A 262,423-nucleotide genomic window follows, 5' to 3' on the forward strand; every position below is an offset into this window, starting at 1 on the left:
TATCTAAAAACCTGTGGATTAGCTGGGCTATGCCTAGACAAGAATTCCAGCTTAATTTTTATTTTTTGGCCAGTGTCCACACACAATTAATGTGGCAGAATAACTCAAGCAAGTCATAAAGATCAAGTCCTGCACTATAAAATTGCTGTAGTCACTGTAAAATCATATTCTTGGACTCTGGACCCAGGCCCTATCATTCTGTGTTTTATGATGAGGCTTTGCCGGTAGTGAGAAGGAAGTTGCTGGCCTGGCTTATAGTTTGCCAATGTTTATGCCTCCTGTAGGCAGCAGTATCACTCAAAGGGCAAAGACTTCTTGTGTCCCTCCATGGACTCCACAAGATCATTTTACAGTGAGTAAAAAATTTAACAGTATGACATAGGATTTTATTTATGTGTGGTTTAGAATGTTGTGCATCCATCGTGTCTTGCTATATCTAGTCCCTGGCTAAAGCAAAGAGATTCAGCTATTTAAAAGAAACATGTCAGAAATATAAAGGGTGCTTTACTAGTGAAAATGCTTGTCTACTGGCTATTCTGCTGCTAGTATTACAAATAAGGAGTTCTGACTTTCCAGATCTGCCTGTGGAGTCTGACTCTATACTGAAGCCAGTTGGTCACTATAACAGCCAGGAAACAATTTTATTTTGAAGGAAGCCAGCATCATATTTCTTTTATGACATATGTTTATGCATCATAGATCACCTCTTTATTATTTAAGGGGAACAATGCTTTACATATGCAGCGCTAGGTGCTCCATCACTGTCACATGGGAAGGTAGGTGAAAGCAACATGATCCTTCCAACGTGGACCCCAAATCAAAATGGTGGAATGCCGCTTTGGTATAAAGAAATCCAATCAAAGCCGACAACTGTGACTGCAGACTAGGATGGAACTTGTCCTGGCTCCATAAAGCAATGGACAGGGAAGAAAATGTCCATTTAGCCACACAACTCTGCAGATCCATGCAAGTCTAAGCAACATGTTCACTCAAACCAGCCCCTTACATTTGTCCAGAGAAACAAAGTGAAATTCCACTACTTTTTTTTTTTTCCCCACCTGGAGTTTGCAGAGATCTGTGGCTCATATAGGTGACCTTTTCTTTTCTTTACATGCCTCCCAACATGGAAATACTGGAATTTTGCTTGGTTTCCATTGGCAAAGCACAAATGCAGTAAAATTCGGAGTTTGTCCCAAATATTGCTTCCAACAATTGCAGTAAAGCAAATAACGTTTCTGTAGTCTGAGTTAATGCAACATTTTTATGTATAACTTTTCCCAGTTACTGGTGATACTTAGGCTGCATTCACATCTGAGTGACAGCCGCGATCGCGTGTAGCGGCGTATTTTGCCGCGAGTACAAAACTTTCACTTTTTTTTTTTTTCTCTCAAAGTCTTCCCATTGCTGTCAATGGGAAAACGCCTATGTCGCCTGAAAAAAAGGGTCCGGGACTTTTTTTCAGGCGACAGGCGTTCGGCGTCTATGAGATGTGAACCATCTCCATAGACAGCAATGGGAATTCTCCCCTCGAGCGACAGAAGCGTCGGGCGTTTTGTCGCTCAGGTGTGAATGGGGTCTAAATCTTGTGTTATTTGTATAGCTATTTTCAGTTGCTGTGAGGTGGGTCCGGAACTTTCTGCTAAAAAGGGGGAGGAGTACAATACCTGTCGGATTGCGGTATCTTGCCCTATGACCTTTCTACTCCATCAGTATAATTTACACAACGTCTAGTGACTTCCATTTTTCTACATAGAAACAAAATGCAACACCCTAAAAAAAAAAAAACGTGCCAACGTGTGTTACTACACATACATTTTCAGTGTCATTTTAAATAAAATGTAAATGGTAAGAAGTCAGAGGGAATGTGAATGCAAAAATCGGGCTCATGTTTTTTTTTTTTTTTTTTTAGAAATCTTTATTTAAAATAAATGCCATATCACTGTAAGAAATATATACAAAATGTTAAAGTTTTATACAAAAGGTGCAACAAGTTAACATTTACCCACACAAATTCCATCAGAAGCCAAACAGCTGCCAGGCCTAGAACAGAAATAAATAAAACAAAATGATATTAAAAGTTTATGGAACATAAATTGGTAAGGCTAGAAAGCAGCTCCTGGCTCCAAATGCACTCGGATTCTAAACAACCAAGCTCAATTGCATACAGTGCCTTAAAAAGTATTCATACCCCTTGACATTTTGTCATGTTACAACCAAAAATGTAAATGTATTTTATGTGATAGACCAACACCAAGTGGCACATAATTGTGAAGTGGAAGGAAAATGATTTTAATTTTTTTTTTTACAAATATGTGAAAAGTGTGGGGTACACTTGTATTCAGTCCCCCCCGAGTCAGTACTTTTGTAGAACCACCTTCCTCTGCAATTACAGCTGTAAGTCTTTTTGGATATATCTCTACCAGCTTTTCACAACTAGAGTGACATTTTTGCCCATTCTTCTTGGCAAAATAGCTCAAGCTCTATCAGATTGGATGGAGAGTGTCTGTGAACAGCAATTTTTAAGTCTTGCCACAGATTTTTAATTAGATTTAGGTCTGGACTTTGGGCCATTCTAAGACATGAATATGCTTTGATCTAAACCAGGGGTCTCAAACTTGCGGCCCTCCAGCTGTTGCAAAACTTCAAGGCATTGCCAGGCTGACAGTTACAAGTATGACTTCCACAGGCATGATGAGACTTGTAGTTTTACAACAGCTGGAGGGCTGCCAGTTTGAGACCCCTAATCTAAACCATTTTAGCTCTGGCTGTATGTTTAGGGTCGTTGTCCTGCTGGAAGGTGTACCTCTGACCCAGTCTCAAGTCTTTTGCAGATTCTAACAGGTTTTCTTCTAAGATTGCCCTGTATTGGGCTACATCCATCTTCCCATCAACTCTGACCAGCTTCCCTGTCCCTGCTGAAGAAAAGCATCCCCACAGCATGATGCTGCCACCACCATGTTTCACAGTGGAGATGGTGTGTTCAGTGTTAGTTTTCTGCCACACAAAGCGTTTTGCTTTTAGACCAAAAAGTGAAATTTTGGTCTCATCTGACCAGAGCACCTTCTTCCATGTTTGCTGTGTCCCCACATGGCTTCTTGCAAATGGGACTTTTTATGGCTTTTTTTGCCACTCTTCCATGAAGGCCAGATTGGTGGAGTGTGGACAGATTCTCCCACCTGAGCTGTGGATCTCTGCAGCTCCCCCAGAGTTACCATGGGTCTCTTGGCTGCTTCTCTGATTAATACTCTCCTTCCCCGGCCTGTCAGTTTAGGTGGATGGCCATGTCTTGGTAGGTTTGCAGTTGAACCATATGCTTTCCATTTTCAGATGATGGATTGAACAAATAAAAATAAATAACCTAAACCTGCTTTACACTTCTCCACAACTTTATCCCTGACCTGTCTGGTCTGTTCCTTGGCCTTCATGATGCGGTTTGTTCACTAAGGTTCTCCAACAAACCTGAGGGCTTCACAGCAGCTGTATTTATACTGAGAAATTACACACATGTGGACAATTTACTAATTAGGTGACTTCTGAAGGTAATTGGTTCCACTAGATTTTAGTTGGGGGAATCGGAGTAAAGGGGGCTGAATACAAACACATGCCACACTTTTCGGTGTGGCAGTTTCCATGCCTCCAGCCCTCCCCTCCTGCTGCAAAATAATTTTTTAGGGTTACAAATGCTTTAGGTCCACATATCACAAACAACTAACACACTATAATTTCATAGAGTAAATAAACATGGCTCCTTACATTATTCATGTGTTACTGATCATCCTGGTCCTGTTTGAGGTACACAGAGCAGTCAGGCACCTTCTTTAGCTGATCGTCTGTTACTCTTTCTGAACACATGGGACAGATACTTTCTGATTCCATTAATCTGAATAAAAGAGATTATTTACATCATTCATAATTCCTCATAAGCAAAATGTTCTCATAGCAATGCTAGTAGTGACTACACTATAACACCAAAATGTTGTAGGGGGCGCCCCCCCCCCCCCCAAAAAATGCATGGAAACTTTCAACATCTATATGATATATACAAAATTATCACCACCAAAATGTGCTTTTCCAAATCAAATACCGTATATACGCCCAGTTTTCCAGCACATTTTTTTGTGCTGAAAATGCCCCCCTCAGCTTATACTCGAGTCACCTTTTTGCACCTGATCTCCCAAACTTTGGGGACCTGGTCCTGGCTGGCCGTAGGACCCCTAACTTGTAGCCCCACTCTTCCTCTACAAGTGTGCAAAGTTTTTTTTTTGTCCGGGGGACCTATGGCCGGGGAGCACCGATTTTTCAAAGCCAGGCACCCCTTCCATAGACTCCAATGTTAAATGGTAATTTCTCTGGTGAATTTGGGGACCGGGTACCGGCCGGTCGTAGGTCCCCTGGACCCGGAACTTGGCACACATGTAGCCCCATTTCTTCTCTATAAGTGTACAAAGTTTTTTGTCTGGGGCACCCCTTCCAATGACTCCCATGTTAAACGTCAGTCTAGTCATGGACACAGTGAGGCATGCAGATGGACACCCTAGGCTTATACTCAAGTCAATACGTTTTCCCATTTTTTTTTGTGGTAAATATACGGTAGTCTGTATTTCTAAAAGTGCTTCACTTTATTGTTTCCAACTTGCACTATTTCACAAATACTAGATTCACAAAACCACACTGAATTTAGATTCCCCCCTATTTCCCTTACCACCTTTTTATTGTGTCATCAGTGGTAAGTGCTCCTTAGCACCTCACTGGTGTATGACACTGTATTTCAAAGATGGGGACTGGAAAGACTTTTTATGGGAGGATTAAAAAAAAAAAAAAAATTGTCATCTTGCATGAGGCAAATTGTATGAACATGTGAATTCAGCGCAAGACTTTTTTTATTTTTTTAGGATCCAATAATGTTTGAATTTTTTAGCTCGGTTCATTTTCGATATCCGTTTTTAAAGCGGAACCAAACCAGAACTAAATGGAGTTAACAGTTTCCCAAAACAGTTACATTCAAGTCATGCCATGAATGATAACGGTCACAGTTGCTTGTGCTCTCATCCTAATTGTCAAGCAAAAAAAAAAATGGCTGGTGTTATAATTGATTACATGCGCAGCTCCGTGCAACTGCAGATTAGAGGCTTAGATGAATATAAAGGATAGAAGGGTTTAGTTCTGCTTTAAAGTGATTGTAAAGTCTTGGTTCTTTTTCTATAAAAATAATAAACATGTCATACTTACCTGCGCTGTGTAGGGGTTTTGCATATCCTCCTCTTCTTGGGTCCCTCCCTCCTGTTGAGTGCCCCCACAGCAAGCCGCTTGCTATGGGGGCACCTGAGCTGAATTGCAGCTCCATGTGTCCATTCAGACATGGAGCCCCATTTTGGCCCGCCTCCTTTCTCTCCAGATTGGCTGGCTGACTTTGATTGACATCAGAAGGAGCCAATGGCGCTGCTGCTGTGTCTCAGCCAATCAGGAGGGAGGCAGGCACTCATTGACATCACTGGATAGAGATGGGGCTCAGGTAAGTATTAGGGGGGCTGCTGCACACAGAAGGCTTTTTATCTTAACGCATAGAATGCAATAAGATACAAAAACCTTCTTACTTTATAACCCCTTCATAAGTGTTTCTGTAGCATCTGACATTAGCCATTGCCCCCAGGTTACTGTCCCACCGACACACACAGCTTACTTTTTAAACTCTGAATAAAGGGCTGGAAATTCACAATGGGGGCAGATACACCAGTCATCTTTCACCATGTGTCGGCCCTAAAAAACAAAAAATGACATTTATGAATTGAAATCCTGTACATGGCTTTAAGAAGCTTAAATTTTACTGTCGAACATTATGTATAACTAGAAAATGCATTTCCTGCAGAAAATGTGTGGGAATGCTGAATTGCCAAAGCGTAAATCTGTAAGAAAAAGTTGAAGCTAGAATCAGCATTCCCACTAATTTAGCATATTTTTTTTAAAGTAATAACCTTTTGCAGGCGCTGCCCAATAAAATTGCCCCATAAAATTTCTACCATCAAAACTGCCTCCATCATATTACCACCATCAAAACTGCCCCATCAAAATTTCTCCCATCGTGTTACCACCAACAAACCGCCATCATCAAAAAGTGCCCCATCCTATTGCCCCATCAAATCACCCCATTAAAACCTGCCCCCATCAAAACTGCACAATCAAAATTGCCCCCAACCTTTTGCCCCATCAAAAACTGCCCCATCCTATTGACCCATCAAAAACTGCTCTCATCAAAAACCCCATCAAATCGCCCCATTAACCACTTCCATACCAGGTACTTACGCAGCTTCCCGCCCAAGCCAATTTTCAGCTTTCAGCACTGTCGCACTTTGAATGGCAATTGCGCGGTCATGCTACACTGTACCCAAACAAAATTGGCGTCCTTTTTTCCCCACAAATAGAGCTTTCTTTTGGTGGTATTCGATCACCTCTGCGATTTTTTTTTTTTGCGCAACAACTAAAAAAAGGCTGAAAATTTGGAAAAAAAATTACGTTTTTATTTTTTTCTGTTAATTTTTTTGTAAATAAGTTTTCTCTTTCAATTACGGGCACTGATATGGCGGCACTAATGGGCACCGATGAGATGGCACTGATGGACATCGATGAGGTAGTACTGACGGGCACAGATGAGGTGGCACTGATTGGCGGCGCTGGTATGCGACACTGATGGGCACACATAGGCGGCACTGATGGGCACACATAGGCGGCACTGATGGGCACACATAGGCGGCACTGATGGGCACACATAGGCGGCACTGATGGGCACACATAGGCGGCACTGGGCACTCATAGGCGGCACAGATGGGCACTCATGGGCGGCACTGATGGATACTTATGGGTGGCACAGATGGGCACTGATAGGTGGGCACTGGGCATGGATGGGCACTGTGGGGTGGCACTGATGGACACTGGGGTGGCGCTGATGGACACTGGGGTGGCAGCACTTTTTTTGCCAGTCAGTGCCCATTTGTGGGCACTGACTGGCATCTTTTTTTTTTCTTTATGCTTTTTTTTTTTTTTCTGTCATTTTTTTTTTTTAATTTTTTTTTTTTTGCCCACCCTGGTGCTCCAGGGTGGGCATCCCTGGTGGTCCAGTGTGGCGATCCGAGGGGGGGCTGCGCTGATAAACAATCAGCGCTAACCCCCCCTGTCAGGAGAGCCGCCGATCGGCTATCCTCTCCTCGCGTCTGTCAGACGCGAGTGAGGAAGAGCCATCGGCGGCTCTTCCTGTTTACATCGTGATCAGCCGTGGTTGGACACGGCTGATCACGTGGTAAAGAGTCTCCGCCGGAGGCTCTTTACCGAGATCGGAGATGCAGGGTGTCAGACTGACACCCCGCATCACCGATCGCCGCGATGCGCGCCCCCACGGGCGCGCGCGGCATGAAATCCTGCAGGACGTTCTAGAACGTCCTGTCAGGATTTCATAACCACTTCCCGGACGTAAATCGGCCATAGGCCGGGCGGGAAGTGGTTAAAAACTGCCCCATGCTCTCATTGACTTCAATGTTAAAAAAAAGTGTAATATTTTAAAAAGTATAAATAGTAGAAAAAAAGTCCCATCATTAGCTGAAATAGAACTTTCTTTTGGTGGCATTTGATCATGTCTGCAGTTTTTATAAGACCGATTAAAAAAAAAATACAAAACCGTATTATATTTAGTGTGAATGCTTCAGCAGTCCCACTATTGAATGAGTGACGCGCCTACGCAATACGGGGGGCGGGACCTTATCTGCCGGGGGGAACTTTTTCTGAAAGGACGTCAATCATCTGGGCGACCTCCCAGAAGACATTCCTCCTCAGCATAGAAACGCCTACTCCCGCGGGGAGAAGTATCCGGAAGCCCGATTGCAAATATAGATTATACGGTATGTACAGCATAAAAAAAAAAAAATGCGGACTGTACATGTTAGAAGTCTAAAGAAGTTGGTATGATACAGATGTTATTTGGGTGAACCTCCGCTTTAACACTGGTAGTAAGACTGCTACATTCGGTCTTCTAAGACTTCTGGCCTTGGAAGGGGTAAACAAAATAATACTTTATATGAAGTTAGCTGTACTCACAGTGACTATACAGTATGGCAGGTTATTCTTGCAGCCAGGGCAGAGCAGGTCACACTCTGGGAGTTTGAAGTCACAAAAGGGACAAGCGGTGCTTTCTTCTTCCACCTCAGAGGTGTCGGGACGCCTGGCAGATAAACAAGTCATTTGTAAATATAAGTGCAGCGAATAAGAAAATCCATACATATCGTATCACTGTATTACCTGACCATCGCCTCAATCTTTTTCTTGTACTTGACATCTATCTTGTTGCGATACTCCGGTCGCATCAACATAGCAGCAAAACTGAAGGCAGAGTTCTTCAGACCAGCTCTATGGCACTCAATCACTGTAGATGTCAAGATCGGCACTATGTCTGCAATACAAAGAATGCTGTTATCTTCCCACATCAGGAAATCGGAAAAGTCTTAATTATCCTCGTTCTAAGGGTTAAATACGGGCTAAACAAATATTGTCTGAATACAAAAGGTGTGTGTATTATTATTTAAATCCTGGAGACCTTTGTGTATTTCTTTCAGATCGGTGCAGCAATCAAGCATGACAACTGCATTGTGCCTCTGTGCAGAAGTTTCCTGTAATAAAGACCAGTCACGTCTGTTCTCTCTCCTTGTGCAGTGACTGGTCTTCTATTCTTCCTCCTGTAGTAGATGGTGCTGCTGAGTCCCACCCATAGCTCTGCTTTTTGCAGCATAATGGTGATGTCACCACTACATATACATGGTAACATCAAGGGCCCGGATTCAGAGAGCAATTGCGCCTGCGTAACCATAGTTACGCAGCGCAATTGCCGACTTGCTCCGGCGTTACGAATGCTCCTGATTCAGGAACATCGTAACGCCGACTGCAGCCTAAAATCTGCGTGGCATAAGGCTCTTATGCCACGCAGATTTTAGGCTGCATTCTTGCGATGACCGCTAGGGGGCGCTCCCATTGTGCTCAGTGTATAGTATGCAAATTGCATACTAACACCGATTCACAATGTTGCGCGGGCCCTGCGTACGCAAGTTACGGAGTTTCCGTACGGCGTCTTTAGCGTAAGGCTGCCCCTTCTAATAGTAGGGGCAGCCAATGCTAAAGTATACCCACCGTTCCCGCGTCGTGAAATTTGAATTTCACGTAGTTTGCGTAAGTGATTCGTGAATGGCGCTGGACGCCGTTCACTTTGAAGCAAATGACGCCCTTGCGACATCATTTGCCGCAATGCACTTCGGGAAAGTTTCCCGACGGAGCATGCGCTCGGCGCGGGAGCGCGCCTAATTTAAATGATTCCCGCCCCCTACGGAATCATTTACATTAGGCGCCCTTACGCAGGGCTACTGCTCCGTGAATCGCGCGGAGCGCAGTAAATTTGCGGGGGCGCAGGGCAAAAACGCTGCCCTGTGCCTCCGTAAAAAAGGGGCAAATTCTAGCTGAATCTGGGCCAAGGTGTGCAAAAGCATTTGGCGTACACAATGTGGATTTAAAGTGGTTGTAAACCCTTTACAGCCACTTTTACCTACAGGTAAGCCTAGATTAAGGCTTACCTGTAGGTGCAAGAAATATCTCCTAAACCTCCGCTGATGTCTATGGCGCATGCGCTGTAGACAACGGCGCAGGTGCACTTTAGAAACCTTTATCGATCGTGCCATTTCTAAAGGCTCCCGTGCATTTGCATGGGAGTGACGTCATCGCGGCTCCGGCCAATCACAGTGCCGGAGCCGCGATACCCAGAAGGAAGATAGACGTAGACGCTACAGGGGACAGTGGTGACATTGCAGGCTTTGGTTTCAGGTAAGTGACACATAATGGGCTACTACGTGATGCATAGTAGCCCATTATGCTTTACCTTTGCAGGGAAACAAAAAGGAAGTAAAATCAATCAGGGTTTACTTCCTCTTTAATATCCTTTGTGGCTATTGAGAAATATCTTTCAAGTGAAAGGCTTTGCGCCTGTAATTTAGCTTCAAAAGCTTGTACAACATCAGAAAGCTGCATGGAGTCCAGAGCTCTTGGAAGCTGCAAGGAGTTCACACTTCATTCTACTCTGTCTGGACAAAGGAAATAAAGTTCAATGAACAGAAGAATGGAATAGCCCAATATTACAAATTTGCTCTAATGGTAGAAAGTAACTAGGTGTCCTGGGAGCCGTACATCAAGTCAGGACCTGCTGTATGATAGTAAATGGCAGTCTCAGCCTGGAACCCCCCCCCGCCAGGCCACACCCCCAAGACATTTTACTCCACCCACCAGCGCTTACTCATGGGTTAGCTCCGTTGGGCGAAGTGAAATGTGCTGGGGGAGTGGCCTGGCGGGGGTTTAGGCTGAGACTAATATTCACTATCATACAGCAGGTCTAGACTTGATGTGTGGCTCTCAGGACACCTAGTCACTCTCTACCATTGCTTGGAGCATAGACGATCTCTTTTCCCGGCCAGCACTCACAGCATGGGCACAGGACTTCATTCCCACACAGCCTGAGCAACTCACACACATATCCTTGATTTGCGCTCTTGGTACTTACGGGAAGGAAATTTACTAATGTTGTTAGCCACACGTATCAGCATTCGGGCGCCCTTCATATGGTCTTGACGTTTTACATGGATCTAAAATATATTTAAAAGGGAAATGGTTATTAAGCTTCAGAATACATTATTTATTTGTGCTATAACAGCTGGAACCAAGACAGTCTGTCACCACATAAGGTCTAAAAAGGTGTAGAAAAAAAAAACACTTGTCCCTGATATGATATATTGAAAAATATGTAGGTAGCAAGATAGGAAAATACATGAGCTCCAAAAAAAACTATGCGGTGCAGCTAAGTGGAGATGTGCCAAGGGTACAGTGGAATCCTTTGGAGCCACAGAAAAAAGCTATGCAACGGGTACATTTCTGGCTACCCAAAATAGGTATGTCAGGGACACATCTATTACGTTACTTGTAGTTAATAGGCAAGTTGTCAAGATTTCACATTTTACTATGGCGAGACATTTAAAGCTGAATTTTTTAAATTAGGCACTTACTAGTGCCTGGGGTCCAGTGCTGTCTTCCCACAACTGGTTCTTCTAACTGCTGCGGGTTGTCGTCACTGCTATCTTGGATATGGGAGCAGACTGCGGTTACCCGAGGAATCACATACGGCTCCCCACTGTACATGCGTGAGCTTACGCATGTTTCGTGAATGCAGTGCTTTGTGAATGGCAAGGATTGGGAAAGGGTACCAATAAAAATCAGTACTCACTCCCCCTCCACATAAAAAAAAGTCCCGTTTTAATAGCAACCAATTCATTTAATTTTACGCCCAAAAAATTATATAAAAAAATACCAGAGAGGACCTGTTTTAAATGACCATAGACACTAATCAGGTTCATCTAAAAGTCTGAAATTGGTTGTAGAAAATGCACATAAATGTAATAGAGTATTCCAGATGAGAGCTGGTACTTGCAATAATACATAAAACAATACCTTAACCAGGATGTAGCTATGAAGAATCATTAAATTTGTAGCCATTTCTGCTGGGATCTTAATTTTCTGTGTTTTCAGTTCCATATACATGCTAAAGAGAACGTCATGTGCAGTCCGGTAGTTACCTTTCAATGTAAAAAAATACAATGATAAATAGCAACTTCATAAAGTTAGACGTACATTTATTATGCAAATTACAGCTGTTGGTTTAAAGAGTACTAACACACTAACACTACCACTTGCACTGCGGTCTTTCATGAAGTACTACAAACACATCTGAATCTGGTACCTACCTGAGCATCCATCAGTAATATCCAACACACAGCCCTCGGGAAGCAGGGTGCCAAGTGTTTGTAACATTCTCTGCTTTCCAGCACTGAAAGCCCACAGTAAAATTCCCGGCCTCAGGGAGAGACAATGACATGGGAACGTGTGATCAGGTATGTGATCACCAATGCTGGAGGTTAAATTGATTCGAGGAGCTGTCATTGATCGGGGGAGGGGGAGTGGTGTTGGGGAGTCGTTACAGATCACCGGTGGGGTGCTTGAGAATAACTAATATGGTGGTGGTGGAGGTTAATAGTACTGACAGCAATGCTGGAGAGATATTTTTGCAGTCGCTGACACCAATGCAGGGGATTGATAGTGCAGTCTTTTACACCAATGCTCGGTCTCTGACAACAGTTCTAGGTGGTTATTATTGCAGCCACTGCCACCAATTCTGAGGGTTATTATTGCAATGTCTGGCACCAATGAAGGGGGTTATTATTGCAATGTCTGGCACCAATGAAGGGGGTTATTAATGCAGCCACTGGCACCAATGCTGAGGGTTATTATTTCCTTCTCTGACACCAATGCTGGGGGTTATTGCTGTCTCTGACACCAATGCTGGGGGTTATTGCTGTCTCTGACACCAATGCTGGGGGTTATTGCTGTCTCTGGCACCAATGCTGGGGGTTATTGCTGTCTCTGGCACCAATGCTGGGGGTTATTGCTGTCTCTGGCACCAATGCTGGGGGTTATTGCTGTCTCTGGCACCAATGCTGGGGGTTTTGGCTGTCTCTGGCACCAATGCTGGGGGTTTTGGCTGTCTCTGGCACCAATGCTGGGGGTTATTGCATTCACTGACACCAATACTGGGGCATTCTGATTGAGGCCATTGACACAAATGATGGGGCTTACTTTATTCCCAATTCCATCATTCTACATTGTGATAGGCTGCAAAAAAATGCAGTAGGGTCGACATTTTTGGGTGTCAAGATGCATTACAGGTCACTCATTTTGCAAGGGCTGCCTAACTTGACCCAATGCACCTCAATGGACTACTGTTGTGTGGCTTTCTCAAAGTGTCAGGGGCCACACTTGAGGCCCTATAATTTTTAAGTTGACCATCACAGTTTAATATCCACTTCAAGTCAATGAGACTGGTTGGTTGAAGATGTTTGCACCCCAGTAACAATGCCAGGTTAAAGCTATTATGTATTAAAGGCCACTCACTATATATAAATACTGCTGAGTTTAATTAACATGGTTACAATTATATTCCAAAAAACAGGCATTATGTAGTTACCTGCAGACTGTTCCTCCCTTGCGATAATGATTGCAGTGCGGGCCGCCTCTCTGTACTGATTTAGTGCCATGTACAAGCGGAACAAGTACTGTGCATCCTGAAATATTAATACATCATCTGCCATGTTATTCCACAAAATGGATTGCAAGTTTTATGTCATCTAATCAAAGTTTGGTCACTGCTCATTTGTAGCAGAATGGAAAAACTGTACCTTAGGCATACCATCACTCTCCCCCATCAGATAGTCTATCAGCTGATTGGTCAGAAGCTCATCTTTGGCCTCTCCAACCTGTTCAGAGAATAAAAAAAAAATTGTGATAAGGAAATCCGCTGAAGATAAAACCATACCAATGAAGCAGACAAGATAAAGAACATTTTAGCACATATAACAAACTATTTACCGTATATACTCGAGTATAAGCCGAGTTTTTCAGCCTTTTTTTGTGCTGAAAATGCCCCCCTCGGTTTATACTCGAGTTACCTTTTTGCACCTGATCTCCTGGACTTTGGGGACCTGGTACCCGGAACTTGGCACACATGTAACCCCACTCTTCCTCTACAAGTGTGCAAAGTCTGTTGCCCGGGGGACCTACGGCCGGGGAGCACCGATTTTTCAAAGCCGGGCACCCCTTCCATAGACTCCCATATTAAACTGTAATTTCTCCAGTGACTTCGGGGAGCCGGTTCTCGGCTGGTCGTAGATCCCCTGGACCCGGAACACAGGTAGCCCCATTTTTCCTCTGCAAGTGTGCAAAGTTTGTTGTCTGGGGGACCTATGGCTGGGGAGCACCGATTTTTCAAAGCCGGGCACCCCTTTCATAGACTCCCATGTTAAACGGCAGTCTAGTCATGGGCACAGTGAGGCATGGGCACAGTGAGGCATGGGCAACGTGAGGCATGGACACAGTGAGGCATGCACATGGGCACAGTGAGGCATTCAGATGGACACCCTAGGCTTATACTCGAGTCAATACGTTTTCCCAGTTTTTTTGTGGTAAAATTAGGTGCCTCGGCTTATACTCGAGTATATACGGTACTTCACTAAGAAGCGCAGCGGCTCTCAGTGTGGACAGTATGTAACTTTAGCTACATACAGTATACAGTGCTGTATTCTGGCAACAGGATGGGAATAAATTTGAGTTGGGCTAAGCGGAGAACTCACAGGCAGAGATTGTGACATCATCTTCCTGCCTCTCCGACTCACCCAATTAGAGGAAGCCTTGTATTCATTCCCATCCCCACTGCTGGATCACACCGCTGTATACTGTAAGCAGCTGAGGCCACATTCAGTCCATACAGCCCTGAGAGCCGCTGCATGTCTTAGTGAAGTAAATAGCTTGTTTGGACCAGTTAGGCCCAAACTATTTAAACTTCACTAAAAGTTGGAGATTAGCTTTAAAGTCTGGTACACACTACAGTTTTTGGGGTTGCATGAAAAAAAGATTGCGAGCTCTGGTCGGAGCCCCTGTACTAACCATGCAAGGTTAGTCCAGCGATCCCCCGCTGAGCTGTTGTGTTCTGACAGAGGCGTCCTCCCCGCCAGAACAGTCCGATTAGCGCTCTCTGCCATTGGCTGAGAGTGCTGATCGGGAGTCAATCGGCTGATGGTTTTGCACGTACGACAGTCGCTCTGCCCGTATGTATGTCGAACAGACTGACATACACACGGGCAGAATGTCGACTGGTATTTTTTGTGGCAAATGTCTCCCAATATTCTGCCCGTGTGTACAGGGCTTTAAGCTGAACTCCAGCAAGATAATAAAATACTACCAATAAATGCTGTTATGTATTTAAAAATAATTATATATATTTTGAATGCAACTTGTATAAATGACTAGATTTGACTAGACTTCAACCCTATGTAATTGCCTTTATTAGCAGAGGAAGCAGCAGGACTTGGGCCAATTGACTGCACTGCCTTCAGATGTGCTGACAAGGAACATGCTAAAAGGGATGACCTTGTCAGCTTAAAGCCTGGTACACACCAGTAGGTTTTTTTTTTCGTTCAACCCAGCAGAGCTGAATGAAAAAAAAAACTATGCAACGTTAGTACAGCGATCTCTGCTGTTCTATTGTGTTCTGACAGGGGGACGACCAACCCCCCCAGTCGGCAGACCTTATTCGGTCATGCCCCTTCTGTCAGTCCGACTCCAGTACACGCGGGCTAAATATCACCTGGTTTCTATTGAACCGGCCAATGCCACTTGACTTTCAGCCCGTGTGTACTAGGCTTAATGCTGCTCCTTCAACGTTTATTCGCAGGTTGAAGGCAGAGAGGTTACTGGGCTGTTTTGGAAAACTATAGCAAAAAGGAAAAAAAATGGCCATCAGGATGGCTGAGCTGTCTGGTAGGGTCATTAAATCTTGGAATATATGTAGAGAAATACAAATCATTTGGCAGTTAATACATAAATGCATTTCAGTTTTGTATTTAACTGTTTGGCTTTAACCACTTAACGCCCGCTGCACGCCTATTTACGTCCACAGAATGGCACGTACAGGCAGATGGGCGTATATATACGTCCTTGCCTTCTAGCGTGTCGGGGGTCCGATCGGGACCCCCTCCGCTGCGTGCGGATTCCCGCGGGGAGCGATCCCGGACGACGGCGCGGTTATTCGTTTATAGCCGCTCCGTCGCGATCGCTCCCCGGAGCTGAAGAACGGGGAGAGCCGTATGTAAACACGGCTTCACTGTGGCGGCTGCATCGATCGAGTGATCCCTTTTATAGAGAGACTCGATCGATGACGTCAGTCCTACAGCCACACCCCCCTACAGTTGTAAACACACACTAAGTGAACACTAACTCCTACAGCGCCCCCTGTGGTTAACTCCCAAACTGCAACTGTCATTTTCACAATAAACAATGCAATTTAAATGCATTTTTGCTGTGAAAATGACAATGGTCCCAAAAATGTGTCAAAATTGTCCGAAGTGTCCGCCATAATGTCACAGTCACGAAAAAAATCGCTGATCGCCGCCAATAGTAGTAAAATTTTTTTTTTATAAAAATGCAAAAAAACTATCCCCTATTTTGTAAACGCTATCAATTTTGCGCAAACCAATCGATAAACGCTTATTGCGATTTTTTTTACCAAAAATAGGTAGAAGAATACGTATCGGCCTAAACTGAGGAAATTATTTTTTTTATATATGTTTTTGGGGGATATTTATTATAGCAAAAAGTAAAAAATATTGCATTTTTTTCAAAATTGTCACTCTATTTTTGTTTATAGCGCAAAAAATAAAAACCGCAGAGGTGATCAAATACCACAAAAAGAAAGCTCTATTTGTGGGGAAAAAAGGACGCCAATTTTGTTTGGGAGCCACGTCGCACGACCGCGCAATTGTCTGTTAAAGCGACACAGTGCCGAATCGCAAAACCTGGCCTGGGCATTTAGCAACAAAATGGTCCGGGGCTTAAGTGGTTAAAGTATATGTAAACCCTCACCTTGTAAAACAACATATTCAGTTTAAAATTTTAAATGAAAGGCAAACATTTGTGTATAGATATTAAAAAACATTTTACATTTATCCCCCCCCCCCCCTTTTTTTTTTTAGAAGTGATCACATACCCTCTGTTCTCAGCTGCATAAAGAGCTCAGAGAGCTGGGGGAGGAGAAACAGCAGCACACCTATCTTCTCAGTGAGGCTGCATTCACACCTGAGCGTATCGTTTTGCCGCGATTTTTTCAGCGTTTTTTACGGCAAATTTGGACAGGTCTAGGGTCACCAATGTTAAAAGCAGAAAAACGCCCAAATCTGCCTAAAAAAAAAGTCCCAGAACTTGTTTGAGCTTCAGGCGTTTTTGAACTTCTGGCTTCAGGCGTTTTGTAGTGGAGATGTGAACCATCTCCATAGAGAAGAATATATTTTTTCCCCTCCAGCTTTTTGTAGCTTCAGGCTTCAAGCTACAAAACGCTCAGGTGTGAATGGGGTCTAAAAGGCTGTGTAGGGGGAGAGGGGCGTGTCAGGACAAGTCTGATCATTGGAGGAGAGCAGGCTCAGTTCCCAGCACAGCTAGAGAATTGACCACAGTGTGTTCTGCTGCTTAGGGTGGTCAGTTTTTAAAAGGAAAGCAGAGGGACTGACAGGATCACCAAATGATACAAATACATGGTACAGCAGGTACATATCAGGAATATGAAACGTTAGGTTTACATATTCTTTAAGCTAAATTATGCTATGAAAAGTCCATGTTCGATCTTGTAACTTTTTGATGCTCTGCATATGACTCACTTCTATTTCACCTAAAAAACAAACAAAAAAAAAAAACACCCCATAACTATACTTATATTCTGGATTTTCTTACCGTCTTGATCGCCATTTCTATCGCTGTGTTCTCATCTGCAGATGAGCATTTTAGGAAATGTTTTAGTGCCTAAAATATAAAATAAATAAACACAATTAGAAATTATTCACTTACTAAGCTGCGGCTGCCAACTCCACAGGGAGGGCATCTATTGCCTATTGCACAATCTTCTTAGTGCCAATAAGTTTCAACTGCTTCACCAAAAGAAAGATCCAGGCATTGGAAGAGCAGACATTTCAAGCCCCTCACACACCCCTCACAGAGCTGGGGGTCTTTATTGCTACAGAGATTGGTGGAAACAATTGGGCTGGGCATCCGATATCACAACCAAAGTACAGACATACCAACTTCCCAATACCTACCTTGGTTCTGCTTCCTGCAGTAAGGACGGACGCAGGCTGACAAACTTATTCAAACTTGTTTATATAAGTATTTATTTTATGTCTTTTTTTAATTACCTGTTTTTGATAAAAAACATTGACATTTCATTGACTTACCCTTGCATGCTGACCACATAGTAAGAAGAACTTCCCAGCTTGAAAGTGTTTCTTTTCCCCCTCAAAGTACAGGGCAATACTCTGATAATCTTCATTACTGGTGTTCTCAGATCCTGAAACATACAAATATTTCTCTGTGACGGACTGCTGGAGACATTAGTATTAGGCCCATACACGAATGCCTCTGTTATAACTAGAAGGAGAAGATTTCTAGCCCATGAGATCTACTACTTATCTAATATCTCTAGTCAAGAAGAAAAAAATGCCAGTGGTATTTTATGTGGGTATGACATTGAAAAGGCTGAATTAAGATCCTATTAGATTGTAAGCTCTTCTGAGCGGGGCCCGCTTAATCCTCTTGTATTTTATTGTATTATAACTGTATTGTCTCCCTTTTATATTGTAAAGCGCTGCGTAAACTGTTGGCGCTATATAAATCTATATATATGTAGGGGGCATAAGCAGCTAAAAGAAAGAAAATATTAATTTTTCCAGGTAATATGTGCAATGACATTACAGCCAATAAAGTTTACTTTTTTATTTATTTTTTGTATAAAAGCAATATATATTTGTTTGTTTATGAAACTTGGTTTTATTTATAAAGACGTTATATATCACAATGGCTAAATCTGTGTCTGTAGTGCATGTTCCACCCTTTATACCATAAATAATAAATAGATTTTTACTCCAGGAGAATATAATGAGTTTGGCAATTCTAAAGAAATGCTTAAAGCGGAGTTCCAGGCTTTTTTTTTTACTGTTTATTAAAAGTCAGCAGCTACAAAAAGGGTAGCTGCTGGCCAGGGCCGGCCCTACCATGGGACCCGATGGTACCATTGTACCAGGCAGCACTTTCAGGGGGGCAGCAAATTTCCTGCCCGCACGCCATCCCATTCCGCCAGCTCCACTCTCCACTCCACTGTGGGGCTAATTGCCGCCCGACCGCTTCTCCCGTTCCGCTCTCCGCTCCACTGTGGGGTTAATTGCATGAATAGAGCCATAACAGGTCCTTTTTATACTCCTATATACATGTATAGAGCCATGATAGGTCCACTTTAGTTATCATGATATAAAATAATGGATGTGGTGGCATTTTGGTGAATGTAACATTTCATTCTTGGTACCAGGCAGCACAATGTCTTGCGCCGGCACTGCTGCTGGCTATTAATAAACAGACACTTACCTGTTCCACGGTGCAGCGACGCGCCGGCCGGAGCTCCGCTCCTCTCCCCCCCCTCTCTGGCCGGCGTCTTCATTCTAAGTGTGGGCACCCGGCCGTGACAGCTTTCGGCTTCACGGCCGGGCACTCACTGTGCATGCACGAGCGGTGCTGAGCACTGTGATTGGTCAGGCGATCGCCTGGGACCTGTCACGTGTCCCAGGCGATCGCCTACAGGGAGGGGCCGCTGAAAGCGATATGACGTATCGCCTAGGCGGTATGACGTATCGCCAAGGTGGTCCCTGGGCGGAAGGAGGAAGTGGGACAGGAAAAAAAAACAACATGCCAAATGTGGCATGTAAGGGGGCAAGGAGTGGATTAAGCGGAAGTTCCACTTTTGGGTGGAACTCCGCTTTAAACAATGCATTAAAAATGTAACTAAGCCCATTCGATTTTGGACTAGTAAAATGTACTGGAGATTTTAGTCGAGGAGGCAAAATACTTTTTCCATCCGTCTGCGAATCGGATGAATGCGGACAGACGGTGGTCCGTTTTCATCTGATCCCCCCATAGGGGAGAGTGGAGATCTGACAGGGCGGTCCCTGCACAGTGTGCGGGGACCGCCCTGTCATCCGTCGGCTCAGCGGGGATCAGCGGAGCGATCCCTGCTGAGCAAGCGGAGGTTCACGGGGTGGATCATCACGGATCCGTCCCGTGTGAAAGAGCCCTTAGGGAGTGGTTCTCCTGTACGATTACTGAGATCAAGCAGTTTATCAGTAGTTCAAATAACAAAAGACAGCAGCTCATAGCAATTAAACATAATAATCTGTCAGCAATACTGGCTTCAGTAAACAAACCAGATTCGTTGCTGCACTATGTGTGTATTTGTTGCTTATTGATCGTCTGTATTGAAGAAGTATAGAAGTCTTTCAGTACATTGCATGTGTCAGTATTTACCTATAACATCGGCATAGATCTCCATCTGGTTGTGTTGCTGGGCAAGCTGGAACGCTTCATTGTTACATTTGGACAGAACGAGGAACTGGATTGCTGATCCATAATCTCCAAGACGGAGAAAGAACCTACAAACAAAACACGTCTCTTATATCATGACAATCAGAGAAACATTACTAATGAACATCAATCTAACAAAGGTTGTTCCTAATATTGCTGAACTTTTTCAGTTTGGAGCTTATAACCATTTAGGAAATATTATTTCCATTTTTTTCCCCCAAACTCCTTAGTTAGAAAATATCCCACAGAGACAGGAAAAAAAAATCACCTGGCTACCATCTTGGCTCCCTCCAGTGATTGCGTCTCTTTCACAATGGTAACAGCCTTTTCAGGATTGTTTAGGTGGTCCAGGTAGATGCGAATGACATTATCCCAGTCCTTGGCATTCTCATAAGCTAAAGCGGCATCTTTGTACCTGAAGGTAAGAAAAGAACAGCTCAGAACACTAGACTTTTAACAGCAGAAAAAAATATTAAAGCGGAGTTCCAACCACAATTGGCATTTTTTAAATGTATGTCCTTTCATCCTGCTTTTTTATAATATAAATCCGGTCACTTACTATTTTACAATCCGCCGCCGCTCCGCATAGATATTCAAAAAAGATTGTTTATAAAACTATATCTACACCGTTGTCATTTTGCTTGTGGGCATTGTGAAGCCTACAAGCACTTACTTCCTGGAAGTCTTGGATGGGGAGTGATAATTGGGTAGCGCACTGCATCCTGGGAAATTATGACACACATTTCCCAGGAGCATTAGAGGGAGATGTCAGAATCCTAGGTGATTCCAAAGGCAGATTTCGTGGGACCGCATAGCAACAGGCATTTCCAGATGAGTAAAAAACATTTTTTTTTAAACTTTTTTTACTTTTTTAGGTCTAATGAGCACAATAATGAAAAAAGAATTTTGGGATGGAAACTCTACTTTAAGATCCTTTACATTTCGTATCCTAAAAAAAAAAAAAAGACATCTCCACCATAAAAACTATATTTAGTCTTCATGATTGCTGGCAAAAGTTCTTTGTTCTTATATATTCCAATGGTTAAATATTCTTGGCACAATATCAATATCCATTATTCAACGCATGGGTTCTTAAAGTGATTGTAAACCCTTAAAATGTGCCTAGTGAAGTGACTGGCCTCAGGGCATATACTGAAACAAACCTTCCTACATAAGTTGTACCCGTTTATTAGCAGTCTTCTCTTCTCTACTTTCAAAGTGCTGAATTACACAGCTTGTCTGAGATTTCAGAAAAAAGGCGTCACGGAGCTGAAGTTACACTCTGCAGATTTCAGTGAGGAGAGCTATGAGAGCTGATTGGAGGGAAGAGACATACCCCTCTTCGCACAGCTCACAGGGACAGAGCTCCCCCAGGACACACAAACACACACAGGTCTTTACCCAGCCAGATCCCACCTCTAGCACACACAGACTGGCCTTTCCCTTGTATCCCTCCACCAGGACACACACATGGTCTTTTCCCAGAACCTACCTCCAGCACACAAAGCACACACTGGACTTTGCCCAAGTTCCTCCTCCAGCACACACACTTACACTGTTCTAGCAAGAACTCTTTAGCCTACAGTCACACACTCCTTTCACACAAACTGCATATTGAACACTGCCCATATCCTTCCCATAGACCAGGGGTGGGGAACCTGTGGCACGCAAAATCATTCTATCCACACACCCCCCCCCCCCGTGCCGCTTAGTGTGTGTCTGCGGCAGGGGCGGGCGGGGAGAGTGCCCTGGGTGCTACCATTTAATATAGGAGGGGGGGGCGCAGCCGCAAGTTCTGCCATGGCCGCCCGCCAGTGTGTCACTTGGCTGTGTCATTACATAGCGAGTGGGCAGCGGCACTGAACATGGCATAGACATGGCATAGACATTTCTCACTGAGCCCAGACATACACAGAGTGAGACTCAGCTAAGCACCAGTCTCTGCCCCTCCCTCCCCTTTACATTTTAATTAAAGAGCTTAAAGTTCTTGGAACAACTCACTTGCCGTCAGCTTCCTTGGCTTTTGCGTACTGTAAATGGATCTTGGGTGAAGTGACATTAGGAAGAAGCTCTCCAACTTTTGCCCTGAAACAAGCAAAAAAGTTCACAATTATGCCATTCTATAAAAGTGTCATACACCTAGATATGCTGAATGTTCAATCAGAACTACAAGCAGTGAAATTATATAAAAAGCTTTATTTCTATTACTAAATATAACCAATCACCACTGTTTTATCTGCAAAGAGTGCAGATAATAATTAAACAGAATACTCTGAATTTTCATAGAAAAAATTGTGCAGGCCCACCACATCCATTACACCATGCTAACTAACTAAAAGCAAGTATCCTAGTAGCTGAGTTGTATTTGTTTCAGACATACTCAGCTATGTCTGGCCATAGACAGCTTTGTAAAAGTAAAAGGGGCTATTTACTAAAACCAAAGTGTGCAAAATCTGGTGCAAATTCTGCATAGAAACCAATCAGCTTCCAGGTTTTACTGCCAAAGCTAAATTCAGCAAGCTGAAGTTAGAAGCCGTTTGGATACCATGCACAGCTGCACCAGATTCTGAGTGCACCAGCTTTAGGCCCCTTTCACACTGGGGCTCGATGAGCTGTGGCGGTACAGCGCCGCTATTTTTAGCGCTATACCGTCGGAATTGCGGTGATATTCGGCCGCTAGCGGTGCGGTATTAACCCCCGCTAACAACCGGAAAAGGGTTAATACCGCCGGCAATGCACCTCTGCAGAGGTGCATTGCTGGCGGTATTACCGCGGTGCCCATTGCTTTTAATGGGAAGGAGCGGTAAACACACTGCTCCTCTTACCGCTTCAAAGATGCTGCTTGTAGGACTTTTGGAGCGGTTTCGTCAGCGCATCGCCTCAGTGTAAAAGCCCTTCGGGCTTTCACATTGAGACTGCAGGGAAGGAGTTTTTCAGGCGGTATTTAGGCGCTATTTTTAGCGCTAAAGTTCAAATGTCTGGTAGTTTTAGGCCTCTTTCACACGAGGTGGACTCCACCGTTACGGAGTCCCCCAGCTCAGCGGGAGATCTCTCCGCTGAGCCGGCGGATGACAACTCCCTCTCTGCTCACTGAGCGGGGAGGGGCTTGTGCAGCGCCACTGTCTCTTATGGAGAGATCAGCATGTCTGTTTTCATCAGATCTCACCCGATCCGATATGGACGGATGGGGACATATTGCCAATACGTCTGATTTTGGCAGATCAGATCGGGTCGGATGTCAGCGGACAGGATTGCATGGAGCAGCCGTTCAGGTCCGCCGACAAAACTGACAGGCGGACCTGAACGGTCCAACCGTGTGAAAGGGGCCTTAAGGTGAGAGACGCCAATAAAAGGAAGTTGTTATTTTTCATAATTGTTCTATTATGAAATTTGGTAGTCAATTTAGATATATTATTACTTGTAGACTTCTTACCAGTTTTTACATCGGATGTACACAGATGCTGCTTTGTCATAGTATTGGCCCTTCTCATACAGCTGGGCTGCTTCTGAAAATTGCTGTATTGGAAATGAAAGGGAAAAGCATAAGCAACAAGGTAGTGTTTACTGGGCATCCTGACACTCCTGCTCGCCCCCTCCCCCCTCAAGAGGCTTTCTCCACACCAGGAAGAAACAGTGTTGCCAACCTACCAGATTGAAATTTACTGCCACAACATCCAAAATTTACTGGCACAGGCCAATTTTTACGGACATTTTACAAAATTACAGTTTTAAGTGCAAATTTCAGTATTTAGGCTACAAACAAGTACACTATGCAAATAGCAATACGATTTAAGGTACATATTAAGGTAAAAAAAAAACATATTTCTGTTATTTTCGCTATAATAGTCCATCGGTTTCTGTTCCCCATCACCTCCTGCCCCCACCAGCTCTTGCTACCATCACCTCCTGCCCCCACCACCTGCACCCACCAGCTCCTGCCATCACCTCCACATCCTGCCACAATCACCTCCTGCCACCACCAGCTGTCAGCTCCTGCTGCCACCATCACCTCCTGCCGCCACCATCACCTCCGGCCAGCTCCTGCCACCATCATCACCTCCTGCCGCCACCATCACCTCCTGCCGCCACCATCTCTGACCTGCTCCTGCCCCCACCATCACCCCCTGCCACCATAACCTCCTGCCAGCTCTTGCCACCATCACCTCCTGCACCCACCACCTCCTGCCAGCTCTTGCCACCACCACCTCCTGCCAGCTCTTGCCACCACCACCTCCTTCCCCCACCACCTGCACCCACCACCCCCACCTCCGGCCACAATCGCCTACTGCCCCCACCACCCCCTGCCACCATCACCTCCTGCCAGCTCTTGCCGCCATCACCTCCTGCCCCCACCACCTCCTGCCAGCTCTTGCCACCATCACCTCCTGCCAGCTCTTGCCACCATCACCTCCTGCTCTCACCACCACCTCCTGCACCCACCACCACCACCTCCTGCCACAATCGGCTCTTGCCACCATCACTTCCTGCCCCACCACCTCCTGCCAGCATTACCTTCTGCCACCATAACCTCACCCACCTCCTGCCACGGTGCCACCAATACCTTTTCCACCATCACCTCATGCCCCCACCACCTCCTGCCAGCAAAACCTTCTGCCGCCATCACCTCACCCACCTCCTGCCACAGTGCCAGCATAACCTTCTTCCACCATCACCTCATGCCCCCACCACCTCCTGCCACCATCACCTACTGTAAACCACCAGCATCTTTAATTACCTTAAAGCTGGGCTGTGCTGGACTTGGCTGTGCTGGGCTGTGCTGGGCTGGACAGGACTGGGCTGGGCTGGGCTGTCACGGCTTTGTCCTCTGCCTATGGAGAATGCACTGCATGATCCAACGAGTGTCACTGCCAAAGTGTCCCTCCTGACTCGATCGGCTATTCAAAAATGGCGCTTAGTGGCGCCATTACGTAACTGCGCATGCGCCGCCCGGCCGAGGGGATACAAGCTTTCCAGAGCCCGGCCCGGCGCCATTTTTGAATAGCCGATTGAGTCAGGAGGACTCAGGAGGGACACTTTGGCAGTGACACTCGTTGGCTTGTGCAGTGCACTCGCCATAGGCAGAGGACGGAGCCGCGACAGCCCAGCGGCCATCTTTTATAAGGGCACCCGATGCCCATAATGGACTTTACGGACACCCTGACGTGCTGTCCATAAATTAACGGACGGTTGGCAACACAGGGAAGAAAGCCTTGCATTACGGTGGTGAGTCACAGACAGAAAAACAGGAAGTGAGCATTTCTCAGAAGAAATACGGACATTTAAAAGCAAAATTGAAGGATGAGGTAAATGAAGTAGGACTGCACCAAGGTAAAGGAAGCTATTTAGGGAAAAAAATATCATTAACAACCCCTTTAATGTGAAAATTGAAGACGCTTGGTGGAAAATTGTTTGTAGAACAATGCATGCATCCAGCCAGGTGCAGCACTGTTCATGTACTCCTTTTAGCATGGATAAGGAAATCAATAGATTTCTTAAATTGAGATTGCAAGGTCGAATTAGAGAAATCTGACAATGTATGACCAGATTTAAGATCAACCCTGGTTTATCAGAATGAGATTGAATCAAAGGCTGGCAATACATTATACAATTTTCCAAAACCATATAATATAAGGTCAAATCTAAACACTTTCAATGTGTATGCAATCAGACAGGCCCTTGAACTACACAGTTGAAGGTCAATCTAAATAAAATTGAATGAGAAAATGGTATAGTGTATGGCCAGCTTAAGCTGGGTGGGAACAGAACCAGGAACTATGTTAAGGTGTTCCTGCCTTTTGAGTAATCAAAATGATAAGAAACCAGAGGCTAATTCAGCCCATTAGACTTCTTCTATGAATTAAATACTACTACTGAGTAGCCTAACCATGTAATAGTAAAACAGATAACATACCTTCATACTTTCCAGAATGGCTCCACAATCTTTCTTCAGCAACCTGCTGGGGTGTTTGATAGCCTGGTTGACTCCACGTCGGATGTCTCCCATTCGGATTGACATACGAGCCACTCCAGCAAGGCATGTTTCATCATGTTCTTGAAACTGTAAATTTATTTTTATTACTTTTTGATCACTTTTAGCTAGTTAAAATAAATTTCTTAAAAGGGACAGGGTAATGTATTTTGGTGAGTGCATATTTTATCATTATCATTGGGAGAGCAGGCACAGTGGTGGCAGGGGCAATGCTGTATCCTGGCCTAGGCCAACAAGGCCCAGGCCTAGGGCAGCACTTTGCAGGGGGGCAGCACGGACAGTGTCCCCGCCGGCTTGCGCTACACTGTTGGGCAAATTAGTTTAGCGCCCCCATAAATCGGCCGCACTGCTTCCAGAATGTGGGCAATTGGCATTCTGCAACTGTTGGGGGGGGGGGGGGGCGTCGCTTTTAATTTTTTACCATCCCTGTCCCATTGTAGAGATCTCCCTTCACTTCCTGTCCCATAGCCAAACAGGAAGTGAGAGGAAATATATGCAAATTAAGGGAATCCATTGCCCCCCCTGCCCCCAGGCCATCAGAACTAGTGTCCCCACTTGAAAATGTCAGGGTGGGTCTTAAAATTCAAGGGGTGTGGCCTTGACAGGAAGGGGTGGGTCATATTTAAATTAGGGGGTGCACGAGTTTAGTCAGGCATAGGGCAGCACAAAACCTAAATACACCCCTGGGCAGGGGTGGTGGTTATCCTGCTGGAGCAGTGGTGATGAAAGGAGGGCTGGATGGTTGGAGGCTCCTCCACAAGTAGCTGTCAGCTACAACTCCAGATGCAGGCCTACGGACTAGCAGCAGAGGCTGTGTGTTGGGGGGGTAATTATCAGTGTGAGCTGCAAGGCCGGAGATGACAGTGCATTTGTAAGCCCCAGCAGAAGTTGGGGAGTAGGGAGGTGGTATGAAATGACAGAGCCAGAAATAAGAATGTCATGTTCTATTGCAAGACAGAATAACCTGCTGCAAGGACCATTCTGGATTTGCCTCCCAATGGGCATGGCTGTTGGGAATGGTGGTGGCTTACATTTAAACACCAATGCTACCATGCATGCATAGTAGCAACACAATGTTATTATCTTTCTGCTGCTATAATGCATGGGCCAGGTACTGGCACCATTTTGCCTTTCCCCAAAGACTCTAGACCACCCCGGATTTAAACTGACATTTAGTGAAAGTGCTTGTTCATTTCCTAACGTAAGTCATTGTTTATATGATAAAGCACGCCAGATTTACAGGCTTAAAAGTCACCGTTGGACATACTCTAGGACACATGCCTTCTGCTGCTTATAAAAAAATACAGAGGGAGTTATTTACAAAAGGCAAATCCACTTTGCACTACAAATGCACTGCAAGTGTACTTTAAAGTGCGCTAAAAGTCGCTGTAGATCTGAGGGGGACATGCAAGGAAAATAAAAAACAACAGCATTTTAGCTTGCACATGATTGGATTATAAAATCAGCAGAGCTTCCCCTCATTTAAGATCTACAGCAACTGCACTTCCAAGGGCACTTGCAGTGCACTTGTAGTGCAAAGTGGATTTTCCTTTTCGTAAATAACCCCCTAGAGTCTCTTTACGGTAACTTTAATATCGACTGGTTGATTTACCAGTCCAATTCTGAGTTCCATTATTAATACATCAGACCTAAAGAATGGCATAGACTCTCTTCTTTATAGCCATTTCTATTGCCAAGTCTCTACATTTTTCCTGCATATTGGTGATCAAGCAGACCCAGCAGACCATCTACCAGATGGTTTAACAGCAGAAACAATTCACTGATCCTCATGTTATCTTTCACAGAGAAGCTCTAAACCAGCTTTGCACAAAAGCCACTTCTATGGCCCATATTCTCTCTAAAAATCCGCGGGCTGCACTTAAGGCACTTACACTCCGCTGTCCCAACTTACAGGAGCAAGTGTTGTATTCCCCAAACACTTGCTCCATAAGTTGGGACGGCGGAGTGTAAATGCCCCGGCGTAGCCTGGCGGATCTCCAAGGGGGCAGCTTGTATTCAAATTAAGCGCACCCCCGATTCTAATGAACTGCGCATGCGCCGGGCTTCAAAAAGCCCACTGCGCATGCTCCAGTTCTCAGCGGAAAACGTCAATGACGCCGACGTGTGCGTCATTGACGTAAAGTCGTATTCAAGAACGACTTACGGAAATGACGTACCCGACGAAAAAACACGACGCGGACCCGACACCATCCGCAACATGGCCTACGTGGGACTTGCGAAAATTTACTCCTCATAATAGCAGGACAAAATTTCCGCTTACGCAAACGACGTTAGCGGCGGTTACGCGGCGCAAACTCGTTCGGGAATCGGCGTAGAAGGATCATTTGCATACGCAAATGAGTCCTTCACATAAATGCCATCTAGCGGCGGCCGGCGTCATTACATTTAAGATCCGCCAGTGTATGTGACTTATAGATGGCGGATCTTAAGTGTATCTATGCGAAAATGATTCTAAGAATCAGTCGCATAGATACACGGGCCAAAAAAAGAGATTTTTAATACAGCTTACCTGTAAAATCTTTTTCTTGGAGTACATCACGGGACACAGAGCGGCATTCATTACTATATGGGTTATATGGAGTACCTTCAGGTGTAGACACTGGCAATCTCAAACAGGAAATGCCCCTCCCTATATAACCCCCTCCCATAGGAGGAGTACCTCAGTTTTGTAGCAAGCAGTATGCCTCCCAAAATGGTCCTCAAAAAAGAGGGGTGGGAGCTCTGTGTCCCGTGATGTACTCCAAGAAAAAGATTTTACAGGTAAGCTGTATTAAAAATCTCTTTTTCTTTATCGTACATCACGGGACACAGAGCGGCATTCATTACTATATGGGATGTCCCAAAGCAATGCTTACAATGAGGGGAGGGAGAACATCTCCAAGACAAAAGGATTTAATTTAGAGATATACTCAAATCATAATAAATCCAAGTTGAGAAAAATAAAATTTTTAAATTTAACTCGAACAAGAGGAGCCCCCGGAATCCGAGGGTCTCAAACTGCAGCCTGCAGCACTGCCTGCCCGAAGGCAGTATCAGTATTCCTTCTTACGTCCAACTTGTAGAATTTTGTAAACGTGTGGACAGAAGACCAGGTTGCCGCCTTGCAAACTTGAGCCATAGAGATCTGGTGGTGTGCTGCCCAGGAGGCGCCCATGGCTCTAGTAGAATGAGCCTTTAATGATACTGGAGGAGGCAACCCTTTCAAGCCGTAGGCCTGAGTGATTAATTGCTTAATCCACCTAGAAATGGTGGACTTTGCAGCTGCCTGCCCCTTCTTGGGCCCATCCGGTAGAATGAACAGCACATCTGTCTTCCGGATCTTCTTTGTAGCTTTAAGATAGGCCTTCATGGCCCTGACAATATCCAAGGTATGCAGCAACCCTTCCTTTCTGGAAGTAGGTTTAGGGAAGAAGGATGGTAATACCAAATCCTGGTTCAAATGAAAACTGGATATGACCTTCGGAAAGGAAGGAAGGATGAGGGCGGAGAACGACCCTGTCCTTATGAAAAACAAGATATGGTTCCTTACAGGATAAGGCTGCCAGCTCCGAAACTCTTCTTGCGGAAACTATGGCAACCAAAAATACTAACTTCCTTGTCAGTAGAACCAAAGGAATATCAGCCAACGGCTCAAACGGTTGTTTCTGTAAACTTGACAGAACAAGATTTAAATCCCACGGACAAAGCGGGGATTTAACTGGAGGTCTAATACGTAAGACCCCTTGAAGGAAGGTCTTAACCAGCGAGTGGGTGGCCAGCGGCCGCTGAAACCACACTGACAGAGCAGAAATCTGTCCTTTGATTGTGCTTAATGCCAATCCTTTATCCACTCCTAGCTGGAGAAAACTTAATACTCTATCGATGGTAAATTTGCGAGAAAGCCATCGCTTGGACTCACACCAGCCTACATAGGCCTTCCAGACCCTGTAATAAATCACCCTAGAGACCGGTTTCCTGGCTCTGATTAGGGTAGAGATTACTTTCTGAGACAGACCTCTACCCCTGAGAATCAGGGATTCAGCTTCCAGGCCGTCAAATTTAGATGCCGTAAGGCAGGGTGGAGGATCGGACCTTGCGATAGCAGGTCTGGCCGTAGAGGAAGAGTCCAAGGGTCTCCCACTACCATCCTTAAGATTAGTGAGTACCATGCCCTTCTGGGCCATGCTGGAGCTACCAGGATGACTGGTATGTGCTCCACCCGGATCCTGCGCAGCAGGCGGGGTAGTAACTGGAGCGGGGGAAACGCATAAAGAAGTTTGAACTGATGCCAAGGGCAAACCAACGCATCGGTTCCGCAGGCCATCGGATCCCTTGAGCGGGACATGAACCTGTCTAGTTTCTTGTTGAGTCTCGATGCCATGATATCCACGTCCGGCACTCCCCATCTTTGGCAGAGTGCTTGAAAGACTAGTGGATGCAGAGACCATTCCCCCGGCCATAGAGTCTGGCGGCTTAAGAAGTCCGCCTGAAAGTTGTCCACTCCTGGAATGAATATTGCCGATATGCAGGGCACATGAGCCTCTGCCCATAGAAGAATCAAGCTCACCTCTCTCTGAGCGGCTTGACTCCTGGTTCCCCCTTGGTGATTTATGTGTGCCACGGCCGTGGCATTGTCTGATTGAATTCTCACCGGGAACCCCTGCAATTTTGACGTCCAAGCCCTGAGGGCTAGTCGAGCAGCTCTGAGCTCCAAGATGTTGATGGGCAACTGCTTCTCTGGCTTTGCCCAAGTACCTTGGCGAGTGCAACCATCCAAAATTGCTCCCCAGCCCGTCAGGCTGGCGTCTGTGGTCACTATCTTCCAAGCCACTGGGCTGAAAGACCTCCCCTTCAGTAGATTCTGAGGGTCTAACCACCAACACAGACTTTGTCGGACTCTTGATGAGAGCGGCAACGGGATATCCAAGGCCTGTGGCCTTCTGCTCCATGCTGACAGGATGGCTGCCTGCAGGATGCGAGTGTGGCTCTGGGCGTATGATACCGCCTCGAATGTGGCCACCATCTTGCCTAGTAACCTCATACATAGGCGAATAGTCGGTTCTTTCTTGCTTAGAACCAGTAGGATTAATTCCTTGATGGCTTTTACCTTCCTCAGAGGTAGGAACACTCCTTGTTGTTCTGTGTCTAATCTCATGCCGAGATATTCCAACTGCTTTGTGGGCTGGAAAGCTGACTTTTCTCGATTTAGGACCCAGCCGAACCTCTCGAGGTATTGGACCGTGAGGGCCACTGCTCGCTCCAAGCCGGGAGACGAGTGATCTATGACTAGGAGGTCGTCCAGGTATGCTAGGATCGTGACCCCTTGGATCCTTAGTTTGGCTAGGATTGGAGCTAGGACCTTCGTGAACACCCGGGGGGCCGTAGCCAACCCGAAGGGAAGCGCCACGAATTGGAAGTGACGCGAAGCCACCATGAAGCGTAGATATCTTTGATGTGGCTGATAAATTGGAACATGAAGGTAGGCATCCTTTATGTCTATGGACGCCATGAAGTCGTCCTTCTGGAGTGTGGCAGCTGCTGACCGCACGGATTCCATCCGAAATGAGCGGATCTTTAGATATGCATTTACCATCTTTAGGTCCAAAATTGGCCTGACATCTCCATTGGATTTTGGGATGATGAATAGGTTGGAGTAGAAACCCAGCCCCTGTTCCAGGACTGGTACCTCTACTATTACTTCCTGGGAAAGTAGATGATCTAATGCCGATCTTAATGCGGCTCCCTTTTCCGGATCGTTTGGAATCCTCGACTTCTGGAAATGAGGAGGAGGAAACCTTAGGAAATCTAATTTGTAGCCTGTGGCCACGGAAGACCGTACCCACTCGTCGGGAATGCTGGCTTCCCAAATCTCTGAAAAGAGTCGCAGCCTTCCCCCCACCTTCGTGGGTGGGGGCGCCCCTTCATAAGGTTGGCTTGGGGGCTGGTTTTGCTGGTTTGCGAAACCACTGCCTTTTGCCTCTAACAGCCTGTCCTTGTGATCTGCTGTTGAAGCCGAAGTTTGCTTTTGCAGGAGGCCGTCGATACTGCTTGGCATTAGAGGGCCCCTGCCCAGGGGAATACTGTCGTTTAAACGCAGGTCCCTGAACCTTCTTCTTAGTTGGCAAGAGAGTACTCTTGCCGTTTGAAATGGTCTGAATGTATTTATCTAGGTCTTCTCCGAAGAGTCGTCCTCCATGGAAGGGGAACCCTACCAGGAGCTTCTTGCATGGGGGCTCAGCCTCCCAGCTTTTTAACCATAAGAGTCTTCTCATATGGATAAGGGATAACGATAAACGTGACGCTTGCTGGATAGAATCCTTGATTGCGTCTACCGTAAAACATATGGCCTTAGGGACATCCGAAAATTTTTCTGCCTGCTGGGCCGGAATAAGTTTAAGCATCTGCTTAAATTGATCCGATAATGCTTGAGCGACCCCAATCGCAGCCACAGCTGGCTGTACTACTGCCCCTGCAGTAGTGAAGGAGTTCTTAAGTAGTGCTTCCAAGCGCTTATCAACTGGATCCTTGAACACCTGTATGTTTTCTACAGGGCATGTTAACGATCTGTTAACACATGAGATGGCTGCGTCCACTGCAGGAGTAGCCCATCTTTTGGAAAAATTTTCTTCCATAGGATATAGGACAGAGAACCTTTTAGGTGGTAAGAAGATCTTATCTGGCTTGTTCCAATCTTGGAACAAAATTCCCTCTAATAGAGGATGGATCGGAAACACAGCATTGCTTTGAGGCGCCCTCAGTGAGCCCAAAGCTGAAACCGTCGATACCTGGAGATCTGGTACTGGCAAGTTGAATGTCCTATGGACCAAGTCCGACAATCCTTGAATCCACCAGCTCTCCCTCAGGGAGACTGCCCCAGACTCCTCTGTATCCGGGTCTTCGATCCCTGAACCTACTTGGTCCGTGTCCAAGAGGTCGTCCAATTCCCCTGAGGAAAGGACCTCCTCTTCTGAGGGTCCGCGCTCGGGCGACGGAGATCTATTCCGCTTACTGCCCCGCATAGCTGCGGATATCATTTTTCCCATGCTTTTCTGCATCTCTTTTAAAGAGGTGAGTAATACCTCCTCCGTGACCATCTTAGGGTTGGACTGACCCGCGTCAGCTCCAGCCCCAGATCCCGATGGCCCCAAGGCTCCCTGTAGGGAAAACAGCGGCATACCATGGTACAATACCGAGGTACACCTGCTACCTATTGGTATTTGGAACTATAAAAGTTAATTGTCCAAACACCTGTTTGGGGGATAAAAAAATGCTTCCTCTCCCCTAGATGACTTTTTTTTTTTTTTTTTTTTTTCGTTTTTGTTTCAAATCCAGGAAAGAAAAAACATTCTGTCCCCCTGAGTAGTATTGCAAAGAAAAACTATGAGATGGAAAAGAAACAGCCTATTTCTAGGCTTGACAAAACAGTCCTCTGAAGACTGCAATATCCTTTCTGGCCACTGTGTGTCCTCGGCGCCCCGTGCTGCCGCTCTGGTCTTTCTCCTCAGTTCCAAAGTATTGATGGAACAAACAAGGAAGGGCCGCCCCTTCCTTTAAGCCACTGACCCGCCCTTCCCCCCCAGCAACCTCAAACAGGAAATGCCCCTCCCGACAGGGGGAGGGGGGGGGGATTTTGGGAGGAAGGGACCTCTCTGTTCCAGCAAACTGCAGCCTGCAGCCTGGAACCATGAGGAGGTCAGCGTTTTGCCTGCTTGCAGGCTCTGAGGAGGAAGACTGAATGGAGCATCGCCTGGAGGCCTGCAGGTAAGCAAAGCTCTCTGACACACACATATATTTTTATATAACACAGGCCCCACTCAATGCTTTTCCAACACTACAAGGGAGGTCACATCTTATGGGGAATAATACATAGAGAGCCATCCTATCTTTATGATATGTGACTAGTTTGCCAGATGCAGTGCATAACTTTAGGCATGTCCCCTGTGACCCCCCAGAAAAAAACCTGCTAAGAACCAAGTTCCGCAAGTTTTCCCCTCACTTACCTGCTCCATGCCGCAGGACTTTGCCAAGCAAGAGGCCCAATCTTCCCCCATCTCCGTGGGGATGTCTAGACCTTCAGGCCCTGGGTTCCTATGAAGGATCCACTGTCCTGGGCCCATATAGCACCCTGGCAACAGAAAACTTTAGGTACCCAAAGGTTTCTAAGTTCTGGGCCCAGGGTCCAGCTCTCTAAAAAGAAAAACATTATGGGCTATACCCCAAGGGTTTGGGGTCCGGTTACTGACCACTTTAGCGCTGAGGCTTTTTTGGACAGAACCGGTAGCTCACCTAATCCCAAGGATGCGGAGGCAAGCTAAACCATGACTAACACCTAAGACACTGGCGTAAAAACTGAGGTACTCCTCCTATGGGAGGGGGTTATATAGGGAGGGGCATTTCCTGTTTGAGATTGCCAGTGTCTACACCTGAAGGTACTCCATATAACCCATATAGTAATGAATGCCGCTCTGTGTCCCGTGATGTACGATAAAGAAAAGGGAGATACGATGGAGTATCCTGAGATACTCCATCGTAACTTCTATAAGAATATGGCCCAATATCTTTAGAACAGGAATTACTGACTGACGATAGAGGAGAGGCGGAACATCCAATTCCATTTGTTTGATAAAATAAACATAAAAAGTTGTATTTTTGGAGGTTACGCACTGTTTGGAAACAACGGGCCAGATCCACGTAGGAGCGCGTATCTTTGTTCCGGCGTAGCGTATCTTATTTTCGCTACGCCTCCGCAACTTAGACGGGCAAGTGCAGTATTCACAAAGCACTTGCTCCGTAAGTTGCAGCGGCGTAGCGTAAATTGGCCGGCGTAAGCCCGCCTAATTCAAATGTGGAAGAGGTGGGCGTGTTGTATGTAAATCAATCGTGACCCCACGTAAATGACGCGCTTAAAGACTTAAAGACGCGCGTGCATGCTCAGTATCACGTAACATTTTTTCCCTATGTTACGCCGGCTCAATGCCTGTGACGTGAACGTAACCTACGCACAGCCACGTGTAAATCTACGGAAGCGCCCCTTGCGGCCAGCGTAAATATTGCACCCAAGATAAGACGGCGTAGGAGACTTACGCCGCTCGTATCTTGGCCAAATCTATGCGTACCTGATTCTAAGAATCAGGCTCATAGATATGATGGCTCGGATTCGGACTTACGACGGCGTACGTGGAGATACGCCGTAGTAAGTCCATCGTGAATCTGACCCAACATTTATAACGTTAATTTCTTTGTATGGTATTTGCTTTAAAACTACCCTTGCTTTTCTAAGAGAACTTAGGCTACAATTAAATGACCCAATAGCAGAGGCCAGTAGATTATTGGCAGCAAACTATCCACATGCCATCGCCCATGTGAATGTAGCTTGGGGCTTCTCTTTTATCTCCATCCTATCTGTCTTCCATTAGGGCTCATAATACCTAATTATATATCAGACAGGAGGCTTCATATCTTGCATTAAACTTTCTTTTTAATGCTCATAGCAGAAAAGGTAACAGCTATTCATTTAATACAGAGAAAAAATTCTTCATAGGACTACAATACCCAGCAGCCCCCGGGGGCCCCTCCCCCCTGTCATAGTGTCTATATAAGGGGCTGTCTGGATCTCCTCCCCCTCTTTATTTCTGCTCATGGCTAAGATAAGTACCATCCATGTTTCTGTTAATGTCTTTACTGTATTTTATAATACGCTGTACTTTATAATAATGTAATAGGTTTATGTTATAATGACTTCAGCTTAACAACTTTCTGACTGGATTAACGCACTGCGCCGTTTATCTGGTTCCCCAGCGCTAGAGCTCTCTTTTTCCTTCTCCTGTCAGAAGCCATTTGTCATCCCCTCAGTTTCCTCTCTCTCACCCTCACACCGCACTTCGCGCGCTTTCCCTTGTGGAGGGGCGCGGCCGAGAGACGCTGTTCCTCGGCACGCCTCCCTGCACCTGACATCCTATCAGATCCAACGGCCGTAATCTCGCGAGATTACGGCCGCGTTCGTGAGGCGCGATTCCCTGCATCTCCTTCCACCTCAGAGCAACGGTCGGAAGGAGCAGGAGCGCGCTGGGGACTGGCTGTCTACTTTTCTTTCCCTCCACTGCCGCAGAACCTCAATCAGAACCGCAATCTCGGTCAGGTACTCGGGCAGACTAGGGGGGGATCCGCTGGGCAATACTTGACCCTGCAACAGCCAAAACAAATTATAATTTTAAAAGTGTCACTACTTGCCTGTCAGTGATTTATCCCTGACAGGGATTATTGGTACTAACATTCCAAATTTAGATATTATGGCTACCGAGGGCAATGGCTCAGGCCTGGGCAATGAAGTGGTGGATTTGGATGCATCGCATCTGTTATCCACAAATCTTATACAAGAACTCATTACCAAGTCCATTCAGGCGGCCTTGGCAGTTAATACAACAGGCTCTGTCTCAGTGCCATCCACTTCGGGGTGCCCCCCGACTAAAGGCAAAGCTGCCCAAAAACTTAAGCACTTGTCAGTGCATTTCGACTCCCCGGCAGGGGAAGTTTACAATGTGCCCCAAGCAGGATCCAATCCGACCTGCCACACCCCGCACATCCCAGACCACACTCGACCCTTGGGCCCCAAGGAGACAACAAAAGGGCATAGATCCGCCAGGCGGATTAAACCAGACTCATATGACACGTCCGAGGACGAGTCTGAAATGTCTGATGGAGCCGAATCCTCGGATTCACTCACAGACGATGAAGAGGATGCGGGGTTTACGGCGATCCACCATGACGCCAATAATGACTTGCCACAAAACGCCATTGTAGACTCCCAAGGGCAATCATTATTTAATCCGGACGAGATATCTCATCCGCGTTCGGGGGATTGGGCCCCACTCCCCCATGTGGCCCAATATCTGGAATTATGGACCAGACGGTCCTTGGATAGGGTCAACCGCAACAAGCTGCGGTCAGAATGTCCCAGACCACATGTGGCAAACAAAGTGGCTATCACCCCTGAGATAGACCCGGTTCTGCTCAAATATTTGACGAGATCCGGGAAATATGCAAAGAAAGGGATTGAAAGGTCCTTCAAGGTTATCCAGGATCGCATACTGGATATCCTTGGCCCCCTCACGAAAATACTAAATTTGGCAGAACAGGCGGCCTCATCAGCCCAACCTGTTGACCTCACACAACTCAGGGGCTGGGCCCAGCGCGCTATATGCCTGCTGGGCACAGCTAATACAACTTGCTCAGTGGAGCGCCGCCGCTCCATTCTGATGAAGCTGGACCCTCAACTCAGCCATCTGGCCGAGAATGAACCGGGACCATCGGCAGGAGGCCTTCTCTTCGGAGACGACCTCATTAAAAATATAAATAAATTTGTAAGTCTCTTTTCAAGCCTGGACAAGACACAGTCATCACTGAGAAAGTCCCAACCCGGCCGGGTTTTTGGGAAGGCCGGTAGAGGCAGAGGGCGATCTACCGGCCGCTCTGTTCAATACAGGCCCTACTCGAGACCTGCCATCCAGCAGTACACTCCTGCTCCACAGCCGTACGCCATGCCGATGGCTCAACCCGCACCCTTTTTCCCCCCACGGGGACGTCCCTGGAGAGGACGCGGAGGACGTGGATTTCCAAGGTCTAGGCCACCGACCGGTGAGTTTTATTCCATCTTCAATTCCACATACACGGGTGGGGGGCAGACTGATGTATTTTTTCCATGCCTGGTCAAAAATTTCGACGGATTCTTGGATCCTATCGACGGTAACGGGTTATCGGATAGAATTCCTATCCCTACCGACCCTCAATGTAATACCCCCCCCTATCCATTTTTCGGCCCAAAACATGGAACTGATCGACAAGGAACTCAAAGAGCTCCTGGCCAAGGGAGCGGTCCAGGAAGTAGACCCCCTCTCCCCCGGTTTCATCAGCAACATCTTCCTGGTGAAGAAAAAAGACGGCGGCCATCGCCCTGTCATAAACCTGAGAGACCTCAACCAGCATGTGGCATACCGCCATTTCAAGATGGAGGGTATCCACCTGTTACGCGACCTCCTATGGCCAGGAGACTGGTTGATAAAAATAGATTTAAAAGACGCGTACCTCACGGTTCCTATGCACAACGAATCTCAGTCATTCCTAAAATTTCTGTGGCAGGACCGAATGTGGCAGTTCACCTGCCTCCCATTCGGCTTGTCATCAGCCCCTTGGTGCTTCACCAAACTCCTCAAGCCGGTAATTGCCGCCCTGAGGAGCAGGGGGGTACGCCTAATTATATACCTGGACGACATGCTGATCATGGCACGATCCAGAACATTAGTCTCTCTACACAGCCAATGGGCGGTATCCTTGTTGAGGGAACTCGGCTTCCTCATCAACTACAAGAAATCAGTCCTGGAACCCTCTCAAGAGATGGAGTTCCTAGGGTTTCTTGTGGATACCAACAAGGCTCTCCTTCTGTTACCGAAAGCGAAACTGGCTCTGATTCGCAAGGAAATCAGGGCCACATTACGCAAGGGTCAGGTCTCCCTTCGTTTGCTGGCTCGCATAGTAGGCCTATTATCGGCCTCTATCCAAGCCATCTTCCCAGCTCCTTTACACTATCGCGCCTTACAGAGACTAAAAACGCTCCACTTACGACAAGGGCTACGTTACGCGGACGAGGTCCCGTTAAGCCCGGACGCTATAGAGGAATTACAATGGTGGCTTCGCCACGCCATCCAGTGGAACGGCAGGACAATTTTCAACTCCTACCCGGAGGTGATCATAGAGTCAGACGCGAGTCGCCAGGGTTGGGGTGCCCGGTGCGGTCAAATCACCACCGGTGGGAAATGGTCCGTGGAGGAAACACACCTCCACATCAATGCCTTGGAACTTTTGGCTGCATACTTCGCGGTCAAAAGTTTCCTCCCTCATACCTCCAACAAATGTGTACTCCTACGCATGGACAATATTGCAGCAGTGCAATACGTCAATCGCTTAGGAGGCACGAAATCCAAGATCCTGGCGGATATCGCATCCGACTTTTGGCAGTTCTGCCTCTCCATCAATACCACCCCTATGGCGGAATACCTGCCAGGGATTTCCAACACCGTTGCAGACTGGAACTCACGCTACCTTACGGATTCCAGCGACTGGACGCTGGATCGTTCGGTGTTCTTGACGCTGCAAACTCTGTGGGGTCCTCTGCATACAGACCTGTTTGCCTCTCGCCTCAACCGGCAATTACCCCGCTTTTACAGTTGGAGGCCGGACCCAGAGGCATTGGCAGTGGATGCATTCCGACAATTTTGGGCGCGGGGGACACACTATGCGTTCCCCCCGTTCAACATGCTCACCAGGACGCTCCTTCAGGTGGCGACCCAGGTGGCGACGGTTGTGTTGATCACACCCTGGTGGCCGACACAACCGTGGTTCCCTCTTCTCCTGGGAATGGCGATCGACTTTCCCCGTCTACTCCCATTCTCACCTCATCTCCTATCGAACGCGACCTGGGCTGTCATCCTCTGTTGAGAGATGGCAACCTCCCCCTGTTAGCGTGGTTGATCTCAGGCTCGGAGTCTCTGAGAACGCGTTTTCACAATCGGCTAGAGACCTCCTCGCCTTGGCCTGGGCCCCAGGGACTCGGTCGGCATACAGATCGGCCTGGACCCTGTGGGTTCGCTGGTGTGATCAACGGCAAATTGATGCCGTTCATGCACCTGTACCAGACGTAGTGAACTATTTAGCTGACGCGTACGAGGCGGGCAAGTCTTATAGCTCTCTGAATGTATACAGGTCTGCCATCTCGGCCTATCATTGTCCGGTGGAAGCGGCACCGGTGGGTAAACACCCACTGATCTGCAGACTACTACGGGGGGTAAAATATAATCGCCCCCCCCGACCTAGATATCATTCCACATGGGATGTCTCCCAGGTGTTACGGCTCTTCACTTCTTGGGGGGAAAATGATATCCTCTCGTTGAAGAACCTTTCTATCAAGCTTTCTACCCTTTTATGCCTTATATCCATAAAACGGGTTTCAGATGTTAGGGCATTAGACATCTCCCGGCGTCATTTTTCACCGGAGGGTGTACGGTTCTCTGTGGTTCGCCGTACGAAAACAGGGATCCATACAGTGTTCTACCCCTTTTTTCCTGACCATCCACACATATGTGTGGTTCGGTGTTTGCAGCACTATGAAGCTCGGACGGCGACCCTAAGGTCAACAAACCAGAGTCAATTACTGGTTTCCTATGTGAAGCCGCATCTCCCAGTTTCCACGGCTTCATTGGCCAGGTGGGTGAGATCGGCCATGGAAATGGCCGGGATCGACACCTCGCTTTTCGGAGCTCATTCCACCAGGGGCGCTATGGCTACCAAAGTAGTCACCTCGGGGGGTTCCCTCGCGGACCTTCTACTGGCGGCGGACTGGTCGTCGGAAACGACTTTCAGACAGTATTACTTCCGACCCTCTAACCATGTCTCCTCCTCAATACTCTAAATATATATATTGCATGTACTGTATTAGGTGGTTAGCTTTAAACATGCAAGATATGAAGCCTCCTGTCTGATATATAATTCGGGATTTTCCTAGTAAACATGACGGAAAATCTGAGTTATATGAGGACAGGAGGCGATTATCTTCCCACCCTACCCACCCCATCATGATATGTTTTATCTTTCAGGTTACTGATGGGTGGAGTCTACCCCTACGCGGACGTTGAGAAGCAATCCGGAGTTCCCGTATGACGATTCTCTGTTTTTTGTTCCAGTTGAACACTGTTCAGATCGCATAACCAACACCCAGGTGATGTTTGTTGCTACGGCCCGTTTGGCCCTGTTCTCACCATCGACGGAAGTTTCCTCGATACCAGCGGGAAGAGATCCTCAAGGATAGACCTACGTGATGTTCCGTGATTATCCAGGATCGCATAAAGAAAGAGGAGGAGGAGATCCAGACAGCCCCTTATATAGACACTATGACAGGGGGGAGGGGCCCCCGGGGGCTGCTGGGTATTGTAGTCCTATGAAGAATTTTTTCTCTGTATTAAATGAATAGCTGTTACCTTTTCTGCTATGAGCATTAAAAAGAAAGTTTAATGCAAGATAATCGCCTCCTGTCCTCATATAACTCAGATTTTCCGTCATGTTTACTAGGAAAATCCCGAATTATTCATCATAAATAAAACGTACCTTGCTGTCTCCAGTCATTCCTTTCTCATAATGTGCAAGTGCATTGACATAGTCACCCCTGCAACATAAATATTCCGTTATCACACATTACAATATAGAAATGACCAAACATTAACACAATGATCTGCCATAATTAGAACAGGAAAGGGGCATAGAAAAGGTAAATATACAGAATCAAATATTTATTTTTTTGGAATGTCTATTATGCTAGTCAGCACAGTAATTACTGTGACTACCGATTAATTACACTTCATAGTGGATGGAAATTATTAATAATCACACATTTTGTGGAAGAAACTGAACATGCGCTCTTCGGTTATAAAATAAAAATATATATATTAGGGAACAGAAGATCAATGACAGCGCCACTGTGAAGAACGGGGAAGGTGTGTTTACACACACCTCTCCCCGTTCTTCAGCTCCAGGGACCGATCACGGGACTCTGGCAGTGATCGGGTCCGCGGTCACGAAGCTTCGGACCAGGTCGCGGGCGCACGCCCGCAACCCACGGCTGGGCATTTAACACTCACGTACAGGTACATGATTGTGCCCAGCCGTGCCATTCTGCCGACGCATATCGGCGTTAGGTGGTCCTTAAGTGGTTAAAGGTTTCTGGCCTGGGGGGGGGGGGGGGGGAATGCTCACTCACAGTACTTTATTTATGTGTTGTCTCCCAAAGGGAGCTTTCCTGATTTGGACTTAAAATCCCCCCCTTCTTTATTCATAACCATTACATAGGGAAGGAATTACTAGTTAAAAAAGTAAGTTCACCTTTTGACAAAAAAATATAAATACAGTGGACCGGTGCATTCATAACATGTTACATCATGGGTGCTCAACCTGTGGCCCCCCAGCTGCTGCCGAGCTACAAGTCCCATGAGGCATTGCAAGGATGACAGTTACAAGCATGACTCCCAAAGGCAGAGGCATGATGGGGCTTGTAGTTCCGCAACAGCTGGAGGGCCACAGGTGGAGCACCCATGTGTTACATGTTACACCCTAAATATTAGGGATGTCCCGAAACCGATACTAGTATCGGGACCGATACCGAGCATTTCCCTGAGTACTTGTACTCAGGGGAAATGCTCCGATACTTTACCCGATACCTGGGCGATCAGTGCGGCAGGGGAGTTGCAAGCCTTCTCCGTGCTGTCTTCTCCCCCTGTGCTGCCTTCTGCCCCCGTGCTCCCCTTGTCCCCCGTGCTGCCTTCGTCCCCCGTGCTCCATGCAACCGTGCTCCATGCAACCTTGTGCCGCTTTTGTGCTCTGTGCCGCCTTCTCCCCCCGTGCCGTCTTCTCCCCCCCCCCTCCGTGCTGCTCTCCCCCCTCAATCTGTCAGGATGGAGAGCGGAGGTAGGAGCCGCTAAACCTTTAGCGGCTCCTACCTTTTCCGAATGGACAATGTCAGTGACTGAGCATCGTAACCTGTGTTTACGATGCTTCAGTTTATGAATGGATTCTGAGGCTGCAGAGAAAGGGACTGGGGAATCTGTGTCCTTAGTCCCTTTCTCTGTCTTAAAGGGGAGATGTCAGAGGTCTGTTAAGACCCCTGATATCTTTTCAAGGACCCACAACAGAGCTGATTAAAAAAAAAATTGCAATAAATATTTAAAAAAATAAACTAAAATAACAGAAAATGTAAAAATAAAAAAAACACAATGACAAGCCACTCCCCCCCCCCCCCAAAAGAAAAAAAATCACTGTAAAAAATGTTAAAGAAAAATAAAATTGTAAAAATAAAAAAAATACTGCCACTGTCACAGGACATTAAAAAAAGCATCGGTACCGGCGAGTACTTGAAAAACAGTATCGGTACTTGTACTCGGTCTCAAAAAATTGGTATCGGGACAACCCTACTAAATATGGATGTAACATGTTATGAAAGGTGGACTTATTCTTTAAATAGAATAAATTCACCATTTGACAAAAAATAATAAATGCACATGTTTTTGCAAGTAAAAAAAAATGTGCATTTATTCTTTTTTGTTTTGGGAGACTATAACGCATTGCACCAATGATCTGCAGTTTAGAAAATGTACGTCCTTAAAAAAACAAAAAACAAAAACAATTGCAGCAACTGTAACTAAAGACTTGCAAGTTGCAATATTTTAAGTTTTGTTCATGAGTTTAGCTATACTTTAAAGCAGACCTTCCATCATTTTTTCCAACTTTCCATCTATTAAATCTTCTGCCCTTATTGTTTTAACTTTGGATAATATTTTTTTTTTTGCCGGTAAATACCTTATACAGCCCACTTCCTTTTTCTTGTCTGGTCATTAGCTAGGCTTATGACATGTACAGCTCTCTCTCTCTCATTCTTGTGAGAGTTTGGCTGGAAGGGAGGGCGGATGAGTCATAAGAGGGCCAATGAGAACTCCAGAGCTGCAGAGCTGGAGGTGTGCCTCTGTGTAAATCCAGGAAGTGAACAAGCAGCAGCTTCAGCTGCCCACAGTTTAAATGGTTGCAGCCAGTCTCAGTGGAGGGAGATTTCTGCAGCATATTTGGCAAGTACAGAATCACAGTATATAGAAAATAATATGCAAAGTGGTTGGAGGGAAGCTTCAGAATGGCAAGGATGTTTGTATTACAAATTATGTAAGCAGACTGCAGTTCCTCTTTAAAGCGGGGGTTCACCCTATAAAATAAAATAAACATTTTTTTTTTTCTTCTAGCCTAAAATTCAGCATTGTAGCGCGAGCTACAGTATGCCGGTCTTAATTTTTTTATCGCCGTACTCACAGTGTAATCGTACATAGTAGATTCCGACTGCCCACGGGGGAATGGGCGTTCCAATCCAGACGGAAGGTGATTGACGGCCGGCTCTGGCGCGTCACGCTTCTCCGGAAATAGCCGAAATAGGCTTGGCTCTTCACGGCGCCTGTGCATAGTCTGTGCGCAGGCGCCGTGAAGAGCCGAGACCTACTCCGGCTGTCTTCGGGGAGCGTGACGCGCCAGAGCCGGCCGTCAATCACCCTCCCTCTTGAAAGGAACGCCCATTCCCCGCGGGCAGTCAGAATCTACTATGTACGATTACACTGTGAGTATGGCGATAAAAAAATTAAGACCGGCATACTGTAGCTCGCGCTACAATGCCGAATTTTATGCTAAAATGTTGTTCTGCAGGGTGAACCACCGCTTTAAGAGCATAAACTACTAGGGCTTATTCAGACCAGTTAATTTTTGTGCACTTTCAAGTGACCTGTAAGAGTGCAATGACATACTGTAATTCTGAAACTATTTTTACCTTATATAGGTATATTATCCAGTACAGAGGGCTGAATGAAATAACTAAAAAAGTGCCATTCTGATGTATTCTACATATACAAATCAGCCCATATTACCCGAAAATACCCCATTGTTAAGCAAAAAATATATTTGATTAGAAAGTTTACTATAAAGGAAATAATCCAAGACGACAACTCACGTGAATTCCAGCTGTATGGCGTATTCCTTTGATATAAATGGTATCTGGTTGGGAGCCAAGCGTTTTGCAAGTTGTAAGGCGCTATCCCAATGCTGCAAGTCTCGTCTTACCTAAAATCAACACACATGGGTGTTATACATGAAGAGTTGTATGCAAACAGAAAAGGTCTCAATGCCAACATCCTGGTCAGCTTTACACACTTGGGCAAGGGGCCAGGCTCCGCCCCACACAACACAAAACAAAAAGCAATGGACCAATAGAGATCTGGGGGCTGGACTTAAAGTGGAGTTCCACCCATAAATATAACATTACATCAGTAGTTTTAAAAAAATGTCATTAGTCCTTTACAAAAAAAAATTTTTTTTTTAGATGCCTTCAAAGTGTTGTTGCTAGGCAGAATAGTTAATCTTCCCACTTCCTGCACCTAGGTGCTTAATGCTTCCTAACCTACACCGCACAGACTCCTGGGAATGTAGTGGGTGTAACTTTCCAGGAGTCTGTGCATTCCCCAGTCTCAAAGAATCATGTGACTTGGACAGCACAGGTGCTGAAACCTGATCTGACACTGCTTGTGCAGCACTGAGCATGTGCGAGATTTGCAAGGCTGAAATCCAGGAAGTCATACAGTCTGGCTTCATGATGCCCACACTTAAGATGGCCCCAGTCAATTTCTATTTTATAAAGTGTCTAAATGCTGTAACAACCTAACAAAACAGACCTTCGTTTACAGACTAACTTTACTAGAATACATTAAGCTTGTGTATTACAGGGGTATTTATATTTAAAAAGTGAAATTGTGGCCGGAACTCCGCTTTAACAGCAAGTTCTGACATTACCTGGCGGGTCAGAGGTTTCCATGTCAGAACAGCCTGGCATTAGCCATGACTCAAGGCTTTTTGTGCCCCTTTATGTGCCAGCAATTTATACCTAGGGCAGGTTTGGTTTTAGAGACTGAGACGCTTCAACACATATTCAGTATTGAACTTACTTCAAGCGCACATATAGGACTGCTGGAAGCTAGGTACAGGTCCTGTGCCAAGTTAAAGTCATTAGTGAACATGGCAAGATGACCAGCCACGAGATTGTGATCCTCTATCCCCTGCAATAAAAATACAACATGTTTATAAAGCAACAATGCAGTTTCCTTACACTTCAATGACTGCTGTACTTTTATCTTGTATTAGGCTCTTCATCTTATAAGCTATACTGTTTATACCGATATACACATAAAAAAAACCTGGACCTGACAGTGTACCACATAGTGAGTATTTTAAAAAGTGATTAATGTATTTGACTGCAAAAGAATAAAACAATTAAGTTGGGTTTTCAAAAACTTTAACTAATGTATGTTCTACAGAAGTTCTTAGTCTATGGCAGGATCCACAGTCAATGTACCAAAGATACAAAGTAAAGCAAATTAAAGCGAAGTTCCACCCAAAAATGAAACTTCCATTTTTCGGAACCCTCCCCCCCTCCGTGGTCACATTTGGCACCTTTCGGGGGGATGGGTGCAGATACCTCTCTAAGACAGGTATTTGCACCCACTTCCGGGCACAGACTCCCGTGGGAGTCACGCCACTCCCCTCGCTGTCTTCTGGGAAACACACTGTTCCCAGGAGAGAGCGGGGACCAGTTACAATGCGCCGCGCAAATTACGCATGCGCAGTAGGGAACCAGGCAGTGAAGCCGCAACGCTTCACTGCCCGAGTCCTTCACCAGGGATGGCGGCGGCAACATCCGAGGGATGAGCGATTGCTCGGCCTCGGCTGCCAACATTGCGGGCGTGCTGGACAGGTAAGTGTCCATTTTTTAAAAGTCAGCAGCTGCACTATTAGTAGCTGCTGGCTTTTAAAAAAAAAAAAATTGGATGCACCTCCGCTTTAAAGGAGTTGTAAAGGAAAAAAATGTTTTGCCTAAAATTAATGTCTGCAAGGTAGACAGACAGAATAGTGTAATGATTCTGTTAAAAAACAAGTAAATACCTATTAAATTCCTTCATCTATATCACCTCCGGCGTTCTAGTTTCTGTTCTCTCATTCACTTCCTGGTTTGCATCGCTCGTTCATGTAAGAACTACATTTCCCAGTATGAATTGCGGAACGCCCAGTAATTCACACCTCCTTGAAGTCTCTAACACGTAGAGAGCGTCCTGCCGCACAGATGTAGTTCCCAGGAGGGGGTGAGCACGTCACTGACCACCGCAGTAAAGCCTCCCATCACGGTGGTCAGTAAAATCAGACAAGCAGGAAGTGAACAGAACAGAGAAGAAATAGAGCAACTTCTGAGCAAAAACGAACAATGAGGAAGTGAAAAGAGGAATGTCTGCAGGTAAAGGATCCTTTTTATGAAAACATTTTTTTCCTTTACAACCCCATTAAGATTAAAGTGGATGTAAACCCTCCATACACCCAGTGAAGTGAATAGCCTCATAGGTTGTACATCCATATCTGCTGGCTTCACATTTATATACGGTTTAGAAAGTTCAGATTGTGTTAGGAAATTTTCTCTTCCTGATTTACACAGCCAAGATAGCTAAAATTGCTGATGAGAGGCAAGGCACACACCCCCTCTCCACATAGGCAGAGACTCTCAAAGGTGTTTTGCAACAGGGCCAGCTCCCTGCTAATCTATTTTAGCAACCTCCCCTGACAGAAATGTCAGGCTGCTTTTATCTGATGTGTCAGAGAATTTGTCAGGAGTTATTAGGCTGATAACAGAGGAACGGTTCAGGAGATAGCTATGGGACTTAGCTCTTTGAAGAGAGATAACAAAACACTGCAGATATACAGTGGGGTTCGAAAGTTTGGGCACCCCAGGTAAAAATTTGTATTAATGTGCATAACGGTGAACTGTGCCAGGGAAAGATGGAAAAATCTCCAAAAGGCATCAAATTACAGATTAGACATTCTTATAATATGTCAAAAAAAGTTAGATTTTATTTCCATCATTTACACTTACAAAATTACAGAAAACAAAAAAATGGCGTCTGCAAAAGTTTGGGCACCCTGCAGAGTTAATATCTTGTACTGCCCCCTTTGGCAAGTATCACAGCTTGTAAACGCTTTTTGTAGCCAGCCAAGAGTCTTTCAATTCTTGTTTGAGGTATCTTTGCCCATTCTTCCTCACAAAAGTCTTCCAGTTCTTTGAGATTTCTGGGCTGTCTGTCACGCACTGCTCTTTTAAGGTCTATCCATAGATTTTCAATTATGTTGAGGTCAGGAGATTGTGAAGGCCATGGCAAAACCTTCAGTTTACGCCTATTGATGTAATCCCCTGTGGATTTTGAGGTGTGTTTAGGATCATTATCCATTTGTAGAAGCCATCCTCTCTTTAACTTCAGCTTTTTCACAGATGGCATCAAGTTACCATCCAAAATTTGCTGAAATTTTATTGAATCCATTTTTCCTTCTACTCGTGAAATGTTCCCTGTGCCACTGGCTGCAATACAACTCCAAAGCATGATTGATCCACCCCCATGCTTAACAGTTGGACAGAGGTTCTATTCATTAAATTCTGTGCCCTTTCTTCTCCAAACGTACCTTTGCTCATTCCGGCCAAAAAGTTATATTTTAACATCGGTCCACAGAACTTGTTTCCAAAATGCATCAGGCTTGTCTATATGTTCATTTGCAAAGTTCAAACGCTGATTTTTGTGGTGAGGACGTAGTAGAGGTTTTGTTCTGATGACTTTTCCATGAAGACCATATTTGTACAAGTATCTCTTTATAGTGGAATAGTGTACCACAACTCCAGTGTCCGCCAGATCTTTCTGGAGGGATCGTGCAGTCAAACGTGGGTTTTGAATTGCTTTTCTCACAATCCTGCGAGCTGTTCTGTCTGATATTTTTCTTGGTCTTCCAGATCTTGCTTTAACTTCCACTGTTCCTGATGACTGCCATTTCTTAATTACATTCCAAACAGAGGATATTGACATCTGAAAACGCTTTGCTATCTTCTTATAGCCTTCTCCAGCTTTGTGAGCGTCAACTATTTTCAGTTTCAGTTTTCTAGACAACTGCTTAGAAGAACCCATGGTGCTGATTGTTGGGGCAAGGTCAGATGAGTCTGGGCATTTAAAACCTTTGAGATTGACATCACCTGGTCTTACCAGACGATGATTGACAACAATCCATGACACTGGCAGGTCTCAGCTTTGCAAAGGGGGCAGTGCATGCTATAAATTCTGTAGGGTGCCCAAACTTTTGCAGACGCCATTTTTTGTTTTCTGTAATTTTGAAAGTGTAAATGATGGAAATAAAATCTAACTTTTTTTGACATATAAGAATGTCTAATCTGTACTTTGATGCCCTTTGGAGATTTTTCCATCTTTCCTTGGCTTTTTTATGCACATTAATACAAATTTTTACCTGGGGTGCCCAAACTTTCGATCCCCACTGTATGTGTCCAGCTTAAATTTCATGAATCGGGTTTACATCCACTTTAAGCGCATGGAATGGATTCTGGTGGCAAGAATTTGCACATCAAGCAGTTACTGTGGTTAGGGGAGGATGAGAAGAAACCCTGGATGCAGACAGAAGCTCATCCATCCTTAACTGCAGGTGGTTGCGTGGATTCAAAGCGTGGATACACTTGAACAGTGACGGCTCCTTTTAGCCTGTCATTACTAAGCGTCCGCAGCTGTCTACATACACCCAAGAGCCTAGCCTCAAGAATCTGCTAATATTGTGCTGCTGGAATCTGTTTTATACACCCACCACCCATGTGAAGAAGACCTAAGGCCCCGTACACACGGTCGGACCAAACCGATGAGACTGGCCCGTCGGACCGTTTTCATCGGTTCACCTCTGAAGTGGCCGTACGGCCTGATATGTGTACACACCATCAGTCCAAAATCCGATCGGGTCAGAACGCGGTGACGTCAAACACACGACGTGCTGAATAAAACAAAGTTCAATGCTTCCAAGCATGCGTCGACTTGATTCTGAGCATGCGTGGGTTTTGAACCGATGCTTTTCTGTACTAACCATCGGTTTGGTCCGATTTGGCAGCAGTCAATCGGTTCGGTTTTGAAGCATGTTTAGAAATTTTGGACCGAAGGAAACCAGACCGATAGCCTATACACATGGTCGGTTTGGTCCGATGAAACCATTCTCATCGGACCAAACCGACCGTGTGTACGGGGTCTAAGAGTCCTGAGGATGCGTAGAAATGTTAATTTTAATATTACAGTATACAGCGCACAATAGGCTCAATTCACAAAGCTTACTGAGCAGGATAAAGAAAGCCATTTTCAAAAAAGTGACTTAAAGCTCCAAAACGCTCAGGTGTGAATGCAGCCTTAAGAGAAACCATCAAGGGCAGTTTTTGTATTTCTCTTCTGACAAATTTACTTTGCTGTAGTGGCATTTTAATAATATACCTTGATCTGTTCTAGTGACATCACCATGCCCACATTTCCAATCTTCCTATACACACGTATTGCAAATTCCAACTCCATGTGGTGCAGACATGCCCGGGCAAGCTCATTCCAGCTCTCCTCTGCATTCACTGAACTGCAGACATCCCAGGAATCTGAAAACCTAACCCAGCAGCAGGCAGAAAGAACAGGACAATAGAGAATACATGCATTATATTTACATATAATATACACCAATCAGCCATAACATCATGACTATAAGTGGGTGGGCTATATTAGGCAGCAAGTGAACATGTTGTACCTGAAGTTGATGTGTGTAAAGCAGAAAAAATGGGCAAGCGTAAGCATTTGAGTGACTTTGACAAGGGCCAAATTGTAATGGCAAGATGACCGAGTCAGAGCAAATCCAAAACTGCAGCTCTAGAGGGATGTTTCTGGTCTGCAGTGGTCAGGACCTACCAAAAGTAGTCCAAGAAAGGAAAACCACTGAACTGCCGACAGGGTCATGAGTGACCAAGGTTCAGTGATACACGTGGGGAGCAAAGGCTGACTGTGTAGTCCGATCCAATAGAAGAGCTACTGTAGCTCAAATTGCTGAAAAAAGTATTTGCTGGTTCCAATGGAAAGGTATGAGAACACACAGTATATCACAATATCACAGTTTGCTGCGTATGGGGCTGTGTAGCCACAGACCCATCAAGGTGTCCATACTGTGGGCACCTGAGCATCAGAACTGGTCTACAGAGCAATGGAAGAAGGTGGTTGAGCTGATGTTTTTTTCTTTTACATCATGTGGATGGGCAGGTGCCTGTGCGTTGCTTACCTAGAGAAGAGAAGGCACGAGAATGCACTATGGGAAGAAGACATACGTTTCCTGGTGTGAAACCAAGAAACGGAAACCTCAAAGATATGACATAAGTAGGATTCTCGCCTTTTGCCAGCTAGGAGTGGATATGAAATTAGCCCTTAGTACCATTAAGGGTCAAATATCGGCTCTATCAGTGTTTCAAAGACCGCTGACATCTCATTCCCTAGTTCGGGCTTTCATTCAGGGGGTACTGCGGATCAAACCGCCAGTCAAGTCTCCCTTGTGCCCATGGGATCTGAATTTAGTATGGTCAGTGTTGCAGAAGCAACCTTTTGAACCTATTCGCCAGATTCCGCTGATCCTTTCAAGCAGGAAATTGGCTTTTTTGATTGCTATCTCTTCGGCTAGAAGAGTATCTGAATTGGCAGCTCTTTCCTGCAGAGCCTTATTTACCGTAATTTGTCACAAAGACAAAAATGTACTACGACCCCATCCTGCCTTTTTACCTAAGGTGGTGTCGGCTTTTCATTTAAATCAGGACATTGTTCTGCCTTCTTTTTTTCTGGACCAGCGGACAGCGGAGGAAAAATTATTGCACTCTCTAGATCTAGTGAGAGCAGTAAAGGTGCATCTGTAGGCAACAGCTCAGATACGCAAAACAGATGTTTTGTTTATTTTGCCAGATGGTCCCAAGAGGGGACAAGCGGCATCTAAATCCACTATCTCCAGGTGGATTCCACAAACAATTATTCAAGCCTATGGTTTAAAAAACAGGACTCCTCCTTTTTCTGTTAGGGCGCACTCTACCAGGGCGATGATTGCTTCATAGGCAGTGCACCACCAGGCTTCGTTGGCTCAGATCTGTAAAGCTGCAACTTGGCCTTCAGTCCATCTCAAGTGGAAGTGAAAGGACACGAGGATGCTGCCTTTGGGCGAAGTGTGCTGTAGGCATCAGTATAGGGCTTCTTATCCGTAGCGGCCTGCTTGATCTGTGTCACCACCCTTCATATGAAGCATTGCTCTGGGACGTCCCATTATGTAATGAATGGCTCTGTGCCCCGTGGTGTACGTCAAATAAAACAGGATTTTTAAAACAGCTTACCTGTAAAATCCTTTTCTTGGAGTACACCACGGGACACAGAGGGCCCCCCCCCTTTTTATGGGAACCTTATTGCTTACTACAAAACTGAGGTACTTCCCTGATGGGAGGGGTTATATGGAGGGGAACTGTGTTCAATTGGTTGTGCCAGTGTCCAATCACCGCTGGTGACCCTTAACCCATTATGTAATGAATGGCTCTGTGTCTCGTGGTGTACTTCAAGAAAAGGATTTAAGCTGTTCTAAAAATATATTTTTTTACCACAGGCTGTGATATTCCTTAATTTTCCTCATTCTCTACCCTGTGACTGTCTTATAGTGTTGTTTTCTGCAATAATGATAACTGGACATAGAGTGACTGAGAGGGGTAAATGGTGTAAAGATGGGCTCTGAGTGAAACACACATCTTTCCATATTTTAATAAGTAATCACAAACAGGCTTCTAATTGTGAGCATCATATCTGCTTCCAACCGTTTTACCAGCTAATGGGCCCCTTCAAAGGTCGCAGGCTCTTGTTTTAAAAGGGACAATTTCCAAACCGGATGAAGATCTCTTTGCAAGCAGGCTACTACTAAGCAAAATTAAGTACATGTGAACCTTTGTAGGTGCTCATTGACTTGAGAACTGGCAGACACCTTGCTGCCCTTCATTTTGGACATCCTCGGCGGTCTCGTAAGCGTGTTGATATTTTGCCAAAACAGCCTGTATAACCAGGGTTCTTTGTATCTATTTGATCTTCTCAGAACAACAAAATTTCCAGCTGTTATATCCGACGAACATTATGATGGATAAAGGTTAAAAAGCTGTGGTCCTACCTTCTCAACATTAAAGTCTGTGTTAGCATCTTTGTCAGCTCCTTGGCATCTGCATCCTTTATACTGCTCAGGAAATTGTGTGTACTTAAATAGATATTGTTTAGCATCCCGCTCTGAGTCTGACAGGTCAGCTCTCCATTGTGTAAGAGAATGGGTTTATGAGCATAAGGCAGCTTGGTCCCTCCTGCCAGAATAACTTTGGAACCTAAAAAATATGATAGACGGTAAAGTCAAATGCTAACTTGTGTACATGCATTGATAGGCAACATAAAATAAACCTCTTTAGAAAGAAATATGTATAAATTATACATACATACACACACATATATATATATATATATATATATATATATATATATATATATATATATATATATAATTCTTCTGAATATCCTGGTTACCTGCCTGGCCTGTAAAACAGATCCAGTGGTTTCAACAGTTACTGACTTAGAACAAGAATACAGATCAGGAATTCTGTCTTCACTTTCTGCACACTTGTACTGGTGCTAGGGGATCAGCAAAGAGCCAGGTTTTAGTGCTTTCTTTCACTAGCCTGCAACATGTTGTATAAGATCAGGAGTTATGACCACCCTGTGACTTCCCTGGCTGTAGAATAATACTAGGTAAGTGGCTTTACACATTTTTCTAAAAGCGGTCAACAATGGCAGCCCCCATTCTTTTTTTAAACATATGTTATTCTGAAATTCCTAAGATATGGGTACATTTTTGATTCTAAGTGTTTATTGAAGCTTCTTTGATCACTAAATTAATAATTTTTAAAAACATTTTTACAAATCAGCTTTATAATTCTTACTGCAAATGTGTGAACAAAATTCATTTTGCAGATACGTCTTCATTAATTAAGATATTCTGGCTGATAGAAGAATAAGAGAACAAACGTGAAGAGTTTTCACCAGGAACCAGTCATGGCTCTAGTTTTATATACATAGGGCCAGATTCACAGAGGAAATACGCCGGAGTATCTACTGATACTCCGGCGTATTTTCAAATTTGCCGCGTCGTATCTTTATTTGTAATTCACAAAAAAGATACGACGGCTTTTGGCTAAGATCCGACAGGCGTACGGCTTCGTACGCCTTCGGATCCTAGGTGTAATTTTCCGGCGGCCGCTGGGTGGAGTTTGTCGATTTCCAGCGTCGGGTATGCAAATTAGCTGATTACGGCGATCCACGAAGATACGCGCGTTCGTCGCAATCTCTTACGTCGTCGCTAGTCGGTTTTTCCCGTCGCAAACTTAGGCCTGCTTTTTCATGGCTTACATTTAGAACAGCCATATTAAAGTATGGCCGTCGTTCCCGCGTCGAATTTCAATTTTTTTTTTTGCGTAAGACGTCCGGGAATATACGTTGGGGCGCCGTAATTTCGGGAATGCGCCTAATTTAAATGGTACACGCCCCATTTGAATTAGGCGGGCTTGCGCCGGACGGCTTTACGTTACACCGCCGTAAGTTTACACGCAAGTGCTTGGTGAATCAGGCACTTGCGCTGAAAACTTGCGGCGGTGTAACGTAAAGACGATACGTTACGCCGCCGCAAAGGTATGTGAATCTGGCCCATAGTTTTTCCTGACGAGATTCTTGGCAAGATTCTCTTGCCGGCCGAGTGTACACACGGGCCATTCAAAAGAACCGCGGTGACGTCATCGACTACGACGAGCATGCGCTCGTCACATTCAATGCCGTCGCCGCCAGCTTGCTTCACCCTACATATGCCTTGGAAGCTACCGCGCATGCGTCAAAGTAATTTCGAGCATGCGCGGGTTTCCATGGAGAGGCAAGTATACACACGCTTGGGTTTCTCGGCAGGAAAACACTGCAGAGAATCCCACAACGAGAAAATAGAGAGCAGGTTCTCTATTTTTCTCGTCTAGATTCTGGGCAGTTTTCTTGACGAGAAACCTCAAAGCCTCGTACACACGCTCGGTATACTCGGCAAGAAAGCTCTGTCAGCAGTTTTCTTGCTGGTTCTTGCAGAGAAAGCCATGCGTGTGTATGAGGCTTAAGAGTGTCTGCTTGATACTTTCAACATCTTCACTTTTGAGCTAATTTTCTTTCCTCCAGTTGTAATTAATCGGTACCAGTATGTTAAAACTTTATGGAAAACAGAATAGCTAAAGGATGTACCTTGTATGGTGTCCTTGTGAAAAACGTATGTAAACACCTTGTCATCATCAAAGGCACAGAAGACCCCTTTATCCATTGCCCAATTTTCCCAAAGTATGCCTTTGATAGTTGGGGAAAAGTTTGGAATCTCATACAGATTATCATTTTGCTGGAAAAAAAAATGCAAACAAAAACAAACAAACACAGAACATTACAAAGATTTGGGAATCAGATCTTTACACTAGAAATGTTAATTTTTTTAACTTTTAAATAAGAATATCAATATACCAATGTCCTAAAATCAGCTTGTCATTGTCTTGGAATCCAAGTAAAACCTGGCATATAAATGGTATGTCTGGTAACTATCCAGGTTGCCATATTGCATTGAATTTTACAGAAAATATCAGCGTTGCAGATTGAAAAGAAAATATTTTTAATAACAATAAATCACAATATGGCTTTTGTTGCAATTGTATATGCTATATTATAATTTTTTTTTTAATTGTGATTTTTTCCCCCATGAAAATGGAGTTACCCTTCAAGTACTATTCTGTACTCTCACTGAAATAAATCTTGCGACATATTAACTTACCGGGCAATACACAAATCCTTCACTCTTCTCGTCGATTAAAACTAATCTTGTTCCAGATGCATCAGGAAAGATCTTTCTTATGCTGACTGGGTGCCGGTATTCATTAACGTATTGCCAGTCTTCAATGTAAAAGTACTTCACAAGGCCAGTCTATACAAAAAGCAAAGAAACCAGGTTTGACGCCTGTGAAAACTTGGAGAACTGCACGGTCATTCACTTAACTATATTTTAAAAAAGACATTTGATTTGTGCATCTCATGCAATACAAATGTAATTATAAATCCTACCTTAGCACAATTTAATATATTTGGAGTGGGTGTAATCTCATAGGTCAGGAGTTTAGCACAAAATATGAGTTCTGCCCAAAATTACACACGATTTCTGCTATTAGGTTTACAAACCAAAGAGGCTTCTTCTGTGCAAATGAATGATCTTGGTTTCACTTGCTATTAAAAGGCTGCCAAGCCGGCCTGATATACTCCAAGATTTTTTTTTACCTTTGCTTTCCTTTACAGCTTATGTGACACAACAGAGCTTAGATGTTCATTCTCAGTGCTAAAACAGCGCATATCTCTATTAGCAGGTGCCGTGCACTTTGTTAAGGGTTAACAAAATTATGTTTTTCTGACTGAAGGGAACATGCCTTTTTGGGATGTGCACGTGGATATTTTAAAGGGAATGTGTAGTGGTTTTGTATATGTTTTCTTTCATTATCTATTATGATTATGAATACAAAAACTATTAAAAATGTATATATATTTTAATCAGGTTAATATGAAATGATGCATTGATATATTCAGTTGAGATTAGGCTCCATGCAACACTAGGCATTTACCTGTTGTATGGGGCTCTGACTCTTAGGCCGCGTACACACGGTCGGTTCATCGGTTAACCGATGAAGCAGACTGATGGTCTGATGTGCCTACACACCATCAGTTCAAAAACCGACCGAGTCCAACGCGGTGACGTAAAACACAACGACGTGCAGAGAAAAATGAAGTTCAATGCTTCCAAGCATGCGTCGACTTGATTCTCAGCATTCGCGGGTTTGGAACCGATGCTTTTGCATACTAACCATCGGTTTTGACCTATCGGTTAGGCGTCCATCGGTTCAATTTTAAAGCAAGTTCTTAATTTTTGGACCGAAGGATAACTGACCGATGGGGCCCACACACGGTCGGTTTGGACCGATGAAACTGAACTTCAGTCCCTTTTCATTGGTTTTGTCCAATCGTGTGTACAGGGCCTTAGTTGCAGGCAGAGGGCACAGGTGCTTCATCCAGCTCTGCTGCTGGTAGCCTGTCAAATTCTATGAGAGGCTGACAGCTGTTGTGGCTGAATGGCGCACTAAGCAGTACGAAAGTTTAGGACAGTATGCGCTGAGGAATTAATGCTCAGAATGCAGATTTATTGTGTTCTGGGCATTTGTTCCTGAGTGCATACTGCTCTAAAAATACATATGGTGCACCATCCAGCCACAGTAGCTGTCAATCTCTCAGCGTTTGACATGCTGCCAGCAGTGGGGCTGGACAGGGCATCTGTGGCCTCTGCCTTCAGCTAAATACCAGAGCCCCATTCACTGAGGCTAAGTAACCATTGTGCATGGGACTTTTGTCTTCTTTTCACATTTTCAAGCTTACTTCGTGCTGAATAAAAAAATAATTTGGTAGTTTAGATAGCTCAATGACTTAACCACTTCAATACTGGGGACTTTTACCCCAGTACTTAGAAGAAAACCTGTCGGAGTCTGCAAAAGACTTGAGACTGGGGTCGGAGGTTCACCTTGCAGCAGGACAACGACCCTAAACATACAGCCAGAGCTACAATGGAATGGTTTAGATTAAAGCATATTCATGTATTAGAATGGCCCAGTCAATGTCCAGACCTAAATCCAATGGAGAATCGGTGGAATGACTTGAAAATTGCTGCTCACATATGCTCTCCATCCAATCTGACAGAGCTTGAGCTATTTTGCAAAGAAGAATGGGCAAAAACTTCACAATGAAGATGCGCAAAGCTGGTAGAGACATCCCCAAAAAGACTTGCAGATGTAATTGCAGCAAAAGGTAATTCTACATATTATTGACCGGGGGGGGGGTTGAATACAAATGCACGCTTTTCACATATGTACTGCTTTGTGTTGGCCTATCACATAAAATCCCAATAAAATACATTTACGTTTTTGGTTGTGACATGACAAAATGTGGAAAATGTCATGAATACTTTTTCAAAGCACTGTATAAATCTGAAAATCTATCAATCCTGATGTAAAGACATCTAATTTCTTGAGGCCCAAATACAGACAGCACAAATATCCCCTAAAAAAACTTTTTGGAAAGTAGACAGTCCAAGGTATTTAGTAAGAGGCATGTTGAGTTTTTGATGTTGAAATCGTTTGTCACCATTTTTTGGAAAGTAAAGAAATTAAAAAAAATAAAAAAAAGTTTTTTTTTTCAAAAAAAAAAATGTGTTTGTTTACATACTATTATCAGTGCAGTACAGCATTATCACATAACTGGCGTGGCAGTGATCAGGGACACTACCTGATGACAGTATGTAAACAAAAAAAAAAAGTGTGAACAGAGCAGTACAGTGTTACCATAGTTCTACTCTGCGGAAGTGATCAGGATTATTTATTTTTTTTACGCATTATGATCGCTTATTTCATAGGTATAAGCAACCATTTTTACTGAATGCAACCGATTCATTCAGTGTCTTTTGTTGTGATTAGCTTTGAATTGCCAAAGCTAATCACATGATAAAGATGGGCTGTGATTGGCCCTGTCTGCTAGCTGTGATTGCATGGTACAAACACAATTGTATACAATGGATGACATGAAAGGAAGCCATATATTGCTTACAACTGTTATGTGATCTGCTGTGATTGGTCACAGTGATCACATGATACTGGCAGCGGGCCGGTATAATGATCAGTCATGACACAGCCAGTGACAGAGGGTGCCTTCTGAAAGGACAAATTACGTCCACTCCGAAGGAGGAAAGTCCCGCCCAGCCATCAATCTGCTATAGGCTGGACGGGAAGGTGTTAATTGAACTAAAATTTACAAAGACCTGTAACACCTTCCCCATATCTCTGTTTAAATCAGAGACAAACGGGCAGATCCACAAAGGAAGTACGCCGGCGTATGTACTGATACGCCGGCGTACTTTCAAATTTCCTGCGTCTTATCTTCGGTTTGAATCCTCAAACCAAGATACGTCGGCATCTGGGTTAGATCCGACAGGCGTACGGCTTCGTACGCCTTCGGATCTTAGATGCAATACTTCGGTGTCCGCTGGGTGGCGTTCACGTCGTTTTCCGCGTTCGGTATGCAAATTAGCTATTTCCGACGATCCACGAACGTACGCGCGGCCGTCGCATTGTCTTACGTCGTCTCTAGTCGGCTTTTTACGGCGTATAGTTAAAGCTGGTATTTCGTCGCGTATAGTTAGACTTGCCATGTTAAGTATGGCCGTCGTTCCCGCGTTTATTAATTTTTTTGCGCAAGTCGTCCGTGAATCGGGATGGATGTAATTCACGTCTATGTTAAAAAAAATGACGTCCTTGCAACGTCATTTAGCGCAATGCACGGCGGGAAATTTAGGGACGGCGCATGCGCAGTTCATTCGGCGCGGGGACGCGCTTAATTTAAATGAAACACGCCCCCTAATCGCCGATTTGAATTACGCGCCGTTACGCCGCCAGAGATAGACTACGCCGCCGTGACTTACGGCGCAAATTCTTTCAGGATTCGAACCGAGGACAAGTAAGTCACGGCGGCGTAGCGTATCTCAGATACGCTGCGCCGGAGCAGATCTTTGTAGATCTGCCCCATAGTGTCTGACAGTAGACATATACTTCTATGTTTTGTTTTTAGCTAGCCCATAATGGTCTGGAAATCCCTTTTTACGTATTAGATGCCTATTTGTAAAACAGTTCTAGTCCTTGCCAACTTCATCCTAAAACTATAAAAAGCTTTGGCTTGAGTTTCCTCTTAGGTGTCACATCAAGCCTTTTTTTCACATAGTTTGGAGGATTTACAAAAAAAAAAAAGTAACCAAAGTTTTTTTGGTGCCCATTTCAACCAGATTACAACCTGTAATTTTTCTAGTGTGGTTTATAAATTAGATATTGGCAGCTGTTTGGTCCAAACCACAGATGTATTAATCTCCTCCAGTGTGTGAGGATCTCACTACCTTTCTATTGTATATGTATACTTGTTAGGACTTAGCTTACTACTCCAATCATTTGTTTCCACACAACTAAAACTTACTTTTAGTAACCATTAACTTCTTTGTTGGAATCATTTCAGCAAAAACAAATATGAATTGCATTAAATAAAGTTAAAGAAAATTACATTAGTTCCGTAAATAAGGAAATCTCCAGTCAATGAATGGCACAGTATTCGATACTTCTCATCAGCAGATGGGAACAGACGAGTCTCCCGCTCCTCCTGAGCTTCGAGTGATTCACCTTCAATCTGGGGAGATTTACAAATGACCATTTTTGAATTATATATTTTGCATATTAGTTTGCAAACTTCACTTTAAATCCCAGTGTACATGCCTCAGTTAATATAATAGATTCTGCTTTGTCAGGTATACTCAGCAATGCACATAGCAGTAAATCAAACAGCTCACCAGTGTTCAAACTGGCCAAACATTCAGGTGTGCACAATCCAGAGTTCAATGTCCACAATCCTTCCCACTTAAAAAAAGAAGTATGGGTTTCTTTTTTCTTTATACTTACTTAGGTGGCTGTAGCATTGGTCTGATGCTGCATCTGTCCCCCAGCACCTCTGCACTGAAAAACTAGCGATTGAACACCACAGATCGCTCGGTTTTCACAGCTCTGTGAGCAGAGAGCTGTAGACTGTCAGTCACAGCTCTTTGCTCATCTCCCTCCTCGCTCATTGGAGCACCGGGCTGTGGAGGGGGCGAAGCGGGCGTCTCAGGCTCTTAGTGGCTCGCTGAAAAGGCTGAGACAGGTGTCGGTCCAGGTATCTGGGGGATCCAGACTCCCATTGTCGGGATGACGGTGCCAGGACCGACATCTGTGATGTCAGCAGGGAGCAGACTTCAGTCCACAATTGTACTCCTGTGATCCATAGGAGAAGCCAAACAAGCTCAGTCTGGACTTCTCCTTTAACCACTTAAGACCCTGACCAATATGCAGGTAAAGGACCAGGCCCCTTTTTGCGATTCGGCACTGCGTCGCTTTAACTGACAATTGCGCGGTTGTGCGACGTGGCTCCCAAACAAAATTGGCGTCTTTTTTTCCCACAAATAGAGCTTTCTTTTGATGGTATTTGATCACCTCTGCAGTTTTTATTTTTTGCGCTATAAACAAAAATAGAGCGACAATTTTGAAAAAAAATCAATATTTTTTACTTTTTGCTATAATAAATATCCCCCAAAAATATATAAAAAAAATTTTGTTTTTTTCAGTTTAGGCCGATACGTATTCTTCTACCTATTTTTGGTAAAAAAAAATAAAAAAAATTGCAATAAGCGTTTATCGATTGGTTTGCGCAAAATTTATAGCGTTTACAAAATAGGGGATAGTTTTATTGCATTTTTATTAATAATTATTTTTTTTTACTACCAATGGCGGCGATCAGCGAATTTTTTCGTTAATGCGACATTATGGCGGACACATCGGACAATTTTGACACATTTTTGGGACCATTGTCATTTTGACAGCAAAAAGTGCTATAAAAATGCATTGTTTACTGTGAAAATTACAATTGCAGTTTGGGAGTCAGCCACTAGGGGGCGCTGAATGGGTTAAGTGTGACCTCATATGTTTTTCTAACTGTAGGGGGCGGGGCTGGACGTGTGACATCATTGATCGCCTTTCCCTATATCAGGGAACAGACAATCAATGACAGCGCCACTATGAAGAACGAGGAAGGTGTGTTTACACACACCTCTCCCCGTTCTTCAGCTCCTGTGACCGATTGCGGGACTCGGATCCGCAGGTCCCGCGGCCGCGGTGACGGAGCTTCGGACCGGGTCGCGGGTGCGTGCCCGCGACCCCTGGCTGGGCATTTAACAATCACGTACAGGTACGTGATTGTGCCCAGCCGTGCCATTCTGTCGACATATATCGGCGTTAGGCGGTCCTTAAGTGGTTAAAGAGCTCAATAAGAAAAGCTCCTGCTGCTGTCAATCAAACTCAGCGACACGGGAGCCGGGGGGGCAGGGCCGATTCCCGCTGTCTGTGTCAATGGAGGCAGAAGCAGGACTCGCGAACGAGCCCGCACGAGTGCCCCCATGGCATGATGCTCTCCGTGGGGCACTTAATGAGGAGGAGCCAGGAGCGCTACCAGGGGACCCCAGAAAAGGAGGATCGGGCCCGCTCTGTGCAAAACCCTTGCACAGAGAAGGTAAGTATAACATGTTTGTTACTTAAAAAAATACAAATAACAAAAACAAAAAAAAACAATCACTTTAAAGTTTTGGGTTGAGTTAAAATTGGGTATCTATCTACTGGTTTTGGGTTATACTCTGACTGAAAGTACTAAAAATTTATTTTATAAGCTGCATTTTAATTTCCTTCTATCTAACAGATAATTGGATGGTATTCTCACCATATGAAGTTGCACTTTGCCCTCAAACAAAGCAGCAGCATAATCAGAATTTAGGCTCATGCTTGCAACAGTCCCCAGGTATTCCATGTCCTTCAGCTTCTCTACACCTACACAGAAAAAATAGAGTAACTACATTAGGATGCAGTGTATTAAAAATACATTTTGAGAATTGAATACATCATAAAGGCATATTGCTAATAAAGGAATTCCCCAGTATTACGGACAGGGTAATAAATACGCCATGTTGCAACATGGGTGACCAAGGAGTGTGAATCATGTTTCTGAAGAGATTGGCACACAAGGCGTTGTTGTTAAGCGCTCCTACATGTAGACATGTAAATATTATATACAGGGATTATTTTACCTGTGAAACGTTTGCTTATTCTTTACAGACAATTTTGTGATTCAGCCACCCCAGTCCAGCAGCATAGAAGGGTTCTCTACCTTACTGAAACAGCAGCAAACTTTAGTCAAGATCCCCACACTGCCACTAAAACAAATCTACTGATTAGACAAAGCGGGAGCAGCAGTACACTGATGTGGTCATTCTTCTGCTTTCTCCTACTCCAGCATGTTCACTAAAGGCTTACCACAGCAGAGGCTGACTGGCTCGTAGTGCTGCCCTTCATTCTCTAAGTCTAATTTCTTCTGTGTAGGGGATAAAAAGATTGGCCCGGATTTAGAAATACTTACAACGGGCGTATCTGTAGATACGCCGTCGTAAGTCCGAATCCGTGCCGTCGCAACTTTAAGCGTATGCTCAAACTGAGATACGCTTAAAAGTTGCTAAGATACGACCGGCGTAAGTCTCCTACGCTGTCGTATCTTAACTGCAAATTTACGCTGGCCACTAGGGGCGTGTACGCTGATTTACGCCTAGAATATGTAAATTAGCTAGATACGCCTATTCACGAACGTACGCCCGTCGCAGTACAGATACGCCGTTTACGTAAGGCTTTTTCCGGCGTAAAGTTACCCCTGCTATATGAGGCGCAGCCAATGTTAGGTATGGACATCGAGCCAGCGTCGAATTTTCCGTCGATTACGTCGTTTGCGCAAGTCGTTCGCGAATAGGGCTGTGCGTAATTTACGCTCACGTCGAAAGCATTGGCTTTTTGCGGGTTAATTTGGAGCATGCGCACTGGGATACTTTCACGGACGGCGCATGCGCTGTTCGGAAAAAGCGTCATTTACATGGAGTCGCAATAAATGTACATAAAACACGCACACATCTTCCACATTTGAATTAGGCGGGCTTACGCCGGCCTATTTACGCTATCGCCACCGAAATTTTGCTTTGTGAATACTGCACTTGCCTGTCAAAGTTGCGGAGGCGTAGCGTAAATAGGATACGTTACGCCCGGACACAAATACGCGCTCCCTACCTGAATCTACCCCATTCTGTGTAGGCAAATGCAGGTACTTACACCAGTTCCATTTAAAAAAGTATTTATTTTTAAATTAATACATAACTGTATTACTATATCCGCCTTGGGTACAATGTATTGTATGTGTAAACTAGGGTTGCACCGTATCTGTGCCGATACCGAACATTTGCAGGAGTACTCCTGCAAGTGCTCCCGATGCCCAGTCTGATACCTGGACACTCAGGGACGATCGGTGCGGCGGTGGGGGAAGTTATAATCACTGATCTCCCTGTGTGGCTTTCAGTTGCTTTATTGAAAGCCACACAGGGAGATCAGTGATAAATTCCCCCACCGCCGCTCCGATCGTCCCTGAGTGTCCCCTGTATCCTCCTCTGGCTCCCCTCTGTGTCCTTCTCTGTGCTCCTCCAGTGACACTGACTATCCAACCCCCCCCCCTCAAAAAAGAGAGCATTGTATATATATATATATATATATATATATATATAAAAAATAAAAAACTATTCAAAAAATAAATTGTAAAAAAAAAAAAAAAATACTAACACAGTCCAGGCCTGATCAGTGCCACCTATCAGCGCTGCATATTAGTGCCACGGTCACATGACATAAAAAAAAAAAGTATCGGTAATCGGCGAGTACTTGAAAAAAAAGTATTGGTACTTGTACTCGGTCTTAAAAAAGTGGTATCGGTGCAACCCTAGTGTACACCATACTTCAAATGTTCTCGTATGAAGGAAAGATTATTATTATGTGATGCCTCTGTGATGCGTATGGCTTTATGTAACAAAAAACAGTTATTGGAAATAACCCAGGCATGTACAGTTTATCACCCCATTAAACACTGAGAAATAATGGATGAGCAGTGGACAGTGTGACAGTCACATTATAAGACAATGTAATAGAGACAGACTCATACCATTCTCGGTCAGAGCATAGAACCAGGCCCGGTTGTTCATTCCTACAGCAACATGGTAGGAACCCACAGCAACAAAGTTAGGCTCCACCTCAACAGAAACTGTGATCGGCAGCTCCTAATCAACAATTAATTGAAATGTAAGTAAGTCAAACAGCATATGAGACTAGACACATTTATGATTTTACAAGTTTAGAAGTGTAGAGCCACATTAGCCCTATGCGTTCGGTATTGTACCAGCCAACAACAGCAAGCACTTGAATGCCAGTGTTAAGGGGTCTTCTATTTGTTGCGACTGATACGCTGTTAGAAAATAGATCATTCATTTCATGACCTGCATACTGCATTGGAATTTCACCTCAGTCAGAGAGAAAAGGTGCAAGTGTCGGAAATAAACCAAAAATATATATTTTTTTTTATCAGACTTTTTCTGGCCGAGAGATCTGGTATAGGCAACCTAAAGCTGGCTATATAGCGGCAGACTAGGTAGCCTAACACTTCTCCTTTCTGTCATCCATGATGCTTGCAGACTCTTCATATGGGTTTATGTCCAGGTACTTAACTGGCCTGCCTGCAGTCCAGACAATAAAAGCACTTTAGAGCCATACATATGCACCAATATGATCCCTGTAAATTTGTGTGGCTCAGTCTCCACCTTGGTCAGTTATTAATAATAAAAAAGCAAACAACTTTTGGAGGCTCATTATTGGTCCAGGCATTGACATCCAAAGACCTTTATAAATTTATACTAATCCAAAATGTCTGTTGTATTAAAGTGGTTGTAAACCTCAGACATATAGGGCCAGATTCAGGTACGTTGCCGCAACTTTGCGGCGGCGTAGCTTAAGGCTCCATTCACACCTAGGCGTTTTCATGCCCGACGCCCGCCGCTATTGCAGCCTGCAATACGCTGGAGGGGTGATTTAACATTGTCGGCTATGGAGATGGTTCACATCTCCACGCCGAACGCCGGTGTTCGGCCATATTACACAATGTGTAATCACCCCTCCCGCGAAAATCGCAGTAAAAAACGCCGCGTTTTGTCGCGGCAAATCGCAGTAAAAACGCCGCAATTTGTCACGGCAAAAAACGCTGCAAATCGCCTATGCCTAGGTACGCCGCCGTAAGTTAGCGAGGCAAGTACATGATTCACATTGTACTTGCCTGCTATGTTACGGCGGCGTAGCCTAAATCGGGCGGGCGTAAGGGCGCCGAATTCAAATGTGTGTAAGGGGGGCGTGTTTTATGTTAATAAGGCTTGAATTTACATTTTTGACGTTTTTTTTTTTACTGCGCATGCGCCGGGCGGATACATTTCCCAGTGTGCATTGCGGCTAAGTACGCCGCACGGGCCTATTGATTTTGACGTGGACGTAAACGACGTAAATCGCTATTCGCGGAAGACTTACGCAAACGACGTAAAAATTTCGAAGCGGGAACGGCGGCCATACTTTAACATTGCTATGCCATCTAATAGATGGAATAACTTTAGGCCTGATAATGGCTTACGGAAACGGCGTAAATGTACTGCGGCGGCCAGGCGTACTTTCGTGAATCGGCGTATCTACTAATTTACATATTCTACGCCGACCGCAATGGAAGCGCCACCTAGCGGCCATCCGAAATATTGCAACCTAAGATACTGTAGGACGGCGCAAGCCGTCGTATATTAGATATGTTTAAGCGTATCTCTGTTTGAGCATACACTTAAACATAAGTCGGCGTAGATTCTGAGTTAGGCCGGCTTATCTACTGAATCTACCTAATAGTTACATAGTAGATGAGGTTGAAAAAAGTCCATCAAGTCCAACCTACGTGTGTGATTATATGTCAGTATTTCCTTGTATATCCCTGTATGTTGTGGTCGTTCAGGTGCTTATCTAATACGATTTTGCAATATGAAATATGAACAAAGCATATCCCTCTATATTGTGTACTTATCTCTATCGCAATCAGCATGAATCACATCTGACAATTTTTCTTGACACCAAGAGAAAAAAAGGTGACAGAGGAGGGACCTCCAGCAAACTGACAGTCTCAGCTTTGTTCCTGTGAGCTGTGTGTGTGTGTGTGGGGGGGGGGGGGGGTCCCCTTTCCTCAAGTTATCTCTCCAAGCTCCCCTCACTGAACAGTGTGTGATTTCAGCTCTCTGCCCGCCCCCGACAGCTCAGACAAGCTTTATAAATTGAACACTTTGAACAGATGCAGAAAAGAGAAGAATGCAAATAAACAGGTACAACTTATGACGGAGGATTTGTTTAATCTCTGTGTATCACCTAAGGGCACTTCACCGGGTTTATGTAAGGGTTTACAACCACGTTATGGTGTTTTCAGTGGCAGTTTAGTAAAGGTACATTTGGAATTAAAGGTAAATCATGACCTAGCGATCACTACACAGGTGAAAATGAAAATAAATAAAGAAATGAAAGCCGAACTTGGCGCAATGTAAGAAAACAAATTAAAACTATTTTTCTTACCCCTTCTACCAGATTGCACACAGTGACCTCCAGCAGGGATGTGAGATAGGCAATCTTGGTGCCACTCGTATCGCCCAAGATAGGAAGTTTGGTTAAGAAGACACTGAGTGACCCTCGCTGAGTGGATATCGCCAACAATTGTCCATCGTCTGTCCAGGAAAGTCTATCTAAACCTTTAGCAAACAAAATGGGTGTCGTTATCCTGTTGATATATTTTTTTTCTATATATTTTTATATCTCTTAATGCTCAACTCCATACATTTTTTTTTATAGTTCTGGGTGGAGTGGTAAAGGGATAGTTTTCTTATACTCACATGAGAATCTCCAGCAGTACAAATATGGGGGCAGATCCACAGAGCAAGTACGCCGGCGTATCTACTGATACGCCGGCGTACTTTCAAATTTTCCGCGTCATATCTTTAGTTTGAATCCTCAAACCAAGATATGACGGCTTCTGGGTTCGATCCGACAGGCGTACGGCTTCGTACACCTTCAGATCGCAGATGCAATACTTCGGCGTCCGCTGGGTGGAGTTTGCGTAGTTTTCCACGTCGGGTATGCAAATGAGCTTTTTCCGACGATCCACGAACGTACGCGCGGCCGTCGCATTCTCTTACGTCGTCTCTAGTCGGCTTTTCCCGGCATATAGTTAAAGCTGCTATTTTGCGGCGTATAGACAGACTTGCCATGTTAAAGTATGGCCGTCGTTCCCGCGTCGAAATTTGAATTTTTTTTTTTGCGTAAGTCGTCCGTGAATAGGGATGGACATAAGTCATGTCTAAGTTCAAAAAATGATGTCGTTGCGACGTCATTTCACGCAAAGCATGGCGGGAAATTTCGGAACGACGCATGCGCAGTTCATTCGGCGCAGGGACGCGCTTCATTTAAATGAATCACGCCCCCTACCCGCCGATTTGAATTACGCGCCGAGAGATACACTACGCCGCCGTAACTTTCGGCGCGCAAGCTTTCAGGATTCGAACCAAAGCCGGAAAAGTTACGGCGGCGTAGCGTATCTCTGATACGCGGCGCAGGTGTAAAGGTATGTGGATCTGGCCCATGGTTCTTACTCTTCCCCAGTCTACCTAAATTAAATGTAAAGATTTTAACATACTTTTTCCCTTTGGGTAATTCTAACTAACTATCTCTACATTCCTCCTCCAGATTCATCACTCTGTAAATGCACAAGCAGAAGAAAAAGAAAGATGCACCTTGTACTAAATATTTTATGTAAAATAATGACTTGAAAAAGGATATAAATCATCAGTTTTAATTAAAACAGAGCGAAATATGTTGGGGTTTCCTTTAAAAAAAATGATTGTATTGCTGTCTGTGTCCCTTCTAATAATATTCTGCTGACTTCCTGTCCTGGTCTAAGAATGTTAGGGGAAATCTCCCAAATGGGAGTACAGACGCATGACAGAAGATCTAACCCTTTCCCATCCTATCAAAAATCGATTAAGATTAAAATGTTTTTGAGCTTATGAACTAAGTAAATAACCTTTATGTTAGCTGGTTGGTTACCTTTAGTTTCATCATCCAGTGTGATGATCGCATACATTTCTTTTAGCTCACTCAAGTCATGGATTTTAATACTAAAACAGAATAGAAATGTTACAGTGAGGAGAAAAAATAAAAAATAAAATATAGTTACAGACAAGAATAATGTAAAGTTTCAAATAAACCCGAGTTGGGATTTTACACAATATAATAGTTTTTTTGTTGATGTAGGACTTTTTTTGATGTGGCAATATGACCCAGAATTTAAGTAGTCGCCAAATGATGCCAGGACAAATTACTGTGCAACATGGCAAACTCTGGGGCATGGACTTTTCGACTGTTGTTCACATGCAATAATAAAATTGGGCCAGATTCATGTACATCCGCGGCGGCATAACGTATCGTCTTTACGTTACACCGCCGCAAGTTTTCAGCGCAAGTGCCTGATTCACCAAGCACTTGCGTGTAAACTTACGGCGGTGTAATGTAAAGCCGTCCGGCGCAAGCCCGCCTAATTCAAATGGGGCGTGTACCATTTAAATTAGGCGCCCTCCCGGGCCGAACGTTCTGCGCATGCTCCGTGTGAAAATTTCCCGCCGTGCTTTGCGCGAAATTACGTCGCCCCGACGTAATGTTTTGAACGGCGACGTGCGTTACGTCGTTTCGTATTCCCGGACGTCTTACGCAAAAAAAAAAAATTGAAATTCGACGCGGGAACGACGGCCATACTTTAACATGGCTGGTCTAAATGTAAGCCATGAAAAAGCAGGCTTATCTTTGCGACGGGAAAAGCCGACTAGTGACGACGTAACGAACGCGCGTACCTTCGTGGATCGCCGTAAAAGCTCATTTGCATACCCGACGCTGGAAAACGACGCAAACTCCACCCAGCGGCGGCCGAAGTATTGCATCCTAAGATCCGAAGGCGTACGAAGGCGTACGCCTGTCGGATCTTGGCCAAATGCCGTCGTATCTTGTTTGTGAATTACAAATAAAGATACGACGCGGCAAATTTGAAAGTACGCCGGAGTATCAGCAGATACTCCGGCGTACTTCTTCTGTGAATCTGGCCCATTATGTTTTAGCCGATTTCCATTGCACAAGCCTTTCTCCCTTATCAGAGAGGTGATGCAAAGCCCTGTGGGCTGTTCAGTATCAGGCCGTCGCTAATAAAGCAGAAAAGGTGTCTCTTCCATCAGCAGTGATACAAATTTAAAAAAAACATGATTTTTCTATCATGCTTTGTAAAAGTTCCAGTGAATGCAAAAATTTGTGCCTTAACATTTTATAGTACAGGTAGAGGCGTAACTAGAACCTTCAGGGCCCTGATGCAAGAAATCATAAAAGGCCACCACAATGGCGAAACACCAGGGCCTGATCGCAAATGCAGAGTTCGTGACCCTGTTAGCCAGTAGTTTTATTTTTGTTATTTTATTTGTTTATTAGTTTTCAACCATTTTATTTTATTTATTTTTACAATTTTATTTTGTATTCGTTTTTACAATGTTTTTAGGAGGCCTGTTGGGGGCTTTGGTTTGATATTAGGGGTCTAAACAGACCGTTAATGTTTCACCTTTGAGACAGAGAAAGGAGACTGAGGACACAGCCCTCAATCTCCATATCTGCAGTTTAGCTGCATAGAATGAATAGACAGGAATAGCTCTGTACAGAGTTTCCCTGTTCATTTGTTCACTGACTAATCATTAAGACAAGGAAAGGGCCAGTAAAATACACATTTACCTTAGCCCACTCTCCATGCTGACACATCCTCTGCAGCAGCTAGCAGGAGGGGGGGGGGGAAGCCGGAAACTCTGCGGGGGATGAGGGAGCCAGGAGAGTACACAGGGGCCTGGGGGCAGCAGGAGCTGGATAGGAGGGTCGGAATGTTGAGAAACTGATCCCCTCTATTTTCCTCTTCCAGTCGCAGAAAGGCTGCAGGAGGAAAAGGGAGGGGATTGGTTGCTTTATATGTCACCCCCACTGCCCCTCCTCTATACGCTGGCCCTCCCTGTTTTTTTCATCCTGGAACAAATCCTCTCCACCCCCCAGCACAAATTCTTAACCCCTCAAATCCCCCTTCCCAGCGCAACACCCCTCCAGCGTGGCACAAATCACCCCCTCCCCCCCAATGTTTCAGAGTGGGCACCCAGGTCACTTTCCCCATATCTCTTACAGGGTGGCAGGGGTCCCAGACGCTGAAATTCCCCCCTCTGAGGCAGACAGCATCTCTTTGATTGGGTGGGTAAGAGAATATGTCCTGGGGGGGCGCTTTGGGAGGGGACAGGACTTACAAGGTGTGGTGACAAATCCGATTCGCCCTTCCCCCCAGCACCCTGTCTTCTCCACTCCCAAAGTACCCCCCAGCACATATCCTCTTACCACCCACTTATTACTCCTCAGGTGTATTTTCATATTAACTCTTAGCTCTGGGAAGTAGCACAGTGTGTCTAAACTGTAGTTTGCTGGGGGAGGGGCCCAGGGCCCCCCACTGTGGTGAAATGCCAGAGCCCGGTCACAATTGTGACTTCTGCGACCCTGGTAGTTTCGCTACCGAGTCCAGGGCTGATTTTAACAGCCTGCTTAGTCCTGACTGAGTGTAAACATGGAATGATACTGTTATCAGCAATCAATGCACATAAGGATAAATGGTTGGTGTGGGAAAAAAAATAAAAAATCTTTCACTTACTTGTTGTCGCCACAAGATGCAGCTTTGTTCAATGACTGTGAAATGGCGATACTGGTTAGACTATCTTTGTGGTTGCTTGCCTGGAACAGCTCTTGACCAATCTCACTCATATGTGTGGAAATCACCACAAAGAAGCCAAGGGAGAAGCCAATCATGATGTAGCCATCACCATACCTGGCCAAATACAAGGAACAAACCTCAAATACAGCAATCAAACACTTCATTATTCAATAAAAACATATCCATGGTTCTCAGTTATGCCAACTTCTACCATAAATGCCTTACGTGATCTGGTTGGAAAAATCACACAGATACAAAACCATGTTGAAACAGAGTTCCACCCAAAAGTGGAAATTCCGCTTTAAAGGACTCCTGACCACATTTGGCATGTCATTTTTTTTGGGGGGGGGTAACAAGTTTTGACATGTACCCATCTCCCACTTACACTCACGGGGGCGAGGCGCCATAAGCTAAGCGGAAGTTTTCCTCTTCCCCTCCCATCTTCTGGGCACATCACAGATTCACGCATGCACAGTGCACACCTGGCTGTGAAGCCGCAAGCTGTCGCAGCCAGGTACCCACACTTGCAATGCCAGTGCTGCGGAGAGTAGAGGGAAAGAAGCTAGGCTTCAGGCGGCCGCATCGCTGGATCGTGGGACGGGTGAGTGTGTTTTTATAAAAAAATCAGCAGCTACACTTTTTGTAGCCGCTGACTTTCAATAAAAACAGAAATGCCTGGAACTCCTCTTTAACCTCTTTGCCACAGACAAAAGACTTCTACAGCGCGGTCGAGTTGTTCTGGGAGGACGTCCTCCCAGAATCCTCCTCTCGCGCGCCCCCTGGTAGCGGCCGTTTACCATGTGATCGCTCCGTCAAATGACGGATCGATCACTTGTAAACAAACCGGCGTCATGTGATGACGCCGGTTCCTCCCTCTCCTCCCTGTACCGATCGGTACAGTGTGAGAGGAGAGGGGGGAGAGCGGAAGCAGCAGCAGCTGCTGTGGGCTGGATCTGTGACAAATGCAGTCACAGATCCAGCCATCCATCCCTGCGCAATACTCTGCAATAACACCAATACTCTGCAATAACCTCCCCATACTCTGCAATACCCCCCATACTCTGCAATACCCCCCATACTCTGCAATACCCCCCATACTCTGCAATACCCCCCATACTCTGCAATACCCCCCATACTCTGCAATACCCCCCATACTCCGCAATACCTGCTAATATGACAGAAACGAGAATTTTTATTTTATTTTTACAGAATTTTCAGTGTTTTTTCTTTTATAGCGCAAAAAATAAAAAACCCAGAGGTGATCAAATACCACCAAAAGAAAGCTCTATTTGTGGGAAAAAAAGGACAACAATTTCAGATGGGCACAATGTTGTATGACTGAGTAATTGTCATTCAAATTGTGAGAGCACCGAAAGCTGAAAATTGGTCTGGTTAGGAAGGAGGTTTAAGTGCCCAGTGGTCAAGTGGTTAAACACAAGGGATGCCCCGTAGGTCTATAAAAAAAAACCTTCAGCTGACCATACACTGTTATACGTTTCTTGTTCAGCCCTGCGGGCTGGATAAGATAAACTATGGATTCCCCTTACATCCTAAACAGCATGCATAGAGAAATCTCCCCTTCTGGCTATTGTATTCTGACAGATGTAAAAATACCCAAACAGTGCCTGGATCTGATTGGATGCAAGTACTGTTTGGACAGGAATTTTCCTCCCAGCTCCTTTGATTTTCAGATCGCAGGATGTCAGGAGGGAGCATGCTGACAGGGCCACCCCTGCCTTGAATTTCATCATATATAATGTTGCTGCGGAAAACAGAAAGAAAGGGCTATGAGTAAAGACAGTCATATAGAGAAGAGAGATTTTATAAAAAATATACAGTACAGAGTTATCCAAAAATTGTATTAGTACGACTTGGACCTTGAAGAAGCTTGTCCTGAAAATTTGGATGTTGGTGCAAATAAAAAAACGTATCACAGACGGTAGTCAACTGTTTTTGATCCAAAAATACAGATTTTAAGAAAAAATATACAATTGCATTGTATTGTCAGCAGAGAATGTTTAGTCACATTGCAGGTAATAATAGCCGGATTCACGTAGGACTTACGCCGACGTATCTTCTGATAAGGCGCGTAAGTTCTCGGATGCGCCGTCGTATTCTCAATACAAGATACGCCTGAATTTTGGCTTGATCCGACCGACGTAAGTCTCCTACACCGTTGTATCTTGGGCGCATATTTACGCTGGCCGCAAGGCGCGCTTCCATTGATTTACGCGTCGAATATGTAAATGATCTAGATACGCCGATTCACAAACGTACTTACGCCCGTCGCTGTAATCTACACCGTTTACGTAAGGCGTACGTCCGGCGTAAAGTTATTCCACCTAAAGCAGGGGTAAGTCATGTTAGGGTATGGACGACGGAACAGCCGTCGTATTTTACGTTTACGTAAGTCGTACGTGAATGGGGCTGGGCGTAGGTTACGTTCACGTCGAATGCATTGAGCCGGCGTATCTTAGGGAGTATATGCAACGTGATTCTGAGCATGCGTCGTTCGTTCGGCCCTTCATTTACATGGGGTCACGCTTCATTATAATAGATCACGCCCACTACCTTTCTACTTTGAATTAGGCGGGCTTACGCCGACCAATTTACGTTACGCCGGCGCAAGTTTGGGAGCGAGTGCTTTGTGAATACTGCACTTGCCTCTCAGAGTTACGTTGGCGCAGCGCATATGAGATGCGCTACGCCGGCACAAAGATGCGCCGATCTACGTGAATCCGACTATAAGTGTGTAAAGATATTTTCAGAACATAGGATTTTTTTTTTTGTTTGTAACCCCACTATGGAGATTCTCCCTCACTTCCTGTCCCTGTGACATCAGTACAAGAAATGAAGGTGTCACTGAGAAGAGAAGATACAAACAAGTCTGAAGTATTTTACTAAAATTGTGTTTTTGCTTTTGTCTTAATTGCTGTTGAACAAATCTATCATCACTTTGGAAATGTTCCCTTTGGGGGCACAAAAGGCAATACAATTCTGATAGGGGTACAATCTCTGCTCTATCCAAAACAAAAAACATAATAAAATAATTTTGACTGGAATTGGATGAAACCCACTAATTTTACTGTTTTTATGACATCGGGGCTTATTTATAATAGAGGGGTGATATTGCTATACACTGGGGGTACGCAAGTTGTGGATTGCATTTTACAGCCCATTCATAAATTGAAGATGGGATGTGTAGCCTCCAATGTTATGCTTGATCTGCGGTATTTCAGTGGAAAGCTGTAAACACATCTTGATATTTTTTTTACCATTTGTGGGCCACAATGGCCCCATAGCGTTGCTGAAAGGCCAGTTCTATAGGATTGTCTGGATCATTCAGATTGAAGAGGAACAAGGTTTTCTTTCCAACAACAACGCTTACCTGAGAAGAGCAGAAAATATAGCATTAGATAAATAGAAAGAAAGATAACAATAATCAATAAAAACTGTGTACAACTGTAAGGATGAGCTCCGGCATGTTCGCACAGCCCACGTACAGAGACCGCAAGGAAGTCGGAACTGCGCTGCGCTAATCACAGGCAGTGAGACATTGTCCTGATCTCTACAGCCGCACATCGGGACAATGTCTCACTGCCTGTGATTAGCACAGTGCCGACTTCCTGGCGGGCTCTGCACGTGGGGTGTGAGAACACGCCGGAGCTCATCCTTATACAACTGTGAACATTCCAAATAATATAATTTCAGGTTATGTGCGCAATGCAATTGTCACCTTACAAGATATAGCCAAAGGTTTGTAAACACCCGACTATCACATTTTTGGCCAAAAGTATGTGGACATCCCATCAAGCTTCTTAGTTTCGGTGTTTCCAGTGAAGAGTACTGCTAATGCTAGACCACATAGCACAAATACATTTTAGACAATTGAGTGTTTCTAGCTTTGTGGCAACAGTTCAGTGAAGACACTTCTCTAGCAGTATGACTGTGTCCATGTGCACATAGCTAGGTCCATATAGACATTGTATGGTAAGTTTGGTGTAGAAAAGCTAGTGTGGCCTACACAGAGCCCTAGCTTATACCTGGTACACATGGGCCAAATATTAATTTAGTTTTTGGAGCAACGTCGCACGACCGCGCAATTGTCAGTAAAAGCGACGCAGTGCCGAATCGCAAAAAGTACTCTGGTCTTTGACCAGCAATATGGTCCGGGGGTTAAGTGGTTAAAGGGGGCTCCCAGATTCCGATAAGCCCCCCGCTCGCAGACCCTGACAACCAATGGCCAGGGTTGTCGGGAAGAGGCCCTTGTCCCCATCAACATGGGGACAAGGTGCTTTAAGGTGGGGGGGGGTCACAGGGCCCCCCTCCCCCAAAGCACCTACCCCCCCATGTTGAGGGCATGCGGCCTGGTAGGGTTCAGGAGGGGGGTGCTTGCTCGTCCCCACCCCCTTTCCTGACCGGCCGGGCTGCGTGCTCGGATAAGTCAATACAGAGCTTGTCATACAGGCTAATAGAAAGTGAGATCCTCCACCAGAGACTAAGGATGGCCTCTCACCTCAGCTATTCGACCTGTGGCTAGGTCAAATAGCATGTAATAATCCTCCAAGGTACAGATGGATTCAGCAACCAATCAACCAGCTATGAGTTTCTCCAGACACAACCAGCAAAGGGGCTCAGCAATCCATGGACCGGTAGGTATTAAATGACAAAAGAGAAGGGATAGTGCTCTCTGTATGCAACAAGTTTATTAAAACAGAACAGATAAAACCACTCACATTTGCTGACACTCTCAGCCGAGTGTGTAGCGAACAGCGTGTCTCAGAGCTCAGGGCATCCGGATAGACAGCCGGCGTGTAGGTCAAGATGTGAGGCAGACGAACGCGGGTGACGTCGACGTGACTCCTCCCCCCTGACGTCGACGTGACTCCTCCGAGGGGGAGGAGTCACGTCGACGTCACCCGCGTTCGTCTGCCTCACATCTTGACCTACACGCCGGCTGTCTATCCGGATGCCCTGAGCTCTGAGACACGCTGTTCGCTACACACTCGGCTGAGAGTGTCAGCAAATGTGAGTGGTTTTATCTGTTCTGTTTTAATAAACTTGTTGCATACAGAGAGCACTATCCCTTCTCTTTTGTCATTTAATACCTACCGGTCCATGGATTGCTGAGCCCCTTTGCTGGTTGTGTCTGGAGAAACTCATAGCTGGTTGATTGGTTGCTGAATCCATCTGTACCTTGGAGGATTATTACATGCTATTTGACCTAGCCACAGGTCGAATAGCTGAGGTGAGAGGCCATCCTTAGTCTCTGGTGGAGGATCTTCTTTCCCTGTGGGTCACTGATCTCACTAATCTCAAGAAGTTATTCTCACTGCAGTCACCATTGTTTACTTTGAAGCACGTTTTGGAAACTCTTTCACTTGTGCACTATATGGACTTTCTTTGCATTTAATATAATTATTGTATAGTTAATTATTTTTCACTTGCGCCGCACTTTATATTTATTTGATTTCACTTTGGGACATTTTTGGATTGATCCTGCAGTGCTGGCTTGCATTATTTAATTGTATTGTTATTTTTCCAGCGCTGAATTATTTCATTTTTTCAATAGAAAGTGAGACCCTACAATAGTAATCTGTAATTGGATGTCAGCTACATATCCAAATAGGTCCTATAAATAAAGAAAAATAGCAAACCAAAAATACAGTATGTAGAAGTATGTCATTTATATATTTAATTACAACAATGTGTTTCACACATAATGAAAATGTTATGAAAAATGTAAGACTGTTGCTTTAACTCTTACTGTGCTCTCGCCTTGTGATGATCTTTCATCTGTCTTCATAACAGAGAACTGGATGTCGCTTGGCTCCATTCTCACCGAGGTCTGTAAATCAAGAATATCATATTTTTTTTTTTTACTACAGTTATCTTTCTGTTAACTCCTGTAAGAGGTCTTTAAAGCAAAATCATAAGTCCAAAGCAACAGATTCACTTTAATGCATCTCTACCTCCAGCTGTGAAGGTACAATGCAAAAGTCACCTTTAACGTAAAACGTGTCCACAAGTTTACATTATATAGCAATGGACAGTACATTACCTCATCAGAAAATAAAATATTTGACTAGAATCTGTCAGCATCATCTATAAGAAACGATCAGGATCAGGTTTCTTACTTACATCTAATGTCCCGTACACACGATCGGTTTTCCTGTTGGAAAAATTCTGATGCTTTTGGTCGAGAATCCCGACCGTGTGTATGCTCCATCAGACTTTTTCCAACAGGAAAACTGCTGGAAAAAGATAGAGTGCAGGGTCTCTTTTTTCCCGTCAGGAAAAAAACTGATTGGAATTTCCGATCGTGTGTACACATCCCAACGCGCAAAATTCCTACGCATGCTCGGAAACAATTCGATGCATGCTCAGAAGCATTGAACTTAATTTTCTTGGCTAATCGTAGTGTTTTACGTCACTGCATTCTTGGCAGTTCACCAAACTTTTGTGTGACCATGTGTATGCAAGGCAGGTTTGAGAGGAATTCCGTCAGTGGCGGCTGGTGCTCAAATTTTTTTTGAGGGGGGGCGCAAACAAACGAAAAAAATTAAAAATTATCAATTGCAGCCTCATTGTGCCCATCAAATGCTGCCACTGTGCCCAAAAGCAGCCACTGTGCCATAAAATTGTCGCCACTGTGCCATGCCAAACGCAGCCACTGTTCCCATCAATTGTCCACTGTGCCATGCCATCAAACGCAGCCACTGTGCCATAAAATTGTCGCCACTGTGCCATGCCAAACGCAGCCACTGTTCCCATCAATTGTCCACTGTGCCATGCCATCAAACGCAGCCACTGTGCCATTAATTGTCGCCACTGTGCCCATCAATTGTCGCCACTGTGCCATGCCATAAATTGTCGCCACTGTGCCATGCCATTGTCGCCACTGTTTTCCATCAATTGTCGCCACTGTGCCATGCCAAATGCAGCCACTGTGCCATCAATTGCCGCCACTGTGCCATGCAATTGTCGCCACTGTGCCACGCCAAACGCAGCCACTGTGCCATCAATTGTCGCCACTGTGCTTATCAATTGTCGCCATCGCCACTGTGCCATCAATTGTCGCCACTGTGCCATCAATTGTCGCCACTGTGCCATGCCAAACGCAGCCACTGTGCAATGCCATTGTCGCCACTGTGCCCATCAATTGCCGCCAGTTTGCCTCGTAAAATGGCGCCAGATTGCCCCGCCCGGCACTTACCTTTCTCGGTCAGCCATCCTCCTCCACGATCCCTCAATGTCTTCTCCCGCCCTCGATGTCGCTTCAGCCAATCAGGTTACCGGTAACCAGATCCGGTGAACCTGATTGGCTGAGATGCGTGTCAGTGTTAACCAGGGAGTGCACACCCCGCGCATCCCCTGGTTAACTGTTTGGAAGCCGATTACAGCCCTCAGGCTGTAATCGGAAAGCCTATCAGAGTCGCTGGCTCTGATAGACACTTCCACAGCCAACCAGCTGCTGTTATTTAGATGGCTGGCGCTCGACAGGGGGCCGGGCATCTGAACAGTGGGCGGCAGCGGCGACAATACATAGATTCATGCAATGCATGAATCTATGTATTGTTTTTAGTGGCGGTGCAGGAGCAAGAGGGGGCAGCGCTCCTGCACCCACTATGGATGCACCGCCACTGAATTCCGTCTGAAATACCATCCAACTTTTTACCGACGGGAAAACCAATCGTGTGTATGGGCATTATAGTGGTCAATAGTGACTGAAATCTGATTTGTTGTTACTGGCACATTTGGGGTAAATGAAAGGCAGATCCATTAATTAATTTCAGCTCCTAATGATTTTCCACTACATCTATTGATAGGGTGTTCCACAAATGTACTATAAGGAAGCTAAATGAGTAGAATATGACTGGCAAACTGTGACATACCTGTCTGATTGTGTCTCCTTCCTGGTTGCTGATGGTGATCATTTTATCTTCCCCACCCAGTGCAAGTAAATTCTGAGAGCTCCAGCACCCACAGGTGATGCGTTTAGTGTGTTTACCTGCAGAGAGTAAAGTCAGCAATTCAGGTTACCAGTAACACCTGCCAGACATTAGCCCCACATAATCTGTCCCTTTATAATAAGAAAACTAGAATGTTTATGTCCGATAACATCAATATACCATTATGAACTTGTAGTAATCATTTCTGTACTTTTTACCCATATCTATTTCCAGTTATTGTGTGAATAATCAACCCAACCTTGCCTTCCAATCAGCATGCAATATAAGGTTTGGGTGAGGATCACTCAATTAGGTCTACCCTAAAGCTACTTTCACACTGGGGCATGGGGGGCGTCTGCGGTGAAGTGCTGCTATTTTTAGCTCGACTTTACCGTTGTTTTTGCAGAGCTTTGCGGCTTGCGATTTTAACCCCAGGAGCGGCCTAATAAGGTTAAAGTGACGCCTCTTCCGCAGCGTTGCCCATTGATTTCAATGGTCAGGGGCGCTGTACGAGCGGAGTATACCCCACTCCTACAGCACCTTAAAGATGCTGCTTGCAGGACTTTTTTGGGCGTCCTGCCAGTGCACCGCTCCAGCTGATGCTCCCATGCACAGCTACATCAGATTTTTCACTCTCCAGTTTTAGTAAATTAACCCCAATGTGTTAAACGGTCTTGCTGGAAAACCAGCATCTGACCGGTGGCCGATCTGCACTAGCAGCCAATGGCTGCCAGGGCTCATCAGTGTGTTCTGGTGGGGGGGGGCAGTCCTCCTATCAGAACACAATAGCACAGCGGGGGTGATCGCTGCACTAACATTGCTAAGTTAGTATAGCGACCTCTCACTTTTTTTTTCGTTCAGCCTAGACTTTATGGCCCAGATTCACAAAGCATTTACGCCGACGTATAACAAGTTACGCCGACGTAAGTGCAAATGTGCGCCGTCGTATCTGTGCGCCAGACCCACAAACTAATATGCGCCTAAAACCAGGCTACATCCCGCCGACGTATCTTGCTTACGCCCGAGTATGGTGCCGCTCCCATTGATTAGCCATTCAAACATGCAAATGAGGGAAATACGGCGATTCACGAACGTGCGTGTGCCCGGCGCATGCTACGCCAGATGCGCGTAAGTTGTATGTCCGGCGTAAAGTTATTCCCCATAAAGGAGGTGCAACCCAGCAACAGACATGCACAGGTCTGCACCAGGGAACACAAGCCGGCGTATTGTGCGTTGGACGTGTGTCTGGCTGGGCGTACGTTATGTTCACGGCGTACGCAGTGATCCGGCGTAGCTTAGGCAGTTTTGCCGGCGTGGTTGTGAGCAGGCGCATAGGGGTGCGTCCACGTCACGGCGCATGCCCAGTTCGTGATACGTACCTGTCTGGCACTCGGCCCATCATTTGAATGGGATCACGCCTCATTTGCATGGGTTCACGCCCACTTCCACCTAAGCCGACGTGCGCCTTCGAAACCCACGCTGGCGCAGCCTTGGAGCACTGGCTTGCTGAATGCGATGCTTACCTCTCTGCACTGCGTTGGCGTAGCGTACAGTGTGTGCTCTACTGCGGCGTAATGTGCGCCCTGCTCTCTGTGAATCTGGGCCTATGTATGTACCTAGCCTAACTCTAGGGGGCGGCAGCACACATGTCCAACCTGGTCAGTAACCATTCCCTTCAAGATCTGTCAACCATGAGTTTGCAAGTATCCATAGACAATACTGTTGTTGATTGTTCTTGCAAAAATGGACACAACAATAGAAAACTTTGTCTGTCCTCTATAAATATTTTTAGTACATAAAATGCCTGCCACAATATAGAACCATAGAAGAGTGGCATCAGAAAAAAGATCAAGTGGTCCATCGAGCCTGCCCTATTTATTAATTTTTATATTTATATTTTTTTACTTTTTGTCTGAGTACAGATCTATGTTTGCCCCAGGCATGTTTGAATCCACTTACTGTTAACTGACTCACTACCTCTGCTGGAAGTCTGTTCCAGGCATCAACTCCTCTTCCTGATTTTGACTTCATAATGAAAATACTGCCCCCCTGAACCTTTTTCACACCCATTACGTATGTACAGGTTTCAATCACATCTTCTTTTTTCTATAAATAGACTAAGACTAAGCCTAAGGCATACTGGCCCGGATTCAGAGAGCAGTTACGACGGCGTATCTCTGGATACGCCGTCGTAACTCTGAGTTGCGGGGTCGTATCTATGCGACCGATTCATAGAATCAGTTACGCATAGATTTCCCTAAGATCCGACCGGCGTAAGTGTCTTACACCGTCGTAGCTTAGGCTGCATATTTACGCTGGCCGCTAGGTGGCGCTTCCGTAGATTTACGCAAGGAATATGCAAATTAGGTAGATACGCCGATTCAGAAACGTACGTCCGTCCGGCGCATTTTTTTACATTGTTTACGTTAGGCTTTTTCCGGCGTAAAGTTACCCCTGCTATATGAGGCGTATCCTATGTTAAGTATGGACGTGGTTCCCACGCCGAATTTTGAAAATTTTACGTTGTTTGCGTAAGTCGTTCGCGAATAGGGCTGTACGTAAGTTACGTTCACGTCTAAAGCATTGACGATTTGCGGCGTAATTTCGAGCATGCGTACTGGGATTTTTCACGAACGGCGCATGCGCTGTTCGTAAAAAACGTCAATCACGCAGGGTCACCATTAATTTAAATAAAACACGCCCACATCATCCACATTTGAATTAGGCAGGCTTACGCCGGACCACATACGTTACGCCGCCGTAACTTAGGGCGCAAGTTCTTTCTAAATACGGAACTTGCGCCCTAATTTACGGCGGCGTAACGTATCTGAGATACGTTACACCCGCCGATAGATACACCATTGTATCTGAATCCGGGCCACTATGTCTATCATAAAGTCCAAGGTATTTTGCAGTCTTACCGAGCACAGGTACCTTCCGAGACGTCTGCAGGTTATAAATCAGTAGATTCCCTTTGGATGTCCCGACAGCTAGCAAGGAGCCAGCCTTGGACCACAGGAGGTAAGCCATCTGATCTCTAAAGTAAGAGAAAAAATATTGATATATGACGGTGTATGAAGGGAAACTAGAACGCGTTTAGGTCAATTTTATATTAAGGCTCCATTCACACTAGCCAAACTCCAAAGTCGCACAATTTCCAGCGGCGCGACTTTGATCTGACTTTACACTCTTTAGATCAAAGTCGCATCAAAGTAGTGCAGGCACCTTTTCAAAGTCGCTGCAACTTTAAGTTGCACTGATCTGAATGGGTGCCATTGAAAAGAATGGGCTGTGACTTGTCATGTGACTTTGATGTCCAAAGTTGCATGAAAAGTGTGAACGGGTGCCATTAAAAAGTGTGAATAGAGTTTAATTGTTTTTTTTTTTTATATATATAAATATAAACAGTAGTTTATTCTATAAACACATGCATGCAAAATATTTTTTTTACAAATACTTATTTAACCACTTAACCCCCGGACCATATTGCTGGTCAAAGACCAGAGCACTTTTTGCGATTCGGCTTTCTTTTGGTGGTATTTGATCACCTCTGCAGTTTTTAGTTTTTGCGCTATAAACAAAAATAGAGCGACAATTTTGAAAAAAAAAAAGAATATTTTTTACTTTTTGCTATAATAAATATCCCCCAAAAATATATATAAAAAACATTTTTTCCTCAGTTTAGGCCGATACGTATTCTTCTACATATTTTTCGTTTAAAAAAAATTGCAATAAGCGTTTATTAATTGGTTTGCGCAAAAGTTATAGCGTTTACAAAATAGGGGGTATTTTTATGGCATTTTTATTAATAATTTTTTTTTTACTAGTAATGGCAGCGATCACAGATTTTTTTCGGTACTGCGACATTATGGCGGACACTTTTGATACATTTTTGGGACCATTGGCATTTTTATAGCGATCAGTGCTATAAAAATGCATTGGATTACTATAAAAATGCCACTGGCAGTGAAGTGGTTAACACTAGGGGCGCGGGGGAAGGGGTTAAGTATGTCCCTGGGTGTGTTCTAACTGTAGGGGGGGTGGACTGACATGGGGAAATGACTGATCTTCTGTTCATACATTATATGAACAGAAAATCACCAGTTCTCCCCCTGACAGGACCGGGAGCTGTGTATTTACACACACAGCTCCCGGTCCCCGCTCTGTAACGAGTGATTGCGCGTGCCCGGCGGCGATCCCGCCCGCCGGGCACACGCACGGGAGTCAGGGGCGAGCGGGGGGCTAGTGGCCTGCGCGAGAGCCGACGTATAGCTACGTGATCTCGCGCAGGGGAGCCGACCTGCCGCTGTTAAACGACGGCGGCTGGTCGGCAACCAGTTAAAAAGTCCAACTAAACCAATACATTTTATTTTGTTTAAATAGAGTAGGGAATGGTTAGGACCGATGATGTTCAGTTGTGTGACTTTTTGGGGAGGTTCATTCTCTCAGTGCTAGTGGGAATAAAATCGAGGGGAATTGGAAAAGAATAATCACCAGAACAAGACTAGAGGGGAATCTTCCTTGGGAACAAGGGACACGTGTTCCAGTGATAGTTGTCTAAGGTTGGGTTCACACTATTGCGAATTTATTGCGGGTTTCCCCACATCAAAATCACATGTCAGGAGATTGTGACTGGCTCTCTATGGAGCCGGTGTTCTGTCAATATGTGCCCGCCGTCGAAAAGTGCCTGCGCAGAACGGAACGGCACTCCAGCTGATTTCCCAATCAGTTGGAGTGATGTCACCATTGTGCATGTGCACATCGTAGCAGGGCTGTCTTAATGAGAGGGCACATCTGGGCACTGCCCAGGGGCCCCAGCACTTTCCCCAAAGCAGCTGGTCCTTGAGCCCATGCTGCCCCGAAATTGGGGGCCCCATGATGGCACTGAGAGTGATAAATACACAGGGGAGGCAGTCTGCCTCCTACCTACTTGATGTCTGTTTACCTGCACTGTCATCATTGTAGGGGCCCCAGAGCATTACTTTGCCCAGGGGCCCGTGATGCTATTAAGATGGCCCTGCATCGTAGGACCCTTTTTCGTCAGGAGATACAATTTCACGGGCAATTTTTAATGCTACGCAAACAACGGAGGGACACCGTATTGGCCATATTGTGCCTCGTTGTTGCACCACAGGTTTACAGTGAGGCACAATCTGACATCTAAGGTGTCCCTCTGCTCTTTGCATAGCTTTCAATTGTGCCCATGAAATGGTATGTCCCGTCAAAAAAAAACTCCTACAATGTGCGCATGCGCTATGGTAATGTCACTTGGTTCACACATCTCCGGAAAGGCTGCAGAGCGAATTGCACAGTAGCCCTGAAAACGGTGAATAGGGACGCACCGGACCCCAGCTGTGAACCTCTCCGTAAGGCAGTGTGAACCCAGCCTCAGACACAGTTGGAGAGATGACCTGTCACTTTCTGTTGACTCTACAGGACAGGAAGTGAAGGGAGTTCTCCCCATTGGAACGCAGATGGCAAAAAATACAACAGAGGTTTTAACTATTCCATACTCAAAAATGTTTTGGCTTCATATACAATTTAATGAACAACAAAGGATTCCTAAACCACTATGGATGAAAATGTATACTTCTTTTTTTTTTTACCTCGGACCATAAAAAAAAAAAAAAAAAATATATATATATATATAAAGCCTTTGTAATTCCCCTTAAAGCAGGGATGTCCAATGTCTGGCCCGTGGGCCAATCGCGGCCCGCGTTCCGGCCGCCCCACCTGGTGATCTTGACATGTATATGTTTTGTGGCCCCCAACGAACCCCTGAGAGCCGGGGGCCACAAAAGATAGGTATGCTGGCTGCCTTGGAGGAGAGGAACTTGTGCCGTGCAGACAGGAGAGTATTTCCTTGTTTACACGGCATCCTGTGTAAAAGGAAGTCCCGTCTCCTGCACTGCCATTGGACAACTGTTCTGTCCATCACAGGAGGCGGCACTTTCAATTAAAGAGGCCCATTGAAAAAACAGTCCCGCCACCTCCCTGTCTCATCTGCTGACAGCAATGGTGAGTCTGCATTCATGTCAATGTGGGTGCTGCATTCATGGCTATACGGCGGGGTGCTGCATTCATGGCAATACGGCGGGTGCTGCATCCATGGCAATACGGCGGGTGCTGCATCCATGGCAATACGGCGGGTGCTGCATCCATGGCAATACGGCGGGTGCTGCATCCATGGCAATACGGCGGGTGCTGCATCCATGGCAATACGGAGGGTGCTGCATCCATGGCAATACGGAGGGTGCTGCATCCATGGCAATACGGCGGGTGCTGCATTCATGGCAATACGGCGGGTGCTGCATTCATGGCAATACGGCGGGTGCTGCATTCATGGCAATACAGCGGGTGCTGCATTCATGGCAATACGGCGGGTGCTGCATTCATGGCAATACGGCGGGTGCTGCATTCATGGCAATACGGCGGGTGCTGCATTCATGGCAATACGGCGGGTGCTGCATCCATGGCAATACGGCGGGTGCTGCATTCATGGCAATACGGAGGGTGCTGCATTCATGGCAATACGGAGGGTGCTGCATTCATGGCAATACGGAGGGTGCTGCATTCATGGCAATACGGAGGGTGCTGCATTCATGGCAATACGGAGGGTGCTGCAATCATGGCAATACGGAGGGTGCTGCATTCATGGCAATACGACGGGTGCTGCATTCATGGCAATACGGCGGGTGCTGCATTCATGGCAATACGGCGGGTGCTGCATTCATGGCAATACGGAGGGTGCTGCATTCATGGCAATACGGAGGGTGCTGCATTCATGGCAATACGGAGGGTGCTGCAATCATGGCAATACGGAGGGTGCTGCATTCATGGCAATACGACGGGTGCTGCATTCATGGCAATACGGCGGGTGCTGCATTCATGGCAATACGGCGGGTGCTGCATTCATGGCAATACGGCGGGTGCTGCATCCATGGCAATACGGCGGGTGCTGCATCCATGGCAATACGGCGGGTGCTGCATCCATGGCAATACGGAGGGTGCTGCATCCATGGCAATACGGAGGGTGCTGCATCCATGGCAATACGGAGGGTGCTGCATCCATGGCAATACGGCGGGTGCTGCATTCATGGCAATACGGCGGGTGCTGCATTCATGGCAATACGGCGGGTGCTGCATTCATGGCAATACAGCGGGTGCTGCATTCATGGCAATACGGCGGGTGCTGCATTCATGGCAATACGGCGGGTGCTGCATTCATGGCAATACGGCGGGTGCTGCATCCATGGCAATACGGCGGGTGCTGCATTCATGGCAATACGGAGGGTGCTGCATTCATGGCAATACGGAGGGTGCTGCATTCATGGCAATACGGAGGGTGCTGCATTCATGGCAATACGGAGGGTGCTGCATTCATGGCAATACGGAGGGTGCTGCAATCATGGCAATACGGAGGGTGCTGCATTCATGGCAATACGACGGGTGCTGCATTCATGGCAATACGGCGGGTGCTGCATTCATGGCAATACGGCGGGTGCTGCATTCATGGCAATACGGCGGGTGCTGCATTCATGGCAATACGGCGGGTGCTGCATTCATGGCAATACGGCGGGTGCTGCATTCATGGCAATACGGAGGGTGCTGCATTGATGGGCACTGACCCTTATTTTTCTTTACAGTTATTTATTTAAAATTTACGATTTCTTTTCCTGAAACTTCCTTTTTAAAGTGAAGGTGCGTGTTATAAGCCGAATAACATGCCCAAGCTCATCTCTTCACCACATAGAGCCACAAAGGCAAGAGAATTCTTGTTGGGCCGTGTATTAGTGCTCAGAGGAACACACTTAGACCAAATTTTAATGGTTTAAAGAATGTCAGGCCATCAACCATGTTCACTTCATCAAATCTGGCCCTCTTTGAAAAAAGTTTGGACACCCCTGCCTTAAAGCTTTAAAATGGCATTATGGTAACGCAAGGAAATTTCTCCTATATAGTTTAGCTCATTCTGCTGCATGCAGTAGCTATTTTTAAATAATTATACAAATATACACAAAAGCAAGAAATCAAAGATTTAAAGCAAATCTGACTTACCTCATGCCACTGTCTAACTGGCTGGTTTTACGTGTATTAGGATCCCACATGTATATGGAACTAGACTTATCAGCAACAACAGCCAAGGCATTTCCATCTTTGTCCCAGTCCATGGACACACATGAGCTAAAGTAAAGGTGAAATTCAGATTATAAGACTTAATACAAAACAGAATGACATGACATACAGTATTGTGCAAAAGCTTCAGGCAGGTGTGAAGAAATGCTGTAAATTAGGAAAGGTTTTAAAAATATATATTGTAATTGTTTATTTTTATCAAGTTATGAAATGCAAAGTAAGCGAACAGAAGAAAAATTTTAATCAAATCAATATCTGGTGTGGTAAAGCGTCGGTGGTAAAGCGCCGCTATTTTTAGCGGCGCTTTACCAGCTCTATTTGCCCACTAGCGGGCGCTTTTAACACTCGCTAGCAGCTGAAAATAGGTTTAAACCGCCAGCAAAGCGCCGCTGCAGCAGTGCTTTATCGGTGGTTCGGCGGCACTGCCCATTGATTTCAATGGGCAGGGGCGCTGTATACACTGCTCCTACAGCGCCTCAAGAATGCAGCTGCCAGGACATTTTTGAGCGTCCTGCCAGCACACCGCTCCAGTGTGAAAGACCTCTGGCTTTCACACTGGAGTGAAAGAGGAGACTCTTTCAGGGCGCTTTGCAGGAATCCTGTCCACCCCCAACTGAAAGGTGCCCATTGTGGCAACGGAGGGGGGGGGGGGGGAATCAGATGAGCTTTAAGGTGAAAAACCTTGAGATGTTACAACTCCTTTAATGCTGATAATTATAGGCAGATACTTATCCAACATGTCATACCATCAGGGAGGCGTGTGATTGGTCCCAAATTTATTCTGCCGCAGGACAATGACCCCAAACATACAGCCAATGTCATTAAGGTGATGTTCCGGCCATAAAAATATATATATATATACATGATTACTCTATCTATTCTCTAAAACATATTAATACCTCCTGATCGCTAAATTAATCAGTTCAAAAATGTACCTTATATCTTCTCAGCGTACTTGAGGTCGTTTCCATGATGGGTAAGGGCATATGAAGCCCAGTTGATTATTCTTCCTGGTTTTTCAGCTAGAGGTGCATGCTGGGTAACCAGCATGCACCTCTTGATCTCGCGCATGCGCAGTAAAACAGCGCTCGTATCGTCGTTAGTTTGTTTGTTGCCATGACAATGGGCGGCGGCGGAACGCCCCGCCCTGTTGTTATGACAACGAATATCTCGCGCATGCGCAGTTAAACAGCGCGCATAGCACTGTAATGCCGACAGACTCCTGGGAAATGATGACACTCATTTCCCAGAAGGCCAGGTGAGTTAGGAGGTAGATCCACCGTGGAAGAGGAACTAGGCAGATTAGGAAATCTGCCTAGTAACAGCCATTTGCAGGCAAGAAAAAAATTAAAATTTTACAAGATGTTTTAATTTAAATGAAAGGGAAGCTAGTGAGCTGAAGTTTGTTTTTAGGGTGGAACTCCGCTTTAAGGACTATCTTCAGCATAAAGAATCACAAGGAGTGCTGGAAGTGATGGTTTGGCTCCTACACAGCCCTGATCTCAACATAATCGAGTCTATCTGGGATTACATGAAGAGACAAGGATTTGAGAAAGCCTACATCCACAGAAGATCTGTGGTCAGTTCTCCAAGATGTTTGGAACTACCTACCTGCCGAGTTCCTTCAACAACTGTGTGTAAGTGTATCTAGAAGAACTGATGCCGTTTAAAATGCAAAGGGTGGTCACACAAAATATTGATTGAATTTGTATTCCTCTACTTTACATTTTGTTAATTGATAAAAATAAAACAATTAAACACTTTTATCTGAAAGCATTCTAAATTTACAGCATTTTTTCACACCTGCCTAAAACTTTTGCACAGTATAGTAAAACTGTCCCTATCATCTTCCCTTGTATTATACAATTGTATACTAAAACACATATATAGCAAAAACAAGCTATAGATGGAAAAATGATGATAAAATATAAAGATAACAATACAAATATAAAGGATTCTATTACCCAGGTAAGTGGATTTCATCTTTCTTTTGGCCATGTCGATCATAGATTTTCACTGTATGATCCGCTCTACAGATGTATAATAAAAAGCATAAAGACAGCAACATTGTTAACATTCTTAATCCATAATAAAAGGGATTGTAACGGCAAATAAAGAAAATCATAAACATGTCATACTTGCTTGCTCTTTGCAATGGTTTTGCACAGAGCAGCCCCGATCCTCCTCTTCTCGGGTCCCCTGTCACCACTCTCAGTGCCCCAACCTACCGCTGACTGCACCCAAAGCAAGCCACTTGCTATGGGGGGCACTCGTGCTTGCTTGCTCTCGAACCCCACTCTCTGTGTCCTAAAGACACAGAGAGTGTGGCTCAGCCCTACCCCGCACTCCCTCCTCACTGGCTGTGATTGACAGCAGCCGGAGCCAATGGTGCATATCAGCCAATGAGCAGCGAGAGGCCTGGGAGAGTCTGCTCTTGTGCACAACGCTGGATTAAGATCAGGCTTAGGTAAGTATTAGCGGGGTAAGTATTAGCGGGCAGTTGCACACTGAAGGTTTTTTACAATGCTTATAATTTCCCTATATTACTTTATATATTATTAAAAGTTTTGACTTTTTTAAATATCCGTTTGTTCAGTGAACCGAATGTGTCATCTGATGGTATCACACCCCTCCATCTCTCCAAGCACAGGCAGTACAGCCTCAATTCCCCCAAAAATTGGGACGCTGTGTAAAATCTACATAAAAACAGAATGCAAAATTTTACAAATCTCATAACCCCAAATTTTATTCACAATAGAAAATATTTTAAGGCCCGGATTCACGTAGAATGGCGTATCTTTGTGCGGGCGTAACGTATCCTATTTACGTTACGCCTCCGCAACTTTTACAGGCAAGTGCCGTATTCTCAAACGAAAGTTGCAGCGGCGTAGCGTAAATAGGCCGGCGTAAGCCCGCCTAATTCAAATGTGGTAGATGTGGGCGTGTGTTATGTAAATTTTATGTGGCCCCGCGTAAATGCCGCTTTTTACAAACGGCGCATGCGCCGTCCGTGAAAGTATCCCAGTGCGCATGCTCCAAATTAACCCGCAAAAAGCCAATGCTTTCGACGTGAACGTAAATGACGCCCAGCGCTATTCGCAAACGTCTTTCCACAAACGATGTAAAATTTTCAAAATTCAACGCGGGAACGACGTCCATACTTAACATTGGTACGCCGCATCTACGCCTCATATAGCAGGGGTAACTTTACGCCGGGAAAAGCCTAACGTAAACAGCGTATCTGTACTGCATCGGCCGGGCGTACGTTCGTGAATTCGCGCATCTAGCTGATTTACATATTTCTAGGCGTAAATCAGCGTACACGCCCCTAGCGGCCAGCGTAAATATGCAGTTATGATCCGACGGCGCAAGAGACTTACGCCGGTCGGATCTAATACAAATCTATGCGTAACTGATTCTAAGAATCAGGCGCATAGATACGACGGCTCGGACTCAGAGTTACGACGGCATATCTGGAGATACGCCGGCGTAACTCGTTTGAGAATCCGGGCCTAAAATGTTTCAACTGATAAAATTTTGTAATTTTAAAAATGGTGACAGCAACACATCTCAAAGTTGGGACAGCGCCATGTTTACCACGGGTAGCCCCTGTATTTTTAACAACAATCTGTAGGGCTGGATTCACAACTATGTATTTTTAGTGCTTTTTGCAGATTTGCACTACAGAACGTGTTCCATAGGAAACCTTGTTAAATGCACTGTAATGCAAAAAAAATGTATTAAAAGAGCTGTGGGTTTCTTCATCTGTTTCTTTCTATGTATTAAACCCTTTGGGTAGTTTGGTGAGCAGCGTTGGGGTCGCTGGTCGGCCGCTATCGGTACCACTCCCAGTTTGAGGGCTGTGTACGAAAACACAAAGAACAGCTACCGTGATTGATTCATAGCTGATTTGACCCCTCGTCTCCGATGAAAGCGTCCTCCGGCCATGCAGCTCCTTTTGGAGGATGTCTCCTCTGCTCTTAAGAATTATGGTCACAGCCCAAAATGGCCATATACCAGTTCTTTAGTGATCACTGGTGTATGACACTAATGTAATTATGTACTGGTACTTTTCTATTTTGTATTGTATGGTTGTATATCTGTACAGTTTATAACCTTAATAAAAATAATTAGAAAAGAAAAGAGTATTGTGGGAATCGATTCCGATGTTGTCCCCTGATGCCTCTACACCGAGAACTGATCAATCAAAGACTGCTGATTGCTTAGTTACCAGGTCCGCTCTGAGCACTATCATTCACAGCTCTGCTTTCTGCCCCTCCAGCGCTCACTGGAGCCCCAGAGTGTGGAGGGTGCGGGAGCGGCTGGCTCAGGCTTTCAGTGGCATGCCGAGAGGCTGAGCCAGCTGCCAGTCAGGCATCTGGGTGGATTCCAACAATATTGTTGGGATCCCTGCACCGGCTCTGTGACATCAGCTGACAGCAAGCTTTAGCCTGATGTCGGCTGAATCTGGGTCACAGGAGTGCAGGACTAAGGGCCAAATCCACAAAGACCCAGCGTAACGGCGAAATTCTAATTTAAGTTACACTGCCTTAAAATTTCTACCTAAGTGCCCGATCCACAAAGCACTTACCTAGAAATTTCTGGCCGTGTAACTTAAATTCCGCCGCCGCAAGGCGTTCCTCATTTCATGGGGGCGAGTCCCATTTAAATGAGGCGCGCTCCCGCGCCGGCCGTACTGCGCATGCTCGTGACGTCATTTTCCGGACGTGCATAGCGCGAAATTACGTTACGCCGGGCTTTGTGGATTGCGACAGGTCAATAATGTTGCGTCAAAAAAAAAAAAAGATACGGCGCGAAAAAAAAATTCTAATTCGAAAAAAAAACGCGTCGTTAGACAGAAGGGTCTGCTTTTACATGGTGCACTAACTTTACACCATGTAAAAGCAGCCCTAATTTTGCGTATGCAACTTAATACTTACGGAGAAAAAACGAAGCAGAAAAGCTTTGTGGATCTCCGTAAGTGCTAATTTGCATACCCGAGGCGGCATTTCGACACAAAATGCCCCCAGCGGCGGATGCGGTACTGCATCCTAAGATCCGGCAGTGTAAGTCCCTTACACATGTCGGATCTTCTGCCTAACTATGGGAAACTGATTCTGTGGATCAGTTCCATAGTTAGAAACAGGGATACGACGGAGTAACAGCAGTTACTCTTTTGAGGATTTGGCCTAAGTGCTCTCCTGTGATGCACACAGAACTATAGCCAAAAGAGATTTGGTCATACGTCTCCATTTAAGCCAAGCAGTTGTATGACAATCATATGCTTACCCTGTAACCACAATGTAATTTCCTAAGGTCTTCTGCCAGACATATTGAATGGAATGTCCAAGCAAGCCCTTTTCAGTCAAACAAAATACCCGCTGGAAAACACAAACACAATTCTTTGAAAAAGCACTTTACAAAATATGAAAAGATCAAAGCAACAGTGCAAAATGTCAGGACTGAAAGTTTCATATCAAATAAAAGAAAAAACTTAACCCTCAAAATATTGTCAGTTTTAAAGTGACAGCTAGCAATTTTTAAGATTCTTTTTATTATGATTTACAAAACAAAATGTAACTAGGATATATAATAGGTAGATCACACACACAAAAAAGGAATAATCAAAGACTAGACCTCTTTGTCTCTGAGGTGAAGGGGGGTTGGAGGTCTCTGAGGTGAAGGGGGGGGTGGAGGTCTCTGAGGTGAAGGGGGGGTGGAGGTCTCTGATGTGAAGGGAGGGGTGGAGGTCTCTGATGTGAAGGGGGGTGGAGGTCTCTGATGTGAAGGGGGGTGGAGGTCTCTGATGTGAAGGGGGGTGGAGGTCTCTGAGGTGAAGGGAGGGGTGGAGGACTCTGATGTGAAGGGAGGGGTGGAGGACTCTGATGTGAAGGGAGGGGTGGAGGACTCTGATGTGAAGGGAGGGGTGGAGGACTCTGATGTGAAGGGGGGTGGAGGTCTCTGATGTGAAGGGGGGTGGAGGTCTCTGAGGTGAAGGGAGGGGTGGAGGTCTCTGATGTGAAGGGAGGGGTGGAGGACTTTGATGTGAAGGGAGGGGTGGAGGACTCTGATGTGAAGGGAGGGGTGGAGGACTCTGATGTGAAGGGAGGGGTGGAGGACTCTGATGTGAAGGGAGGGGTGGAGGACTCTGATGTGAAGGGAGGGGTGGAGGACTCTGATGTGAAGGGAGGGGTGGAGGACTCTGATGTGAAGGGAGGGGTGGAGGACTCTGATGTGAAGGGGGGGGGGGTGGAGGTCTCTGATGTGAAGGGAGGGGTGGAGGTCTCTGATGTGAAGGGGGGTGGAGGTCTCTGATGTCAAGGGGGGTGGAGGTCTCTGAGGTGAAGGGAGGGGTGGAGGACTCTGATGTGAAGGGAGGGGTGGAGGACTCTGATGTGAAGGGAGGGGTGGAGGACTCTGATGTGAAGGGAGGGGTGGAGGACTCTGATGTGAAGGGAGGGGTGGAGGACTCTGATGTGAAGGGAGGGGTGGAGGACTCTGATGTGAAGGGGGGTGGAGGTCTCTGATGTGAAGGGGGGTGGAGGTCTCTGAGGTGAAGGGAGGGGTGGAGGTCTCTGATGTGAAGGGAGGGGTGGAGGACTTTGATGTGAAGGGAGGGGTGGAGGACTCTGATGTGAAGGGAGGGGTGGAGGACTCTGATGTGAAGGGAGGGGTGGAGGACTCTGATGTGAAGGGAGGGGTGGAGGACTCTGATGTGAAGGGAGGGGTGGAGGACTCTGATGTGAAGGGAGGGGTGGAGGACTCTGATGTGAAGGGAGGGGTGGAGGACTCTGATGTGAAGGGAGGGGTGGAGGACTCTGATGTGAAGGGAGGGGTGGAGGACTCTGATGTGAAGGGAGGGGTGGAGGACTCTGATGTGAAGGGAGGGGTGGAGGACTCTGATGTGAAGGGAGGGGTGGAGGACTCTGATGTGAAGGGAGGGGTGGAGGTCTCTGATGTGAAGGGGGGTGGAGGACTCTGATGTGAAGGGGGGTGGAGGACTCTGATGTGAAGGGAGGGGTGGAGGACTCTGATGTGAAGGGAGGGGTGGAGGACTCTGATGTGAAGGGAGGGGTGGAGGACTCTGATGTGAAGGGAGGGTTGGAGGACTCTGATGTGAAGGGAGGGTTGGAGGACTCTGATGTGAAGGGAGGGGAGGAGGACTCTGATGTGAAGGGAGGGGAGGAGGACTCTGATGTGAAGGGAGGGGAGGAGGACTCTGATGTGAGGGGGGGGGGTGGAGGATTTTGATGGGAGGGGTGGGGTGGAGGACTCTGATGTGAAGGGAGGGGAGGAGGACTCTGATGTGAAGGGAGGGGAGGAGGACTCTGATGTGAGGGGGGGGTGGAGGATTTTGATGGGAGGGGGGGGGGGTGGAGGACTCTGATGTGAAGGGGGGAGGGGTGGGGGACTCTGATGTGAAGGGAGGGGTGGAGGACTCTGATGTGAAGGGAGGGTTGGAGGACTCTGATGTGAAGGGAGGGTTGGAGGACTCTGATGTGAAGGGAGGGGTGGAGGACTCTGATGTGAAGGGAGGGGTGGAGGACTCTGATGTGAAGGGAGGGGTGGAGGACTCTGATGTGAAGGGAGGGGTGGAGGACTCTGATGTGAAGGGAGGGGTGGAGGACTCTGATGTGAAGGGAGGGGTGGAGGACTCTGATGTGAAGGGAGGGGAGGAGGACTCTGATGTGAAGGGAGGGGAGGAGGACTCTGATGTGAGGGGGGGGGGGGGTGGAGGATTTTGATGGGAGGGGTGGGGAGGAGGACTCTGATGTGAGGGGGGGGGGGGGGTGGAGGATTTTGATGGGAGGGGTGGGGAGGAGGACTCTGATGTGAAGGGAGGGGAGGAGGACTCTGATGTGAAGGGAGGGGAGGAGGACTCTGATGTGAAGGGAGGGGAGGAGGACTCTGATGTGAGGGGGGGGGTGGAGGATTTTGATGGGAGGGGGGGGGGTGGAGGACTCTGATGTGAAGGGGGGAGGGGTGGGGGACTCTGATGTGAAGGGAGGGGTGGGGGACTCTGATGTGAAGGGAGGGGAGGAGGACTCTGATGTGAAGGGAGGGGTGGAGGACTCTGATGTGAGGGGGGTGGGGGACTCTGATGTGAAGGGGGAGGGTGGAGGACTCTGATGTGAGGGGGGTGGGGGACTCTGATGTGAAGGGGGGGGGTGGAGGACTCTGATGTGAAGGGGGAGGGGAGGAGGACTCTGATGTGAAGGGGGGGGGACTCTGGTGTGAGGGGGACCCCACTTTGGACTGGGGTGCCTCCTCAGGTTTCTGCATGCCTTCATAGGCTGCCATGGATGAGAAATATTAGAGAAGCATTGCTGTAAGCCCTCCATTGTTTCCATAGAGATGCAGCTGATGAAAGGATATTATACAGGATGGACGGAGTATAATCACAGAGAAGGACCGGATCTCTCATTCAGGTACAGCGGGACAGTCCTAGAAATCATCTCCAGGGACAAATACTGAGGCGGGGATTGGGGTCCAATGAGCAGACGTGTAAATACGGTGTGGTGACATTGAGTCTGTGGGAGGTGTGACCCCGGCCTGTAGAACGTTGGGTACGAGCGCTGTGTACCTACCGAACCCCAACCTCCCCGGCCTCCTTACCTTCATTCTGCAACAAGCCCCTTCAGTACCGCAGCGCGCATGCGTGTACCCAGGGCAACCGCGGACGGCGAGGTAGGGAGCGTCAATACATTCCCATAGTAACCTCTTAGCCAATCAGCAGACAAGCAACAAGTGAAGCAATTTCCTCCTTAGTCCGCCCTCCTGAATGTGTCTCCACAATCCGCCATTTTAGTGAAGACCTGTAATGTAGCCTGGTGTGCAGACCGAACTAAATCTCGGATGATTAGGATTAGAACGCTCTTTATTTGTTTCTTCAGCTACGTGCAGCATTTAACGTTAAAATCATCGATATGCTTAAATAAAAAGAATTAGATGTGAAACCAAGCTGTATCTGAGCACCCTACACAGACAACGCAATTTAACCCATTTTTAATAATGAAAGTAAACTTAGCCATCCATCCATGTCTACATTCTTTATTTTGTTGAGAAATTACTTTGGAACCAACTTTGTTGCCATCTTTAGTAAGGTCAGATGATTCATGTAGCATTTCCTACCTGGAATCCATCTACCCTTAGCTCAGGCAGGAGGATGTGCTGTGCTTAGCTGAGAAAACCTTTCCTGCATCAGTAATCACATTCTATCAGTAGTGTTGGAAAGTTCTCAGACATATGTAGCACCTAGGGTGACCACATTTCCAAACTGCCATTCAGGGACACCCCCCCTCCCCCCGCGTACACCCTCGCTAGCCCAAAAAAATAGTGGTCACCAACAGTGGTGTATTTAGGTTTCGTGCTGCCCTAGGCCTGACTAAACTTGTGCACCCCCTAATTTAAATATGACCCACCCCCTTCCTGTCAAGGCCACACCCCTTTCTGTTTAAGACCCAAAATGGAAAAAAAGTGTTGCCTATAGTTCTACTTCAAGCACAAATTTCTGATACTTTTATGGAGAGAACTAAGAAGATATAGCCATGCCAATGGTACAGCAGAAAACATATAGCACAGTGAGGAAGGTTTGTGGTCCAGGATGATAGGACAGTCAAAATTAGAAGCAGCTTGTGTTACACTAACAGTGTAGCACAAGCCAGCGGGGACACTTTCCGTGCTGCCCCCCTGCAAAGTACTGCCCTAGGCCTGGGCCTTGTTGGCCTAGGCCAGGATACAGCGTTGGTCACCAGTTTAAACAGATGGTATACATTTTCTACATATATATTTTTTATTGCCCCCACTTGTCAGCTTCATTTTTATTGCCCCCTTTTGTCAGCTTCATGTTTTATTGCCCCCACTTGTCAGCCTCATTTTTTTATTGCCCCCCACTTTGTCAGCCTCATTTTTTTATTGCCCCCCACTTGTCAGCCTCATTTTTTTATTGCCCCCCACTTTGTCAGCCTCATTTTTTACTGTACTGTCCCCAGCCCCAGTGCCCGACTGTCCCCAGCCCCAGGTTCCATTTGTTCACCTTCTAATCTGGACTGGTCTGGTGAGTGGTTGAGCGCCGGTCTTTGTTCCCTGGTCCAGGCTGGGGGGCCCCCCTCAGGCAGTTGGTCGGCTCGAGTCGCGGGCGGGAGAAGTTGGGCAATGCGCTGGATTCGGGACGGTTAGCCAAGCCATGGATCTAAGCCAGCCAGCACTGCTCCAAGACTCGGCGAATGTGATGTCACTGGTTGCTAGTTGCCAGGTGGGGCTGCCCTGGCAACCAGTTTGGCAATTGTCTATTAGGGTGGCTATGTGTCCTCATTTCATTCCGGGACACTGTATTGTCCTGGAATAAAGGTGCCCGGGAAAAGGGACATAAATGAGAATTATGGGACAATCCCAGGCAATCCGGGACACGTGGGCACCCTAGTAGCAACCTGTCTTACTGTGTTGTTTATATATATTTATTTTGGCAACCAAAAACACACTAGGGCTTATTTTCAGGGGATGTCTTATTTATTTACAAGATGTACCAGTACAATGATCTTAAAGTGGTTGTCACCCAAAAAAAAAAAAAAATCCTGTTCCTTTAAAGCACGATAAATTGCATACATTGCATAGTGCTTGTCCTGTGTCCCCTGTCTTCTCCCCCTCAGGTCAGGAGTCATTATTTTGACATAAACATCTTAAAATACTTTTAGAACTATGTAATCCGGTTTGTGCAGGCATGGGGTGCAGAGTGTCTCTCTTTGTAATTTGTTTTACGGGAAATACCTTTTGTTACAGCACCTCCGGGTGACACATGATCGGCCTGAGCTCTTATCCGCTCCGAGATCCCTGCTGACATCAGCCCGCTCCGTGCACTGAAGAGGGAGGGGCCGCAGACGTTAGTCGGGAGGAGATCAGAAGAGGGAAGAGCCGATATCCCCGCTGACTTCAGCCCGCCCCGTGCACTGAAGAGGGAGGGGCCACAGATGTCAGTCGGGAGGAGATCAGAAGAGGGAAGAGCCAATATCACCGCTGACGTCAGCCCGCTCCGTGCACTGAAGAGGAAGGAGCCACAGACGTTAGTCGGGGGGAGATCAGAAGAGGGAAGAACTGATAACCCCGCTGACGTCAGCCCGCTCCGTGCACTGAAGAGGGAGGGGCCACAGATGTCAGCCGGGAGGAGATCAGAAGAGGGGAGAACTGATATCCCCGCTGACATTAGCCCGCTCCGTGCACTGAAGAGGGAGGGGCCACAGATGTCAGCCGGGAGATCAGAAGAGGGGAGAGCTGATATCCCCGCTGACGTCAGCTCGCTCGGTGCACTGAAGAGGGAGGGGTCACAGATGTCAGCCGGGAGATCAGAAGAGGGGAGAGCTGATATCCCTGCTGACGTCAGCTCGCTCCGTGCACTGAAGAGGGAGGGGTCACAGATGTCAGCCGGGAGATCAGAAGAGGGGAGAGCCGATATCCCCGCTGACGTCAGCTCGCTCGGTGCACTGAAGAGGGAGGGGCCACAGATGTCAGCCGGGAGATCAGAAGAGGGGAGAGCCGATATCCCCGCTGACGTCAGCTCGCTCGGTGCACTGAAGAGGGAGGGGCTGCAGATGTCAGCCAGGAGAGGAGACGACATCCGGCGAATCTGTAAATAAAGAATTCGCACAATGCAGTTACAAAGGGAGACATGCATACCTTATAGCGGTGTAATCGTTCTGCAAGGTGGATTACATTTTTTTAAAACAAACTTTACTAGGGCTTATTTTCAGGGTAGGGCTTATATTGCAGCCCTCCCCGAAAATCCTGGTAGGTCTGAACGGTGAACAGTGACTATTGCTTGAATTTAGTTTTTGGCTGCTGGGCTGTAAATGATGGTGGCTGTAGAGCTGGCCAATCTACTTTGAAGTGATTGTTATTTAAAAGAAAATGTGTTTACAAACATGTAATACCTACCTGCCCTGTGCAGTGGTTTTGCACAGAGAAGCCCTGATCCTCTTCTCAGGTCCCCAGCTGGCGCTTCTGGCTCCTCCCCCTACCAAGTGCCCCCAAAACAGGACGCTGCTATTGGAACACTTGTGCATGCTTGCTCCCGGGCCCCCGCTCTGTGTGTTCTCCTCTTCATGGATTGATGGTCTGACCACAGAACGGCTTTTCTCTTCGTCGCAGACCATTTTAAAAGAGCCGAGAGAAGACAGAGGAGTTTCTGGATCATGTTCAGTTATGGATACTTCTTTGCATGATAGAGTTTGACCTTGCATTTTTGGATACCACAATGAACTGTGCTTACAGTGATTTTTGGAAGTATTCCTGAGCCCATTCAGAGATGTCCATCACAGAATCATGCTTGTTATAAATGCAGTGCCATCTGAGGGCCCAAAGATCACGGCATTCCCTGAATCTTTTGATGATATATTTAAGGTCTTTGCAATTTTATGTTTTTAAGGAACATTATTTTGAAATTGTTCAACAATTCTTAGACGCAGCTTTTCATAGATTGGTGATCTTCTGCCCATCTTTACTTCTGAGACACTCTGGGGGTTATTTACGAAAGGCAAATCCACTTTGCACTACAAGTGCAGTTGCTGTAGATCTGAAATGAGGGGAAACTCTACTGATTTCACCATCCAATCATGTGCAAGCTAAAATGCTGTTTTTTTTCCCTTGCATGTCTCCCTCGGATCTACAGCAACTTCACTTCCAAGTACACTTGTAGTGCAAAGTGCATTTGCGTTTAGTAAAAAAAAAAAAAAACACTGACTCTCCAAGATGCTATTTTTATACCCAATCATGTTACTGACCTGTTACCAATTAACTTAATTAGTTGCAAGATGTTCTTCCAGCTCTTCCTTATTTGTACCATGTATTTTGCCAATTTGTTGTTGCCCTGTCCCATTTTGTTTTTTAGATGTGTTGCTGCCATCAATTTCAAAATGATCTTATTTGTTTCCTAAAATTGAATTGTACATTTTCTCAGTTCACTCCCGCTGGCAGTCCCGATTTCGGCCGCGATTTAAGAGACATTTGTGCAGGTTTCTGCACAGATGTCAATGTAAATCGCGGCCCAAAATCGCAAAAAGTAGTACAGGGACTACTTTTTGAAATCGGTGCAGCGCCGCAGATGTGTCGTCGCACCGATTAGGACGGTGTCATTGCCGACAATTGCCGCCGATTTGAGATGCGATTTAACATGTGAAATCACATCTCAAAGCGTACCCAGTGTGAACCTGGGCTTAAACATTTGAAATGAGACGACTTTTAAAGCTGAACGCTAGAAGATATTTGTATTATATACTTCCATTAGGTCAGCTTGGCACAATGCAAGTATGTGTTACTCATACCTGGAGCCTATGATCACTGCAGTAGTCGCGGCCACTACAATGAGAGCTGCAGTCTCCTGGGTCCTGCTCAGGTTCTATGCAGACGGTTCGCTGGGCACCACCTGCATTAATAGAATGCCTTGTTTTTTTTGTTTTTTTAAAGGAATACAAGGTGCACTCTTTTTGGGGTGAGATGGGAAGTGACATCAGGATCTCCTCCTCATCCAGAGGACACCTTGTTTTTAAAAAAAAAATTGAAGGCATGCTATGAATGGCAGCGGTGCACAGTGAGCGACCTCCTGTGGTCAGTGCGAGGTGGGGGCAGCTGTCCATATAGAACCTGAGCAGAACCCAAAAGATCATAGCCATCACTGTAGTAGCACCAGTTACTACAGCGATCTCCCGCTTACCCAGTGGTCCATCGTGTATGATTAATGCATACTTACATCGTGCCAAGGTAGGTTTGCAGTAGAAAGAATTCCTTGGGTTCAGCTTTAAAATTACCGTCTACCATGCATACGCAATCAACATTCTCACAAAGCAGTACTTTGTATTTTAAGTGACTGTGTTGTTTGTTGTGTACCAATATATTAAACACATGAAGCTCAAAGTGCATAAATGTTTATTACATATTTTATAATAAAAATTTTCAAAAACAGTACATGTATATTATAAAAGGGATATAACAAAGAAGTGAACAAGCACATATCAGGTGATATTGCACATAAATAAATAAAGCTGATGTAAAACAAAAAAACAATCAGCGGCACAGCCATGACGGCATGTAAGGCCGCTATTAAGAATTGGCGTTTAGGTTGCAGTAATAATAGTAAAGTATTCATTTGAATAGAAGCCCGGTGCTGTGTGTAATGACAGAGGAAGGCACACAGTGGAAGGTATGTTTGTCACACAGAATATTAAACAAACTTATGTTTTCTTAAAATAAATAGTCACATATTGCTAGCAACCAGTTTTCAAAAACACATCTGAGAAGATAAAAAAAAATAAAAAAACAACACACAACTTATGCCTCGTTTCCACTGAGCAGAACGGTTCGGTACGCTATTTTGGGTGTTTCCATTATGAAAGTGTGCCATAAAACCGAACCGTAGCGGACCATTCTGGGTCCTGCTTCAGATGTGGGGCCATAGAAAATGGAACGGTTCCATTAGGGCGGAGATGCCTTACATTCCACTGATTGGTGGACGCGCTAGGCATTTTTTCTAAATCCTGTATGGTCCCCGACGGTCCGATTTGCAGTGGAAACGCTCACGAGAATAGACCGGTCCATTCTAACCATTCCAAATTTACTGACCCGAACCGTTCCGTTCAGTGGAAACGAGGCATTAGTCATTCCACACAAAGTGGCCCCTTTCACACATACGGACCGTTCGTCTGTTTTTCATCCATTCGTTGACGAGTGAAAAATGAAAGTCAATGCATTCCTTTGGAAAAACGGATGACAACGGATGATCATCTATTTTCATCCTAAAGAGCATGACAAAGTAACAACTGAATCACCTGGGTCCTAGAGCTTTTTCCTCCCTTTACCCCCTGAGCCATTTTGTTTCCCAGATGTATCTCCTGAGCAAATCAGGTCCTGAGCTTAGTGCTGGACCAGTGCCGTCAGTACCAGTACTGAACCCAGCAGGTACTGGCAAGAGATGCTCAGACCAAATATTTGAAAGTGGAATCGAAGGTCTGTTGTAAAACAGCGAGCAAGCGGGCTTTTTTTAAAAAAGGACATGGATAAGGACATGCAGTGTATCTTCTGCAATAAAAAGTCCATGCCTGCCTGCTCACTGGCACTATAATTCGAGCTTCGTAAGCGCAGCTCAGCTGACAGTACCGGGCTGGTCTCGGAATGCTGGAGGACATTGTCCTCCACTGGCCAATGAAGAGGTCCGAAGACCAGCACGAAGATGTTGGCAAGGGACTGTTGGGACAGGTTACCCTATGGTTCCACTTCAAAATAAACTGTGTTTAGAAAACGGTTGAAGAAACCTACTTTATTGGAAGACAGCAAGGTTCATTTTGGATACAGAGCAAACAGTGTGTGAGTGTGCCCTATAAACGCCTTGCTTCTCTGCTCATTATCTGTCTGGATGGCAGAGGATTCCACACTGAATTCCACTGAACCAAACCAAAAATGAAGCAGCAGTATGCACAGCAAGGTTATTGTTGAAGGGGATACCAGAAATGGCCTCAATGTTTTGGCGATAGGGAAGTATACCCTTATGCCCATCCCTGCCATCCTAATGCTTTTGGTTATTAGATTTACAAAACATTCAAGTTCGGCATACCTCCCATTGTATCAACATTCCATAACACAACCCCCACACCTACATCAAGGGAAAAAGCTTTTTAATTAAAGTAGGATTACTGACTAAGCAAGCCATCAGTTTTTTTATTTGTTCAACCTGAAAAAAAAAAAAAAAAAAGCTGTCAGCTTAGGTTGGTGCCATTGTACCAATTAACTGAGGTTAGTACAGTGATCTCCCCCGCTAAGCTATTGTGTTCTGACAGGGGGGTGGGCACCCCTTGCCAGAGCTCTAAGCCACTGGCTAAGATCGCTGATCAAGAGCTGGTCAGCTGCTGGTTTTCCAGCATGCACGTCTGCCAGAACGGCCGGCTTTTGGTGGACCGGCTGCCATACACACTGGCCTGATGTCGGACATTTTTATTGAACCGGTCGATGTCGGCCGACATTCGGCCCCCGGTGTACTAGGCTTAAAGCTGATCGAAATTTAACCAGTCCCTGCTGAATGGGCTAAATTTTGATCCATCTATACCCATACCTGTTAGAGGAGTCAATCTAATGATTGACTCCTCTTGAATAGGACCATTAGTACATTTTCATTGGAAAAGTGCTGCAATGCTAATCAGTGTATTCGGACATCGATAGAGTCCCACTGTCAGAATACAATAACGCAGTGGACCAGCTAATCCACCTCATTTAAATTTGGGAATTCAATCAGTTTTTCTTGATCAGCCTGCCATGTAAATCGGAAAAAAAAACTGGGTCTATGGCCATCTTAGGGTATACTTTATTCTGTGTTAAATGAGCCTGTCAGACAGTCTGATAAATGTCTCAGCCAAGGCTCTTTATTCTGATGATGTGATCTGATACAAAGGACTAATGTGGGTTCTGGGGCAGTGATCATCAGAGCAGCAGCATGCACAGTTACTCACTATCCCTATAACCAGTCCAGGGAGTTAGATATTGGAAGCCTTCAGCATTGGATAAGGACCTTAGCTGTGACACAAAGATTGGAAAATGCTCCTTCCCTATACATTATTTGTAATATTATCTCATGCAAAGCTGGCAATCAATCTAATCTTAAACTATCAAATACTTCTTTCTAGACACTTTACCTTGTTATATGCCAGAAAAGTGCAGCGCAATAATATAAACCAAGATAAATAGTTAAGAAAAATTGCGGATAAAATATCCAAATTGATGTAGTGAACAGTCCAAGAAAATTGTGATGAATAAATAAGAATTCTTCAGCACTGGTGGAAGATTTTGTGGACTTTATTTTTGATTTATTCATCACAATTTTCTTGGACTGTTCACTACATCAATTTGGATATTTTATCCCCAATTTTTCTTAATTAGTTATTTATATTGGTTTATATTATTGCTCTGCACTTTTCTGGTATATCATTTGTTATTTGAATTTAATGTTAATTCTTTAGTGTTCAGCCTGCATACAGGGGGGGGGGGGGGGGGGTTTTAGTCACTTATTTTTACGCTGATTGCACTTCTTTGTTTTTTAACTTACGTTACCTTATTTCCGTCAGCTTATTTTAGTCTAGAACAAACCAGAACTATCTATAGGGTGTGGAGATCTATTTCCAAAATTTCTGAAAAACTGGAATATTATGGAACAATAAAGCAACACAAATAGCAACTAATATCTTACCAAATACATGAGGACAGTTATCAATATACAAGCTAAGGCTGATGTCATTTTTGGTATTAAAAATCAAGATCCCATATCATTTCTGGTGGGAGAGCCCATACATTTTAGATCATATTCTCCAAACACATTCTCAAACACTGCTTATTATTGTCCTGCCTATCCTCTTTTCTAGGGTTGTCCCGATACCACTTTTTTAGGACCGAGTACAAGTACCGATACTTTTTTTCAAGTACTCGCCGATACCGAATACTGATACTTTTTTTTAAATGTGTCCCCAAATGCAGCCATGTCCCCCCACATATGCAGCCATGTCCCCCACAGATGCAGCCATGTCCCCCACATATGCAGCCATGTCTCCCATTACCTAGATGCCGCCGCCTAGTTAATCAGCGTGCGGGGAACATTACAGCTTTCATTTGAATAGATGTCTGTTCCCCGCCCATGCCGCGTATAGACACTCCCCCTTGCTCGGGATTGGACGGGTGATCCGTCTATCAAAGTGCAGATCACCCGTCCAATCCCGAGCAAGGGGGAGTGTCTATATGCGGCGTTGCAGGGGACAGACAGCTATTCAAATGAAAGCTGTAATGTTCCCCGCACGCTGATTAACTAGGCGGCGGGGGCGTTGCGGTATGCGGCATTGCGTCGGCGGGGGGGGGGGGGGTAGTATCGGATCTGGCATCGGGGGCAAGTACTCCCGCAAATGCTCAGTATTGGTCCTGATACAGGTATCGGGACAACCCTACTCTTTACTATATGTAAAATTTGCTTTAACACCCTTACTTCAGTAATTATCAATTCTCTGAAGGCAGAGAACAGAGCAAATGTAGAAACATATTTAAACAAATGTTTTTGTGTATTGTGTGTCTTTCATCTCCAAAATGCAGAAGAGTGTTGAGAGACAGGCTAAACTGCATTCACAACCTCCTTAACCCCCCTTACAGCAGCCAACGAATGGCACTTGGCAGAAAATAGAGACATAAATATTAGTAGAGGCTGAACTCTACTAATGCCTTCCTTCTTAACCCCACAAAAAAAAAAAAAAGTTCACCTTTTCCCAAAAAATGAAAAAGGTAAAAAATACACCTTTTCTACGTTCCTGGTCCCCCCCGATACATTTATCTCTGTGTAGAATTAGCTTTCACTGGCCACACAGTCAGTCCAGGGATTTGAAAGCCAGTGTCTTCCCCTTTATTCCTTAGGGAGGCCAGGACAGATCAATCTGTTTGGTCGCACTGGCACACAACCGCTCTGAGCAAACGTATATACCACCCCATCTAAGGCTATAGATATACATTCATCTGCAAGAGCCATATAGAATACATTTCTAATGGAGTATATACAGCAACAGCTTCACTTTTTTAAATCTAGCTTAAAGGAATAATACCAAGTACTGCCACCAGAATTCGCTCCTAGTTTTCCATTTCCTTAAACTGCCTTAGTGAAAAATGTATCATGTCTTAACACTTTTTCATCTACTAGTCACAATTAAATGCCCAGCCTTTACAATTACACTGTAAAGGCTGGTTCACAATGGAACATGTGCGGTTCGGTCTTGACAGCCCGATCATTCAAACGTTCATGGGAAGGCACAAAAAAAATAGTGCAAGCACTACTTTTTCAGAGCGCTGCGCACAAAACCACGTGTACTGTAGAACCATGTGGTTTGATGAGCGCAAACTCGCTGCATTTGTAGTGCCATTAATGGCACCCGCGCTTGTCTCGCAAGGGCAGGGTGTTTGCATGTAGTGCAAGAAACACACACACAAAACACCTTTCCTGCACTGTGTTCTGGTGTGAATGGGCTCTAAAAGTAACTTAAGTAAAAGTAATGCAATCTCCATTTTAAAGCTGAAGTTTAGCAAAATATATATTGTGACAGTGCTAGGCCCCTCCACTATAAAAATGGTTGAAGAAAAAGGACACCGTGGTCGCACATATGCAGAGTGCAGGACTTCATTGTATCTATTATGAGCGGAGAAAATTGTTTTTAAAGCCATCTCTGGATTTTGGTCTTCTAGAAGTGGGCTTCGTAGTTTGAAGATTTCAAAGTTTCTTGGGAGGGAAAGAATCTTCAACCCAGTGCCCAGATGCACACAGACCTGCACTCTTGTGACCCGCTGTCAGCTGTTGAATGTAACTGACTCAGTCTAGGCTCTGGAAAGATCCTCACTATATGATCAGGATCAACCCAGAAGCCTGGATCGGCACCTGGCTCAGGCTCTTCGCCGAGAGTCTGAGCCAGCCCCTCCCGCCCCCTCCACAGCCCAGGGCTCCAGAGAAGGGAGAGCAGAGAGCTGCTGACTGTCACGGCTCTCTGCTCAGAGCAGGCTGGAGAACCCAGTGGCGTTTGATTGCTCAGTTCTCACTACAGAGACGGTGGAGGACAGATGCAGCATCGGATCAATGCTTCATCCACCTAGGTGTATATAAATAGTTTTTTTTTTATGGAAAGCCATACGTCTCTTTTAAGAGCCAGATGGCTTGGTGTTTTTGTGTTATTTGTATTGGAGAAGAACCCCTGCATTGGCAATCAGTTTGTGATTTACTGTTTACTTTGCTTTTCAGTTAATAAAAGTGGGCAGCTACCAGGCACATAGAGCTAACCAACCCCCATAGAGCATACACACACACACACATACTTGTATACTGTATATACTTGTACTTCATGAAATTATAATTATTACCACAAAAAAGCACTTTCTTAATTTATATTGCACTAACACAAACTCTGCATAGGGGAGAGAATCATGTCATTCATCTGTCTCTCCCCTATTCTGCAGTGCAAACAAGAAAATACTCTAAATTATGGATGGGGAAGAGGGTGAATCCCCATCAGGCCATTGTTGACACTAAAGCTGTAGAGATTTTTTTTAAGCTTAAAGTGTTTGTTTACCCAAAAAAATAAAATATGCAGATGCTGGTGCCTTAAAGCAGAGTACACAGGACAGAGCTTGTGCTGTGTAATCTGCCCCCCTCTAAACTGTAAAAAAAAAACCTCCATGAACCTGCCACTTCCTGCATCCCCCTCTCTATACTGACCACGAAAATCAGGGCTGCTGAGCCCTGGCCACCGTGTTCAGACTACGTCCCTACATCATACGCAGCTGTCCCCTCTGCTCTCCTCTCTCCCCCCCTCCTTCCCCTGCTTGTCATCTCCCTCTCTGTGTCTGTCCCGTTTCCCCGCCGATATTCTTGAAAAGAAAATGTACAATTGTCACTGCCAGCCCCTCTATTAGAGGCTGGCAAAGCACACTATGCAAGTAGTTTTCCAAAGCGTTCTAAATACCGAATTTGAGCTGTCTTCAGGCCGGGCACGTGACTCGTGGCCGCTTTACAGATACAAGACAGAGCTTCTGCAGAGGAGACGAGTGGCCATGTGATCTCCCCAGTTGACGTCAGAAGGAGATCACGGCTCCTCCCACAGAAGACATCCATCGGAGCTGTAAAGTGGCCGCGAGTCATGTGACCGGCCTGAAGATGGCTCAAATTCGGTATTTAGAATGCTCGTTTTTTTAAAACTACTTAGAGAGGCTAGCATAGTCTTATATAAATGGGTTAACAAACCATTTAACTTCACCTTTAACTAAATTAAATCCGTGTGAGAGGTTAATGTTTTTTGTATACATACCTAGGAGTCTGAGATAATAACAGAATTAAAATATTCCATGAAACAAAATGTGTGTGTGTGTGTGTGTATAAAGAAAAAAATGCATTTAGTTAGGCACAACAAAACAATGGACATTGTACAGGGTCACACTGCTAATGAATAAACATGAACAGCATAGCTAGCTTTCTCCCCCCCCCCCCCCTTTCGTTCTCTGTCAATTATTTTCCTATAATACTTTCTCCATACAAATGTTTCTTTGAAAACTGCATTGTGTTCCTCTTCTGCACATACTGTGCCAAATATAATGGAAGGTACAACAATTTTCCACCCATAATCTGGACTCCCGCCAACTTCAAGCAGTCATTATTGCACTTGCAGTGACATGCAGACACCTAGTGACAACTTTGCATGAGATTACAGGAAGACAGCAGCTAAATAATACTGAAACATTCTCCGATGATTGTAAACGGTTACTTGTTTTGCCCTGCAAATCATCCAGTAACATATTTAAATAAAATCTCTCTATTCTATGTGTGTGTTTTAGGTTGGTCCAATATAATATGTTAAATACTATTTTCTTAGATAAATGATCAACATCTATATAGAGTGTGCATTTAGATACAATGTGATAAATAGTAGTAGTATTTTATTTAAAAACATTCACAAAAAAAAGTAGAGTCAATAAATATGCCAAGGATAATCAGCTCTTTGGGAAGGTTTGTGCAGACGATATATAAAACTTGCAGGCTATAGTTTCACTGTGACCAAACATGCTCCGGCTCTTCCAAGGCACAATGGGGCAACCTAAATTACAAAAAAACAAAACATACTATATGTTCAATGATGTCACAAATTAACTAAAATAACCTCATCAATGTAATTTTAGTGCCTGGCTTACATTTTTAACATGCAGTGTGTTTTTTTTTTTTTTTATCTTTTCGAAACTTCTATGGTTTAACCAGGAGGTAAGAAGTGTTTTTATGCACCAAAGTGCAATACAACCTGTCTTTTATTTAAAAAAATGTAGCGCACACCAACACAGTGCATTGGTATGAACTAAAATCTTGCAATATAAGGCTATTGGCCTTGTCCTTTGTGTTGGACTGCAATGGGCAACTCAGCCCAACAGTGCTGGTGTGAACAAGCCCTTAAAGAAGAAGTGTGGGATTTAAAAAAAACAATAGTACATACCTCCGTGCTGCAGCTGCATCCCATCAGCGCTAAGCCTAAGGACGTGAGAGATCACATCACCTGTAATCAGTTCTTTCTGAGCAGATGACGGCGACTGCCACTGGGGTATATCGCTGGGGAGGCCTTCGGGTGCCCCCCCCCCCTTTTTTCTTATAGTACCAGGGATGGAAACAGTGGTCGGCAGCTGGCAGTGTTCCCCTGCCAGCCCTATATGGGGCTGTCCGTGCAAAGTGTGCATAATCTGTCCACACAAACGGCATACTTTAATTATGGTTTAATTTGCCATTCAGTTGCTGAACACACCACTTAGATGTTTGCAAACATCACGCACTGCTTAGACCCTTTTTTTTTTTTGTCTGCATCCCGGGATTGCGATGCACTCACTGTGCTTCCCTTCCTCCCCTTTGGGGGTACGGGCGGTTACCGTCAGTGCATCGGCGTTACGTGCCATCCGAGTGATGTCCTTATTGGCGTCGCCCTGTTGTATGGCTAGTATCCATCACAGCTGATCAAGTGGGTGTGTGTAGCATCTCTTCAGTACAGGCAATTGTGCTGTCTGATTGAGGGCCCCGCCCCCACACTGTCCAGCTGACGTGACGTTGGGGGCAGTCTGGTGCATTTGCTGGACGTATTTAAGCACCTTCCCAGCTTTTCAGCCAGTGGCCATTTTCTATGCAGGCCTTACAGCCGTCACTAGCTGTGGCCATCCTACTCGCATTCCAGGTATCCTTTGTTAATTTCTATGTATTTGTTATGCCCTTATCCCCTTACCATGTGGGTCACTGTTTGATGGACCTATTCATTCATTCATTACAGATACCTACCTGTACTATGAGGATACACTATAATTTTATTTTACCCATGGTCGCTGTGCTGTCTGGGAAGGATGCTTTATGTGCTCTGCCGTTTGCCTGCTGGTCTGCCACCTCTGTCCCGGGACGGGCATATGTTTGGTCTTAACTGTATTTACATTACCACTTTGACATATTATGTAAGTAACCAGAATTGACTTACTACCTCTTATTTGGTGGATCCAATTTTAATACCTTGATCACTAATAAAATCTGTATTCCAGATATCCCACTACATCCGCCCCTGATAAGTGTTTTTCATATACACGAAACGCCGCGTCGGGCTTATAAAGATGTAGCTATACGCGTTTATGGGACCCATTCTGATCAACCAGTACTTCTATGATCTATTTACATTTTATACTTCACCTATTGCGTGGTTATGCCCAACCTCTATGTGGCTATATATGTCGCCATCGACTGTTATTTATTCAATGTATTTTTATATCAACTATTGTATTATGTATGAAATGTATGTTCTGTACTTTTGTACAAGCTATTTGTTTCTACCAAATATTCTATTTTCTCAATACATGAACATTTCATCTATGGTTTGTTTCATTACTTTGTCCCCATTTAGCCCACTGTTTCATTTAAAGTCCCAAATTCCCTTTGTTGCAATTTATTGCTGGGGAGGGGGTGGCTGAGCCAGCTGCCGATCAGGCATTTGGGTGGATCCCCACATTGTCGGGATCCTTTCAGAAGAAGTTTGTGTTTCAGCCAGTACTTTTGATGCTTAGGATGAATTTAAAAGATTATCTGATGAGTAGATTATCTGCTGATCTTAAACTGCTCAAAGATTTTGATGGGTGCTTCTGAGTTCAGAAAGGCAAGAAGAGGAATAATATATCAGTTTAACAGCTGTTTCCAGGAGCCGCTTTTGCTATAGGTGAAAATACTGCTTGGGGGCCAGATCACACCATAGAAATGCAGTCTGGATGCATTCCAGATGCTTTTCTGCATGCACGTTTTTGACACTTTTTTTTTTATTTTTTATATGTGTTCCAGTGTATTTTTGGTGTATTTTTGATGCAGTCCAGTGCATTCCCCCCTTTTTTTCTTAACCTTAAGGACATGTGTGTTCCAGTGCGTTTTTTATGCTTTTTACAGCGTTCCAGTAAAGTCCAGTACTTTTTTTTAGAACTGGAACGCAGTGTGCTGGTGTGAAGTATGCCATTAAAAACCATATAACCCACTTTCAATGCATTTTTGATGCACTGGACTGCATGTGGTGTGCCACGTGCATGTTCACACTGAGGCATTGGGGACGGTTAACCCCCCCGAAGGGGTTAAAAGTGCCTGCAAAGCGGCGCTGCTGAAGCGCTTTGGCAGCACTGCCCATTCATTTCAAAGATGCTGCTTGCAGGTTTTTTTCTCGTCCTGCAAGCGCACCGCTCCAGTGTAAAAGCACTCAGGCTTTCATACTGGGAGCTGCAGGTGAGGCAGTTTTCAGGCACTATTTTTTCTGGCTTTCACAATGGGACTGCAAGGGAGGCGCTTTACAGGCACGGTTTTTAGCCAAAAAGCACCAGGAAAATGCCCCAGTGTGAAAGGGGTCTAAGAATTTGTGTTGTATATGTGCCACCATCCACTAAACATTTAGGTGTCCTTTTATGAAAGTACGGTAAAATACCGCTATTCAGTTCTCAGGCATTCTCTCCTCTGAGTGCCTGTTTATGAAGCTCTGTAGATCGCTTCTCATCTCAACATGAGAAGCTATCTACAAACGGCTGGAAACTCCTGAGAACGGCTTCTCTCACTATAATCTCGCGTGATGTAGCGGGATTACAGTATGAGGAAGTGAAAAATACAAAAGTTGAACACAAATCAGCACACATTATACACCACATATTAATAAAATAATAAAGTTACATTCCCACCAAACAACATACATTAACCCAATTATTAAAAAAAAACATTGTTTTTATCAATATTTAAAGCTCATACATGTGCCTATTTAAATGTGAATGGTGTATAGTAAATGAATGGAATCCACATATGTAATGCAGCTATACACCATTCATATAAATGAAAAATACACTTATAATCATTTTTTTTTTTTATAAAGTATACAAATATAAACCCTGTATAACTGTAATGGAACAGTCCATGTGTAAAACCATATTTAAGGGCAGGGGTCTCCAAACTTTTCAACAGGAGGGCCACATTGTAGATTTTACAAGTATTCGGGGGCCGGGAAAAAAAATCAGTTATGTATTAAATGTACATATTTTACATGGATCGTTTTTGTAATCAGCATGATATGACTGAGAACAAAAGAGAAAAAACTTTAGCAAAACAACGCAAAGACATTCGAAATAAACTTGGGCCTTTAATACGAGTCGATGAAAAATAAAATCAGTCTGCAACTTTCAACACAGATCTGGCAATTTTGTGTAAACAGCAAAACAGCCCTGACAGCAGTGTCCCCAGCCATGTCCCCATCAGCACAGCCATGTCCCCATCAGCACAGCCATGTCCCCATCAGCACAGCCATGTCCCCATCAGCACAGCCATGTCCCCATCATCGCTGATGGGGACGCCACTGTGCTGATGGGGACACCATTGATGGGGACATCCGTGTCACCGTCAGCGGTGTCCCCATCATCACAGCACTGTCCCCATCAGCACAGCAATGTCCCCATCAGCGTTGTGCAACACTTGCCTCCGCTGTAGCCGGCTTCTGCTCTTTTCTTCTTCTGCAGCTCTCTGCAACTCCTGAGTCCCGACTCCCGCCCGCTGCTACACACGTGGATCGTAATTTCAAACAGCGGGCTGGAAGAGGGGAGGTGCCGCACCTGTGACGTCACTGGTTGCCGGGACATTGGCGGTCCCAGCAGCCAATCAAAAAGCACGGCGTGACAGCATGGGCGGGTGTGCGGCTTTGGTTGCAGGACCGGCCAGCTGCGGACGGGCGGGCGCTGGGCGGGCTGGATAAAACACACAAGCGGGCCAGATGTGGCCCGCAGGCCGGGGTTTGGAGACCCCTGTTTTAGGGTTTACAATTTGTTTTTACTAATAAATTAAAAATTATATAAAAATGACTTTAATAGCATTTTAATACAGGTAGAATAAATGTTTTTATTATATGTATGTATGTATATGTATATATATATATATATATATATATATATATATATATATATATATATATCTCTATCTCTATCTGCATCGCTACCCCCGCAGGAGCCGCTGGATAGAATAGGGATGGCCTGTTATAGCTCCGACGTCTAAGGTAGTTGATGAGAGCAGCAATGACAGAATGAGGTAGATAGGAGAGATGTATGAAGAGGCGAAAAACAGCAGATTCAGGCTTAAACAATACAGAAGCAGTCCTGCTTCCAACAGCACTTTGCTTTCGTCACCACTCCAGCCGGAATGGGTATAGTGTACCTGGACATGCCTCTCACACCGACCTGGCAGTCAGAGTATCACTCGGAACCTTGAAGAAGAACAAGTCTCTGCCACAGACCTGATGCAAATGGATATTAGGGAGGAACCTCTGCCACAGGCCCTTTCCCAGAACGTAGATCATGAAGTAAATCTTCCTTAGTGAATTTAGTGCCTGTCAGTCGGGTCACCGACTGACAGGTTGCCAACATCCAACCTCTCAGTGTCCGGTCACCTCGATCCCAGATGGATTGTCGAGGCCCTGTTGGATCGCCTGCCTCTCCTCAGGCTGACTCCCCACCGAACAGCACAACTCGCTTGGGATCTCTTCTAGAAATTTGGGGACCCAGTCAATCACTGGGGCCCCGCCATAGCTTCAGTTGCTCCGGGCCAATAGGGTCCCGGAACCAAGAACACTGCGTAGCTTCTTCCCCCCCGGCCTGGTAGGCCACATCGCCGGGGCCCGTGATGTGTGGCCACCCTGAAGGTGGGTGCCACACCCGGGAAAAAAAAACCCGCCCAATGGCGTCTTCTCAAGAAGTACCCTCCCCCAGCATGCCCCGCAAAGGGAAAACCCCTCCTGATTGGCTGCTGGCAAGAGGCGCTCCAGACTGAACTCCACTGCTGCCACCTGTCTCCCCGGGGTGGAAAGGCACCCCAGGAACACAGAATGAACCAACAGTACAGCCCAGCTAGAACAGAGGCCCAATTTGCACAAATCACCTGGATGAGAGCTAATGAACTCTTTCATCCCCCTCTAAATTTAAAATAGCGCCTAGACTGAAAGTACACAGGCGCTACACACACATTATATATATATATATACACACACACACACACACACACATACACACACATATACACACACATAGAAATAAACACACACACACACATATTTATGCTATATGATGTGTGTGTATATATATATATATATATATATATATATATATATATATATATATATATATATACACATACACATATATACACATACACACACACACACACACTGTATTTATCGGGGTATTGCGCGCTCCGGCGTATAGCGCGCACCCCTAATGTGGACCCGCATTCCTGTAAAAAAAACATTTTAGTACTTACAGTTTTGGTGTCTTGCGTGGTGTCCATCGGCGGCCTCGTCGGGTCCGGTGTCCATCTGCGGCTTCGGTGGTGTCCTCCTCGTCGGGTCCGGCGTCCGTCTGCGGCTTCAGTGGTGTTCTCCCACGCTGTTACCCATCGAATCGCCACTTCCCGCGCTCAGTTTGAATGCCTGCGCCGACATATACTGTCGTGCAGTACACTTGGCTACATTCGGCCAGGCTCCGCTTCGCTCGTGCTCACGCTCTGTGACGTTTATGCGTGAGCACGAGCGAAGCCGAGCCTGGCCGAATGTAGCCGAGTGTACTGCACTCGGTATATGTCGGCGCAGGGATTCAAACTGAGCGCGGGAAGCGGGTATCGCGCACCCATTATTTAAGGGGAAAAAAGTGCGCAGTATACGCCGAGAAATACGGTATATATATATATATATATATATATATATATATATATATATATATTACATATACACACACACACACACACACACACACTATAAATTCCTAACCTGCTCATTTTTGGGGTGTGTAATGGTGGGGAAGATGTGTTCTGACTGTAGAGGCTCCTGTGTAAAGGTTGGAAGTCAAAAGGCTCCCTTCTTCTCTCTGATTCTCCACCTCTGAGATGGTGAATCAGAAAGTGAGAATTCTGTCACAGATCGCCAGTGAGGTGCTGAGATCGCACCTTCATAAACTGGCCGTTTCTGTGACAGTCAGTTACAGATTCTCACTGTGCTGCGATAATCAGTGGAGAACATGTTCTCAGCTGATTACCTCGGCTTCATAAACTATTTATGACCTGAGATCAGCGGTGAGACTTGGGATCGCCGCTAATCTCACTTTCATAAAAGGACACCTTATTTTTTAAACAAAATTGATTGATAAAGAGAGTTCTATGCATCTCCCTGAGATAACATGGTATTATGCTCTTTCCAGCAAAAAACATGCATGTTTGGTTGGTTGATCTTTTGGTGGTTAGATCATGCTGGCATATCCAACTGTCTTCCAATGTCTATGGGTTGCTTTAGACTTGCTGTCATCAAGTGACTAAAATGATGGCCATACACAGGGGCATACTGACAACTCATGGGACTCCCGGGCACTAGGGATACATGGGGCCCCCAGGTTTAAAGATGGCCGCCACACAGCAGCCATCTTTCTGATGCAACATTAAAGCAGCAGGGCATTGTGGCGGGGCACCTAGCTTGGCAACATAAAGAGTGGCAGGAGACTTAATGCCTGAGATCCAATAAAGGTACCAGGAGCCTCTCATGAGCAGTGCCACCTTAATCATGGGCCCCTGGGCAAAGTAATGCACTGGGGCCCCTACCAGGGTGAAGGTGACCTGCGACATGCATAGCCATGGTACAAAGTTGGTGTGGCTAAATAAAGCCATATATTGGGCATGGTTTGGAACAAAGTCCTCCAGTGCAGTAAAGTCACGGCTGAGAGGGTTGACAGGTCCCCCGCGTCTTCCGAGTTCGCAAGCTCCGGCTCTAACACACACAGTTTCCTGCCATTTCAACCCTCTTTGCCACCTTACTTAGCCCTTCACAAGTTGCCACAAACATTTCCTCCCGACATGAAACTTTGTATTGTGTGCAATGCAGCAGCTTACCTCCACGAAAACTTTCCTCACTCGCTCAGCTCGCTCCCTGCATATAGCGTGCAGTAGTTATGCCCCTCCTTCGGGTTCTCCCATCACACGGCACTGAAGGGGGGGATCTGACTGAGGGGAACACAGAGGGATTGTGCAGGAAGAGACTGAGGGGTGAGACAGAAAGAAGACTCGGAACTTCTAAATACATTGACCGCCAGGCAGTCTATGTAGTTAGAAGCAATGACACTGCTACTGACAAATCCAGCGATTGAGTTGTAATGGAACACCTCAGCTGTCCCAGCTCATGGGGCCCCCTACTGGCCCTGGGCCCTCGGCACTGCCTGAGTGTTCTAATGGTCAGTCCGCCCCTGGCCATACATTAGTAGATTTTTGTACAAATGACATGTTTCATGAGTACATTGGATGACTTGATGAATGTCATTCAAAAGAACTTCAAAATTGAATGTTAAAAGGAAATGTTTTACGGAGTGAATGGATTTTCCCCAAATGAAAACCACATTCACTGTTAGAAATTTGATCACTCGAAAAACATTTTCCATTCTGCTCCTTTTTTTGTTGTTACAGCAAAAACAAACATTGATTTATACCCCACTAATGATTATAAACTGGAAGGAACATTCTGAAAACAAAATTCTACTAGTAATTGGCCAGTCTAAATGTCTATAACAGACAATTTGAAAAATGAAAATCTTTCCCATTTAACAATGTTAGTGAAATCAAATAAATATATGTCATCAAATGTTGCTGCTAGAGCTACTGACCTGGCTCCATTCATTTGACTGTGGATCATATGCTTCCACGTTATTAAGGTAACTCTGTCCATCATATCCACCAACAGCATAAAGCTTGTCACCCAACAGACAGACTCCTACTGCATCTCTGCTAATGCTCATGGAGGCCACTGAAGTCCACATGTCTGTTTTGGGGTCATATCTATAAAATAAATCACATTAGTCATGTTAGTAGCACTCACATATCAACACGGCACATGTAGATCTGTTTAGCATATTTACATGAAGTCTGTACTGTAGCTTTAGGAAATACGTCCTTCTTGCCTACAACAGACTAATAGTTCCATCTCAGCCTAGGCAAAAGTCACTTGGCTGGAGCTCAAGGACTGCTGTGCTTTTTTAAAGGGCAAGTTCACCTTTGTACACTTTTTTTCTTCTAAATTCCAGCTTCCCTATGCACCAATATAGCATTCATGTACTTGTTTTGCAAAAATATCAACACTTTAGATTAAATCTGCAGTCACTTGTCCTAATCCATGTATCCAGACGTTTCCATTAGTATTGTCTTCTTCCTGATCAGACTATGACACAGGAAGGAGTTGACCAACTGAGCTCATTAGCACACACCCTACATCATCCACCCTCCCATTCCCAGGTGCACGTTTTTTTAAAATGAAATGCAATTAATCAGTGATCACCCTTCTCACTAGATACACAATCAGATGGCATAGTGTATGGCAGTGATGGTGAACCTCTGCACCCCAGTCGTTTTGGAACTACATTTCCCATGATGCTCAACTACACTGCAGAGGTGGTGCCAAGGTTCACCATCACTGGTGTATGGCCATCTTTATATATGTACATAGAAGGGAGTGGACAGAAACAAACATTCAGCTGTCAAGCCCCGTTCACAACTCTGCATAGCAGGAGCTCACATTTCCACATGCATTTTGCAATCGCCCCAAAGAAAATTCAGGACTTTTTTTTTGGAGCTTGGTGCATTTTTTCTGACGGCACACCAAATACAGAAGCAAACACACATTTTGCCATGTGAAAAAACAAATGCTGAAAAACGCACAGTAAAAAAAACCCACAAAGTGCCAAAATGTCCCATTAATCATATGTAACCAACAGACTGCCCTATGCGTGTCACAGGAAAAACGAGCCACAAAATGTGCGCTCCCACTATGCTAGATGTGAATGGGGTCTGAGCCCTGGTTCACACTGGTGTGTTTTGACATGTGATTTGACGTGTCAGAACAGCGGCATTTGCCACCAATGGCACTGTCCTAATCGGTGTGGTGCTGCACCGATTTAAAAAAAGTCGTTTCTGTACTAATTTTTGCGATTTCGGCCTCGATTTACATTGACATCTGCACAGATGTCTCTAAAATGCGTCCGAAATCGGGACCGACAAGCAGGAGTGAAATTGTGCGAGTTCGGCTGAACTTGCACGGCTTTATTCCCGCAGCCCAGTGTGAACCTGGGCTTAAAGTGAAATTGGTGCGATAACACAAAAACAACGAGGCTCCATTCACAGCTGTTTGCGTTTCTTTGCATTTCAGAAATGAGATGCACCAAAAATCGCAGTAAAAAAACACTCCACTGTAAAAAAAAAAAATGTTCTGAAGCTTCTTTGGGGCAATTGCTGTGTGTAGGGTGGCCCATTCAGGTGGATGGGCTGCTCTATGTGTGATGAGTTGAAAAAAATGCTCAAACGCCTCCCCACCTCGCTAAAACGCTAAAGATGCATGTGGCAATGCAAGTTCCCATTATGTAGAGTTGTGAACGGGGCTTTGCAGCTGAGTGTTTCTGTCCACTCTCTATGTACTTGTATAAAGATGGCCATACACTATGTAATCTGATTGTGTATTTAGTGAGGAGAGTGATCATGGATTGATTGCATTTTATTTAATTTAAAAAACGTGCAGCTGGGAATGGGAGGGTGAATGATGCAGGGTGTTTGCTAATGAGGTCAGCTGGTCAACTCCTTCCTGTGTCATGATCGCTCCTATGCAGGCTTTTAAACGTCCACATAGGGACGGCCAAACTGCAGCCATCTAGAATGTTCCATGTAATGCATGTTGACTAGTGTTTTTTTCCTAAAATAGCCACCCCTATGTTAATTAATGCTACATTGGCTTCAGCGTCTACTCAGGAATTGGCTCTTACCAAGCTGTCTGGCTGAAGAGTGGTATTACAGACACCGATCTGGGGGAAAGATTCAGGAAAGTTGTTCTGCCTACTACATGATCTGCTAAAAGTAATTTCTTTGTGAATGAGAGACTGGAGCATAGCAGTGGTTGCACACAGTTCTAACTCGCCAATGCTTCTATACAGAGAGATCCCAGACATTTCTCTGCTGCCCTGCATGGAGTGTTAGAGAAAACTGTGAATGATTTCAAATACAGAGCCTTTGAATTTAATTAGGTGTTATAAATATATATAGATTGTACTAACACATTTACCAAAACTAATATACAATAGAAAATCTTACAATAAAACCACCTTTTCGCCTCCTGTTAATCCCTACAGTAATTGCACAGAAGCATTAAATATAGCAGTACTTCAGCAAATCTTGAGTTAATTTATAACTGGCTGGTGCTTAAAATTCCAGAGAGTCTGGAATCACATTGATTTTATTAAAATTAAAATGTCTTGCTATCAGCTTTGGCAGCTTATTTCTTTAGCAGTGTAAATGAAATGTTACCTTTCTACACAGTCTGAAAGTCGAGATGTTAAATTAGAAGCTGGAGCATCATGTCCTCCAATCGCATAAAGGAAGCCATTCCATGTGGTGACCCCAACTCCACCTCTCCTCTTGGACATCTGCGCACACAGGGTCCACTTATTGGTGTGAGGATCAAAGCATTCTACAGACTTGAGGCAAGAACTTCCATCTCGACCACCCACTGCATAAAGCCTGGAAGACAATCAAACCATAATGTGCCAGTTTATTCTGTGGATCCCGCATACAGGCAGATGGCCCAACATTTTATGTTTTTCAATATGAAGAGAAATGCGCACATAAATTCACATCTGTTAGACATTTTTCTTCATTGCCAGTACAGGTCTTCCCTGTAAGGGTGGTCAGACACTGGAATTCTCTCACATAAATGGCTGTAACTACCACCTGCAATAAAGTCTAAATTCAGCCAAAATGTGTTTTGTTGCTTTGGATAGTATGAGAAAGAGCTACAATTTCTGCCAAGTTTCTATCTCTTTCTCTGACCCTACTGAGGAGATTGTGTGTTTTTGTCCAAGTCCCTGTTGGGGAGATTTACCACCACTTGCTGTCCCAAGAGTAAGGGGGAATCTACCCAAGAGAAAGGGACCAGGCGAAAAAATAAAACAGCTGGCAGAGGTTCCAACCATTCACTACTATACCTACACAGAAATATGTTTTGCCTGGAGTTGGAACTTAATTTGAATGCAGAGAACCAATTTCCTGCTAGAAATGGCATTCCTTCCCAAAAAAAAAAAATTAAGAATCATGTGGAAAAGGGTTTAGCATAGGTTGGGAACTAATTTGACAATGTGCTCAAGAGAGAATTTTGTTTTACCTGGCGAGGAACCAATTATCACCAGCAACATACTAATCTTTTCTAATGATTTGATTTTCAAGAACATATTTAACCAATTCATTGGTATATACAATCAACGTGGAAAAAAAAATTCTGATCACTTCTCCAGAGTAGTACAGTGTTACGACAACACTATATTGCTCTGGTGACAGTGTGTTAGAAAAAATAAATCGTAAAAATAGAAAAAAGTAATGAAAAAAAATGTTTTTTAATTTTTTCTTTTATAATAATATTCCTGATCACAGCTAAACAAGTTCAACGAGAACGCTGTACTGCACTGGTGACAGCAGAGCCAATGCAAGGGTTTACTTGTTTACAAGAAGGTGCATTTTGCCCCCCCACCACAATGGCAGTCCTGGAGCCATTTTAAAAATGTTTTAATTTACATGTTTTAAAACAAATTTTAGCCCTGAAGATTACCTAAAAAACCCAAAATAATATTTTTTTGAAAGCAGACACCCTAGAGAATAATCTTGGTAGTTGCAATATTTTATCTTGCACAACATTAGCGCTGAGAGACCCCAGATCCCTCCATAGAAATAAAAAAAGTCACATGCCTTTTGCCATCACAAGGAAATTTCCATTCCTTGTAAAAGCGATAAAAAAAAAAAAAAAAAAATTAAAGCAACAGTGCAAAAAAGAAAAATTAAACCAAAGGGGCTGAAAATGTCTAGTGTTCAAGTGGTTAAATACCACAAAAAAAGCTCTGTTTGTGTGAAAAAAAAAATAAAAAAAAAATGCATAAATATTTAGCATGGGCTCGGGCATGTTTGGATCGAACCTGCCAGGAAGCTGGCACTGCACACTGCCAATCAAAGGCAACGTTTGTATGTGCAGCTGCAGGTTGAGAAATGCCTCACTGTCTATGATTGGCAGTGTGCAATGATGGCTTCCTGGCAGGTTCGATCAAAACACGCCCGATCCCATCATTTTTCAGGAGTGACAATACATCTGTTCATAAACCGTGAATATTTTTTCAAGGCTTAGTTTCTGCTCAAGGTGGCATTGACAAGACAGAGGACAGTCAAACTGTAAAATGTCAAGGCTATTGTGGACAGAGGTTTTCAACATTAACAAGCATATTTGGGGAAACTCTCTTCAATATAGCGATAGGGTGGGGGGAGAAAAATCGAACCAGCAGCTTCTGCCAACATTGCCTCTACATCTTTATCAATACCCTCCGATTCAGGATCCTCTGGACCGGGTCTCGCTCTAGTAAGAGAAGAGGTCTTTGAGCTCTGGACAAGGATGGCTGCATTAGGGCCATAATCTGAGAAATTGTGACATGCATGCAGAAAATTCTTTTTTTCCTATACCCGATCCTTACATACATTGAGAGAAAAGGGCAAGTCGAGTTCTAATGGAAGTACTGGCTTGCAAAATCATCTTTTTTATCCTCACCAGAAAAAACTGTTGAACCACAATATTGCGAATAACAAATAGAACATAGTAGTCATTTACTTACTTTCCACCAAGGACCTCTACACCAACTGTGCTTCTCGGTGTGGACATACTAGCTACAAAATTCCACTGCCTGGCCTGAGGATCCCACCTCTCCACCGTGTTCAAATAACTCCAGCCATCGTGACCACCAACAGCATACATGGGACCTTCTAAAACTGCCACACCTATTAATACACAGACTTAAATTATACATCTTATGGTTATTACTGAAAGTTACAGTTTTGCTCTCTATAGCAGGGCCTAGGGCAAGGGTGATACAAATATTTATTTTAATGAAAACAAATGGTAGGATTTAAGTGGGGTACACTATAAGAAAATCAGGCGAAAGATCTTCCGATTTTCCTCGCTATTTCACAGCTAATCGGAATCGATGAACGAAAATTCTCGTATGGCAAAAGGCTTTTTTATTATTGTTTATAGTTTCTGATCATGCGCAGTGTTTTGTGTTTTTTTTGTACGAAAATGGTACACATTAAAATGAAATTGGTTCATTCTGTTCCCATACGCGAAGAATTTTGGAGTTTGTCCTTTCATTAAATTTCATACAAAGATTCGTAATCGGCTGTCAAAAAGCTTACGAAAATTCTTTTGGCGAAAATGTAAGCTCGATTTTCTTACAGCGTGTACAAATGAGCCTTAACACTGCATCTTTAAAGAGATACTTGCCAACAAGCAAGGGACACAATTTAAAGCTTCCATGGATTCAAAGGAGGTCAAAACACGCACAGACATGGTCACACACTCCTGTTTCTGCCCAAGAGACTTCTTATGCTAGCTTGTTCAGCCTGAAATACCTGAACTTTTCCATCCATTCCTTTGATTTTTCTAGGGTGGGGTGGCGTGGCACTCCCCCCCCCCCCAACCCTTGCTGTGCAGAAGTACAATTTCTGTCCAGGGTTGTATTTGTGTGCGTTAGGACACACTTTGGTCTTTTTGTACCATATCTTTAACCCTAGCACACACGCCTCACACAACCTTGTATGTACAGTGGGGATCGAAAGTTTGGGCACCCCAGGTAAATATTTGTATTAATGTGCATAACGAAGCCAAGGAAAGATGGAAAAATCTCCAAAAAGGCATCAAATTACAGATTAGACATTCTTATAATATGTCAAAAAAAGTTAGATTTTATTTCCATCATTTACACTTTCAAAATTACAGAAAACAAAAAAATGGCGTCTGCAAAGTTAATATCTTGTACTGCCCCCTTTGACAAGTATCACAGCTTGTAAACGCTTTTTGTAGCCAGCCAAGAGTCTTTCAATTCTTGTTTGAGGTATCTTTGCCCATTCTTCCTTACAAAAGTCTTCCAGTTCTTTTAGATATCTGGGCTGTCTGTCACGCACTGCTCTTTTAAGGTCTATCCATAGATTTTCAATTATGTTGAGGTCAGGAGATTGTGAAGGCCATGGCAAAACCTTCAGTTTACGCCTCTTGATGTAATCCCCCGTGGATTTTCGAGGTGTGTTTAGGATCATTATCCATTTGTAGAAGCCATCCTCTCTTTAACTTCAGCTTTTTCACAGATGGCATCAAGTTACCATCTAAAATTTGCTGAAATTTTATTGAACCCATTTTTCCTTCTACTCGTGAAATGTTCGACACTTTTAAAATGACAGAAAACAAAAAAATGGCGTCTGCAAAAGTTTGGGAACTCTGCAGAATTTATAGCATGCACTGCCCCCTTTGCAAAGCTGAGACCTGCCAGTGTCATGGATTGTTCTCAATCATCGTCTGAGAAGACCAGGTGATGTCAATCTCAAAGGTTTTAAATGCCCAGACTCATCTGACCTTGCCCCAACAATCAGCACCATGGGTTCTTCTAAGCAGTTGGATGGATAGACCTTAAAAGAGCAGTGCGTGACAGACAGCCCAGATATCTCAAAGAACTGGAAGACTTTTGTAAGGAAGAATGGGCAAAGATACCTCAAACAAGAATTGAAAGACTCTTGGCTGGCTACAAAAAGCGTTTACAAGCTGTGATACTTGTCAAAGGGGGCAGTACAAGATATTAACTTTGCAGACGCCATTTTTTTGTTTTCTGTCATTTTGAAAGTGTAAATGATGGAAACAAAATCTAACTTTTTTTGACATATTATAAGAATGTCTAATCTGTAATTTGATGCCTTTTTGGAGATTTTTCCATCTTTCCTTGGCTTCGTTATGCACATTAATACAAATTTTTACCTGGGGTGCCCAAACTTTCGATCCCCACTGTATACAAAAAAAGAGAAAGAAGAGATGTCCCCTCCAGTAGACTGATGCCAACTAACCAGTTTAACCACCATAACGGAAACAAAACGAGAGCATAAAGTTCCCTCAAAGAAGACCAATATCAGAACAATGAATTTTATTGGATAAAAAAAATAAGCAGCAAAAAAAAAAAAAAAAAAGGCAGATAAACAGTGGTATCACGGTTAAAAAGACAATGTTGTCAATTAAAATCATGGGAATCGCAGCTGCACATCACACATACATAACCCAATCACCATACACATCAAATTCAGGCACAGCATAAATAAAGCACAGCTCAAAAGAAGAAACTCAAGAATATATTGTACAGTTCTGTAAGCAGAAGGAGTTCCTGTGAGCTGTAAGTGCTATTATTGAAAGGGTGACTTCTGAAATGAGGGTATTGGCTGGGTGGATGAGTGAGGGTAAGTGTCACCTGTCATAAAAACAAGTACTTATTAATCACAGTATCAGTGATAATTGATGATGGTCCAGGACAGAGACTTGTTGAGAACATGTATGCTCAGGCTTCAGTGGAGCGCATATGTAGCACATATAGCAAGGCTGCCGGTGTGGGGAAGAGTATAAAGCACAGGGGTCAGGCTAGTATGTCCATAGTATGAGGTATTGGGTAGAAATGAATACTCTCACCAGCTTGTTGGTAACAGTCCTCCTGTGAAAGCTCTCAACACCCCACAGTACTCACAAGCAAGAGCTGGGCGCACACAAGGCAAACAACACACGACTTCACTGCTGTGTAATCTGTACCACAATAGGCCGTGCAGGTGGCAGCTTGTTTTGCGTGTGGTCCATGTGATCAGGCAGCCGAGCGGTTAGCGCAGGAGGCTCTTTCACACAGACGTTGAAAATAAGCAGTTGGGTTGTGTTTTTACCACTTCCCAACTGCCTATCAAAGCCACTCAAAATTGTTAAAGTATGGAGAAGTGGACACAATGCAGCGTTTGTGTTGCCTTGTCTCTGTTTTTGTCTTATGCCTATACCAGAAAGAAAAGGTAAAGCTGAAATTCAGCTTTAAGGTGCCATTCAAAATGAATGAAAGCACTGTATATAGTGTGTTACCATGCATCGCTGTAACACATGGTAAAAGGTGTGAACGACCACATGCCATCGCAACACACAAAATGTAAAAAGGACCTTAAAGACACTGATAGTATTCCAATTAGCAACGTCATGCTGAAAACCAGACTTTAATAATTCTGAAATAGAATGCAACACTATACATATTAAGCAAAAGGTATTTGTAGGCATATATAAATGAGAAAATATGGCTGCATTTGTAAATATACAATACAAAAACTATATTTAAAAAAGTTAAGACACTTTGATAGATTTACATTTAGCTGGATTAGTGGAGTGCCATTGGGTATGCCAACTTACCGAGACCATGCCGATGTGTGGACATAGGTGGCATAACACTCCATGTTTTTGTTTTGGGGTTATAACACTCCACAGTGTTTAGGGTTTTCAGTCCATCTCGTCCTCCAACAACATACAGCTTGTCATCCAACACAGCTACACCAAACTGGAGCCTTCGTCCATTCATGATGGCTACAGGGGTCCACGTGTTGGTACGTAGATCATACTTTTCAATGCTTGTAGCTCCTAAAACCGGTTAATAAGCAGATCTAATTATTTGCAATCAGTAAATAAACATCTGGTAAGAGTAAAGTCAAATATTAACATTTTGCATTTAAATTAACTCAAAAGAACACACACAAAAAACTAAAAAACTATTGTGTTTTATCATTTTCAATCTTCTATTCTCCCTGGACCAGCTATCCAGCTTATGTACTACTGACCAGCTTCCCCAGGATTTCTGTAGCCAAATACTATACCTAAAGTACATATTGATTTGATTTTAGCTGCATCTGTGTTCCATATGTATGATTTGTTAAACTTGATTTGAGGCACTAGGGGATCCTTCATATGAACAAGTTAAAACCCGATATTCTACGTTGCACCATATTGATATTTGTTTTACTGCAGAAATTTTACATGGTGATGGAGAATGATTACCTTTAGTTGCATCCATACCGCCAACAGCAAAAAGCATGCCCACTGTTGACTTTCTAGGCTTTGTACGAGGGCTTTGTAACAGTGGTCTCCTCTCAGGCAACAAATGATATTTCATGGCTTCCATAATGAGCTTCTGACATTCAATGTCATCTCTAAACAGTGCATTATTTTCCATGTCTGCAAGAAACTAATAATAAGATGCTTGATTAATGTTCCACCAAAGCTTCAAATATGAACATGCGAGGCCTTATTTCTAATAAGTCCATGGATCCCCCCCTTCACTCAGCGGATCAAATATTTTGTAGATCAGACATTTTATGGTCATTTTTTTTAAAGCCCGTACTACAACTTTATATTCAATAATCATAAAAACATGCCTGTATTCAATAAAACATTTCAGCTTAAAATATAATTACATGTGTGCAGCTCAGAAAATGGAAATAAACACTTCTATTTTCTTTCCAATATAGTTATTTCAGCCATCTAAATTTTAAAACAATGCATGTGTGATCCTGCGTCCAGATCATGCACAACAAAGTATTTTCATATTTTGGCACGTAGTAAAAGCACTTAAAAACAAGTCCTTATTAAATGTCTTATACATTTCTAGCTAGATGGTATTGGACTCCGGTGCGCTTAGCACAGATGTATTCAATGGCATATGTCTGCTGTAGATGCGTCTAGTATTTATCAGTTGAAATCGTAAATTATTGACTTTCCCCCTTTTTTTTTTTGTAAGTAACCATTTACCTATGACACAATTTAAGCTATGAAGTTCAGGGGAGATGTGCAAGTAGAATGTTTTTTTTTTATTATTTGCATGTTGTGGGGGTGGGTGGAAGAGGATGTCCTTTGTTGGTGGCGGGGTCTGGTGGGTTTACACCCACCCTGTCATACCCATATTGATTATGGTGTGTTGGGGGGGCATACTTCAGGGATTCTCCTTGGTTGGGGTGCCTCTGGACACACCACCTGCTGGGGATTTAAGTATTGGATGGTTGAATTTGTCACCAATGGAGATACTGAACTAATTGAACAGAGTTTTTAGGCCCCTTTCACACGGGACGGATCAGTAATGATCTGCCCCGTGAATCTCCGCTTGCTCAGCGGGGCTCGATCTGTTGATCCCCGCTGAGCCGGCGGATGACAGGGCGGTCCCCGCACACAGTGCAGGGACAGCCCTGTCTTTTCTCCGCTCTCCCCCATGGGGGGATCGGATGAACACGGACCGTCTGTTCAATGGCGATGGAGGAAGTATCCTTTTAATTACATTTTTTTTTTCCTTCTTTCTCTTTTTTTTTTTGTCTTTTTGTTATATTTCAGACGAATTATGTGGGATGTATACCTAAAAATTATGTGTGTGTCAACAATGGTTGTATGCAGATATTGTTAATTTATTGTTGCAAGATTGTATGATTAGAACACATCAATAAAAATGTTTTATTGTATTTTATTTAAAACAAGTCCTCATTCACCTCTGCATCTGTAAGCATTGTGGAGAGATGCAAAAGGAAAAGTTTACCTTTGTAAAATAAAAAAATGCACCTTTTTGCAGGTTAAAAAAAAAAAAAGTGTACTTATTTTATTTATTAGGAGCCTGTAAAGCATTGCATCAGCAGATCACAGGTGCAATGTAAGGCTCCTGTAGACTGTCAGTGTAGCTGTCTGCTCATACCCCAAATGGACGGGCAGTTACTTAATGGCAGGAGCAATCAAACTACGTAGAGCACTCATCATTGCCCTGGAAGTTAATTGAGAACTACAAGCCATCAAAATGCAGTGATAGTCCCCCACACAGCTGCGTTATTTTTTTTTTATTGTTTAGTAACGTAATGTTACACATTACACCCTGGATACAGGTGTAACATGTAATGAAAGGTGAACTTATCCTTGAAGCAGACCTCCAGGCACATTTTTTCTATTTGTTTTTTTAAATATAATCTTTATTTTAAATTTTCAATAAGAAAGGAATAACATACATTGATTAAGAATAAAACCAATAAGAGACAAAAAGGGAGACAATAAGAAAAAAGGGGAAATACAAGAAATGGGGGCACTGGACCATTAGTTTGAGAAGGTACTTTGATACATACAGTTGCCAACATCACATAACTTCATCATTTTTATACCCAAACAACATGGGGGGGGGGATGTGCACCAAGCCAGGACTGTGTGCCTATAGACAATACTGTGAACAATGCACCCATTATGATCTAGAATAAGAAGGGGGGAAGGAGGGGTATAGGAGGTGGGAGAGGGAACACCAACAAAAAAAACAGTCAGCACTATATCTGAACGTGTAAGTAGTATTAGCATAAAGAATCTGGGGTTCTATAGCATATAGGTCTCATCCCCAATAGCATTAAATTAAACTATAAATCTAGGAGGTAACAAACTTTGGCACCTGTACCATATTAAACGTATAATGTAACCAAGTGGCCCATATTTTTTCTATTAGTTATGCATAAAACCATGATCTCTCCAGAGGTGGATCTCAGTGTTATGTCCTTCAAAATCACTGCTTGTGTTGAAACTGGAAAGTACAGATATCGCTGTACTTCTGGCCCAATGTGGCTATGAAAGCTGCGACTCATACAGGTAAGCGATAGTGTTGTTTAGCCCAGGGGTTGACAAATTTGCTTGGAATCTAGGAGCCAGCTAAAAAAGTTAGGAGCCACAAAACGCACCCCGTCCCGACGAGCTCGCGCGCAGAAGCGAACACATACGTGAAGCGTGACACGTTGGGTATGAATTTACTCTCCGTAACATTATCTTTCATTATATTAAAAAAAATGGGGATAAATTTACTGTTGTCTTATTTTTTTAATTAAAAAAAAAAGTGTAATTTTTTCCCAAAAAAGTGCGCTTGTAAGACCGCTGCGCAAATACGGCATGACAGAAAGTATTGCAACGATCGCCATTTTATTCTCTAGGGTGTTAGGATAAAACATGTATATAATGTTTGGGGGTTCTAATTAGAGGGAAGAAGATGGCAGTGAAAATAGTGAAAAACAATATTAGAATTGCTGTTTAACTTGTAATGCTTAACTTGTAATACCAACGGCCACCACTAGATGGCGCCAGCTCACATCTGGTGGTAATAACTTGTAATACCAACGGCTCACCACCAGATGGCGCCAGCTCACCTTCCAAGCCAAGTCGCCAGGACACTATTTCTAGTCGCCATGGCGACCGGGATTTGTCGAGCCCTGGTTTAGCCGACCCCTTTTCCCCTTGTCTACTCACAGAATGTCATGCAACACTACAAAGATTTTGTGCTTGAAGTTATACAAACCCAACTGAGTATAGATCTCGAGTGAAATAACTCATAATGGTGTGCCCAAAAAGTGTAAGGCAAACAACATTTTTATGCAGTATATATGGTATGTTACCGGACTTCTGACAACCAGGCAAACCATAATACCTGTGGTGCCAACAGGGGTAAACGGATAAAGGCCAGTAGTTTGCTAAGGTCCCTTCTCCTCTGTTCTACATCATGCTGTACCCAGGTAAGCAAGGCGTTCAAGATGGTTTCTTCATTGGGAATGTTCATATCATCACTTGATAAAAGTTTAGTAATTTCAGCAGCTGGCAATAACAGAAATTCCTGGTTTCTTATTACTTCCATGAAATGTTCCTATAAGCAATAAAAAAAAATCAAAAAAAAAAAAATCAATGGATCAGTCTGGTTCCTGCACGCTATATTAGTTAAATCATTAGCATCCATTAGTGAAACATCATCCCAGATGGTACCAAGGAATATTGAGGCTGATTTATTTAAAAAAAAAACTAAGCTCATTACATTACTTACAATCGAACCGATGTGTCCTGGCTATAGGATTACTTGAAATCTTCATCCTCAGATTCCCCTTATGATATAATATTCTGGTGAACAGCATGTGTATGAATGAAACATGATGAATGGAGGAGCGGACCTGTCTTTCATCGACCCGTCCTCCATTCATAGATTGGGTTCCATTTATAAAAGCTATAATACTACTTCTATGAAAAGAGGAGGAGGTGGGGGTAAAGGGCGGACATAGTCAACACTCTTGAGGAGTGCCTGTCACAGGTCCATCAGCTCTACTAACCCCAGCCAAACCAAGGGATTATGGCGGCAGGGGTAGGTGGGGAACAGAGGAGGAAGATTTCAAGAAATCTCGCAGCCAGCAGCACAAGGGACACATCAGACTGACTAAGTTATGTCCCCTGTGATTTTTTTTCTTTGGCCTCTAAGGAACTGGGAATATTCACACACAAGATTGTGTTAATAATTACTTCAGTTATCCAATCATGTGAAAAGTTTACTTATGTCATCTGCGCTTGATTGAATATTCCATGTGAACAGTATTTTACGTGGTTAGCATTATCTATAGAGCAGCAAAATAAGCGAGTCATAGTGCACCATCTAACAATCGCCTAAACTGTTAGTAAACACTAGGAGTCCTCAAGCTCAGCGGGAGATCGCTCCATCGGTCTGCGCTGAGCCGGCGGATGACAGGTCAGTCTCTGCTCACTGAGCGGGGAGGGGCAAGTCAGAGCCCTGCTGATTCCTATGGAGAGAGCGGACGAAAAACGGACAGCATGTCCGTTTTCATCAGATCTCATCCATTCTGATCTGCCAAGACGGATGGTGTACGTATCGCCATATGTTTGTTTTTAGCGGATCGGATGGCAGACGGGTGTCAGTGGACACATCTCCACTGACATACGTTTTCCCATAGGAGTCAATAGATGGCCTGTTTGGATCCACCTGAAGAATGGACAGGCAAATCCGAGTGGGCTTGTCGTGTGAAAGGGGCCCATGGGTCTTATATACTTACGAAATTGCGCTCTACCAGCTTAGGTAGAGCACAATGAAAATAAAAGAAAGTTACGTATACTATTTTTTTTTTTTACGTCTGGGAGGCAAACCAGCCCATGTAACCTGTGAAAGTCCTTCTTAGTGAACATGCATCTCTTACCTTCCAGCAGCGGAGCAGAAAGTCTAAAAATTACTGTGTGGTCTAATAGGCAACAGAAAAGACCCACTGCTCTTAACAACTTACACAAAACTGGTCAGACTATAATTCAAGTCTGCATTTGTGATGTAGTATGTGGCTGTTACTCAGCTCTGCCAGCACAGACCACTGCAGTGTTTCCTAGACACATTCGTAATTTTGCATTCGATATACATCAGCATCCACTAATCTCTAATTTATTTTCTTTTTAATACAGAAGAAAAAAAAGGAAGCGTCACTTCATGAAAGCGTTTCAGAATTGAAAATGTAAAACGGAACCAAAGTGCCTTATATCCCCTCTGCATTGCTCGTGCTCCTAGCTGTTTTCTCATCATGGCATCCCTGCAATTGTGCACAGCCTGTTCTAAGCAGATGGATGAAAGATGTAGACCAGGAGCACAGTATGTTCCATATGATCTGAATTCTTTCCACACATTTCTGTAACACATCGTCTCAAAATTCTTGCCACTACAACACACATTGCGGACTGTATCGCTGTTTGTATCCTTATCCAAGTCAGATAACAATAAAAAAAAAAAAATAGGTATATATTGTAAATAAAGCTTTGTGTTTTATAAGTAGACCAGGAAAGCTGAAATTCAATATTTTATGTAAGCTCCACTATAATTCACTAGTACTTATATACAATTACAAAGATGGCCATCAGTATGATGAAGGGTAAACTAACCTCATGTATGTGTATTCTTTATCTTGCACCCACATTAATTATGCAAACTTACAAACTGATGGTTTCAGTGCCAATCCTAACTCGGACACTGGCAAATGCTGTACTTTAGGTGAAGAGAAAGAAGGGTGGATTTGATTTAAATCAAGTTAATTTAAATAATGGATGTAAATCGCTAGTAAAATACCATGATTTAAATCAACTTGATTAAAATCATAATTTTTCAAAGAGCAACTGTCATCTCTGTCCCACACCGGCTCCTCCTCTGACCCGCTGTTGACTCACCGACAGTCCCATTCACTTTAATGGGACGATTGGTGATGCGGCAGTGACACAACAAGGTGAGGGATGTGGCAGCAGCAGGTGAGTGGATGCCCGCTAACAGGTGCTGCCATGGTGGATCTGTAATGGCAGGTGCTCTTTAAATGTAAGGACTTATTTCTACTGGCAGTTATAATCTTTAATATTTGCAAACAAAATGAAGGCTTCCTATTTAGAATAATAAGCTTTCAGGTTGGTAAAATCAGAACCAATCCAATCATACAGTAGTGTACATAGATTTGCAAAACAATGGGACAAAGGAATATTCCTGAACTTTGTTTCATCTCATGATTACTGTAAAATTGTGTGAATACATCAATGCAGTGCATGTTATATCAGCTTGCAGAGCTTGGATTCATTGAATGAGTTTATTAAAAGTGTAAAAATTGCAGAATATACAGACTCATGCTTCATAACTAAGCTCCATTTCATGCTGAATAAACAAAATGATTAATGTATCTTAAATAGAAAAACGATCTTTAAATACATTTTTACTCCAAAACACATTTTATTAAAATAAATTTGAGAATATATATATATATAATCCGATTTAAATGCTAAGGGGGTTAGGGGTTAAAATAAGGACTTCTAGCTTATCGAAAAATAGTTAAATTGTCCAATCTGAAAAAAACAAACAAAAAAACACACCTCTTTCTGCAATACCTCTTTCTCTTGGGCACCATTACCCACAGAAAGTCCTCTATGTGGTCCAGTGCCGATTGACTTCTGGATTGCATGGCACCCAGCATCCATTTCACTACAGATATCTAGGTGGTGAGGCATTAGTCTACTCTCTGGTCCCCTGACCCAAAGATCTCAGAATACTGCTTTACAAACATCTAAAAATTTTAGTAAGAAAAGTTTGCACTCAGATCTGTGAAATGAAGTAACAGAATTAAGGCTCCACCCACACTTGTGCGACTTGTCATACAACTTTGGACATTAAAGTTGCATGACAAGTATGACATATATGCACGACATAAATTTGCAGTGACTTCAATGTTAACCCTCAGAAGTTGCATAAAAGTCCTAACTAAATGTTATACAATGCATCTTGTGTGCAACAGTTGTTCATTATCACTGGTCAAAGCTAAAGTCTATCCAAGTTGCACCCATCATACATGCGTGAAGAGAACATAAATGTATCGTTAATGTTAATTAACCCACTTTCATCTACAGATCTCCAAAACCTGGAATAATTGAAAGTTACACTAAACTCTGATATAAAAAAAAAAAAAAAAAAAACATTTAAGGACGTATTCTTAACTTAGAAAAGTACCCTCTATCGGTACCTGTTGCCAGACAAGAAGTGAGTGGATATCTGCCAACTGGTGACACAGGCAGCAAAAAAAAAAAAAAAAAAAAAAAAGTTTTACCCTTGCCAGTTTTTCAAAATTTAGCTTTTAAGCCCCTGTCATAATTCTTAGACACCTCCAAACTTTTTTCTTTTGCTGCTGTGATCTGGCTTCCTTTAAGAGGGTGGACAGGTTCATTCACCATGGCCCTACTGCATGTAGGAACGTAGCCACACTTTTGCTTGCTCCCAAGATGGTCTAGGGGTGGACTACGGATTTGTAGTGTACATAGAGCAGTTCACATGATGCCAGCTAATGTCCACTGCTCTTTCCAAACAAACAGAAGTGAGAGGGAAAGGATTGGTTAAGGAGCTTACATAGGACACAAGGAGAAAGAAAAAAAAATGAAAAACTGATTACAGGGCCAGTAAGTAGTGACTGTTTATAGATTATTTTTGAAGTAGAAGGATATCATTTAGCCCAGGTTCACACTGGGCTGCGGGAGTGAAGCCATGCAAGTTCAGCTGAACTTGCATGATTTCACCATCTGCTTGTCCGTCCCAATTTTATCATGTGACTCATTAGTGTTACAAGCTCTCAGGTGTGAATGTGGAGCAGGTGTGTTAAATTTGGTGTTATCCCTCTCACTCTCTTACTCGTCACTGGATTTCAACATGGCACTTCATGGCAAAGAACTCTGAGGATTTAAAAAAAAAAAAATGTTGCTCTACATAAAGATGACCTAGGCTATAAGAAGATTGCCAAGACCCTGAAACTGAGCTGCAGCACGGTGGCCAAGATCATACAGCAGGACAGGTTCCACTCAGAACAGGCCTCGCCATGGTCAACCAAAGAAGTTGAGTGCACATGCTCAGCGTCATATGCAGAGGTTGTCTTTGGGAAATAGACATACGAGTGCTGCCAGCATTGCTGTGGAGGTTGAAGGGGTGGGGGGGTCAGCCTGTCAGTGCTCAGACCATACACCACACACTGCATCAAATTGGCCTGCATGGCTGTTGTCCCAGAAGGAAGCCTCTTCTAAATAAAGATGATGTACTGTGACATACTGAAGCAGAGCATGATGCCCTCCCTTTGGAGACTGGGCTGCAGGGCAGTATTCCAACATGATAATAACCCCAAACACACCTCCAAGATGAAGAAAAAGGATCACCGCTCCAGGTGGGTCACTATGTAGGAATAGACTGACTCAGGATACCGTGGGTGCTGGCAATGCACTGACCATGCATTAAGCACTAGTCCAGTGCGAAACGCGTCGGCTGTTCCTTTGCTGTAACCTTGTGAAGTGATGTACTTGCTGTTCGTTTGAATAAAAGACAACCTTTTTGGTCATTGGAGTGCGGCTATCCATTTCCTTTCTTCGTATCCTACACCTCCAAGATGACCACTGCCTTGCTAAAGAAGCTGAAGGTAAAGGTGATGGACTGGCCAAGCATGTCTCCAGACCTAAACCCCACTCCGGTGGAAACCTGTGAAGCTCTGGTGAACTCCATGCTCAAGAGGGTTAGAGCAGTGCTGGAAAATAATGGTGGCCACACAAAATATTGACACTTTGGGCCAAATTTGGACATTTTTACTTTTGTTGCCAGCGGCTTAGACATTAATGGCTGTGTGTTGAGTTATTTTGAGGGGACAGAAAATTTACACTGTTATACAAGCTGTACACTCACTACTTTACATTGTAGAAAAGTGTCATTTCTTCAGTGTTGTCACATGAAATGATCTAATAAAATATTTACACAAATGTGAGATACTGTGTGTGTTTGTATTATATATATATATATATATATATATATATATATATATATATATATATATATATATATATATATATATATATACACACACATACACACACACACACACATACATATATATATATACACACACACACACACCTCTCCAAAATTACAGCTGGTGGCAGAATGAGTAAGACAACTATATTACCATCTATAATTATATATTTTTTTTCTTTAAATACGATTCATAAATGTCACAGGCTGAGAAGCCGCTATAATATATACATTTGAGAAGCACATTATGGTTCCCATAGAAACATCCGCTATAATGCAGCAGAGTTACTCATAACAATATTTATAACTTGCTTTCTCATAAAATTCATTATTAAAATTCAATTTCTGTAAACCAGCCAAACAATATCACAATAGACCCGGGGGAAGGATTTAATCCTAACAGAATATTACTTTTTCAACTGCCCTTTGTGTTTTGCCTTCTTATACTGTGCTCATGATAATATGTACATAGGAATAATAGATATACTATATCGCTCCAGCAAAAAAAGAAAAAAATCAGATGAATCAGCAGATGCAAAGAGAGAGACATTTAAAAGTGGAACTTCTGCTTTAATTACTTGTGACCCCCTGACATGACGCAGCCCTTCTTCTGGGACACGTCACCTCTTCCGGCCATTCAAGACAGCATGACGCGCCTGGCTGTGAAGCCGCAAGCCGACACAGCCAGGCACCCACACTTGCAATGCTTGCACCGCGGAGAGAAGGGGGAGAAGAGCGAGGCTTCGAGGGGCCGCATCGCTGGACTATGGGACAGGTGAGAGTCTGTTTAGTAAAAGTCAGCAGATACACTTTTTGTAGCTTCTGACTCTTAAATGGGTGGAACTCTACTTTAAAGCTGAACTTAAAGGGGTTGTAAAGGTTATTGTTTTTTCACCTTAATGCATCCTATGCATTAAGGTGAAAAAACTCCTGGCTATCACCAGCCCCCCAGTTTTACTTACCAGAGCCAGTTCACCTGCTCGGCGCATCCCGGCCGTCCTCCACAGAGTCCCGGCTGCACTGCTGTCAATCAAATCCAATGATGCGGGGCCAAATTATACACTCGTCGTTTATGGACGCCGAGTATATGACTCAGGAGCGCACCCGCAAGGTAACCCCCCTCGGGAGAGAGCTTCCCAGAGGGGGTTATCTAATGCAGGGAGGAGCCGCGAGAGCCGCCGAGGGACCCCAGAAGAGGATGTTCGGGGCCACTCTGTGCAAAATGAGCTGCACAGTGGAAGCAAGTATGATGTGTTTGTTATTTAAAAAAAAAAAGGGGGAACCTTTAGTATCACTTTAGGGCAGATAAAAGAGGCACAAACATTAGACTGTAAGCTCGAGCAAGGCCCTCTGATTCCTCCTCCATCGAATCGTACAGTAACTGTACTTTCTACCCTCATGCTGTAAAGCGCTGTGCAAACTGTTGGCGCTATATAAATCCTGTATAATAATTGTAATCTAATCATAAATACATCTTTTCTTTTTTTTACCAAACCCTGTAAGTTCGTTCAGAATTTACCGGTCCCTGTCCAGTCAAAGATCAGAGATGTTGACCGATAATCTCCTCCCTAGTTCAGCTCCCCACTTCCCCTGCCTTCTCTGTTGAGATCCATAGAACCACTATCAACCCCTCGCCTCATGCCACGGTGTAGGTATAATGTGGACTCTGAACCATCCTTTTGGCCCCACATCCAATCACTGTCCAAAACTTGCTGCCTCAACCTCTGCAACCTCTCCAAAATACACCCCCTTCTTAACCAAGGCTACCACAAAGCTCCCAATTCACTCCCTGGTCATCTCTCGCCTCGATTACTGCAACTCCCTCCTCATCGGATAACCTTTACATAAACTATGTATCCCCCCCGGATATGACACTTTGCTACAATGTAAAGTAGTGAGTGCACAGCTTGTATAAAAGTGTAAATTTGCTGTCCCCTCAAAATAACTCAACACAGCCATTAATGTCTAAACTGCTGGCAACAAAAGTGAATACACCCCTAAGTGAAAATGTCCAAATTGGGCCCAGTTAGCCATTTTCCCTTTCCACTGTCATGTGACACATTAGTGTTACAAGGTCTCAGGTGTGAATGGGGAGCAGGTGTGGTAAATTTGGTGTCATCACTCTCAGCCTTTCATACTGGTCACTGGAAGTTCAACATGGCACCTCATGGCAAATAACTCTGAGAATCCGATAGCTCTACTTAAAAATGGCCTAGGCTATAATATTGCCAAGACCCTAAAACTGAGCTTCAGCACGGTGGCCAAGACCATACAGGGGTTTAACAGGACAGGTTCCACTCAGAATAGGCCTCCCATGGTCGACCAAAGAAGTTGAGTGCACATGCTCCGCGTCATATCCAGAGGCTGTCTTTGAGAAATAGATGTATAGGTGCTGCCAGCATTGCTGCAGAAGTTGAAGGGTTGGGGGGTCATCCTTTCAGTGCTCAGAACATACGCCGCACGCTGTATCAAATTGGTCTGCACGGCTGTCGTCCCAGAAGGAAGCCTCTTCTAAAAGATAATGCACAAGAAAGCTCTCAGTTTGCTGAAGATGAGCAGACTAAGGACATGGATTACTGGAACCATGTCCTATGGTCTGATAAGACCAAGGTAAAAGTATTTGGTTCAGATGGTGTCAAGCATGTGTGGTGGCAACCAGGTGAGGAGTACAAAGACAAGTGCGTCTTGCCTACAGTCAAGCATGGTGGTGAGAGTGTCATGGTCTGGGGCTGCATGAGTGCTGCCGGCACTGGGGAGCTACAGTTCATTGAGGGAACCATGAATGCCAACATGTACTGTGACATACCGAAGCAGAGCATGATCCTCTTCAGAGACTGGGCAGCAGGGCAGTATTCCAACATAAGAACCCCAAACACGCCTCCAAGATGACCACTGCTTTGCTAAAGAATCTGAGCATCTGTGGGGCATCCTCAAACGGAAGGTGGAGGAGCACAAGGTCTCCAACATCCACCAGCTCTGTGATGTCATCATGGAGGAGTGGAAGAGGACTCCAGGGGCAACCTGTGAAGCTCTGGTGAACTCCATGCCCAAGAGGGTTAAGGCAGTGCTGGAAAATAATGGTGGCCACACAAAATATTGACACTTTGGGCTCATTTGGACATTTTCACTTAGAGGTGTACTCACTTTTGTTGCAAGCGGTTTAGACATTAATGGCTGTGTGTTGAGTTATTTTGAGGGAACAGCAAATTTACACTGTTATATGTGACATCTTGTCACATGAAAAGATATTAATAAAATATTTACAAAAATGTGAGGGGTGTACTCACTTTGGTGAGAGTGTGTGTAAATATATATGTGTGGGTTGAGCGTCAGCACCAGTGGATTAAACAAAAACCCACATAGCTTTAGTATCAAAATCAGGCAACTGCAGATGAATAGCAAACATTTCTGCATACAGTATTCAACAGCCAAGCTCTGCACCTCAAGCTCGGGGTTGAATAAAGCGAGATCTAAAGTAGAGAATGTTGTCTCGCTTACATACCAAAACTGTGGGCCATTAGGATGCAGGCCACAGAATAAAATAAAATTAAAATTGCAGCAAATGCCAAAGGCACTTAATATTGCGGGTGTGTAGCAATAAGAATAATAATTCATCATCATACTATAAGATTATTCAGCCTGTATTACACACACTTATAAATCTGAGAAAAGCAAACAATCGATAAACGTGGTTCTATCTTCAGATACAGCAGTAAATAGCTGATAACCTCATCATCCCTGGAGTCTGGAGAAGCTCAGACTGGGTTCTGCTTCGGAAAAATGTAAAGCTAAACTCCTGCTTTTGATACACCTTACTTACGTAGTTCGTTTGGGCCAAGCTGGTTAGAGGTTGTGACATTAACAGACCTCTCTGACCGTATTTATTGCTGGAATACACGGCTATCTCTGAATAACTGAGCGCTGATCAAATAGATTCTTATGTGTTCTGGGTATGAGACAAGAAGTTTTCGGCTCAAACCCAGAACACAGTGCGGTATCCTGTATGTGGCCGCAGATACATACAGTTTATACCGCACATCCAGCAGGCTCACATATTAGTGAGGCCCAAACAAACCATGTAAAAAAGTGTATCAAAAGCTGGAGTTCCGCTTTAAGCTGTCCTTTAGGGAAAAAAAGGCACTTAACATTTACAAGAAAGAAACTCAAAATATGCAATACATTTAGCAATATTCATTACCATGTATTTACGTAACCTTTTTTCTGTAACAAGTGTTACAATGATTAAAACAGTGCAAGAAAGAGTCAAGCCTCGTACACACGCACGGTTTTCTCGGCAAGAACCAGTAAAAAAACTGCTGGCAGAGCTTTCTTGCCGAGTAAACCGTGCGTGTGTATGGGGCTTTGAGGTTTCTCGTCAAGAAAACTGCCCAGAATTTCGACAAGAAAAAGAGAGAACCTGCTCTCTATTTTCTCGTCGTGATTCTCGACAGTGTTTCCCTGCCGAGAAACCCGAGCGTCTGTATACTTACCTGTCGTCGTGGAAACCCGTGCATGCTCGAAATGACTTTGACACATGTGCGGTAGCTTTCAAGGCATAGGTAGGGTGTAGCAAGATGGCGTTCCTGCCATTCAAAAGAACAGCGGTTCTTTTGAATGGAGTGTCTGTACACTCGGCCGGCAAGACAACGTTTTTTTCCCCCCGACGAGATTCTGGGCCATGTGTACAGGGCTTCAGAGTGCATTCAACACATGCAGAAAAACACATGTACAAAATGTGTGCCATCATATCGTATAGGTCTCTTTATGTGCATTGGCATCCATTGATGTGTTTTTTTCCCCCCAATTTCCTGTGTCATCATGTTACTTTTCCTTCACTTAAATTTTTGCATATTTTTATGCATTTTACATGCATTTATGTGCTCTGCAGAAAAAATGTGGAGATACTGTATATTTCTGCACAGCTTTGTACTGCACATAACACCAGTGCTTTAGTGTGAACAGCACACAAACAATTGTTTTCTGTTTGCCTTTTTAAAGGCCTGTGTTTTTCTAGTGAAAAAAAAAAAAAAAAAAAAAAAAAGAAGGAGCAGGTCTCTGCACATAGCCTTAAAATAAAGGTACCCATTGATATTTCATGACATGATAAAAATGATTCCAATGCAAGTTTAAAACATGGCGATAACTGGAGACTCACAAAATGGTACAATTATTTCCTGACGCATTCATGGCAGCACACAATGGGTTGTGACTCCGCCCCCACAACCTGACAGGATTGGTTACCTATAAATTTGAAGAGGGAACACCCCGCACCATTCTCTTTTTTATCCTCACCTGACAAGACTGGACGTTACAAGAAGATTTGCCTCTTACCGCAATCGCCCCAGCAGGTTCAGGCCTCTCCTGTTGGAAGTCCCTCCTGTACAGTCTCTAATAGAGCTATATGGTGGGAACCCCGCTCTGGTGGTCTCAGGGGTCTGTTCAATGTCTTTTCCTGGCTATCTTACAAGCTTTAAATAAGCTTAATGTGGCATGGCTCCCCCCTTTTTTTCCTTTTACTATATTCATGGCTTCCCCAGAGTCTGCTGCTGCTGCCTGGTTATTGGTCTTATTAGGCTCTTCTGTTCCTTGGCCCCTGCAATGATTTACCTGGGTTGCTGGCTTTGCTGGGCTTTGCTGTCCCTCTCACCGCCACCGCTGCATCTCCCGGCCGTTCTGCGCATGCGCGCAGCAGGCTGATGACGTCGGCGGTTCCTTTCGCCCTCACCCAAGATGGCGGCGGTCGGCGCGGGACACTACTGCGCATGCGCGGACGCGTCATTAGCGCCGCGACTACGGCGCCAATTTTAAAAACAGAGAAATCTGTTTTTTCCTTCTCTAGGCTGCTGCTCTGCCTGAAAAACTTCAGGAAAGCTATCTAGGTACCTGGAGGCTTCTCTCCTTTCAGGCCCTTCTGCTCCTTTCTCATTCCCCTAAAGCTAACATCTTCCTTTCTCCTTTCAGACACCTGCTGCTGTCCCTGCATCTTTTCATGGAGTCCACTGCCCTAGCAGACCACCACCAGCAAACAAGGTAAGGAGGCCGTCCAAGTTGGTAAGTAGTGAAGAGACAAAAGAGTGCCGGCCACTAACACTGCATTGTTTTTGCAGTCCCATCAGGCCTAGAGATGCAAGTCCACGGCAAAGAAGGAGGTCCAGCCGTGCATCCAGCAAACGCTCACGCAGAAGTCGGTCAAGGTCACCCTCTCGCCATTATCGGAGGCATAGCCGGTCACATCGCAGCCGCTCCCGTCGAAGCCGGTCTCACCGCAGACGGTCTCCGTCAGTCCACCGCGAGCATTTTCAGACCCGTCCTGCAGCAAATGCTTGCTGGGTGTGCGGTGCTGCTGCATTGCCAGGAAAATTAGCCTGTCGCTCCTGTTTTGCCGAGGCAACCAGAGAGAAGGAAGCTGACGCCAGAATGGCCACGGATATCTTAAGAGAGTCGGTACGGGAATCATTCATGGAGACCACGGCCATGCCTACTGACCCTATTCCGGGTCCTTCATCTGCACATGGCTCGTATGCCCAACTAGCAGAGACCCACTCTGACTTCGGAGAACGCGAGCCAACATCAGGATTTGATTTCAGCTTAGTGGAGCCCTTTGCCCGCTCTGTTAAAGAGGCTATCGGCTGGGAGGAAGCCATAGAAGAGCCCCAAAAACTTGGGAAATACTTCCCTGAATTAAGAAAAGATCCTGAGCTATTTCCATTCATTGAGGAACTGGAGGATCTCATTAGGGACGAATGGGAAAAGCCGGACAAGCGGCCCAGCCTGTCCAATAAGCTGGCAAAGCTGTACCCTCTAAAGGAGTCCAAGGTCACCTCCTTCATTAATGCTCCTATTGTGGACTCATCCCTCATGCGACTCGCTAGGCATGTCACCTTGCCGATAGAGGATGCGGTCACCTTCCGTGATGTCCTCGATCGTAAGATCGACTTGGAACTGAAAAAAGCCTACTCCTCGGCAGGGGGGGCCTGCAGGCCAGCCATCACCACAGCGGCCGTGGCTAAGGCCATTTCTGCATGGGCGGCCAATGCGGAAAAAGCCCTCCGAGAAGGGACTGACCAGAATGAAGTACTCTCCTCCCTACAAGAAATCAGGCTAGCAGGTGACTTCATGGCAGGAGCCTCAGTGGACATTATTCGCTCCGCCGCTAGATCTATGTTGGCCTCAGTAATGGCCCGCAGGGCCTTATGGCTGAAGCCCTGGGTCGCTGACTCTGCTTCCAAGTCTAATTGGTGTAAAATACCCTATGACGGCACGAATCTGTTTGGTGCGAAACTGGACTCAGCAATTTCTAAAGTCACTGGAGGAAAGTCTGGACTTATTCCCTCCGACAGAAAGCCCAAGCCTCAGAAGGGCCCTGCCTTCAGGCGCAATCTGCCGGACAGGTACAGGGATACTAGATCCTACCGCTGGGGGCAGAACCCGGGCAAGGATTTCAGAAGGGATTGGAGGTCGACTCGTCCTTCCTTTGCGAGGGTCCAGAAATCCAAGGCCTTCACCGCCGGAGACCAGCAGAAGTCCTTTTGAAAGCTCGCCTGCCCACCCAGCTCAGGTGGGCGCCAGGCTCAGGAGTTTTGCACGAATTTGGGCAGAGCACATAAGAGACCCGTGGACACTCTCCACGATCAGATATGGCCACAAGTGGAATTTTATGTCATTCCCAGGAAGTTTCTTTCGTCCTACCAAGGTTCCTTCTTCCCCGGACAAGAGGAAACTGCTCCTGCAGTACGTCTCGGAGTTAATTCAGAAGGAGGCAGTCATAGAGGTTCCTCCGCACCTAAGGGGCAGGGGATTTTATTCCCCTCTATTCTTGGTGCGAAAGAAGTCGGGGGATCTTCGGCCCGTTCTGGACCTCAAACGGCTCAACGCAAGCATCAGAATAGAGGCCTTCAAGATGGAGAGCCTCCAGTCCATCCTTCTGGCCGTAAATCTGGGAGACTGGATGCTGTCCATAGATTTGTCGGACGCCTATCTCCATGTGCCAATCCATCCAGCCTTCCAGAAATTTCTCCGTTTCTCCATCAACGGGTGCCACTTCCAGTTCCGATGTCTACCATTTGGTATCTCCTCGGCACCCAGAACATTCACGAAGGTTCTCCTTCCCCTCATTGCACTCCTCAGGGAAAAGGGGCTACGGGTGCACCACTACTTAGACGACATTCTCCTATTGGCAGAAGATCGGGAGACTCTGCTCCTCCAGCGGGAGACCCTAATATCTACCCTCCAGAACTTTGGCTGGTTGATCAACTGGCGGAAGAGCAGCCTGCAACCTTCACAGGTCATGGTATTCCTGGGAGCAGAGCTGGATACCAAGCGGAACAGGGTACAGCTCCCGTCAGAGAAGGTGGTACCTTTGGTACAGAAAGTACAAAACCTAATGTCGTCCAGACGTCCGTCAGCCAGAACCTGCCTGAGCATGCTGGGCTCCATGGCATCGACCATACCCATGGTGCAGTGGTCCCAGTGGCACATGAGAACGTTGCAGAACGCATTCCTCAGACAGTGGAACGGGACCTCAATGTCACAGTCCATCCATATTCCCGACTGGGTGAAGCACTCACTTTGGTGGTGGACTCACCACCCCAACCTCAGAAAATTCAGGCCTATAGTCCCTCCAAGTCCAGAAATAGTGACTACGGACGCCAGTCAGAGAGGTTGGGGGGCTCATTATCAGGACCATGCGGTCCAGGGTCGTTGGCACTTTCCAGCCCAGGGTGTAGTCTCCAACGTATTGGAGCTACGAGCAGCCTTCCAAGCCCTCTTGGCCTTCGCACCTCTACTACGAGGGAAGAGTGTCCTCCTCCGAATAGACAACAAGGTTGCGGTGGCCTATATTCGAAGACAGGGGGGTACCCGGAGTCGCACGCTGTCGGAAGAAGTTCGTCCCATAGTGGAGTGGGCTCAGATACACCTTCTGGATCTGAATGCAGTATATGTCCCGGCAGCGCAGAATGTGCTAGCCGACTATCTGAGTCGGGAATCGCTCTCGAACAACGAGTGGTCCCTGAACCACCGGGCATTCTCCCTCCTAACGAAGGCATGGGGCATCCCAGAGGTCGACTTGGCAGCAACACCAGCGAATGCCAAATGCCCGAGATTCCTCTCCAGAGCTCCCTTTCGGTCAGCCGAGGGGACGGACTGCCTAGTACACCCGTGGGACTTCAACCTGGGGTACATCTTTCCCCCAACTCCTCTAATAGCGAGGTTCCTAGCCAGGCTCCGGAGATCCTCAGTCACAGTAATCATGGTGGTGCCATTCTGGCCGAGGAGGCCGTGGTTCACGACCCTCTTGCAGCTCAACACCCGGCCTCCAATCCACCTGCCGTTCTCAGCAGATCTCCTATATCAAGGCCAGTTCCTCCATCCGGCCCCGGACAGACTGCACCTAACAGCATGGAGGTTGAGAGGATTAGGCTGAGAGAACAAGGTTGCTCCCAAGAGGTGATAACGACACTGATGCAAGCCAGGAAAAATTCCACAAATACCACCTACACTAGGGTTTGGGAAAGATTCTTCCTGATGGCACAATTAAAAGGCTGGGATCCTGTCTCTCCAGCTCCATCCCAAATTCTGGAGTTCCTGCAGTCGGGCGTTGATAAGGGACTTAATTCAAGTACCCTCAAGGTACAGATATCCGCCCTGTCCGCCAAAACAGGCACTAGATGGGCTATTCACCCTCTGGTTATTCAGTTCATGAGAGCTTGTCTGAAGATCAGACCCCCCAGAAGACCATCCTTTCCTACATGGGACCTTTCGGTGGTTCTAGAAGCTCTCTCCTTACCACCCTTTTTTCCGTTTGACTCCATTTCCCTGTGGGACTTGACTCTGAAATTATCCTTCCTCATCGCTATTTCTTCAGCCAGAAGGGTGTCAGAGATCCAGGCTCTGATGGTCAAGGAGCCCTACTTAGTCTTCTTATCCGACAGAGTGGTACTAAGGCCTTCAGATCGTTTCCTACCAAAGGTTGCTTCGGCCTTCCACTACAACCAGGATATCGTCCTTCCACACCTTACGGACGAGAACGGCGAACCCCACGCCTTGGACATTAAGACCACTATATCCAGCTACCTTTCGGCTACCACTCACCTTCGAAAGACAGAGGCTCTCCTGATCATTCCACACGGAGCCAGACGCGGCCAAGCAGCTACTTCTCGTACCATCGCCTCCTGGCTAGTCAAAACTATCGAGAAGGCCTACTCCGTTCAACAACTTACAGTTCCAGAGGGCATCAGAGCGCACTCGACCAGGGCAGTGGCAACATCCTGGGCAGCATATTGTGGTGTCTCATCAGAATCCGTCTGCAGGGCAGCAACCTGGTCTTCCAGGCATACGTTTATATCCCACTATAGAGTGGACGCTGCTCTTTTGTCTACAGCCGACTTTGGTAGATCCATCATCAGGGCCAATTCTTCCGCTCACTAGGAAATAAATACTATTGCATTAAACCCTCCCGACTGGCGAGTTATTTCCCATTGTGTGCTGCCATGAATGCGTCAGGAAAACGGAAAATTGTATACTCACCTTTCCGTAATTTTCCTTTCCTGACGCATCTTCATGGCAGCACACAGATCCCACCCTGCTGTTTAATGATGATATATACAGAGAATGGTGCGGGGTGTTCCCTCTTCAAATTTATAGGTAACCAATCCTGTCAGGTTGTGGGGGCGGAGTCACAACCCATTGTGTGCTGCCATGAAGATGCGTCAGGAAAGGAAAATTACGGAAAGGTGAGTATACAATTTTCCGTTTTTCTGCGTCCCCTTGCAGAGATTGGCATTTTTATGTAAAATCGTGAACCACTTATGCAAAAAAAAAAAAAAAAAAAATATATATATATACACAACAAGAATATAGATTCAGGGATTTTAGTTTTTGCATGGACTTTCACTTTAAGCTTTGAAAATAAAAAAGATAGAAGCTAATTGGTTGTCAGCTGCTCCAGATTGTGCCAACTCCAGTTTTGATAAATTTGCCTCTTTGTCTTTATAGGTCTACAACTAATACAAGACAGTTGTCAGCTGTTCTGTAGCATATGGGTGTAAAGTAGCTAAAACATGTGAAAGTTCTCCTCACCATTGTGTAACTGTGGGCCACTTTGTGCAAATCCGTACATCCTTGCGCATCAGCAAAAGAGCGAATGCCCAGGCAGTTGGAAGGGTGAAGCTGCTTCATCAGAAACTTACAACAAGCTTCAACTACCTGTGAGAGTTGTAGAAGGCAAGCTGTGGATAGTAGGCTTTCTATGTTTTCTTCTTTAAGTTCCAGACGGCCTGCCAAGAGAAACATTGCCATTAAATAAAAGCTGAAACCCGTTTAGTTTAGCCATCTACTTTAATATCAGCCAGAAACACACAAAAGAGAATTAAAAAAAAAAAAAAGTCCACTAAGCCACTCTAAGCCAATGAGGAGAGAGAGTCCACGGAGAGCCGAGGCTCTCATGGACATCACTGGACCGCGATGGGGCTCAGGTAAGTATTTTGGAGGGAGCTTCTGCACAGATGCATGAAGGTAAAAAATAAATAAAAAATTGAGTGTTTGGAACCACTTTAAAAAAGGTAGCAAATGCATTAAAGTGGATGTAAAGGCCATTAATGAAATCTGACCTAGAAATATATATATCTGCAGTGTTTACTTATCTCTCTCCACAGCACAAGTCTGGTGGCTTTCTGCTGCTCCGTTCCTCTGTTATCAGTATAACTTCTGACAAGTTCTCCAACACAGTGGATAAGAGCAGCTGGAAATATGTATAGGGGTGGGTGCATAGAGATAGATAAGCAGAGAGCTGGTCTATTGCACAGATTTGCTGACACAGTGGATGCCCAGACTCCCCTCCCACTGCTGAAGCAGGAAGAAAAATTCGAACACGCCGGAATTCACTTTCTAAACAGTGTAGAACGCAGACAGCAGATGTACAAATAAAACATGTGTAGGGAGATTTGTTTCATCTCTGTGTATCATCTGAGGCTGTTCACTTCACTGGGTATATGTGAGGGCTTACATCCACTTTAAAAAAAGGTATATATATATATATATATATATCTATCTTTCAGCCTTTAGAACAGTGGTCACCAACCCTGTCTTCAGGGCCCACTAACAGGCCAGGTTTGCAAGATAACTGATATACATCTCAGGTGATATAATTCGTTGCTCAGTGATTGCAGACTATAATACTGCATCTTCCCAAGGTAATACATAAAACCTGGCCTGTTAGTGGGCCCTGAGGACAGGCTTGATGACCACTTCAGTTGCCATAAAAGATAAACCTCCCTTTTAAATCATAAAGTATAATAAACCTTAAACCCAGTAACCCCAATTGTTTATTTTACAAGTGTTTTGGTGCTTACAATTTGTCCAGGTGTACGTTAAATCCGAATATTCTTATTTTTAAAACAATGTATGTATGCACCAGGGCAGAAATAATACATTTGATGGATCACTGAACCAAGATTAAAATTATGATTTAACGGTCTTTGCTTCTTAAGATGAGGATGTATAAGAAATTTCAGCAAAAGACTTAATAAACAGATGCAGCTAAGGTTAACCCACTTACATGATGTGATACACCAGAATTAACATTTTCAGAAACCTCAAAAGGGATGGAACAGCCTGTAATTATATGCCAGCAGCAGACAGGCAAGTCAAAGCTCCTGAGAAAACAATGTGCATTAAGTGCATTCAAAGCAAAGGCTGCCACACAAGTCTGGCTCAGTGACCTATTTTTGTTTTACTCCAAGATCTGCAGTTTTCATACATGACCTTGAGCACAAATGGCTATGTTCTGATTAAAAAACAAGGCCTAAAATAAAATAAAGTTTGTAGAAATTAAACAATTGCGTGTCTGAAGCAAAAAGAATAATTAAAAAAAATATATATATGAATAAGTAGCCATTATTAAAAAAAAAAAAAAATAATAAAAAAAAAAAAAAAAATGTAAAAAATGGTTCCCATTTACAAAAAGTAAGCATGCTCCCTTAACTACATTGCAGCTGTAACTGGGCAAGGTCTGACATACGTGTCACCACATGAAACACAGAGCATGCTGAACAGACAGGAGCTTTCCTAGTAAGCAAGCCTAAAGGCCGTACACACGATCGGATTTTCCGACAATTGTGTGATGGCAGGGTTGTTGTCGTATAATCCGACCATTTGTACACTTCATCGGACAACTTTTGTCAGAATTTCCGACAACAAATGTGGGATAGCATGCTCTCAAATTTTCCGACAACAAATTTGTGCCATCGGATTATCCGATCCTGTGCACACAAGTCCATCGGACTAAAATCCAAAAGTACAAACATGCATGCTCCAAACCAATGCTAACCATAAGACAACATTAGCAGAAGGTGCCCAAAGGGTGGCGCTAAAGAGCAGAAAAAAACACATAGTTTGGTGTAGGTTGGCTGAAAAGGTTCTGCCGTCTGTATGAAGAACAAGTTCACGGCCAACGCCCTTCGCACAAAATTCCACCGATTTGTCCGATGGAAATCCGATCGTGTGTACGAGGCTTTACTATACTGCCTCCACATTATCTTCCATTCACACCTGAGAGTTTTGTTGCTCAATTCATGAAGAACATTAACAACCAAGATAAACAATCCTATTCTTCTCAATGGGCATGTTCACACATGAGCATTGCATCACTGGTTACCTCTTGCATGATGCTTGAAGTAAATAACCAGAACTTTTTTTGGCCCTTTTGAATTTAATGGTAGAGCCTGAAGGACACATTTCCTTTTATAGGTTTAATGGGCCAAAAAACACTAGACTCTGCTCCTGTACAACCAGCGCAAAGTAAGCCACCACAGTGCCTGGCTTTACTGCTCAAAGAATCATTTACACTGAACAGGCAGGCTTGGTCCTATTGAGCAGACCTTCTCTACTGCCCCCCATTCATTTCCATCCAGAGCATGCTGACCAGATGCTGTCATCGCCATACAGCACTATATTGTGATTTTACACTCAGTGGGGTAGATTCAGAGAGCAATTGCGTCTGCGTAACCATAGTTACGCCGGGGCAAGTAAGCAATTGCGCTGCGTATCGAATGCTCCTGATTCAGGAACCTCGATACGCCAACTGCAGCCTAAGATATGCCTGGCATAAGGCTCTTATGCTGTCATATCTTAGGCTGCATTCTTAAGCAGGCCACTAGGTGGCGTTCCCATAGTGGTCAGCGTAGAGTATGCAAATTGCATACTAACGCCGATTCACAACTGTACGCGCGCCCTGCGTATGCAGTTTACATTGTTTGCGTACGTCGGTTTTTGCGTAAGGCTGCCCCTGCTATTAGCAGGGGCAGCCAATGCTACGTATACCCGTCGTTCCCGCGTCGCGTTTTTGAAAAATTACGTAGTTTGCGTAAGTGAATCGTGAATGGCGCTGGACGCCATTCAGGTTCACTTTGAAGCAAATTACACATCTTAAGATCCGGCAGTGTAAAACTATTACACCTGCCGGATCTTCTGTCTATCTCTTGGAAACTGATTCTGTGGATCAGTTCCAAAGATAGAAACAGGGATACGCAGGCGGAACAGCAGATCCGCCTGCGTATCTCTTTTGAGGATCTGGCCCTCAGTTCCTATCTTGACTGTGCAAGCTTATTATTTTACACATGGTTCAGTGAGCTGTATATAGAGCAAGATATCAAATATCTGTAAGATACTGTATTGCATGTCCACACTTCTGGTAGTCTCCTTTCTTCGTGAGGTGTGACTGCAATTTGGACTATTTAAAAGGGAGTTCTCCCCATACTTGTTTGGACCTGCCATCTTCATGTCTGCCATAATGGTTATGGTTTCCACATCTGATGTCTTTGCACAACATTAAATTGAGACATGCATGTCAATACCTTAAATGTGGATTCTGACATCTTTATATATCAAGACAGACACCATTGCTGTGAAATATGTACATGGTTGTATGATGTATAGCTGGACTGAGTCAATGCAGATTATTGTGAAAGAGGCGATCTCTATACTGCTGGCAGACTTCAATTCTCGTGTCGCTTTATTGGGCTTGATTCACCTATATGCGTATGGTGGAGCATCGATGCCCATGAAATCTTTTATTGTTCTGCAATCTGGCTACAGCATTCATGCACATAATTTATGAACAAGTGTGGCTTTCATTGGAATGCATGTTTATGCAGTGTGTGTTTATTGCAGCCTGTTGCAACACATGGTGGGAGGGGATGCACTAGGACCGGAGCACGCAGAATCTGATTCAACTCTGCATAGTAACCAATCAACTTCAATTTATCTTCGACAAAAAAAAACAGAACAAGCTGAAGTTAGAAGCCGATTGTTTACTTTGCACAGTGGCAACAGATTCTGATCACCCCCACAGTATCGCACTATTGTGCCTTCTCAAAAAAAAAATCAGTTTTCTTTGTGCTGGGGGTGGGTGAGAACGTTACTGCACAGGTGTAAAGCCAGCCTAAGGGCCGGTTCACACCATGAAATGCACAGGAACGTGCTGTGCATTCCGGCGCGATTCACATGCGATTTGGGTGCAGGACAATTTTTTGGCCATTCATTTCAGTGCATGCACAACTTAAAATGCACAGCAACTGGATCACATGGTACTAATGTACTATGCGATCTGGTGGAGACAAACGCACTGCATTTGCAACCTGCATTTGGGGTGTCTTTAGGTTAACACTGACACCAACTGCAGATCACAAATGCAGTGCATTTGGAGCACAGTGGGAAACGCACACAGAACGCGGGTTTCCCGCACCGTGTTCTGGTGTTAAAGCGGATTTCCGGCCACAATTTCACTTTTTAAATATAAATACCCCTGTAATACACAAGCTTAATGTATTCTAGTAAAGTTAGTCTGTAAACTAAGGTCCGTTTTGTTAGGTTGTTACAGCATTTAGACACTTTATAAAATAGAAATTGACTGGAGCCATCTTAAGTGTGGGCATCATGAAGCCAGACTGTATGACTTCCTGGATTTCAGCCTTGCAGATCTTGCACATGCTCAGTGCTGCACAAGCAGTGTCAGATCAGGTTTCAGCACCTGTGCTGTCCAAGTCACATGATTCTTTGAGACTGGGGAGTGCACAGACTCCTGGAAAGTTACACCCACTACATTCCCAGGAGTCTGTGCGGTGTAGGTTAGGAAGCGGGAAGATTAACTATTCTGCCTAGCAACAACACTTTGAAGGCATCTAAAAAAAAATCTTTTTCGTAAACGACTAATGACATTTTTTTAAAACTACTGATGTAATGTTATATTTATGGGTGGAACTCCACTTTAACTGGTCTTTTAGGGAACAGCAGAAAAACAAAAAAAAAATTAAAAAGCCATCCGCAAGCTGTAAACATATGAGATTTAGACTAGGCGTATGCAAATCTCGGTGCACATGCCCAGAAGTTTGAGAGCACCAGTCCGTCTACAAGATTACACATGCTTCTTCTAATATGGACTCTAAAAGGAAATATATTTAACAGACACTGACTCTTCCAAACAATAGCAAAGCGTACAGGGATTTTTTGCATGCCTTTCAGCTTGGTACACAAATTATTTCTGCCAAGTAAACAGAGCACATTAAAAAAGTGCATCCAAGCCAAAAAAAAAATGTCTTAGTTTTAAACATAGTGATGAGAGTTGGAACTCCTTTCAGTTTATTATTCCGGTATGTGTCTCCATTAGAGAGATCAAAGCCCTGTATACACGGCTCAGAATCTCGAGAAAAAAAAAAAACGGTTTTCCCGACGAGATTCGTGGCAAGAATCTCTTGCCAGCCGAGTGTGCATACACTCCATTCAAAAGAACCACTGTTCTCTAGAAGGGCACGAACGTGGTGACGCCATTGACGATTAGCATGCGCTCGTCACATGAGATGCCGTCGCCACCATCTTGCTACACCCTACCTATGCCTTGGAAGCTACCGCGCATGCGTCAAAATAATTTCGAGCATGCGCGGGTTTCCACGGCGACAGGCAAGTATACACACGCTCGAGTTTCTCGGCAGGAAAACACTGCCGAGAATCACGACGAGAAAATAGAGAGCAGGTTCTCTATTTTTCTCATCTAGATTCTGGGCAGTTTTCTTGACAAGAAACCTCAAAGCCTCGTACACAAGCATGGTTTACTCGGCAAGAAAGCTCTGCCAGCAGTTTTCTTGCTGAGAAAACCGTGCGTGTGTACGAGGCTTTACTCTCTTTAGTTGTCTAGGGACCACTGTCACCAGGACTCAAAGAAAGGAAGAGATCACAAATTGTGGAGTTTTCACTATAACAGGAAGAGAGGGAAAAAAATTCAATGGGGACGGGTCTCATAAAACCCGTTTAAAGAGCATTTCTCTCAAAAGAATGGGGTTTTAACAGTTTCTTATCCATCTAAAATGGGATTTTTTTTTATTTTTTTAACATTTCACAGTCCCACAACCTTACTCACATTTGCTGAGAAGGGGCAGAAGTTTGGACTTGTGGGAGAGTGAGCCGTTTAGTCTTCCCTTTGCTATTCTCCGATTTAAAGCGGAGCTCCACCCTAAAGTGGAACTCCCGCTGATCGAACCCCCCCCCCCCCCTCCGGTGTCACATTTGACACCTTTCAGGGGGGTGCAGATACCTGTCTAAAGACAGGTATTTGCACCCACTTCCGGCCACACAGTTTCGGGTTTACTGCGGGCAGAACGTCACCAACCGCCCCCCCACCCAACCTCCGTTGTGCTCTGGGAACACTCGGCTCCCAGAGCACAGCGGGAGCCAATCAGCGGCACAGCGCAACTCGCGCATGCACCGTAGGGAACCGGGCAGTGAAGCCGGAGCGCTTCACTTCATGGTTCCCTCACAGAGGATGACGGGGGGAGCAGCAGAGTGACGAGCGGTCGCTCGTCCTCTGCTGCGGACGGCGCTGGACTCCAGGACAGGTAAGTGTCCTAATATTAAAAGTCAGCAGCTGCAGTATTTGTAGCTGCTGGCTTTTAATATTTTTTTTTTTTAGTGGCACATCCGCTTTAATTATAGACTGCTCTTTTGTAGAAATGAAATTTGTTTGCAAAGTAATGCCTACTCACTGCATAACAAGCAAATAGATTACCTGTGTAGGAATACTGAACTAAGGCCCACAGCGCATTGGGTTCAACACCTTCCATTTTAATTTCGTCTTGCTTGGCTTCTCGAACATCACTGGTGAACATTGCAGCAAAATAGTCCGACACCGAAGACAGGACAAGCCTGAAATAGTCAGGATTAAGAGACACGTTTTATTCAGTCTTCAGAATGTAATAACTAATTCATTTTACATCTGACATCCGTGTGCTAAAACTACTAACGCTGATGCATTATTTAATACACCTTCCTGACAAATGCAGTTTGAAGAAGCTGCTCTAAATCATCATAACTTGAAAGCAATGAAAGGTTGTTATTATTTGGTTGGTAATCGAGCACCATGTGCTGACAGAAGCAAGACATTTGCATCAGTGGAGTGAAAGAAAAGCATCTTCGTACACAATTCTAGAATATTTGCTTTATTACTTTGTTCAGCTATTTTGACGTAAAAAAAAAGTCAGAACAAATATTAAATAGATCAACAGAAGTTTGCGGGGTCCACTCAAAGGAACATTTAATTTTTTAATAAAAAAAGGGCCTTGGAAAAGAGACAAAGCTTGCTAAATTGAAACATGAAGTAGTTTAAAGTGGAATTCCTCACTTAAAGGGGTTGTAAAGGTAAAAAATGTTATCCTAAATAGCTTCCTTTACCTTAGTGCAGTCCTCCTTCACTTACCTCATCCTTCCATTTTGCTTTTAAAAGTCCTTATTTCTTCTGAAAAATCCTCACTTCCTGTTCTTCTGTCTGTAACTACACACCATAATGCAAGGCTTTCTCCCTGGTGTGGAGTGTCGTGCTCGCCCCCTCCCTTGGACAACAGGAGAGTCAGGACACCCACTAACACAGCTCATTTCTCTATCTGCAACGTAGAGAGTGCATCCTGACTCCCCTGTTGTCCAAGGGAGGGGGTGAGCACGACACTCCACACCAGGCAGAAGGCCTCACATTATGGTGTGTAGTTACAGACAGAAGAACAGGAAGTGAGGATTTCTCAGAAAAAATAAGGACATTTCAAATCAAAATGGAAGGATGAGGTAAAGGAAGCGATTTAGGATTTTTTTTTTTTTTTACCTTTACAACCCCTTTAACTCCAACTACTCTTAAAAACAGTCCCCTACACCCTTCCAACACATTTTTTCTAACCTGTGCAAGAAAGATCTGTATAGCTACCTATTTTCACTCTGGTACGTCACAAGATGTCCCCTGTGTGGCGCTGCTGGGGAGAGGAGAGAGCATCCCGACAACGGCTAGCAAAGCCTGGAGCAGTGACATTACTTATAGACTTCAATGGCCCATCTGTTGTCGGCGCTCACCTCCTCTGGAGGACACAGGGGAGCGGAATTACATGCCTGGACCGGAGCAGGCTGAAAATAGATAAGTATACAGATCTTTCTTATGCAGGTTACCAAGAATAGGTGTTAGGAGCAAAGAGGGGAAATTTTTAAGAGCAGTTAAGGTTAAGCTCATAATTTCACTTTAAAGTGGAGTTCCACTTTTTGGAACCCTCCCCCCCTCCGGTGTCACATTTGGCACCTTTCAGGGGGGAGCAGATACCTGTCTAATACAGGCATTTGCTCCTACTTCCTGGCATAGATCACCTCGGTGATCTACGCCACTTCCGGCGCCTACTTTGTGCCCCTGCTGGCTTCTGGGAGACACAGCTCCCAGAACACAGCGGGGACCAGTGAAATCACGCAGCGCTACTCACGCATGCGCAGTAGGGAACCAGGAAGTGAAGCCGCAACGCTTCATTTTCCGATTCCCTTACCAAGGATGGCGGTGGGGGCAGCCGAGCGATTGCTCGGCTTCGGCAGCAGACATCGCGGGCACCATGGACAGGTCCATGTATTAAAAGTCAGCAGCTGCTGTATTTGTAGCTGCTGGCTTTAAAAATATATATATTTTTTTTTTTTTAAAGTGGGACCTCCGCTTTAAGTTTCTCATGGAGATATACTAATTAGTGTATGTGCAATTAGTTGTTTCTGGTCCAGGTGCAGACCCCTGAATATGCTGGAACGCTACAAAACATGACCTCAGAGCCTTGATAGGGCTTTCAAATTGGCATCTCAGTACAGCACAGCTCAGAAAGAGAGGGTGAAGCTCTATAATGAAACCAATTAGCTGTGCTGCAGTGCCTATGCTCTAACAAGGAACATGCCGACATATGAGCTCAACAGTCCACTTCCTTTTCACTATCCAAGCACAGGCTGGGAACAAGGAAAATACTTAAATTGTATAACAAAACTGTAGTAGAGCCATGTCAGGTCTCCCTGCTGGCTGTGCCACATTTGTGTATGGGTCCATTTGCAACTACCCACGGCAGATCCACATGGGTAACCCATGCGAATAGGGCGCGGGTGGGAAGCACACAAAGAAATTAAAATTCACATTTGATTTGACACATCGGACTTCAATAACTTTACATACAGATTGCCAAGCACTGTCCACCATGTGAACCATTTTTGTCTCCTCCTGCACCATTTTCCTTGATTAAATCTTTATGACTTACCTGTGTGCAGGAATCCTACGATCGCCAGCGATCAGAATCACATCACACAGTTGCTTGTGATGGAGGTAATTCTCCATCTTCTTGAAGGTCTGCTCGGCATGGTTGAGGGACTGGAAGAATTCATCTTGGGCACATGGCTCCATTGTCTGGCAGGATGATATTGTTTGGTTGCTGTTTGAAGTCCTAAAAGGAACAAATACCACATGCTTTTATTTACAAGACATCTAAATTGCAGAAAAGGTGAATTAAGATGGGAGCTTCGCTACCCATAAGAATAAGGAGACATATTTAATGAGTTACTGTGGAATGCCTGCAAAATGGATTCTCATTTGTGTCATTTGAAAGCAGATAAGCAAATCTCTGAAGATATTTGGCAGAATAAAATGCACAGATGTGGCCATTTGATTAAGAGCTGGTTCATACTGGCTACACAGGAAAAATGTTCTGTGAAGTCCAACTCTGGCCAAAAGCCTATCCGCCGCCCACCCACTGTAACCCCCCTGCCAGGTACTTATTTTTTTCCTACCTAGTGAAGCAAATATACTTACCCGATTCCCAATCCAGACCTTGTGCTGATTGCATTTTGGCTTGGATCACTTTTTTTTATGAACACAAGGTGTTCTCTGACTGGGTAAGGTGGAGAAGAGGGCGAAGATGTATACCTCTCCACTTTGTGCCAAGTTGGGCCAATGTACATATGCAATGCAAATATTTCATGGAGTTCAGCTTTAAGTTCCAAATTACAAACTGGTGCCAGCTCCTCTACATTTATACACCTGATTTTCCATGAATATGTACACTGCTAGAAATAATTTTTAATACCTCCAGTGGATGGTTACAGATAACAAGGCATTACTTGTCCCCATCACGCTTTGCTTCTTAAAGGAGTTGTAAAGGAATTTTTTTTTTGCCTAAAATTAAATGTCTGCAAGGTAGACAGACAGAATAGTGTAATGATTCGGTTAAAAAACGAGTAAATACCTATTAAATTCCTTCATCTATATCACCTCCGGCATTCTAGTTTCTGTTCTCACATTAACTTCCTGGTTTGCGGCGCTCGTTCATGTAAGAACTACATTTCCCAGTATGAATTGCGGCACGCCCAGTAATTCACACCTCCTTGAAGTCTCTAACTTGTAGAGAGCACCCTGCCACACAGATGTAGTTCCCAGGAGGGGGTGAGCACCTTACTGACCACCGCAGTAAAGCCTCCCTTCACTGTGGTCAGTAAAATCAAACAAACAGGAAGTGAACAGAACAGAGAAGAAATAGAGCAACTTCTGAGCAAAAATGAACAATGAGGAAGTGAAAAGAGGAATGTCTGCAGGTAAAGGATGCTTATTATGAAAAAAATGTTTTCCTTTACAACCCCTTTAAGTAATCTCTGGAAAGAGCCACATAGTGCCATAATACCCAGCAGTTGAGGCTACCCGAGTACTTTTGAACAGTGCCAGTGTAGGCATAATCTTCAGGTCCAGGTAAAATCCATGTTTTTGGCCAGTCTGCCCACCCAAACTAGGGGTGCAATGGATCAAAAAACTCACGGATCGGATCGATCCTCGGATCAGGAGTCACGGATCGGATCATTTTCGGATCAGCAAAAAAACAAACAAAAAAAAGACAAATCTTGTTACACCCACCAGAGTTTTAGATTTCACAGTTCTTCTCAACACAAAACAGAGCTTATACGCTTAAATACAGTGTTTGGAAATCCGACGGACTGTTTATTGCTAATGTGACAGAACACCTCTGATTTTCACATTTAAACAGTCCGTCAGATTTACAAATACTGTATTTAAGCGTATAAGCTCTGTTTTGTGTTGAAATAACTGCATCTCGCAATACTTATATGTGCAGCCAAGTGGAAGTCGCAGCCCCATGTACGAAAGTGGTGTCATCAGTTCCCTACTGTGACCTGAACTATCCCAATCGTCAGATCCCTTTAGTGTCATTGATCGGCGGGCTGAGTGTCTAGTGAAAATCCCCCCTACGTGCTCAGTCCATACAGATCCCCCCTGATCGCCTCCTCTCTCTTCTCTGGCAAGCAGCAGGACGCCCAGTGCGGCGGCGGCAGCGGCTCCCCGTGTGGATTCCTCAAGGTGCACCATGGAGCTCATCGCTGGGCTGTTAGGAGTCAATGACATATTGAGCTCAAGTGCCCACAAACTTCCGAGGAGCAGCCTGCATCCCCCGCGCCGGGTGGACCTCGATGGCCGCCGCTTCGATAGCTAGGCCGAAGCCGCGGCCTTTCCTATGGACCGGGAGGCCCGTGGATCGCCGTGTGTCCCGACCCGAAGGTGCTGATCTGTACGGATCAGTTGCACCCCTAGTGACAATACTTGATGTGTTCCCACTGTCATATGGCATTCTTGTGCCACAGTGCCTACACACCGTCACGGTTTTATCCACTAACCTCTTTCCTTCATCATTATATTTGACAGGGAAGCCAAAATGCTCCCATACAGGGAATTTAAATGACGCGGGGCATTCAAGCTCCTCCGTTCGCCATGACCACGCTGTGTGTGGACTGAACATGCGCAAATTATTATTTTTTTTTTTAGAAAACAATCCTCGGATCACGTGTGTGCGGTTCGGATCAATCTTTTTCGGTTCGGATCACGGATCAATGACGATCCGTTGCACCCCTAACCCAAACACCAAGCTGATGAATGTAAACAGGGAAGCTGGGGAACACAGGCATTCACACAATAAAAACCTTTGCGGTGGGGCTCACTCACATAGCAAAAGTTACATTTTCTTAAAGCGGGGGTTCACCCTTAGAGGGCACATTTTCCCCTTAGATTCCTGCTCGTTTTTACTAGGGGAATCGGCTATTTATTTTAAAATATGTGCAGTACTTACCCGTTTACGAGATGCATCCTCTCCGTCGCTTCCGGGTATGGGCTTCGGGAATGGGCGTTCCTTCTTGATTGACAACCTTCCGAGAGGCTTCCGACGGTCGCATCCATCGCGTCACGATTTTCCGAAAGAAGCCGAACGTCGGTGCTCAGGCGCAGTATAGAGCCGCACCGACGTTCGGCTTCTTTCGGCTACGAGTGACGCGATGGATGCGACCGTCGGAAGCCTCTCGGAAGGTTGTCAATCAAGAAGGAACGCCCGCTCCCGAAGACCCATACCCGGAAGCGACGGAAGAAGATGCAGCTCGAAAACGGGTAAGTACTGCTCATATTTTAAAATAAATAGCCGATTCCCCTAGTAAAAACGAGCAGGAAGCTAAGGGGAGAATTTTTTTTTTTTTACAAATGGGTGAACTCCCGCTTTAAGGTCTAGGATACCAGTAAAACCTAAGTACCTCATCGCTTGCTCCCCTGGCAGCAAGCTTATGAGTGGTACCTTGGTGTTCTCACCTACAGTTCAGGGCTATTGGTATCGCATCACATAAAATGCAGGGCCATCGAAGTACCTGCAACCACTGAAGCTCCATATAGAAGAGACTATGGCTGTTGGTCTGATAGAATGGAGGGATCCTGCATTAAAGGATTAGGTTATTAAAAATCCTTTTAACTGGTACTCTGGGCATTAATAAGAGTTCAACTGTTGCCATATGGGGGCACATTATCCTATGTGTCCATGCACACATGGCCAGCTATGGTGCTGTCATATTGGGAACCGGACAGTAGACCTCCAACCTGCTTGTAGCTGCTTTTTCTTTGATGGGAAGAGAATCAGTTCTGACATTAGTACAAGCATGTACTATCAGCTCTAAAGCCCTGTACACACGGCCGGGATTCTCCTCAAGAAAAAAAAAAGTTTTTCCTGTTGAGATTCCTGGCAAGATTTTCTTTTGAATGGCACAAATGCGATCGTCACATTCGATGCCGTCGCCGCCATCTTGCTTCACCCTACCTATGCCTTGGAAGCTACCGCGCATGCGTCAAAGTAATTTCGAGCATGCGCACCCGGGTTTCCATGGATACACACGCTCAAATTTCTCGACAGGAAAACACTGCCGAGAATCACGACGAGAAAATAGAGCGCAGGTTCTCTATTTTTCTCTTCGAGATTCTGGGCAGTTTTCTTGATGAGAAACCTCAAAGCCTCGTACACACGCACGGTAGACTCGGCAAGAAAGCTCTGCCAGCAGTTTTCTTGCCGGTTCTTGCCGAGGAAACCGAGTGTGTGTACGAGGCTTAAAGCGGGAGTTCACCCATTTCTAACATTTTTTTCTTTCTCCCCATAGATTCCTGCTCGTTCGGTCTAGGGGAATCGGCTATTTGTATTAAAATATGAGCAGTACTTACTAGGGTTGTCCCGATACCACTTTTTTAGGACCGAGTACAAGTACCGATACTTTTTTTCATGTAGTCGCCGATACCGAATACCGATACTTTTTTTAAATGTCATGTGACAGTTTTCAAACCACAATACAGACTAAGGATATTTTCTTTAGAATTATGAAGAACTCTAACTCAAGACATTATAAAAGAATAAAAATGAGTAAAAATGAATAAAAATGTTTTATTTGCTTGTCACGCAGTAGTAAAAAACTCAAAGAATTTTCATAGAACATGTTGATAAATACAAAAAAAGTATTCTATTTAGGTATCGGGAGCATTTGCGCGAGTACGAGTACTCCCGCAAATACTCGGTATCGGTCCCGATACCGATACTAGTATCGGTATCTGGACAACCCTAGTACTTACCCGTTTTCGAGCTGCATCTTCTTCCGTCGCTTCCGGGTATGGGTCTTCGGGAGCGGGCGTTCCTTCTTGATTGACAGGCTTCCGACGGTCGCATCCATCGCGTCACTCGTAGCCGAAAGAAGCCGAACGCCGGTGCGGCTCTATACTGCGCACCGACGTTCGGCTTCTTTCGGAAAATCGTGACGCGATGGATGCGACCGTCGGAAGCCTTTCGGAAGACTGTCAATCAAGAAGGAACGCCCATTCCCGCAGCCCATACCCGGAAGCGACGGAGAGGATGCATCTCGTAAACGGGTAAGTACTGCACATATTTTAAAACAAATTGCCGATTCCCCTAGAGAAAACGAGCAGGAATCTAAGGGGAAAAAGTGCCCTCTAAGGGTGAACCCCCGCTTTAACACAATAACTGGTCCTCCAACCTACACAGGCTGCAAGATTAAAGCAGCCTTTATACTGACTGGCTCCTGATATATTTGAACCGTTTCCTAGATTTTGAAAATATCTTTCCAGGCCTGCAGGAAGAAGGGAAGAGGACAACTTCTTTCAACTTCTCCCAACCTTCTGCAACACAAAACATAACTGATTGAATCAGTGAGGGTTATAAATAACCATCTTCAGTTTACACTCCAAAGCATCCACAGAAAAACCATATTTGGTGATAAACAATTCTGATCCACAAACTCTGTGAACAATTAAATGACTTTCTTGCCATTGTTTTTTTTCTAAATCATTATTGTGATCATAAAAACACAAAGCTATCAAAGCATTTTATTACCAAAGCTGTAATATGCTTGGTATACAATGCCAAGGGAACATTATGCAGAGAGAAATGCTGCAATGTCAGGACAATGTAACAATTTAACATAAATCTGGATATCATTTGTTTCCCAATGAGGGCAGCTTTTAGCTCTACAAAAGGAAAATGCTCTTTCCCTGAAATTATAGGAGGGCATACTCTTGATCTTTAAAGGGGAACTGCCTTTATTACAACAATTCCCCACCATTATTGACTTCCTAGCAAATGTTCCCATCCTACCACTTTGCAAGCTGCATGTTTTTAGAAAAATCAGCTAAAAAAAAAAAAAAAAAAAAAAAAAAAAAAAAAGAGAAAGAGGAATGCACCAATACCATTTTTTTTAAAGTGGAGTTCCACCCATAAATATAACATTACATCAGTAGTTTTAAAAAAATGTCATTAGTCCTTTAAGAATTTATTTTTTATTTTTAGATGCCTTCAAAGTGTTGTTGCTAGGCAGAATAGTTAATCTTCCCTCTTCCTGCACCTAGGTGCTTAATGCTTCCTAACCTACACCGCACAGACTCCTGGGAATGTAGTGGGTGTAACTTTCCAGGAGTCTGTGCACTCCCCAGTCTCAAAGAATCATGTGACTTGGACAGCACAGGTGCTGAAACCTGATCTGACACTGCTTCTGCAGCACTGAGCATGTGCGAGATCTGCAAGGCTGAAATCCAGGAAGTCATACAGTCTGGCTTCATGATGCCCACACTTAAGATGGCCCCAGTCAATTTCTATTTCATAAAGTGTCTAAATGCTGTAAAAACCTAACAAAACGGACCTTAGTTTACAGACTAACTTTACTAGAATACATTAAGCTTGTGTATTACAGGGGTATTTATATTAAAAAGAGTGAAATTGTGGCCGGAACTCCGCTTTAAGAGTTAATACAGATACTTTTTATCAAGTACTCACCAATACCAATTACTAATACCTATTTTTTTGTGTGGTGCGATTTGAGCCCATACAAATTGCACTATAAAGAATTGCATGTGATTTGAACATGAATGCAGTGATTTCTAACCAAATCACATTACTTCTCCTATAGAAACTACATTAAAGGTTAAGAAAATACTACAATGGGGTTAATTACGAAAGGCAAATCCACTTGGAAGTGCAGTCGCTGTAGATCTAAGGTGAAGCTCCGAAATGATTTTATCATCCAATCATGTGCAAGCTAAAATGCCCTTGCATGTCCCCCTCAGATCTACAGCGACTGCACGTCCAAGAACACTTGCGGTGCACTTTCAGTGCAAAGTGAATTTGCCTTTCGTCAATAACCCCCAATGTGTCACTTAAAGCGGAGGTTCACCCTTAGAGAGCACATTTTCCCCTTAGATTAATGCTCGTTTTTCCTAGGGGAATCGGCTAGTTGTTTTAAAATATGATCCGTACTTACCGTTTACGAGATGCATCCTCTCCGTCGCTTCCGGGTATGGGCTGCGGGACTGGGCGTTCCTTCTTGATTGACAGTCTTCCTAGAGGCTTCCGACGGTCGCATCCATCGCGTCACGATTTTCCGAAAGAAGCCGAACGTCGGTGCGCAGGCGCAGTATAGAGCCGCACCGACGTTCGGCTTCTTTCGGCTACGAGTGACGCGATGGATGCGACCGTCGGAAGCCTCTCGGAAGACTGTCAATCAAGAAGGAACGCCCGCTCCCGAAGACCCATACCCCGGAAGCGACGGAGAAGATGCAGCTCGAAAACGGGTAAGTACGGATCATATTTTAAAACAAATAGCTGATTCCCCTAGACCAAACGAGCAGCCATCTAAGGGGAAAAGAGGAAAAAATGTAATAAATGGGTGAACTCCCGCTTTAAGTAACAGCCCTGAGTCAGCAGACATCACATCCAAGATGGCCGAGCCCAACAGCAGTCTCAGGGCTTTTTAATGTCTACACAAGTGAGGCTTTTACAATGTAAAAAAAAAATTGCATCAAATACAGCAAAAGCTCATATGGGCACACTTTTACCCAAAAAATATTCTTATGGAAAATTTGTTTGTGGAAATGAATGGTCTGGCAACATGGTCTCTTTAATACAAGTGCCAGTAGCCAGACATCTGACAGATATCCCACTGTAGAAGATAGGTGCAAAATGCTGCTGTGGACAAATACAGTATGGCCAAAAGCATGTGAACATTCGGTTTGGTGAAGGGCACAAATGGGCCTTTTTTTACACCGTCTTCAAAATGTGGCATTTGAGGTGCTTTTTAAGCTTTCTGAATGAAAATCAAAGCACACTAAATAAAATGCAGGAGATCAGCCGAACGAGGATCAGCCGTCTGTGTGCGAGTGGGGTAAATGCAGAGCCAGGAAACTGCAGATTGGGGGGGGGGGATCTACTAAGCTGAGAAACCGATGAGCTGGAGATCTGCTGAGTGGGGGTACTAATAAGTCATGAAACTGATGAGTGGGAGTATTACTGAGTCACCAGTAAAAAACGAAACAAAAAACAAAACAAAAAAAAAAAATACCATAAGCATGAAATCTGGGTGACTTCCTCATCATTATTTCCCCTTTGTAAACAAAAAAAAACCAACACACATAGGGCATTTCCAAGCTACCTTAAAGTGATAGCACACAGGGTTTAAAGAGGAGTTTCACCCGTTTGTTTATTAAAAGGTCAGCAGCTACAAGAAGTGTAGTCTGTAGCATCGCTTCTCTGCCTCTCCACGGCGCCGGCATTGCAAGTGCCGGCACCTGGCTGTGACAGCTTGCGGCTTCACAGCCGGGTGCGCACAGTGCGAGTCGCGCTGAATGGCTGGGTAATCTACTGGGAACTGTGACATGCCCAGAAGATTGCAGGAAGGTAGGTGGAGGGGAGAACTTCTGCTTGTGGCGCGGCAAGCGGAAGTGGGAGCTGGTACCTGTCAAAACTAGGTACCCCCCCAAAAAAATGACATGCCAAATGTGGCATGTCAGGAGTCTTTAAAGCGCAAGTTGCACTTTTGGAACAATTTACTTTGTTTCTTCGATTTTTGTATATGAATATGAATGATGGCAATGTAATTATTTGAATGAAAAAATAAAAATTACCTTTTTCCTAATCAATATACAGCTGTCACATGACCCAGCTCTTTCCCAGCCTGTCTGCAGGGAAACATAAGCAGGAGGAGCTTTTAGTCTCCTGCTGCTGGTCACATGTTAAAAAAAAAAAAAAAACTTTGGGGAGTACAGAGTAAAAATAAGTAATTTAAAAATGTATTGATATTATCATACAAATATATATTTGAAATCAAATCTTTATAAATTTTTGGCAATAACATGGTAGGAGCGGATTTCTGCCAGTCACAGGCTTTGTCATGCCCCTGCAGCCTGTGTCTAAAAATAAGAGACATGAAGCCTCCATTAATCTATATGTAATATCCCACCCCCACTGTGTATAGCTAGTTAATGGGCATGGAGGAGGGAGGAAGTGGGCTGTCATTTACCACTGTGCATACGTCCACATGTGTGACTCTATAGTCACATGGGCTGCTTGAATGTGATAGGGATGAAATTCTCAGCATAGAAACTCACTGAAAAATGAGCAAGTGCAGAGTTGCCACCACAGCCGTGAAATCTCTAGTTGAATTGGGGACACGAAGAGAAGGTGCAGATAGAGAGTAGCAAGATCAACCAGGTTTTTGAGTACTGAAATCAAATCTCATATTGACTCATATTGAGTGAGTATGAACAGCATGTAATACACAATTTATTGATAGTTTTTATGATGTGGATTTAGTGACATTTTATAGCTTCAAAATGGCATCACAAAAACACATCAATAAAAAGTATGATAAAGCGGTAGGTGCTTTAATGTGCGTTACTAACCAACACAAGTGTAAACTAGCCTTTAACGCTATAGACTACAATACAAAGGGATGGTAATGTTAGAGTTTAGTGCAAACATAGGGTATTGTTAATGCTGCAGCATACAGTCCAAACATATTATAGAGAATTGTATGCTTCTGAAATTGTGATAACACTTTAGGGAAGGTCCTGTGCCACTGTACACAAAATCACCTCCATTAACCACTGTGTGTAGAAACGAAAGGCCCGTACACACGATCGGATATTCCGACAACAATTGTTGGAATTTCCAATAACAAACGTTGGCTGTGCATGCTCTCAAATTGTCTAACAAATGTGTTCCGTCGGGTCATCCGATCATGTGTACACAAATCCGTCAGACTAAAATCCAAAAGTACAAACACGCATGCTCCGAACCAATGCTAAACATCAGACAATAGCAGAAGTTTCCCAATGGGTGGCGGTAAAGAGCTGAAAAAACAAGTAGTTTGGTGTCTGTTGGCTGAAAATGTTCTGCCGTCTGTATGCAGAACAAGTTCATGGACAACACCCTTCACACAAAAATACACGGATTTGACCGATGGAAGTCCGATCATGTGTAAGAGGCTTTAAAGCGACCAGTGTAAAAAAAAAAAAAAAAGACTTTTGTGTTGAAGCAAAATGCCAGCTGCATGCCATCATCTAATGTAACCGAACCTTACAAATGCTCATTTGGCACTGTGGGCACATATTCTCCAAAATCCTGGGGAAAGCCTTCCCATGGGATACAGAACATATGATGTATATGGCAAAATGTTTACTCAATATACACCTTTCTCTCTTCATTGCATTTGTTGAGTGTTAAACACAGAACCCAACACAAGGGTACTCAGATACATAAATCCTATATGGGCAGTGAATTGTAGTTAGCACTGAGGACTGGAATGCACATTGGATACTTTCAGGGTGTCAAAAGAGCCATTGTATCATGCTGGATATAAAGTGCCAGTGTATCATGTTGGATATAAAGTGCCATTGTATCATGCTGGATATAAAGTGCCATTGTATCATGCTGGATATAAAGTGCCAGTGTATCATGCTGGATATAAAGTGCCATTGTATCATGCTGGATATAAAGTGCCATTGTATCATGCTGGATATAAAGTGCCAGTGTATCATGCTGGATATAAAGTGCCATTGTATCATGCTGGATATAAAGTGCCATTGTATCATGCTGGATATAAAGTGCCAGTGTATCATGCTGGATATAAAGTGCCAGTGTATCATGCTGGATATAAAGTGCCAGTGTATCATGCTGGATATAAAGTGCCATTGTATCATGCTGGATATAAAGTGCCATTGTATCGTGCTGGATATAAAGTGCCAGTGTATCATGTTGGATATAAAGTGCCATTGTATCATGCTGGATATAAAGTGCCATTGTATCATGCTGGATATAAAGTGCCATTGTATCATGCTGGATATAAAGTGCCAGTGTATCATGTTGGATATAAAGTGCCATTGTATCATGCTGGATATAAAGTGCCAGTGTATCATGTTGGATATAAAGTGCCATTGTATCATGCTGGATATAAAGTGCCATTGTATCATGCTGGATATAAAGTGCCCTGCTTTGAGATGGCTCAAATAAAAATGGACAGCGTCATATTTAACTGCACATGGCACTCAATATCAGGAAAGATCTAGTGGCCTAATCACCAATGATAACGGGCACATGTACACATCTTGCACCTCCGGCATTCTAGTATCTGTTCTCTCATTCACTTCCTGGTTTGCGGCGCTCGTTCATGTAAGAACTACATTTCCCAGTATGAATTGCGGCACGCCCAGTAATTCACACCTCCTTGAAGTCTCTAACACGTAGAGAGCGTCCTGCCACACAGATGTAGTTCCCAGGAGGGGGCGAGCACGTTACTGACCACCGCAGTAAAGCCTCCCTTCACGGTGGTCAGTAAAATCAGACAAGCAGGAAGTGAACACAACAGAGAAGAAATAGAGCAACTTCTGAGCAAAGACGAACAATGAGGAAGTGAAAAGAGGAATGTCTGCAGGTAAAGGATGCTTATTATGAAAATAGTTTTTTTCCTTTACAACCCCTTTAAGTACATGTGTGTAGATATTGGAGTAGTAAAGAATGTTACCTCAACATTTCATATTCCTGATAGGTGTCTGTGGTACCATGTACAGTGGAACTTTGGTTTACTAGTAACGCGGTTAACAAGCGTTTTGAATAATAAGCAACTTTTTTATTCTGACTCAGTTTGCGAATGTTGTCTCGCAAAACAAGCAGAATTCAAGCTAATGGCGTGTGCAGTACCGCATTTGGCCAGAGGGGCGGGGGAGCCGGTGACACTCAGAACGGTTCGGAAATACTCGGAATCATTGGTAAGTACTCAGTTCCGAGTGTTTCCGAGATCAGCCGAACTGTCCCTGAGTATTTCCGAGGCTCTCCAGCGCCCCGCCACCTCTGGACAAATGCGGTATTGCATGCCTCAGAAGTCAATGGGGAACAAATGATCTTTTTTTCCCATTGGACTTCAATGGGGAAACTCGCTTTGATATGCGAGTGCTTTGGATTACAAGCATTCTCCTGGAATGGATTATGCTCATAATCCAAGGTTCAACTGTACTTGTGTTAAAGTATCCTGCTCTTTTTGTATTGCTTTCTTCATGTCAAATACCTGGTGATCCTGCCAGTCCCTCCTGCTTTCTTATTTCAAACTGACCAGACAAAGCAGCATCCAACTGACTAGACAAAGCAGCACTGCCATCCCAGTGTGGTCAGTTTTCCAGCTGTGCTGGGAGAACAGCCTGTCTGTCCTCCAGTGATCAGAATTATGCTGACACCCCCCCCTTGCTCACTGGGAAGATCAGTGTGCGGCTGTTCTCAATCCCCACCTCTCCAAGTCCCTTATGCAGCCGAGAACAGAGATTACTTTAAAAAAAAATATATATATATATACACACACACATACACACACACACACATACATATACATACACATCTCTCATTACCACACATATTATATTTATTTTTACACACATATACACATTTTTCATTTTATTTGCAAACTGAATGGGTTGTTCTACAAATTAAGAGCTATATACTTAAAGCGGTGGTTCACCCATAAAAACGACTTCCCCCTATTACACTGCCCCCCCCCGCATTACAATACGATTATGCCTTTAATTTTTTTTTGGCTGCTGTACATACCTGGGTACAGCTATTCACCCGTGTCCTCCGGGTTGCGAGTCCCGCGGGAGTGGGCGTTCCTACCATGGCGGTGATTGACGTTTTGACTAAAAAATGAGCTCCCCCCCCGTCGCGTAAGCCGCGTCACGACTGGCGAAAGGAGCCGAACTGCGATGCGCAGGCGCAGTATAGCGCCGACTGGCCGTTCGGCTCCTTCCGCCAATCGTGACGCTGCTTACGCGACGGGGGGAGCTCGTTTTTTAGTCAAAACGTCAATCATCGCCATGGTAGGAACGCCCACTCCCGCGGGACTCGAAACCCGGAGGACACGGGTGAATAGCTGTACCCAGGTATGTACAGCAGCCAAAAAGAAATTAATGGCATATTCGTATTGTAATGCGGGGGGGGCAGTGTAATAGGGGGAAGTCGTTTTTATGGGTGAACCACCGCTTTAACCACTTGCCACCCGCCAATGACAGATTGACGTCGGCAAAGTGGTTGTAGAATCCTGACTGGACGTCATATGACGTCCTCAGGATTCTGAGCCGATGCTCCCCCCCGGGGGCGCGCATCGCGGCGATCGCTGTTGCAGGGTGTCAGTCTGACACCCCGCAACACCGATCAAGGTAAAGAGTCTCTCACGGAGACTCTTTACCACGTGATCAGCCCTGTCCAATCACGGCTGATCACGATGTAAATAGGAAAAGCCGGTAATCGTCTTTTCCTCACTCGCGTCTGTCAGACGTGAGTAGAGGAGAGCCGATCGGCTGCTCCTGTGACAGGGGGGGGGGGGTTTGTGCTGATCGATTATCAGCACAGCCCGCCCGAGGATGCCCACTGGACCACCAGGGATGCCCACTGGACCACCAGGGATGGCCATATAGACCACCAGGGATAAAAAAAATAAAAATAAAAAAAGGATGCCAACCTAGACCACCAGGGATGAGGACACAAAAAATGGATGCCAATCAGTGCCGCAATGGATGCCAATCAGTGCCCACAATGGGCATCACTGATTGACAGGCATTGTTTGGCATCCATTAGTACAACACATACAATAGTGCCCATCTATGCCCATCCGTGCCACCTATCAGTGCCCAGCCGTGCCGCCTATCCGTGCCGCCTATCAGTGCCCATCCGTGCCGCCCATCAGTGCCGCATATTAGTGTCCATCAGTGCCACCTCATCGGTGCCCATCAGTGCAGTACCATCAGTGCCCATCAGTGAAGGAGAAAACGTACTTATTTACAATGTTTTATATCAGAAACAAAAAAAAACATATATCCCAGAGGTGATCAAATACCACCAAAAGAAATCTCTATTTGTGGGTACAAAATGATAAAAATTTAGTTTGGGTACAGTGTAGCACGACCGCGCAATTGGCATTCAAGTGCAACAGTGCTGAAAGCTAAAAATTGGTCTGGGCGGGAAGGTGTATAAGTGCCCTGTATGGAAGTGGTTAAAATTCTTGCTTTTTCTGTCACTAAAGTCTCCCATCACATACAAGAGCATTGAGGGCAGCAGGTGGCAGGACCAATTGAGATTTTAGTATAATACAGAAGCCTATAGCTCTGCATCCTTTGCTTGGTTTGAATTGCTCTTGTGTAGGACGGGGTCACCCTAAAACTTCTTGAAATGTACAGCATTGATTCTGCATAGCCCAGTAAACAGTGCAAGCTGGGCTGAAATAAAATCAGAACACATGGTGAAAACAATCCTTGATATTCCAGAGTCTCCATATGGGTTGCTATGAAACGGGCAGAAATATGATTGCTATGAGCTTTATAATCTAGCACACAAAAAATAATCAAAGAAGATAAAATGGAATATGAAGCTCAATAAAAAGGTTACCTCCGATTTAATAAATCAGAGTATCCAGCTGCTGTTTGATAATTTTACGCTCAAATCATTTTGTTTAAAGCTGAACTCTAGGCAGATATAAGATAAAATGATTCCAGCACTATAATTATTGATACATAATTTAAAGTGTATGTAAACCCGAGCAATGAACTTCTCTTATTTGGTCATTTAAACATTGCAATGGAAGCATTTTGTTATAGCCGTTTATTAAAAACTGTATAAAACCCGAAAGCAGACATTATATTGCAGCTTACTGATTCTTAGATGCTGGGGGCTGCATTCGTTTTATTTCCTTTATTTTTATCTGGTGATCCAGCCAGTAAGTCGGTTTTCAAAAGAACACGTCCTCTTCCAGATAAATGGTTTGTCTCATCCCTTTTAAAATGATCTAAAACTGGCAAAAGTTCTTATCTGCTTATTTCTTTGGTATTACCGTTGTCCTTGCTGTTTTACACTACAAAATACCTCATAGAGCTGGAAGGGACTGCTCGTCTTTGTTAATTTGTTAGTATATTTGTATCTGCTAGTACATTTAACACTACTCTACCCCCCCCCCCCCCCCCCAGACTGACAGTGCTGCTGACTGCTGTGCTTCCTGTGCTACTTAATCCGGAGTGGGGGCACTCTAATACAGGAGAGGCCTTACTGGCCAGATCCACAGATGAAAACCGAGGGGGGGGAAAAAAAAGCTAAGAAAACGGATGCAGGCAGCACATCTAAATTGGTACACTGCCATCCATTACATTTTTGGTTCTGGGTTTAATACTGCTTTCTCTTTTAACCACTTAAGACCCGGACCATTACGCAGGTAAAGGACCCGGCCAGTTTTTGCGAATTGGCACTGCGTCGCTTTAACTGACAATTGCGCGGTCGTGCAACATAGCTCCCAAACAAAATTGGCATCCTTTTTTTCCCCACAAATAGAGCTTTCTTTTGGTGGTATTTGATCACCTCTGCGTTTGTTTTTTTTTGCGCTATAAACAAAAATAGAGCGACAATTTTGAAAAAAGAAAACAATATTTTTTACTTTTTGCTAAAATAAATACCCCCAAAAAAAGATATAAAAACAATTTTTTTTCTCAGTTTAGGCCGATATGTATTCTTGTACATATTTTTAGTTAAAAAAAAAAAAAAAAACTTGCAATAAGCGTTTATCGATTGGTTTGCGCAAAATTTATAGCGTTTACTAAATAGGGGATAGTTTTATTGCATTTTTATTAAAAAACTTTTTTTACTACTAATGGTGGCGATCAGCAATTTTTTTCGTGACTGCGGCATTATGGCGGATACATCGGACAAATTTGACACATTTTTGGAACCATTGTCATTTTCACAGCAAAAAGTGCTATAAAAATGCACCAATTACTGTGAAAATGACAATTGCAGTTTGGGAGTTAACCACTAGGGGGCGCCGAAGGGGTCAAGTGTGACCTCATATGTGTTTCTAACTGCAGGGGGGCGGGGCTGGACGCGTGACGTCATTGATCGCCTTTCCCTATATCAGGGAACAGACGATCAATGACAGCGCCACAGTGAAGAATGGGGAAGCTCTGTTTACACACAGCTCTGATCGCGGGACTCCAGCGGCGATCGGGTCCGCAGGTCCCACGGCCGCGGAGCTTCGGACCGGGTCGCTGCTCGCGTCCGCAACCCACGGCTGGGCACTTAAAGAGGACGTACAGGTGCGTGTTTGTGCCAAGCCGTGCCATTCTGTGTAGGATGTGCAGGAGGCGGTGGTTAAGGGAAGCAAAGTAAGCACTCGAATTTAATATGGTATCAGCCTTTTGCACTCTCAGTACAGCAGGGCTGGAGTGTGAGAGGAAAAAGCAGCAAAGAGCCAATCAGTTCATGTTCTGACAAGAAGCAAGCCGATGAGATAAGCTCATCGCTGTGCTAAATCTCTTTTCACTGTTCAGACACAGGTTAGGACAGGTCCAGAATGATCTGGGCTCATAGAAAAGGGGTTCGATTACGCTGGTCATCACACCAAGGGTATTCTTGTGGTGGAAGAGAAGTATTGCAGGGAGAGCTCTTTGAGGGCCACTTCACACTGCTGCGATACGGGAACCCTGCAAATCCACTGCGGGTTCCCCGCTTTGCATGTCTCCCGTCTTCAGTTTACACTGCCCTATGCAAACTCTTGGGCGTGTTAATTAAATGTTAATTACACCCCCAAATCAGTTCGCATATTACTGTGTGATTTGCAATTTTGTACAGGAATCGGATCTTATGGGTGTGAACACCCATGCAAATCCGATTCTGCTGCGGACCAAAAAAAGGGTCTTGTGCGAGTTTGGTCCGAATGCAATGCGATATCAGCCATAATATCTGCATGACTGGAATCGCATCATACAGAGATTGCATGTGATTTTCACTGCAGTGTGGTGCAAATGACATCCGATCTCAGACAAGGCTGCAGTGTGAATCAGCACTAAGGCTAGGTTCACACTGCTGCAAATTCTTTTGCGAATCTGAGCCGTTGCGATAGCTCAAATTCGCAAGTCATTAAAATAACATTGTTTTCCATTAGTGCTGTTCACATCAATGCGTTGTGAATATAAGCTGCGGGGAAAAAAGGGTCTTGTGTGAGTTTGATCCGTGTGAAATGCGAATTCAGCTCTATAGAGTGTCATTCGCTGAAATCGGCGGCCGCGAATCGTGGCAAAATCGCGGCAAATTTGTGGTAAACTGCGGGGCACGGGCAGCGGACACTGCTGAAGACAGTTGTTGGAGAACTTCTGCTGGAGCACCATGGCAATCTGACTGGAGGTGGGAACGGGTGCCTGCCAAAAACAAAAGAGGGGGCGGAGGGCACAAAGTAGAACTTCCCGTTTAGGGGGAAATTTCACTTTAAGAACCTGGCCAAGTCCCACTGTTCTAGACCCTAAACGGGAAGTCTACCAACTGCTGAATTTTCAGTTTTAGGTACTGAACAACCCTGCTCACCTGCTGTGGATGTTCTCTTCAATGAATTTAGACTAGTCACATTGCAGAGACTACAACAGCCTGAATGGGATACTGTGGCGCAGGGCCTGTGGGGGTTGCAGCTGACTCTGTTATAGTACCAGAACTGCAGCAGGGAAATTTCTCCTTGGGGTCTCTAAAGCAGCCTACACACATTACAATCTAACTACCAACAACTATGTAGAGACAGGGTCTACCTGAACAATTTATTCAGTTCATATCCAATAGTCATTTAGCCTATCAGTTATAACCCAAATTCAGACCGATATAAAGGAATAATTAAAGCCAAGACATGGGATCTCGACAATGATATCCGGGACCAGTACCGCGGACAATTTGGATTTTGCCTAAACTTTGGCTTTAAAACATCTCTGTAAATCACAATCATCAATACATAACTGAATACATTTTAATGCAAGTAGTAAGTACAATACCTGCATTTGATTTGATATCAACCTTTTGCAGTCTACCGTACAGTATAGCTCAGTGGTCTCCAAGATGCAGCCCTTTGCTTACCTTTACCTGGCCCTTGAGGCATTGTTCCCGCCACTGATGCCAACAATCAGGCACTACCTTCTTCCACCGACACCAACAATCAGGCACTGCTACTTCCACTGACACCAACAATCAGGCACTACTTCTTCCACTGACACCAACAATCGGGCACTACTACTTCTACTGACACCAACAATCAGGCACTACTTCTTCCACGGACACCAACAATCGGGCACTACTACTTCTACTGACACCAACAATCAGGCACTACTACTTCCACTGACACCAACAACCAGGCACTACTTCTTCCACTGACACCAACAATCAGGCACTACTTCTTCCACTGACACCAACAATCAGGCACTACTTCTTCCACTGACACCAACAATCAGGCACTACTTCTTCCACCGACACCAACAATCGGGCACTACTACTTCCACTGACACCAACAATCAGGCACTACTTCTTCCACTGACACCAACAATCGGGCACTACTACTTCTACTGACACCAACAATCAGGCACTACTTCTTCCACGGACACCAACAATCGGGCACTACTACTTCTACTGACACCAACAATCAGGCACTACTACTTCCACTGACACCAACAACCAGGCACTACTTCTTCCACTGACACCAACAACCAGGCACTACTTCTTCCACTGACACCAACAATCAGGCACTACTTCTTCCACGGACACCAACAATCGGGCACTACTACTTCTACTGACACCAACAATCAGGCACTACTACTTCCACTGACACCAACAACCAGGCACTACTTCTTCCACTGACACCAACAATCAGGCACTACTTCTTCCACTGACACCAACAATCAGGCACTACTTCTTAAAAGAATAGTGCACTCGTCATTAGAAGGTTTGGAAACTCTTGGTATAGCTCACAGAGAGTGAGGGTGAAGAAGCCCAAAAAACAAATAATCAGGTGTGCTGTAGGGCTTATGTAAAAAAAAATGAAATTTAGTTCCACATGTGCAAGGTAACAGCTCTCAGTTTCACAAATGATTTCTCTGTTCACAAGCTGCTCAAGGACAAACCACTAAGTGCCGGTTCACTCTGAGGCGACTCGTCAGGCGACTTAGCCGCTTGACAAATCGCGCTCCATGCAGTGCAATGGAACTGTTCTAATAGGAGCTCAGACTTAGCGGCGGCGTTATACCATCGGAATTGCCGTGGGATTCGGCCTGAAAAACTCCTGTGTGAAAGGGGCCTTAGAAAAAGGTTTGTGTACCATTTGGGGGGACTTTGGAGTGGCTTGAATTGACTTCTATAGTTGTTTGCAAGCCGCGCTGAGGTCGCGCTGTGCGGGGCGGCTTTTAGATTCGGGTGACCTTGAAGCCGCCACAGTTTGAACAGGCACTAATCCTACCCTCTCCAAACCAAACTTTTATGGAAAAACACACACACACACACACACACACACACACACACACACACACTAAATGATGATGTACGGGGCTAAAGTTGAAATTGGACTTATCTCAAGAATTTAATATGCACAAGTATAAAACTTTATTTCTTTTTTAGTATGCTTTTATTGCTCTGTGTCCCCATTAGGGAGATTCACTCACTCTATTTGTCCCGTTTACCATTATCAGTGAATGTAAAATAAAAAATAAAAAAAAATATATTATATATATAATCTATCACAAATTCTGCATTGTCCCCAGAAAAGTAAAAGAGGGTAAATCTTACTATGGGGACACTGGTTCTGGTGAGCTGGGGGATCCCCAAGTGATTCCCTTAATTTGCAGGGATTTTCTCAGTTCCAGTTTTGGCTGTGAGACAGGAAGTGAAGGTAAATCCCCCCAAATGGACAAAGATGGGCAAAAAAAATTACAGGGTTTATACTGCAACTCTCCCCTTCTATATTCAAAAAGAAAAAAAAGCTTTGCCTATACAGTAAAACCTTGGATTGCGAGCATAATTCGTTCCAGAACCATGCTTGTAATCCAAAGCACTTGTGTATCAAAGCATTTTTTTTACAGGGTATAAAAGAGAAGAGAGGCACCTCTAAGTGTAGCAATAAGTTGGTAAATGTTGTACCTTCCTTAAATGTAACCATATTGCTACACTTAGAGGTTCCTCTCTTCTTTTTTATACTCAGTTGTGACATGACGCTACTCTTATATCAAGACATCGCTTGTATATCAAGGCAAAATTAAAACATTTTGCTTGTCTTGCAAAATGCTCTCAAACCAAGTTACTCTCAAACCAAGGTTTTAGTGTATAGTTCTACATCAATGCTAATAAGTCATGCTAAAAGTCATAATTCATAATTGTGAACATTGTCTACTTTCTTTATTCTTATTCAATGCAAATATGCAACTGCCAAGTTACAAGTCCTCTATATCTATTTTCTTTAAATTGTTAAAAAAAAAAAAAATATATATATAATAATAATAATAATAATAATAATAATAATAATAATAATAATAATAGAAAAATACAAAACAAACAAAAAAAAAAAAAAAAAAACTTTCATGTGTGAAGATAGAGATCATATTAAGGTCACATTACATTACTTCTAGTCGATGAAGTATGTGGTTTCTCTTGTAATTGTATCCAGATGATGGAACAGGCGTCAGAGTGTACATGTCACTGTCAGATCTGAATGTGCATGGAAATGTAGTCTTCGAGTCTGTGATATTCCATACAACTGTAATAATTGTTCTGGTAATGGGGCCAGGCTATGATATAGCACAGATTACCCTATTCCTGTACCCTTACTCCACTTTATATAATGGATCATGAGGAGATCAGTTCATGCCAATGTTCAGTTCCTATAAACATGACCATGTAATTCGTCAGCCAAAATAATAAAAAAAAAAAAAAAAGTTAAATAAGGTTCAATATGTGGTTTACAATAGGTTTTATGTGAAGGGGTGAACAAGCCATTTGTAACGCTACATGAAATTATATGAAAAACCAAATTATTCAGCTTAACTGAAGTTAAAAATGATTAATGCAATTACTTGATAAAGTCAATAGAAGTGGAACTGATCTTCAATAAGATCTTTACATGGACACCCAAGCCAACACATCCACTGGATACAGAGCAACACGTTCACTGGACACCGGGGACTCTAAGCCAACACGTCCACTGGACACCGAGCCAAACACGTCCACTGGACACCGAGCCAAACACGTCCACTGGACACCGAGCCAAACACGTCCACTGGACACCGAGCCAAACACGTCCACTGGACACCGAGCCAAACACGTCCACTGGACACCGAGCCAAACACGTCCACTGGACACCGAGCCAAACACGTCCACTGGACACCAGGGACACTGGCCAACATGATCACTGAACACCAAGGACTTTGCTCCAACATACCCACTGGGCACCAGGATCTCTGAACATACTGTTATCCACCAGACACTGCAACAACTTATTTACTGGACACAGCACTGGAATGTCAAAATAATCTATCTCAATGAGAGAGAGAGAGAGAGAGAGAGAGAGAGAGAGAGAGAGAGAGAGATAGAGAGAGAGATACACCTACACCCCACTTCCAAGGACACAGAGCGCAACTAGCAGTTTTACGGTAATTTACATCGGCCAGCAAATTAGTCTTTTATGAGAACTTCACATGGAAGCTGCTATTTACGAACTTCCAGGTCATAGATTAATTGCCGGACAGTTCAGCTATTCAGCTTCATTGCAAGCAAAGTCATAGTTTCACACCCAGCCTACAATCCAGGAAACAGAAAATAGAAGCTTCAGCACAGGCTTCTCAGAAAGTAATGTGCTTTGATGGACATCCTTTAAAAAAATAAAAAAAAAGGAAGAAATAGTAACTATGTGTCACTGGCACAGTTAAAATGCAGCTCATATAAGCAAGTGATGGACATGAGGGACCTCACTTGTCCCATCCCTACAAATATGAGTGCTGCATTAGATGTCGATGCAGTACACTGACCAATGGGACTTTCTGCATCACATTACAGCTGATATAAAAAAAAAAAAAAGTCTAATCTTGAATCAAACACTTTTAAAATTGGACAATATTCCAACCCCCCCCTCCAAAAAAATAAAGTTGCTTTCCCTGCAATTATTTTCTTAAATAAAATGATCCTGACCTGCAAGAACTGCTCTCAGAGTCGATGTCCTCCTCACTGGCTCCATCTTCAGCTTCTGGTTTGCTCAGCCAATGCGCTGCCTCGCCAGCACCTGCAGCAACTTCCACGGAGGGTTGTTGCTCAGAAGCAGATGCCATGGGATATGAAAGCAAATTTTGGAAATCCTGATTGCTTGTCCTTCGGTGCCCCACAGACGTCAAGGGCAGCGGTGGGTTACTTGGCTCCGTGAACTTTCTGTCACTTGTCACAAGGCTCTGATCTCCATTCACAAAATCCCCTTGATGGTTGGGATTAATGAGAGCAGCCTGATGTCCGAACCACCTCCATCGGATTTTTAGTATTTGCCTTACATCAAAGTCCTTGCGGGAGCCAGACATTCTCTTAGAGAGCAAGCGATTGTCTAGGCAACTAGGCAAAAAAATGCCGCACATACGAGATCTACATATTCAACCTGCCAGAATAAGGGGACCAGCTGCAGGCGAACCCATGAGCCGAGAAGAATGAAAAGATTCTTTTTTTGGAATGCCAGCGATTAATCATTATCACCTGGCCATGCAGATACCTCTCTGGAGACGCAGCCCGTGTGCCTCAGAAATGAAGGTACAAGCAGCATTGCACTTTCCACCGCATTCTTCCTGTGTCTGTGACTATTTGCTTTCAAAGACACTCCGAGCGTTCATTTAAGTCTTTCAGATGCTCAACGCCTCCCCCTTCTTCAAACCACAGCATAATTCACAGCCAGCATCTTTTCAGACCACAATTATTTCACTCTGCATTAACTCAACCTCACAATATTAACAAGCAAAGCCCCCCAAAATAAATAAAAATAAAAAATAAAAACACACCACAACATATTTCAACTCACACATTTTATGAATGTAAATAATTCTGGATAAGCAGTCGCGCAGTCTTGTTTATGTCTAATGGATACTTAATTAATATTTGAACATAATGGACAAGATCAATATGGTACTTAATTCTCCAGCCAGTGTAATGTTCGGGAAGTACAGCTAAGAAAAAGGCACAGAGGAGGTCCAGCGCGCAGCTGAACTACCTACCATCCCCCCCAGGCTCAGCCAATCAACATGACTGAATATTACTTTTTAGTGCAAAAGGATCAGATTAATAACCGTACTACAGTCGGGTAGAAAAATAATCTTTCAAAGCCGTGGATAATCCATTTAGAAGATTCTAAAGGAAATACAGGATATTTTTTCATTCTACAAAAAATATGATTTATACCCTCAAATCTGTGCAACCGCCATGGCGACAAATCAACCTAATCAGTTTTCTGCTCGTCTAACTGACAGACATTTTTTTTTTAAAGGGGTTTCAACGATAAATGAAAATCCTATGCTAGATTTAGCTCCCGTATGTACGTACATGGTCACCAACTCCTAAAGGGGACATACAGTTCATTATTATCTTTAAAAAACAAGGTCAATAGTCCCGTTGGGAATTATAAACAAAGAGTACCAAAAAGATGCTTTAAAGTAGTTATAAATACTCTTTTTTCAGCCTAACACAGAGTCCATTCAGAAATATTTTCCAGTAAACTAATTGTTAAAGCGGAGGTCCAGCGCAAAAAAAAAAAAAAAAAAAAAAAATGTAAAAGTCAGCAGCTACAAACACTGTAGCTGCTGACTTTTAATAAGCACACTTACCTGTCCAGGGGGCCCGCGATGTCGGCCGCCCGAGCAGTGTTGCCAACTCTCCGTATTTTTACGGACAGTTCGTAAAAACAGGCACTTTTTTCCCTCGTTCATAAATGTCCGTGGTTGCTGGAATGTGCCAGTAAAAATAGCAGAGACCTGTTCGGCTTGGAACTGCGCATGGAGATTGGAAGCAGGGGGTGAATGGAGGCAGGGGGTGATGGTGGCTGCGGTAGCACCGCAGAGGGGGATGGAGGCAGGGGGAGATTGGAGGCAGAGGGTGATTGGTGGCACCACAGAGGAGGGTGGTGGCACCGCAGAGGGTGGGCATGGAAACAGGGGTTGTTGGTGGCACCACAAAGGGGGGTGGAGGCAGGGGGCCTCCAGGAGATTGAAGGCAGGGGGAGATTGGAGGCAGGGGGAGATTGTGGCACCGCAGAGGGGGGTGAAGGTAGGGGGTGTTGGTGGCAGGGGGAGATTGTGGCACCGCAGAGGGGGGTGAAGGTAGGGGGTGTTGGTGGCAGAGGGGGATGGAGGCAGGGGGTGATGTGACTAAATAATTTGCCCTTATTATATAAAAAATAACAAAAATATGTTTTTTACCTTAATATCTACCTTAAATCACGTTGCTATTTGCCTAGCTTACTTCTTTGTAGCCTAAATACTGAAATTCGCATCTAAAAATGTAATTTAGTAACTTTTGTGAAATGCCAGTAAAAACGTGGCTGCGCCAGTAAATTTCGGGTGTTGTGCCAGTGAATTTCAATCTGGTAGGTTGGCAACACTGCACCCAAGGCCGATTCATCCTTTGGATTAGGTCCCAGCACCGCCATTCAAATTAAGGGAAACAGGCAGTGGCGCCTTGAGGCGTCACTGCCCGTTTCCTACTGCGCATGAGTGAGCCACGCATCGCTTTGTCACACACAGGTCCCAGAAGACAACGCGGAGAGAAGACAGAAGATTACTGCGGAATAGGAAGTGCCAGATTAGGACAATCTGCCTCGTAACAGCCATTACTGGTAAATATACAATTTTTATTTATTTTTTTCAAATTTTTGGGAGCCTTTTTGTCTATTTTTTCTTTTTTGATGGACCTCCGCTTTAAAGTTCCCCAGCACTTGCAATTTACAACGTTTAATGCTGCTGGCTCCTGATCTCTCAGGGCTGCTTCTCTAAACTTCTAATCTTCAAAGAAAATAGGCAACAGTGTATGGTGCCGTCCCCCGCCAGTCTTTTTAGCAGCAGGTTGGCTCCCTGCACTGATCACCTCCCACTATGGCTCTTCCCAGCCATGATCCAGTCACACCCTTCTATCTCCTCTCCTTGTTCATATCCCACTCTGCCTCTTCTGTTTGCCACAGGTCTCCTCTCTGCTTCCTTCCTCTCACTCTCCAGTCCTTGTTTAGCGCAGGCTCTGACTTTTCTGCTTTTCTTTAAGGTCAGCCTCTCCTCTGCCTTCTCTCCCAATGTTTCATGGTCAGCATCTTCTCTGCCAAACTTGCTATTGTTACTTTGTGAGTTGGTGCTTCTCTGCCCTCCAACATTTATCCCCCTCTGGACCAAGGGATGTTGCTCAGTCTACTATACCTCCATCCTACTCAGTCCATAAACAGTCCAGTCTGGTCAGCTCTCCCTTCTGCCCCCGTACCCCCAACTCCACTGTCAGCTTACTACTTACTTAGCTTACTCTATTCACAGCACAGCTCTGCAAGAGGAAGCAAACATTTCAACACAATGTTCTAAAGAATATAGAAAGATGAAGACAGTAGATATACATGTAAAGTGGGTATAAACCCTCACATATACACAGTGAAGTGAACAGCCTCAGATGATACACAGATGAAAAAAATCTCCCTACATAATTTTTACATGTAAATCTGCTGCCTTCAACTTGCTATATTCCTTAGAATTCTAACATTGGGTTTGAATTTTCACTTCCTCATTCAGCACTGGGAGTGTAGTCTTGGCTTAAGCTGGGAGACAGCCGATTGGAGGAAAGGCACACACCCCCACTCCACATAGACAGAAGAATGAAGATACTTTCAGAGCTGTGCTGTGACAAGACAAGCTCTCTGCTAATCTATTTATAGCAACCTCCCACGACACATTTTCAGCTGCTTTCATCTCCTGTCTCTGAGAACTCAGAAGTTATCATGCTGATAACAGAGGAATGGAACAGCAGAAACACACAGGATTTAGAGCTTTGGAGAGAGATACGAAAACACTACAGATATATGTGCATAGGTCAAATATCATGAAATCGGGGTTTACATCCACTTTAATAAGGAAAAACAAATGTTTAGGCTTTAGAACCACTTTAAGAAGTACCCTGAAAAACAGCAATTCATTTCCCAGCGAGTGTGCCTACAGCTTATAGTTGTGTATGCACAGTGCGAGATCTAAAGCACTGCTGTCTGACTGCTCATTTTAGGAGATTTGGAGTGAGATTATGGAGATCATTACTGTGCTCCTACCTCTACCAATATGGCAGCTTCCGTAAAGAAGCTATTAGGTAGATTCAGGTAGAGTTAGGCCGACTTATCAGTAGATAAGTCGACCTAACTCAGAATCTACGCCGACTTATGTTTAAGCGTATGCTCAAACAGACATACGCTTAAACATATCTAAGATAGGACGGCTTGCGCCGTCCTATCTTAGGTTGCAATTTTTCGGATGGCCGCTAGGTGGCGCTTTCATTGCGGTCGGCGTAGAATATGTAAATGAGTTGATACGCCGATTCACGAACGTGCGCCCGGCCGCCGCAGTAGTTTTATGCCGCTTCCGTAAGGCATTAGCAGGCCTGAAGTTATTCATCCTATAAGGTGGAATAACAATGTTAAAGTATGGCCGCCGTTCCCGCCGCGAGATTCAAATTTTTTACGTCGTTTGCGTAGGTCGTCCGCGAATCGGGATTTACGACGTTTACGTCCACGTCGAAATCAATAGGCCCGTGCGGCGTACTTAGCCGCAATGCACACTGGGAAATGTAGGTGCCCGGCGCATGCGCATTAAAAAAAAACGTGAGGTCAAGCCTCATTACCATCAAACACACCCCCCTCCAACACATTTGAATTCGGCGCCCTTACGCCCGCCCGCTTTAGGCTATGCCGCCGTATATTAGCAGGCAAGTACATTGAGAATCATGTACTTGCCTAGCTAACTTACGGCGGCGTAGCCTAAACAGGCTAAGCTACGCCACCGCAAGTTTAAGCCTTCGTACCCGAATCTACCTATATGTAGAGAATGGTAGGTCAGTAGTGGGAAAAAGATCAGCAGCAAAGAGACCACAGGCAGTGCCGGTAAAACCCTGGTCACCAGGCATGATTTTTATGAGAGCTGCAGATTTATGAATATTGAAGGACTTCTCTATAATATATTAACACGTTAAAGATTCTATAAGATTTTAGTGTAACTGGTTCATGAACAGCCACAGGTCTGTTGGTATTAGTATAATGGAAACACCACAGTAGCACTTTCCAAAACAGATTACGGTGACAAGGGCATCCCTTAGCATGATTTACCATAATGGCGTTTCTCAGGTTAGAAAGCACAAGTCAAATCTACTGCAACAAAGCTTTTAGTGCAGATCAATGTTCTCTGTAGCGGTGACCTTCGGATAGAAACCAAAACTATAAAATAATCAATTTTCACCAGTCTTGGAAAGTTCAATAACCGTTATGCGTTTCATTCCAGGAGGTTAAAAAAATTGTTCAGTTTATGTCTCATTGTGGGCAATCTCAAGTCAGTCGTTTCTGGAGGGAAGATTTCCTATGACGGAAATTGTATAAATTACATCTGTACGTGTCAGAACATCCAGAAATTTTACAGAGCTGCAACAACCATCATTTGTATGTATATATATATATATATATATATATATATATATAATAAAAAAAGTAAAACAAATGAGAATAATTATTATATATATCTGCACGTTCAGAGATGGTATTTTGCATACCTTGGTTGTGGAGGTGTTATTTGAGTTACTGTTGCCCTTCTATCATCTGGAACCAGTTTGCCCATTCTGCTCTGACTTTAACAAGGCATTTCTGTCCCCACAACTGCCACTCACTGGATATTTTCTCTTTTACAGACCATGCTCTGTAAACCCTAGCGATGGTTGTGCGTGAAAATCTCAATAGATTAGTACTTTTTGAAGTACTCAGACCAGCCTGCCTGGCACCAACAACCATGCCATGTTCAGTCAAATAAATTCCCTTTCTTCCCAATTCTGATGCTGTTTGAACTTCAGAAAGTCTTCACCATGTCTAGATTTATAAATGCATTGAGTTTTAATTTAAGGACACTTACCTGTCCAGGGATCCAGCAATGTCGGCACCCCGAGCCTATTGTGGGCAAGTTGATTTTCAGATAAAGCCATTGATAAAACTCAGGGAAGTTAGAACGTTTATAAAGGTACACATGTCTGTTGGCGTGTAAGGTTTTATCCAATGTGTTGGCGTTCAGCACATAAAAAAAAAAAAAACCCTCAGTAATGTTCTTCAGATGTTTCAGACCAATCCACAAAATGATGCGTTTATTGAAATGTCCCTGCAGATGACAGTAGTACGACGCCTCTGTTCCTTTCATCTCAGTACAAGTGAGGATTGGAGATTTTTTTCCTCTCAGATGATAAAGAGGCCAATGTATTTTATTGAAGGGAGGCTTAGCTAAATGCATAGAGGAACACAACATGCATTAACTTTTTTTCTTGGCAAAGGACTTAAAGATGAAAGCCAGAAATTACCCATTTCTTTAAACTTACATTGGGTCAGCTTGGTGACATGTAAATATACAGGTGTCACATCTGAAGGGATGTTGGGGATGCAGAAAGTCACTGTAGTAGTCTGTGCTACATACTGTATAGTCTTGCTCTGGGAGCTTTTAGAAGACGAGAAGAGAGCAGTAATGTTATGATCTCCAGCTTGTCCAATCAGAGAATGCCTTGTATTTAGGGTTGTCCCGATACCGATACTAGTATCGGTATCGGGACCGATACTGAGCATTTGCGTGAGTACTTGTACTCGCGCAAATGCTCCCGATGCTTCCCCCCCGCCGAGAGCTGCCCGCAGCTCCGCTTCCTTCTCCATGCTACCACTCGCCCCCAAGTGTCCGCCTTCTGATTCGCTCCGGTGTCCCATACCGCACTCGTTAATTGGCTACAAGGTGGCACACACACCTGGCGGTGATTGGTTGCGGTCACCAGTCTTCCTGGTGATTGGTTACTTCAAGCCTTTCACAGAGCGCCCCCCAATCACAGTCATGTTTTTGAGTGAAGCCTCGTTCTTGTGGCGCAGCCACCAATCAGTAGCTGTGTCCCGGAAGGGGCGGGGTTCTAGCCATAGCGAGGCTTGGTACGCAGTACCGGTGTGTAGCGAAAGATGAGCGCGGCGAAGAGAATAAAGCGGGAGGCGGAGGAGCCACGGGAGTATAGGAGAGGTGAGGGCAGCCGGCACTACTGGGAGGCGGCGTTGTGCGCCATATCACGGGGGGGAGGCGGGGCGGCTTACAGTGTGCTCAATATCATGGAGATATGTTGTGTACATGGGAGGAGGGGTGCACGTTGTTTATACCAGCCCTCAATGCTTTATGGAGGCTCCTTACCCTCACTGTGCTTCTGTGTGAGAGGTCAGGATCTATTTTTAGATCCTGCTCTGAACTGTTGGATCTATTTTTAGATCCTGCTCTGAACTGTTGGATCTATTTTTAGATCCTGCTCTGAACTGTTGGATCTATTTTTAGATCCTGCTCTGAACTGTTGGATCTATTTTTAGATCCTGCTCTGAACTGTTGGATCTATTTTTAGATCCTGCTCTGAACTGTTGGATCTATTTTTAGATCCTGCTCTGAACTGTTGGATCTATTTTTAGATCCTGCTCTGAACTGTTGGATCTATTTTTAGATCCTGCTCTGAACTGTTGGATCTATTTTTAGATCCTGCTCTGAACTGTTGGATCTATTTTTAGATCCTGCTCTGAACTGTTGGATCTATTTTTAGATCCTGCTCTGAACTGTTGGATCTATTTTTAGATCCTGCTCTGAACTGTTGGATCTATTTTTAGATCCTGCTCTGAACTGTTGGATCTATTTTTAGATCCTGCTCTGAACTGTTGGATCTATTTTTAGATCCTGCTCTGAACGGTTGGATCTATTTTTAGATCCTGCTCTGAACGGTTGGATCTATTTTTAGATCCTGCTCTGAACGGTTGGATCTATTTTTAGAACAGCTGGCTGAGCTCCACTGTAGGCTGCTGTCGGAGCTGTTTCAGGTTCTGGGAGAATCCCAACCATGTTGTTGGGATCTACCCAGCTTCCTTATTGGCAAATGGCTCCAGATCCCAGAACACAACTAAGAGCTGAAGCCGGCTGCACCCATCCCTCTCCAGCCCCATGCTGCAGTGAGTGCTAGAGGGGCAGAGCAGAAGGCTGATTATCTAGGGACATGGCTGCATTTAGGGACATGGCTGCATTTAGGGACATGGCTGCATTTAGAGACACAAGGCTGCATTTAGAGACATGGCTGTATTTAAAAAAATAAAATAAAATAAGTATCGGTAATCGGCATCGGCGAGTACATGAAAAAAAAGTATCGGTACTTGTACTCGGTCCTAAAAAAAGTGGTATCGGGACAACCCTACTTGTATTCATTGAAAAAAATTAAATGGAGGAGTTTTATGAATGGCAGTGGTGCAGAGCGAGCGAAACACACACGTGCGCACGCACACACGCACGCTGTTTCTCATTTTAAAAGCCATTACTCTTTAAACTATATTTGAACCCTCACCTTGTAAAACATCCAATTCAGTTTCATTTCTAAGGCAAAACTTGTGCATATACTGTATGAAAAAGGTGGAGGTAGAGAAACAGCAGTGATCTTCCCACTGATTGGTTGTGTATGGGGCGCATGACAGCGCAGCCAGAAATCTGACCACGCCAAGTTGAATGTTGCCCTTATGCCTAGCATGGTCAGTATGAAATAGGAGACCAGGGTATCACCAGGCATTTTACACAAAGAAAGAGAGATACAAAAGAGGACAAGATACTTTATAACACAAGTACTTAGTACCATAGACAGATATTAGGAATTTGAAATGTTGGCGGTAAAAAATGTAAGCAGGCCACATATGCAGATTATACCTCTTACAACTACTGGGGTTCTTCATTTCTGAAAAAGGCCTGAAGGGCAGCTGACCTCCATTGTCTCTACATACAAGATAGTTAGAAAAAGTATGTCAGTAAATAGTAGCTAGTATACACAGATCAGCCATAACATTATGACCAACCGTCGAGGCATGAACTCCACTAGACCTCTGAAGGTACGCTGTGATGCCAAGCCACCAGTAGCAGTTCCCTTAAGTAATGCAAGTTGTGAGGTGGGCCTTCATGGATCAGACATATTTTTCCAGCACATCCCACAGATGCTCAATGGATTGAGATTGTGAAAATTCGGAGGCCAAGTCAACACATCAAACTCAATGTTGTGTTCCTCAAACCATTTTTGAATTCTTCAGACTACAGGGAGTGCAGAATTATTAGGCAAGTTGTATTTTTGAGGATTAATTTTATTATTGAACAACAACCATGTTCTCAATGAACCCAAAAAACTCATTAAATATCAAAGCTGAATATTTTTGGAAGTAGTTTTTAGTTTGTTTTTAGTTTTAGCTATTTTAGGGGGATATATGTGTGTGCAGGTGACTATTACTGTGCATAATTATTAGGCAACTTAACAAAAAAAAAAATATATACAGTACCCATTTCAATTATTTATTTTTACCAGTGAAACCAATATAACATCTGAACATTCACAAATATACATTTCTGACATTCAAAAACAAAACAAAAACAAATCGGTGACCAATATAGCCACCTTTCTTTGCAAGGACACTCAAAAGCCTGACATCCATGGATTCTGTCAGTGTTTTGATCTGTTCACCATCAACATTGCGTGCAGCAGCAACCGCAGCCTCCCAGACACTGTTCAGAGAGGTGTACTGTTTTCCCTCCTTGTAAATCTCACATTTGATGATGGACCACAGGTTCTCAATGGGGTTCAGATCAGGTGAACAAGGAGGCCATGTCATTAGTTTTTCATCTTTTATACCCTTTGTTGCCAGCCACGCTGTGGAGTACTTGGATGCGTGTGATGGAGCATTGTCCTGCATGAAAATCATGTTTTTCTTGAAGGATGCAGACTTCTTCCTGTACCACTGCTTGAAGAAGGTGTCTTCCAGAAACTGGCAGTAGGACTGGGAGTTGAGCTTGACTCCATCCTCAACCCGAAAAGGCCCCACAAGCTCATCTTTGATGATACCAGCCCAAACCAGTACTCCACCTTGCTGGCGTCTGAGTCGGACTGGAGCTCTCTGCCCTTTACCAATCCAGCCACGGGCCCATCCATCTGGCCCATCAAGACTCACTCTCATTTCATCAGTCCATAAAACCTTAGAAAAATCAGTCTTGAGATATTTCTTGGCCCAGTCTTGACGTTTCAGCTTGTGTGTCTTGTTCAGTGGTGGTCGTCTTTCAGCCTTTCTTACCTTGGCCATGTCTCTGAGTATTGCACACCTTGTGCTTTTGGGCACTCCAGTGATGTTGCAGCTCTGAAATATGGCCAAACTGGTGGCAAGTGGCATCTTGGCAGCTGCACGCTTGACTTTTCTCAGTTCATGGGCAGTTATTTTGCGCCTTGGTTTTTCCACACGCTTCTTGCGACCCTGTTGACTATTTTGAATGAAACGCTTGATTGTTCGATGATCACGCTTCAGAAGCTTTGCAATTTTAAGAGTGCTGCATCCCTCTGCAAGATATCTCACTATTTTTGACTTTTCAGAGCCTGTCAAGTCCTTCTCTTGACCCATTTTGCCAAAGGAAAGGAAGTTGACTAATAATTATGCACACCTGATATAGGGTGTTGATGTCATTAGACCACACCCCTTCTCATTACAGAGATGCACATCACCTAATATGCTTAATTGGTAGTAGGCTTTCGAGCCTATACAGCTTGGAGTAAGACAACATGCATAAAGAGGATGATGTGGTCAAAATACTCATTTGCCTAATAATTCTGCACTCCCTGTAGACCTTCTTCCATTGCTCCTGTGGTCCAGTTCTGATGCTCACCTGCCCATTGTAGGCGCTTATGGCTGTTGGCATTTCTAAATAACGCTAAGCCCTTCTATTTGACAATCGTCTCCTCCTAGAGGCAGTATAAATGTTCTCTGTATGTGCTGCTCCCCCTCAGCATCTCACTGCTAAGGATGGAAAATTGCTCCTATTCTGCAAGCCAGTAGAAGCAGCTGATGATGTAACCTAATGCCATTCTTTAGAATGGCTGGCTTTTTAATGGGTCTTCCCGGTGGAACCTTGCAGCTTTGTGTTTGAGAATGAAATTGAAATGAACAGCTTCCAAATCTTACCATCTGCCAAAATTCTTCAAGTATAATTGAAGGCAAAACCATTTTATTTTACCATTTGATGTATTTTTTAGATCAACAGGTGGCCTGCATTTGGGCAGCTTTCCCTTACTTCTCGAAGCCAGTGGGGCAATGCACTAGAGGAATTAAAAATCTCTAGCCATTACAGTTTGGCCTTTTCACTTCCTAAAGGGGAACTGTGTTTTTTCTTCCATGCTTGAGCGATCTTCCGTTTAGCCGCTATAAACAGATAGGTTGCCAATTTCTGCTGACAAGCAAACAAACCCGGATAGGGCAATGTAATAGTGCAAATGTAGCCTCTTTACGGACATTCAAATGGAACAGAGAATACAAACCAAACAATCGGGAACAGAAACCCACCAAACACGAACAGACCCATCAAGTGTGTACAACATTCCCACAATGGCCACATCCTCGGAAACAGCGATTACTAGAGGTTGGATTGGCATGGGCAATACGTGCTGGGACCCAATACCACCGCAACAGTATTAAAAGAACATTTAGTTGCAGAAGACCAGGCCTTGCTCCAATCTGCTGGATCGCTTAAAGCGGTTGTCTGAAATGGGTAGGAGGGGGTACGCCAGAGCACAGTTATACAGTGTTGGATCTGAAGAAAATCAAAGAATTCTGCCTGGGGAGCATTGTGGGATTCACAGAATGCAGACCACGTAGGTGGCGTACGTGTGGTCAACAGGTGGCATTCCTGGGTAAAGCCCAGAGAGGTCCACCACACGAACACCTGAGGCTGGTCAGGACCAGGGGGACAATAGGCAGCAGGGGCAGGTAGAAGGAAATAAGGGAGCTCGAGTACCATACCGAGTCCCACAACTTTAAGCTATGTAGCATGAGAGGGCTCAATGACATCGGCCGGAATTCCTGGGGAAGCCAAAGAAGCACTTGCATAGAAAGAGGGGCACAGTTAGGGAGCTCCAGAAGCACCCAGAGAGGGACATTGGAAGAAACATGGAGTAGCTTTAATTGGGAGATCTGGGCTGCCAGATAATACTTAAGAGACATGGGGAACCCCCAAGCCTCCTTGTAATCAATGTATAAAAAGGGTGGCCTTAGAAGTTCTAGGGTGCTTATTAGCCCAGGAAAAAAAACACATTATTCTGCTCTGAAGCAGGCTGAGAAAATATGAAGGGACCTGTACTGGTAAGGTGTGGAAGAAGTACAAGAATATTGGTAAGGATTGTCATTTTTACAGAGTGGATTTGACCCATCCAGGACAGGTGTAGAAATTGCCACTTCTGCATAACAGTGGTCAAGGGTCGAAGCAGGGGGTAGTAATTAACAGAATAGCGAGGAGTAGGTGGGGGTCAGCCAGGCTCCCAGATATTCAATGTACATGGTTGTCCAACAAAAAGGGAATGGGACTGCAGGCGTGCGACTAGGTCAGGATCTAGAGGAGGCCTGAAATGGACAAGAAATGCGTCAAAAGGCGTAACAATTTGGGGAGGGTAGCAAGGGGATTAGTCAACATTTTTTCTGCTTTCAACACATCAACATGTTCACTAGCTTCCTAATCTACCCCACCCATTTCAGATGCCACTGTAATGAGATGATCAATGTTGTTCACTTTACCTGTCAGTGGTCAAAGTTATAGCTGATCAGCGTATATATACAAACGTATAGCATTTTTAGCCTGTTGGGATATGGAACTAAGAAGAAGGCAATAAGGGAAATGCTCAGAACACAACAACAACAAAAAGGGAAATTACAGAATATGTTTTGTAAAGCTTTTGTTGGTGTGTAACAATGTAGTGAACAAATGCCAAGTATTTGGCACAAGATGTATTGTGCATTCTGTACTTTTGGCAACTGCAGACATCAGAGTGTATGGTTAGTATTCCAGGAGAAGTTCAGTTTGAAATAATGTATTGTGACCCCAGAATACTTCAAGGCAAATCCACTCTACACTGAAAGTGCACTTGGACGTGCAGTTGCTATAGATCGGAGGTGACGCTCTGAAATGAGGGGAAGCTCAGCCGATTTTATAATCCAATCATGTGCAAGCAAAAATGCTGTTTTTTTATTTTCCTTGCATGTCCCCCTTAGATCTACAGCGACTGCACTACAAAGTGCACTTGTAGTGTAAAGTGGACTTGCCTTTAGTAAATAACCCCCCAGAGTAGTAATTTTAATTTGTTTATTAAAAAGGATAAAATAAACAAGCATCAAACAGGAACTAAGAATGTTGGTTTGCCTTCCACCTGCGTTACATCTACCGGAAGGGACATATGCCGGAAGTCCAACCCAACGTTTTGTCTAATATTTCTGACATAATCAGATGACCCCTAATGACGTCAAACGCAACTGACGAAACATTGGGTTGGACTTCCTATAGATGGCATGCAAACCAACGTTCTTTGTTCCCGTTTGTCAGTTTTATTTATCCTGATGCAAGTGAAATATTTTATCCTTTTAATAAACAAATTCAAATTACTACACTATGAGATTATCCTTTACATTCCCAAGGGGATGAACCATGCCCAGGACTGGTTCAGAGTGCTAGTGTGAGGGCACCCTTTGTCGACCTCTAAGGCACTGTACACACGATCAGTCTAAACCGATGAGAACGGACTGAAGTTCAGTTTCATCAGTTAACCGATGAAGCTGACTGATGGTCTGATGTGCCTACACACCATCAGTTGAAAAAAACGATCGAGTCCAACGCGGTGACGTTAAACACAACGACGTGCTGAAAAAAAAATCAAGTTCAATGCTTCCAAGCATGCGTCAACTTGATTCTGAGGTTTTGAACCGATGCTTTTGCATACTAACCGTTGGTTTTGACCTATCGGTTACAGTCTATCAGTTCAATTTTAAAGCAAGTTCTAAATTTCTGGACCGAAGGATAACTGACTGATGGGGCCCACACACGGTCGGTTTGGACTGATGAAACTGAACTTCAGTCCGTTCTCATCAGTTTAGACTGATCGTGTGTACAGGGCCTAATCCACCAAGCTCAAGGTGAAGAAACAGGGGGGAGGAGGACAGAGATTCCCAACTCTTCACACTCATCCACCAGGCGGATGAAATTTTCTCAACAAAATTTGTGAACCAAAGTCCATATTCTCCAGTGAAAGTAATGCATTTGCCCAGGTCTATAAAAAGGTCACACTGCTCATCTAAAAAGGAACCATATCAATTGGCGTCCAATATCCATAGGGTCAAAGTGAATTTCAGCATTTCCAAAAACGAAATGAATCCAGATCATCCCAGGTACAAAAAGGTACCATTTTAAAATTCCAATCATCAGTTACTGGAAAATTTGGGGGTAATAATCAATAGAGCCACAGACCACCAACTCAACAGAAAAGGAAACTCTCCATGCTTCCCCACCATATATAGCCCTTGTATGGGTTACCATCCCTATATGTGCATTTAGTTGTTAGGGGCATAAAGAAATGATCTGCATGGCTCTGTCCACTGTCCCAAAATTAGGAGAAATCCTTATTTTTGAGAAATGACCCCTTCTGTTTTTTGAAGCTTTCCCTACTAAAACTGCCTAGTAATATTTTGATCAGATTTTTAATTCCGTCTAGTGCATTGCCCCACTGGCTTCGAGAAGTATGCAGGCCACCTGTTGATCTGAAAAATACATCAAATGGTAAAATAAAATGGTTTTGCCTTCAATTATACTTGAAGAATTTTGGCAGATGGTAAGATTTGGAAGCGGTTCATTTCAATTTCATTCTCAAACACAAAGCTGCAAGGTTCCACCGGGAAGACCCATTAAAAAGCCAGCCATTCTAAAGAATGGCATTGGGTTACATCATCAGCTGCTTCTACTGGCTTGCAGAATAGGAGCAATTTTCCTTCCTTAGCAGTGAGATGCTGAGGGGGAGCAGCACATACAGAGAACATTTATACTGCCTCTAGGAGGAGACGATTGTCAAATAGAAGGGCTTAGCGTTATTTAGAAATTCAATTACATAATAAGCATGGTAGACTGTAATGCCTCGGAGTTCTTTTTAACTAAAGATATGCAATTTGAAACTTTAAACTGCAACATTTCATTAGTTTATTAGAATGTTGTAAGAAACGCTTTGTAGTCCAGTAGTAGACAGACAATATTTCATCATAATGGTTAACCTTTCCAAAAGGCTACGCATTTTATGTTTCCAACTTACAGCTCATAAATCTTGCATGATGCTCACAAATGGAGATCGATAATACACATTTCTGTGCATTGCCATTAAATAACATGAAATATTGCTTTTATTTAATGAACTACATATACTAATAGAAGATGACTAATACAATCCCCCTACACAGCAACATCCTACATTTTGGGTAGTAACCCCAATAAAAATAATTTTTCTTGCTTAATCTAGCTAAGAGACCAACTGTTAAATATTTAAATGACTAGAAGGTCTGGTTCAGTTAGCCTCTGGTTTTACATCAAAATGAACAGAATTTGACCCAGCGTTTAGTAGATTGCGTCAAAAAACTTGGATCCAACTGAGGCTACCGACTTTGCCAAGGGGAGACTTGAGGCACTAGTGAGGAATTTTGTGCTTCCCAGTTGTTGACGGTCCACTCTTTAGGTGTATGTAAAACCAAAATCTTTTAATTTTATTTTATTTTTTTAATACATTTGGCATCATATATGCACACTGCTGAATGTGCTCGTCCCGTGTGGAAGGGACCTTACAGTCAGGGCGGGTTCCGTGGCAGTCTGCCTGCTCAGCAGGGAATCTGTCTGCTGATCCCTGCTGAGCAGGCCCTTGTCCACTCAGTCTGTTTGTCTGTTTTTAGCAGAAGGTATCAGATGTCGGTGGGTGTGAACTCCATAAAAGGGCAATGGATGGCCCATACAGATCCACCCAAAAAAAAAACGATTGGTCTGCCCATGTGGAAGGGGCCTAATTGAAAAGAAAACCCTGGCAAGCACAACTGACTCTGCAACAAAAATGTTATGTTGTTCTCTGTTTTTAGGGCGATTGAGGACAGATCATATATATTTATAACTGCATCGAAAGCATACTTGGGTAGTGCAAAAAAAAAAAAAAAGGAAGCTTGGCAATTAAAGTGACAGTAAATTATATTCTTATTTTTCAAAAATATTCCACACACATCCACTACATTATATTTATACCATCCCATCCGTTATATAATGCCATGTGTGCAATATAAAAACTATGCCCATTTCTACTTCATCTCTGAGCATCCCCCAGCGCTCGTGTGACTCCTCGGCTCTCAGCTATAGTGGGCGGGGCCGAGAACTCCCACTGATATCAGATGGGAGGAGGAGAGGAGCAGAGAGATGAGGAGTCACGTGAGTGTTGGGAGACACTCTTAGATAAGGTAGAAAGCAGCAGTTTTTATATCGCACAGGCACCGAGACACATAACATTATATAAGAGATGAGATAGTATAAACATAATATAGTTATGATTGCAGCAGGAGGGGAGGGCTGAGGAGTGGATGGAGCCGACAAGCGGGGGGGGGGGGACGGGACACACAGAGCCAGGCACGATCAGCCAGGTTTTTTAGGTTCTAGCGTTATGAAGGAGGTCTGGTAACATGTATATTGCAATTGACGGTTTCAGGTGTAGGTGCCCCGCCGCATGTGTTTACGTTTGTACATGCGTATATGTGGGGAAGCCTCAATTCGTTTTTTACTCAACCCCCCCTCTACAAAGGGTGCAAAAACTCCCCTATGGTATGATTTTTTTTGGTGACAGATTCCCTTTAATGAGACATACAGGGTGAAAAAGACCCTGCATTTCTCCTATGTGCTCCACTGAATGTTATGCAATGCACATCACACTGCATTACATTCATTCTCGGCCTTGATGGCTGGGGAAACTCAACAGGGACCCAGAAATAACATCACACGTCACTCCCGCGTCAACAAGAAGGGGAGGAGAGCAGAAGTGTGTCCACTCTCCTCCCACCCCCTACCCTATGCCAGTCCTGGGCCCGCCAATGGGCAAGCGGAGCCAGAATACATAATGGTGGGGGTTGAGTTAACGAACCCTGTACAGTGCCATCTAACTGCCCCAGAATAGATAAAATAGCCCACAGATGTAGACTGCAGAGAGGGTCACACTTTCTAAAACATTTTTAGCAAACTTCCTTTTTCAGGAGAAAGGCGTTTAAAAAACAAGTACGTAGATCACCCCAAAGATAGAAGTCACTGCCAGAGAGGTAGGGAAACGATGAGAAGGGTATCCAGAGAACAGAGGACCAGTTACATTGCTCAAATCGCCAGTCACCAGTCAGAAAGCAGCATACATCCCAAAGTTCTCTTTATTTGAATCATCCTGGTAAATGTAAAGGCCTGGTCAGCCCCCAAACAATGTGTAGTGTCCTTTCCCACCATTTCTGGGGTTACTATAATAAGGGGTTCTGCTTACAGCAACAATGTGCAAATGCTTTTAAACTTGTTATGAATATATACTTGAATAGATTATATTTTAAAGCGGAGTTCCGGCCACAATTTCACTTTTTAAATATAAATACCCCTGTAATACACAAGCTTAAATGTATTCTAGTAAAGTTAGTCTGTAAACTAAGGTCCGTTTTGTTAGGTTGTTACAGCATTTAGACACTTTATAAAATAGAAATTGACTGTGGCCATCATGAAGCCAGACTGTATGACTTCCTGGATTTCAGCCTTGCAAATCTCGCACATGCTCAGTGCTGCACAAGCAGTGTCAGATCAGGTTTCAGCACCTGTGCTGTCCAAGTCACATGATTCTTTGAGACTGGGGAATGCACAGACTCCTGGAAAGTTACACCCACTACATTCCCAGGAGTCTGTGCGGTGTAGGTTAGGAAGCTTAAGCACCTAGGTGCAGGAAGTGGGAAGATTAACTATTCTGCCTAGCAACAACACTTTGAAGGCATCTAAAAAAAAAAAAAAAAAAAATGTTGTAAAAGGACTAATGACATTTTTTTAAAACTACTGATGTAATGTTATATTTATGGGTGGAACTCCACTTTAAGCCAGAGTTTAGTGTACAAAATGTAAGCTATATTTTGATGTGAAATAGGGAAATGTTTTACTTGATACATATTTAAATAGAAAATACAGTTTCCGTGTCAGGAATGAGGAACAGATTATGCTCTCACGGTTCCTTGCAAACTGAGAAATTAATTTTTTATGTTCTTATGCCCTACTTTGAATGGCGAGAACGTTTTTATTTTAAAGAGGACGGCTGACTTGTTTAAAAGAAAACAGAAAACTTTATTAAAAAAGTGTGTCAATGTTTAAAGAAAGGTTTCCATGTATAGCTTGCACTAAAATATTTAGATAGGGGCAGCTTTATTTAGTCACATATGTCAATGGTTCCCGTTTAGAAGTCCTACACACAATGCTCATGAAATACCCACTGCTGTGTATTTTCATATGCATCGCTTTGGGTTTTAAAAGACCCCATTTAATTAAATGTGGGGGGTCACCCCATCACACATACAGCATTTAAGACTTTTGCATTTGTAATACGACATGCTCATGTTGCCCTCGTTGAAATACACACCAAAATATATAACCGTTTAAAGTACAGCTGCAACTAACGATTATTTTCATAATCGATTAGTTGGCCGATTATTGTTTTGTAAAAAAAAAAATTAACATTTAGAAAAAAAAATTGGGTCAATTTGTTGTTGGGCAGATTACAAAACACAAATTGCCGCAAAAACACATTACATGCTTTTCTGCAGCTTCTCCATTGAAGTATATTGAACCAAAAAAAATAGCACCGTTTTGCGTTAAAAAGTCCTTGCCCTTTCCAATACGCAGCAGCTGAAAAAAAATCATGGATGTGAACGTGTCCCATAGGAAAACATGTAAATGAACTGTAGTGTGTTTCTGCAAAAAGCACCTAAAAACAGAGGTGTGACCCCGGCCTGAGATGTTTGGTAACATAATGGGGTTAAAAAAACAAATAATCGCTACTGTAAGGGGTTAATTTTTTTTACTGTGGGACAGTGAAATATTTACAGTAGCGATTTGCTTTTTTGTACTATAAAGGGCTAATTTTAGTTTTAACCCCATTATGTTACTGGCCGATTAATCGATTATGAAAATTGTAATCAATTAATTTCATAATCGATTAGTTGTTTCGGCCCTACTTTAAAGTGGAACTTCACTCTCGTAATCAACATTGACTATTTTGAATCCTTATGTTGCTAGCATTAGTAAATATATAGGAATGTGTACCATATTTACTTGTTTTAAACATTTCTTTACTAGGTTGTTCTGGTCATACATCCCAGAAGCTTCAGGAGGGGAGGAAAGGTTTTCTTAGCCAAGCACGCCCTCCTGTTTGTATGCCTGAGCTAAGGGTAGATGGATTTCAGAAAGTAAATGCTACATGTATTATCTGCCCTTACTCAAGATGGCCATAGCCAGAAATTTTAGGGGGCAGTTTTCTCATCAAAATAAAGCATTGAGCTATGGATATATTTGGGGGGGGTGTTGCTTTGAATATAAAAAAAAAAATTAAATAGTGCTTTTGGATTGTGGTGCTGAGATACTGGGGTTGATTTACTTAGTCCCCATTCACATCTAGGCGTTTTGTCGCCTGTAGTGCGACGCCGCTGCCGCCAGAGGGATGAAAAGACATTGCCCTCTATGGAGATGGTTCACATCTCCACGCCGAACGCCTGAAAAAAGGTCCCGGACCTTTTTTTCAGGCGGCTTTCGGCGTTCGGGAACCATCTCCATAGAGGGGCACATCTAGGCGGACAATCGCGGCGTTTTGTCGCGGCAAATCGCGGTACAAAACGCCGCTATTTGCCGCCGCAATTCGCGGGACAAAACGCCGCGAATTTGTCTGCCTAGATGTGAATGGAGCATAAAGGAAAATCCACTTTGCACTACAAGTGCACTTGTAAGTGCAGTCGCTGTAGATCTGAGGGGAAGCTCTGAAATTAGGGGAAGCTCTGCTGATTTTAAAATCCATTCATGTACCAGCAAAAATGTTGTTTGTTTTCCTTGTATGTCCCTCTCAGATCTACAGCAAGTGCAAAGTGGATTTTCCTTTAGTAAATCAGCCCCACTGTGTAGTTCTGCTTTAAAGTGATAGTATACTCTGCACTACCACTTTTACCTACAGGTAAGCCTATAATAAAGCTTACCTGTAGGTATAAAGAATATCTCCTAAACCTCAACGGTTTAGGAGATATTCCCCTCGCAATCCGCAGCGGGAATCCTTGGCTAAAGGCCCGGCAGCTGCGGGAGTGACGACATTGCCGCTCCAGCCACTCACAGCGCTGGAGCGGCAATACCCGGAAGACACGCCGAGGCAAGATGACATCTCCCTTGGCGTGGACCAGGTAAGTTCCCTACGCCTCGTTCCAAGGTAAATATTTCACAATGAGCGAGTATGCGGTGCATACGGCTGGGCACTTAAAGAGGACGTACAGGTACGTGCTTGTGCCATTCTGCTGACGTATATGTGCAGGAGGCGGTCCTTAAGTGGTTAATAAATATTCAAATGTTTTCCTTTTTTTTTTTTTATATAATGTTTTTTCTTCAGTTTAGGCCGATATGTATTCTTCTACATATTTTTGGTAAAAAAATAAAAAAAATTGCAATAAGCGTATATTGATTGGTTTTGCGCAAAAGTTATGGCGTCTACAAAATAGGAGATAGATTTATAGAATTTTTTTTTTTTACTAGTAATGGCAGCGATCTGTGATTTATCGTGAGTGCGACATTGCGGCGGACATATCGGACACTTTTTACACATTTTTGGGACCATTCATATTTATCCAGCGATCCGTGCTATAAAAATGCATTGATTACTGTATAAATGTGACTGGCGGGGAAGGGGTTAACAGTAGGAGGCGATCAAGGGGTTAAAAATGTTCCCTAGGGAGTGATTCTAACTGAAGGGGGAGGGGACTCACAAGGGAAGGAGACCAGGCACGTGCATTGGGTACCCAGTGACGCGGAGGGCGCCCCCTAGTGGCCCGGGAAGGTGAGGACGTCATATGCGCCCACCCAGAACAAGAGCCGCACCACCCAGCTGTCATTTGACGGCCGGCAAGTGGTAAAGGTGAAAAAAACATGAGGGTTTACAACCCCTTTAAAGCGGGGTTCCCATTACATTTTTCAATTTTTAAAAATATCACCTTTCATTTCCCGTTGTACAGGTCTCTATAGTCTCACTTACTATATGAAAAAGTCCGGCCGTTCCGCCGAGTTATTTAAAACTAACAGTTTATATTCTTCCCTGCAGAGTGTTCTCATTTTGCTTGTGGGCATTGTGAAGCCCACAAGCAATTACTTCTGGGAATACTGTGGATGACTAGCTGAAAGGGCCGCCCGTCCCACCCCATTCTCGTGCATCGGCAATAAAACTGCAGCGCCGCGCCGTCAAACACTTGGGTTGCCATCACAACGAGGGCCGGCGAAAGTGCACGCCGTTGTGATGGCAACCCATAAACATCAACAAGCCCGGAGACACAGAGGAAGCGCACAGCATCCTGGGAGCCGAGGGAGTGGACGCCAGGATCCTCAGTGAATAGGAAGACAGATTTCGTGGGACCGCATAGCAACAGGCATTTCGAGGTGAGTAGAAATGTTTTAATTTTTTATTTTTTTCTTCAGGTTTAAGCTGCAATATAAAGCAAACTTATATTTTTGATTGAAACTCCGCATTAATTTCCACAATGAGTATAAACAAGCATGCTATGCTGTATATACACAGTTTACTGTTGTAGGTTTAGTAACACTTTGAACATTATGGAATTAGAAGCTGAACTACAGCCATTAGCTTTGAAAGTTATAAAAAAAAAAAAAAAAAAAAAAAAAAAATTACCACATATTGGGAATTATACTCACCTAGCATTGATCCCAGCTGCAGCGGTACCCCGCGGGCTCTACCCCAAAAACTGTGCGATCAAACACCGCTGATTGCTCAGTTCTCCCACCGCTCTGAGCAGAGAGCCATGGCTGTTAGGTCACCAGCTCTCTGCTCTGCCCCTCCAGTGCCTGGACTGGCGAGTGACGTTGGCAAACAGCAGGCTTTAGCCCACGATTGGCTGAAAACAGGTCACAGAAGTACAGAACAAACTGCACTCCTGTGATCCATAGGGGAAGTGTAGCCAAAATTTCTTTGACTATACTTCTCCTTTAAACACAAAAAACAGAATTTCTAAATGTCAGAGGAGTAAATAACTTCCACATTCCAGCAAATGATCCACTCATTTCAAATAAAGCCGATCACTAGTTGGACTGGTATAGCAGCTTTCCCACACGCCACTGGCTCTTGCAAAAGTACACTGAATGTAGATAATACATGGTGTCAGAACACAATAGCTCAGTGGGGAGATTGCTGTACTAACATCAAATAGTTAGTACACCGAGCTTCTCGCTTTTTTTCTTTCCGTTTAGCTTGCTGGGTTAAATGGAAAAAAAAATACAAAAACGATAGTGTGTACCTAGGATAAGTGCTTTGGATTGAGGCAAGTATACACTATAGAAAGATGTATTGTTACATTTTTCAAATCGGAGGCTTACAAAAAAAAACAAAAAAAAAACTAGCAGGATTTTGATACAGTAGAAAGATAACTACATATCTTCTGCAATAGGCTGCCTTCACACCTGAATGCGTTGTAGCACGAAGCTCAAAGATGCTCAACAAGCAAAATCCCATTCATTTCAATGGCCCTGTACACATGTGAGCGTGAATAGGGGCCAATGAAATCAATGGGATTTTGCTTGTTGAGCGTCTTTGAGTTACAAAACGCTCAGGTGTGAATACAGACTTGAAGTTTCTTACCTGGCTAACCGAATAGCATGTTACTGGAGTGTAGGGAGAAACGAGCGTCATGGGATGAAACCCACAAAAGCAAAGTTCAAGCATACTCTATGCAGACAGTGCCCTGATTACATTCGAGTGCCAGAAATGTCAGCAATCAGTGCCCATTAGTGATGCCAGTCAGTGCTGGCTTCCAGTGCCACCTATCAATGCCCATTAGTGCAAAATATTGGTGCCTCTTAATCAGTGCCCATAAGTACTGCCTCATCAGTGCACATCAGTGAAGGAAAAAAAAAATACTTACCGTATTTATTCGAGTATAACGCGCAAAATTTTATACCAAAAAAAGAAATCAAAGTTTGGGTGCGCGTTATAAACGAGGACTGGGGTGGGGTGGCAGTGGCGGGACCGATACCGAGTATTAGCGGGAGTACTCGTACTCCCGCTAATACCGCCGATACTAGAATAGAATACTTCCCCCCTCGTCCCCCCCCCGCCGCCGCTACCGCCACCGCCACCAACGCCGATACAACGTTAATCACCGCGGCGCGGGGAACATTACAGACAGCTTTCGTTTGAATAGCTGTTTTCCCTGCCGCTCATAGACACCCCCCCTTGGACGGATCTGTCCAATCGCGAGCAAGGGGGAGTGTCAATGCGCGGCAGGGAAAACAGCTGTTCAAACGAACGCTGTCTGCAATGTTCCCGCGCCGCGGTGATTAACAGTAGGTGGCTGCATATACAGGGGACATGGCTGGACATACGGGGGACATGGCTGGACATACGGGGGACATGGCTGGACATACGGGGGACATGGCTGGACATACAATAAATACAATAAATTATTTTTGGCAATTACAATGATTTTATACCAATTTTTAATCGAAAATTAGGGGTGCGCGTTATACACGTGTGCGCGTTATACTCGAATAAATACGGTATTTACAACATTTACTGGACAGAAACTAAAAAAATTGTTTGTTTTTCACAATTTGTGCTTTTTTTTTTTTTATAAAAATCCCAGCAGTGATTAAATACCACCGAAAGAAGGCTCTATTTGTGTGAAGAAAATTATAAACATTTCACATGGTTACAGTGAAGAATGGCCGCGCAATTGTCTTTCAAAGTGCAACAGCGCTGAAAGCTGGAAAATGGCCTGGGCAGGAAGAGGGTGAAAGTGCCCTGTAGGTAAGTGGTTAAAGAGGTGGAGATCTACCTGAGCAACATTGTAGTATGCACAGAGCAGTGCACATGACTGGAAACAGACTGAAGCAAAAGGACACGAGATGGTAAGGGACACAGAAAAACACTCAGAAAGGATTTCATGAAAATTAGATTACAGGACAATTAAAGGTTAAGTTCACGTTTTGTAACATGTTACACCCATATTCAGTGGAGTGCCGTGGTAGTTCATTCATGCTTCCTGTCAGATTGCATCTGCTCACCTGTATGGGCACACAGATTTACAGGCTAAAAAATGTATATATATATATATTTGCTTTTATTTTCCAAAAAGTGAACTTATTCTTTAAAGGGTCACTAAAGGAAAAAAAATTTTTAGCTGAAATGACTGTTTACAGGGCATAGAGACATAATAGTTAACTGATTCCTTTTAAAAATGATTAAAAATAGATAAAAAAACAATCATATAATGTGCCTGCAGTGTAGTTTCGTTTTTGCTGTTTGCTGGTTCTCTGATGTACAGAGAGCCACTAGAGGGCAGTCAGCCAATAGAGAGCAGTGATACTTTGTCTAAAACTCCTCAGCACCAATCCAGTTTCGTTTTACACACAGTAATCACACCTCCTTGATTAGTGACCACCGTGAGAAATCTCCCAGTACTGTGGTTATCAGGAAACAGGCAACCAGGAAGTGTCCAGAACAGAGAGGATTTACAGCAACATGAAAGCAAAAACGAACAATGAGGACATGAAACCAGGACTGCAGCAAGGTAAAGGAAGCTATTTAGCTAAAAAAAAAAATTCCTTTAGTGACCCTTTAAGTAGCAGAGGTGTATAGATGTTTTTTTGAAAATAAGGAGTGTCATGCTAAGGAGATATGCCAATCATGTTTACAGACCTACAAGAGGGCTGGATAGCAGAAGGGTGGCACACAAGTCCTGAGAGTAGAGCACCACAGCACAGGGAGGGAGAAGGGCACACTGCAGGTGGCAGAAAAAGAAGTCGTGCCCTGTCTGTTAATTTAAAGTAGAAGAAGTTCAGCCTAAAACTAACTCTAAATCTCCTGGCAGCCAAATTCTAAGACTAATCTATCCAACCATGTAAAGCAAAAATCACTATACATACCTTTTCTACAGCAGACCCGGTTTCCAGCAGCGGACGCTGTGTGGAAGAGACAGCCAACAACTGCTGAAAAATGAGTGAGTGAGAAACTTATATAGCGCAGCACATGCGAACTAAATCACCTCTGGGCGCTTGTTGTTCCTTTCTCTTTTGAGATCAAAAGAGAGGAGTTTTGATCTTTCTTCTGAAGGCCAAGTGGTTCTCCTCCAACCTAATGCTGGTTGGTAAATGCCAGGGAAGAGTTGGTATGGGGCTTCCGTTGTCAGCTGCCTCTACTGCACAAGCCTACACAGAGAAGTCACCGCTGACAGCTCAGTGTGGGACCAGCAGCTGCAGAAAAGGTATGTATAGATTTTTTTGCTTTACAGGGATAGATAGCTTGATTTTAGAATGTGGCTGCCAGTAGATTTATGCCCTGTACACACCATCACTTTATGTGATGAAAAAAAACGACGTTTTTAAAAACGTCACGTCACTTTAATTGACTGTGTGTGGGGGAAAACGTCATTTTATGTCTTGTAAAAAACGACCAAAAAAAATTTAAGCATGCTTCAATTTTATGTGTCGTTTTTCAAAACGTCATTTTTTACTTCACAGAAATTGACCGTGTGTAGTAAAAAACGTCGTTTAAAAAGACGTTTTTACACCCGTGCATGCCCAGAAGCTAGTTATGAAGCAAGCTTCAATGGAAAAAGTGGTGAGAACGTAACTTTGCTAGAACATTGTGAGAAAAACGATGGTGTGTAGGCAACTTCGTCTTTGAAAATTGAAGTTTCAAAAACGTCATTTTTTACTTCACAGAAAATGTCGTTTTTTTTCATCACATAAAGTGATGGTGTGTACGGGGCATAAGAGTTAGTTTCATGCTGAACTTCTACTTTAAATTTACAAAGTCAACCAGTTTGCTGTTTTGTATGCATGGACACCGCTCAGAAGCTCTGCTCTTATCTTGTATATTGAGTGTGATTCTCAGTATCTACTCTTATTGTGTATTAGTATAGACCAGGGGTCTCCAAACTTTCTAAACAAAGGGCCAGACATTACATGGGCCAGACTGTGGCTATTGGGAGTAGAAAAAGGTCCCAATGTCAGTGGGAGTAATGGTGCACCATCTTTGGTGTCATTGGGAGGAATCATGCACCATATTAGGTGTCATTGGGAGGAATTGTTCCTTAATGTTGGTATCATTGGGAGGAATTGTGCCCCATTGTTGGTATCAGTAAATGAAATGGTGCCCCAAGGGAGAGATAAAGACAAGCAGAGGGCCACATCAGGCCCCCGGGCCGCAGATTGGAGACCACTGGTAAAATTCTCAGTATCTACTCTTATTGTGTATGGGCCCTGCACTGTAGGACTTTTGTGGACGATCCTCTGGCAGCCAAGTGACAGACTAGATCAGTAGTGGTCAACTTACTTAATATGGGCCCCTGACATCACCAAAGTGACACATAAATGTCATTGAATCTAAAGCCACAGAAAGCTGTCAGACTGCAAACATGTAACAGGAGATGGTCAGACAACGGGCATGCTGCAAGAAATGGCCACACTGAAAACATGCTACAGAAGATGGTCAGAGACCATGAAAAATGCTATAGGAGTTGTTGGGAGACCGGATATTCTTCAAGAGACAGTCATAGACTGGAGAGAGATTAGAGACCACTGGGAGGTCACTAATTACAACCCCTCTACCAATCAATGTTTCCACATTTGGCTTTCCTACAGCCCTTTTAAAATGACGTTTGATATTTCTCGTAGCAGGATTACATTTAAAAAAGATCATAAAAAAATAATAAAAGATGTACAGCACGGAAAAAGACGAAAGAATAAAACCAAAGCATTTAACCCCTTGCTGCCAACAGTACACCTGTGGGCTTACTTAAGTGGGTCTTGTGTGGGGCCGCATACAGGTGTACATGCATGCTTCCAGCACAGAGACTGGGCTTGTACCGAGAGCCCTGGGACCCGTACTAACAGTAGGGAACCAGGAGGCCCATCTCATGATCGCCTGTTCATAACCTCTGGTTAGTTATCACAGTGATCAGTCATTATACAGCCCACCCATGTGTGCATTTTCTCCTGTGAATGGAGAGAAAGTACACATACAGGCTACCCCATATAGTACATTGTATCTTAGTCTCCTTGCTAGAGGAGAAAATGTATAGAAAGAAAAGTGTGTGGGAAAAGAAAAGTGTGTGGGAAAAGAAAACTACCGTATTTATCGCGGTATAACGCGCTCCCGCGTATACCGCGGTATAACGGGCTCCCGCGTATACCGCGCACCCCCAAAGTGGCCCGAATTCCCGTGGAAAAAAAGTTTTTTTGTACTTACAGTTTTGGTGTCTTGCGCGGCGTTCATCGGCGGCCTCGTCGGGTCCGGCGTCCTTCTGCGGCTTCGGGTGTCCTCTTCGGCGGGTCGGGCGTCCTCTTCGGCGGGTCGGGCGTCCTCCCCGCTCGTTTCCCGCCACGAGTTTTGAATACTGCGCCGGCATATACCGAGCGCAGTACACTCGTGTAACGTCGGGCAGGCTCGGCAACTGTCGCGCTGACGTCCTGTAGGGATTGGGGCGGGGAGGGGGGTGATGTGAAGGGTGGTAGAGTATACTGCTATGGGGGGTGGCCCTGCCCATAACAGCGTCCACTGCCCCTTTACAACTATTCCACCAACCTAAAATGTTAGTTCACATTTACGATTCCCGGGTGGACTAGAGCTATTCCGATTGGTCAACACCTGCACAGTGAGTCGCTCTGATGTGTCCTGGAAGTGCTGCACAGAGAGGAGGGAGAAGGGCAGGGATTTTAGTGCATGGGCACTGACAGCTCAGCACCCCCAGAGGTTACTTCATCTTTTTTTTTTTGCAAAGGGTGAACACTTTAAGGCTGCTTTTACACTTATGCATTTTTGCTGTGCTAAAAATGCAACAACACAATCCCTTTTTTTATCCTATGGGACTCTCCACACCACCATGCTGCAGGTGCAGTGCATTTTGCGTTTTTGGTGCGGTAGTGGAGTCACATGTCCAAGTTTCACAAGTGCATGGTGGGTAATAGGCACCCAGAAAAACACCAGGAACACAATAAAAATGCATGTGCATTTTTAATACGTGTGTAAAAACAACCCAAGTTTTAGGAATGTTTTTGTTTACATGTAGGAATAAAAGAATTTGTTACTTCTCAAAACCAGAGTGCTTCTTTAACCTACTTTTCCAGGAGGGCGTCAATAGACATCCTCCTGTCCTTGAGCAGCCTGCACGCCCCCTGACTCGCTGTATCACAGATTGGAGTAAAGGGTCAATCCCGACCCTTACCACGTGATCAGCTGTCATTCGCTGACAGCTGATCATGTAATGTAAACAGAGCCGCTAATCGGCTATTTTTCTCCTCTGATATCGTGAGGAGAGAAAAAAAGAAAAGAAAAAAAAGTCAATCACCGGCGGCTGTCAGAGGGACATCGGTTCCGATCAGGGAGAGCTACCACCAGTTCATCTGTGCCACCTGTCAGTGCAGCCTACCAGTGCCCACCAGCGCCACCTACCAGTGCTGCTCAGTATCACCTACCAGTGTCCATTAGTGCTACCCATCAGTGCCGCCTTATCTGTCCCCATCACTGCAGCCTGATCAGTGCCCATCACTGCAGCCTTGCCCATCATTGCAGCCTAAGCAGTGTCCATCTGCAGCCTTGCCATTGCCCATCATTGCAGTCTGATCAGTGCCCATCACTGCCCATCATTGTAACCTGATCAGTGCCTATCTGCAGGCTTGCCCATCATTGCAGCCTGATCAGTACCCATCTGCAGGCTTGCCCATCATTGCAGCCTGATCAGTACCCATCTGCAGGCTTGCCCATCATTGCAGCCTGATCAGTACCCATCTGCAGGCTTGCCCATCATTGCAGCCTGATCAGTACCCATCTGCAGGCTTGCCCATCATTGCAGCCTGATCAGTACCCATCTGCAGGCTTGCCCATCATTGCAGCCTGATCAGTACCCATCTGCAGGCTTGCCCATCATTACAGTTGTAAATCAGTGCCTATCTGCAGGCTTGTCATTGCCGGAAAAGACAGAGCCGGATTTCCTGTGTACTCGGCTCTGCTCCTATGATGGACATAACACGGGTCCAATGCCAGGACATCAAAGCTAGGAGCCGTCAGGGGGGCGGGACTGGGCGTGACTGTGAGCAGAGTACACAGGAGATCGCGGCTCTGTATTTTGGCGGCGCTCGTTCCCTCCTCCCCTTCTGAGGCAGCTCTCTATCGGCGACACCCCCAGATCGGTTTACATATTGCAGTGCGAACTGTCAATTCAGATCGCATGGGTGTGAACACTCATGCGATCGGAATTCTGGAGCGGACCAAAAAAAAAAGGATCCTGCACGTCTTTATACCGAATGCGATGCAAATTAAGCCATACAATCCGTATGACTGAATTTTGCATCGCACAGACATCGAATGCAGTGCAGTGCAAATAACATGTAATTTCGGACAGTGCAGTGTGAACCCAGCCTGAAACAACTAATCAACATAATTGATTATGAAAATAGGTAACTATTTTCACAATTGAATAGTTGGCCTGCATACAGAATGCATTATTTGTTTATATATCCGGAAATACAGTGCAAGGCACATACAGCCCAGTACACTGTCCATACATGTCAGTATACACAGTGCAGCACACACAGAGCTCAGTACACCGTCTGTACATGTCATTAACCACTAGCCGACCGCCCACCGCCGTTATACGTCGGCAAGTTGGCTCGGCTGGGCGAGAGCACGTAGTATGACGTCCTCTCTCCCAGCCGCCACTAGGGGCGCGCGCGCTCGCCCCCGACTCCCGTGCGTGTGCCCGGCGGGCACACGCGATCGCTCGTTACAGAGCGGGGACCGGGAGCTGTGTGTGTAAACACACAGCTCCCGGTCCTGTCAGCAGGGGAAATGCTGATCTTCGGTTCATACAATGTATGAACCGAGGATCAGTGTTTCCCCTAGTGAGGCCACCAAACCCCCCCCACCACAGTAAGAACACACCCAGGCATACTTAACCCCTTCCCCGCCCCCTAGTGTTAACCCCTTCACTGCCAATGGCATTTTTATAGTAATCCAATGCATTTTTATAGCACTGATCGCTATAAAAATGCCAATGGTCCCAAAAATGTGTCAAAAGTGTCCGAAGTGTCCGCCATAATGTCGCAATACCGAAAAAAAAAAAAAAAAAATCGCTGATCGCCGCCATTACTAGTAAAAAAAATATAATAAAAATGACATAAAAATACCCCCTATTTTGTAAACGCTATAACTTTTGCGCAAACCAATCAATAAACGCTTATTGCGATTTTTTTTTACGAAAAATATGTAGAAGAAAACGTATCGGCCTAAACTGAGGAAAAAAAATGTTTTTTTATATATTTTTGGGGGATATTTATTATAGCAAAATGTAAAAAATATTCATTTTTTTCAAAATTGTCTCTATTTTTGTTTATAGCGCAAAAACTAAAAACCGCAGAGGTGATCAAATACCACCAAAAGAAAGCTCTATTTGTGGGAAAAAAGGACGCCAATTTTGTTTGGGAGCCACGTCGCACGACCGCGCAATTGTCTGTTAAAGCGACGCAGTCCCGAATCGCAAAAAGTACTCTGGTCTTTGGGCAGCAATATGGTCCGGGGGGTAAGTGGTTAAGTGGCTGAGAACTTGTGAACGTATGAGGAGCAATGCCTCGTGGTACACATAGTGCCAGTCAGAAGAAGGAAGTGGTTTAACCACTTGACCACCAGGCACGAAAACCCCCTTAACCACTTCCCGACCGCCGCATGTAGATATACGTCGGCAGAATGGTACGTACAGGCAAATTGGCGTACCTGTACGTCCCTGCCTAGACATGGGTCGGGGGGTCCGGTCGGGACCCCCCCCCCCCGCTACATGTGGCGGTTGGATTCCTGCAGGGAGCGATCCGGGACGACGGCACGGCTATTCGTTTATAGCCGCTCCGTCGCGATCGCTCCCCAGAGCTGAAGAACGGGGAGAGCCGTATGTAAACACGGCTTCCCCGTGCTTCACTGTGGCGGCTGCATCGATCGAGTGATCCCTTTTATAGGGAGACTCGATCGATGATGTCAGTCCTACAGCCACACCCCCCTACAGTTGTAAACACACACTAGGTGAACACTAAATCCTACAGCGCCCCCTGTGGTTAACTCCCAAACTGCAACTGTCATTTTCACAATAAACAATTGCTGTGAAAATGACAATGGTCCCAAAAATGTGTAAAAATTGTCCGAAGTGTCCGCCATAATGTCGCAGTCACGAAAAAAAAAACGCTGATCGCCGCCATTAGTAGTAAAAAAAAAAAAAATGAATAAAAATGCAATAAATCTATCCCCTATTTTGTAAACGCTATAAATTTTGCGCAAACCAAAATCGATAAACGCTTATTTACCAAAAATAGGTAGAAGAATACGTATCGGCCTAAACTGAGGAAAAAAAAAATTTTTATATATGTTTTTGGGGGATATTTATTATAGCAAAAAGTAAAAAATATTGCATTTTTTTCAAAATTGTCGCTCTATTTTTGTTTATAGCGCAAAAAATAAAAACCGCAGAGGTGATCAAATACCACCAAAAGAAAGCTCTATTTGTGGGAAAAAAGGACGCCAATTTTGTTTGGGAGCCACGTCGCACGACCGCGCAATTGTCTGTTAAAGCGACGCAGTCCCGAATCGCAAAAAGTACTCTGGTCTTTGGGCAGCAATATGGTCCGGGGGGTAAGTGGTTAAGTGGCTGAGAACTTGTGAACGTATGAGGAGCAATGCCTCGTGGTACACATAGTGCCAGTCAGAAGAAGGAAGTGGTTTAACCACTTGACCACCAGGCACGAAAACCCCCTTAACCACTTCCCGACCGCCGCATGTAGATATACGTCGGCAGAATGGTACGTACAGGCAAATTGGCGTACCTGTACGTCCCTGCCTAGACATGGGTCGGGGGGTCCGGTCGGGACCCCCCCCCCCGCTACATGTGGCGGTTGGATTCCTGCAGGGAGCGATCCGGGACGACGGCACGGCTATTCGTTTATAGCCGCTCCGTCGCGATCGCTCCCCAGAGCTGAAGAACGGGGAGAGCCGTATGTAAACACGGCTTCCCCGTGCTTCACTGTGGCGGCTGCATCGATCGAGTGATCCCTTTTATAGGGAGACTCGATCGATGATGTCAGTCCTACAGCCACACCCCCCTACAGTTGTAAACACACACTAGGTGAACACTAAATCCTACAGCGCCCCCTGTGGTTAACTCCCAAACTGCAACTGTCATTTTCACAATAAACAATTGCTGTGAAAATGACAATGGTCCCAAAAATGTGTAAAAATTGTCCGAAGTGTCCGCCATAATGTCGCAGTCACGAAAAAAAAAAACGCTGATCGCCGCCATTAGTAGTAAAAAAAAAAAAATGAATAAAAATGCAATAAATCTATCCCCTATTTTGTAAACGCTATAAATTTTGCGCAAACCAAAATCGATAAACGCTTATTTACCAAAAATAGGTAGAAGAATACGTATCGGCCTAAACTGAGGAAAAAAAAATTTTTTATATATGTTTTTGGGGGATATTTATTATAGCAAAAAGTAAAAAATATTGCATTTTTTTCAAAATTGTCGCTCTATTTTTGTTTATAGCGCAAAAAATAAAAACCGCAGAGGTGATCAAATACCACCAAAAGAAAGCTCTATTTGTGGGGAAAAGAGAACGCCAATTTTGTTTGGGAGCCACGTCACACGACCGAGCAATTGTATGTTAAAGCGACGCAGTGCCGAATTGCAAAAACCCCTTGGGTCATGTAGCAGCATATTGGTCCGGTCCTTAAGTGGTTAATCACCAGACCAATTTTCAGCTTTCGGTGCTCTCACATTTTGAATGACAATAACTCAGTCATACAACACTGTAACCAAATGAAATTTTTGTCCTTTTTTTCCCACAAATAGAGCTTTCTTTTGGTGGTATTTGATCACCTCTGCAGTTTTTATTTTTTTCGCTATAAATGAAAAAATAAAGAACATTTTGTAAAAAAATGAATTTTTCTTCATTTCTATTATAAAATTTTGCAAAAAAGTAATATTTTTCATAAATTTGGCCTAAAATGTATACTGCTACATATCTTGGGGGGAAAAAAATAAAAAATTTGGTTATTATTTAGTCTGGGTGAAAGTTATAAGGTCTACAAGCTATGGTACCAATTACTGAAAATTGATCAATTTGATCATACCTGAAGTACTGACGACCTCTCTCGTTTCTTGAGACCCTAACATGCCAGAAAAGTACAAATACCCCACAAATGACCCCTTTTTGGAAAGAAGACATTCCAAAGTATTTAGAAAGAGGCATGGTGAGTTTTTTGAAATTGTAATTTTTTCCCACAATTCTTTGCAAAAATCAAGATTTTTTTTCCCCCCCACAAAATGTTCATATTCGCAGGTTATTTCTCACACACAGCATATGCATACCACTAATTACACCCCAAAACACATTCTGCTATTCCTTCCGAGTATGGCGATACCACATGTGTGCGACTTTTACACAGCGTGGCCACATACAGAGGCCCGACATGCAGGGAGCACCATCAGGCGTTCTGGAACACCCAGACCAATTCTGACATTCCTCTCCTACATGGAAAAATCATCATTTATTTGCTAGAAAATTACATAGAACCCCAAAACATTATATATGCTTTTTTAGCAAAAACCCTAGAGAATACAATGGCGGTCGTTGCAACTTTTTATCGCGCACGTTATTTTTGCAGCAATTGTTCGAATGCGTTTTTTTGGAAAACGGTTTTGTCCTTTTAAAAAAAAATATCATTAAAGTTAGTCCAATGTTTTTACATAATATGAAAGATGAAGTTACGCCGAGTCAATAGATACCCAACATGTCACCCTTCAAAATTGCACACACTCGTGAAATAGCGCCAAACTTTGCTACTTCAAAATCCCCATAGGCGACGCTTCAAATATTTTTACTGGTTACGACCAACTTTTTAGTTGGAGAAGAGCTCTAGGGCCAAAATTATTGCTCTTGCTCTAACATTCGCAGCGATACCTCACATGTGTGGTTTGAACACCGTTTCCATATGTGGGCGGGACTCGTAAGAACAATCAAAAGGCGGAACAGCCGACATGATTGTTCTTATGGTGTAGGAAATCGCCGGCTGAAAAAAAATGATATCTGATTGATGCCTGTAGCTGCAGGCATCATTCAGATATCCCTGCACAAAGTCAAGGACGTCATGACGGCCGGGAAGTGGTTAAAACGCATTTTTTTCCCCAGAGTATTTTCTGGGTACTGCAGAGTATTAGCCAGGGTATTGCGGAGTATTGGTGCGAGAGTATTGTAGAGTATTGGTGCAGGGGTATTGCAGAGTATTGCGCAGGGGGGTATGCAGAGTATTGCGCAGGGGGGTATTGCAGAGTGACCACCCTAATCCTGGGGTCCATCCGGAGCTTCACTCTAGTGCCAGCGGCAATCGGCAACCTGGTGAGTACCATCTGGGGCTTTTTGATGAGTCCTCAGCCCCCACAAATGTTGGATGCCCCGTTTAACCAGCTATGTGCTTATGTCGTTCCAGATAACCAATGTAATGCATGCCTGCTCCTGATGAGCGACCAACAGTCGCGAAACGCGTAGAGCTCTATATCTCATGCATTAATGTATTATCATTGCAGTGTCATGTGATGTAATTTCCATTTTAATATGTGATATCTATTTTATGTCTCAACAATATAGTACAGCTTGCTGTACTCATTGCATTTATATATTTGGGTCACTGCCCACGTACCCTGTCCCCCAATTAATCTGTGAAACATATATGTTTATCTATTTCTTTAATAGTGCAATATAGTCATGGACGGTGCATTATGTGAAAGTAATAAAATATTTAAACCCATTCCAGATTTATTATCTTTGATTCATTCCCCCCATTTATTGCAAACAGTTTCCCGCACATGCTTCATTTAAAGTCCCGCACTTGTTTCTCTTTTCTAAACCGGGTATTGCAGAGTATTGCGCAGGGGGGTATTGCAGAGTATTGCGCAGGAGGTAATGCACAGTATTGCAGGGATGGCTGAGCAGGGATGGATGGATCTGTGACTGGATTGGTCACAGATCCATCCACAGCGCTGCCGACACCTGCGCTCCCCCTCTCACACTGTACCGATCGGTACAGAGAGAGGAGGGAGGAACCGGCGTCATCAAATGACACCGGTTTGTTTACATGTGATCGTTCCGTCATTGGACGGAGCGATCACGTGGTAAACGGCCGCTATCAGCGGCAATTTACCGCGATTCGTGATCGCACGCAGGAGAGCGACTCTGGGAGGACGTCAATGTACGCCCTCCCAGAGTTAAAAAACCGTACCTGTACCTGTAGACGTATATTGTCTATAGGGCGGTGATTAAGTGGTTAAATTAAAAGGCAGAAGTAGCTTTACCTTAATGCATTAAGGTGAAAAAACGTTCTGGGAGCCCGCCCCCCCCTATGCTTATCTGAGCCCTATCTCGACCCAGCAATGTGCATGAGAGCAGCGGTTCTCCCAGGTCTCTCTCCCCCTGTTGGCTCACACAACAGCGGGAGCCATTGGCTCCTGCCAATAACAGCCAGTGAGCCAATAGAGAGAGGGACTTCCACTGACATTAAAGGAGACTGTGGTGCACATTCGCAAATAATGCTGTTAAGATTTCGAAGGATTCTGGAAAAAGATGTTCTGGCGTAGTCAACCTGCGCAGTGATAGGGCCCTTTCACACGGGGCGGATCAGTAATGATCCGCCTCCGTGTGTCTGTCAGCTCAGCGGAGATCGCTCTGTATATGCCCGCTGAGCCGGAGACTGACAGGGCGGTCCCTGCACACTGTGCAGGGACCGCCCTGTCTTTTCTCCGCTCTCCCCAATGGGGGATCGGATGAACACGGACCGTGTGTCCATGTTCATCCGATCCGCAGACGGAAGAAAAAAAAAAAATAGGATTTTTGTACTCACCGTAAAATCCATTTCTCTGCGTTCATAGACGGACACAGCCTTCTTTGACCTTAAGGTTATGCTTCTTCCTACCAGGAGATTTAGGCAGAATTCTCCAGCACTTAAGGTGTTAAAACCTTCCCTTCATAATGCTCCTCCCAGGGGGCGTGGCTCCCCCAGGCATAACCCACACCCTGCTCTAGCAGCCTCAGTTTGTAACAAGCAGTACAAACAAAGAAGGGGTGGGTGCTGTGTCCGTCTATGAACGCAGAGAAATGGATTTTACGGCGAGTACAAAAATCCTATTTTCTCTTTCGTTCATAGACGGACACAGCCTTCTTTGACCTTAGGGACGTCCCCAAGCAGTGTCAAATTTTTTTCGAGGGGTGGGAAAAATAACACAGCAAAACAGGTTACACCCCAAACAAAACCGGAGTTACTCAACGGAGGAACTCCAACCTTAAACTGCCGCCTGTAACACCCGGCGGCCGAAGGAGGCATCAGAAGATGCACTCACATCCACCTTATAAAACTTCGAAAAAGCGTGGACCGACGACCAGGTCGCTGCCTTACACACCTGTAACACAGAGGCTTGATGTCGGAAAGCCCAAGAGGCCCCGATCGCCCTGGTCGAATGCGCCGTGACCCAAAAAGGAGGCGCCCGCCCCTTCAGGGCATAGGCCTGAAGGACAACCAGTCGGATCCACCTGGAAATGGTGGCCGACGAGACTGCCAGGCCCTTACTGGGACCGGACACTGACACGAACAGTGAGTCCGACTTCCGGAACGGAGCCGTCGCCGACAAGTAAACTCGAAGGGCCCGAACCACATCCAGAGAATGTAAAGTGGCCTCCTTCAGGTTCTTCGGCTGAGGACATAAGGATGGAAGAACAATGTCCTCGTTAATGTGAAAGGCCGAAACGACCTTCGGAAGAAAAGAGGGCTGCGGGCGCAGCACCGTCTTATCCCGATGGATGACCAAGTAGGGGGCCTTGCATGACAAGGCCGCCAGTTCAGACACCCGTCTGATAGAGGCAATAGCTACCAGAAAGACCACCTTCTGCGACAGAGTCAGCAAAGGGATCTCCCGAATGTCCTCAAAAGGGGCACGCTGAAGCGCCGAGAGGACCAAATTCAAGTCCCATGAAGGCAGTGGAGGGCGCACCGGAGGGGCCACATGACGGACCCCCTGCACAAAAAGTGCGAATCAAGGAGTGCGCCGCCAAGGGATGCTGAAAATAAACAGCCAGAGCAGAAATCTGACTCTTGATCGTGCTCAAGGCAAGAGCCTGGTCCACTCCCCGCTGTAGGAACTTATATAACATATTGTCCAAATAAGGAACACAAGGGAACACTTTGGCGGTACGTGGTGGTTTGCGGAACCCAAAAGGGACCGACACTGCTGGTGTCTCCGCCACATCCTCCAATTTTAGAGTCTCGCGCACCGCAGAAATAAGAGCTACAACAAATTCCTTTTCAGCCGACTCCGCAGCAGAGTCATCCTCGCTGTCCATGTGGGTTAAGCCCGCATCCTCAGACCCAACAGAACCAGAAGCAGCAATAGCATCATCAGGGTCTGTGTCAGAGATATCCCCAGAAGCAGGCTCAGGGAGGGGGCGCTTTTTACCCCCCCATCCGGGCACTAGCTGCTTCAAACCTGGTGAGAAAGGACTCCAGGACAGCCGACATTGCCTCAACAGATGTGGCAGGGGAAGGGGCGTTAAGGGTTAACTCAGGCATTGTAAGGAATGAGGGGCCTGATTCAGGCTCCATAGTGCCAGTGCCGTTTCACCCCCACTGCCAAAGCAGGGAAAAAAAAACACAGGTCACCTCCTGGCCGCTAGAACAGGATGGGGGCCCCTGGGACTCACCACCCTCCCAGTACAGCGTGGTCTGTGGAGGACTAGTAGTGCTGAGAGAAAAGCTGCAGCGCTGCGTCTGTCTCCTCAGACGGATTTGCGGTCTTTTTCCACCGCCGAAACTGTCACAAGAGGCCAAGCAAAAAGGCAAAATGGCCGCCGAAAGCTGAAAAAACAGCACAGGACCCCAAGAAAATGGCTGCCGAGTAATATAAGGCGCGGCTCCGGCAAAATGGCCGCCGTGGCGCAGATTTAAAGACAGTGTACCACAAACTGTCACACAAAAAATTCACCATACAGCACACTGTAAAAAGTCCAGAAGTGAACACCACAGCCCCCTGCAGTGACACACACAGCCCCCGCTACACCACGGGTCCAGTGAACATGAGCCCCAGAAAAAAAAAAAACCTGCACAGCCGTCACCCAAACAAGGAAGGAGGGAGAGGAATAAGGGAGAGAGGAAAGCAGGGAAAAACCCTCAGTCGCCCTCCCAAGGGAAACATTCCAGCCAGACCACTTACCTGAGTAAGAGGCCACTACTTACCCGTCCTGCGACTACCCGGCTGGAGGTATCCCAGACAGAACCAACGTCCGTGAACGGCATGGCTGTCGGCCAGACACACTGTGACAAAGCCATAAAAGACCGGTCATATGTGTGCCCTAGAACCGAAGTTCCCCGGCCGCCCCTGGAGAAACGGGGCCTGTCGTGGACGTCCCAAAGCTGAGCTAAGGGACACGCTCGAAGGCAGAACATGGGGGGACTACAAGGGTCGAGGACCCAGCCTGTCACCCAGTCGGCTGTTGATAGAAGAATCGCAGGATTCAAAAATGCAGGAACAAAAATAATAAAAGCGAGAAAAAAAATCGCAAGAAAAACACTCCAGAGTCCAGGACTCCAGAGAGAGCCTGACTCTCCTGTCGTTAGGCAGAAAAAAACTGAGGCTGCTAGAGCAGGGTGTGGGTTATGCCTGGAGGAGCCACGCCCCCTGGGAGGAGCGGCATGAAGGAAAGGTTTTAACACCTTAAGTGCTGTAGAATTCTGCCTAAATCTCCTGGTAGGAAGAAGCATAACCCTAAGGTCAAAGAAGGCTGTGTCCGTCTATGAACGAAAGAGAAATAGGGTTTTCTTCCGTCCGCAAAATCGGATCTTTGCGGAGGCGGGTGATTACGGGTGTCAGCAGATGCTTATCCGCTGACACCCGCAATCACCAATGTATGTCCCTTTTTCATCCGCAAACGGATGGATGAAAAAGCAGACATACGGTCCGCACATGTGAAAGGGGCCATAGGTGCAATAAAAGTGGGAAATAAAGTGGAGTTATCCTTAAAAGAAGAATACAGGATAATACTGAATGAAACTAGAGAAGATAAATAATTCCTTCCTAATCAAGTTATTCCCCCACCCCCCCCCCCCATTATACAAAAATAACACCCACACCTATAACTAATTAGTAATAAAAGCAATATTATAAATTTATCAGAAACATCACGATTGTATTATGGAGCAAATTCATAAAAAAATAAAATAAAAGATAGCATGCCCTTAACCTAAATAAAGAAATGAAATAAAAAAGAACTGGATAGAGGAGTAGAGATCTAGTCATGTGACGCAGTAAGTGGGCTTAGCACTATATGACCATATAGTTTTACCAAATGCTCGTATTTTCTTGCAGGATTTTTGTATGTGTGCACTATAATCCATTTTGCACCGTTTATTGGTCTTTCTTGCTGTTGGCACCATCTTCAATGTAAACACATTTTTAGGGTGTGCACCCCAAGTATGATTTTGCAGTCATGTGACCTGTCAGACATCTGAATGTTCTCTGTGCTGTGTTAAATGACATCAGCTCCCTATGAATTTTTAGATAATATACACAGCTGAATTTTCTTACTGAATATATCTTTCAAATGTACTCTAGTTTTATATCTGTGGTTTTCTGCCAAGTTTTCTCTGGAAACAGCTACTCATTATCTTTGCATGAGGCTACGTTCACACTCTGTATGTGTCAGGAACGCACTACCCTTTAGCAGATGCACAGCTGTGTCCTTAATTCTTTTACACCCCCATGCATCTGCTAACAAGCATACCAAAACGCATGGGCAGAACCATGCAGTCCTGCGCAACACAATTTTGCAAACAGGTCAGGGACTTCTGCAAAGGGAAGCCTATTAAAATGAATCAGCTGCCGGAAACACGCACCACACCTGCATGGTGAGAACAGAGCCTCAGGCAGAACTTCATATCATTTTATGACTGCCACAAGCGTTACGTGATCCGTATGTTGGTATATTATCCCCTCGTTTTTCACACAGGCAGAGTTTTGGACAGAGAATGAAAACCTTGCAAACTTCTACTCAGGAAAGGGATTGGAAAATCTTGCATTTTTTCAAGCCAATTAAATACTTTTAGCATAGCGTCAAATGTGCTCTAATGCTGGCCATACACTATACGAAAATTCGGCCGACATTCGGTCGTTACGAAAGATCTTTCGTTTTTCGGCCAGTTAATGGGCACAAAATCGATAATCGTTTGGACGTTTTTGAGCCAAAAAACCGAAGGACAAGTTTGGAAATTTTCTGCCGAACGAACGATAAATCGGAAGGTTAATGTGTTTTCTGTCCGAACTTTCTGCACTAGGTATATGTAAAAAAAAAAACGAACCATTTTTTTTTTTTATGTCCACTGAACGATTTATCAGTCATTACATGATGGCACTATCGTTTGCGCTCACGAACGAACTTTCGTTTTTCGAAAGTTCGTTCGGACGATTTTTCGTGGAGTGTATGGCCAGCATAAGTCTTCAGCCCTTCATGGCCACAGCGAGTGATTTCAGCTTTTTTACCCTGATCATATGAGATTCTCTGTGATCATTGCCTGAATCACAGCTGTGCTGGTCAGGATCCCTTGCTAAATTGTGCACGTTCCCGGCCCACAGGCAAAAACACAACTCTGGGTTGGGAAGGAGCACAATTTAGCAGATATGCAATTCTTAATAGCACTCCAAGCATGTAAAAAATGCCCACATTTTCATGTGTGCCCTACCCGCAAAACGCAGGTTGCACAAGTGTGAACCTAAGCTTACAAAACAAGTCATATTTTCTATAAAAGTATCACAATTTATAGAATTTCTTTGCTCTGCATGATTTCACAGAACGCTAGACAAGAAAAGGACAAACGTCTAGGGGCAGACTGGAGTCTCTGGGACCCACAGTGGCAAGGGAGAAACCCCTTGCTTGAGGTGTCCTGGTGAAAACTGGGCATGGTTAAGAAGCACTGCATATTCAATGTGGTTTAGAGTCTGGGCCTATTCACAGTACATACTAAACATGCTGACACTGTACGGGTACCCACATAGCCATCTGTAATTACAGGTGGACACAACCATGAACATATCCACACGGTCAAGGCTCATTGGAATATATACTTCACAATTAAAGCAGAACTAAACCCTCCTATCCTTTACATCCAGGGAAGCTGCCATCTTAGCCTGTGTTTGATCTGTAGTTGCCATGGTGCTGTACATGTGATCAGTTATGAACACGTCATTTGGTGGCTTGACAGTTTGGTGGAGAGTACAATCGGTTGTGACAGTTATCAATCATGGCATGCCTTGAATGTAACTGGTTTGGGAGACCATAAATCAATGGGTTTAGTTCACTGCAACTCACTCCTCCAGTCTCCAATTTCCAGACACATGCAGCATTCATGTATAAAAATGGACCCAATAAAGGCTCTCCTCCATTTTGCCCCACACTAAAACACCTCAGACACTTTACTGAATAAAAAAAGCCATACCAGCATTGGTATCCCGGATCTGCGATGTGCCTGTCCACACAGTCATTACCGCCCCAGCTTCTCCTCCGACTCCACCACAGTGCCTGCCTCGTTAGACGTCTTAGCTCCCAATTTTGAAAACCGCCCTGCTCTCTCCACCTTACAGGCCTAATTTTCAGTCCTCTCTCCATAGCGTTACCTCTGTTCTCACAGACTCATTCTGTACCGCATAGTCCAGCAACTTTATGACATACTGCCTGCTAGCAACTAGGTCAGGGTAGGCAACTGTGGCACTTCAACTACAATTGTAACTGCCAAACATGCCTCTGGGAGTAATTGTAACTGCCAACCTTGCAATGCCTCATGGGAAATGTAGTTCCACAACAGCTGGAGCACCAAAGGTTGCCTACCCCTGATAGGAGGTGGAGATGTATGTGTACTCAAGTGGTATTAAACATAACGATTTAACGGTGTCCCAAAACGGTTACCTTCAAGGCATGCTTTGAATGCCAACTGTCAAATTTACTTGTGCTCTTTGAAGCGATGCTATACCGCCACCGCGCCTCCTGCCCCAGTGTGAAAGGGGCCTAAGAGGGTTAATTTCCGCATTCAGCTCCAAGTCCTAGTTGTTAGGAAACAATACAGTTCAGAAACCTAGAATAGTCTTTCAATTCATGAAAGGTAAAATATATATATATATATATATATATATATATATATATATATATATATATATATATATATATATATATATATATATAGCCTATTTTATTGAAAACGAAAAAAATTTAAATAAAAATCACGATACAAATGTTATAAATCAAGTTGCAAGCAAAATATGACTTAGTAGAGAAGCCCTTTCTGGCAAGCACAGGTAAGACGTTTCTTGTAGTTGGTTCAAAAGGTTTGCATATAAATAACCAAGGATTGGCACTACATAGATAGAGCTAATGAACAGGAGTGTAGCTGCCCCTTTAAACGTGAAAAAGATCACCTGAAGTGTGTTCAGAAGGTGATTGTTACATAGTTACATAGTTAGTCAGGTTGAAAAAAGACACAAGTCCATCCAGTTCAACCACAAAAAACAAAATAAAAAAACACAGTAAAATCCTATACACCCAACTCCATACCCACAGTTGATCCAGAGGAAGGCAAAAAACCCCAGCGGAGCATGATCCAATTTGCTACAGCAGGGGAAAAAATTCCTTCCTGATCCCCCGAGAGGCAATCGGATTTACCCTGGATCAACTATACCTACAAATCTTAGTACTCAGTTATATTCTGTACATTTAGGAAAGAATCCAGACCTTTCTTAAAGCAATCTACTGAGCTGGCCAGAACCACCTCTGGAGGGAGTCTTTTCCACATTTTCACAGCTCTTACTGTGAAAAAACCTTTCCGTATTTGGAGGTGAAATCTCTTTTCCTCTAGACGTAAAGAGTGCCCCCTTGTCCTCAGTGATGACCGTAAAGTGAATAACTCAACACCAAGTTCACTGTATGGACCTCTTATATATTTGTACATGTTGATCATATCCCCCCTTATTCTCCTCTTCTCAAGAGTGAATAAATTTAGTTCCTCTAATCTTTCCTCATAGCTGAGCTCCTCCATGCCTCTTATCAGTTTGGTTGCTCTTCTCTGCACTTTCTCCAGTTCTCCTATATCCTTTTTGAGAACTGGTGCCCAAAACTGAACTGCATATTCCAGATGAGGTCTTACTAATGATTTGAACAGGGGCAAAAATATATCTCTGTCTCTGGAGTCCATACCTCTCTTAATACAAGAAAGGACTTTGCTCGCTTTGGAAACCGCAGCTTGGCATTGCATGCCATTATTGAGCTTATGATCAACTAAAACCCCCAGATCCTTCTCCACTACAGACCCCCCCAGTTGTACTCCCCCTAGTATGTATGATGCATGCATATTCTTAGCCCCCAAGTGCATAACTTTACATTTATCTACATTAAACCTCATCTGCCACTTAGTCGCCCAATCAGACAGAGCATTGAGGTCGGCTTGTAAATTGGAGACATCCTGTAAGGACGTTATTCCACTGCATAGCTTGGTGTCATCTGCAAAGACAGAAATTTTACTTTTGATCTCAGACCCAATATCATTTATAAATATATTGAAAAGTAAGGGTCCCAGCACTGAACCTTGGGGTACACCACTCATAACATTGGACCATTCAGAGTAAGAATCATTAACCACGACTCTCTGAATTCTGTCTTTCAGCCAGTTTTCTATCCATTTACAAACCGATATATCCAATCCCGTAGACCTTACCTTACACATGAGCCGTGTGTGCGGAACTGTATCGAACGCTTTTGTAAAATCCAAATATATCACGTCCACAGCCACTCCTCTGTCCAGGGTTTTACTTACCTCTTCATAAAAGGAAATCAGGTTTGTCTGACAACTTCTGTCTTTCATGAATCCATGTTGTCTGCTGCTTAAATAGTTTTTTTCCAGCAAGAACTCATCCATGTGGTCTTTTATTAAACGTTCCAGTATCTTCCCAACTATAGAAGTTAAACTAACAGGTCTATAGTTACTTGGTAAAGACTTTGTTCCCTTTTTAAATATGGGCACCACATTGGCCCTGTGCCAATCCAGTGGTACTATTCCTGTCTTTAATGAGTCCCTAAATATTAGATACAGTGGCTTTGAAATGACAGAGCTCAACTCACCTAGGATCCGTGGATGGATGCCATCAGGTCCAGGTGCTTTATCCACCTTTATTCTGTCTAAATATTTCTGGACCATATCACTTTTGAGCCATTGTGGATTTGGGGCTGTGTCACTCCCACCCCCATTTTGGACATGAGCTCCCCCATGCTCCATTGTATACACAGAGCTGAAGAAAACATTTAGTAAATTTGCCTTCTCTTTGTCCCCAGTCACCCACTCTAGATTATTTTGTAAGGGGCCTACATGCTCAGACTTCACCTTTTTACTATTAATATATTTAAAGAATTTTTTGGGGTTTGTCCTACTATCTTTTGCAATCTGTCGTTCGTTTTGAATTTTTGCATCCTTGATTTCCTTTTTGCATATCCTGTTATATTCTTTGTAACATTTAAACAACACTAGTGTTCCTTCATTTTTATATTTTTTAAAAGCTACTTTCTTATTGTTTATAGCTTTTTTAACTTTGACCGTGAGCCACATAGGTTTTATTTTTAGCCTTTTAAACTTATTGCCCATGGGAACATACTTTGCAGTGAGGTTCCACACAGTCTTTTTGAAAAATTCCCATTTCTGTTCTGTGTTCATCTGTGTCAATAGTCCCTCCCAGTCCAAGTCCTGGAGAGCAGCCCTCATCCTTGTATGTATTTCCTGCTTATAGTTAACATTAAATGAAATCATGTTATGATCACTGCTACCCAGGTGTTCCTTTATCTGAACATTAGTAATAAGCTCTGCATGGTTTGAAATTATCAGGTCCAACAGGGCATCATTCCTAGTTGGGGCCTCAATAAACTGCACCATAAAATTGTCCTGCAATAGGTTTTTAAATTTTTGTCCTTTAACTGTCCCAGAAGTGCCATTAATCCAGTCAATTTCTGGGTAGTTAAAATCCCCCATTATTATCACCGTCCCAGACCTTGCAGCCCTTTCCATCTGTGCAAGGAGCTGAGTCTCCACCTCCTCATTAACATTGGGTGGTTTATAACAAACTCCAATGATTAATTTTGAACTACGCACATCTGTATGCAGTTCCACCCATAATGCTTCAGCCTCATCACACTCTCCATCAACCAGGTTCTCTTTCACGCTTGCTTTGAGGTCACTTCTCACATAGAGACAGACCCCTCCACCTTTCCTTTTTACCCTGTCTTTCCGAAAGAGAGCATAGCCAGGAATATTAATAGCCCAGTCATGTGAGGATTGAAGCCAAGTTTCAGCAATACCGATTACATCATAGCTCTCCTCATGCATCAGAGCTTCCAGCTCACCTGTTTTGCTTGGCAGACTTCTGGCATTGGTGAACAAACACTTAAATGTATTGTTACATTTTTCTCTGGTGTTTTTCATATAATTTATAGTAGTACAAATGGCACTATTATTTCCAATGGCTGTTTGCAACATGGGAACTTTCTTGTCACCTGCCATAACCCTCCCCCCATCTATCCCCATTCCACTCTCCATTAATGTCTGACCACTAACTGACCTGTCTGCTCGATGTAATTCTAATTCACCCTCCCCCCTCAATCCTAGTTTAAATACTCCTCCAGCATTCCCATAAACCTCTCCCCCAGCACAGCAGACCCCCTTCCATTCAAGTGCAAACCGTCTTTAGCATATAGGCTGCACCCCAATGAAAAGTCAGCCCAGTGCTCTAGAAACCCAAATCCCTCCTTCCTACACCAGGTCTTTAGCCATGCATTCAGCTCTCTAATCTCCCCCTGCCTTTCCTGTGTTGCGCATGGCACAGGCAATATTTCAGAGAATATCACCTTGGAGGTCCTTCCCTTCATCTTGCAGCCTAGTTCTTTAAATTGATTCTTAAGGAGCCTCCACCTTCCATGTATACTGTCATTGGTTCCAACGTGGACCAAGACAGCTGGGTCATGCCCAGCCCCTCCCAGTAATTTATCCACCCGGTCCACCACATGCCGGTCCACCACATTGTTTAAGGTTTACCACATTTAACCACTTGCCGACCACCCGCTGTCACACACAGTGTAACACAAAAACGTGCAACGGGTGTACACATGGCCCTCCGTAATCAAAAGGACCTTGCCCTGACCCCCTGGGGAATTACGCTCCAGACAGGGACTGGGGTACATACATTGGTCCATCTGGCCGAAACCAGATGGACGCCATTCTTTGGAGGGTCTGCTGAAATAGACCCACCCAAGTACTAGGTGGGGCTCCCCCGAAAGGAGACCGCATGAGAGAGGGCGAACTAAGCCAGAAGGCCATGTGCACCCCCTCCCAAGACTTTCAGGGCAGGCCTGAGGACTTTACACCCTACCAGTCACATATGCAAAAACGTGTAAACAAAAAAAAAAAAGGAAGGACAGACAAAAAAGTGACAGAGGGCTTAAATAAAAAGAAGTTGGGGACGGAAGTGGAGAGGGGAAGTGAAAAGTGCCATTGTATTAAACAATTGCCGGCCCTTCGGCCAGGAATAAAAAAAAAATTCCTCTGGTACTAGCCAAAAGGCTTGGCCCTAGAGGCAGGTGCAGGGAGGGGGGGGGGGGGGGGAGGGGAAGTGTGCAAAGTGCAGTGTAGTGCCATAATTCAAGTGGTCCGCATCATCGTGAATCTATAGCACCCCTGGACTGCCACTCCAGGGGCAAATACAACACAAAGAAAAACAAAATAAAGCTGCGCCAAAAAATTAATTGATCATAAGGGATAACCCCTATAATAATAAAAAACAGTCCGTATGAGTAAATTAATAGTCCACAATAGATATTATCACAGAAAAAAATTGTAGTAGTTAAACCGAATCCTCCAGCAGACACACTCATGTAGTTAAACTTTAGCAGACCACCATTATGTGAGGAAAAGCATTGTCTGAAGTGATCCCTTCACCAATAAAAGTGGCTGCTTACCAGAGGGTAAGCCAATTGTGCATTTGGCTATAACCCAGCCGCGGCCTTTAATCCACCAGATGACAGATCACAATGGAGGAAGCAGCACTCAGGAACCCGCCAGATGACACTCTCCCGTATATACAGTTAAAAAACAAAAGAGGGATGCACCATAGCGTAATTCGGTCATAAAGGTTTTAATGAAGTACGGTTGGAAGGTACTTACACAACATCACAGTAAAAACAGCTTAGCAGCATGCAGTATAAAATCAGAACAAGCCGGCCGGCAAGTTTAAACGGAGCCCTTCCTCCTCAAGACGTGGTGACGATACTGCCTGTCCTTCCCAGACGCGTTTCGTCATCAAATGACGTTCTACAACACAGGCTTTCTTCAAACCCAGCCGACAGCCAGACCAGTACAACCCCCATCCCTACCAGGAAGGTATGGAGTTCTGAGAGCTTAGGGAGAGCCCCATGAGGAAAAGGCTCCACAACCGCTCCCATTGCCCCCTACCCAATTCCATTCAGAAAATACTAACCGCCCCCTGGTAGGAAAGGAGGGCCAGTGTTATTTCCCCCAAAAAACTGAAGAGAACAGAAACTACACCAATCCATGCCAGAAGCCAGGGACCCGACCCTTCAGCCAGACCCAGCGTTTCCTCATTCCCATCAGGGGGTAACCCTTATGGCTTTCTCTAAAAAAAAGAGACCTATTAACGGCCCTCAGTTCGTTGAGCAGTTCAGTTTCAGCTCACCCCGATACTAACCGTCCAGGTTACCATTACACCAAGTGGATTTGCAAAGCCACCGCCACCCCTAATCCACCGCCATGAATCAGGGACAGTAACACAGCGCCACCACTTGGTAACTGATAAGAACAGATACTAAACTTGATCCTAGCCAAAAGTCTGAGAAGCAATTGCCGCCATTACTAGTAAAAAAATAAATGCCATAAATCAATAACCCATTTTGTAGGCGCTAGAACGTTTATGCAAATCAATATACATAGAGATTTTTTACACCAATACTTATCGGCCTAAACTGAGGTAAACAAAAAAGTTTTTCTTGTTTCTTTAAAATTGGGATACTTATTATCGCAAACAAGTTAAAAAAAATATTGTGTTTTTTTCAAAATTGTCGCTCTTTGTTTATAGCAAAAAAAAAAAAGCTCTATTTGTGGGGAAAAAGGGACATCAAATATTGTTTGTTCGATGACGTCACCACCCGGAGCATGCTGGGACTGTGACGTCATAAGAGGTCTATATAAAATCGATGCGAGCCGCGCACCCGGCATTACAGCGGAAGGGAGCGTCGAGTCAACACCGGAAGAAAAAAAATCGCACCAGACCCATGGGCCTGGTATGCTCTTGGAGGGGAACCCAAATGCCGTTTTTTTTTTGTTAAGATTTGGCATAGAGTTCCCTCTCAAGATTCATATCAAGCACAGTGCCTGATATTGGCAGGGATCCAAGTCGGATCCCCGCTCATTGAAAGCCGGACTTCAAGTCGCAGGGCAAAGTCGGATCAAAGTAGTATCCTGTTCATGAAAGTCGAATGGATGTAGGACCAAAGTAGGATCAATATAGTACCAACGTCGCAGAGCAAAGTAGGATGAAAGTCGTGTAGTATAGTGTGAACCCAACCTAATAGATAAAGTGTATTTTTTGCCCCAAAAAAAATTGTATTTGAAAGACTGCTGGGCAAATACAGTGCGACATAAAATATTGCAGCAATTGCCATTTTATTCCCAAGGGTCTCTGCTAAAAAAATATATATATAATGTTTGGGGGTTCCAAGTAATTTTCTAGAAAAAAAAATATTGATTTTAACTTAAAGGGGTTGTAAAGGAAAAAAATTTTTTTCCCTAAATAGCTTCCTTTACCTTAGTGCAGTCCTCCTTCTCTTACCTCATCCTTCGATTTTGCTTTTAAATGTCCTTATTTCTTCTGAGAAATCCTCACTTCCTGTTCTTCTGTCTGTAACTCCACACAGTAATGCAAGGCTTTCTCCCTGGTGTGGAGAAAGCCTCTTGAGGGGGCGAGCAGGAGTGTCAGGAAGCCCATTAACACACAGATCCTTTCTCTATCTGCAAAGTAGAGAGTGTCCCGACTTGCCTGCTCGCCCCCTCCCCCCTCAAGAGGCTTTCTCCACACCAGGAAGAAAGCCTTGCATTACTGTGTGGAGTTACAGACAGAAGAACAGGAAGTGAGGATTTCTCAGAAGAAATAAGGACATTTAAAAGCAAAATAATAAAATAAATATAATAAAAAGAATACCCATTTTTATTATACTGTTAGCACTTTGACTCTTTTTGGCACCTGCAAAGTCCCTTACTCCTTTTCTCCTACATAAGCAGAGTAAAGGCCAACTCCAGCAATATCAAAAATCCACCTTTGCAGTACGGGGGGGGGGGGGGACTTGTCTAGGGGGGTATGGTGCTGGTTGTATTACTTACCTAATGTGCCTGAAGCTCCGGTCTGTGGACAAAGCCTCAGCATCATCATATGCAATACAGGGGCATTAGGCTGCATCTCAGCTTACAAAGTATCTGCAGGGAACCGGAGGGACCCTACGGGGGATGGGTTGTAGCCCCAGCTATGACCAGTTGTACCCCCAGGGTGACCCAGAGGCACCCTGCTGGGCATGGGTTGTAGCCCCGGAGGGACCGGCCTTATGTTCAGAGGAACCAGTTGTAGCCCCAGAGGGACCACCATAGTTTCAGAAGAACCCTGAGGGGGACCAGTCATAGCCCTGGAAGGACCCCTGCGGGGGACCGGCGTAGTCCTGGAGGGGCCGACCGTAGTTCCAGAAGGACCCCCGTGGGGGATGGGTTGTAGCCCTGGAAGAGGCGGTCGTAGCCCCAGAGGGACCCACGCCGGGGACTGGCCGTAGCCCCAGGACCCCCGACGGGGATGGGTTGTAGCCCCAGAGGGACCCTATGGGGGGCTAGTCAAAGCCCCGAAGGGACTGGCCATAGGCCCAGAAAAAACCTGCCGGGGATGGGTTGAAGTCCTGAAGGAGGTGGTTGTAGCCCCCGAGGGACCATATGGGGATGGACTGTAGTCCTGGAGGAACCCTGCAGGGGATGGGTTGTAGTCCTGGAGGAGCCGACCATAGCCCTGGAAAAAACCCCGCCGACAACAGCCTGTAGCCCCAGAAGGACACCCCCTGGGGACTGGGCGTAGCCCCAGAAGGACCCTTTGGGGGATGGGTTGTAGTCCAGGAGGAGGCAGTCGTAGCCCCGGAGGGACCCCATAGGGGGACCGATCAAAGCCCCGGAGGGCCCCCATGGGGGACCAGCCGTAGCCCCAGAAGGACCCTGCTGGGGACTGGCCGTAGCCCCAGAAGGACCCCCCCCCCCCCCCCCCGGGGACTGGCTGTAGCCCCAGAAGGACCCTGCGGGGGATAGGTTGTAGTCCTGGAGGGCCCTTCAGGGGTGGGGTTTCAGCCCTATGGGGAGGAGTCAGGTAATTATTTCCCCCCTTATCCCCTCCCCCAGACATAATGAGGAGGTCACTTTGATGTGTGACCTCCTAGGAGTTGCGCACCTCAGTAAGCTCCCATACAGAAGCATGGTCAGTGTGGGAATAGAGTGTAGAAGTTCAGAGTGGAGCGCCGCAGGTTCTGCCAGCAAACTTCTCCCAGTCCAGGAAGAGCGACATTTATTGCTTTTCAAAGTGTTGTCAGTGAGAGACCCTCACCCCGGTACCTGTAGAGCCCGGTTGTCAGTGAGGTGTACACAGGCTACGCTCCTCCCGCCTCCATCCATCCCTCTCCTCCTCAGATCATCCGGTACGGCCGCTCCGCTTTCGGGAACTCCATCCAGGGATCACAGGGGGCGGGAACACGTGACGTCAGGGCAGGAGTAATCAGATACAAGACTGGAGCGTGTCAGGCGGGCACGCCCACATCACTATCCAGCCCTCTGAGCGGAGTAGGCGCAGTACAATCAGGTCCTGTGGGGAGATGGGAGGAGCTAGATGGGACAGACAGGTCTATGAGATTCGTATGAAGAAAGACTGGCTCCCCCTGCCGGACACCTGGCTGCACGCCGCCTATGAATAGTTACTTTCTGCAAGAAGGAAAAGTTCTGTCGCTGTAGTTTCCTCACCATATCAGACTACAGTCCCCACAATGCATTGCGGGGCGGAGCTGTGCGAGTCATCCAATCACTGCCTACTGCCGCCTGTTGGGGGCGGTGCCAGGGTAGGGTGGGGATAGGGAGGATCCTCTGAACGTGGTTAGAGGAGTGCTGGGGTCGGGTGTTGTTTATATACAAAGGGAGCCAGAGGATGATGATTGGTCAAGACCTAGGAGACTAACAGAGGATGATGATTGGTCAAGACCTAAGAGAGCCATGTCCTATAATAAATCATTGAACCAGGGAACCAGTCCATGGGGTAGAGTGCTCTGTGCATATCCAAAGATTATAACGCATGACCCAAAGAACCCCCGTGCCCCCGCTACACACCCCCCACTCTCTCACCGGAACTAATTCCCTTCTTATATAAGAAGACAAGGTAAAGCTGCGCTGGTTGGTCATGTGTTGGGTCCCCAGTCACATGGAAATCCCCCTCAGTCCATGTAAGGTCCCAGCTCTGGCTCCCCCACCTGTGTGGTCTCAAGGCTCCTCTGTGTGGAAGGATCATTTATGGGAAAGCTTCTCATGGTGTGTTCTTTTTTTTTTATTATTGAACCCGCTACAAATCATAGTGCGCTTCTAGGTGGAGGACCACTGCGGCCCGGGAACACAGTGACTCACACGCTCTAATTGTGCGTTTTCCTGATACACAGAAACGCTCTGCTCTTTAGGAGATGCATGGCAGTGCAATGAATTCTTAATGGCACCCCCACACATCTGCTAAAACGCATGGTGCTGCATTTTGGTGCGTTTTTTTTTTTTGTAAGAGGGTCAGGGACTTATTTTCCAAGTTTCTTAGACATAGAGAAGTCTGTTAAAATGAATGGGCTGCCTGACATGTGACCCACAGGAATGCACAAGGGATCCCCAATACTGTACCCTGCTGACCCCTTCTACTCTGCCCTGCTGATGCCCTGTACTCTACCCTGCTAACCCCCTGTGCTCTGCCTTGATAGCCCCAGTGCTCTGCCCTGCTGATGCCCTGTACTCTACCCTGCTAACCCCCCTGTGCTCTGCCTTGATAGCCCCAGTGCTCTGCCCTGCTAACCCCCTGTGCTCTGAATTGCTGACCCCCTGTGCTTTGCCCTTCTTACCACTGTGTCCTGCCTTCATAGCCCCTGTGCGCTACCCTGCTAACCCCCCTGTGCTCTGCCTTGAAAAGCCCCAGTGCTTTGTCCTGCTAACCCCCTGTGCTCTACATTGCTGACCCCCCGTGGTTTGCCCTACTTACCCCTGTGCTCTGCCTTGATAGCCCCTGTGCTCTACCCTGCTGACCCCCCTGTGCTCTGCATTCATAGCCCTTGTGCTCTACCCTGCTAACCCCCCTGTGCTCTGACTTGATAGCCCCAGTGCTTTGTCCTGCTAACCCCCTGTGCTCTACATTGCTGACCCACCGTGCTTTGCCCTACTTACCCCTGTGCTCTACCCTGCTAACCCCCTGTGCTCTACCCTGCTGACCCCCTGTGCTCTGCCTTCTTAGCCCCTGTGCTCTACCCTGCTAACCCCCCCTGTGCTCTGCCTTGATAGCCCCAGTGCTCTGCCCTGCTAACCCCCTGTGCTCTGCCTTGATAGCCCCGATGCTCTACATTGCTGACCCCCTGTGCTTTGCCCTAATTACCCCTGTGCTCTGCCTTTATAGCCCTTGTACTCTACCCTGCTAACCCCCTGTGCTCTACCCTGCTGACCCCCTGTGCTCTGTCTTCATAGCCCCTGAGCTCTACCCTGCTAACCCCCCCTGTGTTCTGCCTTGATAGCCCCTGTGCTCTGCCTTGATAGCCCCAGTGCTCTGCCCTGCTAACCCCCTGTGCTCTGCCTTGATAGCCCCTGTGCTCTACCCTGCTGACCCCCTGTGCTTTGCCCTACTTCCCCCTGTGCTCTGCCTTGATAGCTCCTGTGCTCTACCCTGCTAACCCCCTGTGCTATGCCTTGATAGCCCCTGTGCTTTTCCCTACTTACCCCTGTTCTCTACCTTGATAGCCCTGTGCTCTACCCTGCTGACCCCCTGTGCTCTACCCTGCTGACCCCCTGTGCTCTGCCCTGCTGACCCCCTGTGCTCTGCCCTGCTGACCACCTGTGCTCTGCCTTGATAGCCATGTGCTCTACCATGCTGACGCCCTGTGCTCTGCCCTGCTGCCCGCTGTACACTGCTCATCTCAGGTTTGACCCAGAACTGAGCACCTGTCCAGAAAATCGAAAGCATAAAAAACACCATAATTGTTGTTATATTAACACATACCTCCCAACTTTTTGAAATGGGAAAGAGGAACGCCTATTATCAAACGTATGTTGCTACAGGACACCCCCCCTGCCACACCCCCTTAAAGGAGAATTATACAAAAAAAGAAAGATTAGTTAAATCCATGTATGCTTTTATATACAATATATTGATCTGTTTAAAATGAGGGACAAATAAGAATAAAAGAGGGAGAGAGGGACTTTGTTCCTAATCAGGGACAGTCCTTTGGAATCAGGGACAGTTGGAAACTATGTCAACAGCTTGCTGATCACACCAATGTTCCATGAGCTGTAGGTGTGAAAATTATTTCCGGGGATCCCTGAGATCTCAAACTTTTTTGCAGAGGGTTCCTCCAAGGTAAAGATGTTGAGAGCCTGATATAGGGCATAATATCAGTATATGTATTTCATCAGGATGGCATGTTGGCGATAAAGCTGCAGCATGTGGTGAGCGAAAAGAGAAAAGAAAAGCAATCGGACAGTTTTCACACTTTATCTGTTTCAGTGGCCATATTTGTCGGATGGCATAGTTAAAGTGGAGGTTCCACCAAAAAAAAAAAAATTTCGCCCAAAAAAAAAAAAAAAAAATGTTTGACTCACCCTAAAGAGCTGTTGCTATGCGGAAATGCCGAATCTGCCTCTTCATCGTCCGCGGTGGATTCTCTTCCTCCTACACTCGGTGTCTTCTTGTGAATGGGGCACGCTGCATTCTGGGAACTGTGTGTGTCCCAGAAAGCAGCCGGCCATTCACAAAGCGCCACGCTGCTCGCGCATGCGCAGTAGGAAACGGGCAGTGAAGCCGTACGGCTTCACTGCCTGTTTCCCTTACTGTCGCTGGCGGCGCTTGGAGCTGCCAGGATCGAGGATCGGCCTCGGCGGGGGCTGATATCGCTGGCGGCTAGGACAGGTAAGTGTCCTTATTAAAAGTCAGCAGCTCCAGTGTTAGTAGCTGCTGACTTTTAATTTTTTTTTTTTTTTTTTTAATGGAACCTCCTCTTTAAGGATCTTTGATTACAAATCTGATATATAGACATGAAACCATTTATGATAGTAGATTCAGTTTTGTTAAAGCAGAACTAAACTCTCTCAATCAACATGAATGATTTTTACTTCTTATGCTGCTAGCATTAGTAGATAGGAAGGGTATTTCAAGGGTAAACAAAAAATGCAAATTAAAAAAATAATATAGCATATACAATTGCTACACAAGTCATATTATAATGAATGTTATTAAAAATGACCTTTCCTTTTCAATCTGCAGTACTGTCATTTTCTTTAAAATGCAATGCAATATGGCTACCTGGAGGTGTTCCATACACTGATGATGTACAGAACGCCCCCAGAGATGTCATTTCCTGCTTATGTGATTGGCTTACTGATTTTCCCAAATATCTGCACTAAGATACCCGAAAGTCCGATTTTGGGCATCCCCTCCAACAAAAATGCCATTTTTGGTGTGATGCTACCAAAGGGGAATCACATCTTAACCACTTGGCGACCAACCGCCACACTTTTACTGCGGCAGAATGGCGCGGCTGAGCGAAACAACGTTACTTTGCATTGCTTCGCCTTTTGACCACTAGGGGCGATTGCGATGTGATTGGCTTACTGATTTTCCCAAATATCTGCACTAAGATACCCGAAAGTCAGATTTTGGGCATCCCCTTTAACAAAAATGCAATTTTTGGTGTGATGCTACCAAAGGGGAATCACATCTTAACCACTTGCCGACCAACCGCCGCACTTTTACTGCGGCAGAATGGCACGGCTGAGCGAAACAACGTTACCTTGCGTTGCTTCGCCTTTTGACCACTAGGGGTGCGCATCGTGTGCGAGGAGCCGATCCGAGTGCCCGGCCGGGCACTCGCGATCGCTCGTGAAAGAGCGAGACCGAGACTGATGGTGTGTTCATACGAACTTTGAACAGTGGGGTAGATTCAAAGAGCAATTGCGCCTGCGTAACCATAGTTACGCAGTGCAATTGCTTACTTGCGCCGGCGTTACGAATGCTCCTGATTCAGGAACCTCGTTACGCCGACGGCAGCCTAAGATATGACTAGCATAAGGCTCTTATGCCAGTCATATCGTAGGCTGCATTCTTACGTTGGCCGCTAGGGGGCGTTCCCGTTGTGGTCAGCGTATAGTATGCAAATTGCATACTAATGCCGATTCACAACCCTACGCGAGCCCTGCGTACGCAGTTTACGTCGTTTGCGTACGTCGGGTTTCGCGTAAGGCTGCTCCTGCTAATAGCAGGGGCAGCCAATGTTACGTATACCCGTCGTTCCCGCATCGCGAAGTTTACATTTTACTTGTTTGCGTAAGTGAATCGTGAATGGCGCTGGACGCCATTCACGTTCACTTTGAAGCAAATGACGTCCTTGCGATGCACGTTGGGAAAGTTTCCCGACGGAGCATGCGCACTACGTTCGGCACGGGAACGTGCCTAATTTAAATGATCCACGCCCCCTACGGGATCATTTAAATTACGCGCCCTTACGCCGGGCAGTTTTCTGGAGCGCACACGCAATTTACGGAGCTACTGCTCCGTGAATCGCGCGTAGCGCAGGAAATTTACGGAGGCGCTGCGGCAAAACAGCAAAGCTACCTGAATCTACCCCAGTGATATGTCATCTCCCCTAGTAAGTCCCATCCCCCCCTTCAGTTATAACGCAGTGAGGGAACACAGTTAACCCCTTGATCGCCATTTAGTGTTAACCCCTTCCCTGCCAGTTACATTTACATAGTAATGTATAAATGCCAATGGTTCCAAATGGCAATGACCATGCCAATGGTTCCAAAAATGTGTCCGATGTGTCCGCCATTATATCGCAGTCTTGATAAAAATTGTAGATTGCCGCCATTACTAGTAAAAAAAAATATATATAATAATAAAAATGCCATAAATCTATCCCTTATTTTGTAGACACTATGGCCCAGATTCTCAGAAAAACGCCTATCTTTAGGCGGGCGTAGCGTATCTCAGATACACTACGCCGCCGTAACTTAGAGCGGCAGGTCCCGTATTCAGAAACATCTTCCGCTCTAAGTTACGGTGGCGTAGTGTATCTTATACGGCGTAAGCCCGCCTAATTCAAACTAGGCTGGTAGGGGGCGTGTTGTATGTAAATATTATGTGACCCCCACGTAAATTACGCTTTTATCGAACGGCGCATGCGCGCGCATGCTCAGTATCACGTCGAATTTTCAAATTAAATTGTGCCCGCTCAATGCCTAGTCGACGTGAACGTAACTTACGTCCAGCCCCATTCACAGACGACTTACGCAAACTACGTGAAAAATTTTACGCTGTTCTGACGTCCATACCTAACATTGGTACGCCTCATAGAGCAGGGGTAACTTTACACCCAAAAAAGCCTTACGGTAACAACGTAAAAAAATGCGCCGGCCGCACGTACGTTTGAGAATCGGCATAACTAACTCATTACCATATTCAATGCGTAAATCGACGGAAGCGCCACCTAGCGGCCAGCGTAAATATGCAACTTAGATACGACGGCGTAAGAGACTTACGCTGGTCGGATCTAAGAGAAATCTATGCGTAACTGATTCTAATGCTGTATACAGACGGTCGTTTTTTTTGATTAATAAAAAACAAATTTTCTTGTGAAGTAAAAAAAACAACGTTTTTGAAACTTCATTTTCAAAAACAACGTTGCCTACACACCATCGTTTTTTCAAAATGCTCTAGCAAAGCGCGGTTACATTCAGCACTCTTTTCCATTGAAGCTCGCTTCATAACTTGCTTCTGAGCATGCGCGGGTTTAAAAACGTAGTTTTAAACGTCGTTTTAGCTACACACGGTGATTTTTTGTGACACAAAAAACGACGTTTTGAAAAACGACACAAAAAATTAAAGCAAGCTCGAATTTCTTTTTTTTGTCGTTTTTCAGAAGACACAAAACATTTAGACATAAATAAGATTAAGACATAAAAAACGTTGTTTTTTTACATCACATAAAGCGACCGTGTGTACGCGGCATAGATACGACGCCTCACACTCACGACGGCGTATCTGGAGATACGCCGGCGTAACTCCTACGAGAATCTGGGCCTCTAACGTTTGTGCAAACCAATCAATATACGCTTATTGCATTTTTTTTTTAACCAAAAATATGTAGAACACTACATATTGACCTAAACTGAGGATTTTTTTTTTGTTTTATTTTTTAAAATATGGGATATTTATTATAGCAAAAAGTAAAAGATGTGTTTTTTTTTTCTTCAAAATTGTCGCTCTTCTTTTGTTTATAGCGCAAAAAATAAAAACCGCAGAGATGATCAAATACCACCAAACTAAAGCTCTATTTATGGGAAAAATATGGGCGTAAATTTTGTATGGGTACATCGTCGCAATTGGTCATTTAAAGCGACGCAGTGCTGTATCACCAAAAATGACCTGGTCATTGAGCAGCCAAATACTCTGGTGCTGAAGTGGTTGAGGAATGCAGACCTTGCCACTTTACTCATTAGAGCCCTGCAAGTTAAGCAGCTGATTGATAATTACATACCTCCCATCTTTCTGAGATGAGAATGAGGGACACCTATCAGTAAAAGTATATAGGCATAGGACACGCCCCCTACCACACCCCCTCAAAGGAAAACTATAAAACCACTACTATTCCTTTATATTGGCTTTTGAAATTTACAAATTCAGCAATTTAGAAATTGGATGAAAGGTTTAGCACTGAAAAACACTTTTTGAAAGATAACAAGTGCATTTTATATAAAACTATATACAGTAGATGAGAACAAAATGAGGGACAAATAAGGAGGAAAGAGGAACTTTATTCCAAATCAGGGACAGTCCCTCAAAATCAGGGACAGTTTGGAGCTATGCAAATATAAAATTACTTTATCCACTTCACCCCCTGGAGAATTTACCCCCTTCCTGACCAAAGCACCTTTTGCGATTCAGCACTGTGTCGCTTTAACTGACAAAAGTGTACTTTTTGCTATAATAAATACCTCCCAAAAATATATATAAAAAAAAAAAAAAAATTCCCAGTTTAGGCCGATATGTATTCTTCTACATATTTTTGATAACAAATCGCAATAAGCGTATATTGTTTGGTTTGCACAACAATTATAGCATTTACAAAATAGATAGATTTATGGCATTTTTTAATAATTTTTTTATTACTAATGGCGGCGATTTGCGATTTTTATTGTGACTGCGACATTATGGCGGACACTTTAGACACTTTTGACGCTATATTGGGACCATTGTCATTTATACAGCGATCGGTGCTATAAAAATGCACTGATTTCTGTGTAAATGACACTGGCACAAGTGACACAACGGCGATTAATTCTCCCGGTGGCAGGGAGCAGTAGATCAGTGTCCTGTCACTAGTTCTGTCCTGTTCTGCAGCTCCATGACATGATCGCGGGCACCCAGCAGACATTGAGCCCGTGGGACCCGCGGTCACTCTCACGGAGCTCGCGGCGGGCGACCGCCTGCAATGCCGCGATTTAAAGAGGACGTACAGATACGTCCATATGTGCAGCTGTGCCGTTCTGCCGACGTAAATAGTCGTGCATCGGTCGACAAGCGTTTAATCGAGATTTACTTTGCACATGAACACAAATGGCTATTTCTCTAGCATAGCAAAAGGTAGGAATCTGCAACTTTTTTTGGTTTTTTTTATTTACACTTCAGTTGCTTCCTGGGTTCTGACTAAAATAATGTCATACATCCCATGGATCTTCATGGACATTTTTTATTTTTATTTCATCTAGAGGAGAAGCTTTCTCAGATAAACACACCCTCCTGCCTGCCTGCCTGAGTTAAGGGCAGATGGATCCCAGGAAGTAAATACTACATAAATTAATAACGATATGCCATGTGCATCGGTAAATAAATACCACACCATATTTCCATGTCATTAAACCAATCTGTGTGTGCAGAAGGACAAAATGCTACGTGAACCATCTGCACCTACTCAAGATGGCCGCAGCTAGAAATGCTAGGGGGTTGTTTCAAAGTGACAAAATAGAGCATAGAGACATGGATGGTTGGGTGAGTTTAGTAAACATTAATAGCTAGATTCAGAAAGATTTACGCCGGCGTATCAGTAGATACGCCGACGTAACTCTGAATCTGCGCCGTCGTAAGTTTAAGTGTATTCTCAAACTGAGATGCACTTAAACCTATCTAAGATACGACAGCCTGCGCCGTCGTATCTTAGGGTGCAATATTTAGGCTGGCCGCTAGGTGACGCTTCCGTTGAGTTCGGCGTAGAATATGTAAATGCCTAGATACGCCAATTCACGAACGTTCGTGCACCCGTCGCAGTAAATATACGCCGTTTACGTAAGGCGTTTTCAGGCGTAAAGTTATTCCATCAAATAGCTGGCCTAGTCAATGTTAAGTATGGCCGTCGTTCCCGTGTCGAAATTTGAAAATTTTACGTCGTTTGCGTAAGTCGTCCGTGAATAGGGCTGGACGTAATTTACGTTCACGTCGAAACCAATACGTCCTTGCGGGGTACTTTGGAGCAATGCACACTGGGATATGTACACGGACGGCGCATGCGCTGTTCGTAAAAAACGTCAATCACGTCGGTTCACCCCCCATTAACATAAAACACGCCCCCTCATCCTCATTTGAATTAGGCGCGCTTACGCCGGCCCCATTTACGCTACGCCGCCGTAAGTTAGGAGGCAAGTACTTTGTGAATACAGCACTTGCCTCTCTGACTTAAGGCGGCGTAGCGTAAATACGATACGCTACGCCGCCTTAAAGATGCGGCGCCCTACTTGAATCTGGCTATAAAAATTCATTAGATACGGTTTTCAGTTTGTGGTGATGAGATACAGTTAATTTCCGCACAAGTGTAGATGTTGTCAGCAGATTATTTTGTAGATCTGCTGATTTATGACTAATACTGAAATTATACATCTATAAATAATAACGCAGGCCTTGCTATATAAGATAATTAAACAGTTTTATTGTATATGATCACACTAAATTTTTTTTAGTTTCCGCTTAATACTTCCTAAAAGCAGAACTAAAGTTTATTTTTTATTAAAGCGGTTGTAAACCATGGCTGGTTTAAAAAAAAAATCTGTAAGACAAAGGCATAATGTGCTTGTATGCATCGTATACTAGCACATTATGAATAACTTCCCTTAGAACAAAGCCCTTCAGCGCCGCGCTTTCACAGCTGAGAGGGCTGACATCTTCCCCCGGTCTTTCTTCCAGGTTTGCACGCTCCCGTGATGACGATGATGTCACTCCCGCGCATGTGTGCAGGAGCCTTCGGTCCTAGTACGAATCTCTGAAGTTCCAGCATGGTGCTTGTTTAGGAGATTTTCATTTTACCTACAGGTAAGCTTTATTATAGGCTTACCTGTAGGTAAAAATAACAAACCAGGCTTTACTACCGCTTTAATGCAAGCTCTCTGAAATTGCATGTTATAAATAGTGCATGCAAATCAGTGTCTTTCTCAAAGTTTTCCAGCTGCTGCGTAGGCATATCAGCAGGGCCTAGATCTCTATAAGTGCGGGCAGTCGCATCTCGGCGTCTGATTCATAGAATCAGATACGCCTCAATGTTGCCTAGATACGAGCGGCGCAAGTCTCCTACGCCGTCGTATCTCAGGCCCCGTACACACGACCAAACATGTATGCTGAAACTGGTCCGCGGACCAGTTTCAGCATACATGTTCGGTCGTGTGTAGGCGCGAGCGGGCCGAATTCCAGCAAACATTTGCCCGCCGGGCCTTTTCCCAGCAGACAAATATTCCTGGACGTGTTTTAAAACCGTCCGCTGAAATCCTGCCCGCTCGGACATGTACGGTCGTCAGTACAGACCTACCGTACATGTCCGAGCGCCCGCCGTCCCTCGCATGCGTCGAATGACTTCGACGCATGCGTGGAAGCCTTTACATGGCAGGCCCGCCCACGTCGCCGCGTCATCGCTGCGTCATCGTCGCGGCGACGACGCGGACACGCCCCACGTATTGTTTACGCGCGGACTTCTGTACGATGGTTAGTACAACCATCGTACAGAAGCCCTCTGGCAGGCATGTACGGTGAAAACGGTCCGACGGACCGGTTTCATCGTACATGTTTGCTCGTGTGTACCGGGCCTCAGGGTGCAATATTTACGCTGACCGCTAGGGGCGCTTCCCTAGACTTCTGCGCCGAATATGCAAATTAGGTAGATACGCCGATTCAGAAACGTACGTCCGCCTGGCGCATTTTTTTACGTCGTTTGCGTAAGGCTTTTTCCGGCGTAAAGTTACCCCTCATAAAGCAGGGGTAAGTCATGTTAAGTATGGACGTCGGAAACGACCGAACAGCGCCGTATTTTACGTCGTTTACGTAAGTCGTTCGCGAATGCGGCTGTACGTAAGTTACGTTCACGTCGAAAGAATTGACAGTTTGCGGCGTAATTTGGAGCATGCGCACTTGGAAACGTTCACAGACGGCGCATGCGCCGTTCGTAAGAAACGTCAAATACCTGGGGTCACAATTAATTTAAATAAAACATGTCCACATTTGAATTAGGCGGGCTTACGCCGGACCACATACGATACGCCACCGTAACTTAGGGCGCAAGTTCTTTATGAATACGAAACTTGTGCCCTAAGTTACGGCAGCGTAACGTATCTGAGATACGTTACGCCCGCCGATAGATACATAATCGTATCTGAATCCGGGCCCTTGGGTCTTGCAAGCCGCTTGCCATCTGAACGGCCGGTGCAAGCTTTTTTGTCTACTTAGGCGAAGGTGCATTTTGCAGTGTGGGTGTGTTGGGTGCTTAAAACATTTTTGGTTTAATTTTTATTTATTTATTTTTACATAGCTTTTATTGCCATCACATAGGGGACCAATAACCCCCTGTGTGATAGCATATAGGTGGCAGGTTCTCCTTATGGTCTATGCGTCCGGCCCCCATACAGGACGCTGAATGCATGGATTCCAATGGGGGGGGGGGTTAGCACCTGATTAGAGCCAGAGGCTCTAATAGGCTTTAAAATAGGGTGGGCTCAGGGCACAGAGAACTGCGAACCAAGCCCACCCAGGTGTGTTACAATAGCGAATGAATATTCACTGTTATTACACTGATGCTCCTCCTGGCCAATCAGGAAGCGTGTCTTGAGACCCGTCACCCGATTGGCTAAAAGGACAGGCGATCCTATTGGATGCCTAGGAGGAGGGGATGAGACACACAGCTGCCTTGATGGAGGAAAGGACACAGGAAACACTGCCCACCACCTGCCACCTAGACCAACCGGCAGACAGTGAGCTTTAAATGGGGTTTGAGGTGGTGATTGTTTGGCGCCCCCCAAAAAATTAACACCAGCCCCTACTGCTCAACACACCCTAATCCTTCCCGGCCCATGATAACACCTTGGCCTTCCCAGAGGCTGCTGGTGTTTTTTTGTTTGGGGGGGGGGGGGGGGGGGGGACAACAACCCTCCCGTGCGGCTTGCAGCACCCGCCCACTCGCTATCTGCAGGTCGGTCTGACGTTTACCCCATCTAGGTGGCAGGTGGCAGGCAGCAGGTAGCGGCTCCTATGTCCTTTCCTCCATCACGGCGGCTCTGCGTCTCCTCCCCTCCTCCTAGGTGTCCAATATAATCGTCTGTCCTTTCAGCATCATTCCTGATTGGCCAGGAGGAGGATCAGTGTTACAATAGTGAATATTCATTCGCTATTGTAACACACCTGGGTAGGCTCGGTTCGAGCCCATCCTATTTTGAAGCCTATTAGAGCCTCTGGCTCTAATCAGGTGCATCAAAAAAACACCCTCCCATTGGAAGCCATGCATCCGGCACCCTGCATGGGAGTCTGGCGCTTGGATAGGGGGGGGTTCCTCCCGTGCGCCCTTATTGGAAGGGCTGCCCTTGGAGAATACTCGACAAAGGAAGATAGGAAAATATGAGCTTTACAGAATATTTCACGGAATACCAGAGGCTGAGAATGCAAAGCAAGGACAGATCACAGAGTTAGGGTCAATGTACAGGAGGCATCCAGAGAAGGTTGTAAATAGGGAGGGGGGAGCTCTTGGAAAACGCAAAGTGTACCCAGATAGGCATTTCAGATGTTGCGTGGAGAAAAAGGGCATTTCTAAAATTAGAATTTCTTCGTAAATAACTTTGCCATACAGTAAAACCTTGGATTGCGAGCATAATTAATTCCAGAAACGTGCTTGTAATCCAAAGCACTTGTATATCAAAGCATTTTTTTTTGCAGGCTATAAAAGAGAAGAGAGGCACCTCTAAGTGTAGCAATAAGTTGCTAAATGTTGTACCTTCATTAAATGTAACCATATTACTACACTTAGAGGTTCCTCTCTTCTTTTTTATACTCAGTTGTGACACGACGTTCCTCTTATATCAAGACATCGCTTGTATATCAAGGCAAAATTTATTAAAATATTTAGCTTGTCTTGCAAAATGTTCTCAAACCAAGTTACCAAGTTTTACTGTATTTGGTATAAGAAACATACTTTTCACGATGCAGAATACTTCCAAAAACCTACACACCAAGAAGAATAAATGTAGAGGAACACCATTTATCAGTATGAAAAACCATTGATAATGATAAATATATAATCATGGAAGCAATTTGATAATGTGTTTTGTGATGTATCCATTACTTCTTCAGGTATAGTGTTGGTTCTTAAATAGAAAGAAAAAGCGGGACTACAATAAACTTCACTATAATACTAGTTAAATCATATGTAAGTAAATTAATCTCTGGGCTGTGGACAATCTAAGTTGATTTTAACCACGCTTCATAATTCTACACAAAGGGGCAGATCCACAAAAGAGATACGCAGGCGGATCTGCTGTTCCGCCTGCGTATCCCTGTTTCTATCTTTGGAACTGATCCACAGAATCAGTTTCCAATAGATAGGCAGAAGATCCGACATGTGTAAGGGACTTACACTGTCGGATCTTAGGATGCAGTACCGCATCCGCCGCTGGGGGCATTTCGAGTCGAAATGCCGCTTCGGGTATGCAAATTAGCACTTACGGAGATCCACAAAGCTTTTCAGCTTCGTTTTTTCTCCGTAAGTATTAGTTTGCAAACGCAAAATTAGGGCTGCTTTTACAAAGTGTAAAGTTAGTACACCTTGTAAAAGTAGACCCTTCTTTCCCGCGACGCTGTTATTTTTATTTATTTTTTATTTTTTTTCCCCGCCGTATGTTTTTTTTTCCCCGACGCAACTTTTTTTACCCGGCGCGATTCACAAAACTCGGCGTAATGTAAAACCGCGCAATGCACGTCAGGAAAATGACATCGTGAGCATGCGCAGTACGGCCGGCGCGGGAGCGCGCCTAATTTAAATGTGACTCACCCCATTTGAATAGGAACGCCTTGCGCCGGCCGGATTTAAGTTACACAGCCGAAAATTGCTAGGTAAGTGCTTTGTGGATCGGGCACTTAGGTAGAAATTTTCCGGCAGTGTAACTTAAATGGGAATTTTTAAGTTACGGCGGCTGGCTGTGGATCTGGCCCAAAATTACTATTTTTAAACACAATATTGATTGGGAATACATTTGTAATTATGCAAAATTATATCACATTGATAATATTTAAAATATATTGTGATAAAATCATAAAACGCTAGTTCCATTGACAGACAGTAATCACAGTGTAGGTTAAATCCGAAATATCCTTAGATGTATATAAAGATGTTAAAAGAAATGACTCGGCTGTACATGACACATTTACCAGAATTTGACAGGCATAACAGTTCTGATGCAAGGAATATCCTTAGAAAATAGTGCGTGGATTTTTCAGTACCTTTAAAAATATGTCCCTGAGTATAGGTATACTTAAAAGTGCAGGAAAACATTGAAAAAGCTATTTTCAAAGGTATCCTAGCCCTCTCCGCCGACATGTAAATGTAAACCACCCTCCCCCTCAGTTGAATACTTACTGAGTTATGGCATTATTGGGTCTCCTAAAGATCTGCTGCAATGTTTATATGTGCCTGACCACAATCACCTTCAACTTGTAGCATGAGCTGTTAAGGCTATTTCCCCCTAGTGGCTGGGATATGACTATGCCAACATGTTAACCCCTCTGCAGGGCTCTTAAAGTGGAAGTAAACCCGCCTATCATTTTCAGCCAAGGAAGCTGCCATCTTGGCCTCTGTTTAATCTTCAACTGCCATGATGCTGCACATGTAATCGGTTATGACACCAGCCATTGGATGGTGTGACAGTTTGGTTGAGAGCACAGCCAATGAGACAGTTAGCATTTTCGGCATGCCGGGAATGTAACTGTCTTTGGAAACTATTAAATCATTGGATTTACTTCCGCTTTAAGCAAGTGCCTGCCGGGGGTCTATCTTCCTTATCAGGCAGTTAAAGTGATCCTTTGCCGTAGGGTTGCTCCCGTACTGCAAGGGATATAACTTGTTTTGTCTAGGAAAGAAAAGAAACAGTTTTACTTACCCAATCATCTGCTCCTCCAGTAGGTGGTCCTCTCCCAAGATCCGGCAGTGGACTGTTACTCAGTGACCTTACATCCAGAGTAGGGCACAGCCCCACTTCAAGGGATCATTTTTGCCCAGATATGGGCTTTAAGGGATTTTATAATCAAGCCACCTAACTCAGGGCTCACTTCCATACAGGGAAACACTTCTAGAGGGCTCTCTTCACATCAGTAGATCCAGGCAGATGCACAAGAACTCTGCATGGCAAAAGGATTGTTGTACATTTCAGAAGAAGGGGAACCCATTCACCTTGTGCCACAGCAGTGGCAACCCATTTCTAGGCCAACCACCCTAATGTAAACCAGAGCCAAGATGGTGCCAAGCACCTTTTCCAACATGGTGGCTTGAGGAAAGTTTCAGGCTGGGTTCACACTTATGAGAATTGGATGCGTATTTCACTGCATCCAATTTGTAAGAGAGGAGACTGAGACCATCTCTAAATAGAGCCGGTTCACACATCTCTGGGGCAGCTGCGGAGCGGCTTGCACAGAGGTCCTGTGCGTTTTTGGCTCAGTTTCAGGTTCAAATTCAGGCAAAAATTCGGGCCTGATTTCTCCCTGAAACGGAGAACAGGGACGCATCAGAAGCCTGCTGTGAGCTGCATCTGAATTAAGTGTGAACCCAGCCTCAGTAGAAAAAAACATCTTTCATCCAAGTGTCATGGGTTAGTCTCTTAGGCCTCTTGCATACTGTCTTATTATTATGGGGGGGGGGGGGGGGGTTTCGGGCATGGCTTTTTAATGGCAGATGTGTTGTTTTTTTATTTTTATATTTATATATCAGATTGCGGGTTGTCTATATTATGATATGCTAACCCCCACTCCCATAAATTCTCTATCTTGGGGTTATTACATTCTCTATGAGACACCAAACTTTATTCAAAAATGCCAGGCATGCAGAGCACACACAGCTATTCTTATTTGTATGAAGTATTCCTTTTCTGGCTCCAGTGTCCATTTAGACATTTATAGACCAGCCACAAACATGGCCTCCAGTCCTACTGCTTCCATCATAGAGAGGAAATAAGGCATAGTAGCCAACTGTCTTGGTCTATCCAGGACACTCACAGATTTTGAAGATCTGTCCTGACACGACCTTGTCCCGGGCTCTGTCCCAGAAAAATCAAGGCCAGTCACACACAAAACATTCAAAGCTCAGATGCTCTTACTCACTACAGTGCTGCTGGGCGGGGTCATCAACACAGGAGCGTGGCGGGCACTGATCCTACCCCCTATTTCTCACTTCCTGTTTCTCCTCAGTAAGCTTGTCCCCATCATCTGAGCCATTCTGGCTGGACGTTAATCAGCGTGCTTGCCCCTTCCCTTGGGACTACATCCCTGCGGGGAGACGCTGTGAACACAGTGTCCCCCCCTAAGGGATGTAGTCCCAAGGGAGGGGGCGAGCATGCTGACTAACCCCCAGCCAGAATGGCTTGGATGATTGGGGAAAGCTTACCGAGGAGAAACAGGAAGTGAGAAATTCAGACAAAGAAAAAAAACACTTATAAGGGAAATCTAAGGAAAAGGTAAGTGAACCAACAATGCACTAGCTTAAAGGAACCTATTTGGAAAATAAAAAACAAACCTTTACAACCCCTTTAACCTTGTTGCAGAACCATCCCCAAAATAAACAAATTAAAGTACATGCTCCATCTACAGGGGCTTTCTGGACACAGAACAAAAGATGTCCTTAAAAACCTTTTTGAAATGTTGTCACCAATAGCAAAGTCATTTGAGCTCTGGCTCCAGGTGCAACACAGGATGAGCCTGTCTGGAGTGGAGGTAGAATGGAGTATCAAGTCCCCGTTATATCCCAAAAAATGAAGGTAAGGGGTAGGATGCCAAACAAAGCATATAAGTGAATCTTTAATAATGGGGTAGCAATTTCAGCTATCAATGGCATTTACTATACACATAGCACAACAGGGCACCTAATGTAATAAAATCCCAGCAAGCCTTCATAATCTTCAATCTAGAACAAAAAAGAAACACAAAAGTACAATTCAAGAACCAATGCTAAAGATAGCTTTTAAAATAAAATTGTGCTTCCTGTTCTCATGTGTTATTTCCTGTTGCATAAAGACTTCTAAGCATATGACACATTAGACCAGTGTTTCTCAACCTTTTTCCAGTCGGGGCACCCTTAAAAAGTATTTTCAGTCTTGAGGCACCCCAGTCCAAGGCTTGGTTCACATTATGGTGTGTCGCAGAACACGCGCAAAATCGCGCTCATTCCTGACACACAGAATAATGCTCTGCTCTTTAGAGGTACCATTAATTCTTAATGGTACACCCACACATTGGAAAATGTCGGGTGCTTTAGCTGCAGTGCAATTAAAAAAAAAAGAAGAAGGTTGGGGACTTGTTTCCCTGCATTTTTGTGGGTACAGAAGCCCATTGAAATGAATGGTCTGCCCTACATGCAGCTGCACAGATGTGAACCAAGGGCTTGTTAACATGTCAAAGGGGCGGTAAAACCACATGGTTGAGACATTTTTACCACCCCCAACTTCTCTACCTTTAGCTGCAGAGGCAGCAGCTGGGGTGTTCACATGCTGTGGCTGCAACTGGAGGTATACCGAGGGTGAATGGGGGTGCACTGCAACTACCCCGCAACTGTGTGCATTGCACAGTTGCGGTGTAGTGATGCTGCATTTACGGGCTTAAAACAGGTAGTAAAGAGGCAACATAATGCCTCTTTACGGCCTGTCAAATGCCTCTGAAAAGCGATCTGTGCATGGATTGCTTTTCAGAGAAGCAGCAGTCCTTGCTATCAAACAAGCCCTACAAAATCCATTGTCATGGTACAGGAATGGGGGGGGGGGCAGGATTAAAAGTAACATACATACAGACTACAGACACAGGCTTACACATGCATACACATACATACATGCATACACATACATACCAGGGTTGCCAACTTTCAGTAAATTTACGAAGTTTGTAAAATCCGTACTTTTTTCATCTGTCCTTGAATGTCCATTGCGGACATGTAGGCTGCATGTCTGTAACTGACATTCATGGACAAATGCAAAAAGTATGGATTTTACAAACTCTTTGTAAATTTACTGAAAGTTGGCAAACCTGATACACACACACACACACGCACACAGACAGACAGTCACATGTGCACACACATACAGACAGACAGACAGTCACATGTGCACACACACACACACACAGTCACATGTGCACACACACACACACACACATACAGACAGACAGTCACATGTGCACACACACACACACAGTCACATGTGCACACACACACACACACACACATACAGACAGACAGTCACATGTGCACACACATACAGACAGACAGTCACATGTGCACACACACACACAGTCACATGTGCACACACACACACACACACACACACACACAGTCACATGTGCACACACACACACACACACATACAGACAGACAGTCACATGTGCACACACACACACACATACAGACAGACAGTCACATGTGCACACACACACAGTCACATGTGCACACACACACAGACAGACAGTCACATGTGCACACACACACACACAGTCACATGTACACACACACACATACAGACAGTCACATGTGCACACACACACACATACACAGTCACATGTGCACACACACACATACAGACAGACAGTCACATGTGCACACACACACATACACAGTCACATGTGCACACACACACACATACAGACAGACAGTCACATGTGCACACACACACACACATACAGACAGACAGTCACATGTGCACACACACACAGTCACATGTGCACACACACACACACACATACAGACAGACAGTCACATGTGCACACACACACAGACAGACAGTCACATGTGCACACACACACACACAGTCACATGTACACACACACACATACAGACAGTCACATGTGCACACACACACATACACAGTCACATGTGCACACACACACATACAGACAGACAGTCACATGTGCACACACATACACAGTCACATGTGCACACACACACATACATACATACAGACAGACAGACAGTCACATGTGCACACACACACATACAGACAGTCACATGTGCACACACACATACAGTCAGTCACATGTGCACACACACACACACAGAGACAGTCACATGTGCACACACACACAGACAAATGTATAAAGCCATTTTAAAAAAAAATAATGTAGCTTCTAGCTCAGTACCTTTTCAGATTTCTCTTTAGCCGGGTACTGCACTCTAGGGGGAAGCAGAGAGCACAGCACACTCCTCTGCACTTCACTTTCATTTTTGAAGCCGACAGAGCTTCTCACAGTTCGGCAGGAGAGCTCATCTGACAGCCTTCTCTCCACTGACCCCCGTGGCACACCTGAGAACCTCTGACGGCACACCAGTGTGCCGCGGCACACTGGTTGAGAAAGGCTGCATTAGACAATTGCCAAATTTTCAGCACTGTGATGAAGAATTGTTTGAACATTGTTTTATAGATAGTTATAAACTGGTAGATCAAAATGATAGTGTGATATGTAGCACTGGACTTCATCAATTCTTCAATAAAAAAAGGATAGTGAGAGTTAGTGGACACAAGTCCATTGCGTTCAAACAAGATAAAAATGAATAAATAAATCAAAAACCTATTTATACAAAACCCTAAACTCACATTCGATCCAATGGAAGGAAAACAAACAGGTCCAATTTGTTTCAACTGAAAAAAAAAAAATCCTTCCTGAGCCCTAGGGTATTCGGATATTCCCAGTATGAACTATCTATGCTATTATCACTTATGGATATTGTGACGGGAGTCACTTTTGGGCACAGTGTGACTGAGAAAATGTATCTTGGATTACTTAAAATGGGACAGTAATATTTATCCACAATATCTCCCAGGATATATGTAAAGACTATTCTTGGTTTGTTTGATTCTGAACTCAACATGTTAATTGAAAGAGCTGATAACATTGGCCTCTGTACAATGTAGGAGACAGGCCAACTCCTACTGGAGCCTGCTATTGTGAGAATATGTCCTGTGTTTAAACTTATGATAATGTATCAACTACTGTGTGAAGCTCGGTGACAACAAGTCTCACCTGTATTGGAATCCTGATTTATCATAACAATGACCAGGCTGCTTAAAGGGATTAGTTAATTAGCTCATGTTAACTAGGTTTCTGGTCACAGGTGTGTTTCCAGAGTAATATGAGCAGAGCTTTTTTTCTCAGAAAATAGGTGCAGGAACTCAACCACGACCCCGTTCAGATTTCAAAAACAGTAGAAGGGTCCTAAAGGGGCAATAAATACCAGGATTGCATTACATACAGTGTGCAGAGTTTAGGGGGTTACACACAGAGTGCAGAGCTGTCACTTGAAAACACAGAAACCAGACTTCTGTGTTTACAAGTGATTGTGGTGAGCAGGCACCAAAGGGTCTGAGGCAGAGGTGGTGGAACTGAGTTCCCCCAAGTTCCCCCTGAAAAAAAGCCCTGAATAGGAGCATGAGATATAGTCATCCTCTACTTCTGTATTTAAGACTTGTAGTCTGGTGCTAATAAAGTCTGATTCATGCTTGACCCTCAACACAGAGAATTATTCGTATGGGTTTCTTGTTCAGCTGATAGGAGTGTTCGGTAGCTGCCTTTGGGTTCAAGAATGGAATGTCCTAAACGACTTTAACCCCTTTCATACTCGGGGTGTCGTTACAGATATTATTAGCCAGTTATATTTTGTGTATTTAGAAACACATCCATCTTTTAATTTTTTTTTTTTATAAATGATCTAACCTAGGTGTCCCCAATGTCCTCCTCCTGTTCCTTTCTTTGCCTTCTATACTGTTCTACTCCCTCCCCTCTTCTTTCTCTCTTAGCCCCCCTGGGAGGCCTTTATTAATATGTTTCTTGGCCATTTTCTGAACCCGACCCTTCTATTTAATCCACAAGTGTCTCCTAATTTACAGAAAGCACTTACCTTTTCACCCTCTCCCCCTGTTTATATAATGTGAATCATTACAGTGCAACCAATATGTGACTTGACATACTTATTGATCTTTATTTTTAATCACCCTCATCCAAGGCTGGTGATAGACTATTTTGTGCCCTAGGCAAGTCCTGCTACTTGCACCCCCCCCCCCCCAAAATAAATAAATAAAGGCTCACCTCTTTGCCAACCTTAGCTCCATGTGGAGACTGGAGAGATGGGAGAAAGTGATGTTGACTAGCAATCAAACCCTAGCACTGAGGACTGTGAGCAGCGGTGGATGCTGTCAGCCGCCATACATTCAGTATTCAGTACACTGAGTATTTGGGCAGGATGCTCTGGGGGGTTTTGGACCAGGAGTGTATCATGAAATCATTGGGCCTGTGTGCAAGATCAAAAATGGGCCCTAGGCATCGACAAAGGGGGAAAAAAACCCTTGCAAAAGGTTGGCGTTGTTTAAATTGCGCTAAATATTGGGCGTGGCTTAAAGGGGTGTGGTTAAATAGAGTCTGAGATGACTTTCATAGTGCCTAAAGCAGCACAACACAGATTATGTTGAAGAACATTGTTCAACATAATGTCCAGCATTTAAGACAAGCCATTTTTACAGACCAATATCCTGCCAATACTACTTACAGAAGGTCTCCCACCAAGTCTAAAGCCCCATACACACAGGTTTTTCTCTTCGGGTTTACCAAAACCATGTAGTGCAAGGGCCTGCCTGACTACAAACTCTTAGGCCCCATACACACGAGAGGATTTATCCGCGAATACGGTCCAGCGGACCGTTTCCGCGGATAAATCCTCTCGAGGATTTCAGCGGATTTCTCTGCGATGGAGTGTACTCACCATCGCATTGAAATCCGCGCCGAAATCCTCTGGCGGTGACGTGTCGTGCCGTCGCCGCGATTATGACGCGGCGACGTGCGCGACGCTGTCATATAAGGAATTCCACGCATGCGTCGAATCATTACGACGCATGCGGGGGATCCCTTCGGACGGATGGATCCGGTGGGATGGATTCCAGCAGATAGATTTGTTTAGCATGTCAGCGAATATTCGATCTGCTGGAATCCATCCCAGGGGAGAAATATCCGCGGAAACAGATCCGCTGGAGTGTACACACCATAGGATCTATCCGCTGAAACCCATTCGCTGGGATTTTTCAGCGGATGGATTCTATCGTGTGTATGGGGCCTTAAGGTTTGACCTCATATTAGATGGTTTAGGTAAACCTGAAGAGAAAAACCTGCAGAAAAACTGATAGTGTGTATGGGGCTTTAGGCCGCGGGCCAGTTTCAGCAAACATGTTCGGTCGTGTGTAGGCGCGAGCGGGCCGAATTCCAGCAAACATTTGCCCGCCGGGCCTTTTCCCAGCAGACAAATATTCCTGGACGTGTTTTAAAACCGTCCGCTGGAATCCTGCCCGCTCGGACATGTACGGTCGTCAGTACAGACCTACCGTACATATCCGAGCGCCCGCCGTCCATCGCATGCGTCGAATGACTTCGACGCATGCGTGGAAGCCTTTAAATGGCAGGCCCGCCCACGTCGCCGCGTCATCGCCGCGTCATCATCGCGGCGACGACGCGGACACGCCCCGCGTAATGTTTACGCGCGGACTTCTGTACGATGGTTAGTACAACCATCGTACAGAAGCCCTCTGGCAGGCATGTACGGTGAAAACGGTCCGACGGACCGGTTTCACCGTACATGTTTGCTCGTGAGTACCCGGCCTTAGGGTCACAGTGCAGCATTTAAAACAAGCCATTTTTACAGATCAATATCCTGCCAAATTGGCAGGATATTGATCTGTAAAAATGGTTTATCTTAAATACTGGACTGTGAACATTTTATTGAACACTGTTCTTTAACATAACCTGTGCTGTGCTGCTTTAGAAACTGCTAAAATATTATAAAAAATGTATCTCAGTAGTTCGATTTAGTAGCTTTAGTTTTTTAATGGTTTGCATGTAAGATAGAACTCAGTCTCACATACATACCGAATGCCAGTACTTCTAGAAGGTCTCCCACCAGGTCAATGAATAGCTTTGTTGTGGTTTGCAATTGCATGGAAGATGGAACTCAGTCTCAGATATTTGCCAAATCCCAATACTTCCAATCTCAGAAGGTATCCCACTAAGTCCCACTATAGGAGAGCCCCGACCCTTAGGGATTTGGTAGCTAAAAATGTACCTGACCCCCCAGCAAAGAATAATTTACTTACCTTTTATCAGGGAAATTTTTTTTTCCCATGTAAGCAGTGTTTTGCGTGTAAGAAAACTAATTTTAATAGATAAAAGTGCTAAAAATTTGCATCCACAGTGACCAAGAAAGAGTATGAAATTAAAGACCTCATTACTTGTCGAACAGAAGGTGTTGTATATGTTTTGGAGTGCTCCTGTTCGCTACAATACATTGGGCGTACTAAAAGACCCATGTGGAAGCGGATTAGGGAGCATGTCCAAAATATAGAAAAAGGCTTCCCGAAACACAGTGTGTCTCGTCACTTTGACCTTTGTCATCAAAATAATCCTAAGGAAATGAAATTTTGGGCTATTGCTAAATACACTCCTCATTGGAGAGGTAGCCACAAAATAAGAGAACTGAGCAAAGCCGAATCTCGATGGATACATGAGATGAGGTCTTTATCGCCTAATGGCCTCAACATCGAATTTGATTTGAATTGCTTCATTTCGGATTATTGATTTATTTTGGGTTTTATAAAATATTTTTAATATTTTTAATATATAATATTTTTATAATCACGTATTTTAAAATTGATATATATTCTATACAATGTTATAAATAATTTCAAATATTGTTTACTGGCATACTTTTATATTGTAGGTGGATTTATTATGTATGACCAGCCTAGTCTTAAGATTTCAAGATAGATATTTAGTCGTGCCACTAGATGGCGCTAATTGTTGTTGTTTTTTATTTAAATAGTGTCTTAGTACACTGTTATTTTAAACATTTTAACTAGTTTTTATTTTGTATTAAACCTTCAATGTATATGTTATATCTGTAGTGTGTTTACACTTGGTTTGCTACATGCAAGTTTTGCCAGCAATGGTTTGCTTTTCCCTCCGTGTGCTCATTTCCACAAATGCTGACACTCGGATGGCTATTTAAAGCTCAGCTATCTTCTGTCACGTAGTAACCCATGAGTAAGTCACGTGACGAGTGACGCAACACGTAGGGGAGGAGCCTACAATGACGGGACCGTCGGATGCCGAGGCTGTCGGATTCGAGTGAGGAGACCTGCTAACTGAGTGGCGTACTACATGTCTGAGACAGAGCTGGGTTTTGTGAGTGCACACACTACAGATGTAGTCTGTCCTTATTCCATCTTACCTATTAATATTGCGCAATGAGGTTTTCCTTTTCTCTTTTTTGCACGTGATCGTTCCTGAGTTCTTGAATACCTGATCTTTACAGATGGAGCGCTGGGAGCGCCACTAATCAGAGGAGAGGCATTGTGGATATATTCATTATCAGGACTTTTATCACATTGTGTTTGGGATTTGATTCACTGTGAATTTGCAATTTTGCATTATCTGCACTGAGTACCTTACATTAAGTTAATTTAAGCGCATCTATATTTTCACATAATATCCCACTAAGTCACTCCCACTCTTACCACATACGCCACTCAGCAGGGCCAGACTCTTAAATCCACCGTTTACACGACAGTCCTCACCTAATGTGTCCAGCCTGGAGATTTGAGTTCTTACAAACTCAGCGGCGCCCGGCTCTCTCACTCTCTGCACAGCCCCACCTTCCACTCCTACAATTTATGGAGTGCGACACAGAGCACAAGGCTGCAGGTCACACTGCCAGGAATTTCAGTGGCTGTGGGCAGCAGCCGGATCTATAGACCAAGTATCGAAAAATGCGGTGGCGGCCGCCACCTGTGTGGGTTAATAAAAAAATCAACTTCCCTCAGTAAGAGCATTGAAGATGAAACGTGGCTGGGTCTTCCAGCATGACAACGACCCGAAACACACAGCAACTAAGGAGTGGCTCCATAAGAAGCATCTCAAGGTCCTGGAGTGGCCTAGACAGTCTCCAGACCTGAACCCACTAGAAAATCTTTGGAGGGAGCTGAAAGTCTGCATTGCCCAGGGCCAGTCCCGAAAACCTGAAGGATCTGGAGAAGATCTGTATGGAGGAGTGGGCAAAAATCCCTGCTGCAGTGTGTGCAAACCTGGTCAAGAACTACAGGAAACGTATCATCTCTGTAATTGGAAACAAAGGTTTCTGTACTAAATATTAAGTTCTGCTTTATAAAATACTTATGTCATGCAATAAAATGCAAATTAATTACTTAACAATCATACAATGTGATTTTCTGGATTTTTTTGATTCCGTCTCTCACAGTTGATAAAAATTACAGACCTCTACATGCTTTGTAAGTAGGAAAACCTGCAAAATCGGCAGTGTATCAAATACTTGTTATCCCCACTGTACCCTGCAGAGAGTGTCACGAATAATGGAGTGATTTGATATTCACGTTTTGTCAGCATTCAAGAACTATTTTCATGCATGTGGACTTTGTGCATATTATTATTTATATTATTGAAATTTGGTCACTATTGTAATCACATATTCACTGGAGTTTATTATAAAATATACATTTGGGCCCGGATTCATGTAGATCGGCGTATATTTGTGCGGGCGTAGCGCATTTGATATGCGCTACGCCGACGTAAAAAAAGTGACACAAAGCACTTGCTCCCAACGTTGCGCCGGCCCCATTCACGTACGACTTACGTAAACGACGTAAAATACGACGGCTGTTCCGTCGTCCATACCTTTGCATGGGATGTGCCTCCTATAGGTGGAATAACTTTACGCCGGACGTACGCCTTAGGTAAACGGCGTATACTACTGCGACGGGCGCAAGTACGTTTGTGAATCAGCGTATCTCGGTCATTTGCATATTCAACGCGCGGCCAGCGTAAATATGCGCCCAGGCTCCGACGACGTAGGAAACTTACGTTGGTCGGATGAAGCCACAATTCAGGCGTATCTAGCTTTAAGAATCAGGCGCATAGATACGACGGCGCATCTGTGCACTTACGCGGTGTATATAAAGATACATCGGCGTAAGTGCTTTAAGAATCCGGCCCTTGATGTTTAGCGTACTATTATTTGTTATATATTTATTTCATGTGGTGTCAGAACACATTCTGAATAGTCGCAGCTGCTCCCCATCTACATATATATATATTATTTTATTTTTATTTTTTGGGGTTTAATCCATATCAGTGATTTAGTATCTTTATTGTCTTACCTCTAAATAAAAATGTTAGATTTTACACTTGTTTTTCTCCTGTCTTCTGCATTGCTGGGGATGACAACACCTTATGGGAAGATTCCTAGGGAGTGCAGAGCAGAGCAGGCCAGATTTTATGAGAACACACTCTTGTCCATTGCAAGCGCATCTTCTCGTGAGATTTTGGTTTCCCTCTATTGCACAAGATGTAATCAGTGATTACTAGCCTTAGTAATATGGCTGTAGCAATTGCGGCAGAGCACTTGAAGTAACAGTCCCAAGCACTCTTGTAGTAACAAACAAGTGAAGCAGTATTGGTAAAAACCAGCACAATAATGCTGATAGTAACAGGCATAGCAGCACTGATGTGCAGTAATCTATAGACATGCATTTTCGTCCGACTTTCAGGTATTTTCGTTATCGTTTTAACAAACTATAACGAAAGCACAGAAAACAAAAGATCCGTAATAAAAAATGCTTTATTTTCGTTTTCGTTGCGGTCGAATGTGCCTAACCTTAACTCTATTAGTCAAATATTATTCTACATAAAGAGAAAAGATTCGACATTATAGAGACATGAAGAAGAGTCAACATAGAGAGAAAAGATTCGACATAGAGAGAAAAGATTGAGAAATAGTGCATGTTTCCTGTGCTAGAACTGTCCCTGCGCAAAGTGTCATTTCTGAAGGAAGAAAAGTCAATTAAAAATGACTCGCGGCTATAATGAATTGTTGGCTCCCGGCAATTCAGAGAGAATTCATTCATAAAAAATAAAAAAAAGCGTGGGGGTCCCCCCAAATTCAATTACCAGGCCCTTCAGGTCTGGTATGGATATTGAGGGAAACCCCGCCGTCAATAAAAAAAAAATGACGTGGGGTTCCCCCCAAAATATCCACACCAGACCCCTTATCCGAGCACGTAACCTGGCCAGCCGCAGAAAAGAGAGGGGGGAGGAGAGAGCCCCTCCTGAACCATACCTGGCCACATGCTCTCAACATGGGGAGGATGTCCACATGTTGATGGGGACAAGGGCCTCATCCCCACAACCCTTGCCCGGTGGTTGTGGGGGTCTGCGGGCGGGGGTCTTATCAGAATCTGGAAGACCCCTTTAACAAAGGGGACCCACAGATCCTGCCCCCCCTATGTGAATTGGTAATGGGGTACATTGTACCCCTACCAATTCACTAAGGAAGTGTAAATAATTGTAAAAAAACACACACACACACCGTGGAAAAAAGTCCTTTTTAAAAAAATAACCAGTATCCAGCGACGGGTGATCTCCTCTCCGCCGGGGTCCAGCGATGAGATGTCCATCCAGGTCCAGGATCCAGAGTGCAGCATCGCCGGCCGCCTGTCTCCACCGGAGACAGCCCGGCGAATGACCCGGCTGGAGCTAGTTTCTTATATAGGTGAGGCGGGGTCACCCTTCACGTGACCCCGCCCCCTCTGACGCAAGTGGGAAGCCTGGACTTCCCCAGTGACGTAGCAGAGGGTGCGTCATAGGGGGACGGGGTCATGTGACGGGTGGCCCCGCCTCACCTATATAAGAAACTAGCTCCAGCCGCGTCATTCGCCGGGCTGTTTCTGGTGGAGACAGGCGGACGGCGATGCTGCACTCTGGATCCCGGACCTGGTTGGACATCTCATCGCTGGACCCGGGGGGAAAGGAGATTACCCGTCGCTGGATACCGACAACTTTGGAGCGGGGATCGAGAGTGAATTACCACCGCTGGATATATATATTTTTTTAATAAAGGACTTTTTTCCACGGTGTGTGTGTGTTTTTTTACAATTATTATTATTACACTTCCTTTGTGAAATGGTAGGGGTACAATGTACCCCATTACCAATTCACATGGGGGGGCCAGGATCTGGGGGTCCCCTTTGTTAAAGGGGTCTTCCAGATTCTGATAAGCCCCCCGCCCGCAGACCCCCACAACTACCAGCCAGGGTTGTGGCAATGAGACCCTTGTCCCCATCAACATCCTACCCATGTTGAGGGCATGTGTACGGTTCAGGAGGGGGTGGGCCGCTCTCTTGTCCCCCCCTCTTTTCTACGGCCGGCCAGGTTGCGTGCTCGGATAAGGGGTCTGGTGTGGATGTTTGGGGGAGCTCCACGCCATTTTTTTTTAATTTGGGGTGGAGTTTCCCTTAAAATCCATACCAGACCTGAAAGGCCTGGCAATTGAATTTGGGGGGACCCCCACGTTTTTTTTTTTTTATGAATATATTCTCTGTGAATTGCCGGGAGCCGACAATTCATTATAGCCGCAAGTGATTTTTAAATGACTTTTTTTCCTTCAGAAATGACACTTTCACACGCATACTTTACACCCCCCCCCCTGTCGAATCTTCTTTTTTATTTTTTTAAAGATTCCGTTAAATCTTCTTAGAACATTCGACAGACGCCATAAGCCTTCAATGACAGATTCGACCTTAATTAATTTGGATTTTTGGACGAATGCATTTTTTTAACTAAAAACTAAGGCCCAGAATCTCGTAGATGGGCGTAATACAGCGGTGGCGTAACGTATCTCATTTACGTTACGCCGCCGCAAGTTTTACGGGCAAGTGCTTGATTCACAAAGCACTTGCCTGTAAAGTTGCGGCGGCGTAGCGTAAATCCTCCGGCGCAAGCCCGCCTAATTCAAATGATCCAGGTAGGGGGCGTGGATCATTTAAATTAGGCGCGTTCCCACGCCGATCGTACTGCGCATTCGCCGTCCCTAAAATTTTCCGACATGCATTGCGCTAAATGACGTCGCAAGGACGTCATTGGTTTCGACGTTAACGTAAATGGTGTCCAGCGCCATTCACGGACGACTTGCGCAAACGACGTAAATTTTTTAATTTCGACGCGGGAACGACGGCCATACTTAACATTGACTGCGCCTCATATACCCAGGGGCAACTTTACGAGTCGCAAAACATATGGAAACGTCGTAACTTCACTGCGTCGACCGCGCGTACGTTCGGGAATTTCGCGTAAATAGCTAATTTGCATAGACGACGGGGAAAACGACAGAGCCTTACGTCTGTCAGATCTAATGGATATCTATGCGTAACTGATTCTAAGAATCAGTAGCATAGATACGACGGCCCAGATTAGGGCTTACGACGGCGCAAATGGCGTTGCGCCGTCGTAAGCCCTTTGAGAATCTGGGCCTAAATAAATAAAACAAATTTCGGGAGTAACTAAATAAAAAAAAATTAAATAAATTAAATAAAACGAAATTCCGAAACAAAATATTTCAGTGTACACATGTCTAGTAATCTGTCTTCAGCACCACCAGCCTACATATTTTTTTGAATTTTAAATGTTTTTATTTTTTTCCATCAAGTATCAAAACAAGTTACAGCACCACCAGCCTACATTACTGGGATGTCATCTGCAGGAGGGGTGGCTGACTGGCAGAGTGGTGGCCGAAGCGGCACTCATTGGCGCTCGACCCCTAATCTACATGCAGGGTGCCGGACACATGGATTCCAATGGGGTTTTTGGAGGCTCTAATTGGCTTCAAAAAAGGGTGGTGTCTTTGCCTCCCTCCCCCCCAAAAAAATACACAGCACCAGCCATCACTGGCAGCACTCGAGAAAGCTTTACAGGTCCTATGAAGTAGTCCCAGAGACTGGTTAAATCCGAACACATATGAATTACACAGGTTCAGTGGCTAATTGAATGCAGATAAGACACCAAGTGAGTTTAATTAACACCTAATCAGTCATAGTGTAATTAATATGTGTTTGGTTTTTAGGCTGGGTTCACACTACTACACTACTTTCATCCTACTTTGCTCTGCTACATCGGTCCTACATTTATCCTACATTGGTCCTACATCCATCCTACTTTCATGAACAGGATACTACTTTGGTCCGACTTCAATGATATTCAATGGGCCTGAAGTAGGATCAATGTAGGACCAAAAGTAGTACAGGGAGCATTTTCAAAGTCGGACCGACTTGTGTAGGACGCTACAAGACGCTCTCATAGGGAAACATTGAACACAGAGCAAAGTAGGATGAAAGTAGTGTAGTAGTGTGAACCCAGCCTCAAGGGATGAGGTGTCAACTGTGTCCCTAATACAGCCGTGTTCCTAATCTCTCCCTACTCACACAGAAACCTTTCCCTAAGGCTATCTCCCTGTCCCTGACAAGCATGGATCCTATCCCTACACTGTGTACTCGCAAATATGTGCCAAACGTGGAATAGCACTGATATTTATTAGCACTGCCCTCAACCAAGATGGGCATGGAAGGTCACTGGGATTTTTAGCTACCTCTCCTGTGACACCTACGGAAGCTGCAGGGAACATCATCTTCCTAGGTCTCCACTCCACCCTTGAGCAGCAAGGTGTCACCTGGTGGGTGGGGAAGACATACAGCTGTCCAAAAAGGGGGCCTGGACATTATAGGCATGTCTTTCTCTGGGCAAATGTAAAGAGAAAAAGAGGCCCACAGATCCATCAGAAGGTTTGAGAGGGTTGTTTGTATGTAAACCTTCAACCTGCTGCATGTGATCACTATGATTGCCTGCCATGGTAATCACATAAGTGGAAACCATGCCGATTGGTTCCCAAACTTTGTCCAGGACAGTTACAGAGCAGTTTCCGAACTGGCAGCACACACAGCTAGGAGCTATTTCTGAGTTCAAAACTCACAACTGGTATGCAAGTCAGGATTTCTGACCTCTCCCTGACTTTTGTTGCTGCATGCTTATTGTGGGTCAGTGCCTTTTAGTATTGAAATCAGAGACAGCCAGGCCTCTACCATTTTTCAAAAGAAATGAACAGTGGCAGCCCCCATGTTTCTCTCAATACAGGTTTCCTTTCATTACAGGATAACACAATGGATGAATGTGGTATGCAGTATTTTACTAATCATTTTACAAACCTACACATCTCTTGTTTTAGTTACTGAGAAGCTCATTAATAATTTAACGACAGCTGCCAGTATTATGTAAAGCATTTTTCATTTAATACAAAGATTAAACAGACTGCTAAATAACAAAGACAATTTCTTGGCTTCCTACTTGGTAGATTCCCCCTGATGACCAGATTATGCATTTAATCAGTTTAGAGCAATACAATGACTGAAATATTATCCCTGACTGCTTGCAGGGAGTTACTGCATGCCACACATTGATCTTTTACTTATGAAATAAGCTCAGTCAAGTTAAAGAAAACCTGTCATGATAGAAATATACAGGTTGCCATTACTGTCCGATTTCTATAGCAGGTTAATAGACCTAGACATAGATTAATGTGGACATTTTGAGACACAAAAATGTTCATTCAAATATATTTCTCAATAACCAAACATCCACTTTTTGCTGTTTGTAGGCTGTGCAGAGAGCAGAGCTGTGGGAGGGGCCCCACAGCTCCACCCACTACAGACTGTCTTCAGAAATCTACAGGAGGGGGGCGGAAACAAGACCAGGTACCCTGCACAAGGAATGAGAGCAGCAGTCACTGTTCTTTATTACAGGAAGCTCCTGCACAAAGACAAAGTTAAAAACTGGATTGTGGAAAGAAAACCGCGCTAGTGTGAACAATCAATTATACTAAATTTTAAACTAAACATTCATTAAGAGGCTGCAGCTGGCGTGCGATACACAAAATGACATAGAAAATAGGAGCAAAGCCGCGCCATAAACATTAAACTATATTAATAGTGATTGCCAGAAGTGTATATGTGTCAAGTCCATACATAGGAGATAACAAACAAGGGACACCCTTGAATCAAGACCAGTCCATATGGTGAGGTTGATAACCAGCTGTTGACACAGGTCTCAAATAGGAGATTTCATCAAACAAATTCCCAGGCAAAATTCACACCACCAAAGTGACTGGATACATAAAATTAGTGAACCCTTCACCGGTAATGAGAGGCCGTTTACCAGAGGGCAAGCACAAATGAGCAGATGGCTATAGCCCAGCCGCGGCCTTTGGTATTCACAGGATCACTCGGGGACAGATATCAGGAACCGCTCAATGGTATCACCATCCAATACATCCAGTGAGAGAGTAGAGAAAACATGCACCATAGCGTAACTCTGTATCAATGGGCGTTTAATAAAACAGTAGATATACTTACAAACATAGAAGTAAAAACAGCGTTTACAAATCGAACATAGCCGGCCGGCATACAAGGAGCCCTCCTCCTCTGCTTGGTGACGTCACTGCGCAGAGGATGAGGGCTCCTTGTATGCCGGCCGGCTATGTTCGATTTTTAAACGCTGTTTTTACTTCTATGTTTGTAAGTATATCTACTGTTTTATTAAACGCCTATTGATACAGAGTTACGCTATGGTGCATTTTTTCTCTACTCTCTCACTGGATGTATTGGATGGTGATACCATTGAGCGGTTCCTGATTACTGTCCCCGAGTGATCCTGTAAATACCAAAGGCCGCGGCTGGGCTATAGCCATCTGCTCATTTGTGCTTGCCCTCTGGTAAGCGGCCTCTCATTACCGGTGAAGGGTTCACTAATTTTATGTATCCAGTCACTTTGGTGGTGTGAATTTTGCCTGGGAATTTGTTTGATGAAATCTCCTCTTTGAGACCTGTGTCAACAGCTAGTTATCAACCTCACCATATGGACTGGTCTTGATTCAAGGGTGTCCCTTGTTTGTTATCTCCTATGTATGGACTTGACACATATACACTTCTGGCAATCACTAATAATATAGTTTAATGTTTATGGCGCGGCTTTGCTCCTATTTTCTATAAAAACTGGATTGCTGCACAGATCTTGACTGATTCAAGTAAGAATACACGTGACTCTTGTATTTAAAATTTGCTTATGCTGCAGTTCATCTTTGAAGCTAAAGTTTAGGTATGGATATTTTTACATAGTTACATTGGTCCAGCTTGGATCATGCATGTGACATGCCTGGTCGATCCCTGTGGAATCTGAAAATCACTACAGCTACTGCTATACAGTGATTGCTGCCAACTTCCGGGTCCTGTGCTGAGCGGCTGCCCTGCTTAGTAAACATAGGGAGTCGCACGCTCGGCACAGGCGCTAAAGAATACTTTGTATTTTCTAAATTAATGCAAAGCATTATCTAATTGGACAAGGTGGAGAGGCAGGTGACACCCCAAGCTTTAACATTTTGGCAGTCAGTCATATCTATTGTTCAAAAGTTCACATACACTTTCGTCAAAAGTATTGGGATGCCTAACTTTACACGCACATGAACTTTAATGGCATCCCAGTCTTAGTTCATTTGGTTCAATATTGAGTTTGCCCACCCTTGGCAGCTAAAACAGCTTCAACTTCTTCTGGGAATTCAT

At 44.6% G+C, this 262,423-nt stretch overlaps 2 protein-coding genes across 4 annotated transcripts; both read right to left on the reverse strand.

Moving 5' to 3' along the window:
* Positions 1–1,904: 1,904 nt before the first annotated feature.
* WDR19 (WD repeat domain 19) lies at positions 1,905–95,875 on the reverse strand. The gene is made up of 37 exons (XM_040335125.1): positions 95,769–95,875; positions 92,442–92,533; positions 89,117–89,182; positions 87,075–87,200; positions 81,938–82,053; positions 78,960–79,075; positions 76,832–76,912; positions 74,340–74,452; positions 71,005–71,178; positions 68,343–68,413; positions 66,819–66,991; positions 64,345–64,459; positions 62,044–62,150; positions 59,809–59,931; positions 55,451–55,600; positions 54,880–55,027; positions 52,736–52,940; positions 50,017–50,176; positions 45,625–45,735; positions 44,637–44,746; positions 41,213–41,270; positions 25,982–26,128; positions 23,504–23,586; positions 22,072–22,155; positions 20,339–20,485; positions 20,014–20,138; positions 17,898–18,010; positions 17,401–17,469; positions 13,302–13,379; positions 13,091–13,187; positions 11,521–11,645; positions 10,580–10,661; positions 8,284–8,434; positions 8,083–8,206; positions 5,681–5,757; positions 3,754–3,880; positions 1,905–2,040 (listed from the first exon to the last, which is right to left on the reverse strand). The coding sequence occupies exons 1-36, from the start codon at positions 95,772–95,774 to the stop codon at positions 3,766–3,768; spliced, it is 4,038 nt and encodes a 1,345-aa protein (XP_040191059.1). The 5' UTR covers positions 95,775–95,875; the 3' UTR covers positions 1,905–2,040; positions 3,754–3,765.
* Positions 95,876–108,604: 12,729 nt separating this feature from the next.
* Positions 108,605–228,952, reverse strand: KLHL5 (kelch like family member 5). Of its 3 annotated transcripts, none has more exons than XM_040335128.1 (11): positions 228,737–228,952; positions 155,867–156,049; positions 153,346–153,482; positions 146,370–146,566; positions 129,603–129,815; positions 126,179–126,365; positions 125,540–125,764; positions 121,911–122,073; positions 119,572–119,784; positions 116,892–117,063; positions 108,605–108,784 (listed from the first exon to the last, which is right to left on the reverse strand). In XM_040335128.1, exons 2-11 carry the CDS (start codon positions 156,007–156,009, stop codon positions 108,728–108,730), a joined length of 1,707 nt encoding a protein of 568 aa, XP_040191062.1. In that variant the 5' UTR covers positions 156,010–156,049; positions 228,737–228,952; the 3' UTR covers positions 108,605–108,727. The 3 variants fall into 3 exon arrangements, with proteins under 3 accessions (XP_040191062.1, XP_040191061.1, XP_040191060.1); XM_040335127.1 differs by having other exon boundaries at positions 228,729–228,952; XM_040335126.1 differs by lacking the exon at positions 228,737–228,952 and adding an exon at positions 177,740–178,907.
* Positions 228,953–262,423: the final 33,471 nt, after the last annotated feature.

This window comes from Rana temporaria, chromosome 1, assembly GCF_905171775.1.
Source record: "Rana temporaria chromosome 1, aRanTem1.1, whole genome shotgun sequence".
Lineage (NCBI taxonomy): Eukaryota > Metazoa > Chordata > Amphibia > Anura > Ranidae > Rana > Rana temporaria.

Excerpts from the sequence above, each read along its gene's own strand:
- WDR19 (XM_040335125.1), bottom strand. Across the intron at positions 71,179-74,339 it reads GCCATTGTGGCCCACAAATG|GTATGGTGATGGCTACATCA; the intron begins GTAAAAAAAATA and ends GTATTTGGCCAG. Across the intron at positions 55,601-59,808 it reads TCCTTATTTACGGAACTAAT|ACTGGCCTTGTGAAGTACTT; the intron begins GTAATTTTCTTT and ends CTTTTTGTATAG.
- KLHL5 (XM_040335126.1), bottom strand. The coding sequence starts at position 178,170 with ATGTGCGGCATTTTTTTGCCTAGTTGCCTAGACAATCGCTTGCTCTCT. Across the intron at positions 126,366-129,602 it reads TACCCCTGTTGGCACCACAG|TTTCTTGCAGACATGGAAAA; the intron begins GTATTATGGTTT and ends TCTTATTATTAG. Across the intron at positions 125,765-126,178 it reads CGGTATGGATGCAACTAAAG|GAGCTACAAGCATTGAAAAG; the intron begins GTAATCATTCTC and ends AACCGGTTTTAG.